The sequence below is a fragment of the Zosterops lateralis genome, assembly GCF_965231275.1.
Source record: "Zosterops lateralis genome assembly, chromosome: 10".
Classification (NCBI taxonomy): Eukaryota; Metazoa; Chordata; class Aves; order Passeriformes; family Zosteropidae; genus Zosterops; species Zosterops lateralis.
In genome coordinates, this window is record NC_139770.1 from 23392647 (window position 1) to 23681004 (window position 288358).

The following is a 288358-nucleotide window of genomic DNA, read 5'->3' on the forward strand; positions in this document are numbered from 1 at the left end:
GTTTACTTAGGAACTTGTCAGGGTTGTTGTTTTTTTTTTTTTTTTGTATTTCATTCATGAAGTAAGTGTGGGAATAAAACACATCATCTCCACAACTAATGCAACTGTAACAGAAATACAGCACAGACAGCCCCATTAATTGCAAGTGGATTTTTTCTGTTTTCTTCCATGCATTTGCTCTCATCAGAAACCTTCATTGACCTCCTGGGAGCTCTTTGGTTTCACACAAAATGGAGGCAAAAACGATGCCAAGTTGTAATAGGACTCCCATTTGTACTTGGATCAAAAGACTGCCAGATAGGGAAGAAGGGAGTATCTGGTTCCTGGTGTCACTCTTTATACCACGAGCCTGAAGGAAACAACATCACTGCTGGAATCATCTCTGCCAGCCTCAGCTGACAGGACTGGCACGGAGCAAGGTACACGCTGCAGGGATGAGGACAGAAGCCTAATTCTTCTCATGTCCGTGATACACTGAGTGCACTCAGTTCACCAGGGGATAAACAGAGCTTTCAGGGGATGGGGACAGCTGAGGAGAATTCCCTTTTGATTTACATCCTCCAGCACTCGTCACATGCAGTGCTGTGAGAGCAGCATGGATATGGGAGATGCTGGCTGCAGCTGAGAGGACATGACTGGGTCCTTTAAAAGCTCAGTTTCCCAGGAAGAGCAGATCCAGTGGAACAAAGCCCATCAGGACTTGCTTGTGCAGAGAAAGGTTCTCACTGCTGGAGCTCTTACTCTGGTGAGACGTGGCTGTTAGGAGCCAGCAAGACTTCAGAAGTGCCTATATAAATAGCAAACTTGTGGAAATACAACCTCCAGAGGATATGCAGCGTGTTATGTGCTTATCAGTAGCTTGTCCATATTTGCTTTGGACTTCTTTCAAAGTTATTGTTTAGGGGGATAATTGGCTACTTAGTCTGTTATTTTGGCTCACTTTAAAACCTGTACCTGCTTCAGGCCGTGGTTCACTGCAAGGTGGTTGTAGCATCAGGGTATTTGCATTCTCCCTTCACCCTGCATCCCCAGATGGCTCCATGAGTTCGTGCCTTGCCTGGGCTGGAGCTGCTCTCAGGACTGCAGATGTGGGCACAGGGGTGCAGTTGCTGCCTGCAGAACAGGGGTTGCATTGAAGCACCAACCAAGGAGCTGCAGCCACTGTGTCTGCCATGAGGATCTCACTTTGAAAAGGTTTGTTTTGTTCTTTATCTTTGCTGTGGAAAGGCTCTGCAGTGGCAGAGAAAAGAACCTGTGAGGCTGAGGTCAGCCAGCTGAACTGGGAGGAAAGTGCAGGGGAAATTCCATGGAACTGATCAGACTTGTACCACAAGGTCACAAACCCAGAGCTTGTTTAGAAAGGGTGTATCTGGTATTTTCTGGATACTTGCAGAAATGTAGGCAGCTCATGATACTCAGAGTTATTATTTTATTCTGGTTTGGTTTTGTTTTTTTTTTCCTTTTCAAAAAAAATCGAAGTTTCTCAGAGATGTTTCAGAGCTTTGTCCTATGTCCCATCTCAGGTGTGGGTTACATGAGGGAAGAAGGATGTTAGAAACAATACCAGACTTAATCCAGTTTAGAAGAGCTTTATATAGTCATTGAGAAACATCAAGTAACACAGATTCCACACCAAGCATTGTCTCTGTGCCCAAATGCAAGACTCTGAAGGGCAAGGCAACACAGAGCTGTGAATAGCTTATTGTGTCCATTTTCATTGGATTGACTGTCTTCAGTTTCTTAGTAAACTGTTTGCAGAAGTTTATTGATATTTGTAAGCCACATTCCATCAATATGTGGTCTACAGAATTGTCTTTATTTGATTGTTTTTCTGTCTATCAAATTTAAGTCTTACTGTTGTATGATGAAGTTAATATTTGTAATATTTTTGTGAGTAGACACTTTCTTAGACTGATAGTAGGAAAAGCAAGTGAAATAGGTTCATCTAAAGTTCAGCATCCAGCCTTGTAGTTTTAGAAAGCTGACTTTGTAGAAAGAGAGCAGCTGTTAAATCCTGTAACCTACCTATGCTGAGAAGTAAAATTTTATTAGAGACAGGCAGGGTTGAACATGTACCATCAGCCCACCAGCAAAGAATTCTGATACAGTCACCTAGTCTAGAATTCAATTTATGGGAGTCAGGTACTACTTTCATGCCAAGACCAGTTTACAAAGTCTGGATATCCCAGAAAAAAACACGACCATCAGAAAGTCACAGAGAATTCAAGGTGAAGGCCCCCACAGAAAGCAGCACTTACTAACAGACACAGTGTTAAACTTGATGAGAGCACCCAGCATTTGCACAAAGGTTGAAGGATTACACCTGCCTGCAGAAGTGTGCTGAAACCAGCAGAAAAGGAAAAAAAAAAAAAAAAAAAAAAAAAGAAAAAAAGAAAAAAAACAAGGGGAAGGAGAGGAGAGGAGAGGAGAGGAGAGGAGAGGAGAGGAGAGGAGAGGAGAGGAGAGGAGAGACTGGTATCAGCATTATGTACTCCAGAGGTTTTAAAAGGCATAAAAAACCTTAGTTGATACAGAAGCTTTCTGGTTGCAATTGCAGACCTTACACGTTAGTTATTCACATGAAGCCTCTGGAAAAGCAGGAATGTTCTGTTTTTATCTTGAAATGTGACATATTTCACTTGGTACAATGAATTGTACTCTAGGCATTACTTAGCTCCATAGCTGTAGGAAGAGTTTCTGCTTGAGATGTTTAACATATCTATTAGCAAATTCAGAAGTTGAAGTGTAAAATCCAAGGCACCATGAAGACTGGAAATATTCTTAGCTCTCTGTGGTAGTTTAACATCAAATAACAGAGAATGCAGTTGAAATTATTGCTTACATCAAGACAAGCAACACAGTTTTTTTATGTAATTCATGTCTTCTGGATCAGTCTCAGTGAAGTGTCCCTCTTTGCTCGTTCACTAAACTGCCACAATGCAAAACAGCACATGGTAAACAAAGACATCAACTGAGCACTGCATTTCACTGTGGTAGGGGCTGTGAAACATGAGCTATTTCACTAAGGGTAGCCTAACTTCATCATAAAAATGTTTTCTGGACCTGAACAAAAAATGAAAAATATCCCTACTGAACGGAGTTTCAATATCTTCCCTGGATATTGCTCAACAGTAAGAAAAAAAGCAATGCAGAATGTGGTGTGGGGAATATGCTTCACCTGATAAAAGGGGCATTCAGATTGGGTAAACTGAGATTGGTAATTAAAAATGAGATTTGGTGGCTCAAGCTTTGCACTGGAAAGGGAAATACATTCAATATTGTCCAAGCCAGACTAAGCTAAGTTGTTTTCACCTCTGCCCTGGGACCAATCCCAGCCATTAAGTGATCCCTGCTGTTGGGAATGGTGTTACAAGAGCAGAGGCTTGTCCATACCTGCCACCAGGCCTGGCAGCACTGGGGACCAAATAAAGTTTTAGATACAAGGTTGACAGAGATGTTCTTCAAGGAAGAGCTGTTTAGTCATTTTAGTGACTATCATGTTTTCCTAATTCTAATAAAGTTCTGGCAGTAGTTTTGGAAGCAAACAGTTCTGTGTAGGGCCTTGTTAGTGTCATATAAGTGTCAGCACTTAGGTGAATTTCCTGAACTCTATATGGAATATATTGATCAGCAAGTGGAAATCTCTACACAAAGGAAGTGCAAAGAACACTGAATGTTCGCTTCCTCTTTAAAATATCATGGAAATGCTGGCAGATAATTGTCATTTGCTTTTCCACAATAACTACTCAAGACTTCGAGACTTCCATCTCTCCCATTATAAACTCTTGGACTAGAAACTCTCATCCATCTCAGTGATGTTTCTGCATTAAAGTGCTTCAAATGTGTATTGGAGTGAGACAGGTATCTATCAGAGCAGAAGTGTAGAATCATTACCATCTGAAGGTGTCCCCCTGCAATGCTTCACTGTTGTTCATTTTAATAATTTGGAAGAACTTTAAAAATACTGTGAAAAGTGAGAAAACCAAAGGCGTTCAGTTGTCAAATAGAACAGCTTTTGGGAAGGAGTTTGTCCCCCAAAAGAAGAAAAATCCAAGTTCAGCAGCTCTGCAAGTGTTGTTTCCATGTAGCAAGAGCAACACTGACAATTAAATAGGCAAGAATTGCAACTCCTGTAAATTAGACTCTGTGTCCATATAAAATGAACTACTGGCCTGTAAGCTGGTGTAGGTAACAAAAGGAACAAACTTAGCATATAAAGAAGGAAAGGCATTATTAAAAAATTGAAAGACTCATCCTAAAGTTTCAGTATCCATCCAGATGCCTGCAGCTCTTGCTCTGCTGTCCTTCTTTGAATCTCATCTTTAATGAACTTCCAAGCTTTGGTAAGGAGCCCTTGCACCCACTGATCTCCCTGTGTGGCACACTGACTGTCCCAGCTCCACTGGTGTGCAGGTACCTGGCTGCACTCAGACCCAATACAGCCCTGCCAGGTGCAGCAGAGTCTGTCAGCAAACACTTCCCTGGCTCTGAGCATCTGCCACCTCACAAGGGCTGTTTCAGCACCAGAATGATTCCCAGGAGACAGACAGATGGTACCATCTGTGCAGTCTTCTGACTTCCAGCCTTAGTGCTTGCTGCAGTCTTACTGGGTACAAATTTTATTTAGGAATAACCTGCTCAGTTATTATTATATATATTATTTTATTAACCAGCAATTGATTCACATTTAGAATTGTCCTAAAAATGTCCAGGGCCAGTTGTCATCTCCCTGCCTCTTTCATGGTTCTCAGGAAGCTCATTTTGATGGAAATGAGTCACATCCTTAGAGCATGCTTCACTCATTATCTTGTCAAAGCAGAAACACAGATAATGAAAAAATGTACTTGGGGAGAATTACCAGGCCATAGACTCAGATGGGACCCAAAATCACTTGAAGGAGTCTGAGAAGAGCAAATGTTGAACAGTGAGTGTTTCAGCAAACAGCAAAGGAAAAAGAATAAATCATACTGTGCTATGATTCTAACAAGAAGGTGTCTCTTATTCAAGCCTTATCTTCAGTTGGTTGCAGGTTTAAAACTTTGCACAGTAGCTAAAAATACACCAAAACATACTGTACATTCTTCAAGAGGGGCGATTAGTCTCCTGCTAGAGGAATGTCAGCTATTGTTCTCCTCCCAATCAGGGCACTTTCAACATGAAGCTAAACTCTCTTTTGATTTTCCATCTCAAGTTTCCATGGTAACAGTATGTAATCATCATATTTGTAAATAGCAACTACCCATTTAACTTCACAGCCATTCTGAACATTTTTTGCTACAATTTTAACATCCTTGAAATGTCCAACTTGCCTTCTCATAATCTTACTGTCAGTATACAGAATTATTTGGGGCTATTTCTGTTTCAGAAGCCTTCAGTGATGCAGTAGCACTGTAGCACATCTGTATATAACACAGATGTGTGGGGGTCTGTACATGCACAGACACATAATGAACATTCTCTGGCACTGGCACATCCCATTATAAATCCTTATTTTTCAACTACTTACAACGTTGCCAAGTCGAGGCCACTCAGGTTGGATGCCATTTGGCCCAAATCACATTCCAGAGATTTCTTTTGTAGTTTCAACTAACTTTTTTTTCAGTTGTGGCCAAAAATGTGGCTATGGAAGAAAAGAACAGTTTGCCTTCATGGCCAGGATCCTTACAGCTTTTTCAGCAAGTCTGGGAGCAGGGCATGGATGATACCTTGCTGTCACAGACACAGCTTTTTGTTGTTTTACCAAGAATTATCCCACATTTGGCCAACTTTTAGTCTTCTGAAAACTTTTACCTCTCATAAACACAATCTAGATTTCCTAAAGTTCACAGCTGGGATTGGCTGGAGTTTCTATCTGCAATAAGCACAGTCTGGTCCATGAGAACTCCTAGGTGCTGCTGCTCCAGCATGGAATGTCACTTGATGCCTTCCTGCCTCAGCTTGGGTCCAGAGCAGAGTGGGGACAGCGGTGGGGACAGAAACAGAGAGAAGAGAACAGCAGAGGGACCCTCCTGTGAGACCTGCACAGCTGGTTAACAGTAAACAGGTATTGAAAGGCTTTCCAGAGTAAGGACACAGAGCATTTTTAACAAAGCCATTTCCCTCAATCTCTTAAACGTCATCCCTTGCAAACTTAAGCCTCTTTGCCATTTCTACCCCATCTACCTTACATCCCTAGAACACCTCTTCCTGTGGAATTAAACATCAAGAATATTTTTGGCCTTGGTCTGAGTTAGTGGTCTGTATTGGAATCTTGTCAGTTGTTTTCCTTTAGGAGAAATGGAGAATGAAGTGGGGAATTACTCTGATAATTTTCTTTTCCAAAGAACACACAAAGGTCCTTTTCCTTGGGCACAGGAGGAGGAACTAAACAAAGACAGTTGCTTTACTCAGCATCTAGTCCCTCCCAGTTTGCACTTGGCTGAGGAGTTCATTCTGGCCACGATCCTAAAGGTATTCCACAGAGAAACCTGTCTTTCCTACATTTATCCTGCCTAAAAGGTCACTGGCTATACCCAGGAATTCTGGAATGTGTTCCTCAATCACAACAGGACACAATTTTAAAGAAAAAGCAACAACAGAAAAGTCCTTGCAGGTTTGATAAACCTAAATTAAACAGTTCCATTGTGCAAAAATCAATGCATTGTTAGCAAGAAATACCAATTCATGCTTAAAACTTAGAACTTAGAAGCTAGAAAAATATTCATCTTTTCTTTTTTCCCTTCCATATTCTAGGAAATAATCCTAATTTTTGCAGATAGATACCTGAAGTGAAGCAAATAATTTTGGGTGGTTCCTGCAGGAGTCCTGCTGCCTGGTTCCCAGGGGGCTGGAACAGAGGCAGTATGAGCTGGGATCTGTCTGCAGCAGATTCTGTAATGCTCCCAACTTCCTCCTGCTTTAAGTCATTTTTCATTGAGGTGTCTGGAGAATTAAACAGAAAAGAGGCTTGGTTACTTTAATAATAAGTAAGATCAAATATACTCATTCACTTTAGTAGTGAACAAATGAGAAAGGAAGCACAAATTGTAGATTTTTTTGTTTAATATATGAAAATTATACCATTATTTTTTTTTCTTCACAGCACTGAATTAACCTTACTACTCTCCTCTTATGCCAAGTGTTGGCATCAAATAAACAGCAATAGGTCAGTGACAGGGAATACAAATTAGTTCCTTTTCTAAGTGCTATGGTTCTTACTCCTGATTCTGGCAAATACAGGGGAAAATTGAATGTAGTATTCCATAACACTCTCTGGGAATTGTCAAATATTCTACTGCTACCAGACTGAATGATGTTAAACATTTATCTGTTGCAGTTTACCTATCTTGAATTTGGGGGTGGAGCAAACTAGTCCTATGTTGGATTTTTATTGTTAACTTCTACCAAAATAATTTGCCAGTTTTGTTTGTAGAGGCTCGTGGTGGCTCAGAGCTCTAAGTAAAAGCAGAGCAGGTGTTCACTCTGCCAGAACATCTGCTTGTGGCCTGCAGGTCTGGGAAGGGTCTTTCCTCTGCTTTGGGAACTACAGGAGAGTACTACAGTGCTGTCAACAATACCCAGCAAAGATGTAGCTGAATATTTGCATCATTAAAATAAGTAACAAACATTTGTAAAGCCTCACTAAATGCTACAAGGCACTGGTCCTCGCTGTAAGCTCTCACAATAGAAAGAAATATAGCAAATATCTGTTTCCTTATTATTTACTCAACCTGTAAGCAACTATATAGTTTGTCTGCAAAAGCTGTCCACACATTTATCAACAGGACACAATGGCTTAAAATCTTTCTCCAGGCAAAAGAAATGTAACCAGAAAATCATGAATTTTACCTCATAGATTAATATTTCTGTGTAGTAACAGAGTAGAGTTGAGCTATTTATGACACAGTGATATTTACATACCTTCCAAAATCTGTTTCATTTTCTGTCTTTAATTTTGTAATTCCTGGCTTTTGGATGTTAGGGATCATTATGAAGTTCTTACCATGTTTTCTGTCGCACGTTTTCAATCCTCACTATGATGGAACTATTACTTTTCTTGGTTAATTAACTCCATGTACGACTAACTTTCATCATGTTGTGTTTTGGGATTAAGGGCCAAGCTGAGTGCCTGCTAACAGCCCCTGTGTATCACTGTGCTGGCTGTGCACCAAGGAGGAATGCTGAGTGAAAATACTTGTGATGCCCATAAAACAGAATCAAAAGGAATGGTTCTGCTGGGTAATAAATCATGTCTGATGTGAGTCAGAACTGTGCCACAGCTGGTGTCCACATGGGCTGCTATTTTCAGAGGCTTTTGTGTACCTGGCAAAGATACCTGTGAGGGACCTTACATTAGAGGAAAGCTCATGTCCCATACAGAAATTAAACTCTTATAAAAGGGGAATGTGTCCACTCCTGAGAAGGGGCAAGTTTGGGGCAATAACACTCTGAGGTATTTTCAGATGGTTGATGGGTCAGTGAGGTTCTCAAAAAATCAGAATGTGTTTGCACATTTCTTTTCCTGTATGCCACCCTTTGAAATGTGTTTGCCCCCCAAAGGGTTTGATCAAAATATACATTTGTGAAGACTTTTAATGAAGAAGATGATAAGGCCTAAATAGATGGTGTTTTTGAGCTTGTGGAAAAAAATAAGAAGGAAAAGCACAAGAACTCTTGAGTGGTGAAGAAAGGAGTAGGAATGGAAGAAGCTAAAAATGAGAAATACTTGTGAAAACTTTTATAGCATTCACCACTCTTACTGAGAACAATCAAAACTGCCTGAAATCTGCTTTTCAATGACCTTTATGCCAGTTCTTAGGGATATTTTTTAAAACACAGGTCCACTTGAGAGTGCTGAACAATATAAACAAGCAATGAAAATGTACCCTGAATTAACAGAACCCTCCAGACATCTCCATTCCATGTTCTAAATTGCAAGTTTTGTTTCCTTTAAAGTTTGTATCATTGGTTTCAAAAGCACCAAAATTCAGACAAGGCACCAAAAAGCCCCACACAAAGTACCAATAAGACACTAAGTAACTATCTATTTGTTTCATACAAACTGTTACCTGGATAAAAGTATCAGAGTGTTGCAGTTGGTTTTATTTGCCCTGGGTCGGGGATCCAAGGCCGGGATCTGCCTCCTCAGGCAGCCCCCAGAGGACTGGAGACGCACAAGTTTCCAGAGCAGTCCAAGCAATTCTAAGTGAGACAGACTCTTAGTGGTGCACAATAATGGGATGTTGGATGCTTTGAATATTCTGGAATATCCCACAAAACACAGGGAATCATTTTGGAGCAGGTATCACCTCACTGTAGGTGGCATAATTTCCTGCATAATTCCCTGCAGTGCCTTTGCTTTCTCATCCTCATTACCCCAAACTGAGTCTCTCCAACAGACAGACTGCAGTGCCCACAACCACACCTTTGCAGGCAGTTTTTTGGTGCCATTCCAGCAGTGAGAACCTCCCACCCCCCAGACAGGACTCCCTCCTCTTCTCCAAACAACCCACGCTCACAAGGGTTACATGGAGTGCTGGACACTATTTCTGAGCCACCTTCATGCTCACCCCTGCTGAGATCGTTATGGTACCATTCTTCTTGTCCTGTAGCTGCCATTTATTGCAGGATTCCTCTGCAAGTGGCCAGCATGAGGGATGAATGTCAGCTCACATTTCTGGGAAGTGTATTACACCAAGAGGGAGACATTTGAGGATAATTAGAAAAGTGCAGGCTGCCCTACCTGTCATAAGTGTCAGCAAGCTGAGAATCAATTTGCATTTCTCCTACAGAGAACATTATCACTTCTACATTTTACTACTGAAAATATGACACTGCACAAGCGAAGTATCAGAAGGTCTTCTGCTTTATTCGTTTTTAACAACAATATCCATTTTACTGTAATTTTTTCCAACCACATTTATATGTGTGTATTTGCCTGGCTGACAGGGGTTGTGCACCATACAACTGATCTGTAGTTAATACTTGAGACTCATAATTGCACAAACCAGACAGAGATTGCCTTCTGAATGTGCTGCCAGGGTGTAAGAGTTCAGAGTGCTGCTTTGTCATCTCTGTGGTATCAGATTTTTGTTTGGAATATTTTCTGTCATGATGTATGGAATTACACCAGGAGATAAGCTGGAACTTACAGCTGAACTTAACAATAGCTTGCAGAATTCTGCCTGGCATAAAGACCAGCCCCTCTGTGGTTTAATAGTAATGCACAGTGGGATAATCATGGGGGTGTTAATGGTACTGCACACCCCAAGTGAAGGAAACATCAGGGGAACCTGAGTGAGGTGTAACCCCAGGGGTGTCACATCCCTCTGGCTCATCTCTGTGGGTTCTGTGCTGGCCAGGGCTCCTCTGCTTGTACTGGGGACCTTCTGTAAGCACGGGATGATCTGGGACCTTTCAGTGTCTCCTCCTGGGACTGAAGGTGTTGATTTACCCACAGTTGTCTCCCCAGGCTGGCTCCAGCAGCCCAGGACCTGCAGCAGGACACCAGCAGCTCTCAGAGGGACAGGGCCCTGGGCCCCCCACTCTTACCTTTCCCCAGCTGTCTGTGTTTGATGCCCGTGTGACTCTCTGGTTTGTGTATTCCTGCCCAGCCCAGGACCAGCAGTAATGTCTGTGCTGTCCTGCCAGCAGCCCCTCCCTGGGGTGTCAGTCGTGGTGTGCGTCAGGAACACCCCACAACCAGTGGGGCTGTTTGCACTGACTTTTCAGGACAAATCCTCTCTGTTCAGGCTGCCTCCAGGTGTTACAAAGTTTCCTTACCGGCTGTTGGGCGCTGTGAGTGTTGGCTTGGCTCTCCCTCCGGCCTGGGCAGCCCCAGGTGGGGTTTGTGAAGAGCAGCAATGTCACAACTGTCCCTCGGGTCTCTCTCGCTGCCACGGCCAGTAATGCCCACAGGCTCTGGGCTAAATTCCCCACCACACTCTGCTGCCTGCCCCATCCTCAGCGGGTGCCTAAAAGGTCAATTCCAGATCTCTCCAGACAGGAGTTGTGAATGTTTTGCCTGAGGATGTAGTCACGACCTTGACAGAGCCAGGTGTAAAGGTCACGGTTGCATCCATCAGCTGGAGGATGGAGAATTAGCTAGAAAGCTCTTATAAATCCTATCTGGTTTAATTTGCCATGCTCTTCTGTTTCAGTTTAGTACATAGTTTAGTGCATTCCAAACGCTTAGAAAAGCTTCCTGGGTTTGCCTGCTGAGCAAACAGGAACTGCTGGGACAGCAGGGACTTTAGGGAGGCAGGAGCTCCTTACTGGGCTGCTGGCCCTGCCAGAGGGGTGTTTAATCCATCCATCCATCCATCCATCCATCCATCCATCCATCCATCCATCCATCCATCCATCCATCCATCCATCCATCCATCCATCCATCCCCCTTTCTCTCAGTTCAGTCCGCACAGACCTCCGCGGGCCCCTGATCCTGGCAGGGGGGGCACCGCACCACCCCTGGAAGGAGCGGCCCAAAAAGTTCTTTACAGCTCCCGAAACGCGTTTTTTACAGGGCCGAGAGGCGTTCATGGGAGCGGGATTTTTCTTTTACAAAACCAGATGTGAAAACCAGCTGGGACCTCCAGGACTGTGCCGGGCAGCCTCAGTGTGTGCACCGTGAGCTGTGGTGCCACACGGCAATTGGTGTGTGTTACGGATCTGACTAAAGCTGAGAGAAGTGGCGGCGAGCGGCGCTGGCGGGCGGTGTAGCGGAACTGCGCGGCGGCCCAGGGCCCATTGAGCCCCCGGGACACCGGCAGTGCCATCGCACAGCGGACATTCCCCTCACAGTGTCCTCCCCGCCGGGGCTGAGGGCCCGGCCCGTCCTCCCCCGCCCGCCATGGCCGCGCCGTCACGTGCCCCCGCCCGCCCGCACACGTGACCGCCGCACCGCCCCGCCCCGTCCGGGCGGAAGTGACGTCAGGGCGGTCGGTGCGCAGTTGTGCGGTGCGGCCGGCGCGGAGCGGCCGCCCCCTCCCGTCCCGTCCCGTGCCGTGCCCGCGGGGCCGCGCACGCTCCCACGCACGCAGGCGCGGGCACCCGCACGCACGGCCGCAGCCAGCGCCCGCCGCGCCGCCCGCTCGCAGCGCCGCCGCTCACGGTGAGTGCGGGCCCGGCCCGGGGGGCGCGGGGAGGGGCGCCGGGCCCGCCGCCATCCCGGGACAGGTGCGGGCCCGGCGGGACCGGCGGCGCCGCCCGAGGCCGCGGGGCTCCGGCCCCAACAGGTACCTGCGCAGGGCCCGCGGCCTCCCGCGCTCGGCCCCCGCGCCTCGGGGCACGGCGGGGCCGGTCGGCGGCGGCAGCGCAGCATCGTCCGGGTGGGAAGTTGGTACAAATTGAGCGTGTCGTCATGAGGGCTCGGCCGGCCGCGGTCCCCCCGGGGCTGCGGGGAGCGGCGGGGGGCGGGGGGCCGGGATCCCGCACCTTTGTGAGCCGCGGGCACCGGCCCGGCCGCGCTCCGCCCGGCTCTGCCCGAGCGGCGGGGAAAGGTGCCAGCGGGGCTTGAGTGTAAACACCGGCCAAATGGTGAAATCGGGGCTCTGAGAAAGGTAAAAAGTCAAGGATTCGGTGAGGGCAGTCACTCAGCTCTCAGGGGCAGCAGAGCCGGGCTTGATTTGTTCTTGGGTGTTGAATCGCAGCTGCGTGTCGCCTCCTGCCACCGGACTGTGTGTCCGCTCGGGTGCGATTTTGCTGCAAGATGTGTAATTGTCAGTGTGATAAAAGTTCCCCGCTCGCAGAACGCACCCTTTCCCTGCCTCTGCGGGGGTCATTACACACTGACTGAGGCTGGGCAGGAGGAGGACTCAGGAGCCTTTTGGGAATTCTGTGTTCGTTGTGGTTTGCGACAGTTTCATGTTATTTCAGAAAGTAATAAGGAATAAACTGAAAAAAAAATAATGAAAAAATGCTTTATAGGACTTGAGGAAGAAGCGGAGCTCTGGGGTTTAACTAAAAAGTTCTAAATGCAATTCCTTCATGTAGTGAAGTTATATTCTTCCAATTTAATTTTTTTCTGTTTCTCCTAGTTGATTTGCTTCCCCTAAATTTGGGAATAGACAGGCTTCTATGATTCTTACAGTAAGGACTTGGTGATTTGAGGGCTTATTTGAGATGAGAATACACACAAATTCAAAGTTATACAGGATATGCAGGGATTGGAGCTGGCAACTTCTGTCCCCTTGTGCCATAGCAACATCAGAAATTGTTGGCTTTGAGAAATATTGTGCAGTTTGTCTAATGCTTCCATAAGTTAGGAGGGTTTTTGAAGACTAGACCAATGCCACAATGTACAATTAAAGTTGGATCACAAGCAGGAGCTCAGTATTATGGTTTTTGTGTAGGTTTTCTTTTTGTGAATGACATAGGAAATCTTGCCATGTCTCTGTCCTTACTGACCCTGAGTACAAGTAGTGTTGGTGTTAATGTATATGTATTTTACATAGAAAAAAAAACCAAACAAACAACCCTGCCAAACCCTGGGTAAATCAGGCTCACAGGTGACAGTTGTATTCACTAGAAAGGATTAAAAAGCCTAAACTGCTCCATTCCTTTATCAGCCTTAGGAAAAAAGAAGGTAAGCACACAAAAATGTAGAAGAGTTGCTTGGGGGTGTCTTATTCTTTCTCTATGACAACATCTTGTTGTCAAGCAGGGGAGGGAGACTTGCATGGGAATGACAGTTCCAGGTTTGTATTTCACCTTATGGGTGAACTCTGAGCAAAGTTGTTCACTGTCCTTTTCTAGGCTGTGGTTCTGCAACCTCAGTCTGTCCTGTCACTGTCCTCTCCTGCCTCCTTCCTTGCACTGCAGCTGGTCTTGGCCATTTGGGGCTGTGTCTCCAGCTGGTGGATGGGAAACTGGCAATCCTTTATCCAGAAATGCTCCAGCAGAGCCCAGAGTGCTGGCAGGGAGCTCAGCTGGTGTAGCCTGTGGGGAGTCCCAGTGCAGGGAGGGGTTCCCAGCTGCAGGCCAGGTCTGTCATAAACCCCTGCCCTCACCTGAACAGGCTTCTCCTCCTTCCTGGGAAAATTCAGTCACCTTTTGGGAGGTCTTTGGGTGGATGGAGGAAATTAAGTCCTACCTTCCAGTGCTGGTACAGCCTGGGATGCCTTGTCTTGGTCTTCATAACATGAGCCCCCTTTTTTAAACTAATTGTGAGAAAAGTGCCGGTTATTTGGCCTTGGATTTGCATCAAATGGCCTGTTTGGTGGGTGAAGTTTTAACAGAACATGATGTAACTGAGACTTTAATTGTCAGTTATTTGAAGTGTGGTGAACTGTTTTCTTTGCTGCTTAGCAGTGGAAATTACTTCTTTTACATGAGCAGCTAGCAGGCACTTATGTATTTTACTGGTATTATGCTTTGACTAGAAGTCAAACGGGTAAAAAATGTAGAGCATTATTAAGATGGTAAGTAACTTAGTAAGTGGAAACTGGGTCATTTGTGCAATTTCATGGCAAATGGCATTCTGAGAGTGTTCCAGAGTCGATCAATGTTAAACACTGCAGTGGCTTAGTGTGTGTGAGTCTGCTTAAGATCCAAGAAGTGTTGCTGGACCACAGTAGTGTGATTTAGCCAAGGTATTTGGAGTTTCTTCCCCAGCTCTTGTGATGGAATTGTCATAAAAAGAGCATTAGATTGGTAGATCTTATTCTGGTAGTGTTTCTGCACAAGTTTGAAAATCAGGAATAAGAGAATTCATGTGTTGCAAAGGAGTGTGCAGTTTGTCTCACAGTGCTTGCAGTAGCTTGTGGGGTTTTACACTCATCCCTGTGGAAGGATTTTTAAAAGCAGAGTTTCCTGGGAACATGCTTGTTCCGAGTGGAGCAGGAAAAGCTGTGTGTAAACCAGATCCAATTGGGAGTGCTGTAGCTTCAGCATTAGTTTGGCCTTTGTGCTCAGCTTCCAAAAACGTGGGTTGAGGAGGAGGATGGTTGTCCTGGTATCTGTACCAAGATGAGATCTAAGCCCTGATGAAGACTGAGGTTTGATTGCTTGGCTTTGGCAAGAGTGAAAGGTGAAGTTTGCACTTCCCAGCATCCTTGTGCAGTCTTTAATCAGAGCATCTTTAATAAGTATGATTGCCTTCATTTCAGCTGAAAGAGTAATTCGTATACAGTTAGCTCTGTGCAATTTATATACAGATGATGCACTGTAGACACTGATTTGCATTCCCATTAACATGAGAATGCTTTGGAGGGAATGCCAACAAAGCAGTTGAAAGACACGGATTCTTTGGGTTCCCTTTATACCAGTGTTTGATGTGGACTTGGAGCATTCCAGAGAAGTGGACTGCAGGGTTCCACATCTCAGTAAAACAGAGGCCTTTCCAAGGAAAATTATGGTAAGAGTGGGATGGTTGCAACCACTGGGTAATACTACGTAATTATACTTACACATGTTGGGTCCTTCAAAAAAAACCTGAAAATAATTATTTTTAATTGGAAGTGGTCTGGTGTTTTGTCTGCCTTACAGACTGCAAGGGCTTTCTGTAGTCTGGTGGCTCTGACCTGTCTGTCAGGGGTGAAAGTACATCCCTGTCCCACCAAAGCTGAATTAACCTGTGTGTGTGCACATGTGGAGTTGGAACATGGATTCATTTGGAGTGGAACTGAACAGCTTGAGGTTACCAGTGTTGTAGGGTTTTTTCCCCTTCCTTAAGTGGAGTTCCTCTCTCTCTCTGTCTGTACTTCCTTTGAGATCAAGTCTGTGTTGTCTGACATTTTCTATCCATTTGCTCTACCTCTTCATTTTTGTGTGGCTTCTCTTCAAGTCATCTCCCATAGTGTATGTCCATGTGTTGTTTTGCAGTCATTGTCTACTAATATTTCTAATACTTGGGGTTTTTTTTGTATTTTGCCTAAATATTTACAGAAGGCCCTTGCTGATTTTCCACCTGACACTTCTCTGTTTGTTCACTGACACTCAATGGGGAGAAAGTTCCAGTTTTTTCTCCTGATTGCTGTAGGGACTGCAAGGAGGAGCAGCACATTTGTAGGATATGAGAGTGTGGGAGAGCACTGTGTTACTTGAGTGGAAAGGTTTATCCCTCTTCTTAAGACTTTAACCCCATAACTGGAAGTGCTGAAACTGAAGTGAAGCTTGAGCCCCTAAAAATTTTGTAGATTTAGAGACAAAATGTGACAAAATCAACATAGAAAGATGAGGAGAAATGCACGTGAGAAGAAAGTGCAGGGAGATACAAAGGGAACAGACTGAAAGTTTTCAAGTAAGTGAGAGTCAGACTTCAGAGAGAAGGATACACTGAAGAAAGGTGTGGGAGAAAAGAGCAGCCTTGCTGAAAGAAAGAAAGAAAATGCTGGTCCAGCAAAATACACCTGTTGATTATGGCACAGAGTTAATGCTGCTAAAGCTCCACAGGGCTTCGGTGGAATATAGCACTTTATATTTGAAGTATAGCTGGCTGTAGAACATTTTCAAAGAGATTTGTTTCAAATGGCGCCTGATGTGGGGCAGGTGATTAAAAATGCTGCTCTGGGGAACTTTATTCATACTGAGTGATGCAAATGGCAGCTTGTTTGGTTTGCAGCTCAGTGGATTCTGTTTTCATGATGTGTAATCACATATAAATCTGAATGAAAAAGGCAATTCTATGTAAGTTAGAATTATTGGAAAGTGAGGGGAGGAAGTCCAAGAAACTTGGAAATTGTAATTCTTTTATATTGACTTGGAATGTTTTGTGAAAGCTGATTATAAACTTTGACAGCACTTACTGATTCCTAATTTTGCTCAAATGGCTGTTTTATATCTGTCATGTAGTAGGTGCTGCTAATTCTCTTGGCACAGAGCTGGTTTTAGTGTTCCTTTAAAAAGCAAACTATTTATATGCTTTATAGAGTCACTTACCATAGGTTTATTAGTGCAGCTATACTGATAAACTCCACTTGGATTCCTGCCATAACATATTCTGTGGCTAAGGTAGTGCATGTGTAAGTAAACTTCCTTGTTTCATAAACTTTATTTACAAAATTTCGTTAAACTTTGTTTAACTGTTTAACACCCAGTTGGTTTAAGTAAGACAGCATCTTGAGATGTAGGAGAGGAAGTTCAAGTGTCAGCCATCAGCAGTTAACAGCAATTCTGGTTTCATAGGAGGCCTTTCTGTCTTGGGTGCCTGCAGGAGGAATCACACATGTCCTCAGTTGGAAGGGACACACGGGATAATCTGTCCAGCTCCTGGCCCTGCACAGCACCCCAGGAATTTCACCATGTCCTGACAGCATTGTCCAAACACTCCTGGAGCTGAGTCAGGCCTGGTGCTGTGAGCACTGCCCTGGGGAGCCTGTTCAGGGCCCAGCCACCCTCTGGGGAAGAACCTTTTCCAAATATCGCATGTAAACTTCCCCTGTGAAGTGGTAAATCTGTATATATAGATATATGCAGAAAATCAGATGATTGAAGATACTGGACTTTAAATATGAAGAATTTTTCTTAAATACTGTATAACAGTATTTGCAAACAGTTTTCCTGTATGAGGCACTGGAAAAGCATCTTCAATGCAATTTTATTTTCCTTGGTATTTACATACAAGATTCTTTTAAAATGCGATTTGGTTTTATTCCTGTGGGTGATGCTGGCTGTAGGGGCCCAGTTTTTGTGTGAATGCATCATTCAGAAATGACTGGACACCACTGTCAGCCTGTCACAGGCTCTGAGGAGCTTGGCAGGAAGTGAAGGAAGAGATGTGGGCTGGCTGTGTGAATGCACAGAGCCTTTTGCCACTTGCTTCTGTAGTAGTTGGATGTTTGATAGTTTAGTGCTTAAAATTAAGCACCAAAGGACTGGTAAAGTGCCAGTAAAGGTAAAGGACTGCAATGCCAGGCTCAAAATGCCACTAAGAATAGACCATAAGTATTTGCATCCCTTGGCTAGAGGCTTCAAGAAAGAAATGGGAAGAAAGCAAGGTTGATAGATGGCAGAGAGATGGTGAGTGATTGATAAATGCAGAGAGAAGCTGAGTGATTGGGCACGAGGAGGGGAAACCCCTGCAGGGGGTTTGGATCTGCTCACCATGGGGAGCTCTGGGCTATGGAAATATTTAGAGAGCGTGCTCCACAACAGGGAATGTTTCATTCCTGAGACATTCTCCAGCTGATTGAGGGTTGGGATGCTTTGAAACTTCTTCCTGCAGTGATTCTCTCCTGCCTGTAGCTTCAGTTTTAATATTGAGAAGTAGTGGAATTGCTGCTTTTTTCCTTTGTTACATTTTCTTCCAGTATTTTTCCTCAGTTTCCAGTTCCATGTTAGTAGTTGAGATTTCAAGCTTTCCCTATACTTAAGTAAATACTGATTTTCTTTTTCTTTATTTCCTGATTCAGTTACTGAAATCATGAATCCTGTGTATAGCCCTGGATCTTCTGGGGTTCCCTATGCAAATGCCAAAGGAATTGGTTATCCAGGTAAGAAACTCCATTTTCTGATGAGTTTTGGTTACATTGCTCTTTGCTTATGGTCAAGAAGAAATAGTCACTTATGAATATCTTCATGTAAATCTGTTTTGGAATTGGGATGAGGTTGCTTTTAAATTTAAAAAGTGACATTTCAAGAGTGATGTTATTTCTTCTGTTACATTTCTAACTTCAGTATCTCTTCCAATGCAGCTTATTTTAGGAGTTCTAATAATTACGCCCTGCAAGAAGAGGAGGCAATCTATTTCTGCTGCCAGTTGACTGGCACTGTTAACCTTTCTATCCTCTAATTCTTGTTCATGCTGTCTGTTCTCTGACTGCCCAAAACATGGCATCAAAGGTGGGACCAAGAAAATGGCCAAATGTGTTTTTGAAACTGAAGTAAATTTATTTTCTTGTTTTATCTGCTTCTCATTGACCTAAAGTTCCTCATGAGGATTTTTACCCCCCATCTCCTCATGTATGTGCAAGGAGGCTTCGTTTCTGATGTCTCCATAGTCTAAAAGTTTGATGATGCAAAATTAGATTTGGACAGAACTTTGCAGGAAGGCTGAAGAAAAGCCCAAGTGCCTCTGGGGGACAATTCAAGCAGCATGTCTTCTGCTGCCTTTTTTTTCTGTTATTTCTGTCAGAAGGGAGTTTCCATCCTGGGAGAGACTCCAGGGTCTTTTCTGCTGAGCTTTGTATTTCATAAGAAGTTAAACTTCTTTAGCTTTTACAGGGAGGCTGTTTTGTGATTTAGTTAGTGTCGGTGTTGGGAGGCAGCAATTATTCTGTGCTGGTACTGTTTATATTCTTGGTAGCTGTACTGTATTTTCCTACTGGCATTTACTGTTCTTAAATCTGTTTTTCACCTTGGGTAGTGCACTAGAATTCCTAGTTTCCTGTTCTGCCTTTCTCTGTTCCTCCTTCTAAATAGTAGTGCATGAATCAATTCTTTTTTATTGGCTTGATGGTCTCAAAAGTATTTTATTTTTTACTTTTCATGTTCCTCCAACTAGTGTACCTTCCCTGATTTCTTCAGTATTTACAAGGAAAGCACAAAATGTACTGAAACGTTTTTAAGTCTGATGAGTGACTGGAATGGTGCAGTAATGAATTGTAAAGCTGACACTATGTAACCATAAGTCCTGCAGGATGGTTTTACTCTGTAACTGTCTGAGTTGTGAAGGTTGTAGTAATCTTTTTACAAGGCAAGCATCAGAGGGTTACTAATTAATATAATGTAAGGGACATTTATTTCTGTATTTATAGTAGATTGCTTTTTCCAGCCTTTCTTTTGCTTTAGATAAAGATTATTGTGGATTATTTGAGTATAATTTCATATCTTTAGCTCTATTCATTTTATAAACTGAGATTTATATTAACCAGGTTTTGATTTGTACTTAAAAGTGTCTACATACTGTACTGAGGATCTTGTCCATACTAAACTGAGTTGTACCTTTGTTTATTTAGGGAAAAATACTATAGTTGATTCATAAATAGCAGTTTAAGCAACATTACAATCTCTAATCTTTTATTCTACTAATATATACTAAACTATATATTAAATCATGTAAGTACTTTATATTTTCCAGTCTGCATAACTAAAATATATGGAATTGAAATAGAATTGTTACAGAAGTAACAATGTCATGCTACAGTGTGGTTACTTAGAATTCTCCCTTGCAGTTGGTTGGTCAGTTCACACAACTCTGACTCCTAAATTCAGCTTAGTCAATAATGTGTTACACCATTAGATAGTTTGCTGGGCTGCCTGGCCCAGGCTTTAAGATTGTGGGATAAATACAAAGCACATTCTCTAAAATGAAAAGTAGACTTGCATATTAGGATTTTTTAAAAAATGTTGCATGACTAAGAACCCTTTCTTTGCTTCTCCTGATTTCAAAGCTGCAGATTCTCCACTCAGAATCATTGCATTTACATTGGTTGCATGGTAATAGAAAGTGAGGAACACAGCAGTAGGTGGAATGCATTATTGAAAGGCAATGTGTTTCTAAAGCTGTTGCATATTTAATAACTGTTTATATTATACTACACCTATTTTAGGCTGTTGGATAGTTTCACAGCAGCAAGAAATCAATATTCAAGTGTTCTCATGGATGGAAGTTCCTTGCAGAAGCTAAAACTGCTCCTTGTTGTAGTTACATTTTCCGCAAATGACCTGTTCTTTGAGCAGGTGTGCTCAGAGTGCTCCACAGTGCAGCTAAAGCTGTGAAAAAGGAAAGGAAGGACTGAAAATGTTTTCCACACACACTTGTGCAGATGTGTATTGTGTTTGAGTGAGGTAAAGCTGCACTAAAGCTCTCCACCAGCAGCTTGTGAGTTTGAAAACTGAAGAGCTATCTACACTCTGACAAGTTGTTATGACTTGGATCTGTTATTTTTAACTTTGGTTTTTAGGCCTAAGGCTTTTCTTAGTCACCTCCATGCTGACCACCTAACAGTAGTGCCAAGTGTATGTCACTTGATATGTTTACAGAGTGCTTTACAAACCTGGGGTAGCATAGATAGTCCACAGCTAAGTCATTCTTATTGTTGGAGTAATTGCTGAGGACTCTGGGATTCATAGTGAAATAAAAACCCTTCAAATTCTAATGGCTGTTTAAAACTAAGCTCTGACAGTGGAGATGCAAATATTAATTGCCTTTTATCTGAAGGAGCTGAAATCTTTGTATGTAGAGTGCAGAATGGGGTAGTAACTCCATCTTTCTGAGTACAGGCATTACTTGGTTTTACAGCTTTGAATAATGTAAATAGGTTCTTGGGAAAACTAATAGCTATGATTAATTCAGAAATTTCACTTAATCTGAACAAGCTTTGTCTCTTTCAGGTAGCAAGCTTTTGCTAATGCTGTGTTGTGCCTTACACAGGAGTATGTCACAGTGTTCTCTGGTGCAGAAGTGTTTCACTGTCAGTGTGCCAGTGCCTCTGTGACTCACTCGTTACTGTTGTCGCAGTTTGTGTCTGAAACTGAGGAGCTTGTTTGATACTGAGCGTAGTAGCAAATATGTGTCAAATTCAGCAAGCAGTTTGGGCTGCTGCTGCTGTGTGCTTTCTACTTGAGATATCTCTGATCTGGAGAGTCAGAGCCACTCTAATTTCTAGGGGTTTATTGCTGTGAAAATGTCCATTCAGATAAGTACTGTGTGTGATGCCCTTTTCACAGCTACCTAAAAACAGAGGACAGACAAAATCAAGGGAATAAAAATCAGTTCTATTTGTTGAAGGGCCTTCAGGTACATTTAGGGCAGACAGAGCCCACCCAGAGGCTACACTCAAAAATGGACAACAGGTCACCAGTTCTCATACTTTTATAAACTTGGTCCATTTGCATATTGGGGGTTCATCTTCCAATTACAGCTTCAGATAATTAAGTAATTTACCCCAATTTTGCTCCCCCCAACTCACTTTTGTTTTACATTTCTGGGGCCTGAGGCAGTGAGGTGTCCTTGATTCCCAGGCCTGGAGAGGAATTGGTTTTTCTGACCAAAATGTGAGGACAGTAGCTCACACTGTGTATGGAGTTTAGAGTTATACTAGAAGAATTACAGGATTACAAATACGTGAAAAATATACAAGCTAAAATCCTAAGGCATCATTTGTACATCACACCAGTGGGAGGAGTGTGGGACAGTTACACAAAACTTTGTTTTCCAAAGGAGATGGCTGGAAGAGGGATGTAAGAGAGACTGGACTTGTGAAACCATAGCTGTTCTCTTTGCTCAGCATTCATCTTCAGGAAGCTTGGGAGAAGAGGATGGCAGTGTTTTATTTGAGGAGGTGTGATTGAAGGCTGCTTGTCTCAGTGAAAACCTGAGCAGTGAGAACTTTGAGAGTCAAGTCAGTGTAGGAAATAACTGTGCTGTGTTCTTTTTTGCAGCTGGCTTCCCAATGGGCTATGCAGCGGCTGCTCCTGCCTATTCCCCCAACATGTATCCTGGAGCAAATCCCACCTTCCAGACAGGTACGTGCAATGGGGTGTCGCAGCAGGAACTGACCTTTGTCAGTGGTTAAAGCAAGAATGAAGAAAAGCTGTAGGGGCTCACAAGAACATTTGTACTGTGGGATAAGTTTTACATTACCTTGAACATGACTCATAAGGAATCATCTGATAAATTAAAAGAATTATAATCTTCAATCATACTGCATGCACCTTGCAAGAAGGGAACAGTTGAGGGTTTGTTTTACAGTTGAGTTTGTTTTACATCCTTGTGGTCATTTCCAGATTTCTCTTTTTTCTTCTCTGTTATCCTCAAAATTATTCTCTTTCATCCCTTTCTTAAATCATATCTTTCCACATTGAGCTTGCTGGCTTCTCTCTGCCCTCAAGATTGCCTTGCACAAGCTGGTGGTCTGGAGAGCCTGATTGCTGGGTAAAACTGGTTGACCACTGTGCATTCAGGGCAAGGATTTAGGTTGCTGCACTTACATTTGTGTCATTAAGGAAAGGAATGGGATGAGCCTGGGAAAAGGGAGATGGAAAAACAGGCATGAAAAACAAGGCACTCACCAAAGTTATTTTTGTGTAGTTCTGCTTTTACTAATAGAACATGAATTTAATGTGCTAATTGTTTAAATGAAACAGAAGCTGGTAGTGTTTAATTTCCACTTAAAGCAGGAATATGCACCTGATACAACAATATTCTCCCTGTATTATTCTGTATAGGAAGGAATTCCTTACATTTCTTTGTTAGTGTAGAGCTGGGCATCCTCAGAACTCCTTTACTTCCGTGTATTATGCCAGTTTTCCACAGACACATGTGGCACATAACCAAGTTTGTCCCTGAATGCCCTTGTGTAATTTATGGCAGTAGGAAAGGATACTGCTTGAAATTGGGAAGCTTGTGTTGTGGAAGCTTGCTTGGCATTGAAGTTCAGTGTTCCTGATGGATGGACTTCATTAACTGCCAGGAGACTCTTCAGGGTGTGGCAGCAATTACTGAGGCAAAAGACTCATCTGAAGTGTTTGCCTGCAGAGCCTGTTAAAGGTGTGTGGCTTTCCATGGAACTGTGTGGGATCCTCTTGGTACACCTCTGTCACTGTCCAGTTTGCTGGTTAGAGGCAAAGAGTGCAGACTCACACTTTGTCTTGTCTTTGGCCTTGAGTTTAAAGTAAGGAAACAGATTAGTGTTAGAAGTTCCAGAAACTACAAAGAAAATCAATCCCATGGCTGGGTATGGCCACTGTGCCAGTATCATATTTAGGGATGCCAGCTTGAATCTGCCCTGGATTGCTTCAGAACCTACCCCAGAGCCATGTTCAAGGGAGAGCAGTGTTCCCATCAGGGTAGAGCTCGTACTGGGAGGGCAGAGCCCTGTGTGGGCTTTTACTATTGGCTTTTTCTGCCAGGCCTTTCAGTTTCACTGCCTTCTCTGCTGCCCTGCATAGATCCTGCAGCTGTGCTGAGGAGGGACTGTGGGCTTTGATCCCAGGATCAGGTAACTGCAAGGTAGCTCCAGTCTCAGTACAGGCTGCAGTTTGCAAATCCTGCTGCAGGAAGCTGAGGCCAAGCTGCATGGAATCAATTTAACAAATCATGGAATCTGGCAAAGATTCTTGACCTGTTAGACTTAATCATGTTGTAATATTAGTTCACATTGATTAATCTTGGACTCTATCTCATGCTATGTAGCAAAGTCAAAGAACCTTTTCACTTCTAAGAAAAAGCAATAAAGATGCATAAAAGTCATACACTGTCATTGAATGTCATTAAATTTTTTAAAACTAGTACTGTTAGTCTTTATTGCTGTTGAATGGGAAGTGAGCTTTTATTTCAGAACTAAGAATAGCTTTAATTTTTAGCTGCTCTTCAAGCTGTGAGCAAAAGTTCAAAATGTACAGACCTCTAATTCAGGCAGATAACAACTTGGAGTACTTTGTCCTAACAGCTGGGAATTTTTTACTTCTTTTTTAACCTTTCTGATGTAACAGCTTGTTTGTAGAATCAAAGCTTTTGTAAATTCTCATTACACAGCAGTATTTGAATGTGCTGTACCACAGCTGTTACCAAAGGGTACTTTTTTACAGGTAACTGTCTTAAATTACTGTGGTTTTGATTTATCCTGTCATTTACTGTTAATGTCTTTGCTCCATATTAGGGAGGGAAAAAAAATAAATGGGATGGCAGAATACCTCTTGTGCAGATTTACCACTTTGCAAGAATGAAAGAGAAATTGCCTGTGCAGCTGCGTCAGTGGGTTTTTAGAATGGAAGTGGGCTTCACTGAGGACATGGTTGTAGTGATTCTTCATGTTCAGCATTTTGTAGCTGGGATTTTCACCACAAATAGCTCCCTATACTAATAGAAGTTACTTCCTCAGCATGCTGGATCTGTGAGATACTTAGGATCTCTAAAAGCAAGAGTTCAGAGTAAGTGCTGTAGTGCAGCTTTTTTAAAGGTAAAAATTCTCTTGAAAAGAAACAGTAAACCTATTTCTTTGTTAGCTGAACAGCTTTTAGTTTGAAGGGTGTAATGAAATTGCAAAGAAGCCCAGACTTCTTGAAGAAGAATGAAGGTCAGTCGTGTGTCCTCCTGCTGTTTGCACAGAGTGAGATTTGCCAATGTTCTCTCTGCTGTACAACCTCAGATCTCTTCTCTGTATTGAAGTCAGTTGAAAATCAACCTAATCATTACTCTGATGGTCTCATTTTTTTATAATTACCAAGTGTCTGTTCTTTCTTGCACTGCCCTGGTATACTAGTTTATTCAATTCCAACTAACTACAAATTGTACCTGTGGATGTTGTGTCTCCTGGTGTGGTAGACCTGCATGAAATCCAAGATTTTTTCACAGCAGCACAGGCAAGGGCCTTGGTGCCTTCTCCAGACTAGATCATGCCTATTGTTTGCTATCCTGAATGTTGTTGTTGTTGGATGCTGATGCTGAGGTATTTATATTCCCACTCTGGCCATGGAATAATCATGGGAGTGTAGGATGCAGAAACATAAATATATATTTATATATATATAGTAATCTCCTCCATGCCTCTTCAAGCCCTTGTTCTGACCCTGAGGCCTTGTCTGATGAGGGCTGGAGAAATTATGGAAAAGCTGTCTTTGGGCAGGGTCTGAGCCAGCAGTTGCCACTTATCCCTGTAAAAATTCAGCAGTTCCAAACATTGACAAAGGCAGGCTGATTTTGGGGGCCTTCTAATAGGAATGCCAACCACTTTCTGATGGCATCTGAAGTCTTACTGTAGCATAGAAACAATTCATAAGTGATGTTTAAGGATGTTTAAGTGATATATATATAATATTAAAAAAAATAAATTAAGGGTCTTAAAGTGCCTTCTAAGTCAAATTTGCAGTTGCACTGTACTTTGCAGTGTTTATGTTTTAAAGGTACAGCATTTCATGTTTATTTTAGCCAGTTGAAAAAATCCTGAAAACAAATAGAAATAAAGGTAAGTTGAAGTAGAGGTTGTAGATTTTGTCTCTGTTCTCTGAAAATCCATCATGAGGTCTTTAGATGATCCTGGCTTTTGAAATTCTTACTCTTGTGCTGCATCATCTCCTACAGCAGGTTAGTTGACTGCTACTGTGTTTTGCCAGTACAATTTGGGAGTATGTGGAGAATTGACTGACACATGTGGCAAATCCTCCTATGTAGGGGTGCTGCCTGGTATTTCATGTGCTACTGTGAAAATGCACTTTTTGCCCCATATCCATAGACTTGTAAAATAAATTGTGCAGGTCTGTAGTTATGACACAGTCAAATACTATTTACAGACTGTTGGCAGTATTAGGTAAGTGACAGAACTTGTGCTTGGATATTGGGACTAACTTACCAAGTACTTACATGAAGCCTCTGGAGTTGGAAAATATGAAAATTGTTGCACTTGACTTTGTGGATCTGCTGAGTGTTGTAATGCAGGTTTCCTTTTGTTGCAGGTTACACGCCCGGCACCCCGTACAAAGTGTCCTGTTCACCCACCAGTGGGGCAGTGCCGCCCTACTCGTCATCCCCCAACCCCTACCAGACTGCTGTGTACCCAGTCCGAAGTGCCTACCCCCAGCAGAACCCGTATGCACAGGTACAGAGCCTCACAGTGCCTTTGGGCATCTCTGAACTCTGCACTTCTCATCACATTCACTTCTTTGTGCATGGACAGAAGTTTTAGCTGCCTGCAGTAAGAATTTTTAATGCAGTGATTTAGTATGTGTGCAGTTTTACATCCTCTCTTGCATCACAGTTACTCAGCACTTACTGGTAATGTGTTCACTCTTTGAAGAGGCAGTAAATTCAGCAGTTATCAAGATGTGCTGGATCCTGTAACTACCAATATCCTGATTTTTGTTTAGTCAAAAATTGTCATAATTTTTGTTACAAAGTTTCTGTTGTAATTTTAGGGATTTACCAAGAGAAGTTGTTGTAATTTCAGGGATTTTCTCATGCTAGGGAAGCTGTAGAAACTATTACAAAGGATAGAATTAAGACATTTCAGTAAATATTATATTCTAGGGAAAATTTGGCCTTCTTTGCATAGTGGGAATTCACGTGGCATGTAAGCAGTAGCTGAAGAGGATTAATCAGCATGTAACACTTTTTATTCAGTCTGCTTAGTGTACTTGGATTTCCCCAAAACATTGGGTTCTTTTACTAAAAGCAACTGAAAAAAAGTTGTGAAAGCATGAGAAGTTCTGTCATGGATTAATATATGAAAAGGATCAAAGGGAAGGGAATGAATGACAAATGAGCCCTTATTGTTGAAGGTACAGTCAGCATCTACAAAGGTCCCTACTTCACATCTTATCCGAAATGCCTTAAAAACTGATAAAATGCTGCATTGTGAGTGAAACACAATTGTAATAATTACAATAAATGTTTCAGCCTCTGCTCTGGAAATTCCTTGCAGTTAGAGTAACACTTTCATTTTATGATACATTTGTGAATGAAGCTATCATGTCTCTTCCCCAGCAGATACAGTGTAATTACTTCACCTACTGTTTTCTCTCTCCAACAGCAAGGCACTTACTACACACAGCCTTTGTATGCAGCACCACCCCACGTAATCCACCACACCACAGTCGTGCAGCCCAATGGAATGCCAGCAACCATGTACCCTGCCCCGATCCCGCCGCCCCGGGGCAACGGTGTCACCATGGGCATGGTGGCTGGGACAACCATGGCAATGTCAGCAGGTGGGTGCCCTCACAGCCCTGGGCATGGTGGGACAGCCATGGCAGTGTCAGCAGGTGGGTGCCCTCAGAGCCATGGGCTGTTCTCAGTGGGGGGAAGCCTTCTCAAAGGCTTTTCTCCTTTGAGCCCTAGGGAGCACAACTGTGTCATAAAATGGGGTGCCACAGGTGCACTTTGACAGAATCATACAAATGTCAGGTCAGAAGGGCTGATGCAGGTCGTGGGTCTGAGTGAGTCCAGCTAAGTCAGGGTTTGTTCTTTTCAGTAGTGCCCTGATCATCTCTAAGGATGGAGGTACCACATTTTTTTCAGAGTTAGTGTTATAGGACAGCAGTTTTTCTTCATATCTGTATAAAATATCACTCTTGCAGGCTTTGTTTCTGCTCATACCAGTGCCAAGAGTGTGACTTCTCTTCCCAATGAATTTCTCTATGCCAGTTGGAAGCAGCAGCCTCTTAGAGCTGAGGAAAATGTGGTGTTCTGGGTTCACCCCTCAAATCACAGACCTTCATTGTCTTGAAATACAGCACTTCATGTGTTTGTACTACCTGCAGGTCCTCTGTGTCATGGGAAGTGGTTGGGGATGTCTCCTTCCTGTTGCCACAGTCTTTTGGTGGCAGTGTTTTGGAGAGGATGGTGTTTAACCAATAATTCAGTCTCATCTGTGAGTGTTTATGTGAGGAGGTGTCATGCTTTGTTACTCACTGGGTGTTAACTCACAAAGAAAAGTCCACATTCACTCAAGGGACACTAATTTAAAAATCTAATAAACAAGAGCCATAAGTTTGTTTTGAGATTCTGGCTTCTATCCTGTCAAAGTTATGATTTAACTTGAGAAACCTCAAAACTAGAGGAGTTAGGTGTCACAGACTGAGCTAATATTAGAGCTTATTTGTGGGGGAGAAGCCTATCTGTAATAATGCAAACAAGAGCTAATTTATTCTGATTTATCAGTCAAGTTATCTCTACCATCAAATATTCTTAATGGAATGTAAAGCCTGCTGTGGGGAGAGTTGCTTATGTTGCAGGGTTTCTGCTAGAGGTATTTTTGAGTAATGAATATCTTTGTATGCATTGGCCTAAACATCCACTGGGCTAAAATGGCCCCCTGGCATAAAGGTTTAAAGAAGATTGGGAATGGAGTGCAAAACAATACTGGTAATTTTGAAGATGAGCAAGTTGTAATTGTCTTTAAATTGCTTTGTTTTTTTTCTCCCCCATCCTTTTTTCTTTTTCCTCTCTATTGGAATTTTTGCTTACTGAAAACCTGTTCTCTTCATTCCAGGTACTTTGTTGACAACTCATTCCCCAACTCCAGTAGCCCCTCATCCAGTTACTATGCCCACGTATCGGGCTCCAGGAACACCAACCTATAGTTATGTGCCCCCACAGTGGTGATCATCCTGGCAGTCAGTGTAAGTTGCATTCCAAGCAGTCAATCTTTCTTACAAACAACAGCATTTTGGGTTCTTTGGGGACATTTTACAGATGGTAAGCAATGGGGGGTGCTTCTACAGTACTCTAATTGAGTAGGAATACTCAAAAATCCTACTGGGGTTTCTTGAGTGAGCTGTGTCTTCACAAACCATGAATCATTTTCACAATGAGTGATTGTCCGGTATGAAAGAATGACCCTTAAGATGGCCTTATTAAAATACATCTGGAATTAAATATATTCAGTATTTTGGAATCATTGGTAATTGTTGAATTCAGCAGTATTGTGATTCCTGAATGAATGTATTCCACTTCTGCAGTCAAATTATCTGTGATTGGCTAAATATGTAGGCAGGGTGTTTTGCCTTGCTCAGAGGGTGGATATTCCTCACAAGCTGCTGAAACAGAAAACCTTGATGATTTCATATATTCAATCTGTTTCAGGTAAGCACAGAAAAAGCATTTTTAGTGTGAACCAAAATTTAGATTGTGGGTTTCAACAAAAGGAGTTTAATTTTGAATTCTGCTATAAACTGGATGGATTTGGGGGCTGTAATCTGTGTCAAACTGACACAAGGACTAATGTGTTTGTGATACGCACTTCATTTCTGGTTGGTTTGGTTATTTTTGGCACAAGCTGAAAACAGCTTCATTTGAAATAATGACTTGTCAGAGCAACTGAACTTGAGATTTTCACTTTAGTCCATTTAGTTTATGGCAAAAGTTAACTTGGTTTTAACTTTCTCTGGATTTCTGTTTCAGCAGTTAGAAGCAAAGAGTTCTGGGATTGCAGGTGACCATTCCCTTTGAGTTAGTAATGTAGCAGCCATTTCTCATTTTGGTGTGATGCTACACAACTGTCTGCAGATCTGAAATGTTTCTCATGAAGTATTTCAGCAAAAAGTCTCACATTACATGAATGTAAGAAGTGAAAATTATGCTGGGAATAAACTCATGACTGCTGGGAATTAAATGAAGCAGAAAATACCTTCTTAATATTGCACCCTCTACACTAAAAACACCAGTGGTGCCGACAGAAAGCTGGACTGGACATGGCCAGAGCAAGTCCATGCAGTGTGTTCTTAGCCCAGAACATGGCAGGATAAGTGCTGGGCTAACATTATTTAACACTTGGCATTTGTTGGTGTATGTGGTGCATGCAATGTTAGTGTGTTCTGCCACACTCTAATAGTATTTCACCTAATTGAGAGTATTTCCCACTCTTTTCCCCCCTCTTAATGTAGGTTTAAAGATGGGAGATATGCAATCAAGAAATTGAGGTTTAAAAGTTGGTGCTGAAGCCCTCATGCCTCCAACCAGGACTTTCCTTCTGAATGCTTTCAACACTTGGCTAAACACTACTAATTCCTGATCACTGAAGATTTTCCAGTGCTGCATATCTTACATCTTGGAACTCCAGCAGTTAGTCTTAAAGCAAATCCTGTTTTGTGGACTGTCTTGCAATTTTTTAGCTAATTATAATGATAAAAAAGGGAGTATAAATTTATTCTGATCCATATCTAGTTGAATGCATGTTAAAACACAAAAACAAAGCTTGCTCAATCTACCTGCAGTGACTGATGCAAAAACCATCATATGCAAATCCAAAGGAACCGAAAAGTATTTTACAACTTGTATCACTAATGCACTGTTGTAATGTATGCAGGGTCTGACAAGGTAGAATCATGAAAGTGAGTTTCTTTCCAGAATACCATAACACACAGTAGATGAGTGCTTCAGCCTGTTTCAGGTTGATGGAGTTGCCAGTTTCAAAGGGGCATATTTTTGTTTAAGTGATGTGTTCTTTTCAAGTTCAGTTGATAATTTGGAGTGACTGGAAAATGAGTCAGACAAGCTGTAGACATCCCGCACACCATTAGTTTACTTCATACCTTTTCATTTTCATTGTATGGAATCAGTGTTATACAGATGTTCTTAAGGATCAGAATGAAATGACAAAGGTAATGCTGTGTGTGCCAGTAAATAAGGCAAACTTCCTTCAGGCAAAACTGGCTCTTAGGAATAGTAGGAGGTGATATCACCTGCAGAATGAATAACATGTCCTGGGGAGATTTCTATCCAGTAATATCTTCCAGATAATGCAAGATGTGTCAAAGTGAGACTGCCACACAGACTGATAGAAAAACACTTCCTTTTAGTTCTCAGTTGAGCAAATTTGTGCTGTTTTTCCTAAAGAATGTTGTAGTCAGTTAAAAATGTATGTGCAGTTGATCCAGCTTGCTTTCCAGAAACTTAAGAAGTGCAAGGGCTTTCTGCAACAGAGTTCAGCTGCATGTTATTCTGAGGAAAGCTTGTGTGCCTGATGAGTATGTTAAAGGGGAACAAATCATTTTAACACAATTTCCTTATTACCTACTTGCAGTATGGACTATGGATACTCTGTAGTAGGGCTGCCAGAATATAGAGGGTTTAAATAGCAGTTTTATTTTGGTTTTTTTTTCATGAAAATATTCGTAATTGAAGTAGGAACCATTTGTTGGTAACAGCCTTTTGATGTGTTTTCTTAGTATTTTCTTTTTTTTACTTCCTAAATTGCACTTGGAAGCACGTAAAATAAGACTCGACTGCAGATTAGCATTTCATTGCAATGAGTCATTTGTGATATTCTTTCTTGCAACTTCAATTTTTAAAGTACCTCAAAGCAAATGCTGTGGGGATAAAGGGCTAGCCTTGGAACCCATTTGTATACCAAAATTGTTATGGGAAGATTTTAAATTTTTAAATTTGAATATTGCACATTAAAACCGAGGTTCTTCTTAAACCTGCTTGATTTACAATTCCAGAAAGATGCAATTTTTTTTTATACATTTCTGCCTGCAATAAATTATGCAGTAAACGGATATAAAATGTTGTTCCCTTTTAAGCATTTACACAGAGGTATATCAGGCTGTCTTGTTCTCGTAGGTTAACTTCCATTCAGAATTAAATCTTTTGAAGTTGTGTATCTTAGTTATGCTTTGTTTTGGGGTGTTCTGCTCCTGTACAGGTTTGGCAGCTGATTTGGGGTAGCATCAGTGCTGATTTAGTGCTGCCATCCCAGTACTCTGCCCTGGTGAGAGGCTTGTGTACCTTCATACCCCATTGGTGGTTAGAGCCTTCAGTAACTTTATTTTTTACAGTAAGCACTCTCTGTATTTTGTACCCTTTTTTTTAAATAAAGTTTAGGTTTATTTTGCATGAATCACTGTCAGTGGATGGCCCCCTTATTTCTAATGCCTTGAACATAACTATGTTGTTGGAAAAAGTACTTTCAACCTTACTCATGAGCACTTACTGCAGCTTAGGGATTTCCATATGTTTTTATATGGAGCAGAAGATGATCCAAGACAAACTTAGTTGAATGTGTAGTGCTTTGTTCAATGTGTGTAACAATTCCATTTGCGTGTTAGATTGGCAGCTGTGATCAGTCAGGTGTGGCAGAGCACAGTGAGCACAGGACTCGTCCTGAGCGTGAGTCTAACCAGGAGCTGAGGCTGCAGCGGAGCTGGGAGGGCCAGGCTGGAAGTTTGGCTGTCTCCTGTCTCATCACCATGAACTCAAGTCATAGGAGAGAACTTCCATGAATGCTGCAATAGACAAATAGTTAAGGAATGAATAGAACTTCCTGTATATTTGCTCTAACTTCGGATTCCTAAATGTCATCTTGGGATTGGTCTCCGTGTAGTATTCCATAACACTTAGGCAGTCTCACTTACTCGAGCACTTTTTTTTCTAAGTTGCATTATGGGATTCATCTAGGAGGGAGAAACTGTACCTTTTTCAAAGGTACTGCACCTTCCAGTCCTGAGCGATTCTGATCCTACTGGGAGGCTGGAGCTCGTCTCCAGGAGTTGTTCTGAAAAGTAACCAAAAGCACAGTGCAGGGGGACGGGGGGAATATGTGTATATATAACTATCTTAATGGTATTTTGTTGCAAATCGTAGAAAGCATGGATATAAAACTGCAGTGGGGGAAACTGTACATCATTAAATAGGCGTTTACACAGTGAGGGTCTTACGAAACATTCTCTCCTGCTTTTTATATAACATTCCCTATTTAGAATTCCTTTATAAATGAAAACGCAGTCTGTGTTTGCACTGAAGCTCCTCAGCAAATGAGAAGAGCTAGTGCGGTAGAGACATTTCAGATCAAGCTTCTCTTTAAAAAAAAACTTTTATGGCAGCTTTATATGATTAAAAAAAAAAAAAAGTACTATTATAAACCTGGAACTGAAAATAACTGTTGCAGCAATAACAAAGAGAAGTCCAAGATTTTTTTTTAATTCAAATTTCAGGTGTTGCGTCTAGATAAAGTATTTTTAAAAACCGAGGTATTCCCTATGTCAGTAACAGCTGATGAAAATGTCTTTTAAGTGTAGCAGCAGCGAAAGAAAACTGGCTAATAATTGGCACCAAAAACACATAGCCCTAGTCAGTGTGGTGGTGGTGAACTAAACACTAGGAAGGAAATGAGACAACCTACTACTAGATGTTGCTTATGCTTCTTGTAAGCCTCTCCTGTTTGGAGTTTTTGGAGACATGCAGGAATGCTGCTCAAGAAAGCTTCGTTTTGAGTGTACTATGCAAGTTCAATGCTTAGATGCAGCAGTAGGTGAAAAAAGTCCTTTATTTTAGTTGAAGTTCTTCCTTGTATTGCTCCATCCACTGAAAAAGCCAACCAAACAACAGAAGTAAACCACCACCCATCAGTACCAGCGTGTCTTGGTGTTGTCAGGAGAGCTGATGGTACGGAGCTGGGTACTCAGCACTGGCTGTTCCCTGTGGAGTGTTCTGCCTTCACTGTTCCTGGGGTATGGAGTGTTCTGCCTTCAGTGCTCCTGGGGTAGTAAGGCCAGAGCATTGACTTGGCATCACTCCCCAGTGCTTCAGCACAGTCCCACACCATTCATTTGGGTTTTGCTCAAATAGGTAAGCACACCACTTAACTCTAGGCTCAGACTCACACCAGGAGTGGTAACTCCATGTGTGTGACACCTCCCATCTTAGGAAGGTGAGCAATAGTGATGCTTCAGCTGGAGCTGGAGGCACAGAGCCCCTGGCTGTGCCTGCCCTGTGTCTGCCTAGGCTGTGTTTGTGCAGTGCTCCTTAGGAAACAGCCCCAGTCTGCCCCAGCCTGCTCCAGCTCAGGAGCATCTGAGTGTCCTGCTCCAGCTCGTGTCAGTCTCAGCAGGTTCCTCAGCCCTGGCAGCCAGGCTTTGGGAAGGCTGTAAAAGGCAATTCCAGCTCACTCCCATTGTTCCCAATAAGAAGTGTCAGTTTCTAATCCCGTATTGTGTCAGCTCCAGGCTTCCTGCAGAGCCCCCAGTGAGGAAGTGAAATCCCTCAGGGCAGGAGCACCTGCAGCAGGCTGGGGCAGTTTGCGCAGGGCTGGCCCAGGGCTGAGCTGGTTCCTTTTCCAGAGAGGACTCCGGGCAGGCTGGAGCCCCTGCCCAGGGTGCTGAGGGCAGGCAAGGTGTCCTGTGGGCACCACAGAGGGGAGAGCAACTGTGGGGACAAGGAGCCTTCTCTTGTGCAGGTTGCATATAACACTGAAACATCTGAATTTCACATGTAGTAAGGGTCCAGTTGTGACTTTTAAATCTAGACAATTTCTGGGCCTTGAAGTTCAACATCAAGAAAATGAACATGACTTTTCTAAACCGGTTGTGACTTTTGGGCACTTAGCAGGCAAACTGGGAAAGCTTTTTTAGCTGGCTGCTGTACAGACTTGTTTTAAGTAGAAGGGATTTGTTAGTGGGTTTTTTTAATTGTAATGCTATTATTGGCTGCCCTCCTGTCTTAAGATCTAAAAAAGTGAGTGCATGCAATGGAAGTACAAGAGGCCCCAGTAATAGTTCTCCATGTTTGTTATGAAATAGACACAGGTTTCCTTTTTATGACTTTTTTTAAAACTGTCTTAGGAACAGTTGTATTGGTACTTTTTTTTTAAGTTTAGGTCAATGTTGTCTTCCAGAATAAGTTTTAAGGCATCACTCACTCCTGCATTGAACTATTTGCATCAACACAAAGAGTGGAGATTCCATTCTGAGCCAGTTCAATTGTGAAAATTCATACTTTTTTTTATTTTTTATGCAATTCAATGAGTAGATGAGCTCAAGTTTAAATTCTTAAAAGCACGTTTATTGTAACAAGAATTGTTATGTATTAATACTTCAGTTTTCAATAAAGATTGACTTGTGTTGCTTATGGTGGTTTCTTTCCTACTGTCTTTGGTGACATCCTTCCAGAAGACATTCTGTGCTGGAGAGCAGTATGGTACATTTAAACTCTTCAAGCTGATGGAATCTGGTGATTGATGGAAGCAAAGCAAAATGCTGAAATGAGATGAGTGACTTTTTTAAAGTAAGGTTTCTTGATGCCCAACAGAGCACAGTGGCAAGGGCTCCCCAGTGGGGGATCATCTGCCCTAAGTTGTCCTGGCTGAGAATATGGTAAAGATGTTCAACCCTGCCTTGTTCCCTTTTGAGACATTTCCTGGGGTTTGAAAGGTTTTATTTTATAGCTTAAAACAAAGGAAATGGAACAGATGTAAAAATTGCCAATACTACAGCATTTGCTTCATACCAAACCCATGCTGTTTGATTGGAGATGTGACAGCCCTGAGCAGAAAGCTGTTATAAATCAGTGTCTTGAGTGTTCCCCAGAAGGAAAAGAGAGAAGTAGATGTGAAGTGTGGGTAATTATCCTGTTTCTTTAGTGTGTGGGTGGTAGTAAAGCTCTGGGGGAAGAACTAAGCTGCTTGAACTAACTGGCTATTTTCATTTATTGTAGGTCTCCAAAAATAACAATAACTTACCTGGTAAGCTTCTGGAAAAAAGCAACACATGTGGAAGGGGAAGGTGCAACGTGACTGCATCGATCTGCAGGAGTAGTGTTTCATTGTCAGGATTATTGCTGCAGGTAGTTTTAAGTAGTTGAGCTTCTAAAATCATAGCTGAGCACAAGGGATACCATGGACACATTTTTTTTCAGTGTTTTTTACCTCAAGCTAATTGTTGGTCAGTTATCCTGGGAGTACTTTCATGTTACAGGTAGATAGGTTTGGGAGTGTTTTTTGCAGAGCACTGCAGCTGATGAAAATTCATAATCCTCAACCAGTGGGTTGCTGAAATCTGGGATGCTATAAAGGGAAAAGCTGTTCTTCAGAGTGGTGCTGATCACTCTTGGGCTAGAAGGATTCTGATGTAGCTGTTCTCGTGGGAGTTTGCTGCTGTGGAACATGACCTTGTGCTGGATTCAACACCTCTAAGGACATGGTACTGGACTCTTAAGTCTCTAGAGAGAGTTTCTTCCATGGTGGTTCTAAATGTATCCATGGACCTGCCAGAATGGTGGGTCAGCAATGGTTTGACTTTTCCCTGTTGCCATATTGATGGTCAGTGCAGTGTAATTGCTGTGTGTAACCCTCCCCTCAGTGGTGAGTGGCTGTTGGTACTTGCTGGGGAGGTCAAATACCTTGGTGAGAACTCCCTCCTTCAGGGGCAGTTTTGAGCACCTGGGAACAGCCAGAGCCCCTTCCAGGAAAGCATCTGCTCAGTTAGTGATTGGTAGAAATCAGGCAAGAAATTCTGAGTTTCATGTTTTCCTAACTAATTATGGGCAAAACCAAAATTTGCTCTTTCTAACATCTTGCTTTAGATTCTTAACTCCATGGTTTGCTGTAAACAAAGTCAGGTAGCAGAAACAGTTCTATTGGTGAGCTCCCTTGGAATCAGGAATGACGTACTCATTATTATTTAGGTGGAATTTTTTGTGTAGGAGATGCCAGTGTTGTTGTATTACAGGGATAAAATGTCTGACTGGTGTGTAGGAAGCTAAGTGCACTCCAGGATTTTATTTCAGTATCCATCAGGCTATTAGCTATCCTGTCTAATCATCCAGGATAGAATGGAGGGCCATGTGATGACTTTAGTTTTTAATGTTTATTTTAAACAGCAGCCAGAAGTGTTCGGCAGCTGTGGGAAGTTGGGCTGTGTCACAGGAAGAATTGCAGATGCAGAGGGGAGTCTGTGGAGCCTCGTGGGTACAAGGAACCCCCTGTTTTAATCCTTGGTGGGCTGAGAGATCCTTCCAACACAAACGTGACAGAAGGAGCTTGACACTGAGCAGCTCAGCTGTCAGCTTAAATTGCCACAGCTGGACCTTCATTTTTGGGCTACAGTAATCTACTTTGTAGTGTTTTACAATAGCTTTTTCTTTTCTAGGCAAGAAAGGTAAAATGTGGACAAATTGATGCTTCAGAAAGGGGGAGGGGAACACACCTTCCCCAAGTTTTGCTTTTGCCAGCCTTGTAGGAATTGCAATCATGTGAAGTTCTCAGCTGAGCTCAAATGCAGTTCCCTCTGCTTCAGTGAACATGTGGCTGTATTTGGGAATAAGGTTTTTCTTGATGGTGTGATTTAGAGAGCAAGTATATTATTGCAGGTTACTGGAGGTTAAAGAAAAAAGCCACAATTATCAAGCCTGGGTAATGGTGGGTGCTGCTTAGGAGAAAAGGGAAAGAAGTAGGTGTGGAAGGATAGAATAACATGTTAGCAGACTGCTGTTCCATAGCTGCTGTGTAGTCAGTAGGTAATGCTTTTTTGGGGGATTACAGAATTATACCAGACTTAAAGTAGAGAGCTTGTTTATTTCCCATCTCACAACTGTAAATGTAGGCAGTCACACACAACGGTACAGGGCTCTGGGGAAGGTACCACAGGTATTCCATTGCACAGGTGTGGAACGGGGAGCTGCTTTGGTAGCAAACCTGTGCAAAAGAGAAGCTCAGGACGTGCACAGAGGAGGGGTGTAGTCGCAGGGGGAAAGATGTCAGGAGTGTTAAGCAAAAAGAACAAGCAGCCTGCATTTTTCCTAGGAGTGCCAGCACTGTCAAAGCCATGGGATTTTAGTCATGTAGCTGTTAAGGAAATGTGTGAGAGACAGAGAGAAATAAGGTGTGAGGTGTTAATGGCACGGCAGGGCCAGCTGGGATTGCTGTGTGGCTGGGAAGGAGCACCCTTTGGCTTCTGCAGGGCCTGCAGCTGTGAATGCAAAGGAGGTGCCTCCACTGCTGCCTGGAGCTCTGGTCTCTCCTGTAGCACTGGCAGGGTGTGCAGGAGGCATTTCTGTGGTGCCAGCTCACTCTGCTGCTTGCACCCTGCACTGCCTCCACTCTGACACAGCTGCAGTGATGGGTCACTGGAAGATTGATTCCCTCCCCACACTGTCCAACTACAAGAGCACCACTGTGTCTTCAGTGAGTTAAAATCTGCTGAAAATGCTTCCATTGTTTTCTTTTTTTCAGTTAATTTTTTATCCACTGTCAAAGTTCTTATTCTTTAACCCATTACTTACCTGAAGACCTGACCCTACAGCTTGGCTTAGGCTGGGAGCTCTGGGGCAGGGAGTTTCTGCTGGTACAGGACATTCTGGTTGGTATTTTGGGTTGTACCAGTATGGTGCTGCTGGTGTCAGTAGCAGTGGTGAGTCCTGCCCACTTTGGTAGAGAATGTGAGTAGCAGCAGACACAGGCTGAGGCTCCAGCAGCTGAATGAGGTGTGAGTAGTTCTCTCCTTAAAGCTCTAGGAGTTACTGTTCTACCATCTCCACTGTCCACATGGGCTCTGCAATGCCCATAACCCTCATGAGCAGGCACAGGATGAACCTTGACAGGAGAATTAAAGCAACTGAAGTCAGAGCAATAAAGAAGAAACCAGGACTTGCTGGATGCTGTCTCACCTGCCAGGTGCTGTCAGCTCCAGAGTCTGGGTGCTGAGTGCTGCAGTCCTTGTTCAAAAGTCAGAGTTGCACAGCAGTCTTGCCACAGACTCCTTGAATGATGCTGTTACATGAAGATGTGCTGATGTGCTTCCACTGTAGTACATCTGGAGGAGCACAGCCTGATATTTTGACACATCAGGTGAAAGGCCTTTTTATTTAAGAAAAGCTAATTTCTGTCATTCTGGCATCCCAAGAAATGAAGCATTCTCAGTATGAAGCTGACATTCTTTTGTTACTGGCAGGTGCCTCGATTCCAAGTTGCCCCTGTTGGTGACAGTGGAACCTGGTTTCCAGGTGTTTTTGGGGAGCTGTTGGGACACCCAGTTGCAGGTGGTTGGCACATGGTTGGCTGCTGGATGACAGAGTGCTGTGCTGGCTTTGCAGAGCTGTGTCCTTCCTGCACAGTGGGATCTCCTGCAATGGACTTGGTGTGGCCAGGGACTCTGCTCTTCCCCAGCTGACACCCCACTGTCCTTCCAGGAATGGACAAAACAGGAGAGATACTAAAAGCTGCTTTGGGGGAACTTTTCTCTCCATAGGAACCAACCTAGTTCTTACTTTGAGTTAGCACAAAGACAGTTTGTGCTGGTTTTGATGCTGTTAGAACTTGAACAGTGTATACACCCACAGTGTCTAAATCAGATATTCCAAACTTATAGTTCAAATTAGAGATTGGGATTTTTTTCCTTTTTTTTTCTTTTGGTCAGAGTAGAAACTACATTATTTAGCAGCCACTGGTCCTCTTCACTTAAATGGTAGCTTCAGGAAATCATTCTTTCAATTGATTCACATGCTTTACATAATTCTGTGTTTTATTTGACCAAATGAAATCTGGGCAGTTTTAAGAAACATGGCTGTTTTTACAAGAAGCTTCCTAAATGGATATCTACAGGAGAGGAACAGGTAGATCCAACACCCCTAAAAAAAACCTCAAACCACCCCTGACTCAACCTCTTTGTCCTCTTCATGTAACTCAATGCAGAACTGTTTTTCTGAGCAGTTCAGCTGGTTCTACCCTAAAATCCAGAAGGATTGGTGGTGTTCAGACTCACATCAGGAGCTTCAGTTTGTTTTGTAGGCAAATCTGCATTTCTGGCCCCTGTTGAAGGTTCAGCTCCAGAGAAAAGGATCCTGATGTCTCACAGCTCTGATTCTTCATGTTTCAAATGGACACTTGTTGTGGAACTGGCACGATGGTCTTGTCCATTGAGCTCAGGGAGCTTGTCAGAGCCTGTAGTTGACGAGCCAGAAGCCCCATTCTCACAGGTTCAGCTGATGGGATCTGCAGTGTGCACACGCCCAGTCCAGCCTGCACACCCCGGTATTGGCAGGACAGTGGGAGCCACTCCAGCCCAAATCCAGATGCCAGGGGGAGCAGGAGGGAAATGTGAGCTTGCTTAATCTGTTACCATCTCACACACAGGTACACTTTGCCATTTAATGAGTAACTTGGGGGATGAGATGACTTTTGAGTGTCTAATCACTAAAAACCTGAGGAGGTTGCACGTGATTTGTGACAGTTGGTTCAGGAAACACTGAGGGTTATGGTGAGAATCAGGAAGTGGTGCTGGGTATTAAACAAAGGATGGTGTTTTGTGTGAAATCCTCTTCAGAGCAGTCTGTGGGGTGGGTGTGTTGAGCACAATGGGTTTAGGGGTTTGAACCTTACCTGTTTTCTGTGTTGCTGCTGTCACTCCACTACTTTGTGTGATCAGCTTTTTCACCTGATCTCAGTCTTGCATAGGGAATTGGATCCTAGCTCCAAATGTGACGTGCAAGACTAGAATCCCAACTGAGGACACTTTTTAGAAAGAGTACTGATAGTCAAGTGGAGACTAGAATTCTTCCAGAAGTGATTCGCTGTCCATTGACTGGGATGCTGTCTGGCCAGAGAAGTCTGCTTTGGCACTTCAGAAATTTCTGTAAAAAAGCGTCTCTGTAAATCCTTTGTGCACACTGCTCAGAGATGGAGTTCTGGAAGAGCTGATCAATGATGTGATTATTTTAACCACTTGATGCATATTTACTGTTCAGAGTATTGCTACACAGGTAATCAGTAATAGCCAATTCTTGCGTGTGTTTCAGCGAGGCAAGAAGGGCAGGGGAAGGGTTGTTGCACTTCATGCCACCACACTCTATGGTCCTGTGCCACTGTCACCCCATTTCCCTTGGGAGAAAAGGTGAGGATTTCTACCAGAGTGACTTCATTGCAGATGTAAAGCTGAGTATATTAAGCAACATTCTGCCTAAAACCAGATCAGACATTGCAGCAAGGGGAGCTTGGAATAGATGTCACCACTTCCTTCACACTGGGCACAGAGTGGTTTTGAGCAGGGATATAAAGAGGTTTTAGGAGAATCGCCATCCTTGAGTGTACCCATATAGCAACTGGACAAGGCTGTGAGCAACCTGATGCATTGTCACAACTGGTCATGCTCAGTGTGGGGGGTGTAGGGTGTGATCCTGTATCTATCTTGGGTAGGGGATTGTCCTCTGCCCCTCTACCCCCCTCCACTTACTACAAAGCTGATTATAAGCCCAGAATTTTAGTGCCAACAGGTTTTCTTCCTGGCCAATCAAAACAAACATGCCATGGATAAGGAAAGGAGGGTGCAGACACTTAGGGTAAACACAGAAATGACAATTGCCTTCTGTTACTGAGTGGTGCAGGCTGTGACTGACATACCTGTGTGTGTGTCTGTGTGTCAGGGTCTCCTGGTCCCCGTGTCCCCCCGTGTGTCCGTGCACACCTGGCAGTGCCTCAGTGTGTCTGCTGGGCCACGGGTGGCTCTGGGTGCCTTTCAGTGTCCCCATGTCTGTGCCTCTTGGTGTCTGTGTGTGCTGTGCTAATGCTGCTGTAGGTACCTATTCTCAGTGGCTTCTTAGAGAGTGATTTTTTTTTTTTTCCCTTTCCCCCACCCAGCACTGACCCAGTGTCCTCCCCAGAGCAGAGAGTGACCCCTCTGGTCATGTCCCTGTGTCCCCACTGTCCCCCCATGGGATGGCTGCTCTGGGGTCACCTTCTGGCTCTGCAGCCCCTTGTGGAGCTGCCAGAGCACAGTCCCCCCACTGACTTGGAATAGAAACAGCTTCACACAGATAGACGGGCTGGAGACAAACACAGGCCGAGAGTCACTTTTACAAGTTTCTTTATGAAATTAAATGTTGCCCCTGGTCTGGGGGGAAGATATAGTGCAAGAAGGACTTTGTACATGCTACTGAATTCAGATATCCCTGGGTGACCAGACTTTGGTCAGCTACAGCATCAACAAACACTGGATTTCTGAGCTCTGCAGACAGTGCTCACCCACACTTGAGCTGGAATGAGCTGGTGTCTTCCTTCCACTGTCATAGGATGTCTCCTACTCTAGGGAATTCAGTCAGTATGGCTTCTAACTCTCACTATGGTAAGGCAAATCTTTCTTTTTGCTAACCAAGGTTTAAATTCATTCTTTTTGGCCACCATTTGAAACTTGGGTACTTAAAGTGAGGCTCTTAATGCCAAATTTAGGCCTTTATAAAGCGGTTTTCCATTTTTAAAAGTGTCAGTAACACTCCTTGAATTTGAGGGTCTGTGGGAGTTTGCATAACAATGACGTTGCAGAGTTGAACAGCAGACTCTGACTTCTGGGAGCTACGTTTGCAAATATTGACCTTTCTTTAGAAAAAAAAAAAAAAAAAGAAAAGAAAAGAAAAATTAAACAGACAAAACAGGCATCAAGTTAACAACATCTGACAAGAACAATTACAGACTTACAAAATACACAGTTCTGATTTTTACCATAAATAAACACATTACAAACAATGAGCATTTTCATTGGCCAGGAAATATGGCAGAATGATGGAGAGACGAGAATCTAAAGAATTGAGTATGGTATTAATTAGGCACATTTTTCTCTAACTTATGTAACTCAAACCCACTAGAGAGATTCTTCGAGTTGACTCATGCTGTAGGTTGGCACAGTTTAATGTAGGACACCGTTCAGCGGTGCTGCTGGGCTAAAGGGAGGGAGAGGTCACAGTGCAGTGCTCACTGTGCTCTCAGTGCCTGCAGAGGCTGCCGGGTTAGCTGGACACGTGGAGGAGGATCACAGCTCTGAGAAATGCAGGGATGGGGCCGGGCAGAGCGGAAGGGTTCATCCCTCCTCATCGTGGACTCTGCACCGCTGTTGTGAGCACGGCAGCGGCCACGGGCCGGCGGGTCCATGGGCTGCCATCCCCCGGGACAGCGGCCGGCCCGCAGCGGTGGGCACGGCGGGAAGGAGCCAGTCCAGGTACAGCTGACGAGCGAAATCTCCGGGGCCGCAGCGCGTCCGGGTCGCTGCCGGAGCTTTGCCCGCCGGGCAGGGCAGGGCAGGGCCGGTCCGCGGCTCCGCTCCCCACCGTGCGGGCGCCCACGCCGCCTCACCTCGGAGCCGGCGCCTCTGGCGGCTGCGAAATAAATAGGGAAGGCGGGAGCACACGGCCCATCCTCTGTAAACACAGGGCTGGACGAACCTGGGCTCCGCCCGCCAGGACTGACGGATAAAGTGCTTTCTCAGGAGGGGTTCAGGCACAAACACGGGGCTGCCCCTATTTCCGGAAGGGTGTCAGCCTGCTGATGTTCTGCCAGAAGTTCGAAGGCTTGCGCTTGGGCTCTGCCAGCATGAACACCTGCTGCTGGGGGAGCGTGGTGGGCAGCGTCGGGTGCTTCTGCCGCATCAGGAAGTCGTAGTAGGGCCTGGTGACAGCTGCGAGGAGCAGGAGGAGATGGGAAGCACGTTAGTAAAACACAGCTCCTTTCCCCTCCCTCAGTCCCCGTTAAAGCCGCAGGGCTGCGAATTGGGTCTGTCTGAGCATTACTCTTCCTATAATTCATCCTTACATTCAGCAATGCCTTTTAGGACGAGAGCTCGTGTGGAAGGCCCAGAAAGGTGCTGCACAACTGTCAGGTGTTCTGCCAGCAGGACAGCAGGGCCAGAGAGCTGCAGCTCATGGCTGGTGACAAACTCAGCTGGTGCTTTTGGCTGTGCTGGGAGAAGCAGATGCTGTGCAAGTGCTGCTGGTGCCTGTTACAACCTCCTGGGCTGCATTTCTGAGATAATGGTCAATGCCTGCGTGGTGGACAAGGCTGGTCTGTGCAGTCTCCTCTCATGCAGTGCCCCAAGGGCTTTGCTCTGTTTGTGTGGTCTGGCCTCCTTCCAAACTTCCCCCTCTGCAGCCAAATCTTATTTCTGACCATTTTTAAACATTCAGCCAAGCTTGCTTTCAGGAGATGTGGCTGGGCTTTAAGTGCTGGCTGGAACCACCAAGAGGAAGTGGTTGCCTCTGTGGCTTCAGAGGAAACCAAGCAACACCTCTTCCTGTGAGCAGAGAGAAGGGGAAGGTGGGCTGTCTTCAGCCAACTGTGCTGTGAGCACAGGAACTTTTATTTTGCTTGACTTCCCTCTCCCCTGGCTGCTGCTAATTGTCCTTGTCTCTGACAAGAGGTGGAGAGCTCTGCTCAAGCCTGGTACCTACCCCTGCCCAAGGTGCAGGTGCCAGAGCAGCTTCCACAGGCACAACTGCCCAGCAGGAACAGTCCCTGCTGCAGTGACCTCTGTGGCCTCTGTGCACCACGGGGATTACTACAAAACTTGTCTTTTGCCAAAGGGAAAAGCCTGGCTCCTTAGGGAGAGCCTGTGCACTGGCCTTGGAGCAGAAGCTGCTGGGTTTTGGCAGAGTGCTGATTATTTGCAAAGTGGCTCTCCTGGAGTTAAGAATCCTGACTGCAGCCGTGTGAATCTACCAGGGACTGTAGTGCAAATTGTCACCATCTGGCCCTCTCAAGAGTCTGTTAGTGCCACCTCATTGGAACTTCTCCCATGCAGTAAATACAGAGCTATCCCCATTCTCACAGTGTTCCTGTGCTCAGGTGGGACTCACCCTTGGGCTTCCCAGCATGGTGCTGCTTGCTGGCATTCAGCATTGCCTGCTTTTTCTGCACCTCTGTGATGGAAAATCCTGGAAGATAAAGCAGATTTCTGTCAGCAGCAGGTCACTATTTGGTACCTCAGGAGAAGGCAGGGGGAGGCAAATGCCTGAGGTGAGAGGCCACAATTCCTGCCAAGGCTGGGGGGGCACAGCCTGCTCCCCCAGCCTGTGCTGTGCTGCACAATTCCCCCCATGCAGGGTCTGTGCCCCTCAGCCCATGCTGCACTGGGGGGAGAAGCCAGTCCAGGCCACTGGTGGCTGAAACCTTTTGGATCACACTGGGCTGAATTAAGAAGGATTTGGACGAAACAACATAAACCCTCTTGTACAGTGAAAACCTTTGATTGAACCTCTTCTGCGCTGTTCTGGACCCTGTATGTAATGTATTGACTATTTTGTCAGCCCTGCTTGAACTCCTTAAGACACATCAGCTTCCCTGAGGACTGCAGTAATGGTTTGTGGTGGTTTGCAGTTTTTAAATTGCACAGATTCATTCTGAATGTGGAAATCAGCAGCCCAGAGGTTCCCTGGAGCATGGACTGGCTTCCCCACCCTTTCACTCCTCAGGCACTAGCTGATGGGTAAAAAAAAGATGAAAAACAAAGAATAATAATTTAAAAAGAAAACCAATCTCCCAGCATTGCTCTTTCCATACCTGTCTCCTGGTCGAGCTGCACCTGCCTCCTTTCATTCTCAAATGCCTTCAGCCAGCGCTGTTTCTGCTCAGGCTTTTTTGCACAGAACAAATGGACTTCCTCAGTGTCTCTGCAGTGCAGCTTAAATGCATTTTTCACACTGATATTGAAGTCCTTGTCTTTCCCATCTTCCACATCCAGTATTTCCATGTCATCCATGTTGATCCGACTCTTGTAATACAAGATGTCCCTGCGCAGAAGGTCCTGTAAGAGAGATCACAACAGATGTTGCTGTTTCTTGGATATGATGGAATATTTAACCTTCCTGGTATCCTGTAAAACAAATGAGTACTGGATTTGAGTCTGTGGAACTGCTGAGCTGCTGTGGGCACTGCTGGGAGCTCCGTGGCTTGTCCTGGCAGTGGAGTCAGCACAGGCTGGTGTCTGTGTTGGGGCCTGTCTGCTGCCCTGAAGTTGAGTATTACACACAATCCCAAATCCTCATTAAGTCTCTGACACAAAGCACTATTCGAATCCTTCAGTTTCAGTTAAAAAGCAAAAATAACACTAATTAGTTCTGGGTGGTTTTCTTAGACAATGAAAAGTAACTTTGAGAGCAGTGATTTTCATGCCTAAGTTACCTGGAGCTACCTGCATGCCATGGAATATGCAAAAAAAAACCTGGCACATTCAGTGCTGAAATTCCAGAGGAAGGTACTGTTCATTGGCTCCAAGAGGGAAATTTCTTTTATTATTCAGCTTATGAAAAACATTCTGAGCTGTTCCTATAGACTTACATGTGCTGTTACCATGGCCTTACTGACTGACAAGGCCCACAGCTGTTCATCAACTGCATGATCTGCAGTTCTCTCTGAATACAACACTAAGGTGGAAGTTCAGTTGAAAAACAAAGTAGTTAAAAGAACTTGTGTGACAATAGTCATAACTGAGTTGTATGGAATAACCCCAGAAGCAGTGCAGTGCTTTCCTCTTTTCCTCTTTTACTGTAGGCCAGTAGCTGATTGCTGTGCTCAGGTGGACAAAACACCCCAGGACCTCAGAGAAAAGACTGCAAAGAATGCCCAGAGAAGGCTCAGTGCCAAGAGCACACCAGGCCAGGAAGAATTAAAGAAACAAAGGGATAGAGAGGGAGCTCACTTAAATCCATCAGCACAGCAGTAGCCAGCATTCATGGGTTACCTTCTTGCAGCAGACAAGCTGGTGATCGAAGAGGAAAAACATCCTTTGTTGGCTCTTGGCTTGAGGGTGGGAGATTTTGGCTAATTCCCCAGAATAGATGAGTTCTGAGCTTCTGACTAGGACATCTTCTCCCTGAGAACGGCACAAAGAACAGGTTAGTCTCAGCCTCATCTGAAAGTGAGAGCCTGAATTCCTGCTGACAGAACTGATCTGGGAATGAGAGAGAGCCTCTGTGCTGGAGGACAGGCCTTGGCACATCAGGGAGACACCGTGCCCTTGGCACCCAGGGAATGGGAACTGAATTTGATTGGAACAATAGCGTGTTAAGTTTTTTAAATATCCTTTTCCAGGGAGTGTGCTCAGGAAAGCTGCTCCATCCCAGACAGGAAAGAGGCACGTAAGGAGAGAGCTAAGAATTTAGCCTGGCATCTTTGGGCAGGGAGACAGTGTGGGATCTAGAAAATTAGTATTTTGTTTCTTCCATTTAGCCAATTTTTTTCATGAGTCTACAAGGAACCTTGGTCTCCTCTGTCACTATGCCAGAACTTGCCTTTCTGCAACAATAACCTGGCTTATTAAGAATTAAGGTGCAATTCTGCTCATCTTGAGAGTTTGAAGTCACTCGAGATAAAATGGAGGGCAAGAAAAATATAATAGAATTTTACAAATCTATCTACATGCTGATTTCATTCTGCAAGGAAAAACAGGGAAGCAAAAATCCCAGGGAACATGCAAAGGCAGCTGGTCTAGTTGGGTTATATGCTAGACCAGCTCAGTTGTACTAAAAGATCATAACTATTTAAATAAAAAAGAAGACTCTCCACAAAGATGGGCAGAGAGCTGAGGTGGGGCTAGACAGTGAGATGTTGGAAGGGCAGAAGAGGAACAAGGTGGGACTCTCCTACCTCCCAGTCCTCTATGGAGCTCTGCCACTGAGCGATTTTGTCGATGTTCTCCAGCCGCCGCTTCCTCTCGTTGATGAGCCGAGCCACGTTCTTCATGGCATTCAAGGCAGCCTCCACATCCTTGAAATCCCTGGGGAGGGCAGGGGGGTTAGGTGGGCAGAGTGGCTGCTGTCCCTGCACTCCGGAGGAGTAGCCTGGCACAGAGCTGGGGATGGAACCAGGAGTTCCACCTGCCGTCTGGCCCAGCTGTTTTGTGCTGCAATCACACACCTGCTCCTGCTCCTGGGGCAGCTTCTCAGACACTCGCTGCTTTTGGGACACAGTTATGGCCTGGTAACAAATCTGAGCCACCTCTGGGGAAGGGGAGAAGTAATTAAATTTAGCTACAGAGGTGCAAATAGGAATTGCTGGAAGAACCTCAGGGTTCTCATTTTCTTTCTGCAACATTACACAACATATTCACAATGCTGCTGCTCCCATGCTGGGGCTGGTCTGTGGTGCAGAGGTGAAGCAGTAACTGGCTTGTTTCAAACAGGAGCTGATGGTTTATCTGGCAGGGTAGGACAGAGGCTGATCTGCCCTCCCCCACACACCATCTGTGGCCACCAGCTCCTTCTGCTGAGTTCAGAGTGCCTGGGAAGGAGCTGAGCTGCACAACTTGGCTCTGAGGCAACTCTCAAACATCTGTACACTTCCTTAAGGAGCTTTCTGCTCCAAGGTCAGCTTCAGACAACATGCTTAGAGATTTAACAACACATGCTTAAAACCATTCTGGGAAGTACCAGGGCTGCAATTAGGAAGGTGAAATTCAGTCAAACCACAATGAACCAATATCAACACTTTCATACAGATTTTCCATGTTTTCAGATCCCTAATTAAGTGACAGATATTTGAGCCGAAGGCAGTGCCTTCACCCTGAAAATGAATGATGGATTTGGAGGCTTTGGAGGTGGCACTGATGGGACACCAAGTGTGCATGGTTTGAGAGCTGCAGGGCACAACTTCCCACCGGGGAAGCGGAGCTGGACGGACATTTTGGGATATATTCAACCAAGGTTTTTGGAGGCAAAGTTCCCAACACCACCACCAGAAACATGTAGCTCTGTGGTAAAACTCTATGGTAGATCTTTCCAGGGCAACACCTTTGGGATTCCTTTGAGGAGTTCAAAGGATTCCACATAGTTTCAACGTACACATATGGTGGTGTCACAGATATTTGAGCCAAATAAAGTAGAAAGGGCTGTTATAAAGTGGACCTTGTAACTCTCCATCTGTGACAAGAAAATTTTCTTGATCTGTGACAGGAAAACTTTCAATTTGTGACATTAATTTTTACTGTAATGGAAAATTACATATTTGACATAAATACACTTTTTTTCTGTTTTTTATGAGGTAACCTGTAAGAATTGTGTTGGCTGCAGCTGGCCACTGCCCTCCATGCAAGATCCATCACGAGCCCATTTCCATGGGAGCAACCTGGCTCCCTCCCTCCCTGCTCAGTGGCCTACCTGTGCTGGGGGTTGGTGTACTTGAGCAGCTCGGCCAGCTGCAGGGGGTATTTGCAGATCTTCTGCACGGGGGTGAGCAGGAAGCCATCCAGGGAGATGTCAATCATCTTCTGCAGCAGGCGGCAGGCCTCGAAGAAGTAAACGTACTTGTTGACCTTGGTGAGGCGCGACAGCTCCATGCAGGCGTTGGGGTGGTTGTTGCAGTACTCGGAGTAGATCTGGAACTCTGTTTGCTGCAAGGCACAGGGAGGGATTTACTGTCTGTGCTCCCCTGGCACAGACTCTCCTCAGGGGTTGGGTGATTTGGATCCTGTCACTGGAACTGTTCAGGGATTTGTATCCTCCCCAGACTCACAAGACCTAAAGCTTGGGGTGGGCAGAGTGTGTTGCAGCTTCAGCACCTGCAGCTCATCTGAGGGACCCAGATATTCCCACATATCCTGCTCTGGGCTCAGCCGAATGCCTTTAGTGCTCACACCAGGCACAGCTCATCCTGCACCGACCTGAAAATACCATCGCTGCAAACTGGGTCCCACTCGAGGTTTTGGAATCTTCCTACATTTTCCCTGAAGTCTGGCAGGGATTATAGTGTTCAGAAGATAAGGTGCTTTGAAAATGTTCTTTCCACAGCCAGAAGAGCTACAGGATATTTCTTTGGGAAGTGGGGAGTGGTTGAACAGAGCTGGGGTGGGAGTAGAGACATTGAGTTTGGTTGGATAGGTCTTTTTAAAGAAAGCTTCAGTCCTGTCAGATAAATTTCTAAATCCTCTGGCTTACTCCATGCTCAGCCACCCTTTTCCCATGAAGTCAAATTTACTTACATATTCCAAGAAGCACGATCCAACCTCACTCAGATGTGGGTGGTCTTTGTTAAATTTCTTCTCTAGTGCTTTAACAAATTTCTTCTGGCACCTGTAGATGTCCTCAATATTTCCAAAGATTGTCTTCAGCTGCTCTTCCGTGAACATGTCCGCTCTCTTGCGGCACTGCTTGATGTAACCCTGGGGGAAAATCAAATGGGGAAGCTTCCTGGGCATCTTCTCTGTGCCAACAGAAAGCCTCAAGGACTGCAGCCAGGTGTGCACCAGGTTCCTGTACTCCCCTCCTGCAGAGATATGCCCATATTTAACTATTATCTCCTCTAATGTTACCCTAAACATGGTAGAAACAGAAGGTGCCACAGACTCATCATGGCAGCCCTGGGGATGCTGCAGCCCACACCTGAAGGGGTCACAGAGCTGCTTTCTTCCTCTTGCTGAAAAAGCCTTTCTGTGTCTGCAGGCAGTGGAGTACTCTGAGCCCAGCACTGGTGGATTCAGACCAGCTAAGTCCAGTTGTGGATCTGTTTTGGTGCCTGTGTGAGGAGCTGCCCGACTGACTCCAGGCAGAGGAGAGCTCCCAGGGGTGGGGGGACACTGCAGCAGGTGTTTGTTTGTGCTCTTTGCCCCAGCTGCCTCTGCTGGGAGCCACTACACCTCTGTACCACTGGAGTGGAGGATTCTGTTCCTGCAAAAATTCCAAATGCCTTCACTCCCCCAGTGTACACCATGGATCTCTTTTAGAAGAGGTGTCACAAAATTCAGTGTTTTTGACAGTAAAGGACCCAATTGGCTGAGCATCCCCTAGTGGCTTTAATCTGAGCATGGCTTGCCTGAAGGCTGGAGTTGCTGATTATATTACCCCAGAACATATATTAGAGAGGACAGCAGTGCTAGACATTTACTTTTCTCTGGCTTGGGAAATTCAATTAATTCCATTTAATCAGAGCACAAGTGAGTGCTCCAAATGCAGAGGCATTTGGGATTTTGTTGTAATGAATTGTCTTCTGTTTTCTGAACATATAATGCCATTCAGCAGAACTGATGAAAATACAGCCTTGTTTTCAGAAAAGTTACCTGCTCAGGGTCCCTTTCTGGGCAAGAATGGGACACAGTCCATCATCCTTCAGACAAGTTCTTACAGTCCCCTTTATTCCTTACCTCACAAATGTCCTTCAGGTGCTTGATGTAGTCTCTCTCTGTGCTTATGATCTCATTGATGACGTTGGTCCTCATTTGGTCTTTGGTGGTCTGGCCCATCCCAAAGCGCCGGGAATCGTCCTCTTTGCCCCCCTCCACCTTCAGGGGATAATCCTCCATGGGCTCATCCTGGTTCACTCGCAGCTGTGCAGGCACACAAGATGGTCACCGTTTGTACTGCTCACACAGCTCTGCCAAGGGAGTTTGGGACAGCCCACTGGGCGGCAAAGGCTGGGCTGGGACAAGGACAAGGTGTGAAGAGGGGCTGTGTATTCCTGGAAACATTCTACCCGCAGGGAGCCTGAGCCCAGACAGTCACTTGGGGAGGCGACTTTGAAGCCACCTGGCAGCTGCTCCCACCGTGACAAGGGTGGTTTTAAGCAGGCATTTCTTGTGGACATAAGTCACAGGAATAATATGGAGTCCTTCAGGAAGAATGCATGTAAAATCAGGACAAAAATGGTTTATCGAGTGAAATTTTCTTAAATATTAGAAGGAGGGAGGGGAGAGCCAGTAAATGGCTGCGGTTTTATCTACTTTATTGTTCTCATGCTGTCGGTAACAAATGGCCCCTCGATAATATTTAAATTATTTAAATTAAACATAATGATAATGAGAATAAATTATTTTAAAATTAATAAATTAGAAAATTAATAATAAATTATTAAAATTAATAAATTATTTAAATAATCCCCGGGATTATTTAAAGAGAGTTCATTGCTAAGGTAAAAGCAGCTGCAGCTGGCAGTGGGCACTAAGGGCAGGGCAGGGCTGTGTGGGACTCTGGTCCCCATCAGATGGCAGCACAGGGCTGGAGCCACACCGGGCTCTGCTCTGCCACAGCGGCCCGCACCGAGCCGAGGCTGCCACGGACTGGGGCATTTCCCTCTGGAGCTTTCTTTGCTGTGGTACTGTTGTGGCTCTCGGAGTGCCCCTGGGAATACTCTGTACATGACCCAAAGGATCTGTCCCAGCACAGAGAAGGAGTGAAAGATAGGAAGTTAAAACACATAATTATCGGAATTTTTAGTACAATGACACAGAACTGCTGTAAACTTTTCATGTAGTTGCTTCTAGGCTCTAGGACTTAGCACTTGATACAAATACACCTACATGTTAAAAACAGTGCATATCCTTCCCTGTCAACACAGGCCCGGGTTACATTTACTCACTGCTGAAGCTCTCGAGATGTACAATCCTGGTTCTCCTTCACTGTCAGCAGGACATCGGCAACATTTAAACTCAGAGCTTGGCCTGAAACTCTGTGCAGTGACAGAGTCCTGCAGTTTGACCCGAGCCTGCAGGCACACCAGCCCTCCCTGCAGGGAGCTTGAGAGCCAGTGCTAATTAGCAGGAAATGTTCTCCTGGATGCTTGAATAAGTGTTGTGATTCCTCTGTTAAAAGAATTTCTTCCTCTGCTTCCCTAATGCCCACTACTAGTCTGCTTTACTCTAAGATATTATGACAAGTTTTTTGCCAGCCAGGACAATTCAACTTATCAACTAACATGAAAGAAAAAATTCTGTGTTTTCATTGGAAACAAAAAAAAGGCAAAAAGCGCAGCAGTGCTGATGTCTTGATAATCTTATTTGTAAAACATTCCACTGTTCGTAATAATTATCCAGCTGAGATCATCTTCTGCAACCTATAACAGCATCTCAAAACTGCCCCACTTCTCCACGGACTTCTGCTACAGACACCAGATGACCTCGTGTCACCTCCTTACAGGCTTCGACTGGTTTTGGGTCACTTGTGATCTGAAGTGACCTGGATAAAGAGCTAAAGGGCTGGGAATCTCTGCCCTTAGGCACCTCATTGCCTTTGCAGCGCTGAGGAGCTGCCCCGAGGTGGTGAGAGCTGTCAGACACCCACACCTGACAGTCACAGTCAGGAGCAAGGAAAAAAGCCTTTCTCCTCACAGCAGGACAGGGGAGCACAGCACAAACTCTTGGTTCCCCCCTGCTTGCCCTGAGAGTTCAGATGTGTTTCAGAGAGCTTTGTTGGAAATGAAGCCTCTGCAGGGTGCAGCTGGGACTGTCTGGGCTGGTCTGCACAGCTCTTCTGTGTGGGCTTGTGGCTGGCACCAGGGCACAGCCTTGGACCACAAGCACTGAGTGTCTCAGACTGCCCCAGGTGACCTCCAAGACATAATTTGTGTTTTTCTCCTCCATTTTTTAGTGCCTAGCACACAGTGCTGTGTGACAGCCCAGCAGCCTGGTGGGCTGAGAAGGTGCATGTGGAGTCAGCTGGGTGCATCCTCTGGCCATGGCACTGCACTGGCCCCAGCAGCAGCTGCAGGGAGGAGCCTTTGGTGCCGTGCTCATCTCTATTGTCTGAGTGGACACGGAGTGAAGACTCTGCCAGCTGCATCAGGGATTCCTCCAGGAGAGTGCTGCTTGCTCCTGGAGGTGGATGCCATGTGCTTGGGCACAATTCAGCCAATATACAGATGGGTAAGCAGGAGCCAGGCTGCAAAGCACCAAACAGAGCAGCTCCCCAGCTGGCACAGCTCAGTTCAGCTCTGCTCCAGTGTGGAGCTGAACCCTTTTCCCTGGTTTACTCATGTAGAGGGAGTTCTCCACACTGGTGGCTGCTCAGCCAGGAGGGCACCCTGTACTGGAGCCATTTGTAGAGGAAAACTAACAAGACAGGCTGAACCATCTCTAGCAGTGAAAGTCCTTAGGAGTCAGCAGAAAACATTAAACCTGGAGAAAAACAACAAACCCCTGGTGGTAATGGAGAGGGCACAAAGGAAAATGAGATCTTACCCGAACAAAGCTGGCTGGAAACCAGCCTTCGCTGTCCAGAATCCTCCCCCACCACCACTCCTTGTTGGTGGCATCCATCACTTCGATGACGTCTCCGGCCTTGAATCCCAGCTCCTGGTCATCCATGGTGACGTGGTCCCAGAGCGCCTCTGCGTACACCACGCTGCCATCACTGATGAGCTGTGGGCACAGCACTCACTGTCAGTCCCTGCCTGAGCAGCCCCTGTGCCAGCCTGCCTGCAGCTCGTGCTGCTCCCTCTGCACCCCCATCAGCAGTGAGGAGTTGGTGCCAGGCTGGTGGCCCTGCTCTAACAGCATTTATTCAGAGTCACTTGCACACTGTGCTACATTTACTACTATAAAAACAGAAATTCTGGTATTTCATACTGCTGGCTTTACCTCAGCCAGTAAACAAGGCTCGGTAGTTCGTGGAGGATGCTCTGGTGCTTTGGAAAGCCTTGAAATGAAACCTTGAGCATCAATATTTAGAGACATAGTTCAGAGCAGAAAGCATTCGGAGGCCTCAAAGCTCCTCTGGAATGGGCAGAGCCTGAAGCCTTTAAGGTGGGTAAACGTAGCACTTAAGGTGCTTAAAATAAGATCCTGGAGAGTTTTAAGCAATTATACTGAGGAAAAACAGTTATTTACTACAAGCCCCATAGAGGACCCACTCTAGGAAGAACAGGACCCTCAATAATTTTAAAAGCCCAAACCAAAACCAAAGCCCATGTGGCTGGAAGCTGCAAGGGGCTCCTGAGCACAGGTATGCTGAACCTGGTGCCAGTGCTGACCATCCCCACCTCAGCTGCGGGGTCGCCAGGGAACCCCTGGGTGCTGTTGCTGTCTCTGTGGCTGGTCCTGCTGGCCACCACAGCAGGAGAACCTGATGCCACTGGTTTATCGGGGCAGAGTCTCCCTTGGATTCCAACAACTACAGAGCACACACACAGTTCCCGGGGCCTGAGTGTACCTGGGGCTGTCTGAACACCAAAGATTTTCCTGAGAAGATGGAGTGCATACTGGAGTTCTGCTAAAAACAACCTGGCCATTGTGGAGTGGCAGTGAAGGCCTGTTTTTCTCCAGGAAAATGGTGCAATGATGAATTATGGGAGGACAACAGGAAGACGGTCTGCGAGGCACATGGGAGAAAGAGAAAATCTGTAGGAAAGCCACTGTCCCTGGGAGGTGTCAGCACGGCACAGAGGGCATGGGCCATCTAACCCCTTGGGTCACCCAGAGTTATCCTCTGCTCTGGTTACTGCTTCTGCCTCTCCACAAAGGAGAGAGATGCACACTGGAAAAGAACGTCAGGGTAATAGTGAACTGAGTAAATCAGAAGAGGCTTAACGAGGCATTTGAAAGAAAATTGAAAGGCAGTCTGCCTTTGGACAGCAAATGCCCCTTCACTGAACCAGAAACAGCTTAATGCAGTGTTTCCATTCTGACAAAAATAATGGGATGATGGGGAAGGAGAGGGTGAGAGGTTCCCCCTGATCTACACAGGCAGTGTGCAGCCAGAGCTGGGTGGGATTCAGTGCAGTGATGCTGTGTATATCTCTGTCAAAGTAGGGGATGGATCCATGTGGCAGCAAAAACAAAAGGGTTATTGATGTGTTAAAAACAACAGAAGTGCTTCAGAATGGTCATGTAGAAATTAAAGCCTCTCCCCCCCCCCCAAAGGTGGTGGGATGAGCCCAACTGAAGTGCACTAATGCACACAGGATGGGAAACAGGAGGAGCCCAAGGCTATGGTGTGGAAGGAAAACTGGGATACAGCTGCCACCACAGCAACATGGTGGGATGATTCTCACAAACTGCAGGGCTGCAGTGGGTGGCCATAAATCCTTCAGCAGGAACAGGCATGGAAGGAGAGGCAGTGAGGGAACCCTGTATGTGAGGGAGTGTTTTGATGATGGTGATGACAGGGCTGTGTTCTCCCTCTCCTGAGGGGGAACAGAGGGGCAGGCACTGATCTCTGCTCTCTGGTGACAGGACCCACAGGAATAGCCTGAAGCCGTGTCAGGGCAGGTTTAGGTTGGATATCTCGAAAAGATCCTTTCCCCAGAGGGTGGTGGTGCACTGAATAGCCTCCCCAGGATCAGGGCCCCAAGGCTGCCAGAGCTCAGGGAATGTTTGGACAACACTGCCAGACACAGAGTGGAATCCCTGGGGAGTCTGTGCAGGGCCAGGAGTTGGACTTTGATGATCCTTGTGTGTCCCTTCCAACTCAGGATATTCTGACTCTTTAAATATATTTATCCATTATGGGAATGGATGAGGGGATTGAGTGCACCCTCAGTAATTTAGAAGTTTTAGCTTTTTACCATAAAGCAGTGACAACTAGAGTAGGGAAGAGAGTGGATATAAAGGTATACTTTTCCAGACTTGGCTGATTTCAGCCCCAGAAGAGAAGCTGGGCTGTGGGTGAGGGTGAGTGTAGCCACTCTCATACAGAGCTCTGCTGCTGCTGTGGGCAGTGCTGGTGCACAGCCCATCCCTTTGCTTTGGGACTTCAGGGCCTGGTGCTGTGCAGAGCCAGCAGAGCCCAGCTCCTCCTGCTGCAGGGAGGGAGAGCAGTGCCAGGGTGAGAGGGGCTGGAGCCCAGCCCTGTGGAGGGAGCCGATGAAATACTCAGATCTCACTCAGTGACTGCACCCAGGTGAGCCCCACCCCAGGTCACAGCAGCTGAGTTACACATCCCTGAGGGAAGGGATGGCTCAGGAAATGGGCAGAAGCTGCTAAACCTTGGGAAGACTGGGACCCAGCAGGCTTTTCAACATCCGAACTGTGGCCAGCACATACAGAACACGGCTCTCTCTCAGATAAAATACCTTCTCTGTGTGCTGAATTATGCCAGCCTGGATTGGTGCTCTGAGTGTGATGTGCAGGCTGGTGCACATACTGTGGCCATTACCAGACAGAGACCAAGTGACTTCCTCTAGCACTGAGATGATCACACAAACAGGGCATGGATGATGTGAAGGCATTAATACCACACAGTACCACGCTGTCACAGTTTGGTAACGAGAAGAGAAGACAAGGGACCAAGCCTGACGTAGCATTAACAGCACATGGGGCTGATGCACTCAGCTCACAGAGACACATGGCTCTGCTCAGAGTCACTGAAAGCCACAGGGCTGAGTAGAGAATCCTCAGCTGCTATTTTAATCCACCATTAATATTAATACCTTACATTTTCTCTATTTAACAACAGCCATACTCTGGGTATGATTTGCAAAATACAAGAAGTCACAACTGTGGGATCACCAGCCTGGCTGAACAGGCAGGCAAGAGGCTGCCAGTTCTCATGCAAAGGAATAAATTAAATACATGTCAACAACCAGCCAGGGTTTGTTTTAACTGACCACAAACACCATGTTTCTAGAGAGGAATGATCTATATGGAATAAAGCATGACATAAAGAGAAAAAAAATATTTCATCTGTTCTTGGGATTATCTCAGTTAATGTACTAGAGCAGCACTCCACACACCATCAATGTGTTCAGGCTGACAGGCTCTGCCTGCTCCCCTCCCTGCCCTGATTCCTCCGTGCTGGCACCCAGGGAGGGCAGGGTCACACCTGGATGCTGGGCAGTGCTCAGTGGTCACCTGGGCAGGGCTCTGCTCTGCTCTGCCCATTCAGGCTGTGCCTTACACTGGTGTTTTCCACTGTATCCTGTCCAGCTCTTGGGCTGATTAAAAACCCCAGCACACCCAGCCCCTTTCCCAGAGCAGGTACAGCTGGGTAGCTCAGAGCCAGGACTGGCAGTCCCATGGCACAGGAGCACCTCTGGTGCCACATGTCACTGCAGCAGGGAGAGCTGCCTCAGCCGGGCTCACAGCTGCCAGGGGGAAAGAGGGGCAGGACTCTCCCTATCCCAGCAAGGATAAAACACCAGCAGGTTAAAGGATTTTGGAAAATCTGTTGGAGGTGGCACCATGACCCAGCTCTGCTGAGGGAGCTGCCTGGTTTCCAGAGGAGCAGAGATGGAAGGGAATGCTCACCCCACTGCCAAACACCTCCTCGGCTCAAAAGGCTCAGCTCTCCACACTTTGATCTTTTGCAATTAAAGCAAGGTTTGAAAAAACAACTGGTAATTTCCATATGAAACAACAATTATGTGCTGGCTTTGTAATGTCAAGGACAGCTCAGTACATGTTCTTAAAAAGGCCCAAACAAGTGCACAGCAGAGAAAAGTTAGAAGGCAGAGAATGCAAACCAGCCACCCCACAGCTGCTCTAGCTCCTGCAGCTGGCAGTGGGGAAAACAATCAGAAATCAACTTTGTTTCTTTGTTTATAAAAGCATTTAACTTTGTAGACAGCAGCATTTGCAACCCCAAGGCTGCACTAGCCCAGATGCTTTGAATCTGAAAATGCAGGGCAGCTGTTCCTGCCCTGGCCTTGCTGTGTCCCCAGTGCACCCCAGGCTCCTGTCCCAGCCCTCCCTGCTGGCAGGGGAAGGCACTGGGGATGATGCCTTGGAGCAGCTCCCTAGAACAGAGGCTGGACAAAGTTAAGAGAATAAAGTGGGTATTTATTAAAGGCCTTCAATAGACACACCTTGGGCAGTCAGAGCCTCCCAGAGGCTACACCCAAGGTGGATGATGGTCACAGGTTTTTCAGACAATTTTAAGTTTGGTCCATTTGCATATCAGGGGTGAATGCTCCAATTACAGCTTCAGGCAATGAAGTCATTTACCCCCAGTTTGTTCCCCCCAATTCACTTTTGTTTATATATTTTGAGGCCTGAGACAATGAGGTGTCCTTGGATCTCAGGCCTAGAAAGGAATTTTTGTCTGACCAAAATATGAAGACAGTAGCTAACACTGTATATGGAGTGTTAGACTCATACACTAAAGCAGTACAGGATTTGGAAAATATAAAGACTAAAATCCTAAGGCATCAGGGAGCTCCTCCCGTGGCACAGATGGAGGGAAAGATTGATCCATGGCCCCTCTGAACAGTGTCTACACAGAGGCTGCCAAGGAGAAGACACAGCCAGGCCTGGTGCACAGAGCTGCCCCAAATTAAGTCCATTAATTAATTAAGTCCACGAGTGTGGGCAAACAGATCTGGAGTGCCAAGGCCTGTTCCTTGCTGGCCTTGCAGCTCCTCAGTCCCGTCTGTCTCAGGCTGGACACCTTGACACAATTACCTTACATGTCCTGGTCTTGTTTGGTCAGGACCTCCAGGCACAGAGTTAACAAAGAGATAAAAGAGCTCAGCAATTTACAGAAGGGGGGATGAAGATGCCTTTAGGAAATATTTATCTTTGAGCTACTCGTTTCTATTTGAATAAAATTTGAATATTTTTCTCTTGACAATGCCAAGTACACTGGATCATGCAGAGCCAAAAAATAAACCCAGGAGCATCAAAAGAACTGGGAAAAGGGAAGATCAGGAAGAAGGTGCAAACAGAATGGAATTTATTTTTCAGCCCTGTGACCCTAAAACAGACATTTTTCACAAAGAGCACCTGAAGCCAGCCCTTCCTGGTGAACTAAAATGATTGCCATGAATCCTGTGCTCATTGCCTGACCCCAAGAACTTGTGTGTAACAGACTGAAGCTGGACTGCTCCAGCACACCAAACATCCAAGCCCTGCAGCAATCCTGACCCCAGAGGCAAAGCCTTCCCACAGCTCCAGCTCCTTCAGCAGTCACTTTGCTTCCAGAGCTTCTCCTCTGCCTCTCTCATGCAAGGTGCAGCTGAGGAGTGAAAAAAAATTAATTTCACACATGCCCCAAAGTTGTGCTTCGTTCACACAAAAACTCATTTTCTCTGAACATGGGCAGAAGCCAAAACTGGCCTCTGCCTTGAGCTGAACCCACAGGATAGTTTTGAAATTGTCCTGACAACTTGCTCTTGTTTCCTTCAAAACTTTGAGCTTGACTGTCAAATGATGGACAGCAGAGATGAAATTTCTCTCACAGATCTTCTGTCACCTGAGCAGCAGGCACTGAGTCTGAGTTATCTGGATTGGCCTTTTAGAGCATGTCCCCTCATGGGGACACAGGCACCCAGGGAAGGGGCACCTTCAGCACCTCTCTCAGCACGATGAGCCACCCACCCCCCGGGGTTCCTGCTCCCCTCACTGCCAGGCAGGGCTCTGGGCTGGCTCTGCTGGACTGGGTTTGCCTGGTTGAGGGTGCCAGGAGCACCAACACAGCTCTGCAGGCACAGCAAACCCTTCAGAGCTCCCTGCTGCTCTGCCCACACAGGCAGGGGGCCCTGCCCTCGGTGGCAGTGACAGTGGGCACGTGTCCCCACGTGGGCAGTGCTGGTGGCACTGCTCCATCACACAGCCCACACACCCTGCCCCTGACAAGCCATGCTCTGGCATTTGCTGCCCTTTTGCCTGCACTGTGAGCTGCATATTTTTCAGCACAGATTTTTGAGACTGATGAAGGACAGTGGAGGACTCTCAGGCATTTAGCAAGCACTGCAAATCTCCATTCAAAATATTTTAATTTGACAGTGATACTCCTTAACAAATCTAAAATGTCAGTCAACAAAGATCTTAATCCAGCTAAGTGTGCTACACTGATATTCCACATTGCTGCTTTTTTAATCAGTGCCTGTAGTTAAACTCCTCATGTGACATCTAGTACAGCTGCCTCCATTTACCAAACATTCAAAATTTGTCATCACATTTATTTGGTAAGAACTATTTTCCACAAAACCATTCTGACTGCCATTAATTACATTATTCCCTTTTATTTATATCATCTGAGTCCTGATTCCCCCTCAGAAGTGATTTAAACAGATGGGAGGAGGAGGAGGGTCCCCTCTGCAGCAGCCAAGGAGAGGCTGTGAAATCTCCCTTTCTCCAGTGCTGCAGGAGGAGGGAAGCAGCCCTTGGGGGAAGTGGAGGAAGCAGAGCTCTGCTTCATGTTGGGTGAACCTCTGTGTGAAGAGAAAGCCTGCCAGGGGTGCATGACCCTGGGGGCCATTAAATGTGATCCTTCAAACCCCAGAGTCATGGAAGAACCTCCCAGTTCTTCACCTAAAATGTGGGAGCTGATTATTACAATGCAAAAGGAAACAACCTGGAAATTGCTTTCAACCATTTTACTTTTGGCTGAAATTACAAAAGGAAAGTTCTTACGAAGGAGTGGGGACAGTCACCTGAAGCTGAGAAGGACACCTAAATCACCTGGACCCTGTCAGTGCCCTCAGGACTCCAACCATCACTCTCCCATGGTCTGTCTGTCAAGGGAGTCTACTGATTTGGGGAACTAAGATCCCTAAGTTTTGGCAGAAGGAAAAACCAGGAGCAAAGCCCTTCTGCAGCCTCTGGGTAACTGTGCAACAGGTTGTCTTTGTGTCACATTGCAGAGCTGCACACTGCAGTCATTGGTACATGTACAGTAAGAAAAGCTGTAAAGCAGCTTCCATTTTAACCTGTCAAACACCTTTCCAGAGGACATTTGTTGAAACTTCTGTATATAACACACTTATTTTTGGGCATGAGTGAAATGTATTTTCATTCTTTCTAAACAAGTCGATACAAGGCTGAGTGACAGGGTGACAAAACAGCCACAGCAATTCTATGTTGACAAATACACCACAAACAATGCGTAACACAAGTGACTGACTAAATGGGTTGCCCCTCAGGAAGGGCTCTGCAGACCCATTTAAGAAAACATCGGCCCTCTCCATCAGGGTCAGAAGCCCAAATATCAGGAATGACTCAGAAAGAGAGAGGAGAACTAGGCAAGGCACAAAGAGCAGCATGAATCAAATGTAGGAAGAGTTTCTAGGCCAGCACAAGCTAAAGAGACCTTGAAGCTGTTTAGAGACAGGTGGATGGAGGGTGGCCATGAGCTGAAAGCTCACAAAAAGGTTGTTTCTAATCCAGGCTTGCTGGGTGCCCAGTGAAACCACCAGGGAAGAGGCTTGGGACAAAAGCAGCACCTTTTCCCTGTGGTGCATAATTGAGCTGTGCCACAGGAAGCCCCACAGCTGAACACAGAGGTGGTTTTAAAAAAGATTAAGCAAATGCATGTCCTTCAAGGGCATTTAAACACATCCTGTCTAGATACAGCCCATCAAGGACCTTGAACACACCTGGGAAGGCAAAGAGCCAGCCCATACTTGCCTCTGCTCCTGAGCAGTTCCCCAAGTCACAGGTAAAAGTGTCACTGGATGGCCCTACAGACCTGGGCATCAGGGTGGTAAATATATCTCACAGAGCATTAGGACATTAGGATAGTAAAAAGCACAGAAGGAAAGAAATGCTGACTATTTGTATTATCCACAGCTACTTCTTAAAAACAGCAACGAGCCCTGAAAATGTTAACCTGGCAGGCACAGCTACATCCCATGAGGTACAGCAACACTGCCATTCAGGTGGAAAATTAGCAGTAATTACAGGGACATTAGGAGGTCCCCTGGGGCAGGGCTGTTCCTCTCCTGCCTGGGACTCCTAGCACTTCCACACATTCAAGAGAACAGATCCCACACACTCCATCCTACACGAGCAAGCCTCACCAGGAGCACACACGTGGAGCAGCCAGTCACCCCTACACATGGATGTCTAACTCCTGGCATGCTTTCCTTTTCTCCACAAAGGAGGATGGAAGTGTGTTGGGAAAGATGGGACAGGAAGGGCTTGAGGATATGATTGCCTGGTAAGAAATACTGGAGATGTAAAACCTGTGAGTGAAATAGAAATGAAACTAGCTTTGAGATGTGATCATGGCAGGCAGGAAGACGGGGATGAGCTGGAGATGGGTGGAAGGACAGAAAACAAAAGGACCCAAGGGTGTAGCCCCTCTCCACCCTGCCAAGGCATCAGGGAAAAGGTAGATAAGAAAAGGGGTCTTTAGAGTTTAGAGTATAGGATGATATGGTGATATAGCAGTTCTCATGGGCTGCATGCAAAGTCTGCAGGTTTTGTATCTTGCGCCGGTTGGTCACTGTAAATTAGGATATTCAGCACAAAAGGAGATATAATGTAATGTAATAAGGTCCTTGCTCTCTTCTTCTACCTTACTCTTGCTCTTACTACTCTCTCTCTCTTGCTCTTACCTCTCTCTTACCTCTCTTACTCCTCTTACCCCTCTTAGCTCTCTTACCTCCCTTACCTCACCCCCTCTCTCTCCCTCTCTCTTTGGGGCTTCCCTCCAGCCCAGGCTGGTGGCTGAAGGCAAAACCCTTTTTACCCACGACCCTTGCAATAAACCCCCGTGTTTCTAGAGTATCTCAGCTCTGCAGAGTTCCTTCTCCCTGCTGTCCACGGATGATCCTAGAAAAGTGTAGCCAGGCAAACCTGGCTGTCCAGATAGTGCCTGGGAGAAAGATCCCTGAACACAGGTCACAGGAGCAGGTATGTGCCACATCCTCACTCAAAATGTCCACACATGCTCCTCTGCAATGAGGAGCTCAAAGGACCTCAAACCCTCCTTCAAGACAGAAAACTTAAGTCATTCCAAAGCTCTAAATCAGCTTAAACAGCTTAAACTGATCTAAGGCCCTACAGTGTTTTAAGCATTTTAAACCCATCTAAAGCCTTAAAGTGGCTTAAGGAGCTTGAAATACTCCAAGGTTTAAAAGTGGTTTAAGCATCTCTAACTTTTGGCTCAGCCAGTCCTCATTCCTCTCCCAGCTGTGGCACCCCTCACCTGAGCCACACAGCCCCAGGTACCCCAAACAGCCCAGATGCTGCCAGAACAGCACCTGGAAATTGTCCACACACCCTTCTCCTGCTTCCTTTGCTTTCTGGAAAGGTGCAAAGCCTGGGCTTGAACTCTCAGGCTTGAACAAGACTCTGACCTAGGGCTCACACTCTACAAAGTTTCTAATTTCTGATTCCAGTTTGGCTGCAGATGAAAATTGTATCAGTCTGCCTGACTCCCCACTTCACCCCATCAAGAGTTTTGAAGTCTACGCTCACTGCAGAGGATGAAGCAAAGCTGGTTACCACAATTTTTGCATTTTATGATGCCCTGATTCTAACTGGAATGGAAATGGCCTGGGATGTTTCTGCTTGGTTGTTCACACGTTTAAGAGTGATTTCTGTTGCATCTTTTTTACACTGCCACTTCTCAGACACCCAAGTAGAAACTATTTTCATCAGAAAATTTTATTTAATGCTACATTAACACATTTCTGTCTCACTTCTGCTTTCCCCATTCTCCTTTTGCTGCAGCTGCAGGGCTACCCTTCTTCTGAGCACTGCCACCAGCACATTCCCTTGGGATATTTCCTTTCCTCCCTCTGCAGGACAGCTCCTGGCTCCACTGCTTCTCTCACGACTTAATTCTGGAATTTTTCCTACCTATCTCCTCTTCTGTTTTCTCTTTCATCATTATTTCTTCGCACAAATGAGGAATATACTCTGCAGACCCCTCAGGATAATGCATCCAAACCGGTTCAGCTGTAGCTATTCTGACACACAGCTTTGTTGAGGATAAAAGCTGCCTCCTGGCTCCTTGAAGAGGGAAAGGAAAAGGAACCATGCCAGTCACAGGCTCTCTGCCTGCTGATGACTCTTCCCTCAAAAGATACAGCAAGTTATGGAATCAGTTATGGCTTGAAGGCAAATTAATCTAAAACTGTTTTACAAATAAGGTTAAAGAAAACATTTAAAAGCAGATACACACTGCATTGCTAACAACACTTCTGAATCATCCAAACATCAGCATCAAGCCCAAAACACAGTTCATGGCTTTCCTTCTCATGTGTGTGCATGAATTAATTGCAATGGAACACACTGCAAAAACCATGCTGAAATCATTTTTATTGCTCCTATCTTCTGTGAAAACATCTCCCTTGCACTGAACTGTGCCAAAGTCTGTACAACACTGGCAGGTGCTGGCAGGAGTGCTGGGCCAGCACAGAATGTTTATCAATTTCCGTGACGTGGCTCAAAGATGTTCTCCCTGCCCCAAAAGAACCATGCACAGTTTAGTATCTGTTTTCTTTTTTCACTTTTTCATGAGAGAGAAACCCTGCAGGGTTTTGGTGACATTAAATTTATATCTTCCACCACTACCACCACCACTCCACCCCCTTTCTGGTGATCTCTTTCCTATTGTATACACACGGGGCTAGATCCTTTCTTCACAGAATTAAAAACTGCTGTTGGTCCTATTGTTTGAAAATGGGGCAGAGGAAAATCTGAATAACAGATAAAGGAGAAGAACAAAAAAAGACCTTGATAATGTCTCACTGTCAGGCAAAGGAGACTGCCTCAGCCTTTGTTTTTGGTTAGTATCTGTAAATATAAAAATGAGTCATTTCTTTTGTAGTCCCTGCAGAAGGTTCTTCAAGTTATATACACCCTAGAGAAAAAAAACACCTTTTGCCTTGGGAAGTGTCCTGTGCCAGGTACAGAAGATGTTCAGGAAGCAGCAGCTTCCTGGGATTTCCTGAGGCCCTGTACTATTCTGCTTTTGAATATATCCATTTTCTTCATTTGTCTCACATCCACCTCACCTGGATGAGGAGATGTAATGGCCTAAACCAAGCTAAGGCCTCAAACCAGAACCACATTCCAGTTTCCAAGACCACATTTCAAACAAGTCCTGTAAGACCTAAAGCAGCTGCTGCTCTTCCTGCAGGATAAGTGCAGATAGGAAATCAATCACACAGCTCCTGTTGTGCACCAGTTCCCATTTCTGCCACCCTGACTCCCTGCACGACCCTCCAACAGTGGCCACAGCTTTCCAGCAGGACAAAGCAGTTTTGCAGAGGCAGCTGAGTTTCAGCTGAGCAGGTTCTGGTAGGTCAGGAAGTGATGGCTCCTGCCATTCCCAGCACTCCTCTCTTGGCATCCAGTGCAAATCTTCTCACTACGTAATTAGATTGTGTTTATTATAATGAGGGCTGGCTCCTGGGCACTACAAGTGTGAACTGGGACGCTAAAAATACCAAGCCATGACTCCTTAGCAGCCTGTCTTTCCCTAATCTCCTGCTGGAACTATTTCATCTGGTGAGGTGAGGAAAGCTGTGCTGGGCTGCTGCTGAGAGATCCCAGTGTAGCTGCCTGGATTCACACAATGCCTATATCCAGTGTTTGTAGTTCCATGTAACATTTTCCACAACACTGCAGGTCCTCAACATGCCAGGAGCAGAGCAGATCATGGTTCAGAACAAGCACAGGCAGTGGAGCCCTGCTGTGCCTGTGCTGCTTGGAGCTGTAGCCCCACAAAGAACACTCATGTACTGCCCCTGCACTGTGGCCACTGCGAACCAGCACAGCTCAGCAGGAGACAACCACTGATCCCATTCCTGAGCTGATATCCCAAACTGGCACAGCACTGGACAAGCACAAGAGTTTCAGGTGCTGTTTGCTCCATGCCCTGTGTCCCCTTGGCTTTGTCCAGCAGCCTGCTCTGGGCAGGAGTGGCTGCAGGAAGGACAGAGGGGGCTGATGAAGGCAGCCCTTGTCGCTCAGCTGGGGGAGGCTCCACCTGCTCTGGCATGGAGGGACAGAAGAGATTCAGGTGTCCAGTGTGAAATGGTGCTCCCTGGAGGGAGAAGCAGGCTGGAAAGAGCTGTGCTGGGGCCTCTCTGCAGGGAGGGAGAAGGGCAAGACAGGACAAGACCTCTGTGCTGCAGCAGGATGAGTAGGACCAGAGCCAGTACCAGGCCCTTGTTCCAGAGGGGCCAGGTCTCCTGGGTAGTTGCAAGGGAGAGCAAACTCCCAATTTTCACTCTCTGTGGTCCTTCACACCTGGCTGACTCCTCTGCTGAAAGGCTGACCAACACCCTCTTGGGACTTTGGGAGACATTTTTCTTTCAGCACCTCCAACACAGGTGAGCTGTGCACATTTATCAGTACAAATGCAGAAAGCTTGCATGCACACAACCGGACAGGGAAAGCCACTGTGGTGTGAGACAGGTCCACACCACCTCTTTGAACTCTAATTCTGCCACTGCCAAATGCAGACACAGAGTGGGTGCACTGTATGTGACATCAAGAGTCATGCCTGGAGTAACCCTGGCCAAAGAACACATACAGAGATTCATATAAGACATCATTTTATTCCAGTTTGCAGCACACTCTGTAGTTAACAAGGCCAGTGACACAGCATCAATAACAAGTGCTCTCCCTCTAGAAATCTTTTTTTAACCTGTGTAATGTGGCTTCTTTTGTTGTGTGTTATTTTTTTTATTTTATTTTAAATCAAAACACTGGAAGGAGTAATTAAAAGAAATTTTGATGGTATCATCCTAAGTGCTTACTGTGTTTCTTATCTGGCCAGCTCATGCCTTGGATTCCAAGAATAAATCACAAAGACAGCAGATACCACATATCACCACAGAAATGAGTTTAGCCTGGGAGAACAAATTAAGCAAAGATATAATCTAAAGCCCAGATCTCCCTTTGGAAATGATGTCTAGGTCTTGCTCCTGTTCACAGATGCTCTTGGCTCTCACAAGGCTCAGAGCAGAGCAGTAGCAGAGTTCGTGCCTGTTAAATGTTCTGGTGAACTTGTCCCATGCAGGGGGCACAGCACATCCTTGTCCCTGCAGCACTCAGGGCATGCCACATCCCTGTCCCTGCAGGGCTCAGGCCATGGCACATCCCTGTCCCTGCAGGGCTCAGGACACATCCCTGTCCATGTCCCTGCAAAGCTCAGGGCATGGCATGTCCCTGTCTCTGTAGGGTTTGGGGCACATCCCCATCCCTGCAGGGCTCAGGGCACACCCCTGTCACTGTCTTACGGAGCACCACAGAGCACAGGAACAGTGCGGGCACAGCCTCGCTCTGTAGGCAGGGATGAGGAGGAGGGGCTGTCCTTGGCCACACCAGGCCTGGCTGCCACTCAATGCCCGGCTCTGCAGGGGAGCCCTGGGCACAGGGAGCCCTTGGCACAGGGAGCAGAGGGCACGGGGGGCAGAGGGCACAGGGCTCCCCAGCTGCCTTCCCCCCTGTCCTGCAGTGCTGCTCCCTCCCAGGGCTGTGCCCCAGTGCCAGGGCAGGGCTGGCTGCTCAGGTGACAGCAGGGAGGGCAATCACAGCCCTTTGCAGAGCACCCAGCTCTGCTGGCCAACAAGTGCACTGAGAGCAAAAACTCAACAGAAATGTTGGAGCCTCTTCCATCCTGCCCACAGCTCTCTCTGTCTCCTTCCCCACTGTCTTTCCATCACCATCTACAGCTTCTGCACACAATTCAGGGATCCTTCATCAGCTCTGTTTTTCCTGGGCTTTATTGGCCATTGCAGCTTCTTCAGCCAAGATGTGAGGCAGGATTGAGTGAGTCACAACTAATACCAGACTGAATAACACTTACTTGTCAACTGCAGCTTCCAGCAGAATGTATACAACTGCAGAGGAAGCTGAGGAAGGAGACAAACACCGACTTCCCCATAACAAAACTTAACACAGGTACTTCAGGATTAGTCAGGTATCAAGAATCTAGACAAGCATTGGAAAGAGGAAATTCAAATTCACCAAACATTGAATAGTAAGTAGGAAACTGTTCCCAGGCTCATAGCAATCCAAGCTAACACCTGTGGCAGGCAGTGTTGGAACATGTATTTCCAAAAGGTTCTCTGTAATCTTGATATTTTTCTGATCAGAATTTTTAAATGCAAGAACAATTCTACTTTGTTTGCTCCCGACTGTTCTGGTACAAAATTGTCCTAAGCAGGAGTAATGCAAATTACCCCAAGTGGGGAAGTGGAAGGCAATTTCACCAGAGGGCACATTACTCTTTCTATCCTGAAATATACTTTTCTTCCTCTTTGTCCTGCACTCCCCATAGCCCTTGAAAGAAACAATTCTTTCCTTTAGTTCTCTACCAATGAGCAGATCTTCTCCTGCTGGGGAAAGCTTGGGCCCTTTCCACCAGCAATTGCAGAGCTTCCCAGGGGAGTGTAGCATGGCAGCTTTGTACCCAGGGGCACAAACTGCCCAAACTCACAGCATTCCTAAGCCTTCCCAGGTTTGATATTCCCAACCTAGCAGAGCCCTCCAGCAAGCAGCAGGAATAAGGCATCCCCAAACTGAACATGCAGCAGTAGCAGAGGGTGAATTACATCATCACCACAAGACCAGCACAATGCTAACCAATTTTACAGGACACTTAATAAAAAGAAGTTCCTGGAAAAGTTCCCTAAGTCCCTTCCTAGGCAGAGTGGAACAGGAAGCTGCAGTCTCCAGTTCAGTGACAAAAGCCACCCAAGGACCATTTCAGGGCCATGGCACGGAGCTAAACAAGAGCATCAGTCACTTGGTGAATCCAGGCTCGCTCAAGACTGGCACACACTCGTACTCAGCTCCCCAGGTGTCCCACATGGCTCCCACAAACCCTGGGATTATGAATGGAGCCCATCTCATCTCTTCAGAGCTACATGTGAATGACTGCTCTTCTCATCTAACATCAGGGTTTTTGCAGTGTTTCAAGACACAGAGCAGGCACAACAGCAATAACTGACAGTCCAAACTCTGTGCAGAGGCTGCCACGGTGCTGAGGCCTCTCACTGCTCCCACTGACCAGAGGTGGGAGCTTCTGCACCTCAAGCACTTTCAGAACCTGCTCAAGCCTTGCACAGGATTTGGCCTCATAGGCAGCTACCAAAAGCTTTCTGTCACTGACACCTATGACTCCAAAGCTGTACTTTGGTCCCTCACATGTCATTTGAAGACTGAAATGTACATTCCCATCGTTCACTTGTCCTTTCAAAGAAACAATCCTTTTTCCACCTTAGGCCATTTGGTACTGATTCCCACTGAAACTAAGACCTCAGGTAAAGTTTAGAGGCAAGAGAAAACAGGTTCATTTGAAAGCCAAGTTGTGAGCTGTGGTTAGCTTTTTTTTTAATAGTAACTTCAGAAAACAACATAGACTGGATGGTTTTGGTGGCTGTTTGTCACAATGGCTAGATAACAGAATTTATAGCCTAGTTTGAGATTTTTAATAGCTCAAAACTGTTCACCTGCATAAGAGATTCCCAGAGAACTGCAGGGAGCTTGGGCCTGCTGCTGCCCCACACCCAGAAGTGCAAGAGAGAATCCTCTCTAAGGAAAAAGATGTTCTGCACCTCAGGTGTAACAGAAAGGAGCTCCATGGGTACAAATTCCATTCTTTTTGTGCTAAAGTGGCGTGGTTTTGTACGACACTAATGTATTACACAATCACATAAACAACTGATACAGGGTACATCACTCATGATGACAGAGACAACATCACCATCCAGCCTTTCTCAACATCAGATCAGACTCCAGGAACCATAAATATTCAGGTCTGAAAGAACTGCAGTAGCCTCAACCATTAGCGCCAGCAAACACACTGCCCTTGTGAAAGCTGTACTTAAATTGCAGATTACCTAACACACAAAATGAAGGATCCTGCTGAGTTTTAAGGGCTTGCATCTTTTGCAGTCTTCTGCACAAAAGCAAGCAGTGTCATTGAGCACAGTGCACTGTGGATTGCTTTCCAGTCTGTCTTCCTGCAGGGATGTGTCTCCAATGCCATCCAGTCGAGGGTTGCTCCATTGGGGTGCCAGTGCCAAGTGTGGCAGTGCTGTGATGTGAGGACATCAGGGAGGTGAGCAGGCCTGCATGGGGCAGGCTGCCTGGCTGCCCTTCCCTCCTGCCGTTCCACAGGGGCACTCCTGGAGCCGCTGCCCTGGCGCGTCAGGGAGCAGGGGCCTGCAGCCCGTGTCCTGGGCTGGGGCCCTGCCAGCCATTTTGATACACAGAGCTGATAAGCACTGAGGTATCATAAAGGAAAAGGCATTAAAGCCAACACAACGCTCCGTCCACGCTGCTGCAGCGTTTATTCAGCCTGAATTGCTGATGGACTCTAGTAATCAATCTCTTTGGCTAATTGGGCATTACTCATGCCACAGCACAGCGCTCACGGTGACAGAGCAGCAGAGGCGTTACAGGCTTCAGCTTCTACAGCAGGTGTTTACATGTAGCTGCTCCTTGTGTGAGGGCTCCTGACAGCACGACTGTCCCTCTGCAAACAAAGCAGCAGCACCTGGGGCTTCTCCAGGGCTCAGAAGTGCTACGTGCAGGCACGGCATCGTCATGGCTGGGAATCAGGGCCGGTCAGTGCCACGGAGAGCGGGGACCATTAAGCAGGTTGGCTCCGTTCCCTCTCTCCCTTTCTCTTGTTTACCTGGGATCCAAAGCAAGGCACGAGTGATGACAGGAGGAGAGCGAGGGGAGCGGGGTGGGGAAGGAGGTGATGATTAAAAAACACGGGAGGAATACTCTGAGACACACAGTCACCGTGACAGCAGACAAGCAGACCAGAGGCAGACAACGACAAGCTGACCTGCTGATTTGTTGGCCAGTCCTGGAAACCCCCATGCACCACACCACTACCGTCAGTCCTCCTTCAGTGAAACGCCAAAAGAAACATCAGCACCACGTTGACGATGATGAGGAAGAGCAGGATGACAAAGACCACTACCCGCTGGGTCTCCGGGTTCATGTTGCAGCGGAGGAAAGTGTGAAGCGCACTCCATTTGTGCCTGCTCCTCTCGGGGACCTTTGCCATGGCTTCGGCCCCCGCCAAAAAAAAAAAAAAAAAAAAAAAAAAAAAAAAAAAAAAAAAAAAGCTTAAGTGCCTGCCAGGGCAGGATGGGGCAGAGGGCTGTGAGCAAAAGCTGTTTGCAGCTGTCAGAAGCAGAAGCGTGGCTCGGCTCGGCACAGCCGCGGCACCTGTGCCAAACGCCCCCTCAGCTCAGGGCGAGCCCGGCAGCGGATCCCCGGGGTTCCTCGTCTCCTGTGCCCGAGGAGCCGTCGCCATCGCTCCGGCAGGAGGAGGACATGGGTTCCTTGTGGCGGAGCTCTGCAATCCGGCGGCGATGTCGGCTTCCCAGAGAGCGGCGCCGCGATTTGCTGCGCTCCGTCTCCAGGATACACCGGGCCTTAGCAACGCGGAGCGCAGCCCGCCGTGCGCGGGAGCCGCTTAAGGAGGGTCAGCGCGGCATTAGGCGCCTGCTTTTCTAAATCCTCCCACCCGCGCTGAGAGTGTGCCAGCAATAGAGGCGACTCCTGCCAGAGGGAGATCCCTGCCGGGTGGGGCCGGCCCTGCCCGGGTGAGGCGCGGGCACCCCGCACACCTGAGCCGCAACAGGTGCGGGTGCTGGCGGAGGGGCGGGAGATGCCGCCCGGCTCTGCCCGGAGCCCGGGAGAAGCAGCTGGTGTTGTCTCTGCCGTTCGCTTCCCGGCAGCGTCCTGGAGCCAGAGAGTCTAAAGGACTTGGCTCCCTCTGCCAACGCCTCCGTGGGCCTGAGTCACTGCAAATCTCCAAATCTCTGCAATCAGAAAACCTCTGTTCAGCTCTGCAGAGCCCTAACTATGCTTTTATGAGCTGAACTTTTGCTGCTGGACTGCCAAGTTCACCCAGCACCAGGTGGCCTCGGGTACACCCACAGATGCCCCAGCTAAGCGTATCTCCCACCCGTGTTGGGTCAGGAACAGAGGGAAAAGGGAAAATCCTCCTTGGAAGGATTAGGGAGAGATCTTGGGAGCACTCGGCACAGGCTCTTCCACCACAGCCCTTTTGTTTCCTCTAGCCAGCAAAGCAGAGCCCACCTCGGACCCAACAGCCAGCAGCAATCACTTCCCAGGAGAGGAGGAGGACTCGGTATTCAAATCCTTCCCTTGACAGGAGACAGCTTCACATCTTCCAGTTCTCACTTATGCCACACTTCCCCCTCATGAAACCGAGAGATGCAAATCCAGCAATCCTGACACTGAAATGAGCTCAATCCAGACCTTGGGTTTAGGGCTGGGTGATACTGGAGCTGTGTGTGGAGCTGCAGATGGAGGATGGAGTTATCAAAGAGGATGACTCTGCACTTTACACAGAAGTTTCCAACATGGCCACACACGTTCCTAGGAGCAGGAACAGGAGCACAGGTTTCCCCCCTTAAACACCAAACTGTTAAACAGCTCTGGTAGCCTCCATCTCTGTGGCCCCTGGGAAGGGCCACACCATGTGGGTACAGATGGAACACTCTCAGCTTCTCTCACAACTGAGAAAGTAACGAACAAAAAAGCAGGTTTTTTTTCAGGTGTTAGCACACCAATACCCCTAATGTTTCTTGGGCATCTGTACAGCTTCTGTATGTATCCTGGAAAACAGCAGGTAAGATATTTAAATGGGGAAAGGTTTAAGAATTATGGGTACTGGTACTTTCCTTTAATTTTGGAGGTTTTTTCCCCAAATTGCACCAGCCACAGCAGGAGCTATACAGAAAGGGCAGTCAAAATTTCCATTGTCTCCTTGTGTTTCTGCAATGTTTAGGGTAACTGTCTTTCTTAGTTGTAATAAAATCAAATCAAGAATTATTTCAGTTTCTTTTTTCTGAACACAAAGATCCTGCAAATCTTCTTGTCTCTAGCCTAAATGTAGAACAAGGAGAATGATGTGTAGGATGAGGTGTTGTGCTCTCAATGCAGCTTCAAGACCCATAGGAAGAACCTCACAAACAGAGCAAACTGCTGGGATTTACAGGCTGCCCAAGCTCAGCAGTGTTTGAGTTTTTGGCCTGCAATGAGTTAATGGCTTTATAAAACCATTTCTCCCTGCCATGTGCAGCACAGCAGAACACTTCATAGCTTGCAGACTTCAATTTACTGAAAGTTCTTCAAGCCCACAGTCGACTTGGATCATTGCATTGTTCAACTCCTGGGCATTCTGCAAATCTGGTCTGGCTTTGGAGGCTTTTTATGCCTGACTGAGTTTGGACATAAGCCAGCAAGCAGGATTTGGGTGGGATGTAGATCTTCAGGAGGAGCTAATTCTGGTGAATGAAAAGCATGATCACACCCACTTCTCTGAAACCTGCACAGCAACTACTATCTTCTCTAAGCACGGAGTTACACTGAAAAGAAATGGACTTGTTGAGTCCAGTGACTCAACAAGGCTGGCAGAGCTACACTGTTGGTATTGCAGGATACGGGGTAGTTTCTAAAATCCATGATTAATTAATCCATAATTCTCCACTGGTCTCCTGAAATCTTTGCCACTTATGAACATGCTGAAACATTTGAAGATGAAAGCACAGAAAGTTTGTCTGAAGATATCTGGAAGGGGAAGGCAGTAAACTTCTTGGTCACTGCTCTGAGCCCCCCTGGAAAAAGAAGTCCAGGGGAAACTGATGCCAAAAATAAATTTCTGGGGAGAAAAAAGGCACAAAATTTTAGTGGAAGGTACATTCTCACCTAACTCTGTGATGTCTAAGAAACACCTTAAGCCCCAGCTACGTTCCTTTGCTCTTCTGATGTGCAGACCCAAGTGCCCCCTGTACTACATTGCCTGGGCACAAATAATACATTTACCTCGTGTACATCTTGGAGCACTGCACAATTAATGTTAACTGGCATTCACCCTTCTGAGCCCTCAGTGAAGAGGAGCTGATCCGGACAAGGACAAAAGCTGCAGGGTGACTCTGGCTGTGACCTGGCTTTTGTTTCCACCCCCACAGAGTGAATCCCCTCACAAGGTGTGTGGCAGAGACCCTGCATGGGGGAGTCACTTCCATGGTAACTCCAAGTGTTTGCACTGGGGGGGCTCTGCAGCTACTGCTGCACTCTGCTAAACATCATGTGGCATTTACCCATCATGGAAATAAAGCCTCATTCTTACTCCTCACTGATCAGATCAGGCTTCTGTGGTAGGTGGCATCAGCAAGAGATGAAATGACTGAGAGTTTTACCTCATGGCCCTTGTAATACAGTGGGGCTCACTTTGTATAACTATCACTGAGGGAGCATATTTTCAAATAATTGCTGCACAGTCTCCATTGGAATCTGATTTGCAATTGTAATAATTTCCTTTCAACCCTTCCTCTAAGAGCCATCCTCAGCCAGGGCTGCACCATGGGAATAATGCTGCCACTCACACAGAGCAAGCAGTAAGCAGTGCACATCCTCAAAGGCCTGGGCACACACAGAGCTCTGCTGCAGCCCCAGGAGCTGCTCAGTGACCAAGGGGGAATGAGTTATTCAAGAAGCCCCAGTCTAATGTTAGATAAAATAGAAGAAGAAAGATATGCCTTCATTTTTCATCAAAATGATATGAAATATTGCCCAGTCCTCACTCATCAGCATTCAGCACATGAGGCCTAAGCTTCTGAAGACTGCTGTAGGTGTCATTTTTAGGAGGCCGGGAGTACACAGACAAACCCACTGTCTACCAGTGAAAAGGGTGTTTCAATATTGTAACAGCTGAACTGGGAACTGAAGGGCACACACAGAAATGTGAAGAAATAGCTGTAAATAAGCAGCACAGGTGTGGTAGTAGAACAGGCAGACAAATAACTGAGGAGACAAGCAGTGAAACAGGATCCACCACTCTGGGACAGCAAAGAGCTTGTGTCCCACAGCAAGGCCACCAAGAGTAGTTGTGTGGGGGACCAGCTGCACCTTCAGCACCTTTCCCCTCTCTGCTGGTGAGCAGAGAAAAGCAAAGCTCCAAGTAGAACACTACATACCATGCTGGAGCATGTTTCTAGGACTTTCTATTCTTGACTTGTCATAAATAGGAATGTGCTTGCTACAAGTACAAGAAACAACACAATTCAGCTCCTCTTAAAGGCAAGGATCCATCATTACTGTAGGCACAAATAAACCATGCTCTGAATGGTTTATTTGGTTTCTACACAGAAAAAGAGCTCTTACTGGGTCATTTATCAGCACTCTCCCTCTAACAAGGTGAAAAGTATATTATCTAAATATTAACAAAGCCAGAAGGGCTAGAACTGAGCCTGGATTGGGCTGACACATGGACCCCTCCTGGCCCAGCTGCCTATTCAGGGCAGAGCTCATGGACACACCAGGCAGGCAGCTCCAGGGTTTGCTGCCTCTGTGAGTGCAAACACAGCCTGGAGCACACAAATGAACTCCTTTACAAGTTTCCCATAGGTATTCCTAAAGAGGATACCTTCTGAGGCAGCTTTCCCCTCTGTTGTTGCACCAATGAAGGCACAGAAACAAAAATCAATTCCCCTGTTCCTGTGGTAGCACTGGCTGTTGGAATGCTGGGCATAAAGAACTGCAGAAGAAGAGAACATATTCAGCTCATGCAGAAACCTTCAATGTTGCAACAGCCAGATTCACCTGGGTCCACAGGAGTGGATTTTTTTCCCCTTTAACTTCTCTTTGACATAAAAATCACCTCATTATTACTGCCCTTTCCATTACACAGAGCTGTGGAAGAACTTCTTAGGGAAAACGCTTCTGTTGATTTTTAACTGGGTGATTCTATCTATAACACTGGTGTGATGAACCATTTCAAATGCATCTTTTAAAAAAACAATCCAGGCTGAGTGGATGTTCAGTAGATGACAGCTCAGCAGCTGAAAAGGCTGACAACAAAATTGTGAGAGGGGCAAGCATTTGTACCTACAAATCATTCCATGGAAACTAAGTTTCCTTAACTCCCAATTATCTCACAATTATGCTTTTCCCAGTATCCAAACTAAGCAACTCTCAACCCTGCTATGCAGAGAGTTAACTTTCAGTGCCACTGCAGATAACACCTCCCAAAAGGACAGCATTGCTAATGAGCCACGGCCAGAAAACATCAGAACAAGTGTAGCTTTTTCAGCTGCATATGATCATGTACTTCTAAAATGGAAAACAGTCTGTCAGAGTTTGCTTTGAATTTTTACAGTGTGTAACACTGTGTTACTAGAGCACAGTTACTCCCACTGCCTCTTTCTCTAGCTAGTACTGCATGGTTTGAGCCCACTCAGCTCTTAAAGCCAGTACTTCCCTGGGCAGATTACTCAGGCAGTGCTGCCAAAACTTTACAAGCTGTTCTTGTGCTCCAGCACCAAGGCTCACGAGATAACTCTCAATGGAAAGAAAATGGGCCTGACCATTTCCTTATGGAGTGAATAGATTAAGGATGGCCCCTCTGGGAGACTGCAAGAAAAGCAGCTGTTCAGACTGGCCACCCCCGACTACAACTAATTAACAAGAAAAAAAAAAAAAAAAAAAAAAAAAAAAAAAAAAAAAAAAAAAAAAAAAAAGAAAAGAAAAAGAGACAATCTGCTTAGCAACCAGTCTTTTGCTTCCAGACTCTACTAAATCTAGAAAATCTTCCAAATTCTCCTAAAGCAAGTTTTATTTTCAAGAGTAGCAACAGCAACTGTTAACTTGAAGCATCTGGGAATTACCAGCATGGCCTGGAGCTCCAGTGCCAAAGGAGGGTGTTGGTGCCATGAGCCCCGTGCTGACACGACACATCCCAACCTCCCTGGGAGCTGAGGAGAGCTCCAGGGTGTGCTGGGCTGGAGCTGGGCATGATTTTGGGATTTTGGGATGGCAGGAGAGGGATGCAGACAGCAATGGTCTAGGAAAAAAAACTGAGCATGTTAGGATAGATGTGGCAGAGCAAGGAACAAGCAGGGAAAAGCAAATACAGGCTGGCACAGCCCATGCAGTGGATATTCCTAAGAAGGTGGATATTTTCAGTAGAAATTGGACACAGGCAGAGCAAAGGATATTGTAATAATGATGCTCTGAAAGGAAAGCAGGCTGAATGGGGTTTGTAGTAAGACAGATGGAGAGAAAGGAAATGCTGTATCTTGGAGAGCAGCAAGATCAAGAGCCTGAATGCAATATCTAGAAAGGGGTCAGAATGGAAAATTACCATTCTGTTACAGGGCTGAGGAACAGACATGCTAGCAATGACACCCTTAGTGACTGAGAGAGGAGGTGTTTGGGCTCCTGAAATTATTTGAATGCTTTTTGGTTTTGTGGTATCCTGTTTTTGAGCTGAAAATTTGACAGCCACAGGTAACAGAGAATAACAGGAATGGTCATTTGGGCACTACGTGGGCTGGAACAGAGAAATAAGGGAAAAACAGTCAGAGAAATACTCCTAGGAAAGTCAAGGAAAGAAGAGAGGAAACAGTCACAGGTGGAGTTGGGGAACCTGAAGCAGGTGAGGTCAGAGGAAGCTGCAATGAAACCAGTGAAACAGATGAAGTGGATGAGAAGGGGATGAATAACAGTACAAGGTGAGTGACGAGGTGAATATGGGAACATGGAGTAGAGGAAGATGCCTATGTACAAAGCCAAAATAACATTAACAGATAATCCCTGTAAGAGTTTCTATAAGAGGTGGCTGGAGAGGGGGAACAGGGCCAAGCTTTATGTTTCTGGTTGTTTCTAGACCACTAGATCCTCTTCTTTCTGACTCTACAGGTGTTTACAAGAGAGCAATGTAGTTTTGGGCTGCCTCAGATATTCTGTTGAGCCCACACATTATAAAATTACAAGTATAGCTTTCCTTTACCTGCCATCTTTAAAATAATGCATTTAGTTGCAAAGCAGTGTTCTGACCCTTCTCTTAGTATAGAACTTGTTAAGAACTGACAGCAATCAGGAAAATCTAGGTATAACAATTAAGAACATTTCAGATGACAGGTGTAATTAATGACTGTTAACAATAACACATGTGAAGTTGGATGATTACCAATTACTAAAATACTGTACTAATACTGCTCAGCATCCTCACCTCTTACAAAATATGCCAGTCTTGTGCAGGAGAAAACAGGAAAACTGCTTACAAGTGACAGCTCTCTAAAGTTCAAAACCAGAAAAACTGCTTACAAGTGACAGGTGTCTAAAGTTCTTCCAGGCTGGTCTGTGGTAATGTTAATTTGGGAGTCCTCCTTCATTGCCTTCTGATGTAACTAAAGGAGCCTCAGGAGAGCTGGAGAGAAGAATAAGCTCCATGGATGAGAACAAGTTCCATGAGAATGAGAAAAGCCATAAGAGGATAAAAGACATACATAAGCTGTGTATAAGAACCAGGCTAGGCATTCCTATGTCCTACATGACAAAAAAGCAGGGCAGAAATTTTCATTGGTCCAGCAGCCTTCCAAGGTGACATTTTCCCCAATACCGCTGTTTTAGCCAGAAGGCCAAAAAGCTGCAGCAGAACAACACACCCTGGAGGTCAAACCTTGATGGGCTGTTCTCCAAAAGCTGCCCCAAAAATTAGTAAGTATCTAAGATACAGCTCAGAAGCAAACTTGGTAAGTGGTTGTTCAGATAATCAAGAAGGTGAGCATGAGTTATCAAGCCCCAGCAGTAAATGAGCAAAATGTCCTCTGCTTTACTAGCAAAGCATCCATTAGGGACAGAGGAATGTGAAGAAACCAGGACATTCAGTCTGTCTTGGATAGCTCACACATACCCTGCTTTCATTCCATAAAACCTGTTGACATGAAGACCTGCCAGCAGTGAGCTGTGGAACAGCCAGAAACAGGATCTTCTCTAAAGATCACAGATAACATCAGCCAGAAGGAGAACTGCAAAAAAATAACCCCCACAACACCTTTCTAGGTCACTGCTCCCTGTAATCCAACACTTGAAGGAAGAAGCTGAACTCGATGTCCCCTGAGGCCCCAGGGACAGTGTGACAAGCCCATGGCACAGAAGGTGTCGGGGCAGCCCCACTGCTGGAGACAAAGGCTGCTCTGTCCCTGCCTGTGGAGTGTTCCCAGGGCAGGAACATTTCCTCATTTTGCTGCAAGGAGAGGCTGAGTGACCTGAGTGAACAGTGCCTGTCCCAGGGCACCGAGCAAGGCTGGCCCCAAGTGCCCCAGAGGAGGGGGAGCCTTCCCACGAGCCTCAGGAGGAGCAGGGCTGGCACTTGAGCAGTTTGGTTATTGTTGTTGATCTTTCTGCTTTCACCAGAGTGGGAATATAAAACTGCAAGGAATCTGCCAGTGCCTTCACTCTCTTAAACCATGGCCAAACTTTTTTGCTAACTCAGCCCCCAGCTCACGAAGTGTAGGGCAAGGGGCCTTGGGCCCTACTTGATGGGGAAGATCTCTTGAGGGATTAACAGTGCTCTTTGAAGGGTCAAAAGAGTCAGGGGGATTTTATTTTTCCACCACTGGGATCAATTGTCTTCAGAGAATTAGGAAAATTCTTTGCAGAGAAAAGCTTCTCCAAATCAGGATTTGGAGAGAAGAACAAATCCAAGAAATGTTCTGATATCAAAACCATGCTGAGAGGAACCTGAGACACAAGTGTGGTATAAAATGAGAGATATTCACTTCCCTGTCTCCATGCAAACACTTAAGCCTGGAATAACCTCTGCAATAACCTCTACACTACCCAGCATTCCTACTCTCTCACATTCCTTCTTTATCCCCTTCTCTCAGTAAATCTTTGTACTCCAATATCCACTTGGTTATTGCACTGTTATCCATCCCAGGTGTTTCTTGAACTGGTAAACTGGGGCATGGACATCCCCAAACTGAATTTTAAAATAAAGACATTGGCAGAGCAAAATTTAACAGCAAGATCTGCAAAACAGACTTGACTTTGCACACCATCAGGTTCTCATTTTAAGCAGTGGTAACAGCAATTTATGACACTTCTGAACTAAACTCTCTGTAGGGCTGCAAATATTGCAATGCTTCTAATGCTCTTCCTCCCTAAAACAGCACTGGAGAGTTAGGTACCAAACCAAGGATCCCCGAAAGACAAACAAGGAGCTCCTGAGAACAGGCTAAATTCCTTCTCTGTATCAGAGAGAGGGCAGGTTTGAAAGGTTTCTACTTTATGCATGGATGGGGAAATCATTCCCCTTCACTTGCACATTCCCTTGGCTTCCTTGCACAGACCCTGATGAGGTGCAGGTGAGAGCCCTCAGCAGGCAGAACCATGAGGACCTTGAGGGGTCAGAACCTGCCTTGCTCCACGGGAGGATTTGAAGCTCTCAGTGGCGCTGTGGTAAATGGCACTCATGAGATAAAAGTGGCAGGCAGGAAGTCAAGACCTTCTGCAACACAGCCCTTATCCCTACAGGACACAATGCCACTGCTACAGGTTAAAGGAGCCCTTTTAATAGGATGCCAAAGTGTTTATCTTCAGGATAAAGAGACAAACACATCTTGTTGTCTTTAAGTAGTGAGGAGCATCAGACAGAGTTCTGGGAACCCATGGACACACTGGATAAAATGCAGGCAGTCTTTGAGGTGATTTGGCACAGGTAACTTCAGCAGTTAAAACATTCTTGGATCATTTTTTCCCTAAAGGGAACACTATTTGCGGAGCCAAGCCCCTCTTCACACCCCAGTAACTGGGAACACGTTTAATGCCAACAAAACCCAGACATTTTATTGAGTGCCCCAATACTCACAAGAGATCATTAACAAGCATTAACAGAAGCTGTTAGTCTTTGCAGTCTAACAGCTGGCAGGGCTGATGTAAGAACCCCAGAGCCATCAAGCTGTCTCAGTTATCTCCTCTGAGTGACGTATTTAGCTCTGGTTTACAGCCGGGGATGAAAGTTTGGGCAGCACCTCCCACTCCTCAAACAGGTCTGTGTACATGTGGGGGCACAGCAGTACTCACAGAGGTGAGAGCCAGAGGCTGCCACTCCTGTTGTGCTGCTCCAGCTTGGCTCCTGGAAGGAGGAGTTAGATTGCTGAGAGACTGAGCTCATAACCCACTCATCTCCTAATGCATCTGCAGCACCGTAACACCACAGAGTTTTGGGTTGGGAGTTAGAACTCTAACAGCTCCCCATAATTCTTACCCCCAAAAAACAAGCTAAGCCTGGAGGTTTTTTACTTGTTCCTGACGAGTATCAGACTAATCAGGGTGTTTAGAGAAAGCATGGTCCAGCAAAAGAAAATATATTTTACAAAAATGTTTCTATATGGATTGAACTCCTGGTGGAGTGTATGCTACAGCCCCATGGCAAGGGAGCTACCTGCCCTCATCTCCCATGGTTGAGAACAAGCATTTAGATGGATAAGGACTCACTGCAGGTGTGAAAGCACATTCCATTTCTCCCACCTTTCCAAAAAACCCCAACACTCACTCACAAGAGAGCCTTTCCTCAGTACTGAGTGAGCTACACTGGCCTCCATCACAATCTCTGCATCTTCATCCTGCTGAAGGAGGATCCCTTGCTCAGGGGGTGCCCAAGTCCCAGTGCTGAGGAGGACGTGAGGAAATGGCTCAGAGCAGCCCCAGCTGCCCAGGGTAGAAGACAGAAATATGGCTCTGGAAACCCCTGGGACCACTTAGCTACTGATCCTGATGTTTGATGATACATAATTGCCACAGAGCATTTGAATATACTGATTTGCCTTAAACCCATTGCAAAAAGCCCTCTGAACCAACCTTCAAAGTCTGCAGACCAGAAAACTCTAAAAACTAAATCCACCAGGCAGTAAAAGAAGTTACAATTCTGACTCCATACTCTGAACACTCATATTTAAGCCCTACACAAAGTTATGCAAGCACTTGGGACCAGTGAAGATTTATGTCCACAGGGGAACATTATTTCTTGTCCTTGACAGCACTGAGCTTTATACTGTATCCTGCAAATAAATCATATCTGCTGCTTCTGGAGCACAGTTGTCAACCTTGGCTGCAGGAGTACGTGGGACACAAAAGCAGAGATTAGGCTCTCCAGAAGGGGAAAATAAAACCCCAAAACAACTCAATGGGTGCTGGCAGGTGTTTCTGTTTGCTTTAGCAATATACTCACATCAAGATACAAAAGTGATAATAAATCTCTTCTCCCACATTACACAAGAATGTTATACATTGCTTCCATATGATCAATAATTCTAACTGTTTTCAGTCTGGAAATACATTGTGACCACAGATTTTGCAATCTATTCTATACTCTTTTAAAGAAAAGGAATGGCAATATTTTGTGACACTATTTAAAAATGTTTCTGTCTTATGAAATTTGCCCTCATATAGTACACAAGAGATTTCTATTAATTAGAATGAAGATAAACGGAGTGAAAAAGGCTATGAAGGAGATTATTCATGTTTAACAAAATTAAAATCAGTTGTTCTGATTTCATCTGTATTAACATTTCATGAGTTTGGGGGTTTGATTTGGTTTTGCTGTTTTGTTTTGGGCTTTCTCCTTTTAAAAACTCCAACAGTTCATAAGTCTGTCTTGTTTAAAACTGACTGCTCTGGGAGAAGCACTGGGTGAGCACAGGATCAAAGCTTAGCCCCAGAGTAATGTTTTAGAGACTCAGCAAGATGGAGAGAGTACTGCTACAGTGTCTGTTGCCCTGGGTATGTGGCAAATGCATTGTTTGTGCCACTTGGAACATTTTTCTGGATTAATTACTTTGTTAAATCAGGAACATATATATGTTGGAACCAATTAGCTTAATTGCAGCTTGTCAACAACCATGGGTTAGCTCAAACATCTGTAAGACACTATGATATTGCACTTTAAAACACAAGGCAGCAGTGGGTACGTGTCTTAGATAAAATCCTGGCCTGCTGAAGCCAATGAATTGTGCCTCTCCTCAGGAATGAGACTTCACATACCAGATTCCAAACTTATCAGGCATAGAGGCATAAGAGATAAGGAAAAAAATGGGAGTTATTGCTGTTATTTTCCGAATACTTAGAGATTTGCTTTCACAAGATGGGCACAGTGCTGTTCATGGAGGGCTGCAAGGGCTGTGCTGAATTTTAATTTCATTTCTTGCAAAGCATAGACCTGCACAGGACACAGAAAACTCTCAGATATTGGAGAACCTCAGATATTACCAAGAAAAGAGGTCTAAGCTTCCTCACCAAGGCCAGTTACTTACTTGGGAAAACTAGATAGCTTCTCATCACCATGCTCACTGCAAAGCCAGGCAGGGAGGTTTTTATCCACCTAATCCCTCGTGTTCTCCACTTCATACTGCATGGAACACATTTAATAAAGCTTGAGGCTGGATCTGTCTCATACATAACATTTATGGAGAAATGGAAGGACAGAATCACAATGTATTTGCAGTACAGATTTTTCTCTTGCTGCATTTTCCCCCAGTGATACCCTGGATGCAATAAAATACAAGGACAGGTTCCTTATCTGGCGCAAACACAAAGTCAACTCCACCAAGTACAATCTAAACACAAAAATCTCTTTTCCTGAACATCAAGAAAGCATTTGAAAGAATGTCAAACAGATGCCCCAAGAAAATTACTTCCCCTGCTTCTTTTCTCATCCCAAACCCTTATTATTGCTTTTTGATTGATTTTTTCTTGGCTCTTACACACTCTCATGCTGATCTTCTTAGGTGGGCCCTATACAACCTTCCCAGCTTTCTTTTATCCCTCTAGTGTTCTTGCCAATAAATTATTCTAGTTTTATGAAAGGTTTCTTTTTTATTCCATAATAATTTTTTCTTGAACCAAAATGAACTAAAACTCAGTGGTTGGGAGTTTTGTTCTTTAATGCAACACTTGGTCTGCCAACTGCCTTAAAAATGTATTTCAGCCTTCTCTGTTTATTTGAAAGCTGTTTCTTCCATGAAGGCTAAGAATAATGTGGTTACCATAGTTTCCTTATCCACAACCAATAAAATGCAACTTGGAATACAATAAAACAAAGCTGAGACTACTCACAGAATGTGACTGAATGAGTGAACACTGAAATCTTCACCCCACATCACTCCTAGCACTATGGAAAACACTCAGGACTTATCAATAGGCACCTTTTGGTGCAGGAGGGAAGATGAGGATAAGCCTGTCCAACTACCAGCTATTTGAGATATTTCCATTCTAACACTTTGGATGTCTGTTGTTGTGGAATTCCCATCTCACAGACTGAATGTTTCACTGCAGAGATTTTGTACTTTCTGTAATCTCTTGTTCTGGGAAGTGATTGTGTAGGCAGCGCTTTGCTGAGGCTCACTGGAACCAAGTGATGGATTAATTACCCCTAGGAACCAGTTGACAAAGTAAATAATGAACTGTTTGTTCTTACAGTTTTGTTGGCTCCTGAACAGGCAAGATTCTAGGGAACAAGCCAAAAATAATCTCTTTTCTTTCATGTCTGCTGGCCAACAAAACTCCACATACGCTTCACAGATTATACAAATTACACCTGCTTTGGACACATCCCTTTGCTTTCCTGATTACAAGTGATTTTACTCTAATAAAATGAACTTTTAAAAAATGAAAGAAAAGAAATTGTTCTCCATAATAATGAATAAAGAAAGAAAAAACCACCACATGCACGATGGTGAGACCTGCTGGCAAGTTTATTTATTTTCTTTTCTGATTTTAAAGGCTTCTAAAGATGAGGGGAGAGGGAAGGGAAGGGAAGGGAAGGGAAGGGAAGGGAAGGGAAGGGAAGGGAAGGGAAGGGAAGGGAAGGGAAGGGAAGCAGAATCCTCCTCCCGCAGACTCCGTGGATACTTTGGGACTGACTCCTGTGGTGCCTAGACTCTTATAAACACACTAGGTAAATGTGAAAGAACACAACTCAAAATTTTCTGGTGTTCTGCCCATGTTTTCTTGCCAGTGACAACAGCCCAAGACCACTGAGTTTAAATTAAAGAACTCTGTCCATGATTTGATAACTCCTGGATGTAAGCAATAGGGAAACAAAATAAAGCAACTCCCTTCCTTAGCCCAGGCACCCAGGGCTGTAGGTGGGGATTCTGAGCAGTGGGAGCAGGAGAACTGCTGCAAGAGCATTTGCTGTTGTTTTTGAAGAAAAGCTGTTATCCTCACTATGCAGCTTTCTGGAGCTTTTTCAGACCCCAGAAGCACCATCACTGGGTGTATCAAACACACACACTGAGAGCCATGTAGTTTCAGTTATAGCTTAGCAAAAGAAAATATAATGCTTCTTTCATCCCTGCCTTCTCATCTTGGGAAGGTCATGTACAAGTAACAGAGCAGAGGAAATAGAGAAAGAAGGTGTAGGAGTTCAAGAGATCACTCATGTGGTGAACATGCTCCACTCTTCCAAGTGCACCTCACAGAAAATGCATTCTGTGTGTAGCAGGATGCCAATTCTAATGCACAAGACACAAAATAGTACTTTTACAGGAAAAACATCTTAGATCTGTTAGTGCTCATTGCATTGCTTAAAGCAAGTAGTACCTTTTTAAACTGCTGATATCAATCAGGATCAGCACTATAAAACAAAATAGCTAAAAACAGTGACTAAAAAGATAGGTCTTTCACATCCCTAGAGTACTGGGGAACAGGAAGAAACACTGAAGACCAAACCTGTATTAAAATTTGCACCCTTTTTACCTATGAATAAAGAAACAGCTGGACCAGGGATGTTTTCAACATTTCCCTTATGCCTTCAGTACAACACACCCCAAGTCTGAACTTGTCCATTAATGTTTTTAACAGGATCATTAATTTTTTTAAAAGTTCATTATTGTTATTAATAAGTTCACATATGTTTTTAACAAGTTCATGTATGTTTTTAACAAGTTCCTTATTGCTGTTAATAAGTTAATTAATGTTTTTAAGCTTCTCAATCAAAATCACCCAAGAGGGGAGCGACCTGCTCAGGCCCTGTGGCTCCTGATGGATGGCCCAGCCCCTGTAAATGGTGCCCACAGGAAATGACATTTAGAGCCCCCTTCCCTGTGCCATTATCAGCCTGGTGTGGTTAACCAGAACCACCAGCATAGTTCTTCCTGCTGTGTGTGAGATGGGGTGCAGCAGTGTGGAAGGGATGGTAAGATGCCATCTACACTCCTGAAGGTATCTCTTCTCAAGAAGCCCCTCAGGTGGGCACAGGAACAGTCACTTTATCCACACACACACACACACAGCCCATGGCTAGCTCAGTGAAGGAAAGGCAGGAAGGGTCCCCTGTAGAGAGTTCCAGCAGGGTTTATTGCAGCCTCACACCAAAGGAGTCCAGGGACAGAAGACCAATTCAGTGGAGTGCCCAGGGTAAAGTGTGGGGTCAGGGACCAATGGTCTGAGGGCACAGGGGTGGTGCAAGGGCAGGGCAAAGGGCAGTGACCTATAGGGAATATGGGGATGGACAACCAGTGATACCACAACCAATGGGGAAACAGGGAAAGGAGAAGCCTCTAGAACTGGGACATATATGAACAACAGAGGTGGGCCAGGCCAACGGGCCAACGGGAAAAGTAAAACTGAGGTAGATCAACACTGATGCCTTAAGTTTGAGCTTTCATGTTTTTCAGATTCTGTGCTGCCCAGGGATGCAGTTTTGAGCCTACGTTCAGTGTCACTGAGCTCTCTTCACAGAGTAGGTGACAAAACAAATCTTTTTCCTGCTGAAGACCAAGGACAATGAGTACAACTTTCAGGCCCAAAAGCATGAACAACAGTGGGCTGAAGAGAGAAACAAGAAGGATGGGACTTCATCATCTGAAGCTGTAATTGGACAATTAAACCCCAATACGCAAATGGACCAAAACTTATAAAAGTGTGAGACCTTGTCACCAGTCACCCATTTTGTGACCATTTTGGGTCCACCTTGGGTGTAGTCCTGGTCAGGCTCTTGTCCTGCCCAAGGTGTACCCTAAAGGCCTTAGAATAAATATCTACTTTATTCTCCAGCTCTGTCCAGTCTCTGTTCCAGCTCAGCCTTCCCAGAGCACCCTAAGCCATGAAGCATTCTTGTAACCTGTGGTGGGTCCCTGCAGGGCCTTTCCCTGGCAGTTCCCTGGCAGCCCCATGATGAGGAGCAGACGTACCTCGTTGATGGCCAGCTGCTCGCCGCCGCCCCCGGGGTGGCCGTAGCGGTGGTTGGAGCTGCGGAAATCCTCGTACAGATCCTCCTCGCTGCCCACATCATCCGTCAGGGCTGTCTTGTCCAGGGCTCCGTCCGTGATCACTGCAACAGCAAAAGGCACAAATGGGCACAGAGCACAGCAGCCTCAGCAGCACTGAGCAGGAGAGGAGCTCACTGGGGCAAGGGGCACCACAATGCAGCACGAGGGGAAAAAAGACAAGGGAACTACAGAGGAAATTTTGTGCCACTCTGCTGTGACACAATGCTGTTGGAATTCTGGAAGCTGAGAATTTTTAGGCTTTCTGTGCTAAAAGGCACTGACCCTCAAGCAAGAACTACCTTTGACCTGAGGCCACGGAACAGGCTTCTGAAACTGAGTGATAGCACTGGGGCTGTGGGTGTGTGGTTTGAATAGGATTGTGTGATCTCACAGGGTGAAAAGCTTAGAATTTATGGTTTAGTATATAGTAATATATGGGGCAAGATGGAGGATATAGGGCATTGTCTAAGTCCTTTTTCTTCACCTTCTTCTTGGTTTCAGGTGGTTCTTTTCTAATTGTGTGAAAAAGGTCCACATCGCAGGCCTTAAGTGGTCAGTTATTGGGTTAACAGTATAAATAATATGCGTCATCTCGTTATTGGGCAATTGGCACTTGAAAGACCTTGGAAAGAGTTAGAGGTACTCAATTTTCTACCTTGTTAGAGCTCACAACTGGTGAGACTGTACTATAGATAAGAATTAATGAACACTGAGTCCGAACATGAAACTGTGACTCCTGTGCATTAATCCCGGCTCTAACACGAAGAAAAGGAGATAAAAACCTCACACAATTCCACTCTCATGCATGCCTGGTTTTCAGAGAATTTTTCTCACTCACGTTTTACCCCCATAAATGATTGTATCTTTTTCTAGACTGGAAAATACAATTTTTAAAAAGTTTGACAATTGCCTCATGTTGCAAAGAAAAGATCAAGCAAGAATAGGAAAACATGGTCTGAAAAAACACGAAGGGCAATGGTGGCACAAATGTGATTTTATTATGACCTTGCTGTGTTGACAGGAAACTGGAGTAGGTAAAAAGCAGCTCATGTCTGCTACTTCACACCTGGAGGAATATGATTTACCAATCCTATCAGGCCAAAGGAAGTCTCAGCCTTTGGGAAAAACATTCACCTTCCTCTCTGTCCACACACTTATTTGAGAATCCTTTTTGATGTCTAAAAGGGTGTTTGCTCCAGAATTATCCATTAATACCACAGGAAGGCCATTCTGCTCAGCACAGCCCTAAACAAGCTAAAGATAATGGAGAGTTCACAGTCTGCAGCTACAACAAATACTGAAGTCTCAAGCCTGAGAGAAATAAAAATGTGGCATTTCTACTCCTTGCACAGAATAAAGTGTCAATTCATCCATTTCACAGGCAGGATGTTTCTCCTAAAATCTCCTCAAGGTATTAGCAAATACCCTTCAGTGGCATGTAGTGTCATTCATCCCATCCCTGCACTGGTTACTGAACATGAACCTTCTCTTCTCAAATCACTGAAAAAAGGCAGTGATTAAAGAAAACACTTGCTGATATATTCATCTGGATTAGCAACTGCTAGGGCAACAGTTTCCATGACAAAGCAGTGGGCTTTGTGAAGATTTCTGTGCATGAAGCAAGTACCTACACAGACAGGATGCAGAGAACAGCTGATATAAATCCTAATTTTACTTCAATGGACTTGACACGGCTCAAGGAGTAGAAGTGAATGAAAACATTGACATTACTATCAGCACCCCTGGCAACAGTCTTGGCTGTGCAAGTTACATGATGTTACCCTCCAAATTTTTACAGAACAGGTGAAAACATCTTTTGGGCTTGACTTTGTAGAGCTTTAATAGGGAGCAACTCACAAATCTGGTGTTGAGCCCTCATTTCCCTTCATAATGCAAGTGCATCTTATGCACCTAATTGTGCCATTGGGTAAAAAAAATCACCCCATGACTGATTAGCTTATTATTACCTGAAACCAAAGCTGCACCACATTAGCACTGAACAAAGTGCTGACAGAGGCTCCAGCCAGAGCTGCAGAGCACATCCTCATCAACACTTTCAGTACATGGGATGGTTTGTTAAGACTGCATCCTCTGATCACTGCTATCAACAGGGAGGTGTAAATTCAGTGTAGCAGCTATCAGTTCCATGCAGTGACCTGACATCAAAATGACGAGCATGAGCTATTTTTAAACCAGATACTTGCTTGTTTATGCTTTGAACTCAATAAATAGGCACAACACAGCAAAGATTGTCTGAAGCTGGAACTCCACTTGGTATTGGTGGCAATTCAGGACACAGAGGTGCATATGAGCTTATGATTAAAGCAGAATTCTCTCTACAAGTATGGAACTACCCAACCATTCAACTTTAAGTGACATTTCACACAAAAATCAAGCATTCCCCTCTCTTTGCTCTGACACTTCACATCGTTCATTATACAGAAATTCTGCACTGAGTATGTGCCAGTAGTATAAATTGCATATAAAGCAATTCTGGGGTTAAGATCTAGTCCACTAATATAAAACTCAAAACCAGCTGGAATACCACTGATATGATAATTTCATGCAAAGTTACCATGGCTGAAACTTTTAAAACTAAATTTAGGGCATTAAAGGTATCACTTTTTGCTTGTTCACTGTCTGAAAAACCTCTGTCTAATAGTAATGAACAACTTTCACTGTGTTAGTGTAGCACAGAAACAAATTAGAAAGGTTTTTCAAGAACAAATAAAAATAAATCATTTATAAGAATCAATCAGCAGTCACTTAATCCAAAACTCATCTGCAGCCCTCTGATCTCCTTCTTTTCCCTTATTTTACATATCTTCATTGCTTTTCCCTTACGTATCTTCTGCTATTTTCACTGCTAAAAGTAACCTTCAACTTGAAAAATGTTCATTGGCTTCTTTAAAGCTTTTGGTTTTTGCCCCCACATTTTCCTATTTTTTTTTTCTCTGATCTGTGCTTAGATGAAAAAGCAAAAGCTCCAGGGAGGTATTTATCTGTGTTACTTAAAATGCTCTATACCTCTGCTTTGCTAAGTGCAGAGCTGTGCTTGCTTTTACCAGAGATCTGTTTTTCCTCTCTGATCTTACCAAGCTCATCAATTCTCTGCTGTCTCACAACCTGCTACTGCATTTGGGATTAGCTTTCCTGGAAAAAAAAAAAAAAAAAAAAAAAGCCTTTATAGACATATTGCACCAAAAACTACACTTGATAAGCATGAGGAAGTTCTCAATCCTTGAGAAAGAATGGCCAAGATAATCATTGCACATTTTCTTAAACTAATGCTGCAGGGAATAATTAAATTAATGAAAAATTAGAATTTGCTCCGAAGCAGGTTAGATGAAAGCCATGACCACAAATAAGTAAAATAGTAGTCTGAAATAGTGACCCAATGCACTAGAAAACCATCAGGGAAGTAGGAGAGCGAAGGCTTTTAGCTTAGGAACTGACTTAACGTGCACAGTACAAACTAGGTCAAGTAGAAAAGAAGCAAGCACTATACAAAAATCTTAAAAGACAAGTTAGCAGAGATTGCTGAAACAGTCTATCAGCCTCCCCAACAGCACAGCACAGGCTGGACAGCCACTGTTAAACTGCACAGTGCCTAATTTAGATGCTTCATTCCTGCCACCTCCAAGTGCTCATCTCTGTCTGACACTGAAATTCAGTGGCACAGTCATGCCTGACCTCTCTGAAACACTGACCTGACCTGTCCCTCCCTGGCTGTCAGGCCACACCAAAGAACAGTGTTCTGTCAAAAAGTAAAGCCATGCATCAATTAACTCCAGCAGATTTTTTCAAATTTTATATCTCTGTCCTGATAAATTTCAGTAAATATGGCAACAAATCTCATACACAGGAACAGAGGGAGAGGGAGTACCAACATTTAGTACTACAGCCAATATGTGCAGGAATTAAACTCTGTTCCACACTGCTGTTGGTCCTAGCCCAGGTTTGGTATTTATGTCATCACAGTACAAAAGCAGATAGATAATTCTAGCAAAAGCAGCTCACAAAAGAAGCCACACAAACCCCTTTTTAATGCATCCATATAGATAAAGTGTCAAAAACCTGACTCCATGAAGAATTAACTTGAGGATGTGAAGCTTCCAGACTCATAGAAAACACATCACTGGAACCTGTGAAGGGCAGAGGTGTTCTGTCCAAGTGCCTGAGCAGGCAGCACTTGGGCTGAATTCAGGGACAAAAGGGAAGGGTTCTGTGCAAATCAAGTGAAGGTTGATCAGGATGGTCCAGGGGAAGGGTTCACCCTGCTCACATCTCCCTGCAGAGGTTGGAATGCAGGAGTAAGAATGCAGCAATGGGAAGGGTCCTGGCTGGGCTCTGCTTGTGCCCCCACCTTGCTGAAAGGTGATGCCAAGCTACTCTAAGAGGTAGCTGTACACAGTTCCAGAGCTCTCCATGCCACCAGAAAGCCTCTGGAGCTGTTACCAGCTCTGTGGCTGCACAGAGAAGAGCACTCTGTGCCCAGAGCGAGAGACAAGCCACAGCTGAGCACCTCATTGCCACCCTGCCAGTGCAACTGCACCCTGCTTCAAGGGAAATGGGCATAATTGGAAGGCAGCTGCCTGCATGGTGGGGTTTTCACAATCAAGCCTGGGTGACACTGGAGAATAAACCAGTGGGGCTGCACTGGGACAGCCTTGATCTTCACCAACAGAGATGGCAGGTAGGAGAAAACATAGAGAAAAGGTTTTGTGTTGTTCATCAAACTGGTGGGAAGATTAAGTTGGAATAAGATCATCTGCTGGAGGTCTCAGAAAACAAATGTTAGCTGTAGTCTGGAGTTCAGTTAAGACTAATGTCACCTAGTACAAGTCATGCAGTTCCACACATCTGTGCTCTGCTCCTCTCTCAAAGGATGGACCTGCCTCATACATTCCAAGTGTCAGGAATTAGTGAACACAAGTTGCTGTTAAACAATCAAACAAATAAAAAGCTCAAACAAAAACCCAAATCAAGATAATGCCCCAAACCCCCCATACACCTAGCACGATTAAAAAAAACCACCCCAAAATTAAGGAATATAATTCCACCCTCTCACTGGCAAATTATTCTCAAAGAATAAATTTCTCAAATAGTTTCCTCAGAAGATCTGGACACTACAGCCCTAAATTTAGCACAGCCTCTTAACAGAGCTCTCTCAAACTTACAGAGGTTTATGTCTCAGCTGGAATAAGCCCCAGCAGCTCCCCAGTGGCGAGGAGCTCCAGACGTGTGTCTGGGTCACAAGCCTGAACAATGACCCAGGACTGAAGGAAAATGGGCTAGAGGCATTTTCCCAAAATGTTGGTTATCTGTTTTCACTTGACTTACAGTCTACAGCTTTTGGGGGTAAGGCTGGGACAGGAATCCATGATGATTACAGACAGCTTGGAAAGCCAAGAGCATCCATAGTTTATTAAAAGCACATTATATTGACAAAGGGAACTTTTTTTTTTCTGTATTTGAGTTCTCTCTTTCAAGTGTGCCTTTTTCCACATCCACACATTTCATTTGTCTCAGCAGAATTTACATTTCAAATAATTCACCAAAACAACAGTAGGAGGCTGATTTACACTCACAGAACAAATTAATTCAGAGCTAACAACATCATCTCCTCTGCCTCAGTGAGCAGAGATTGCTGTGGTTGTGTGCAGCCCACAGGAAAGCACAGTGCAGCTGCTGCAGGAAGCACTTCAGGAGATTTAAGATGATAAACAAGTGAATGGTGTTCATGGGACTGGGAACCCCACCCAGACTGCACTGCCCAGGTGAGAAGAGCCCCTTTACCCTTCTCTTCACCCATTTGGGATTGCTAAACCCTTGTTTCCTGGGAAATAGTGCTGCAGCCTCCATCAGCCCTGTTCTCAATTATGTGCTTCATTTATCAGATGCCGGGTACAGGGAGGTCCCTCTGCAGCTGCCACAGTGAAATCCATCAGAGTGATGTCATCCCCTTCCTGCCTCAGCAGTGCAATTCTCCAGCTCTTACTGTGCTGATGGACCCTCTCTCATCATCCTGCCAATGTTTGTGGGCCAGTTTAACAAGAAGAGGAAAGTCAGGCAGGGAATTAACAACAAGAGAACAATGACCGGTTTAGGACGAGCTTCATGAGGAGAAAAACCAAACCAAAACACCAAAACAAACCAGAAAATCACCAGGAACATGGTCCTTCAAATCCAAGCCCAGAGAGCTGAGGTCATTATGATGACATTTCTGAGTAGGTGATGAAACCATGTTAAATCAATCTTTGAGGGAGAAATCAAGACTGGGAAGGAAAGACAAAAAATATTTACGTGGAGAAAACAAGCTTCATCTCCTCCATTTTAAAGAAAAATTAAGAAGGGAAAGGATTCAACATAACAAAATTGAATTAACATTTTGGTACGGTGCCACAAACAGAATTTCTTTTGTGAATGAAGCCAGGTCCTAATTAGCTGAGGTAAAGAGCAAATCTGTGCTTGAAAACAAAAAGGACAGCTCTTCACTGGAAAACCAAGCAGAGCTCCTCTGTGGGTCTGCTGGGCACATCACCCAGGGTACCATTCATCAGCAATAATGCACTGAGCCACCCACTCAGGTTTCAAGAGTTTTTAAATCCCAATTAGAATCGAAATGACTCGCAGGGAGGCTTAAGGGAGTTCTCAGCTCTCTTGGGTAGCAGAGATAATTATGGGGAAGAGAGAGGTGGATTATGGATGGCTCTGCAGCCCTGACACCCACGTCACCACTTGCTCTGCACTTGCAGCTTGGCCCAGTTTGCCCTGGACACTCAGGGCACGGAGCTGCCCCCAGCCCCGCCTGCCCTGGTGGGTGATGGCACACCTGGGAGAGGGGAGGGACTTCACTGGTTTTGAAGAAGAGTGGACATAGTGGAAAAAACAGATAGGAAAGCACATAAATATACTCTCTTCATCCAAAGGCTGATCCTTTGTTGACAAGTCCCTCTGTGGTACTGCACATAAACTATTAATTCACTGGCCTTGTTCCCATCACAGCTACTGACTTGGAAAAAAGGAGGCATGTCCTCCTCCTCTGTGTATTTGTTGTTTGTTTGCTCAGGTCTGATTACTCATCCACAGTGACTGTTTGCTCTCGTTTTGCAGATGAACGTCTCTGGAAATGCTATTTACTTTATGTCTGGACAACCCTGAGCACAACAGGGGCCAATTTGAGTTCAGTGCTTTAAGCCCTGTCACAATCTAAGCATGGAGTCAATGGCAGCAACCAAAGCCAGCAGACAAAACCTTTTGAATACCCAGGCACATTCTTTACCATATCCTTGGTGGGGTGTGCAGGTTGGAATACCTGGAATGTCATTTACTGCCCCAAAAAAGGAATTTTATTCTTTGAAGTGGCTGCAATTTAAAGGAGTTTGGATGTGTGTGTGTGTGTGTGGAGGTGGAACAATCTACAATCATTTTTTGAATGCTTCCTCTGTGAAAGACTAAAATGATTGCTTTTCTCCTTTCTAACAGATAACCAGCACTGACATTCCAAACTCATGCAGAATTCTCACCTGTCCATTTCACTCTGCTGCTTAGCCCTGTGCCTGCCACGTCTTAAGTAAAAATCAACCCCGGACCAAACTGCTCTCCCTTGATGGGAAAACCACCAGCAGCATCAAAGCTGCCCTTTTATTAGAGCACTGCATCCCAAAATCCTGCCACGCTGGGGAACAACACATCTGACAGGGCCTGGTGGAGCGTGACCAGAGTCACTCCACATCAGCAGAGTCCTCAGTGAGCCATCAGCTCACCTGCAAAGCTGAAAATGCCACGTCCCTGTGTCCATATCCACCCATTCTTATCCAGAAGTGTAACAAAAACTGAGGAAATTCGAGCAAATGGGCCAGGAAACCAGAACAATAGTTATTTACAGTGGGCAACACCTACTTCAGCAAACATGGGAGGTAAAAGCAGTATCAAAGAGTGTTAGTACAGCTGACAAAACTGGACTGGAAGAGATTTTGTCAATAAAATTCCAGGAATTTATTTGTTTTTATCTGTTTTTATATGTTTATTTTTAGAAGAGCATCAGCTCCAGATTTTCAAAACCTTATAGGCACATCCCACAAGTTGGGAGATCGGCAATCTGGCAAAAAGAGACACAGTGTTTATTTAAAAGATGATTCCCACAGACTCCCCTACATGATCTCAACACTTGCCACTGCTCCAGTGCATGGTTACATGTGGCATCATTCCTAGAATCACCTTTGGGCTTCTCTCAGCTTTTGTTTGCACAAATATATGAAACTTTTCTGTGGGAACAGGCAGACAAAGGAGTCACACTTATCTTACTGATTCTAGCTCTTATTGCTCTGCCTTCAGTTAATCTGTGTTTGTCTGAACCAATGCCCTGGTGCATACTCAAGCATTCCCAAAATCTGTGTTGTAATCCTTTTTTTTTCTCTTCAGGAATGCAAATGAAAGACCCTTTAACAATTCAGACAGAACCAATATTTCTAGTCATCAACAGCCCTCAAATAAAGACCTTCAATAGAAAATGTTCCCTCATTCTCTCAGGAATTGCTGTTCCTCCTGCCTCTGCAGCTACTTCCCAAAGACTTAATTGGTGATTTCTTCATGCAAGTGCTGTTATGTCCCAAATCTCACACTTGTCTGTTTTAATTCTATTGATTTAGTGATGATTTGCTTTGCCTCTAAAACAAGTTCCTCGGAGCACTCCCAGGAGAGTGGTAGGAAGCCAAGCTCCCATGGGCTCTCACAGAGCCTCCTTCTTGTACCTGTTACTTTATTAAACAAAGGAAAGGACATAAACCTGCTGTGGAAAATTCTGGTTGACTTATGTTTCCAAAGATTCTGCATTTTTATTCTGTCCCTACATTCAAGCACACCCTCAAAAGCCCAAGAGCTTGGAAGCTAAGTCTTTGCTAAAGATTATATTGCCAAAAAGCAAAAAAACTGTCTTCAGTCACAGTCTAGAAACAAGAAAATTCTACTACACATGAAAGTTTAGCTACTGGCCTGAAAAAAACACTCTGGAAAGAATGGTTAAGATAATTTTTCTGAAGAAATGCCATCAGGATGTAAAACAATTAATATCACAATAGTCTCTAAAATGTTCCACTTGGTCATGCCAACTTTGCATGGAAACAAAACAGATACGGGTCTTTCTTATGATGGCATCATCCACATTATAACTTGAAAGATTAAAAATGAAGAATTGTTTTCCCAATAATTTAAAGCCTTGACAACGTGGCCACTTCGGTTAAGGCCAAACCAAGAGCAGAGCCTGGGGGAGGCCTGCAAGCCCCAAACCGGGCTGGTGAGTGACTCTGGGCACGGGCTGTCTGCAGCACAGTCAGCACAAAGAGCCTCTGCTGCCCTTGTGAAAGGCAGGCTGTTTATCCAAGGGGCTGAGGACGGCTTTAAGAGGCAACTTTGAACACTTCCATTTGAAAAATGTGACCTTTGGTTTTTCCCAGAATTCTGCATAAATGCCATAAATCTAGTCTTTATCTTGGTGAAGCTATCCAGGCTGACAAGTGGCTTATATCTATGACCTTGGACCACAGAAGTAATTAAAAATGAATGCCATGAGAAGACTTTCAATTGCTCTTGTGCATTATCAAGTATAAGTCTCAAGGGGCAGCAGGATTGTTTTGTTGACATTATTTTGCATGACCAGTCTTCATGTAACACGCAACACATCTGATTTCATGCTGGGGATACAAAATTTTTATTAAAAAACACTGCTAAAACTGCTTTACCTATGGGAAATCCCTCTGCCCCAGTTTATATTTTAATCTGAGTTCTAAGAAAATCCCTGAGATCAGGCTGCCAAATATTTCTGAGGGGAAAACAGAAAATCAAGGATTAATATTATTTAACTAGAACTGCCACGATAGCTCAGGGATCAGGCTTTTTGCAGCAGACATTTGAATCACACAATGCTACACGAAGGAGTCAAAGCCAGGCTCTGAATTAGTCAGGGGAATTCTTTGGTGTTATTTAGAACAGATTTGGGAGATCAGCTCTGAGCAAGCTGCAGGACAGATGCTGAGCATGGCCAAATGTAATCCAGTTTTTATATTTGAGTAGAAAAAGACACAAGAGCCTTGCCACTGGAATATGGGTGCAGAATGGCAGGGCACCACATCAGCTCAGGGACCTCACGGACAGAGTCAGGGTGGGAATTCAAACCCACTCAGCCATGGAATATTTACACTTCTGTTGGCACAAACTTTGCTGCCAGAGCACGGGACTGGCTGGTTTTGATAACCAATACTTGTGCTGAAGAGCAGGAGCACAAAACAAGTAAAGAAGGTTGGAGCCCACAGGAGCCCTGGGTGAGTCTCCTGCCCTCAGGGCTTGGCTGGGGTGAAAGTGGGGACTTTTCACACCAGATCCAGCTGCACCCCACTCAGCCCCCAACACCTCTCCTCTCCAGGCACTTCAGACTCCCCTGCCTGTGATACATGTGAAAGGCTCTGCACCAAAATCATTTCAAACTGTACACGGACAGTGATATTCTTGTTAAATATATTGAAGAACTCGAGGACAGGCCTTACCAGCCTTATGCATCTGATACTGTTCTTAATGAGCTGCCCACTGTGAATATTTGTTCCCTGGGAGTCTGGGGATGTGGATATGATAGATTACTGCAAATCAGATTTAAGGAATTATCCTCAAGATACTGAACCTACTGATTGATGCATCTCAATAAACTTTCAAATATCATAGGAACAAAAGGAGGTTTTGCTTTCAATAAAATTAAGTTTCCTAGGAAACTGGTGTGAGAAGGTGCCTCATTTCTGAGTTCTCCACAACATTCAGCTCCAGGTCTGAATTGTGGCTGGATGTGTCAGATGCAATCTCTCCCTACAGCAAGAGAACTCTTCCAAGGAAAACATTATTCCTCTTGAAATATTTCAAGTATTCGATTCAAAGCCATTATTAATCACCCCTTTAAAAGGGAAAAAAAAAAAAAAAAAAAAAAGCATTCTGTCAAGGTCACATTGGCCAGGGTGCCTTTCATAGTTAAATTCATCACTTAGGATGTTTGCTGTGGGCCTTGAGAAGGAAATCAGAACAGCAGAATTGGTCACATCAGCATTTCAGCAAATCCTGAGCCTGAGATGCAAAGTGTGCATTTTGAACTGTGAATTCCAAATGACACATTGCCACTTCCACATCACAGCACAGAGTATTTTGAAAGCTTTAGAAACTGATTTAGAAGTTGAAGCCATCCCCAGCTGGAGATGGTAAAAATGAAGTCCAGTCAAAGGCAGCTGGATCTGAGGCTCTGGTCAGCAAAGGGACATTCTCCTCCAGACATGCCTGCAGCAGTTAAAGTCATCCTTGTGGAACTTGCTTGCAAAATGCACCCAGGCTAAAACTTCCCTTCCAGAGCAAGACTCTGTGTGTTCTAATGCACTGCCCTGGTGAACAAACCAGCAATTCTTTATCAGCTCTTTGGATTTATGAAACAAGAAAAATAATCCCTTCACTCAAGGGCAGGTATGTCAAATGTGATCTTTCCTGTGTTTGGCCAACTTTTGAAACATTGAATTCCACAGTGCCACTGCTATTGGATGTTATCTGTGCTTTTTAAACTGGCTGAGGACATGGCCTGGTTGAAGTGTAAACACAAAATCTGTCAGTTTAGATCATATTTCAGTAAGACCAAGCTCCTGGCTAATTTTCATATTCATCATGAATTGTTCTGGGCAGAAACATCTTCCTTTAAGTTAAGGTATAGCTGTCTCTGTCTCATAAATTCAAATAATTATTTTTATTTTCAGCTTTGGTGGTATTCCCCTGCACCAAAAGCCCAACTTCATCATTTCTGAGTGACAGCCTATGTAATGCAGGATTATTACATCAAAGGACAACACTGAAGTATCAATAAAGGAAAGAGGCCCTCAGGAGACTACTGTCAAAAGATATAAATTTCTTCCTCTGATATGAAAAAAAACCCTACCCCAGCCTCTAAAACAAATTCCCAGATGATGTCCATCCATCCTGGAAAGCCATCCATCTTTGCAGTGACAGTGACCAGTGCTCTCAGCACCAAAAACATTTGTTCTACTTGACAAGTAAGGGGTGTTGGAGTGAGCTGGAGAGCCTGACAGGAGGGAACAGCAGCAGGGCAAGGCTCACCCTGCACTGCCTCACTCAGCAGCCACAGATTGTTCCCCAGAAGCAGCTGTGGGAGATCCTACTCTGCTGCTCCTCAGTTTCTGTAAAATCCAGAATTTTCAGGGACAGGTGAGAACAGTGACTGTTGCTAATTTACTGCTCTGCTCCTTCTCAGTTTTTGAAATATCAAGAATTTTCAGGGACAGGTGAGAACAGCAAGTGTTGCTAATTTATTCTAAAGGAGCTTTAAAAGAGAGTTATTCTAATGATTAAAATCAGTGAGTGAGGTGCGCAGCATGTAGTGGGGACCATGGAAGCTCAGCATGCTGCAAAATCCATGAAAAAATGGAAGATGCTTTCCTGGCCTTGGAGGCCATTTGAGTGCAGCAATGCCAGCTATTGCACACCAAGCCTGTGGTGTTTGGCCTGCTGCATTCTGAGTGTGTGGCTGAGCTGCAGCTCTCCTGCCAGCCTGGCCTGGGGGTGATGCTGCAATGCAGCCTTTGTGATTAACAGACCTGTCCCTCAGCCTGCCTGGAGAGAGCCAGCACTGCACCAACTGCACAGGACCCTGGCACACAGGTGCAGAGGACACTTTTCAGCCATTCAGGTGTGACTCTTCTACTCACAAATAAAGCAAACTCACAGATCTTTACATTAGCTTTTTGCTTGTATCAACAAATTGTATTGACCATCTCTTCTCCCCATTTTTCTTCTGAAAAGATGGGTAGCGGGGGCCTGTATCACCCTGCAGCAACCTCCCCACCCTCAGCTGTCTCAGCATTGCAGAGCTCTGAATGCCACCCCATTAGAGAGCAGCCCCTCCAAGAGCCCATCCCACAGCTGACAGAGCCATTACACGTAAAGATGAGGGACATAAATCTCTTCACGATCTTGTTTCCTTGATTAATTACTCTTCTGTCTGCCTTCTTTCCTTTCCAACACAAATGCAAAGGCCAGGCTCCAGAAGTGGGACATTCTTCCCCTCAAACCCGTGTCTGAACTCAGCAGGTGCAGTTCCACTGAGGGCAGGAAACTGCCATTCCTACACCGTGTTCCTGGCGTCTGCTTATCTTCCCTGCTGGGAATGGAGCAAATGTCATCAAAGTGTATCAGAAGTTAAACAATGCCCTTGACTCCAGTGTCCCTCTGCTGTAAATACAGCCTGAGCTTGTCTGAAATAGAAATTGTCCTTCTTGGGAATAATTGCTACATACAGCACTGTCTCAAATCAGTTCCAAGGCACATTTTCTGAGCTGTATGAGTTTTCATTGCTAGCCTCAGAGCAACCTTAAAGGTTTGGGTTTGTTCTTTTCACTACACTGCACAGATCCTTCTTTGCATAATCTCAAAAATGTCAACAGCAAAACAATCAGAACAGGCACAATGGCGCTTGCCTGATTTCAGTGCAGAATAGCATTTCCAGTCTGATAAAGACTAGAGAGCTCTCTCAGAGGTGAGAGAAAAATGTTCTCCATGTGCACAAATTCCTTTTAATGGGAAATAGATTGATCCTAGGCGGGAGGGACAAAAAGAACAGGTGAATTCACAACTGATCCTAGATGGAAGGGACAAAAAAACTCAGGTGAAGTCACAACTAAACAAGATAGTAGCAGAGAGATGATAAAAAGTATAATTGATACCTCCATTCTAACTAGTAGTCCCAGTCTAAAGCAACAAAATGGCATCCTTTGGTGTTAGCCCTCCTTGCTACTGCAGGCACAACACCAGTTTTCGCTTGTAACCATCACTTCTCGTGTTCTGCAGTGGTTGGGATGACCAAAGGTTTGGGCTGTCACTTTGGAGAGGGTTTGGGCACTGACAGCTGCAATGGTTGGCACTCAGATACCACAGCCATGGATCATCATAGCTCCAATGACTCCACCACTAAATCTACAGCTCCACATTTCAGCCAACTCCAGTTTAACCCATCCTTTGGGGAGGCAGAGAAGCACATTGGGAAGATGTTACTCTTCTGAGCAATGGGGTCTGGGATTCACAAACAAGGCTGGGGCTGATGAAGAAATCAGTAAGTTTTCTCAGTTCCAAAATGATGACAGCTGAAGAGCTGATCTGGAAATCATGAGGAGAAGGCTTCCACACTGCTGGTGACAACACTACAGCATCACTGTGTACAGAACACTTGATTCCTGTGGCCTTGGCTATTGCCAGAACCACTGACATCTGTCAAACCCAAAGGAGATCTGAGTTTGGTCTGTGTGAAGACAGCTTCTGGACTTGACAAGTACTCTCCTCCTTCTGAGGAATGGAAATAGTGTGAACTCACCACAATTGATGCTACTTCCTCAACTAAGCATCCACTTTGTCTCTTAGAATCATCTCAGTTACAGCTCCCTTTCAGAAACAACTGCAGGAAGAGGAGAAATTTGCACCTAATTCAGTCTCCTGACAGTGTTTTGCTAGGCACAAAAATCGGTGTCTTCATCATGCTCACAGAAATGGTTATGCGGAACTAGGAGTCTTAGACAAAAAAAATTCTCACATGAAAATTCCAGATATTTCCACAGTCAAAAAAACAACAAATCCCAAAATTATACAGTGTGCAAAGAAAGTCCAGGGCAGACACTATCACTAAGGTACCACAAAGGTGAGATCACACCAGGAGTCAGCAGCAAGAGAAGAAAGCCTGCCCAGCGGGCTCAGCTGAGCACCTCATCCTCCAGTAGAACATCAGCAGCAACAGCTTTGTGTAACATTAGCAAAGGGCAGGAGGGCGCAGGCTGCTTCATCTCATGAACAGATCTATCTTGCCCAAATAAGACCCATGATGCAAAACATTTTCCCCCCCAGTTACTAATTTATACTTCTGACATCAGTGACTGAAGCTGTTATTACCCATACACTCACATAATCTCACTTCTCTGTGTGATGTGGGAAAAGCTGAGCAAGACCAAGAGGAATAGGAAGACAAGCAAAGCAAACAGAGAGCCCTGCACAAGGTGATGACAGCGAGACACTCTGCTTGTTTTCCTACCCTCATTCCAGGAAAAGAACACATCCCCAGCCCCAGAGCCACAATTAGGATTGTGCAGAAGGGGCAGATCCCCTCTTGTTGCCGCTCAACCTCACAGATATTCATCTCCACTGCAGCAATAAAAGAGGATTTGGACTTTAAAAACAACATATGAAACCACATAAATATGTTTCAGAGACAAGTTGAAACAATTCAACCAGTGGAAAAAGCCTCTAACTAATGGATTGCATTTATCCAGCAAGGAGTGACAGGCAAATCTGGGCTTGAGAGAACAACTTGTAAATTGTATTCCCATGGCTCACAAACATCTTATGCTGGGTTCTAATGAGAAAGATGCTGAGAGACTGCTTGGATTTTCTCTTGGTCCAGCATTTGATTTACACCTCCTTCAATCCCTCCCCAGTTCTCTCTGCTCTAAGATGACCAAGGGTGAAGCCAAACGCAGCTACTTGGAGCTAACAAGGACATGGAGCTAGCCCTGGAGGCATCACAGCAGAATCTGAAATTCTCATTCCCAGTGGGTATACAATGCCATTTTTAGTAGTTGCTGACCTGTGTTAGCAAAAGAATGGGGTCAGAAAGGCAAGAAAACACAGATGTAGCACAGCACTGCAGAAGACAGTGTGAGACAACCCTCCAAAAACTGCACGTACCATTAAGTGCTGAGCCTGAATTCAGCACGTCGCTGCTGAAGGCACTCCCTGATAATGCCTGGCTTCTGGATTCTGAGTCCACAAACCAGGAACTGACCATGTCAGTGAAACAGTTAAACACCTCAGATATGAATTCTTGGGTGATTTTTTTTTTTTTGGTTCATTTTTGGAACAGAATGGAGAGTCACCAGAGATAAGTTCTCCAAGATGGGGGCACTGAGCTGCCTGGAACACCAAACTCCATCTAACACTGCCTACATGACCCACATAGTTGGAATTACCTGTGGGACCTGCCAGGTACCCTCCTGAGTCTACAACAGTCACAACTCAAACATCTACACAACATGACACTGAAAGTGGAAAGAGGGGGCCAGTGAAGTCATCTTCATTCTATAGAAATACACAGGAGGATTTTAAATACATAAATTAGTAGGGAATAAATATCTTGGAAACAGAAGTGTGCTCCTAACTGTGCAGAAAGGATTTCATCCAACTTCTACCAGAGTAAAGGAATTTTGGAATGGAGCCAAAGTGATTTACTGTGCAGTAATGAAATAAAGAGATCAATGAAGCCAATTACTTGAATTGCAGCTCAAAGCACAGGTGGTAGCCCAGTGTTCATTCTGATCTTGTCTATACAAGGCAAGACTGCAAGGAACCCTCACAAAATCTTGCCAGTTCATCTGCTCTGGAGCTGAATCAACAGCAACATTAGTTTCTGAGAAAGCTTTCCCCAACCTTCTCCTCAAGACCTTTACTGACTGAGACTTCACAGTCTCTCCAGGTAACCTTTTTCCAGGGTTTCTCCTAGCATCCAGCCAGAAACATCTTTGCCACTTCTCCCCCCTCACTACCCCCAACACATCAATAAGTACCCAATAGTTGCCTTCAGGACAGCCTTTCCAGGCATTTCAGGATTCATGTCTTCCTCCATTCTCCTCTACTGCACACCCCAAAAATCATCCAAACTTCTGCAGATCATGTGCCCCAGATTACTCTCATTACTTTCTTCTGGATCCTCTCCAACTCATCCCACAGCACTCTTATTGTGGTACCCAAAAATATGCTCTGTATCTCCTTTAAACCACTACACACACACTTAACAAGTCAGCCTACACACTGTTTCATGCTCCAAGCTAAGCATATTCAAATGACGTTGTTAGGAGTTCAGAACAGCTTTATTTTAAATTAGAAGATTGATGTAGTGCATTTTAGACTAGACCGGGCAACAAGAATGCATCTGCCATGAACTCACAGAAAGCCAGTTAAATTGAGGGCACTGTGTTTCTGGGCCCCAGGAGCTGTTGCTGTCTTCACCCGAGTTCACGGCTGTTCTGGAGAAGGGTGCCAGACACTTCCCTACTCTGCAAAGCCAGCACAACATGTCCTGACACAGCCACGCTCTGGTTTGCAGCTCCTCTTACTCTCTGTGCCTCTCTGGTACCCATTTTGGTCTGAACTTTGAATACCCCTCCCGAGAGCTCTGCTGAACCTGGATGTCTCTCGTTTTCTTTGAGTTACTGCAGCTCAGGCAGATCCTGGAAAGAGACCTGTCAGTTCCTGTTGTGTGCAGCTCAGTGACCTTCAGGAGACAGTCTTGCTGCTGAGCATTCTGCTCAGCAGAGAACTGAGGGAAAAAGCACAGAGCCAGGTCTCTGTCTTGCAAGAGTCACACCACTGGATGATGTGCTCTCCCTAATGCAAAAAGGCAGAGTATTCCCTTCCCTTTTTTCTACCCCGTTAGCCTGACTATAAATGTGATTGCACTGATAAACATCCACAGCAAGAGATCATTTGCCCAAACTAATTAACTGCTGTCACCAAATCATCATGCAATATTTTCACTAGGAAAGTGCAGCCTACGCTGCTGTGTGACATTTAGCTTTTAATTGCCCACAGTCACCAGCAACAAAATTTCAGATGTTATTATTTGTGTTGGTGAAAGTTCCCCCTCTAGATCAAAAGTGAGGCTTGTCAAATGCCATCACAGGAGAACTAATGCTCTGGGTGAAGCTGCAGCAGAGGCTGTCAGGGAGCTGCCCAGCCCCTAAAGGGAAGAGAACATGGGAAGAAGGCGATTAGGACAATCTGAAGCAGAGCAGCATCACTGGGGCACAGCAGGGAGGGAGGAATGCTCAGGGCAGGAATTCATGCTGAGCAGAATCCTCCCACTCAGCCTGGCTCCAGCCAAGGGGAACAGGGAGCAGGAGCAGAACACCACACTCCCAAGCCTGCTGCTCTCACTGGATTTTGAGAGACTTTGGCCAGCAAGGTTTGCTCGGAGTGGTTTTCATCTGTGCAAACAAGGACAGAACAGCTGCACTGGGAAATGCTGTCTTGCTCCAATTAGCTTGTGGCTGCTCACCAGCCAACTGTCCCCAGAGCTGCCCTTTGCAGTCAGAGCGTGACTTCCAGCCTCACTTCAAGCACCATTAGGAAATTGCTCTTAAAAATTTGCAATTTTTATTTTAATCTCTCAATAAACCTGCCTGTTGTATTTTCTCTGACAGCACCATGTCTGTAGAGACCAGAGAAATCAAGTGCCTGAAGCCACTTCTATCCAAGCCACTGAGCTGATGCTGATAACTGGGACCAGTTAAGAGTTCAGTTGGGTGTGCACACATTTTAATGTTCTCCTGAACTCCAGGATGAGCAGAGCACCCAGGCAGCAAACAGAATGCATTTTGGGGTTGTATCATACCAAATATCTTGTGGCCAGCAGAGCAGTAAGGCTGTGCCAGGGCCAGGAACAAAGCTATTAATTCAGGGGAGTAGCTCACCTTACAGTGACAGAATATACATCAGGAAGCATAAGGTGATTTTAAAATTTTAATTCAAGGCTGGAAGGATCGATAACCAAACTAGCCCACAATGACCCAGCTCCAGAAGGAGCGAGGATACATCAGTTCAGTGCTCCTGGCAGGTTGATTAGCAGGCTGTGACAGGTCACTGTTACAACCTGGCTGTGAAGATCTAACCCACACGGACATCTCTGCTCATGTGTAACTACCTTGGAAGTCTTTCACAGTGCTTGGTTTTGACAGGTAGAAGCTAACCTTGGAGCTTTCCATCCACAGATTTTTCCAGGAAAGAAATGCCTAATTCCATTTAAAGTTCTTGTAAATCAGGGCCCAGAACAAACCAAAATGGAATGTCAGAAACTGTGAATCCTTTGCTCACCTTAGTATATAAAACTTCTCTGCAGTTGTGTGTTGTAAACCAGTGACATGCCACAAGTGAGTATGAGCTCAGCAGCCCAAGTGGATCCCAGTTCTCACGGTGCCACAGCACAGGACAAAATCCAGCCTTGCCTGCCAGCCCCAGCTCCTAGAAGCACAACCTCAGCTGCCCTCTTTTGCTGCTTGTCTTAAACTTTACTCCCATTTTCACTACGGCCATGTAACCAAGCACAGCAAGTGGGGACTGTGAGCTTGGAAGATGTGGTATTTTACAGTTTTGTGCTCCTACTTAAGCAAGCTGTGTTTTGAAAGAACAGGAGTTATGTGCCAGAGAAGGCAGTAGACTAATTTTAAAAATAATTGAGGAAGATATTCTACTTGTTCACATGATTTATGCCACTACTGTAGCTTTCTCTTCCACATAGTCTTTAATGAAGAGTAAGACAAGTGATAGCAGCACAAGAATTCAGATGCTTCCTGGAATTGTTGGGGTTTAATGTAAATGCATAAAATCCAGGCATCACAGAGCTTTTTGCAATATAATCCCAAAGCTGCTTACAGGCCAACTCAAGATAAAATTTTTGTGCCTGTGTCTGGTTACACTGAACATGCAATAACCTCTCAGAGGCCTGTGAATTTACCTCAAGGTTTGTGTTTTATATACAGCAATATGTTGTCATTAAAACAAAGCTCCACAGAAGTCACATCTTAGTCATTGTCTATAACCTCCCCTTGGAAACAATTTTACTGTCTGCTCACTGCAAGAATACAATTACTTTTTGCTGCACAAGGTGCTCAGTATGAGCATGTTCCAAAACTGTAACAGGAATTTTATGGGTTTTTTTCCCCCCCAAAAAAGCTTTGAATAGTTTCTTGTATTACTAGCCTGCAAAGAGACTGATCACAGCACCACTCTGCCAGGCAGTTTAAGGACAGACTCTCTGCTAGGTGGGAGTACAGGAGGGAACAAGCTGCTGTACAAGGCTGACAGTAGAAAGCAGAGCCAGGCAAAGCCATTTGCTGGTAATCTCTCTGAAAATGAAGGAAGATCTCCTCATTCTTACTTTGGCAGCTTTTGCTGCACGACCAACTCACCTGTGTCATTACCTGCAATCACACCCAAATAGGACTAAATATTAATATCTGCCAATTCCCTGCTGTGCTCCACAGTGAAATAACTGCTGGAGCTCTTGGGAGGAAGACACAATAGCACAGCTTTTGTAAACAGGCCTGAAAGCTCCCTTGGTTTTGTAATCATCTTACACAACTGCTATCAGCCATGACAGCATCCTTTCAGATTATAATGTCCTGAGACATGCAGATAGCAAAGACTTGCCTAAGGCTACTCTTCTTCTGCTTGTAAAACTATTAATAAAAATACCTAGGCAAAGACTTGACTTTATTGCTATAGATTAAATGAAAAAGTAACTGTGCAAAGTCTGGCCAGAAGGATTACATTATTATTGATCTGGTTATTGTCTGATCAGGTCAGCAGCAGTTCAGCAGCAGGACTCACATTCCTGCTATACAGCCCAACTATTTAGAGATTTGTCCTCTCAGGGCAGACTTTCCTCCTGCCTGCCTGTACTGCATAGGCTGGAATGGAGCTGTGGGTTTGCAGGACTCCACTGCTACTGCAATACAACAATTGCAACGAACTGAAATTTGCTATTTTGGTTGCACTTTTTCAAGCTGCAGAAGAAAGCCCACATGGGGGACTATCCATAGACGAGGTTTGCCCAAATGAAAGAGTGCAGCAAACCCCAAATTAAGCTTTGCAAAAAGGCTTAAAATCTGTGCTTGCAGCATTTGATGGTCCTTCCATTGCTGGGCACACCTCAGCTTTGCTTTCTTGTTAATCACCATCAGCCCCCCAGAATGGCTGCCTGCACCACAATGTGCACAGGACGTGGGCATGGCACCAAAGCCAGCAAGTGGGTCACACTCCCAGCAGTAATTACAGTGGAGAAAGAAAATTGCAGGGGAAAAAGACAATACCCCAAATCAAGTGGTGGGATGAGACGAGAACACACATTTCTGCTTCAAAATACCCAAGGAATCCACTCCCTGTAATTCAGTCTGCACGTTACTCCTTCAGCCCATCCTCACAGGAGGTTTTGCTGTGTATGGGGAGTGCTTTGCCAGCAGCCACGTTCAGGACGTGCATCACCAGCTTCCTCAGGCACACCAGGCTTGCTGTCCCACCAGCAGCAGGCCAGGATGTTATTGTTCTCATGGACTCACGCTGGCAAGAAGTCCTCTCTCCACCCAAACCCACGAAAGCTCTCCAAGCTGGAATCTCATACTTCCCAGTTTTCAAACCCTTCCATCCTGGAGGCCTCACAGATGTTGAACAAGTATCAGACCATAACACAGCCCTCCGTGGCCTTGTGATTCCATCCATGCTCAGCTATGGATTGATTATGGGGGAACTCCAAATGCTTTCAGCATCTCTGAGTTTGTGCTGTCCTCATTTCCAACTATTTAGGCAACTTTGGATGAATCAGAAAACAAAACATAAAAGAGAAAAAATAATTCTGGAGAACCCTTTTCTAGACTTAGTAAATGCACCAAGTAAATGCACTTGTGATTCCATCCATGCTCAGCTATGGATTGATTATGGGGGAACTCCAAATGCTTTCAGCATCTCTGAGTTTGTGCTGTCCTCATTTCCAACTATTTAGGCAACTTTGGATGAATCAGAAAACAAAACATAAAAGAGAAAAAATAATTCTGGAGAACCCTTTTCTAGACTTAGTAAATGCACCAAGGGACTGTAGAAACATTCAAGTTCAGAGTAACAGAAAAGTGTGGAAGTTTTACTTTAAAGGACTTTATTATCCTCATCTGGAACAAATAGTTTAAATTATATTTTAAATCTCACCTATGGGTTTTTGGGAAGGGGAGGCAATGAAAGAAATTCAAAATTTATCTTAGAAAGTCTGGTTTTAAAGCTGCCTTACCCTAGATGTGCAAAGATTGGAGCTCATAACAGAAGCCTCCAAGCCAATTTAATGGACTGTTTTTCCTGTGGCAATCCTTGGTGTATGTAAAACAGAACCCTTATACCTGTTGTGGATATATAACTTTATTGCACACATGAGGAGCAGACACCACCTGTGTTTGCTACTGAAAGGAGCAGAGCCTCTCCTGCAAACCAAGGGTGGGGAAAGAGCCTGAAAACCAGAAACAGAGTGAGCACTTGAGAGCAGCAGCAGCAGCAGAGAGCTCCAGGCTGAGGCCATCACTGAGTTAAGATGATTTTTAGCCTGTGCTTTCTGTTTTTCTGACATTGCTTCAGATGTTCAGAATCCTGTCTATAAAAACATTCCTCTGAGGAGGAACACGGGAGCGAGAACAAAGAGAGAGATTTCCTTCAACAGTAGACACACACTGAGGAAATTCAAAACAAAGGAGCCCAAACCCTGATATTTTATAGAGCCTCTAACATCCATGTCACAGTTAATGTCATGTTACCTTGGAAGACACAGAAGACTTGCTCTACATTTCAGCTGAACCTCAAGTTTTTTAGCAAAATGCAAGTCAGTTTGTCTCAAGAGAGGAATCCGTCCACAGAACTTAGGACCCTGTAAATCTTGCTGTTATTTGTCAGGAATGCAAACATAACCAGCCAACAATTAGTTCAACATCCCCTTCTTGCTGAGGGGGATTTCTTGCTTCAACCATTATATACATATTAATTATATTTTTTTTCAAAAATCAAAGCAAAAATTATATCTAAGTGTTCAAATAAATCACCTAAACATGATGCCTGAAACAATAATAAGCAAAATCTTGATCACTGAGTGAGAATTGCCCATTCTAAATTGACTTCCTCGGCAAGGTTGGTCCATGCTGATCTCAGCACAAGTAACCAAAGACCTGCTCAGGAAGGGTGGAATTCAGTTTTCTCCTTGAACAGCTGAAGCTACAATATAGTCCCTTTAATCATCAACTCTGTTTAGCCTCCATAGACATTAACAAATTTCAAGGAATGTAAAGAATTAGACATGGCCATTAATCCAGGGCCCAGAAGCTTCAAATCTTCAATTTGACATAAACTGTCTGAAAAATAGGCAAGATAGAGGATGCCAGATATTTTAACACAAGTATCTCATTTGTGCACAGTGTTTCTGGCAGAAATTTGTCCTTATGATATAAATGTAAGGGTAGGAGCCTTTTCAGGGCAAAAGGAACACTAAATGGTGGCAGTTCTAATTATTGCTTGGCTGTGACATCCTCAAACCTCAGGCACTCGAGCATTTTTTTGCTTAGAAACATCTGGCTAGTGTGTTACCTGAGGATTCTCTCTACTACACAAACACTCACAGGAGTCTGAGCATTCCCGCATGGAGGATTTTTACTTAAGAAGGACATAAGCTGTGAGGAGAACTCCCATGGGTCAGAGGGAGCTGAGGTTCTTTTCAACTGCAGGAATAAAATTCACAACGCACAAGTATCCTTGTTTGAGGAAATAACCTTTAAGGACAAAGCCCAGCTCTTGTGGCTCTGTGATAAGCAGAGTCATAAAGGGGGTCTTAAAGAGAGACACCTACACAACTGGGGCATGGGGAGGGAGAAGCTTTTCAGCTGGAAGGACAACTCTGGCAAAAGGACAAACATGTACAAACTTGCTGTAAGGGAATTTAAGACTGGGGAGACAATTTTATTGCAGAAGGCTTGTAACTCTCAGAGCAGTAAGCTCCTGGAACAGGCTCCTAAACAGGAGTGATAAAAACAGGACAGATCTGGTCAATTTAGAGACACTGCTGGAAAATAAGTCACAGAAGTGCCCCAGAACAGAACCAGCTATAAGAGAAAAAGAACTGTTCTTGTTGGAGACTCTAAGACAGCAACTCAGGAAGCCCCTGATGGTCCTGTATTTTATTTTAAAATTAACTAAAGATGACAAATTAAGGATCAGCTAGCACTGAAAAAAACTAATCAAGAAAACCTCTTCATAAACAGAGAACTCGTGTCAGCTCCCTGTGCTGAACACTGTGGCCTGTGAGGAGATGGGCTCTGCTCTGCTCAATCTTCCAAACCATTCCATGGAGCTGTCAGGATGGTAACCCTGGGCACAGGAGCAAGTGTTGAGGAGCCAATGTACAGGTAGGGGGTTCCAAGAGGACTCTGTGCTCAGCTGTACCTGGGCTGCCTTTCTGACTGTCTATGAACCTGTCTTGGCACCCCAAATAACAGGCACATAAACTCCCCTATCAGTCAAGGGTTATTCGCCAGTGTACAGCAAAGCTTCATTAAACTGCAGGGGAATCTGGATGTTTCCAAATGCCAGGGTAGGGCTCCAGATTCTTTAAAAGTAATATTTTTAACTACTTTGCACACAATGCAATAAAATGTTACCATCAGGTAAGTCTTGTAAGGAAATATACTCTAGAATTTAATAAAGATGAAAGAAGTAAAGAGCTTCTTGCCATTTTATTTCTCTAGTCTGAATTGAATTGATCCAATTTCCTTTCTGCAAAGCCTTCACCATCCAGGAGGAAGTTACAGGAAGGGCTGTAACTCCTGCCTGCACAGCTCAACCCTTTAACACACCCCAGGATACAATATTTCTGGCTGACTAAGGGATAGCAAGACTGGAATCTTTCTCAGCTTTTCATCCAAGTTTGAGGCATTGCCTTCACTACAACATTTTGTTCAAAATGGTTTTGCTGCAGCCATTTTGTGGTTTGATTCAAACCCAGAAGTTCTGTCTTGCTTCCTTCAAAGAAACTGGAAGAGTTCCGCCTTGTAAAGGATAGGAGGGGGAAAAGTCCCAATCATCTATTGTCACAGAATCATGGAATAACCTGAGTTGGAAGGAAGCCACAAGAAGCCCACCTCTCAGCCACACACAGGACACCCCAGGAGTCACCCGCCATGTGGCCCTCAGTGATGTCCAAACCCTCCCTGAGCTGTGTCAGGCTTGCTGCTGTGGGCACTGCCCTGGGGAGCCTGTTCAGTGCCCAGGCACCCTCTGGCTTTTTCTAACATCCTACCTAAATCTGCCCTGACAGCTCCATGCTGTTCACTCAGGTCCTGCTGCTGGTCACCAGAGAGAAGAAATCAGTTTTCCCCCTCCTTTTCCCCTCAGAAGGAAGTTGTAGATTGCAATGAGGTTTTCCCTCACTCTTCTCCTGGCTGAACAAGCCAAGTGACCTCAGCTGCTCCTTGTATGGCTTCTGCTCGAGGCCCTTCAGCATCTTTGTAGCCTCCCCTGCACATTCTCCAGTAGTTCCAGATCCTCCTTCTATTCTGGCACCCAGAAGTGCACACAGCACTCAAGGTAGGGTTGCAACACCGGAGTGGGACAATTAATCTTTCTGTCCCAACTCTCATTGCCTGTCCCTCGGGCAAGGCTTTCCCAGCTCTGTCTGAAGACTCTTGGGGTTGGTGGCCTTTTGCTGTGAGGCTCCTGACTGAGGGTCACAGCTCTCCCCAGAGAGCAGAGCAGAAACTGAGGAGACTTCTCCTAAACTGTACAAGAGGGGTGAGTTTCTTGCCTCCAAACCCTGAGTGGGAGGCTCTGCCAAATAGAAGCACACTAGGGCTGCTCTGGGCCTCCCACTTGTGAGCTGGGAAACAATGGAGCCTTAATTACTGCAGCTGGGCACCAAACAAGGGCTGGAGTCTGAGCAGCTGATAAGCATCTGGAGAACTAAGTGATGAACAGAGCCTGCAGCCTGTCACAGAGCTGACCAGGGGCTGAACCAAACACCCCCACCCACTGCAGGGAGCCTGCAAAGAGTCCCAATATGGTACTCAAACATGTACAGCACAAACACAATGAGGAGCTAAACACTGGAGCTTCACCTACCGAGTAACAAATTCAGATGAGCACAGCAGGTGACTGATTACAGTGGGAAATATGAAGAAACACCAGATAAGAACTGACAATATGAATATTAAAGGAAGGGCAAAGCTTAGCTTTAGAGTCTTAGCTGAAGAGTTTTGTTCTGCATCACTTGGTCAAGGGCACAGCATCATTTATCCACCATGCCACCCTGAATAGCAAAGCCATGCAATGCTGAGTTTTGGAGGTGCACAAAGTAAAACCCAGAACTTTGGTGCAGCCAACTACAGCCAGTAGGCAACACACACCACTCTGCAATTTCAACAGAGAATGGGACAGGAGGAAGCAGAAGTGCCAGACACACAAAGAATTGGCTACTGAAGATTTAATGTCTGTAGTCTGTTGATAGTTTTCTCCCCATACTGGTGTGAAAGCAAAAGGCAGGGAGATGACACACTGGGGAGGGGGCAGAATCTATTCAGAGTTTCTCCTGTTGAAATTGAATCAGAGTCAGAATCACTAGGTTGGAAGAGACCTCCAGGATCATCAAGTCCAACCCAACTCTAACCTCAACCAACCCATGGCACCAAGTGCCACATCCGGTCTTTTCTTAAACACATCCGGAGATGGTGAATCCACCACCTCCCCAGGCAGACCATTTCAATACTTTATTACCCTTTCTGTAAAAAACTTTTCCCTGATATCCAGCCTGTATTCCCCTTGGTGCAGCCTGAGACTGTGTCCTCTCATTCTGCCAGCTGCTGTCTGGAGAAGGAGTCCAACTCCACCTGAATACAACCACCACTGAACCCACAGTCTTACACAGTTATTGTTAGGAAACAGCTGAAGGGATCTTTCTGCCCCATCCATACAAATGATAAACAGCCCAGCTCTGGTACCAGGAGTGAAATCTCTCTGTTCCCTTAAAGACTGGCCCTGTGAAACAATTTCTTGCTTCTGTTCCTGTCCCAGGAGAATCATCACCTATCTGCCAGGATCAGCCTGTTGTGCCCATGTGGAACAATGTTGGTGAGGAGATGCAGAAACGTCTCATGCACCAGAAATGTGCAGAGGTCTTTGAAGCCAGAGTCCTTTCTGTGAAACAAAGCAACAGTGATACCTCCATGATAGAGGCTGGACTGGGAACACTCAACTATTTTTCAAGGGTCTGAGATTTCCCTTTCTGAGTAGGGTGAGCATCTACTGAATTAATGGAGTTAATGGAAGACTAAACAACATTTTGCCTGAAAACACTTGAAACTTGCTTGGAAAAAATATTGCTACACATTACATCTTTAGGTATGTTATATAGCAGAAAAAATATGACTGCACATTATTTCCTTAGATATGTTATATAGCCTTGATTAATCAGTGTCCTTGTTCACAAGGAAATTTCTGTCCCAAATTTGCAGAAAAATTCACAGTCTTTTAGGCTGGTAGTTTGGAATTTATTTCAAACCCTATGTTGAATTTTCTTTGGTCAGCATGTTTTTTATTCACATGTGCTCAGCACTGGCCAACCTTGTGATCTCAGTATAATAAACTCACTGAAGGGTTGCATTTCTCTACAGACAACTATGCAGTCTCCTCATGCTAAGGATTTTAAGCCTTTTTTTTTAAAGAGAGGATTTTAATTCATAGCATTTTTAATCCACACTATGTTTAGTTTCAATATCCCATTGTAGGCATTTTCATGTCTTGTAACAGGAAAGTACAAATCAGTGTTGTGACTTTGGCTTCCTATTCTATGAAGAATTCCAGTGTCTGATCAGCTGTTTATAACAATCTTAGATGTGCATTTCAGTCTGGCAAGGAAATATACCAATATCTCTCAAAGACTGAAAGTCAAACAAGAAAATCTGACAGAAAATCCCAATGTTATCTCAACTAAAAATTACAAGAAAACTCAAATATTGAATTTGGGAGAGAAAAGATAATATTAAATTTAATTTTCATTTTTAATGAAAACAAATATTAATTAATATACTTCTCATACACTGATGGTCAATATGATGCAAATGTAAGAGTGATAACAGGGTAGGCCACAAATCTGTGAGAATCCTGTTGTACTAACCAAGTTTCAAATCCCCCTGATATGCTTTAAATTGTGATTTGGACCAGGAGGTCACACGCACACCACACCCTTGATATTCTTCAGCTGGAAAATCCTACCCACAACATTTGCTTGATGAGCTTTAAATTTCCAGGAAAATTATATCTAGATCAGAACAAGAGAACATGAAAAGTTCAATGGTTTTGTGGGGATTTTTCTTGGTAGAAAAGATTACCATCTCAGAGATAACACATCAGCTCTTTAGGTAAGCTGGTGAATGCAAGAACAGATTTTGATCGATATCAGAACAGCTTAGCAAGCAAAAATGTAAACGTGTGGCAGTTTCTGTTCAACAGGGCTTTGGAATTCAACACTTAGAAGGTGGGAAATGAAAGTTAACTCCTTGCTCACTGCAGCCCTGTGTTTGTCTTCTCACTTCTCCTACACAGATTTCCCCTGGTGCTCAGGAGCAGCCAGAGATCACACAAGCCTTACTCTCTCTGAGGCACAGAAACATCAGTTTTTCTTCAATGTTCTCTTTCACACAGAGAATAAGCTGAGAAGGCAGTGGCAGAGAAATATTGTGCTGTAGTTTCCTAGCAATAGGCCAGCAAGGAATATGGATGGGACTTCCCAAATTAAAGGTCACAAGCTACAAAGAACCCCAGAGCATGGTGCAAATCCTCACCTACTGCACCTCAGCCAACAGTTGGTAGCTAACTTTACCAAGATGTCACAAAACTACTCTTCTGCAACTTTCTTTTCTTTTAGCATCCTTTTGTCATCAAAAAGGACAGAGTGAAGTGACAGAACTCCTTCTCCATCATCATGTTACTTTAGGTAAAGCAAACAGCAAACTGGGTAATGCAGTGAAATAAACCATCACCTCTGCACAACGAGGTCAGAGAAATGAGGCTGTGTCTGGAGAGAGTCAAGCACTTTGTAAGGCACCTTTACCTTAAAGAAGTTTCACAGGAGGAAAACATCAGAGTTCAGCAGATTTGTGGAACTGGGGCAGTGTTTATGATTACAGAGATGCTACTGCTGGTAACTTCTTGCCCTTGCCTTCAGTTTCCACACTCTGGCCAGCAGTGCCTTCAGGACAGAGCTGAATTACATACTTGACTGATTAAGAGCCCACAAACCAAGTCAAAAGGCACCGTCGGGCTGAACTCCCGCCTTGAAAAAGGATGAGATAAACAAATCTAAAATTAAAAGCAAAGGAGGGAGAGACCCTCTGTAACAGACAGGTAGTCAGATGAAATGTGACACGTCATCCCTAGAGGAAGGGAAACTGGCAGCTTGGCTGGATTTTCCTCCTGACAACCCCAGGATATATGACTGTCTTGGCAGGGAATGGATAGAGGTCCTTTACTTGTCTGTATCACTGCAGCCCAATTTAATTAGCAGCCTGCTAAAGAGCTAAATTTCCTAATTAATAGTGATTCAAGGAGGCCAACAGCACAACAGAAGCGAATTTGCAATGTTCTTCCAGAAATAGCTGAGTAATTCACTTTGGGGATCATTTTAATGTACATTTCCACTGAACATTTCTGACTTCTAAAGTTTCCAAAAATATGGGAGGCAGCAAGGCAAATATTTGGTATTCATTTCTGCCTGCTGACCAACCAGCTCTTCAGGTTTGTTTGCCAGCCTGCTATCAGATTAGGCATCTTTATTTGCACTAAATGTTCATGTCAGTTACAGATGAACTACTAAATTGTTCCCTGTGGACATCTTGGATACCACCACCTAGGGGAAGAGGAAATAAGAATGATTCACAAATGTTTCACTGTGGTAAGCAGTATCTCCCCACCAGCTCTTGCCCTGTTATGGTCTGTGGCAGGTCCCCTACCCTGCTCTTGATGAAACCAACATCCATAATTCAGGAATCAAAGGTATGCCAGTCCGAGAACACTAAAGCAAGGCCCACCTTGAGTATGTGGCATAAAGAGCCTTGATTAGTTGAGGAAGAAATGCAATCTGGCATTGCATCAAGGCCAGACCATATCTAGGTTCCCTTTTCAGATGAGGAATTCCAGGGTGAGGTAGCTGTGACATAGTGAAAGAAAAAAAAAAAGCCTGAATTCAGCTATCTGGCATTGGGCTTGTCTTCACATTATGGGTTGGCTCTTTACTAACTACTAATCCCTCAAAGCAAGCTCTCTTTCAATTTATTTTTTTTTTAATTTACACTGTCCAAATCTTCATAGTTATTTTCATTAGGCAAGACTTTACATTTTCTTATTGAATTTCTTGGTTTAATGCATTTTTTCTTTTTTTTTTTCTTCGTCTTTCTATTTTAAGGTAACAGGTGCTCAAGTTGAGCTGAAAGGCTGTTAACAAATTTTCAGATTTATGTCAGGAGATTTATGAGTTCCCTAAAACAAACCAATCAGCGCAGAGCTATTCTGAAACAGAAGAGGGGTATTTCTATGCCCCAGCCCATCAGCTGTGCACAGCCTTGCAAAGAGACCCTGGGTTCTGTACTGCTGGAGTGACACTGAGACTGGCCATGAAACCAGCACAGACATTGATGTAGAACTTCCAATTGTCACTTACTCACACACACAGCACCTGGCAAAAGAGATCAACCTGAAAGTGCATTTCAGTCTCATAAAGCAAAGAATTGCTCCAATTACTGAAGCAGTCTGTTGCTGTGATGCAGCAAAAGTGTGGGAAAGCAGCCACACAAATACTCACTTGAGATTGTTTAAATTAATTTTTAACTTCTAAGACAGCCTAAAACCAATTTGTTGCTTTTAGGTCAGCACAGAAAATGACAGATTCATGGCCAGTGTGTGGAAATCAGCCAGTGAAGCTGAGCAATTGTTTAGTGCAAAGAAAGGAAGGCTCTGAAGTCAAACTGACTCTATCTTTTAGCCTGTATAGACAACAGAACATTTTCCATTCCCACCATCAGTCTTATTAACATGCTGCAGTGGATTGGACACTACTTTCAAAAAAGTGGATTTGTTTGAAGTAGAGCAGAGACATCATTGCCAACAGTGTCACAGCAGCACAAGCATGACTTCTCCCTACCAACAGTATCATAAAATGGAAAAGCTGTTCTTTTCCAGAGAATCAAACACAAACCCAGCCTAGTTCAAGTGTCTCCTTCTGAGCTGCTCCCCTCAGACCTCCCTTTTCTGCAGTACTAATTAGCATGCTCAGCCTGAAGGTCTGTCCCAGAGGAAGCTCATATTCCACAAATTCCCTTTAGCATCTGACAGGCAAACAAGGGATGTGCAGTCAGCTTCTGGAGCTGTTTTTAGTGATGTGAGCAGGAAAAACCCTCGAGGTACCCACTCAGGCTGATTGTGCCATGGATGGAGAGAAGGATACCCAAGCACACAGAGCCACAGTGTCCCCAAAGCAGCACTAAATCTGCCTGCTCAGCACCCAGCCTCCAACTGAGCCACCCATTCCACTCATGACAACTGTGAGCAGAAGTGCTTCCACCACTAAAAGGACCTTGTTGAAAGACGGATACCAGCCCCAGGCTTGGTTTTGCAGAATAAACCCTCTGGAATACCCTGCATGCTGCTTCCACAGTCACTACAAAATCCAGAACCCAAAGCTCACAAATAATCTGGACAGACTTGAAAGTTATTCCCCAGTAACTTCTCTTCCAAGAAAAAACAGTGATTTTAGCCTCAGTGTTTCCAGGAACTCTGTTTCAGCTCAAAGTCAGCACTGGTTTGATCAGCCTGTAAGAGCCACCCAAAATCTCACTGCTATGTGAGACCCCTCTCCTTATTTTATTTACCACTGACAGCCATTCTCTGCATCAAACTCTCTCTTTTCCTACTAAGAGAGAAGTGGGAAAGAAAGACATTGTCCTTGCTTGACTGCAGCCTATAATATTAATGGATTTTTGTTCAAGACTTGGTGATGAAACAGCCTGTTTGAGAAACTGGTTCAAATTATTCCAGCTCACAACCACTTCAGTGATTAACAGCCTAATCAATTTAACTCAATCTGTGGTGAGAAGCCCAGGTTATTTACAAGAAAAAAAAAAATTAAAGAGTGCTTGTAACTAAGGGATGGGAGCTATGAAGCTCATATATCATGTTAATTGATTTTTGATAAGTTACAGTCAACAATTCCATTTAGTAGAAAGCCTTGGTCACCAAGGCAAAATCAAACCACCAGAAAACTATACAAACACTCCACACTTGGGGTTTTTTTTAAGGCAAGATACAAGTTTATATGTAAGAGAATAAATCCCTTCAGCCACCTTTAGCAGTGGATTTCCTACTCTGTGTTGTCTTTTTACCCAAAAGGAGGACACCAGCATCATGTAAAAGATTCCCTGCATCTTCCTAGACTGTGTTCTGTGCAACAGAGCTGTCATCTCTGCATTTTACAACACTTGGCAGCAAACCCAGATTCCTTGTGCATCACAGACTTCCCCTGAGGCCATCAGGAGTGTTGGGTATGGAGAGCACAGGGTTAAGGCTTCCAATTATAAACCCCAATCTCCTCACACGTGTGCATGAGAGCTGCACATCCCATGATAGGCATGTACAGGATAAATCACTTCTGCACACCTACAGCACCAGGGGACCCTCAGTGTTTCAGCAAGACTTTTGACCCATTTTTTTCTCTGGGAAATCATGACCTACATTCCATATGTAATTTCAAGAGTAACAAAAACACCTCTGAATCTGATTGTGTGCTACCTCATCTGGTGAGTCCCAAGGAAAACATAGTAAACCAGGAGTCTGGACTGTCCTTGCTGACAGCTCAGGAGACACAGCCTGGGTTTGGACACACAGTGGTGAGCTTGGTTTCCAAAGCACTTCTCTCAAGAAACTCAGCAGAACCACCAGTCACTCAGCAGAGGATGAAAACATTCTGGCTACAGAATAACACTGCAGATTGAAACTGTCAAAGGTAAGAGCCAAAGCATAGATTCCAAGAAAAAAACCATAGCAATAAGTGACTCAAGAGGTAAATTACCATCTCATGGAAAATGCTGTGCAGTACAGGGTTGCTCACCAGATTAAAGATTGGTACTGAGCAAAGACTGATGAGACAATGTATTTTTCTTTGGCACACCTGAAATGTGCCAAGGAACTGGTCTTGGCAAATGGATTCAAACATGATCAGCTTATAGGCTTTCTGGAGGGAAAAAAGAATAAGGCAGGAGACTAAACATTTATTGAATGTTCAGAAAATAAGATATGGTCTCAAACATCATATGCTTCTTCTCTCTGCTTTTGTGCCTCACCAAAATATCAAGGCCAGGGGAAACACAGACAGGACAGGGACACAACATCAATAGTAGAAGAGAGATCACAGCATAGTTCTGTCATCTTCTCCCTCATTATTTAAAGAGAGCAGGTATGATGCTTGAAAGCTTGAGGAATTAGTGCAGGAATCAGAACCCAGTTTAAAATGACTGGTTGCTTTCTTCCTGAAACACACATTCTAGTATATCTACAGATGTAAAAATACAAATCCTGATTTCACCCCAGAATTCCAGTTGAATTGCCATAAATCTGATTATATTTTGTTTATACTGTATTTGCCAACACTGTTTCTTGCTCTCTGCAAATTTCCCAGGATATAAGAACAGATTTTGGTCGTTTTGGACAATATCCATGTATGCAGCATGATCCAGAGGTTAGTTTGGAATGCACCCTCTTATTCTCAAGTTCCCTAGATAACTTCTAATCTATAAATAGCAAGTGATTTCTAGGTGGCTGGAGAATGAAAGGGGCAAAGAGCTGTAGGAATTTCTGATAGGACTCATCTCTGGTTAGTAGACAGTGTAAGAAGCTGAGAAGCCAAAAAGAGGTCAGTTAAAAAAAAGGTATTCCTCACTCCATTATGAAAACTGAATTTATTCACGCAGAAAAACTCTCAGAAAAAAACCCACATTCCTATCAGGGCTGCTGTTGCTCTGAACTGTGACCACTGAGAATTTCATTCTGCTTCACAATAAAACCATGAGTACTTGGTGCCACTGAATCATATATTCCTCAGCAAAAGCTCACTCATGCCACACAATACTTCACTTTTTCTTTCTCTCCTCTCTTAAAAGGATGGTCGTGCCCACCTCTTTCATCAGAGAGGCCTTTCTTTCTCTTTCAGAAATCAAAACCAAAATACTTAAAAATGAAAGAGGGCAAATGTGGATGAAAAGATAAAAGACAAGACAGGAAACAGAGCCAACAAGCTGCTGCCTAGCCACAGACACAGGGAATTCACACAGAACACAAAGAAGTAAAATGAGTCAGTCCATGCTCCTGCTGTGATCACTCCAATTCAAGGTTAGCCAGAGCATGTCCCCACACAGCACCTTCAGCTCCAATGGGAAATGAGCACTTGAGAAACATTCATAGGCTGCCAAACCCTTTAAATTGTTCATCATCTATTTCGAGAGCAGGTGGAGCAAAAGCAGAAGCCATCTGAGCTGTCCACAGGAGCTTGAAGCTCTTTAGTCCTATTTAGGAAGGAACCTCTGGGGAAGAACTGAAAAATATCCTCTGGAATCTGACAAGAAGAGCCCCCCATTTGTGTTTATCTTGATGTGGACACTTGTTCCTGAGGGTAGGGCTGACAGTGAGCAGGCTCCACATCAATGGCTAAATAAAGCTTCTTTATCCACCTGAAAACCTGGCCCAACTGACTGCTCCATAAATGGCCCCAGACCCAACTGTGACCCTGCAGCAGCTACAGAGAACAAAAAACACCTCCTCCTGCTCTGACTCTGAGAGCTGCATCCTTGTAGCCCTTCCCGTGAGAAAGGTCTGATCTTTTTTAATTAGAAGATAATCTTCTCCTGGTTAATTTTACAGGTCTAATGCTGTCCTGGGATGGTGATTTGTTGCAGATTAATATGGATTAAACATTAAGAAATCCACTAATGTTTTCAGCAGATGATCACATTCCAAACCTTCATGGCCACCTCAGACATAGGGAGTATCTTCGTTTAATCATGTTTGGAAACCCTGCTGTAAAACCACAGTTACCAGCACTGAACTCTCCCAATCTTTATTCAGGTCAGCTTACTGTTAATTTTGGTCAGTGGTAATGTTACAATGACTGGCTATATCAATTATACTCTGTAGCTGCAAAACACAAGCAGCTAATATAGTGTTTTAACCTAAAATCAAGTGCAGTGCTTTCTTCTTCCAGTTAGCCAACCTTGTCAGGAATAAAAACTTGGTGATCACTGGCCCAAGGCAGATAAAAACTGTCCTTTATCTTGAAATGTGGCACTGAGAAGTGCTCCAGGCTCGTGGGTAAAACACAAACAGGAGAATCTTATCTTTTTATTTAAAGGCAATTGAGTTAAGAACCAGCTTTAAGCTTGCTGTGGTGATGTGTTCTGCACAAGCAGAATCCAACTGCACATTTCTCTGCTCCCAGTGAAGCTGACCAGAGCCAAGAACAGATGGGAGCAGGACAGAACTTGGAACAATTTTTGTGCAATCCAAGCAAACCTACCAAATAACCAAACCCAAAAATGCAGAAGTAGTTTACACAGCTTGTCCAATTTCTAAATTTAAAGTAACTCCCTCTGTGATGTACAAACTGGGTCCAGAACTTCTCATGTTCTTGTGCCCTTAACTCTTCTAGGTCATGGTACAACAACAATGAAAAATGAAGACCTTTCACAGTGAACAGACTCTTCAAAAAAGTGGGGAAACAAGAAGTGGAATTTGTCACCTTGGGCTACATGGGGTTTTTTTAAGCAGTAATGAAATTTCCTCAAAGTAAGAGCCTTTTATTTACGTTACACTTCCTGAAATGTTTGAACAATACTCATTTGATCTGTAGTATTTGCTCAAAAATATTCATTTGATTCAGGTTTGAGTTAGCTGATTAATTTTTACTTCATTACAGCTATTTCTTCCTAATCATACTTTGCATAAAGATTCCCATGCTCCCTATTTTTCAGAGTCAAGTAGTAATTAGCTCACCAGGTGCCAAAGGGATTAACTGTTTTCTGCAAATGTTGCAGCCAGAGTTCTGGAGGACTGTGTACCATGACATCTGGGCAGAAGAGCTGAGCAGCTCACTCCTCCTACTGAAAACTGCCATGATAAGGTATCTCACAGGGCTTCCTCCTTCCATAAATGATGCCTCTCTAGATCAACCCTCTGGATTTTTCTTTCTTTGTTAATAAAACCAAATTCCATAGCGGTAAGGAAAATAGTGTGGCTGAACTCAGAACATAAATTAATCTCAGAAAATGAGCAAACTGAGCAAGTAGATCTTTGTTTCTAAAGTAAACATTAATAACATAGAGAAAGCTGTCACACAGGCTTAGGAGAGTAATGCTTCCAGCTTCTTTCATCTCTGCTCTGGGCTCAGGAATTACAGCCCTTTTCTGCATTCCATATTAGGCATCAAGCTAAGACTTTAGAGATGCTCTAAATTCAGTTCCTCAGGTAAGAGTCATTATCATTAAACATTCCTCTTCCTCTGAAAGCAGAACTGCATGGAATTATTCAAGAGTTCAGCTGGTATCTATAAAAAGAGGCACCAAAGATTGTTGTTCTTGCTTAGACAAAAAATCCCATTTGCAACAAAAGTTCTGATGCCCATTTTGATTGGCCAAGTGCCCTTTGCAGTCCTGTCTGTCTGTCTGTCTGTCTGTCCTCCCAGGGCTGTGCCCAGGCAGCCCAGGGTCTCAAACAAAGCAAGAGTTTGAACACAACCAAGAGTTGATGTCTGATGTGTTGAGCACACAGAAGGCAAGGCACTCCATATGTTCTCAGTCACAGATGGAAGAGATTTCACTCCAAACATGGGCTCCCCTCAGCACCCACAGTCCCACTTCTGTTCCTGGCAAGCCCAGGAAAGGTTAAACATCTGCAGGTGGGTTTACACCTCCCACCAACCAAGGTCATACAACACAAACAGAAAGAGTGACAGAACCTCCTCCCAGCACAGACAGAACCTAACACAGAGATCCACCACCTTATCAAGGGCACCAGAATTCTTTTAGTCTCCAGATTGCTGGAACCTGTGGAAGACCAAGCATGGAAAATAAGAATCTTCAATCTCTTCCAGTGTTAATGAGCAAGACCTCAGCCTCAGCATGCACAGCAACTAATGCTGCCAAACCACAGATGAAAACATTGAGGTAAACAGGGATTAGGGCCCAGATTTGTCTAACTTCATTCTACTTAAAGCTCCTAAGCTATATAGCTCAGGGCCTTCACTAGTGGCCAGTTGCCAGGAAATACCAGAGGAATTTCCATGGCAAGGGGTAGTCTTTGTGATCTAGCTGAAGTGCACCTATGAGCCATCCACTGGCTCATGACCCCAGGGGCTGAACTATGTCCCTCCTCTGGCAACATGAAAAGCTAATGAAGAGCTAATTCCATAATTTGTAAGGGCTAATTGACAATTTGGAAGCAATTACATTAAACATGACATTAAAAGTCTTACCTTTTCAAATAAAAATAATTCCCAAAACCAAAGCCCATATTTTTCACTATCTCACAGTCTCTGTTGCTGAGAGAATGCACAAAATGCAGAACTCCAGCAAAGGAATATGAGACAAGTGGGCAGAATTGAATTCCCAGTGCATCAATCTCCTGTTATCACTAATAAACCTCCAATTATTCAAACCATAAGTGGATGCTTGGTTTTAGACATGAGATACAGTTTTTGTCTGACATCAGAAAATAGCATCAATATAAATGAAGCACAGGCCCCCTCAGGAACTTACAGCTTTGTGTAAAAGCCTCCTGTATTTATTGCCTGGTCAAGTGTGAAATGGATACCCACCACTCCCTGCATTCCTTTCTGCATGAGCACTGCCAGAAGTGATATGTCTCTGCCTGCAAAGACTGCAGGAAGGACAGAGGCAGCTTGGCCATGTCCACTCCACCTGGGGCACAGGATGGAGAGACACCTCCAGCGATGGAGTCACAAAACCCTCACTGGGTCACACAAACCTCCTGCCTGTCTTGCTCTGTCCTCACTTGACCCAGTCTCACAGGCAACAGCTGTCACACAGCAGAGGTAAGATTATTTTAAGTCGTAAATTGGCATTAACTGCAAAAATACTGATTGACTATCAAATCTATGTATTATAAAATTCTTCACTGGAAGCAGGCCCAGCTGTGCCACAGGTATAGCCTAGCTAACATTGCAGAGTTCCCTCCCTCGTGGATAAGTGCTCTAGTGGAAATTCCCTTCTGCATGTTTGCCTGTTCTTTATACATTCCAATTAGGAGCTCCCTCTACCCCTGACCAATTAGCTCATGCTTATTTGCATTAAAATAACACTGAGAAGCTGCCCACTGTAAACCATTCGTATTTCCTGTTGATGCCACAGAAAATCTTCATTTCTGTGCGCTGAAATGCAGCTAATTTATTTTCCTGATAGCTCACACTAATTACTTGTTCACAGAGCGATTCACCAATTTCAAATGCTTTTCCTTGAAAGCCAGATTCATAGGAGATCCATACATCAAACAGATAATTGGGTCTACTTCCTGTGGTTATAAATCTAAATAAAGGTAAAGGCATTAAAATTAGATTCCAAGTGGAATATCAAAGATGGCATGAATAGTTTTATGGACAATAACAGTGCACATAGAAGAAAGTGAGTGCAGATAAGAGACACTCCCAGCTTCTGTTGTATCACAACTGCTACTTATCAGCAACTGTATTCAGCAGCTGAAGGAGGAAAACTGATTTAATCACTCATAAGAAGAGCTAATTACAAAATCCCCTTCCAGAACATGTGGCTCTCAGAATGCAACTGAGACACCTGATGTGAAAATCACTATTTTAGATAGTTTTAAGACTTTAGCAGAGCAAGGTCTAGTGAGTCAGAGCTAACTTTGCAGGCAAATTAGCTTTTAATTTTCAATGTCACTTTATATTATGCAACTGGTTTGGAAACTTTCTTTTTCCTTGAGATAACATCTTCTCACCTGCATACTGTTCTTTCCTGCAGGAGGTGATTTCAGTTCACAAGCAGAATAAGACCCACTGGAATACCTGCATTTTAATTCCAGGCACACTTCTAAGGTTTCCCTTTGGAAAAGCAGAAGCTAATTGAAGTCAACTAGGAGCAGGTTACCCTGAAAGCTGTAAAACACAAGGACTGGATCCACTTTGAGCACACAACACCTCTGTGCTGACAAAGGTCTGATGACCTCCATACAGACAACCTCAGCTCTACCCTCTTGACAGTTCAGCTAAACCTGAATCTGCAGGAGCTACACAGACACAGAGGGTACAGCCCTGTCTGTTCATGGGGCAGAGGCCAGTGGCACAGTGCTGAAGGGTGACCCAAGTCAAAGTCCTGCAGCCAAGCCATAGGTCTATTACAGAGTTTAAGGTGCTCCAACAGAGGTGGAGGTTTCTGGAGAACAGAGAAAATAAATCCCTATGCCAAAAGCTTTCATCAGTCCAGTAAAATTGGAGGATTTCTTCCCATATACTTTAACAAATCAAACCAAAATGACAGGTTGGATTAGAAGGACTTGAAATGGTGCTTAGAAATAGGAAAGCAATAATAGAGAAAGTTTGGGAGGGAACAGAGCTGATTGAAGCTGGTGATGTATGAGTGGCAGGATGAAGAAATCATTGTGTTCAAGAAGCTGGGTTCACACCTGCAAATCCACTCACTGCAGAGTGGCTGTGAAAGCAGGAAAGGTGGGAGCACAAGTGAAGGAGCAGACTTTGGATAGTGCAGGAGAGAATATGACACTGACAATGATCCAGGACATGTTACTCTTACACACCCAGAGCACCCACCTGAAAACATCAACACCTTTAGCACTTGCTACCACCATCTGCACATTTAACTTCCAATCAGAAATACCAACCAGACACCAAATCCCATTCTCTCACTCGTGTCACAAGCTGTGGGTGCTGCAGAATATGGCAATTTATTACTCAGAAGCCAGGGGACAGGGAGATCACACCAAACCAAGACAGGAAAACATTTGCCTGTTTTAACCAGAACTAATTCCTTATGTGAATCTGATTACAAAGCCTTATATTGCTCCTCATAAGCAGGCTGCCCAACCCTGAAATTCTGGCTGATGGAAATGTTTCTACACCACTTGGAATGCCCAGCACAGCTGCAGCCATCCCACACCTGCCAGCTGGACACTCCAGGTACAAGGGTGAACACACTGTGTGGGACTGGGGGCTGCAATGTGCAGCTGAGCTGGGTTTGCCTGGACAGAGCAGCTCATGTGTCAAACACCTGATGCTGCTAAATGAGAGTTGGACTCCCTGTATTAGTCAAGCTGGCATCCTACAATGGGGATAATGACATTTTTGCATTTGGCATTCTCTGCTTCTGCACCACATCAAATTTTCCACCGTGGTGTCAGGAGAGATTTCTCTCTACTTCCACTGGAAGAAGCTAGATAAGGACAGCAGCTCTATACCTTTGTTATCCTTATAAAAAGGTTAGGTTGCCAACTGACTTCATTTTTTTACCAAAGGCAACGTGCAGCTCAACAGAATATATATCAAAGTTTCCAGTGATTCCTTCACCTTTTCTGCTGTCGCTCAACATTTGCCTCAGAGGTGGTCCCAATCAAAAAAGAACACTTTTGTTTTCTCTATACTGCCACTGTGAGATAGAAAAAGGAAAAAGTTCACCAGAGAGATGATCTGAAAGTAACCAACACTTCTTCCCTGGTTGAAGTTCCTTGATCTGGAAAGATTACTTCAGGTTAGAGTTATCTGCAAAAGTCTCTTTGCTCCAAGGAAATGTATATAAAAATGTCTTTTAAAGGAAAATATTTCTTCTTAAGGTTTTCCTCAGTTTCTAACATGACATGAAAAACTGCCTGGGAACTTCTTCTAATTATACCCCATATTTTGTTTATTCCATTATTCAACCATAACCAATCCTGCAGGCAAAAGCCACCCAAGGCTTTCATCTATTGTGCCCAGAGCAGCAATACAGATATGTTATCACTCTTCAAGAGAACTCCCTCCCTGGGAAGGAGAAGAAATTAGGATGCACTTTATCTAATAAATGGTATCTAATAATAAATCATGTCATCTAATAATAATTAGATAATGGCATCTAATAATAATTAGATAATGGCATCTAATAATAAATCTTGACCATCTTTCTTCTCGCTTGTCACCATTAAAGGCCAAGTTTACAGAATATTTTTCAGTATTTGGCTTTATCAGAGATAAACAGTAAGTTACCAGTTGCTGCTGTTGATGCTTCTGCTTTGAACACCAGCAATAGTCCAGGCTCTGTAATTCTAATCTGCCAGTATGTACAGGGTGACCAGTTTGTGCTAGGGCCACACAACCCTGAAGGGAGCAGCAGCTTTCTCAGGCAGAACAGCTGGCACAGATATAAGCAGATAAAATATTAAGATGATGTTCTTAACATTGCAAATTTCTACACAAAATGAAAATCCTTCCCATCTGGTTCCCTTCTTACAAATACAAAATAAAAGCACCAGGAAACAGAGACGTCTGCATCAAACCTTAAAAAAAGAAAATCAACATTTTTTGTTTTGCTTAATTATATTTTTAAAATTCAAATATGCAATGGACAATTAGAAACCTTGAAGTTTGCTAAGCACTAATTACAAATACATTTATGACTCTTACATGTATTGTTCATATATGAGACTATCTGGGAAGTTGATAAAGGAATAAACATTCCTGAAATCTCAAAAGATTAAATCCAAAAAATTACTAAAAGTAGTGGATTCTGTCAAGTCCTGCCCTGCTTTCCTACAGGGACACCTGGAGTGCCTGGTTTAGTTGTGGTGCAGGGACAGGAGCTCCCTTTCCTTGCATTCTGTCCAATCAGTCCAGGCCATTGTGAGAAGTGGAGCTTTTTGTCAATCAGAAAAGACTTTCCTTATCTGCACTGAGGCTGGGGTGCCTTTGGGATCATGCTGGACACACAGACTGCATTAGAAACAGAATGGCTTTTAATGAGTACATACCAGCCTCTGTGTGCGTGTTTAACAGAGAATCAAACCCACCAAATGTCTGATGAAATGTACTGAAATAATCTCCCAGCACGTTCACGATGCCCAGGAGGGGGGAGGAACTCCTCCCCCAGATCCAGCACCAGAGGAAAGAACCCTGCAGAGCTGCAGGATGCGCCCTCCTTCGCTGCTCTGAAGTTCCTTATCTTCTGACTCTTCTTGGCAAGAAGCTGAGGAGCTCCCTGTAGCAACAGGCTGTGAAAACACTCTGATCTGAGGCAAACAGATCCAACATTCTTTCTTCTATTCCTTCCCCTTCTCACAGCAGAGGACCTGTCTTGGGGAAAATGCAGGGTGGCCTGGCAGCAGCAGAAAGGACACCAGGAGTGAAATCTGCCAGTATTACTCACTTTTTCTCTCTAAGTTCATCTTCATTAACTCTTAAAATACTCCTCTTTTCCCTGTAGTTGGTGGGAAATATCTGGCTTCCTGATATTTCCTGAAAAGCCCCTGACTTTTCCAGCTACAATGTTCAAATGGACAAGTCTTCTTTCCTACCATTTTCAAAATAGCAGGTACACACAAGATCTCCCAAGAACTAGAAATAAAGGGTCAAAAAGACTGCTCTGCACTGGTGCTAATCAGTAGCACACAGCTATATGTGAGGCAGCTACTGTAGCAGGGGATCCTATGTTTTGTGATGTTCAGTAATGCTCTCTGTTCATAATCGGGTATTGTCCTACACAATTCTTTCAATATTAGCTCAAAACAACTCATCCAACAGCCCTGAGCCTTCCAACTGGATGAAGGAGCTGAAGAACAAATATCATGTACTGAGTGCTGAGAAGAGGCCTCTTCCTTTCTCACCCATCGTCCTTCTGATCCTTCAGTAGAGAACAAAGCTGCTCTGCTGTGGATGTGTCAATACAACCATTTCCATGACAACAGCCTAGGATGTGCCAAATATAGACATTTGACTTCAACAAACAGAGAAGGAAGAGACATGACTAGAGGGTGTTCTGCTGCTCTGCATTTAAACCCAATTCCTTCCTGATGGCTGTGGGCAAACACTCAGAGAGGAATTAACAGGAACCCTTTGGGATACCAGTGCTCTCAATCTCATTTCTGCCCCCATGCTCTCTCCTGCTGCAGAAGGCAGGGAACCAGCTGCCAACTTCACTCTAAGTTGTCCAACACAGAGCCACACAGTTGAGCATTAACTGCTGATGAACAGAGGTTTCAATTTTGTTTCCTGCCCTCGTTTTTAAAGAACTGAGGTTCATAGGCTCCTTTTATTTCCTTAGCCCTGTTCTAAAAATAGAAGACTGCCATAAACAAAGAAAGACAATTTCTTAAGTCACTTCAGAAGGATTCACCAGCATTTTTCTCCTGCTAGCCAAGTGAGGTTCACACAGCAGGAAGGATTCCTGTAGAGCCCTGCAAACAGCTTCACTCAGTGCAGAAACCCCATCACAGTGCTGAGCGTGATGTGAGGTCCCTCTGTCAGCTGTGCCTTGCCATAGAATCATCACAGAATGGGTTGGGATGGAAAAGACCTTAAAGCTCCCCCAGCTCCACCCTCCTGCCATAGGCAGGGATGCCACCAGTTAGGTCAGGCTGCCCAAGACCCTGTCCAGCCTGGCCTGGAACACACTCTGTTACAAGACAAAACACAAGCACCTTGCTCCTCTTGCTGCCCTAAACATCATTCCAGCACAAAGATGATCTAGAACCACACAGCGGGGGAACTGCCCAGGATTTTAACATCAATCCACTTAAAACAGTAAACCAGTGAACAACCCACTAAAACACCTCCAGCACAGGGCTCTGAGATCTGGATCAGAGCTATGTAGAGAGCAGGAAATTCCAACCTGCAGCAGAGTTCAAACTCTTTCTGTGGCCCTTGTAAGGTACTTGAAGCAGTGTTTTGGTCTATGGCCCAGCTCTGTTTGCCTTTTGATTATCTTACAGACAACACTTAGCAACCCACACAAACCCCTCGTATTTAGGTTTTACAGGAGAGGAAAACAGAGCAGGAATGTAGGTAATGTGCCAGCCTGCCACAGAGAGCACACAGAGTTAGTGATTGCAAAACCCTCTGTCCTCACAGCATTCCTATCTGTTTCCAGAGTCCGTGTCAAGGAACTTCCAAAGTCTTGCTACCTCAGGTGCTTTGTCAAGAAGAAAGTAGTTGAGATCAGTGTTTCCAGGAGAAAGCCCTATTTTAATGGCAATGCTTTCAACTGGCCAAGAAAATTGTTAGATCAAAACCCTTTGAGCACAACAGGCTGAGCAACAAGAAAAGATATTCACAACCAAGGGATGTTGTGTTTAAATGTGGTTATCCAGGGAATTTACTCACAAGGGCTCATTCTAACAAGCACACTGGCCTCTCACACAGATTTCTGGGATTAATAATTAGAGTACTGCACACAAAACTGTAGGCTGTTGTGCCCAATATGGCAGGTCCCTTCTGTCCTATGGCTTGTTACTTATGGAGTGCTATAAATAGGGGACTGAATGAGCCTGTACACAGTGCAGAAACCACATACAAGGCTGGATAGCAGAGCACACAGCCTCAGGGCTTTGTAAGGATCCTTCAGACAAGGCTCCACCTTCACATAAACTATTTGTACAACCAGATCCCTCCCACACGTGCACCAAAGTCTGAGGCCATGGTCCAGCTGCTATCTGACATTACTCTCAGAAAAACAGAAGCAGCACTGATCAGGTCTCACACCCCACATCCCACTGGTAAAGCTTTGCAAGTGCAGAAACATGCAGCAAGAGGTCACAAAACCCTACCACAAACAAACAAAATGTCCCACACTATGCAATTCATACCCTAAAAGAATTAAATGCTGTTTCAGAGATTTAGGCACGTGTCACCAATGAACCATCAGCTACAATATCTGCTGCAATCCAGCAACTCTAACCTGTCTTGGCTTCTCAAAGCTTCCTCTCCAGCTCTGTGCTCAGCTGATCAATACGAAGGAATCTGTGAATCCTGCATGATCTAACTGTCAGCAAACCTTGACCCTCAGGACTAAGGCAGGAAAAATTTGCTTGTGCTTTATGTTTTCAGAAAATTTAATCTCCCTACCTGCTTTGCCAAAGAAAGCACTTGACAGATAAAGCCTCAGATGTGATACCAGATGACTGTTAAGGTGGTTAGGAGTCCAGAAAAAACACATTAAACTCAGCCAGGACTCCAATGCAAATGAACATTTGGATGTCCTGGAGTGAGTCCAGCCAAAGGTCAGGTGTGTTTAAGGCACTGAAGCACCTGAAATACACAGAGAGGCTGAGAGACCTTGGACTCTTCAGCCTGGGGAAGAGAAGGCTCAGGGAGAGCTGAACAATGTGCATATGTACCTCAGGAGGGAGGGGTAGAAGACAGACTCTGATCTGGTGGCAAATAAAATTACAAAAAGAAATAAATACAAACCAAAGTACAGTAAATTCTATTCAAATATAAACTTTTTTTTACACTAAGGGTGGCCATAGCCTGAAAGGAGTTGCAGAGTCTCCATTCCTAGAGATATTCAAACTTGACTACTCCTACACTGGAGTAGGACTAGACAATCTCCAGGGGTGCCCAAAGCATTCTGACATTCAGGCTGGGAGGAAGACCTGTTTAGAAGCCCTCAAACAAAACCAGAAACTTCTACAGCAGGTAAAATTTTCAGGAGTAGCCCAAGGCAAAGGATGCTTCAGCTCTCCAGGACTCTGGAAACTAGAGCATGATTAAAGAAAATCAGTGTCAATCATGCAATTCAGCTTCCATGCAAAGTAGAGTTGTGCAGAGGGAAACTTCCATCCTCCCTGCTGCCTGATCAGAGAGGGAAAAGATTCAATGCTCCAGCCAGCACAACAAAGCACACAAGCCAAGGTGCCACTGAAAACATTTCTCACAAGGTTGGGAAGTAACTGAAAGAAGTTACTCCTGCTCTAATCTGGTTCCAGTTTGCACCTAGGCAAGACTCATCTTCCTCTGAGCACTCAGGAATTGCTGAACTACCCCTTCTTTGCTAAGCATGATAAAGGAATTGGGTCACAGTCAGCTGTAAAGTTAAAGCACTGGTGCCACTGCAAGTCAGGGAACACCTCAAGAGAAGTTAAAGCAGAAGAATGGGTGCCTGGTCCTCTGACAAGTGGGCAGAAGGGTTCTCTTCTTGCCTGTACTTGCCAAAAAATCATAAATCACCCTCTGGTTTTTCTTATTACAACTGGAATAGTCTTTGCAATCAAGGTGCCTTTTTCAAAAATGCAGACTGAAAGAAAAAAAGGTAGCACCAGAGAGGAAGACAGAATACCAGTTTGCAGGTCCCACCTTTCTTCAGAAAAAACCCCATGTACTTGGCCAAGCAGCCTTTCAGGACTTTGACACAGCAGGGCTCACACTCATCTACATTTGTGATTTCAAAGACATCAAGAATGATTCAGATGAGTCAAGACTAATGACCTGGCCATAATTAATTCAGTGTATTTTTAAATAATTCTGTTCAAGAGTCAAGTCCCAGGCTTGAAACACTGTGACATTTCTTGGTCTTACCCTTGGAAGTATTTTTTTTCCTTCTGAAAGCGAAGTTCTCCAGATCAGAGGAGTTATCTTGGATTAGACAATCACAAGCGGCTGCCTAAAAGATGCATAAGCTGCCCTACATACAATTACACTGGAGATTGCCTCCAGTGGCTCAAAGATGATGGTCAAACGGCATTTGGGGGCCAAGCAGAAGTCCCAGTTGTGCAGTGTGTGCTCTCAAATGAGCCAGAAAAAGCAGCATGAGCACAGGTGAGCATTATACCACCAACTATGACTACAGATTCACAGAAGAAAACTTGACCAAGCCCCCAGAATTTAGCCTGGGCAGAGCACTGACAGTAAGACGGCATGAAATGAGACTGCCAGGCCCTAGATTTATGACAGCATAGAGACTGTGGTAAAGCTCAGAATTGGGACCAAAAATAGCCCAAATTAAATTATTTTGTGCTCTCCAAAGAGAAATGACAGATCCAATCAACAAGTTTCAGTACAGATGGGTTCTGCATATTTTTAATTTATTCAGGCTTTTAAAGCTGATAAGAATGCCACATTTCCAATTGATCCAAATCCACTGTTTTCGGGGTATTAGTAATGCTGTGTTTTCATAATAAACTCTCTTAAAAGGTTTATTGTCAAAGCTTCTTTCAGGCATGCAGAGTAGGTTTTTGCCCTGAGCAGGATGTACCATCAGTGACCTCAAGCTGACACACAGCTCTGCTCAGGGAGAGAGTCAGCAGGATCTGAGCCAACCCAGAGCTTCCAACAGCTCCAGCATCCAGACTGATATTCCCTTATCCAGGTCACTCTGTACTGTCAGAAACTGAGACAACTTTGATACAGCCACACCACAGAATGTGCACAGGAGCCTCATGAGCAGTTTGCCTGGTGCAGGGCTGGGAAGAGCCCAGTGCCCCACTCTGGGATCACACACCTGCCTGCAGCACCCTGCTGTCATCTCTAGACCCTTCCCAGCTGGAACCCAGCTCACATCTGAACGCTGCAGGTGGGACCAACCCTGAACATCCACCTGAGCTCCTGTGATTCTCCAGAGCTGCACTGTGTCCCACACCAGGCAGTGTCAGAGTGTGGTCACTTCCCTGAGAGCCAGCAAGGGAAGTCACAGCCCAGCAGCAGCTCCAGCAGCCCCTGGGATCAGCAAATGACACTGATCCTCAGGGCTTGCTGCACCTTCCTGCCACAGCTGAGCCTTGAGCTCCCAAACAGCTCGGGCTGGGGTTGTTTAGGTTCCATAATTATGCAGACAGCTTCTCCTCCTCTGGACTCGTCTGTGCCTTGACATTTGCAGGATCCCTGCAAGCAATAACATTAATGACAGTTCCAGGAACAGGGAGCTGTGGCCAGTAGGTGCACAGGCCCCGCCTGTGATCTTCCTTTGCCTGTCAGAACACTCCAACACCGCAGGTTCCAAATGCCAAGTTGGTCTTTTCTCATGTACGTCTCATAGAGATCTTGGTTCATAAAGAGCTGAGGGCTTTTCACACCTGGCCTGGAAAGATTCCATTGGCCAAAGGAGAGCAGAGTAGCTTAATCCTACCCATTCAAACAGATCATTTTGTGTTACTGAATCTCCAAGCTCACTGCCTTTTTTTCTCCATTTTTAGGTGCACTTAAATTTGAAAAGAGAAAAGAGCCTAATTCAAAACTTCCTCATGAAAACTATTTCCATTAGCCAAAAGGGAAACTCTTCCAATTTCACTCCCACATAGAAATAAATCTCTGCCAGCTGTTTTGAAAACATCATTAGACTTAGCTTCCTTTATTCTCAACATGAAACATTCCAATGCTGTTATAATGATTTTTTTATTTTAAAGAAAATAAAAATAAAATCAAAGTTCTGCATTTATCTCATGTTCCTGACACAAAAAAATTCTTTTTCAAGTTATTTTATAAATACTTACATGTAATTTACCTTCCAAAACAAGAGGATGGTACCATATACCTTAACAGTATCTTTGAAAAGGATTTCAAAGTATTATTTAGGCATTCATCAGATCCTTTAAGAAGGGTTCTGAATGCATTGGTAGATAAAACATAATTAGACTCACATGTAGAAATGCTTGTTTTTAAGAAACCTCACTGAGGAACGTTGTAAACTTAACTAATTAATAACCTTGTGTGTGTGTGTGTGTGTGTGTGTGTGTGTGTGTATGTGTATATATATATACTTCCACTCAAACATGAGGTAAAAAGATAATTCAACAAAGTAAGAACAAGGAGGATGCTCAAAACAATTGTGTACTCAGCTGCCTTTAGCTCTTGATTTCCCTCCTATTCCAGGACCACTTGTCAGCCTTCATCCTGCTGGAGGCCACAGGATGCAGGAATCAGCTGCACGGGGGCTGATGCATTAGAGCATCCACAAGCACTCCCTGAGATACAGCACAACTTGGAAATGGCTCAATTACTCCAGCAAATCAATTACTGTACTCCATGGCAAAAAGGAAAAAAAAAAAAAGGGGTTGTTTGAGCCAACATCATAGTCCAGGAAATCCCTTGCTCCTTGATTAGCAGGGATTGAGAATAACAGCAGCAAAGCTCCCTACCTGTTTAGGCAAATACACCCTTAGGGATATTTGTAGTAAGGGCTGCCAACACTTGGATGTTCACACAATGTAATCCAAGACAGTTAACCAGGTGCAAAGCATGTTCCTATCAGTTTACACCCAGGCTACTGTCTCACTTTCATGTGCAGACACACCACTTTTAGGAGCAGCATTTTTAGAATGGCACAGGCATTGAAGGCATCCAGTGTCCAAGAAGACAGCTCATGTTCAGACTTTGGGCCGGCTTAGACTAATATCCTGCTCAGTCCAGCACATTCAGCTGTCCCTGGCACTTTTAAGCAAATCACTGAACTAGTTAGTTGGTTTAACAAACATCAGGCCACAAAAGGATTGTGAGATGAGACAGAATTCTAATTAAATTAGAAGCCTCCACAGATAATTACTGACACCCAGAAGAGGGCTATATTCCTCTAATCCTACAAAGACACTTCCCACGATTCAGAAGAATTGGAGAACAAGACCTTAGCAGGAAATAAGCTTAGTTACAGACAAGCTCAGTAATTTAAAGGCTACATCTCAATGGTGAAGGACAGGCAGGATTGCTCCCTACATTGTTGAACTTAACTAAGTGCTAAGCAGCCACAGCAAAGCTGCATCATGTGTAGGCAGCAGACACTCACATTCCCTGTGACCACTGGGCATAGGCACTCTTTACTAGCACATGTTCTAACCTATTTTTGCTGCTTTTTTTACCTACATGAACTAGACCCAGATAATGCAAATGGAAAGCTACGTTCAAGTTTCTGCCAGCCTTTGGCTGTCTGCCTAAAGGTAGAGAAGAGAGGAAGGGTCAGGTGAGCTTCATGGTGCCACCTCATTCCTGCATTCCTTCACTCTCTTGGACCATGCTGGTTTCCTGCTGCAAGAGCTGTGATGCTGGCAGTATTCAGATGAAGTGGCTTAAAGGTGTTTCACTTCCATGCAGAAAAACAGCAGCAATTGAAGCTTGGATGTATCTCAGAGAAATGTTGGTCTGAAGGGCTGCTCTAAAGGTAACTGAATGTTTGAGAAAATCCAGCCTTAGAAATTGTCATATTCCTCAGCAAAGGGAATAGTGATTACCATCTAAATGTTCTTCATGGGAGTTGTTTTGAAGGCAGAGAAGGAAATGGATGAAGATGGTGTACCTGTGACACCTGGGGAAGTACCACAGGCACTGCTTCAAAGATTTATCTTTCCCTGCTGCAAACACAGCATCAGCAAAGATGGGAATGTTTATCTCTGGTAGGCACAGGTGCTAATCTGTGCCTCACAGGGACATGAGAATAAGCATTTACTCCTTTTGAAACAAAACAAAAAATCTCAAGGGAAAGTCAACTAGAACCACCCCCAATTCATTAGCATGTAATTAAAACTCCAAAGTAGCTGAACTTACAAAATCTGGTTCTGCTGCAAACAGAGGTACAGAAACACGATCAGACTTCCCACCTCTATTAACACTATTTTTAATTCCCTTTTATGGAAATTCACGATCCTAAAGGATACTTTGCACTGGAAAAAACATTTCTGTAGGTGTACTGAGTTAGGTGGCCAAGTTTACACACATTTATCATTGACTGAGATTCCCTTTACTGGAATGAACTCAACCACTTATAAATATAGATGGCCTCACTATCTGAATGTGATGCCAAGTCACAGTTCAGCAACACTCAACACTATTTGGAAGATGTATTTTCAACTCAGAAATATTTACTTAAGCTTTAGGGCAGCTCACTAGCTCAACCAAGAGATGTTCATCTTGTAATTCTTCCTCAAAAGTTCAGGATCGCCCTTAGGTTTAACCTGACCATACCAGTCACTGTAACAAATGATTCCACACAGAGAGAAAAATCAAAGTTAATTTAGCATGGATTATTGTTTGTTTGTTTTTAAATCAATTGATTATTCATTGAGAAGATGAGTGAAAGTTATTCTGGCAGGTGACAGGGAATATATGAGGGGACACATAGGACGTGTTAGAGTGCAAATGTGAATCCAACCGAAATATCTTGACTCTGGATCTGCCAAGGTAAGGGTGAAACACAACCTCGACATGCTGCACTAGATGCTCTGAGGCACTCACTTTTTTTCCTCCCTGCTCTTCTTTGGATGCATTCTGAAGCAATTTGAACCTTAAATCAATCTCTCCTTGTGTGACCTCTAACTCTTGCTGACTGAGTGGCCCTGGAGAAAGAAGAGTCGGTGGAATTATGCACTGCAGTCCACGAACACAGCTGAAGACATCAGTACCAAAAAGACAGGGCTAGGGGAAGAAGAAGGAAAAAGAAAGGGCTCAAAAGAAAATCTCTGGCCAAACAAGAAAGAGGCAAAGCACTCACCACAGCTCTATTACAGGCTCTCTCATCAGCCACAACAATGAAATGAATGACTTCAAGAAAACCTTCCTAAAAACCCCACAGTTTTCTTTTTAAGCTCTGAAGGAAGGGGAAAAAAAAAAACCTCCACACCCATGCTTCGTTTTTCTTGTTTGTTTAAAGGCCATATTCCCAAGGGCAGTAGATGAGCATATCTGCATATTAGGAGCCACAAATCTGTGCAGAGGCGCACTGAAGTGGAGCCTGTACAATTAAATTGCTGCATGTGCACAAGCACAAAGAGGATCCCAGGGAAACTATGGCAACCACTAGTCCTCCAGGTTGGGATTCCTCCTTTGTCCCTACCTTTCTTTCCTCTTCCAGTCCTTCCCAACTTGGACAAGAGAAAGAATAAACAGAAGTATTAATGAGGTTGGGATTGGACCTGCAACAAAAGAGCTGGAAAGGCAAAGAGAGCTGCTCACAGGCTTGGGACTGGAAAGAGTCTAAAGGAAAAACTTTTCAGTGGAGTTGTACAACAGTGATGAATAGGAGACAGGCAGCCCTGGGGTACAAAGTCTTGCCTGGGAAACCAGGATTGGAGCTCCCAGAGTGCCACTGAATCACTTGCTGGAGCACTGTCACAACTGACTTTTAATTTGGATGGCTTGTGACTTTTTGGCCAGCTGATATACTTACAGCCCAATTTTCAGAACTGCTGAGCCACCCCAGCTCCAAGTCCTTTTTTCACTGGCCAAACACCTGGACACTGCTCATAAGTATTTAAAAATAGCAAAGATACTGTCCAAGTATCAAACTATACCTTTTTATCTACCCTAAATCGTGCTTTGAAAATCTTTTGGGCACTCTGTGAGGGTCACTGATGCTTGCAAAGTCCTCTGGCATCCTGAGATGGAGAGCCTGGTAGAAGAGCAAAGCACACCCTATTTTCATGTTTATATTTAGCTTCAGGGAGAAGTCCCTTCTCATGTGAGGTAGTGTTTATTGACATTTAGACCAGAAATGCCATGCACTGATATAAAAGCCCAGTAGATTTTTTTTACTTCCTACAAGCCTGAACTATGTCTTTTGCATGCTTGTATTTCAAATGGCATTTGCACAGAAGTTTATGCTGTAACAACAGGTCTTTTCTCTTTCAACTGTCACATTTAGCTGCCCTCTTGATCAATATATCACAACAAGGTCAACCCAAACCAAAAGGAATTCTACTTCATTACCAACTGCAGAGGAAGATAATGAACCAAAGACAGTTTTTGCTCCTTTAAACCTCAGAAAACTCTGTCTTTTCTACACAGGGGATATCAATTTGTATTTCTGAAATCACACACTGTCAAATGAATGCATACATAGACACACATACATCTCTGTCTTCTCACTTCCCTGGAATCTAAATTATCTAAAAGAAAAACTCCAATGGATGCATTCCAATCATGCCTCCCACCTTCTTCTCACCTCCACTTTTCAGTCATTTAAATCTGGTTTATTTCCAATTTCTCCTGAAGTCTTAGACAGCAACAGACTCAGTATTAAGATCCCTACAGAGCAGGTGATGTATACACAGGGGGAAAAAAGCCAAACCCTCTCTGCCAAGTCCACCTATCCAGCCTTAAGGAAATGCAGAATCCCTTTTAAACAGAGAAGGAGGCTCACCCATCCCTCAGACCATTTTTAGTGCAACGTTGTGCACTTCGGAGTGTTTGCACACAGTCTGCACTCGTTTATCCCCCTAACTCCTTGATGTATCACACGGAAAGATGCTGGAGGCTCCCTGCTTCTCTGAGAAGAGGACATTGCCACACATTTTAGTTACCACTTCTTTCATGCATTGCCAGCTGCTACTGCTCATGCTGGGGCTTTTTTTCCTTGGGTTTTCTGTTTGGGTTTTTTGGTTGGTTTAAGCAGTATATTAAATTTTACCATTCAAAAATGTTATTTAGCACAAGCGCTAAAGAAATACTGCTTCACTCCTCAGAGAGGCAACTGAAGTTGATGGAGAGGAGCAGTTCTACCACAACTTCCTAAGTTTAAGCCAAGGAAGAATTCTGACAGAGAAGAGTCAAAACAAAATAAATTCCTCCTAGTGAACAATTTCTTTCAAAGTTTAATCCTAATTCTGACCTGAATTTTGTTAGTAGTTAGAGGCAAACTGCTCAGAAATCTTTTGCACATGAGAAGACACCTACCACAGTACTTTGAGGCAGCAAGGAGTCTGAAAGGAATGGTGATCTGCTTTTATTATTGTATTTATATATCAATACTGTAATTACAAAACGTAATTTGTTTTTTCCCTGTCCTCAGTCTGTCTCCATACCATTTTCTATTCCATTTCTTCTCATCTCTGTATTTCCTGCTAAATGCAGGTAGCATCCACAGAATGACATGCCTCACAGCCTTGGGAGCGAGACTCTTGTGGAAATGAAAGACATTTAGAAAAAACAGACTTAATTTCAGAGCCTGCTTTTGCTATCAGCCTTACTCCTCCTGTATCACTGTACACCATGTGTTTCAAGTGACCTGATTAAGCTCAAGAATGCATCCAGGGAGGGCAGCTGGCAGCAAACCCTGCGACACTGAGGGGATGGAGCCACCACTGCAACCCCACACACAACTCTGAGCAGGAGTTTGCACAAAGACCCTGAGACAGACTTGCTTCATGCCAACGTCAGAGCATGCTGGGCTCGTTTGCACACCCAGTTACAAGAGGAAATAGCCAGCAGATGCTGCTGAGAATGCAAAAGCACATCATCTTGTACTTGCAGCCCAGATCTTTTCCCAAAACAGAGCAGCAATGGCTTGATCTCACCCTCAGCATTTTTTTCCTGTCCCTGCACCCTCAGAATGTCCTGCAGGCGTTCAGTGTTTTTGGCCACCTAGGTGTGGTGCGCAGGGTGGAAAGTCAGGCAGGCTGGACACCCTGCTGTAGCCCTTTCCTGTGTGATTGTGCAATTACTCACACTTCAGCAGAGACTCCAAAGCAGCAATGGAGATTTTATTAAACAGCTCCGAATCTACAGCAGCAGATGGAATGATGAAACCTTTCAATAATTAAAAGTACACAGGACTAAAGCAGATTACACAGAACTACAGCCTGAATTCTTCCCAAGCCTTGATCCTAGCTGGTAGCACTGGGTATTTTTACTAAGGAAATGGCAGTCACTGGTGGCCTTGAAGGCACTTGTCTGAATTTATCTAAGAGAGGAACTAATTTACTGCATGTGATAGAGTTTGTTTGTTCATTTCAAAATCAGGAAGTGGGCTGTTGGATTTGCTTAATGTAGTATGCTTGCATAAGAAACTTGTCGGTTACCGGTTACAACATTGGTGGCAGAACCTCGAGAGGCCCCCGGCAACAAGTAGGAAGACATACGCAGAGTACCCCAAAATTGTCACGTCGACAAGGATTCGGACTGCTTAAAAAGGACACAAGAAGACGGAGGAGGCGCGGCAGTTGGCGGGACGGAGATCCCCCTGTCGCCCAGCGCTGATTTGCCTTATTGCTACGCTTGCTGTAATCAAAATAAATTACTTGATTGGAAATAATTGGCGTATTGCTCATGCTATTTATCACAATTTTGGTGCCGTGACTCGGATGGGAATATCGTAGGAAATGTGAAAACCTGGGGAGGCGCCCCACCGATAACTGGTGGCCCCAGTATTCACTTCCGTACTCTACTCCCACCGACGATCCGAAATTTGTAGCAAAAAGGCAAGGAGAACCGGTTGACCCTTTAAATTTTGTGCACAAAAGTCCGGACGAAGACGCAGGACGCGTAAGTGACTGCCCATTGTGCAGGGGTATCCGTTCGGTCTGGGTCGGGATCCCGGAGTGCGGCGTGTGGTGTGTGTGTGAGAGGGGAACCGGCAGCCGGATTCCCCAAGTGAGTGCGGACCCTCAGTAGTGCGGTTCCCATAAGCCCGCGAGGGCTTGGGCCACGAACCAGGGGAAGCGGTTGAATACCACACGGGTGGAAGAAGGCACTCCGGAAGATGGGACAGGGGAAAAGCAAGCCCCCTCCACCCATGAAACCCCCGTCAGTACCTAAGGACTCCCCATTAGGATTTATGTTACTGGCGTGGAAGTATTATCCCGGGACTGGGGATAAGGACAAAGCTAAAATGATACACTATTGTGTAGAGGTTTGGGGAGGACAACAATTATCTAAAGCAATTTGGTGGCCCAAATATGGATCCTCTGAGATTTGGGTGCAACAACACTTGAATTTTTGGGTAAATTCCAAAACCCCTTTTAGTTAAGAAGAGAGTGATTATGCAGCTGTGTGGATGACCCGCCCAGGGGATCCAGGGGTCTCACTTTTTAACCTATCAGAGGTAGACCCAGATATAAGACGGATGAAACATAAAAGGGAGGAAGAAATCCCCATGGGGCCTCCACCTTATGTGCCCCAAATATCTGTAAATCTCCCTCTCCCACCACAACTAGAGACGCTTGAGGGTAGGGATGAGGCGCAAGGACCCCTTACTCGCGGTAGGGCTAGGCAGCAACAACATAACCTATTCCCCCTGCGAGAAATGCCCATGGGGGGACCACAGCCACAGATGGGGTTTGTCTCAGTGCCCTTAAGTTCTGGAGATGTAAGGGAATTTAAAAAAGAAATAGGCAATATTTTAAAAGACCCCATAGGCGTGGCTGAAAAAGTAGACCAATTTTTAGGACCCAGTATTTATACCTGGGAAGAACTGCAGTCCATTTTAAATATCTTATTTACTGCAGAGGAAAAGAATATGATTAGGTGCGCAGGAATGCGCATTTGGGATACACAGCATGTACAGGGACCTTTAGCTGACACCAAGTGGCCCCTGCAGAATCCCAATTGGAATCATCAGAACCAAGATCATAGAACACATATGCAAGATTTACAAACCATAATTGTCCAGGGTATTAGAGAAGCTGTCCCCAGAGGCCAGAATATTAATAAAGCCTTTAATGAAAGGCAGAAAAAGGAGGAGACCCCCACAGAATGGCTGGAGAGACTACGCAAAAATTTACAGCTATATTCTGGTCCGGACCCGGACACTCAATTGGGGCAGGCATTGTTAAAAACACAATTTGTGGCAAAATCTTGGGATGATATCAGGAGAAAGTTGGAAAAATCGAAAACTGGCAGGATAGAGGACTGGATGAATTACTTAGGGAAGCCCAGAAGGTTTATGTAAGAAGAGAAGAAGAAGGACATAAGAGACAGGTTAGAATGATGGTAGCAGCAATGAGGGAAAGCAGGGAATTAGACCGAAGGGATGGGGAACCAACACGAGGGACTCCCCAGAATTTGAGGAAAACTGAAATGTCGAGAGAAAGGAAGGAGGAGAGAATCTGTTATTACTGTGGAAAGAGGGGACATTTAAAAAGGGATTGTAGAAATAGAATTCAGGATGAAAAGATGTTTAAAGAAGACTAGAGAGGTCAGGGGCTATATATATTGGGGACCCGGAAACAACAAGAGCCCTTGATAAAGCTAAAAATTGGGCCCCATTTTGAAGAAATTGAATTCCTGGTGGACTCAGGGGCTGAGAGATCCACTATACAACGGTTACCCTCGGGGTGTAAGATCTCCCGAGAGACAGCCCTAGTTGTGGGAGCAAAAGGCGAACCCTTTAAGGTAGGAATAGTTAAGAATGTACAGATAGAAGCAGAATCTAAGTTAGGGGTAGGGGACTTTCTAGTAGTACCTGAGGCGGAGTTCAACTTGTTAGGAAGAGATTTGATAGTTGAACTTGGAATCAATTTGGAAGTAAAAAACAAAGAAATCAAAATTAAAATATGTACACTCCAAGTAGAAGATGAACAAAAAATCAATCCCGAAGTGTGGTATACCCCTGAGAGTGTAGGACGGTTGGAGATACCCCCTTTTATGGTAACAATTAAAAATCCAGACGTCCCTGTTAGAATAAAACAATACCCCATATCCTTGGAAGGGAGAAGAGGGTTAAAGCCCGAAGTAGAGAGACTAATAGATCAAGGACTGTTGGAGCCTTGTATGTCCCCTTTTAACACTCCTATTTTACCAGTCAAGAAGCCCAACAGGACATACCGATTAGTACATGACCTGAGAGAAATAAACAAACGAACTGTCTCTCGGTTCCCCGTAGTTGCTAGCCCATATACTTTACTGAGTAAGCTAGGCCCCCATAATTTGTGGTATAGTGTTATAGATTTGAAAGATGCATTTTGGGCCTGCCCTTTAGATAAATCATGCAGAGATTATTTTGCCTTTGAATAGGAAGACCCTGATACTAATAGAAAACAACAGTTGCATTGGACAGTTCTGCCCCAAGGGTTTACTGAAAGTCCCAACTTATTTGGACAGGCCTTAGAGCAGATTTTGCAAGAATATCACCCAGATCCAAAGATCACTCTGATACAGTATGTTGATGACTTGTTAGTTGCTGGGGAAAAAGAGGAAGAAGTTAGAAAGGAAAGTATTAAGCTGCTGAACTTTTTGGGACTAAAGGGGCTTAAAGTATCAAAAGCAAAACTACAATTTGTGGAGGAAAAAGTAAAATACTTAGGGCATTATATTGCAAACGGGGAAAAGAGAATAGACCCCAGTAGATTAGAAGGAATACTGTCCTTACCACCACCAAGTAACAAAAGGCAAGTGAGACAACTACTAGGGTTAATGGGGTATTGTAGACAATGGATTGAGAACTACAGCAGTAAGGTTAAATTTTTATACCAAAAACTTAGTAAAGAAGGACTTATGAAGTGGGATCAACAGGATGAAAGTAATTTCAAAAAATTAAGGGAGGACCTTACTAATGCACCTGTACTTAGTTTGCCCGATTTGCATAGACCCTTTTACTTATTTGTAAATGTGGATAACGGTACCGCCTACGGAGTCCTAACCCAAGACTGGGCAGGAAGGAAGAAGCCCATAGGGTACCTATCAAAATTATTAGATCCTGTTAGCCAAGGCTGCCCCACTTGTCTACAGGCAATAGTTGGATGTGCATTATTGGTAGAGGAAGCCAGAAAAATTACCTTTAATAGTAGCATAAAGGTATTATCCCCGCATAACATCAGAACAGTCCTCCAACAGAAGGCTGAGAAATGAATATCAGATTCCCGCCTTCTGAAATATGAAGGAATTCTACTGGAAGCCCCTGATTTAACCCTTGAGACCACTACTCTCCAAAACCCTGCACAATTTTTATATGGAGAACCAGGGGAAAATATAGAAATGATACACAATTGCCTTCACACAATAGAAGAACAAACAAAAATCAGGCCAGATTTGGAGGAAGTAGAACTAGAACATGGGGAAAAAATCTTTGTAGATGGATCCTCCAGGGTAGTGGAAGGGAAAAGAAAGTCAGGATATGCTTTAATAGATGGAAGAACCTTTAAGGTTATAGAGTCTGGACCATTAAATAGCACTTGGTCAGCCCAAGCTTGTGAATTATATGCTACTCTACGGGCATTAGAAAGATTACAGGGAAAGGAAGGGACAATATATACTGACTCTAAATATAGTTATGGGGTAATACACACTTTTGGAAAAATTTGAGAAGAGAGGGGATTAACGAATTCACAAGGAAAAAAAAAAAAAAAAAAAAAAAAAAAAACTTAATACATCAAGAATTGATAAAGGAGGTCCTATTAGCCCTACGTAAGCCTACGAGGCTAGCGGTGGTTCATCTCCGTAGCCATCAAAGGGGAATTGATTACAGGATCTATATTAGCCAGCTGATGAAATACCGACAAGAGCTATGGAAAAAGGGACAATTAACTCAAAGACCCCCTCTTGATATTGTTTTACACCAGATAAAACCTGGAGATTGAGTCCTGATAAAAACCTGGAAAGAAACTACCCTGCAACCACGTTGGGAAGGCCCATACCTTGTTCTGTTGACCACAAATACCGCTATCCGGACTGCAGAAAAAGGCTGGACCCATGCAAGCCGCATAAAAGGACCAATACCTCATGATAACTGGAAGGTTACTAGTCCAGCAGGAGATCTAAAACTTAAACTCACCCGGAAAAAAGGAATAAAAAAGAGGCAAAAACTTTAAAGTTTTAACTTTAGATATAATGAATAACTGATGAATAGTGGAAATATAAATAGAACCTTTAGGGTAGAGAAACTGTTTGGGGCACAGCTAGATTTGAGAGGAAATATATATGCTAATCATATATGCATAAAATGTACTGATCAATATTGTAAAGGCAATTGCTATCCTTTTGTATGCTATCAGTGTTTGATTTGTGGGAAAAAGTGGTGGACTCATTGCAATAGAGGATATCCCCCTCCTGGTGTGTGCCGTCCTTGTTGGTCTATCCAGCGAGAATTAACTAATTGGGTATTGGCCCTGAGAGTGGCCCAGGGAAAATAACAGCCACACTCTAAAGAGTGGTGGGATATCTTTGCCAAAAGTATCAGACCTGAACTATACTGTTATCACACAAACGAAGCAATCCCATTTGTGGCCCGAATCATAAAAGGTGTGTGTCATCAACAAATAAAAGAGGTAAGCTGTAACGCTCCTGAAGTAAAGGATAATAATTGGAATGCATATACTTTGCGAGCATCCAAGAAAGGGCGAAAATCCCCTCCTGAAGAATACTCTTGCTGCCGAGAAGATGATACACCCCGTGGCTCGAAGCAACCGAGTCGACGGGCGAGGCAGAGGAGAAATAAAATGTGGAGGAAGGCGTCCAGATGTCCTTGGAATCAGGAGGTTATGGTCACTAAATTGCCACGAGAATGGGATTAAAAATTCCCTGCCAAAAGATGAAGCTCAAATTAGAGGGACAACCCAATATTGCAATGAGAACACCACCAAGCAAGGGCTTATTAAACTAATCATGATCTTGGGGTTTATTTTGGAATGTCAAGGACAAAGCCACCAACCCTTCAAGTGGTCTTTAATTAGGTGGGATGATCAACACATCCTGCAAACCGTTATCACTTCAGGTGCACCAAGCTTTACAGCAGGATTATGTAACATGAAAGAGAGAACGAGAATCCCAACAAAGCTGGTAGGAAACCTGGTTTAACCACTCCCCCTGGTTTACCACCTTACTATCAACCATTGCCGGACCCTTAATTTTATTGATATTAGGTTCGACCTTTGGACCCTGTATTTTTAATAGATTGATTGCAATTGTAAAAGGCCGGCTAGAGGCGGCCCATCTGATGTTAATAAAAGCAAAATATGAACAAATCAATAATAGACCAAGCGAAGAAAGACTAGAATGGAGTAGGCAAGAACTAAAAAGGTTTGATGAACAAAACAAAGAATGGCCATAGAAGAAAAGGGGGGTCTGTGATAGAGTTTGTTTGTTCATTTCAAAATCAGGAAGTGGGCTGTTGGATTTGCTTAATGTAGTATGCTTGCATAAGAAACTTGTCGGTTACCGGTTACAACATTGGTGGCAGAACCTCGAGAGGCCCCCGGCAACAAGTAGGAAGACATACGCAGAGTACCCCAAAATTGTCACGTCGACAAGGATTCGGACTGCTTAAAAAGGACACAAGAAGACGGAGGAGGCGCGGCAGTTGGCGGGACGGAGATCCCCCTGTCGCCCAGCGCTGATTTGCCTTATTGCTACGCTTGCTGTAATCAAAATAAATTACTTGATTGGAAATAATTGGCGTATTGCTCATGCTATTTATCACACTGCAGCTCTATTAAAAATCTCTCTAAACAGCAACAGCTGAACAGCTCAGCAGTCATTGGCCCTTAACATCATTGCCAGGCTCCTTTGCTGCGATCAGCTGGGAATGAGAAAGCTTCTTTACTATGCTTGCAGTTCAGACATTCAAACCCTAAACAGGCACATCAGTAACTAAAAACCAGAATTCCAGAACCACACAGGCTGAGCCAGAGCAGGTCCAGGCTACATGAACATGCTTCCAAAATCTCTGGTTCACAAAGACATTAAATAACGGTTTGAAAGCAAAAACTGAACTTGAGCAGCTAGTTCAGGGAACTGCCTTTCCCTCCTTCAGAGCAGAGCAGTGCAACCCTACCTAGCCCTCATCTGCTGCACAGCACTCGCCTGGGCATTTTCTACAGGCACTGATACTCTACACTGGAATTTACACAGAGGAATATCAACTCCACGTTCAGCTCTATGTGATTAAACTGAAATGAGGAATGTTCCAATGGGCAAGGACAGCTTTAATCAGGTAGAAGCCCATGCATCGTTTCCAAAGCCATTAAAAACCTATTTCTTCCCTCCTGACTTAAGAAGTCTATTAAGGGTCTGTGTTGTTTTGGTTTAGGTGTAAGTCTGCAGAGGGTATAGATGGCAAACACTGAATGCTCTGGTTATTTCTCAAGATGAAGAGACTGCATTTCCAAATTATATACTTTTTCCAGAAGGTTTGGTTTCTCAAGGTCAGTGCAATATCATAGAGCATCTAATTAAAAAAAATAATAATAGAAAAGGAAAAGCAGAAAGGAAAAGGGAGAAAGGAGCCCCTTACCTGTGGCAGAGTGAAGACTCTCCAAGCTCCAGTACCTGGACAGGACGCCTCTCATGCCACCACCGCCACACACCACCCCGCTGCTGTCAGAATCCGAGCCCGGGGAGAGCCCGGAGCTGCCGCTGCTGCTGCAGTTCTCGGCACTGTGTGCCCCGCTGGACTCGCTGGGGCACTGCTGGGTCCTCATGCAGGCGGGTGAGCCGGGGAGCCGGGGGCTCCGCGGGGCTGCGGCGGGGCTGGGGCAGCGCTCTCCGGAGCTCTCCCGGGGCGGCGGGACCTGGCAGCGCCGGCCGAGCTCTGGGCTGGCTCCCGAGCCTGCTCTGCGCTCGCCTCGATGCATCCTGACATCATAGGGGTCCGCCAAGGAGGCTCCCTCCCTCTGTGCCGGCCCCGCCGCTTTCGGCTGCGGCTTCCAGAGGCTCATTTTTATTAAAGCCGATTTCAAGGCATTAGGAAAGCGAGGGGTGAGACGGAGATCTCTCCTCCTAATTTAGCAGAACTGTCAGATTAAAAATAAATAAGGGGAAATAGTAGAATTTCATGCATTTTAAAAATGCCCAAGTGAGAGAGACCTTGTGTTGTCTGCTTCCCCTGAGAACTCAGAAAGGATTTAACATATAAACTAATCGTGTTTAGAACTGGCTGTGGCTGCTGCTATTAAAAAACTATTTTTGTAAGTACTCAGGAAAAGAATTCAAAATGAAATTAAAGCCAGAAAACCACAGATTGAGATTTGAGGAGATTGCAGCTAAAATTTTTGAAAAATCATTTTGCATCCACTCCCAGACTGCAGACCTGGTATGATCCCTATTTCCATGTGTAATCTTTGTAAGAGACCTCATTTCCAACTGAAACAGCACCACTGACTACTGTTTGCTAGAAAGTTTTATGTTCTCATTACCTAAGAGGAGATTCCCTGTGTCCCTGTCAGAAGGATCCTGAAAGGACACCAGTTTCCTGAGAAAGCAGAAATACCTGTGCACTTCAACAACAGCTTTGAGGCACCACAGAGATTTTTTAATAAAGGACATTTCTGGGCTGCTGCTCTGCTCAAAGACCTTGCAGATGGCAGGTTTGTCAAACTATCAGAGTAATTTAAGAGCAGCCACACAGTTTGTGCCCTGTGCAGCAGAAAAGAGTGTAAGACCAGAAGTAGTTTGATTCAGTGTGGGATTACCCAGGCCAGGTGAAAGTTTAGCCACCTGAGACTGCAAGTAGGGGTTGGACCAAAGCAAAGGAGGAGATCAGATCCCCCAGCACACCTGGGAGAGGGACAGCCACCCAAGGAAAACCCCACACTGCTCCTGTCACAGAGAGTGAACAGACACTCAAACCCAATTCCACACAAGAACTGAAAACGATTATTTTACAATTTGTATGTAAGGTAGCTCTCTGCAAAGTAAATAAGGCCATGTTACATGGCCATCACAGCTTGTTCCCATAGAGACCCCTTTGAGTTTGCCTCACTACCCATGCAGTAGCAGAGTTACTTCAGTTCAGTAAGAACTTCTGGTTTACTGAGTATTTCCTAAAACGAAAAAATGTCACACTCCATCACTGGAGAATATCACAAAGCACCCAATAATGTGGAACCAACTTTTGAGTCCTTAAATGTTTCAGCTATTCTTTAAAAGAAAGGTCTCTGCAGCAGTAACAAAAATGACATTTCTAGTGATCTGTAACAAAATAATTCCTTCAATTATCTTCTGAATGTAGCTATTTAGACCAAAATATCTAATACTTTCTAACAGAGAAATGGAAATGTCAATTTGACTGCATTAGAACCACTCTTCTGCATTGATCTGGTTCTTCCAGACCTGCCTGCATTCGAGTACAACTGGGGAGAAACTCTTCTTGATCACAATAATCAGGGAAGGTAAATTAAACATTGACAACAAAGATTAATGCAGCTGTTCTGTGGATGTGGAGAACAGGGCACTGAGAAGAAAGTCAGTGCAGGTCTTCAGGCAGAAAAGGTGCTAAAGAGAGGCTACAGTTCAGTCCTAGTTATCCTCATGTATGTGTGCCTGTTGTATGTATGCACTGCAGAGGAATTTTCTAATAGAATGAAAAGAAGAAAAATTCTACAGCCAAATTGTGGAAATCAAAAATTTTGTCCAAGTTCAAGACCACAACTCATCATAGAGGGGTTCCCCCTGACTACAGATTCTTATTTTTTCTTGTAAAATCTACATGGAGATTTTTTTCTGTGGCATTGGAGAGAGAAATTATCTAAAGTGGATGTGGCAGTAACTGACTCCAGCTAAAGATTAAGGATCTCACTGCACAGCCTGGTAAAGGTGGTCAAGCTACCCTTGGACAACCTGACCCTAAATATCTGATGGATTTTTTTAGTTGGGTCCCCCTGAAGTCTTGTAGCTTTGAACAGTGATTACCAGAACCATTCAGGATTTCCTAGGACCTTCTTCTTCTCTCTTTGCCCCATAGAAGGTTTTTATTGGTATGCTAAATCTCTCACCTCAGTAGCTAATACACAAAATCCCACTCAACTTGCTCAGATAAATTTTCAGGAACTCAGCCACCACCAGGTCCTGCTTTTAAGACTGGATGAAAGCCTTTGAGTGAACATGATATCAAAGACCTCACAGAGGGCAAATGTTTGTGGCTGTGGTTAAACAGAACCAAGACTGACATAGTGGGTCTAATTTTTCTGTGATTAAGAGACCAAGTGAAAAGTATACAGTAGGCAATGTGATTATTTTTTAGCCACATATATTCAATTATACTCCTCTAGTTAATGGGGCTGGAATGGACATTTCATGCTACAGCTACCATGATACACTTCTGGGAACTTGCATACCACTTTCTTCAAGAACTAAAATAACAAAAATGGAATAAATAACTCAGCTTGCTGTTTTGCTGAACTACAGGACTGCTAAATATTTATAAGACATAATGAAGTCCTGTTTTGAGCTAATATTTTCCCTCTTGAACAGATTTCTCCAGTGGCTGTCAAACATCTTCACATTAACTGTTGCCAAGTGTGAGTTTAAGAGCACATCTATAGCTGGGAAAAGAAGATGAAAGTTGTCCACATGATGTTGAGTAAACAAACAGACCCTTTGCCTCTGAGAAATACTTTCCACTACACCAGAGAGGCCAGAGGATAACTCAGTATCACCAAGTGGTCACTGTTTTCCAGCCTACCCACAAAAGATTCATTCCTTGAGAACTTGGCTCGCCTATTCTTGTTGCAAGATTTCCAAGGCCACCAGTATGTTCCTCATCAGCACACATCAGTCACAGGGAATTCAAGCCTCTCTGCTTGGCACAACCAACCACAGCTCTGTGGTGTAACTCCAGGGCATCTCTTGCAGACATCTGATAGCAGAAAATTCAAAGATCTGAGGCTGTTCTAATCTGACAAGATACATGGAAAGTTGCCAAAGAGATTTGGTCTGTATTTAGATAACAATTTAAAATAATACAGGTGTGAGATAGCACAACTACAAAGCTGTCTTGTAATACACAGGTTACAGGTTTCTCCCTCTGTGAGGCTATGGCAAACTCTGGGGGTTTATGGCCATGTGTGTGTTCCTGTCCCTATCCAAAATTTCCAGAGTCTCTGAGAGGCAGCATGAAGGAAACATCTGGGAAAGGGCAGCAAGTTGGCACAAGAACAGAAAAGTCTCTGCCTGAGAGGCATGGATAGCAGTGAGAACAGGGATGCCAAGAAACTCCAATTCTCAGACAATTACCTGCGTCTGTCTGTCACTGTGTCACCTTGGGATTGCTTCCCGCTGCAAAGTCCCTATGGAAAAGCTCAGAAATGGCAGCACTTCCCCTAAATGTCCCTTCTGCTCTAGGCCCGTGGGCTGGCAGCTCTCACACCCAGCATTGCCAATCTCCTGCCTTCAGCCTTGGGCAGCTCCACTCTCAGAGCTGCAGCCACTGTCCAAACAGATTCCCAGGAACATCCCCAATTTTAGGCAGTCTTCAGTTTATAAAGAAACAAATATCAGACTCAGGAGAGATGGGGAAGGAGAAGACAGGTCTCACAGACTAAAACACAAACATGCTGGTCCAGGGCTTTAACCCAAAGCCTCGTTATCCAGCTGCTGCTCACTCCAGTACATATTAGGCCCTTCCCTCCCATCCCTTTCCTGGTGCAGTAGGTCAGAATAGGTTTTGCTTTGTCAAAAGGCCTTCAAAGGCGGCTAAAAAAGCAGAAAAGCATTCCTATATCTACTTTAGGAAGTGGCTTGCTTCCTAAACTGGCAGTAAGGAACATATTGAAAGGTACAAATGAAGACATGGGAGTACCCAGACAAGCAGAAGAGACTGAGGGGGGACCTCTGCAGTCAGATTTTCTCACAGGGGGGAGCAGAGGGACAGACAAGGATATCTCCTCTCTGTCAGCCACTGACAGGACCCGAGGGAATGGCCTGAAGTTATGTCAGGGGAGGTTTAGCTTGGGTATCAGGCAAAGGTTTTTTCACTCAGAGGGAGGTTGGGCACCAGGGCCGTGCTCCCAGCACCAGGCCAGCCACAGCCCAAGCAGCATTTGGACAAGGCCCTCAGGCACATGGGGTGAGTCCTGGGGAGAGCCAGGGGTTGGACTTCATGGTCCTTCTGGGTCCCTTCCAAATCAGAATATTCTGTGAACTAAAGGGAAAAGACACTCGATATTCACCAACGCAGGGGAAAGACAGTGACATTCACCTGCTGAACTAAAGGAGAAAGACACTGATATTCACCTGCTGAAGCGTGTGGTGCAGCCAAGAAAGCTGTTCCAAACTCTTCAGGCGGTCCTGCTGTCCCACCGGGGCGGTGCAATTGCTGCCCTCGGTGTGTGGTGTGTGCACGGAGCCCTGCAGGACTCAGCTCCCGCCTCCCCCGGCACAGCCCGGCCCGGCCCTGCCGCATTTCCCAGCGCCCGGAGCCACCTGCCGGTGCCGCACGGCTCGGCACGGACCGGGGGACAGGCGGGGACAGCCTGCCCTGCTCAGGGACAGCTCTGTCCGGACCGAGGGACAGGCGGGGACAGCCTGCCCTGCTCAGGGACAGCTCTGTCCGGACCGAGGGACAGGCGGGGACAGCCTGCCCTGCTCAGGGACAGCTCTGTACGGACCGAGGGACAGGCGGGGACAGGCTGCCCTGCTCAGGGACAGCTCTGTCCGGACCGGGGGACAGGCGGGGACAGCCTGCCCTGCTGAGGGGACACCTCTGTACGGGCCCAGGGACAAGCGGGGACAGGCTGCCCTGCTCAGGGACAGCTCTGTACGGACCGAGGGACAGGCGGGGACAGGCTGCCCTGCTGAGGGGACAGCTGTGTACGGACAGAGGGACAGGCGGGAACAGCTCTGTGCGGGCTGAGGGGACAGGAGGGGACAGCCCTGTACGGGCTGAGGGGACAGGCGAGCAGTGCCTGCCCGCTGAGGGGACAGCTCGGCATGGCCTGAGGACAGGGACAGGCGGGCACAGCTCTGTACGGGCTGAGGGGACAGGGACAGGCGGCGCCCAGGCAGCCACAGGGGCTCCCACTGCCGAGAGGAGAGTGATGAGCGCGGCAGATACAGCGTTAAAGTAAAACTTCTCTGCGCTGGGCTGTGTGAGCAAAATACAGGCGGTCTGGCCATGGATAGTCAGTGTGTCCCCAGCCCTTGTCCCCAGAGCCTGGGGAGGTGCATGGCAGAGTCTGAGAGCTGTGCAGGGCACCTTCGGGGCTGGGACCACCACAGCCATCGCTTCACACCTGCAGAACTAGAGAGAACTCCATACTCCATTCCTCACAGTCTCTGCAGCATTCCCTGCACAAGGTGCAGACTTTGGGAGTGAGAAATTTATCCATGTTTTCCATGGAAGTATCTAGTAGCACTGGATATTGCACAGTAATTTTATATCTGGTGTCTTTTATGGCTAAAGCATAGACTGGGATCATTAGCACAAGCAGTTGCAACTTTGCAGTTAGTAATCTTAAAATTAGATCAAATTAATTGACCATTTATTTTATATTTATTTTACATGCCCTACAGCTCTGTCAAAAACAACGGGTATCACAACAAAGCTGTGCAAGAATCAAAGAGGCCATTCTGCTGCACTGCTGCTGCCTCACGGACATGACCAATCTTAAAAGTGATCCATCAGCTTTAGAGTATTACTTCATTAATTTGCAGTTTTCTTCTCATCCACATCCTACCAGAGGCAGGACACATGCCCACATCCATCTCCCCCAAAATGCTTCAAATGTACCCCACTAGCAGCAGCTGATAGAGATAGCTGTGGGAGAAGAACCTCTGCTTCCTTTCTCTACCAGTTTCCTTTCCCAGGAGCATGGTTTTGATGATGGAGAAATGATTCTGCTCCATTTCATTTGTTTTGCTACATTTACTCAGAAATTCTTGGGGTCTGGGCCTAGGTCATGGTGTGAAATTCACTTGTACCTATCTCAGGCATACTGTGTGAATCACAGATGACTGAGGTTGCAGGCCCCATTTCTAGACAGCGTATAAACACCTACAGCACTGCCAGCTGGTCAGTCTGCATACATTTACCTCCCCTATTCACCCTCAGAAATTCATACATATTTTTTAACTCTCTCATGTCCCAGTTGGGAACTACCATGAAATTTGTCTCAGCTGTGACTCAGAATGTACTTCTGTGACAGCAGTGCTCAGGGATTTCAGCTAATGTCAGAGATGCACAGACAACTTGACAATGATGGGTTTCCATCAGGGATTTCCAAGGAGTAAAGCTGCAGCTTTTTATATTCAGCCAGGGAGCTGGTCCTAAGCATTGGGGCAGCACCAGATGCTTGTGACAGCAAGTGATCAAAGCCCTCAGTGCTGAGAGAGCAAAGGCAAGGCTCTCAACACCACAATAATAAATAGTTTTCTTATTTCCAGATCAAGCCTCATGACTCTGTGCATGAGCTGCACAAAGTGTCAGAAAACAAACCAGTCTTGCTTGACAAAATACTATGACCATTCAACTCTGATGTAATTAGTACAATGTTATTCTCCCTTAATTAGGTAACTCCAGCAGGGTTTAATCGATGGTACAGAGACCTTCTGAGGCAGAAATGGCAGTTTGGCACCCAACTGTGGCTGGCTTTTCCTGGCTAGATTCCTAACTGCCAGACAACTCCTCTGCATTCTGTTTTTCTTATTCCAGCCCAAAGTGCTGTGATAGAGATATCTGCAGTGTCTGGGCAGGCGCTGTCAGATGGGGAATTTAAAAATCTGGCAAAGATATGTCTCACAGTTTAATAATCTGTGCAACTTACATTTTAATTCTGAGAAAGTGTCAGTCATCGGAAATGAAGCAGACATGATATTTCATGAGCATTCCTCATGAAAACACAGCATACTTGTTCTTTAAGGGGATTTAAAGTACAGGAAACTTCTGTCTCTAGATGCTCATTTAGTTGCTTTAGTGCCTAATTAGCAACCTGAGAGGAACCTCACCATCCCCACTGTAGTGCTCTCCAGCAAACACAAGGCAGAGTTTATTTCCTCTGCAGAAATCTAATTCAAGAGTGTGAAATAAGTGACATCATTGTAGGTGAGACAGAGTTCTCACGAGAGAACACAGTGTTTCTACATCAAGCACGTTATCACTGCTACAAGTGATCTGTTCCTCACTGAAAAGCTGACCATGCCTTTAAACAGCACCCTGTTCATCCACTCCGGGAGAAAACAAACCTTAATACGAAAATATCTTTCAAATACATGAAAGATTGAACTCTAAAGCAGATTTCTGCTCAGACATGGATGCAGCAATCATCATGAACGGGTTAGGATGCTTTTGGCATGGTTTCCACCCTCAGTAAGGCAGAGGTGAGCTCTCTCAGCAGCCCCAGGCAGAGGCCAGTGTACGCACCTGGAGCGGAGACGCGCCGTTTCCAGCCCACACAGTCCAGCCCTGTGGGGGTGCTCTGGGAAAACGGGTGCAGCTTCAGGGGCAGAATGTCAAAGGCCACAGGGGAGGTGATGGATGGACTTATTCCAGCCTGCAACAGGACAGGGAAAACACAGGCAACAAACATTCAGTTCAGATGCCCCGTAGGATAGAATACAGCATTCATCCCAGAGCGCCTCTTCCCACCTCTGATACCTGCCCGTGTAAGTGAGCAGCCCGTTAGTGGATGATTATGCCAGAAACGTTAGAAAACAGTGAGAAGGCAAGGAAAACTGCAAAGTGGTAAGAACAGAACTGGATAAGCAGGTACTGGATTCATATTTCACACACAACCACTCACACCTCCATTCACAGAAATTTTCACTCCTTCCTATGAAGTGTTTCTAGTGGAGGGCAGGAGGAAGAATATCCCTGCAACTGAGTCATCCTCTCAGCTACAGAACTATTCCTGCAGCTTTGTGACTAATAGGTCCTCTTCTGGTATTTAACATGAAAATAAACCTTTTCTCTTCAGAGCTTTATCAGTACCACTCCCCAGCCATATAGAATGTGGATAACAACATTCTTCTCTTCAGCTAAAGGTACAAGTAAGAATTTTCACACTCTCCTCCACCTGGCTGATTGATTTTATATAACTTATAGAACTTAATGAAACTTTGAAAACTCTATACCACTGCCAGATCTCATTGAACTGTTGCTGGTTTAAAGGGGAGAACATAGAGATACATACACATAGCTCACCACCTCTGTTACAGAATGTAGCCATTAATACGTGCTGCAGATATGCTTTTATCTCTTATTTCCTTTTCTCTTCTCTCTCCCGTGGCTGCCACACACAGAAAACATCAGTGACTGTGAGATCAGCTGGTCAGTAAGCACTGGTCCCATGGGCACAGGCAGTTTTTCACCTCTATCACTGCCCCTTCCTTTTGCCACCGACCTTCAGTGGCATCCTTCCCTGAGCCAGGAACTCGGCATCTTGAGGTCCAGTAGTCTCTCTAGGATCTTTCCCTCTCCCCCCTAGCCCACAGCATGTCCCATCAGCAGAAAGCCTGCTGACCAGCCTTGATGCTGAATCTTCTCCTGTAGATGGCCATTAGCCAAACCCTCCTTCCAAAACTAACCAGCACACAGTGCTCACCCAGCTGAGAGTGCTGCTGCTCCATGCTTGGTTTGGTTTTGTATTCCTGGAGTTAGCTTTCCTAAAACAAAGAGAACACTGCCAATACTTTGGCACAAATCACCATCTCTCGAGGGATAGCATGAACCCTGTTCAAATTAACCTGAGCAGTATCTGTTTTTTCTAGACAAGTTGCTGCAAAGAGCCAGTGGGAACACACACTCTTCTGGTGACAGTGAAAATCAAGTTTATTGGGCCACAGCTCTGAAAATGTCAAGGGTAAAGTCTAGGTTGTTTACATAAAAGGTGAGAGCACAATTATTCTGTTTAAGACTAGAAAGCAGAACCTTGGCCTAAGGCTGTTACAACTACAGGCTTAATTCTTATTAAGTCCTGGGACATCAGAGCAAATTTTGGGTACAGGCATCATTTTATTCCTATAGCATGAAAGCCAGGCCTGTACAACCCTAACTCAGGAGCAGAAGCATTTTCAGCAGTGTTAATAACATGTGGACAAGGGAGAGAATGAGAAATGAGGGAGCAGACCATAGCAAAGATCCTCTCTCCTGTATTTTCTGCCAGAGGTTCCAGAGGTTATTTCTATGCTCTTATGCACAGCAGTTCAGTCCCTGGCATAGGCTGGGTCTCTGCTGTATGTCCATACCTTGTCAGGTGCACGTCAGGGAAAGACTTTTCTCATTAAAGTCCTCAAAGTGTGTTCATTTCCCTCTAAAGGTCTATCTGTGTTATATCACAGTGCTCATAATTGTGGTACTACACAACAAAGCTTCATTTTCTCATATTTTGGATGGGGTAAAATCAGATTTCCAGAAGTCATATTCAGGGCAATAAGCTAAAGATCTATTTTTCACTGCTTCTCATTTCTCTTTCAAAGTAAAAGAGCTTTTTCTGCACGATACCCCCTCTGGGTATAGCCCCCTGATGGGCCTTTTAGGAATCTCTCTAATTTGGCAGTGCACAAACTGTGCTCTAACAAATGCACATAGAAGCCATGTCTGCGCTCCTATTGCTGTGCACTCAAGAGGCATCAAGCTTAAGAGCCAGAATTTAAGTTTTTGTCAAAACAGGAAAGCACTGGATAGCAATAGACAGGCAGTTCAGAGCAAAAATAATTCCCAAAACAGAGCCCATTGCCATTACAGCATTCCATATGTCAGTGGTTTGGGGCATTGTCTCTGCTCCAGTTAGGGAACTTCTCCTGCATTAAAAACAAGCAAGAGGACCCCAGGCTACAGCCTGAAACCCATCACCATGTGAAGGGCAAAGCCTATGGACAAGCAAAAGAATATAGATTCATCCACAGCTATGTTCCCCTTCTTCCCCTTGGGGTGGACAGCATGGGGGGTGTTGGATTAAGATTTGAAGGCCCAAGATCAGAAGCTGCTCAGCGTGTTACTGCCAGCATCTCATTATAAGGAACAGCTGGGTCAAGCTTTGAGTTTGACTGGGAATTTACACAGGCTGTTCCCATTTAAGGAAGCAGGGCAGCTTACTGGACCTAAGCAAGAACAATCCACAATATATAGAATTGTTTGGAACTGGCATTTTAAATGTTTTGGGGGTTTTGTGGGCTTTTTTTTTTTTTTTTTTTTTTAGTTTATAGGTAGTTCCTTGATTGTTTGTCCATTTTTCCCTGTCCCAATTGCTAGCCCTCAGAGTAGCCTTATATTTCCATTATGCTCCTCTCTGTACATTGATCTGAATGATAGAGTGGTATCAGAAATCAGCACTTGAATAATCAAGAATTCCTCTTTGCTCTGCCCCATTAAATTGTTTCCCCAATATTGCAGCATTACATCACCTTGTGGGCTGACCTGATCTTGACTTAACACAATGTGACTTGTCACAACAGAAGCCACACATCCCAAGGCAGCCGTGTCAGAAAACATCAGACTTGTAATTTCTGCTCTCCAAAGCCCCTTCAGTCGCCTCGTTGCAGTCACAAAACCACAACAGACAATGAACATTTTACAGAGCTTTTTTTTTTTTTATGATAATTTGTTCCTTCTTATTAAAAGGGATTCAACATCCTTCTGAAATTGCCCTCAAACACTTCAGCTTGTGACAGCACTCCCAAGACTCTTGGGAGTGTGAATAAACCAGCATTATTACAGGACTAGAGCATTGCAAAGACAGAATAAAATAACATGGAGAAGAAACTGTGTGATTACTATTATAAATAAAAAGCATAGCCCAAGAAATGCAGTTGTGTGGGCATAAAAAAGAGCCTTTGAATCCCTGCAGTCCTCTCAATAAACCAGCATTTTGCTTTCTTGGCCTGCTCTCAAAGATTAAAGTGTCAATAACCTACATAACACAAATGGACAGAAAGAGTAAACCCCAAACCTACCTACACACTCCTACCCAGAGGAGAATGAAGGAGAAAACTGATTTAGGCCCAGGAGCCCCCAGGCAGGTGATGCTCAGAGAGGCCTCCCTGGGCACAGGGGCAGCTGCAAATCATCCTGCATCTGATTGCAATTTAGAGGTAAGTTTGCACCAGAAAATAAGGATGGAAATGCTTAAAGGAGAAGCTGTTTTCTGGCAGCCTCCAAATGTGCAGTCAATCAGCACAGCAGACAGCATTCAAGCCCTATAATCTGATGGCTCCAGGGGAAGCTATTGAGGGAACTGGTCACTCCTCTTAGCAGCCTTAATGGTCTCAGTGCTGGCCCACATGCCCTGCAGCACCGGCTAGATTTCCATCACTACCCGTGCTTGTCGAGGAATTGTGAGAAATATTTTTAGTACATTTCACTGATTTCTGTTAACCCCCTGACCCTGTGTAAGCCAGGTATTCGCTTTCACTAGTCTGCCTCATCCCTGTACAGTACTGAGCCCTCATAACTTCCACCAAGGTAGAAAAGTAACCCTAGTCATTTATTTTTAAATCTTTTTGTCCTAACATACTCAAGCCTCAAGAGCATTACTCATTGTCTTCATCACACAGGTAGTAGGGAGCTGAGCCAGGGAAGCATCCTCACTGGACTGAGAGTGGGAAACACATCAGAGAATCAAATCCAGCACCTATCCATGCAGCAACTGGCAACACATGGTGTTGAAGAGCCCAACATGTACCCAATAGCACAGATTTTTAGTCTCTTTCCTTGGGAAGGGGAGAGCAGGGGGCAGTTTTTCAGATACCCTGTTTCTGGGATTGGCCTGGCTTGCTGTCCCAGGTGTCTGTCAGTTTGATGGGAGCTCTCCCAGGTGGACAGGTTTTCTCTGGGCAAGCCACAGTGGGCAAGCCAATGTTTCCCCTTCACCATTCACAGAACTATCTGTGCACAGCAGGTCAAGTGTATTCTGAAGTGGTGATAGGACTATTGAGGCCTCATCTCCTCTCCAAAATTGTCACTTTAAAGTAACAATGAGAAACAGGCAACCAGGACAACAGAGAGAAAGGGAAACAGATAACAGACCAAAACAGAAACCCCTGAGGAAAGCTTTTATTTGAGTATCTGCTATGTGATTTCAAGTTTGATCAGAAACTTTCTCAATATTATCATGAGAGGCTTCATAGAGCATCCCTTGATCTCATGTCCTTTTCCCCCAGAAGTTCCTTTGTGTGTATTAGGGCTAATTTTGGCTCTTGGATAGGGATTTGTGACTCTCCCTGAAGGGAACAGACCTTAGCTCTGGATCCAAAAGTAACAGATGCCATCAGTGTGAGTCACAACAGCCACCAAGTTTTTCACAAGCAATCATAATGCTGAGCTAAAAGTCTCCCTCACTGGAGAGGAGAATATTAACAGCTAAAAATCCAATGGCAATGTTCTCTTGAGTCTTTCACAGCAGGAATTTGCTTCAGTAAGAATTGTGGAGTTGGCCTCAGATACAAGGGAAGTCTAATTTAGAAGTCCATTATTAAAGTTATATAGCAACACCACAGGGCACAGAATGAGATTTCATCAGTTTAATTTATATTGATTTAAGGAAACTTTGATTTGCTCCTTGCCCTCCCTATCACTCAGCTCACAAGGCAACCTGATTCTCTTGCATTCTATTTCCAACATCTCACAGGGCATGAACTGTTCAATTACAGGAGCTCAGAAACCCTCCACCTTCAGACATCATCACCTAAGGACCAGTTTAGTGTTTCAGCAGTCTGCACAGAGGACCAGGCCCACAGAAATGCTGACAGAAGTGGTACCAGACAAAGTGTAAGGACAGGAATATGATGAGAGCAGAGAGAAGCAGCTGGAGCAGAGGAAGACAATGCCATGGAATGAGGAGGTCGGTGTTTGGCTTCTTACTTTTGAGGGGTCCTCTGGGAGATGTTGCAATTGAACCCCTCCCTCTGGCTGTGTCTTCTTCTCTAATTTCCTTTTTTGATTCCTCTCCATCCAAACATCATCGAAGCTGAAGCACTTGTAGAGGGGTTTGGGTCTCTTCCTCCCGCTCTCTGGAATCTCCTTGGCTTTTTCATCTGGAGCAGGGAAGGAGAGCCTCGGGGCTCTGCTCTCCAGGGTGGAGACCGGCCGTGGGCATGGTGGAACCCGGGGGGGCCTCCTTTTGCTGTGGGGAACCCATTGCTTATTTGGCCTCTTTTCTGCTGCTGCTGGACATGGCTGCTCTGACTCCTGTTTTACAAACTGCAGGTGAAAACACAGTGTTTGTTGGATGGACATTTTGTTTGCTTCAAGTCAGCTTGAACAGAAGATGGCAAAGCTCAGTTATCCAGCCACAGAGTTCTCAGAAGAAAATGCTTAGGAGCACTCCACCCTGAACAGCAGCTCTGCCATCCTTTGAGGGTGCAATACACACTCCCTGTGCACAGGACAGTGCCCTGTTCACCCTCATTTTAGGTGGCATACCACACTGACATTATCACCAGGATTTAGGTCACTCTGTCTGTATAATATTATTTACAAAGACAGACGATGTCTCTGGAAATAGAAAAATGACCTCTTGTCTGTCTCTGGTTTTCCAACTGTACTTCAGTTATACAATGTGAAAAGGCTTTGTAGATGCCTGCAGCTCTGATATATTAAGCCCTGATGTGCTCTTTACACTATCCTTTTTATTTGCTTGATGCTGGGCCAAAAGTAAGGAATTGCACAGCTTTGCCCTTCACTCCCATTTCAGTGGTTGCACAAAATTACAGATTTTACATTAGAACAACTTGAAATCAAGTGTGCCCTGAGGCAACCAGCTACTACTCCAGGTAGCATCAGTGTAAGAATCAATAATATTTGAGAGAGGAGATAATAACACTGTGAAATGAGTGAACTCAGGAGTCTCATGACAAAAAAATGCTGTGTCCTGACAATAGTATCTCACAGTTTCTCACAGATCATTTGAGGAACCCAAATAAAACAACCCTCAAACCATCACAGGCACTTCCTATCTATTTTCATCTATCCAACAATTCCGGGTCAATTTTTTTAGCCCCTGCTAAGAGATGCCACAGTCTAGAAAGAATAGATTCTGTGAAAAAAGTGTTTTGTGCCTAACCCCACCTTACTGGAGAGGAGCAAGAAGTCAAGAACATGTGAATTCCAAACATGGGACATTTTGCTCTTGCCTGCTAAGTAACACAATTATTCAAGTAAAATTGTGCCATGAACAGATTAATTAAACATGTAGTGAAGGGCCTGGCAGATGGGCAAACTGGTAATGGTTCTATCTTGCTGTTTTCAGCATAAAATCTTTGTCCTGGATGAAAGCTGAAGAATGTTCTCCATTGGCAGGGAATGAGAGAGGGCTGGTGTGTGCTCCACCAGGCTCAGGTGAGTTACCTGAGTGGTGGCCAGAGGTGCCCAGGGCCAGCTGATCCAGTGCAGTTTGGCTCAGCACTAACACAGATAATGCTGACACAACTGGAAAAATACCCAGCTAGGGAATAAATACAAATCCCCATCCTGGAGAGCACAGTGGGAAGTGAGCTCAAGAGCTTCACTATTACAGATGTGTTTTGCAATAATGTCTTTACTCATGTGGAACAGAAAAGAACTTCTCTTCAAGTTCACCAATAAACTGAATTTTTTGACCTCTTTAGGAGGCAGCATACATGAGGAAGGCCATCCTTAGCATATAGATGATAATTATTTTGGAAAGACTTAACACTGCAAATATACGTTGCCCAATGACTGTTGTATTTTCAGAGAACCCTGAAAATACAGTTCATTTAAAAAATCCAGAGTGCAATTCATTTCACATCATGAAAATGGAAATAAATAAAGCCCTATCTATTTAAATAGATTAGATGTTGTGTTTTGGAACTTGGGACATTTGCATTAATTTCTAGGTTCCAGCTGCATTTGTCCAATTTCAGATATCATATTCTGTAGCCTCCAGAAGAGTCTGGAAAATTAAACTGATTTTATACATCTTAGATACCATTTAAATTTTTATGGTTTTGTCTGAATAAATCAATCTAGCAATCAATTTAAGTAATTATTTATTTGCTTCTAATGGTTACATTATAGCATATGGGGTTGCCTTTTCAAGGCTTTACACATGCCTCATCTCTACACACTTTTCTAGATGTTTCTTTGAGCTGTAATTTACAGGTCACTGATTTTATTCATCCTCTGAGAGGCTTCATCTGTTGACAGTGTGTATAGTCCAAGTCTCTTGCTTTTTCCTAGGCTGCACTCTGGAATGCAGTGTCCAGTATTAAGCTTATAGGTTAAGCTGGTGCCCATGAAACAAAAGATTTTTAAGTAAAGCTAAGCACAGAAGGGAATAAAGATATTTCTCTTCCCCTTTTCTCCCCTGGAATTCTCATTCTACAACCCTCACTTCTCAAACTACGACCCAAACACTTCTTTGGATTCCAGACAGCTTTAGAGAAAAATCCCAAACCAATCAACCAAAACATTTTCATTTGGGAATATGTGAGGAATGGTTGAGAGCTGGGTTTATTCAAGCTGCTGAGAGGGCTCTAAAGGCAGTGTAAGAGCAGTTACCAACAATTTTGTATTTACATGGATGATGGATCCAAGATTTTCTCAGTAGTGCAGACAAGGCCACAAGAGACTGGCCAGTAACTGCAGCTTGGGAAGTTCTTGTTGGGCATTAGGAAAAAAAAAATTCTCAAGGAATATGTTTCCCAGAGAGGCAGTGAAACCTTCAGCAATGGAGTTTTCAAGACTTGGCTGGATAAAGCCTACCTTTCTTTGTTTCTATGCAAAAAATAGGGAATTTCTGTAAAAAAACATGGAGAAAGGGGAGCATAAGACCATCTTGGAGGGTATCTTAAAGATTCAGTGTAAGCTGAGATGTGAGAGGCAAAAGGGAACAGCAGAAAAAACTGTTTGAGGCTCATTTGAGTTGAACACAAGCAGCCCTCAGCTGCTGTGAAGTATCAAGCAGTTCCAGATTAATAAACCCTCTGAAAATTGTCTGTTGGGGTAGGCAAAAATTCATACACCCTCTCAAATGCCACTTTTGACAATCTGCTCAGAAAAATTATTCTCTCATTTCTTAATGTTCTTATTATTGCTCATCAGCAATAATACTGAAAAAGTAGCGTGGTCAAGGTGTGTTCTGGGATCTCAAGTACAGCTCAGTGTTTGTCACTCTGGGGGGTTGTGCTCAGCCACTGAAAGAGACTCCTAAACTCCCAGCGTCTTAAACTTGGGAAATCCTCTCTGGGATTAAAAGCCTACTGATGAAGGAAGTCTCTGCTTTTAGAGGTCTCAGCCAATGACAAAGTCCCCACTGAAGAGCCAATCTGTTCCATGAGACTCAGCCTGTGCCAAGGATTTAATATGTTACCTGGATTAGAACAAAATACGACATGAAAAGGAGACTCTGAGTCTGCACTTTGGGGTTTTTTTCTGTCTGCTGTAGAAAAGGCAGAAGAGGACTTCTGGTAGCAACCAAAAGGTACATATGGTGACTGCAAAAGACATGTGGTACTTCAAAGAACAGCTATTCAGTGTCTAAAAAAAGTGATTTTACTTCTTAAAAAGTGACTCCTAGCCATAGGAACTGACTTCTTTGTTGACTTTCACAATGAGAAACTTATTTACTATAAACCAGTTACAATGCTCAATTCTGCCTTAAGGGGTAAAACCCAGCTTAAAAGTGGAGATTAACGCAGGGTGATGTTTGTACAAGCTTTAATGGTGTTGTGATTGCTCCATTCCTTTGGGTTTTTGTAGCAAAACCTCCCTTTAAGAGCACATCCATTCATATATTCTTGAACAGAAACAGAAAGAATGAGTAGTGTTACCTATGTTAGACCAAGAAGAATATTTATGCACTCATCTAACCAATGATGTATTGAGCCATTGAAGAGTTTCACTGGAATTCCTAAACCATGGTAAAGCAAAGGATTGCAAACCAGCCCCACCCCCTGATCATTCCCTGACAACAACTCACCTCATCTCGGAGCATGTCACTAATGGAAGAAGCTGTGTTTAAGCTGATCTGGGATTGACTGCTAATGCCACTGTCATCTCTCTGGAAGTCTTCTAATGAGTGTAAAAGACTTCCTCTGGGTTTCAGTGTCTTTGGTCTCTCAGGAGCCTCCAGGTTGCTTTCCACTCCAGAGGTGCTCCCAAAAAAGATCATGGAAGTGGCACACACTCGCCCAGGATAACGGAAGTTCTTATGTTGAGCCGTGGATCGTGAACTCTGAGGTTTGGGACTCATGGGCCTACAAGGCATGTCTTTACCATCAGAATTTGAGAGCTGGGGACATGATGGACTTGACTGACTAAATGCCAACTGCAAGTCAGTGGTGCTAAATGGAGATTTCATCCAGTATTCCTCTAGAGAAGTATTTAAACTGTTGCTCAGAACCTCCTGCTGTTCATCACAGTCTGAACTCTGGGAGTATCTGATACCCAAGTCATGGGACTGTACTCGTCTTCTCCACATACGTGCAGGTGAAGAGACATCAACAGGCTCCACAGAGCTGTCAAAATAGTTGGAGTCAGTTGAGGAGCCGTGATCTGTTTCTGTTTTTAAATAAGTGTGTCCATTGGAACTATGCTGTCGCTCTACTGGTGTTAACACATGGCCACCGGTTCCATGAAGACTCTCCTGTGTGGATGATAAACTTACTAGGACAGGCCTTTTTAGTCCATCTGCCTCCTTGCTTTTTAGAAAAGCTTTCCAGGCACTCTGACGAAGTTTGGCTTTCTCCTTTTCATTTTTCACTGATGCTTTTGAGCTTTGCTCAGTGTTTTCCTTTTCTGGACATTTGGACTCAAATAAGCTTGAGAGGGATTTATGTGCCAAGGCCAACCTTGTCCTGAACTTCTTACCCTCATGGGTTTTGTTTCTTTTGTGTTCATTTTCAGGGAATGATTTTCTAATCCCTGAATGCTCCACAGGTTCACTGTCATTGTTTTCAGATGAACCTGAAACTTGTCGATCTGCATCTTCCATCAGTATCCGACCAGAGCCAGAGGCCTTCCTCAGGCTCAGCCTGTTGAATAATCCTGCAGGTCTCTCATAAAATAAATCATCATCATCGGAGTACTCAGAGGTATAACTTTCCTTCCTGTGGAAGAGTAAACCAGATGAACAACTTTTGAAAGACAGTAAACTTGCAGTATCTTCATCATCCTTCCCAACATCCAGTTCTTCTGTCTTTGCCTTGCTGCCAAAGGTACTGCTGCTCCCCTCATTTTCCCATGAGGCAGCCTTAGTTTTCCTGAGAGATGTCATTTTTGAGAATACTAAAAACTTGGAAGCTTTCCCACTATTCTCATTCTTTGTTGGCTTCTGTACAGTTTTATAAAGACTGCTGTTACTTCCCAGGATGTGGGATGAGTTCTCATCCAGCTCCTCGCTGTTAGTGCTGCAGGTACTGACATTATCCAGGCCCAGCATGAAAGTGCTGTGGGTCTCCCTGTTCAGAGACTCATCAAAGACATCAGACACATCCAGACTGAGGGCACTGTCTTTGCTGGGGCTAGAGGTGTGCTCTGCAGGAGAGGCCTCCTTTCTGTCCCAACGAGAGGGCTCTACACAGATACCTGTTTCTTCATTTGAGCCATTACATCTTTCCTTTCCTTGCCTGCCTACTGCTTGTTCAGAGACAATGCTGAGCCCCTGAAGGCTGACATCAGCACCACGTCCCTGCCACAAACTGCTTACACTGCTGCTGGTTTGCAGTGGCATTGCACTGGTAAAATTTAAACCTTTCTCTGTTTTTCGATATGCTTTAAATCTCTCTTCCTTAGACACCTGGTAATGGCTTGTTGCATGGCTTCTAAAGCCTGACTTTCCTAACTGTTTGGTCTTGAATTCAAAACCTCTCTTTGTTTTGCAGGGCTCTTCCCCAGAGGCCATCACATCACTTCTACCCTGTGATTTTACAGAGCTGGGCCTTTCAAGGGTCCAGAACCTGACCCCAGCACCATCACTCCGACACCCCCTGCTCATAGTGCTGCTGGTTTCCAGTGTTGCTGCACCAGTCACCAGTGCCCCTGTTCTCCAGGGCCGTTCCTCAGAGACCTTCACACTGCTTCCACTGGGGCATTTTACAGGGGAGTTTTCCCATGGATCTGTCTGACTTTCTGCAATAATTGTATGACTGCCTAGTGGTAAAGCAACATTCCTGAATTCCATATTTGCACTTGCTACTGCAGAATTACTACAGGTGAACCCTAAGGATGAAACTGCTTTTGTTTTCTCTCTTTTCTCTTCTGAAATTTCTGGGTTTTCTTCAGCTGTATCCCTACCAGAGAGTACCTCTGCATTGCCAGGAATGGGGTGGATGGCCAGAATTTGTTCTTCACAGTTACAGCTTTCACTCAGAACTCCCTCTGGTTCATCATGAACTTCACTGACATTATGAGGAAACATCAGATCCCTGCTCACTACATTTCTCAATGTTTCATCTGCCACTTCAGTAGGAAGGTTATCATTCAGTGTTTTGGACTGTAATCCTTTATCCTCTACAGAGACTGTAATTAGGGCAGGCTTTAATTCTGGAATAGTCATTAAATCCCTTCCCTGCCTTATATAATCTGATCTGGGAGTCCTTTCAACAGCAAAGACACTCTCTTCATCATTTCCTTTATGAGGAGGATGTTCATTTGTCCCTAGCTCCCAGTGGCTCCTTAAGGCACCAGTTTTGCAACTTGTAATTTGCTGCACTGGCTCTCTGTGCTCTGCCCCTCTGTCACTGCCATCTGCTTGTGTTGCAGTTTCCAGAACTTTCCAATCAAAGCCAAGATTAGAAGAATCATCTGCCCATCTTTCTCCTGCCACAATCTCCATATCTGACAGTTCAGATCCAAGGCCATTCTCCTTCAAATGTTTGTACTGCATTCCACTGCTGGAAACACAGTTTACAGAACAATCACAGTCTCTGCTTTCCACAGGAGCAGGAACCCCTGCATGAGAACCTGCAGGGTTCTCAGTGTCACCAGTGTCCCATTCAACATCAATATCACATGGGAATCCACTTGCTTCCAGATCTCTTTCAGCTTTGTATTCATTGTTTTGTGTAAGCTCTTCAGTGTTTATGATCACTGGATCACAATCCAGGGATGAGGATGTTTCCTTTTGGTTTGGATTGCCCTCACAAGCATCACCCCATGCTAAGCTGCCATCACAAGTATCAGCTGGCTCTGGGCTAAGGCCACATGTCTCTGATTTAGAGTGCAAGTAATAATCAATGTACTGGGGAGAGGTTGCTGGTTGCTTTGAGTCTGGGTCAGTATCAAGAAGAGATCTTTTTATGCCAAATTGGCCCTCTATTTCTATAGCCTTTTCAGGACTTGGAGTTACCCTTCCTAAGGTTTTCCAAGTGTATTCAAAATCCAGCCCTTGAAGATGTATTCTGGAACATGACCATCTAAATTTGTCAGTTGGGTGAATACAGCTCAGCACACATTCTGTCTCACTTTGAGCACTGATATTTTCAGGTACACTGTGCCATGTTTTACTCTCTGTAATCTCTGACTTTGTGTGTGGTAACCGAGATTTTGGGTTGAAGCAACTCTGCTGGAAGGGTGAATTTGATGTCAACATGGTCTCTGTACTTCCATATTTTATCCTTTTACCTCTAGTGTTCTCACTGTCAGCTGAATTCTTTCTGCTGCATTTTATACTGGACATAGACTCCAATTCACACTTACAGTCAGATGTCTCAGTGTCACTTTTACAGTTTGGTCCATTTGTTTCAAAATGAAGATTAGGCAAACTACAGCTTGCTGCTGCATCTGACCAGAAGGAAAACTGCTGTATTTCAGGAAAAATCAAACAGCTTTCTGAGTTTGCTTTGAAACAAGCAATACCAAATACTGCAGGATGTTCCTTCAGTCTTGCAATATCATTTTCTGTAAGTACTGAGCTGGTACAGGACTGCACTCCACTGCTTTCTATCTCTGCCTTACTCTGCAGTGCTGTTACTGACTTTCTCTTAGTCCGTGATAAATTGCCCTCTTCATAGACTTGGCTCTCTGTGATGGAAATATCACCAGATAATGTTAGCTCTTCATCACCCAATTCTTCACCCTCTAACTCTGCAAACTGTATGCAAGATTCGGTTTTGCTTGGTTCTTGTTTTATCTTGGAGGACAGTTCTTGCTGGGTGAACTCTGGTTGCCTGGAGCACTTCAGTTCATGGGAGGTTTCTGCCTTTTCTTTGGGAAGATTACAGCACAAGGTTTTTTTTTCAGTAAACAGGCAGTTTGAATCTGAGCAGGCATTCCCAGTTACGTCACTGGAAAGGGATTCTGTGTCTGATGCACTCTCATAAGGCTCAGTTTTTACATCTGACAAAGATCCACTCTGATGTGACACAGTTTCAAAATAATCTTCATCTGTTTCTTGGCTGGATCCACGAACCTCCAGCTCGGTTGTGCTGGGGGTAGAAGAACTCAGATCGTCTTCAAACTCTCCTTCACTGATGTAGTTTTCAACTGGCTGTGGGGTCTGTGAATAAGCAAAAAAGAATGATTTAGCAATGATACCCCACAGCAGCAGAGTAACATGAATTATTATTAGAGAAGGGACTTCAGAAGAAAATTAATTCGATACATACTGATGTCTTTGCAAGTTATACTCGATGTCTTACTTCTTGATAGTCCTGAGGTCTTTCTATTTCTTGTTTTTTTTTTTCTTTAATCTTTCTTAATTAACCTTTTTTTTTATATGTAACTATGCAGAAGCCAAAATTTTACTTTTGACCATATCTTTCATAGCCCATTGTCAAAACACTTTTCACATTCAAATACATCAAATGGAATTCATCCTTTGCCAGTAGATCTAGAAACTCCAATGTACACATCTTCACATCTGAGGAGGAGGTTTATGAGCAAAACCTGGGAAGTAATTATTAGTGTCTGCATTACAGAAATGTGGCATAAATATATGTAAAATAACTGCACTTGAGTAATCAGATATTACCCATACCAAAACTTGAACCAAAGGGGAAAAAGATCCTAAATCTCATTTTCCAGGAGGCTCATACCAGGAGCACTACCTGGATCAATTATCAGAGCACATCCAAATTACTGGATCTGAGCAGAAGGATTAAAACCACACTGTCAGTATTAGGAAATGTTTTTGTTACAGACAGCTAACCCTGGGAGAACCTCAGTCTTTTTTTCTTCAACAGAAGTCTGGATATTTCTCAACTTTGAAGCAGAAAATGAAGTCACAGCCAAGTGACTTCAAAGTTTCCTGAGGTAAAAATAGTACTTGCTATCTGTCAGCTTCAGGTTCAGCTATTGTCAGAAGTTCTACAAATGTATCCAGCTGAGAGACTTGTCTGCTTTCAGCTTCAGTCCATTTGTATCTAGAATGAGACGCCACATAAATATAAATGGTAGCCTTTAGCCCTCATGCTGGATGCCTCTTTACCCAGGTTTTGGTGACAGTCCTCACAAAAATGACTGGCATATTTTACAATCTGAAAGCTGAGATAAAACAATGAAAAAACTTTTCTTAAAAAAAAAAAAAAAAAAAAAAAAAAAAAAAAAAAAAAAAAAAGAGGCAAACCAAACCAAACAAAAAAAACACCAAAAAAATGCCACAACGCCACCAGAGAATGGCATCCATCAAACTAGAAGACAAAATCCTTTAGCCTGAGCTGCACATCACATTCACCAGGGTGGTTTGTCACAGAGGAAGTGTGAGTCCTCATATGGGGAGACAAATTGCAAACCACATCAAAGGACGTGTCCCAGAGTTTCTGAATTTAGACTCCAAAACACAGTAAAATGAAAAAAAGAAAGACACAAGGGTTATTTCCATACGAGAATTTCTCAGTAAGACTGGTATTTTCTCTTGGCAGAAGAAGGAAAATACAAATTGAATGGAGGAGGCAAGGGAGAGAATTCAATGCTTCAAAACAAGCCCAAAAATCACTTCTGAACCCAATCAAATTGCACTGCAGTGACAACAGGAGTCACTTAACCAGAAGAGCAATGTGTCCTTTACTGTGTGCAATCAGTGGCACAGGGAATTGAGGTTCCTCCAGGCACGGCCAATCCCAGTGTCCCTAGGACAGGAGTGGCCAGCAGTGAGCAGCTCAGAGCAGCATCTCACGGGTGAAATGTGGGAGCAGTTGGCTCACAGCAGCCAGTGCAGCACCAGCTGCTCAGCAGCACCAGCTCTGCTCCCTCAGCACTGCTCTGAACACAAACTTACAGATGGCAAGAAACTGAGATAAAAACTATTCAAGCAAGTAGAAGCAAAGTAACAAAGATGCCCAACTGTTCTCAAGGATAATTATGAATTAAATTGAAAAAAAAAAAAAAAAAAAAGGGCAGAAATCTCTTACGCTCCATCTATAATTCCAAACATAGCTATGTCAGGATATTCATGCTGCAACCCCTCCCAAATTCATTATTTTTAATGGATATTATACAAAATTAAGCATTTAAAGCAGAACATAAGCCCCACAATTGCTTCCACAATCTGTGGGAAATAAGGAAACTACTTCTAGGTATGAAGGGCACCAATTGATGCCAACCACCAGTCTTGCACTCCCCTGACTGCTTTCCTCTTGCATCTCTTTTATCATCCCTGAAACGTGCCAAGAAAATAGGAGTTACTGATCTGTCTTGCTGTTATTACATGTAGCCATATATAATCATGTCAAACTAAAGTCACCAGAAAAATAAAACTTGTGACCTTGACGTGTGAAGACCTTTATCTCCATAAAATAAGACACCCCCCCATCCAGGTTGCCCTCATATGTGACATTTGCTCCCATGGGCTAAGGCACTCTTGGCTTCTGAACATTTTTCATTTGGTAGGAAAATCAGGTATCATTTTTTTCTCTAGATCAGATTTGATATTTGAATGATTTTCTCACACAATATTATATTGCACAGTAGTGAGTTTCTCAGATATTGTGTCTCCTTAATTCTCTCTGCCTAACACTTGGCAGGAGAGGTTAAACAGACAATTATATTACTTCAACTAGACTTTCAGTGAAGGATTTTATCCTTAATTTTCACAACCACAAAAAGAATCTGAACATTTAGATGGCTTTTGCTTTTGCTTTGCATTCAAGTTTCCCAAGTAAGTCTGACTTGCTTTCCCACTAACTTGGACTGACCCTAGTTATCACCTCATTTCCAGTTCAAGGAACATCAGAACAGTTTTTCCCTGAAGTCAAGACAACATGAAAGCATTTTCAGTTGATATTTCAAAGGATCCAGACAATTGTTTTCTCCACGGGTGATGGTAACAACTCTTGAGTTGCTATCAATACACATTTCATAAATCTCCATTTACACCTTGTTTGATGGAAAGGCACAGCCCGGTGCCTTTGATTTGCAATGGGACCAGACTAAAATGCAGTTCCCATTACCAGGTGAGAACAGGCCAGCTGTCCTCTGTGCTCAGTACCTGTACATCAGGGAAAGAAAATTGCAATTCCCAGGGCAGGGATGAGGGAATTGTTTACAGGAGGTCTCATCCTGCAGAGTTCTCCATGCTATGAACTCTCTGCCACTTAAAAAGTAGGGAAGGAAAGAAAGATAAAATAGTGAATTAAAGTGTCCCCTTCACTGCAATACAAGATTGCTAATACAGCTGTTTCAGGTTCCAGCTGTAATGTTGTCTAGGGTCACTTGTGTTGGTGTGTGTTTGAAAAAGAAGCTGAATGGAATTACTGAAATGACTGAGTCTCTGGAACTCCTCCTTGGCTTCCCAGAAATCCTGACTCAGTATCAAATCCTTAACTTTTCATGTCAGCTAAATGGTTAATATTCTACCATGGTAGCATGAAACTCACCCAGCCTCTGTGTAATGAGAGCTGTGAAAAGCTGAGATTGTTCTACAACCATGAAGGGACTTAGGTGGCCTTGGGGTTTGAAAAATGCTGGAACTGTTATTATCATTATGGATATCCTGAGCTGAGGGCACAGGGGAAAAAACAAAAGTATGTTCAGTACCAGGACAGAAACAGCATTTGAAATATCCAGTTTCTCCTTTTTGTGACTTTGATACACCCCTGTTCTGAGAGGGTCAGTCTTGGAGAGAGAGGGAGGAGTCTGGCCTCAGGATGTCACTTCTAGGATGTTATTTGGATGTTTGCCAGGTTGGAAATGCCTCAAAAGACCTAAGATCACCAAGCCTTTCCAGAAGAACAGTCACAGAAATGGCCTTTCATGAACTAAATTATGTTCTTGGATTTAAAGCAAACACAGCACAAAAAGGGTTCCCTTCACACCAAGTTTTGTCCCAGAGGTCAGAAGTGGTTCCTGGCAGTGATGGAGCACAGCTGCCACCCCAAGGAACCAGTCACACCCCCTCAGTCACCACTGAGCTATGGCAAAAAAACCCCTTCACATGGATTTGGGGGAAAGATACAGACCTAGAATTAATGGTCTCAACTTACCTACACTTTTTCCATACTTCAATAAATGCAAAGCCTGTCCAGAAATCCTTAAAGCAAATTGGATGCCAGTCAGGGGTTGGATTATACATAAAGAGACACAGACCTACCTCAGGGGAACTTTGTGTGGCAAATTAATTTGCATGTAAAGATTTATTCTGTGAAGAGAAAACAAAATTCTTTGGGAGAGCCCTCCCACATGCCCAGAGTTGTGTTTTTCAGGGTTCACATAAAAGAGAAACACAGAACTTGAGAAAGGCTCTTAATTAATGATGACACAACCAGCACTCAACAAGCTGCTCTGGGAAAGGACTCCAGGCACGAGGTGACAGTGCAGGGTACAGGGCAGTAGCTGCAACCCACCCCAAATCCCTCTGCACTGATCAACTGTAAAAAATGGCCCAGCAAAGATTCAAATTAGCAACTATACAGAAAACATCATGTCAAATAGCCACATAAGGTCCCTGAGGCTTCAAATTATCTTCCTGATCAAATCCAGATACCCAAGCTCTTTTGTTAAATTGCCTTTATTTACTACTGCCTTGTAAAAACAAACCTTGTTACACTTAATAAGGAAGAAGTAGATTGAAAGACATTAACTTCAAACAGAACTTTTGTTTCTTAGTCAGCAGAAAAGCACTTTTTCTGAATTGCCTGTCATTTCGGTGGATATTACAGGTGCTACAGATGTTTGCAAAGAGCAAAGCAGCAGGAAGAAGAGCAGATGCAGCACTGTGCCTTGATGAGGACTGCTGAGCAGGGATGCTGTTGTCAGCAGAGGTTCTGAACCTTCAGACTGATCCTGCTCTGTGCAGAAATGGCAATTTGACAGGCACTCTGAAAGGCACTAGAGATTAAACCCTCTGCAGGTACTGGGGAAAGTGCTCTATAAACACTGAATGATGACATTTGCCTTGCAAAACACCTTTAGTTTTTCATACAGGACACAAACATTTGCATCTTAACTGCACAAGAGGAAACAAAATTCACAGATGGATGAGAAAAGCAACTTCCCAGGAGGTTTTTGCTCCAGTGCAGATCTGTATAGGCATCCAAAGGTAATTCTGGCACTAAGCAGTTTGGTGACACAGATGTTTTGTTAAATATCTATACACAGCCCTAGCACTGTTTGCAGGGCTCTCAATCTAAAGTGGCAACATTTTTATGTACAGAACCATTTATAAATGCAGTCAATAAAACAACATATCTCTCTTTTCCACAGAAGATGGATTCTTTTGTTGTTGTTCCTGAAAGGTGCAGTTACTTTTCACTCAAAAATCTCTCAAAGCCAGTTGTGTTATTTGTGAGAAGTCACACTAGGCTCATGGCTGCTGGCATGAGGAAACAACACATGGCCATCCTCTGCATGTCCTGCTCTAGGACTATTTAGTGCCTTCACTGGAAAGCCTCCAAATGGTTAAGCAAGTCCAAAGCCAGCAGGACAAGAGAGCAAGGCTCTGGCAGCACCATCACTCGAGGTGGTGGTGCCAGTGAAGGCAGGAGGGAGGAGCTGGAACCAATGGCAAAACAAGGCACAGAATCAGTGAAATATCTGAACATTGCAACAGCACCATAACTCCCAAAACTTCTGTGTGTTCCCCCCACCCACCACCAGCTGGAGTGCTCTGTTTCTGCCCAGAGCCCTGATTAACCTGGCCCCAGAGGTCACCTGGAGCTCCACCATGGTGTTGTCATATCACACTTGATCAGTACAGGACTGCAAGAGCAGACAGATCCCACAGGCAGTGGCTCTGCTGCATTCCACAGCTCCTCCAATTCCGTTCAACCAGCCAATTCCAACATAAAAACACTTTATAGCCCAAAGGCAAACCCAGCATCTCCCCTTTGACACTGACACTCCTGCTGCCACCCAGAGCTCGGCAGAAATGTTGGCCAAGGTGTGGGGATTGCAGAGTGTGGGCTCTGGGAGCCATCTAGAGGTGCAGAGGCGCCTGGCCAGAGCACTTTGCACAGACAAACTCACACTGCCCCGATAAACACAGGCTGCATTCCAGTGCCTCATCACCAAATCCCTCCGCTTTACTTCCAGCCAGGTAAGGCTGCCCAGCAGATGAAGAGGTGGGGCACTGAGGAGGCATAAAGGCTTCCTGTATTAAGCAGCTGATAAGTGTGTGAGATAGGTTATAGCAAAAGATAAGTATATAAAATGATTGCACAACACTGGAGTTCATGGCTCTCTGTGGTTTATTTGTTCCATTAAGTTTTACAAGCTGCAGTTTGCACCAGAAATACTTTTTTTTTCCATCAGTGCAGCAATATGAGATGTAACTATTATGAAAATATTTGTAGGTTTATTCTCACAAACTGACAGCTAATCTGTACCAAATGAAATCCTGCGTTTTAGCCAAGGCACTATGTAGGTTCACTCTTGAAATGTAAAGTTTAGACTGTCTCAATAATTAGTATTGTTACTGTTTTGAAATAGAAAAAGATCAGCTTTGATCAGCATGGCAATATAATATGTCAAATCAAATTTGGAACACAAATAGGTAAAAGTCAGACTCCAGCAGTTTCCCTGCTCTGGGACACAATCTGTGACCATTGCACTACAACGCTCCCTCTGCTGGCAGATCTCAAGGGAAGATATTCCTTATTGCCTCATTGTGCTTCTGCCTGCAATGCATGGAAAGCTTATATTGTTAGATTGATGGTTATCTTTTCATGAAAATCAGAATATATTTCACTTGCCTTACAAAACCAGGTCAACATTCCTCCTCCCTCACACCCCTTCTCTATTATATTTTAATAGGGAAAAGCTCAGTGCTGTCCCAGCAAAAGAGAATCAGAAGCTCATGTAGGAGTTAGAGTGTAAAGACATGAGCGGATAACATGGCTGCTCCCATGAAATGGGGGACTAAGTCTCAGTATAAACACTTTTTGTACTGAAAAGGAAATTTAACACCCCTGGCCACAGGGAAGGTGCTGCCTCAGAGTCATGGAGCAAATGTACATCTATCTCTGTGTGAATTTTACCTTTAACCTTTCTGCAAGGCAGGTGCATTCACAGGAGGCTGCAGCTGTCTGGCAGAAGCTGCACTCAGCTGTGCACAGACCAAAGTCCTGCCCAGGAACTGTGTGAATCCTCCTGCCAGGACAGGGCCCATGCTCAGCTCCTGTGCTCTGCAGCTCAGAACATCCATCAAGCAGTGCAAGTTTGATACCCTTTAAAAGGTCATCCTGGCCCTGCTGCTCTGCACTAAATGAACACAACATCCGTGCTCAGCTTCCCTTCAGAGTGTTTAAGGGTTTGAGCCTTTAGCTGAGTGAGAACCCTAAGGATTCCAGGTGAAAGAAATGGAGACTTCTGCTCTAGAAGACCAGGCAGCAAGTGCTTCCCCCACAACTCTGCTGCAACTACATTTTTGTGACTACACTTTAGAACAGACATATTTACCTTTTTCCAACTAAATTTTTTTTTCAGAGTGCTGTTGAGAAATTATAGAAGGAGTATTGAATTGAGGAGTACAAAGACAGCCGATACTTTAAAGACAGGACAAACTCCTCTAAAGAAAAAAGCTATTGGAAAAAAAAGACTCCACTTAAAGGCAAAGAGTGGCTCAAGAAATCCCAAGTGTGTATGTCCATATAGGTGTAGTCACAAGACATCTACTGATGTTCCCTCAGTTATCATCAGTTCAGTGGTCAATAATGGGATTGCAGTGAAATTGGAAGCTGAAGGTCATGAGATATATGACTTGTTTATCTCATAACCACTCTAACCACTCAGTCCACTTTTAGAATCAGTCTTTCTTTGTTTAGTCAAGGTTTCAATCTGCAGAATGTCAATTCAGAGTGTTAATTAAGAGAGGACTCAGAAGTAAAGGGCCTACATAATGCCCAGGAAATGCAAGGCAGTGATTGGTACCAAATCCTGCCTTTCCTGCCATCAGTGGAAACATCACCACAAATTGCCCAAAACGCTCAGCCACTGCAGCTCCTCTTCATTATGTTGTTTGTGGTTATAATGTGGTTATAATGTTTCTGTGGTCGTTTTTATCAGCCCTGCTGCAATATGATTACACCAAACACCCTTCCTCTGGCACATCCTGCTGAGTTCCTAGATGCTGCAAGGCCCATGAGCCAACAGAGCTGGATAAACATGGAGAGAGTGTCTGCCCCATGGTGTTTAATCATGTAAGATAGAGGGAGGGAAATGGGGAGAGGGAGGAAGTAATATGTTCATTAAGTGGTTCAGGGTAAATGACTTGCTCTAGTCATATCAGAGCACCTGCAGCAGAACCAGACATTCAACCACCTCAGTCCCTGCACATTCATTTTATCTTTTAATTTCTCTGTTGGGTCTAATAACTCTCTGAGTATTTGAGATCTCCCCACACAGAATACCATGTAAACAGAGGAGAAAACCTCAAGGACAGTAAGGAAAGAGATGTGACTAAAAGCTGTGTATATACATCAGCTGGAGCCTCTCTGGATTGCAGCACAGAAATGCCCCCAGGACAATTGTAGGCTCTTTCCTCTGGTATTTTAAGGAGGCTTAAAGTGGAGGCAGCAGAGAGATGGCATCAATGGGAAATACTAAGTAGGAAGAAAGAACAAATGGGGAGCAAAAGTATAGTACCAGATTTTTCATTGTTGAGGTGATCTGAGCAGGGCTCCAAGTGACACTCAGTGAAACCTGCCCCCCTACCATGAGCTATTAAAAACAGAAGCATGATTTTTTCATATGGCTCAGTATAAGACATTTGTCATTACTGCATGTTCTTGACAGCTGTAAGTAAGGGCTCTGCTAACAAACTCAGCCTGGGTTTTTGATAGTCAGATGAGACTATTTGCTCCTTTTGTTGTCCTGTGCTTCATCATCAGGTTGAGTCCTGGTCTGTGTCACTCCATGTGCATAAGACACATGAGGCTTCCCCTCCTGAGCTGCCCTTACTGACTTCAGTAGTTGTTTCTTACACATTTGCCCTGTGTTTGGGCTCTGGACTCTTGCAAGTGTTACACAAACAAATTCAAAGGACAGGCTTTACAGCTAAAGGTAGCTCCTGAAAACTGGCAACATGAGATTTGGAGCCAGCAGAAAAATAAAGAACATGGGAAGGATGATTTTCAGACATGAGACAAGGACAAGCTTGGTCCTGCTCATGAGCTCAGGGAGTGAATTGAACTCAGCTCAACTTTGCATCCTCACACTTTATTTGAGTTTAGCCTAGCTGGGGATATGAGATATTCCAGTGCCAACAGTCTGTTCACTCCTTTCCTTCTCTCTCCAGAGTTGTAGAGAAATTTTCTCAATGAGCTTTCAAAGCAGAAAAGATTAAATAACACACCAGATTATAAAAAATACACACACACACACACACACATATATATATATATATAATAACAACTTCCAAGGAAAACTTAGCTATTGCAGAGCATGGATTCAGCTGCCTGAAGCTGTGCCATTTGCAAGGACCTTTTTTGCCCACTGTTTTCTCTTCCCACAAAACAGAAGGTTAAAAGGCTGTTTACAGGGATTTTAAACAGGCACAAGAGCTGCATCAGCAGCAGGCTTGATCAGTAGCTGATGTTTGTGGGGTCAAGGTGCACTGTCCCACGCAGGCTCAATCCTTTCCATGCCCACGTGGCACAGGGCAGGGCAAGCCCTTCATGCCAGGGTGGCAGCTCACTGAGGCTGAAGAGTGCTGCACACTCTGCCTGTGGGACAGCCCCTTCAGCTGCTGGGGTTTAGGGAATGGCCCACATGCCTTTTTCTGATGTAGCTGCTCAGTATCCAGCTGAATGCCTGACTTCTCCTTTGATCTTGGATACCTGATTTCACCCCTGTTCCTCCTCTGTGTAACAATGGCAACATCCCCACAGCTCTGAGCTGCCCTGTAATCCCAGATTAAGTGACGAGGCACAGGGCAATGAAATCTCCTGACTCATGAGATGAGCTGAGGTCACATAAACCTGGCCTTATTTTCCAAAATCCACAAGAGTTGTATGAATCTGTAACCAAAATGCCCCCTACTCTCTCCAAGATCCTGCCTTTTTTTCAGGAACCTTTTATCCCAGTGATGACTTCTTGTGATGTCCCTTGGTTTGGTTTGGATTGGATATAGTGACACTGGTGTAACCACCAGGTGTGCTTTTGCCACAAGACTCCTGTCTCATTAGTGTAAATAGCTTCCAGGGGTCTTCTGACCCTCCCAACAGTGCAGGTGGCTAAAAGAACAGTTGAAGAAGTTACAGGAGCATGGGGAACCTGAGCTTGGCACAGATGAGGTCTCAGCTGGAACCTTCAAGACAGCTTGATGTGTGTCCTACATCAGGATACGTGGAGCAAGTGGCAATGTGAAAATAAGAACTAGGACTATTTAGGATGAATCATGGGGGAAGATTGAAAGTACAGTGTGCATCCCAGAGCGAGAATAGAGTGTGAAATCAGTCTTTAACTGCTGATACAAGGAAGCAATCTCCTCTCTGAGTGTATGACAGACAAAGCAAGATTTAATGGATTTCAATGGAAGCAGATAAGATTGACGTTAAAGAAAATCAATAAACCACCAACAGTATGGATAATGAAAAACTGGGACAGGTTGCCTGGAGGATAGCATGGAACCATCACTTTCTGTGTTTAACCAGAGATTAGACACACCTGACACGAATGACTCGGAGACTCAAGACAGATGGGATCATCTTTTTTGGCTCCTTGTAATCTTCTAATTCAGTAATTAGTGTCTTGTACATGCTTATTAACCTGTTTTATCACAATACACAGGCCAGGAAAGGAGACATTATTGTAACAGACATGACAGGGAAGAGCAGTAATGGGCAAGGAACTCCTGCAGCATCCAGATTGACAGGAAAGCCACATGCATGGATCAGGTGCAGAGCTCAGAAAGGGTCTGAGAATGGCCACTGGTGAGAGGAGAGCTCTAGAAAAGGTGACATGAGAACAGACTGAACACCTGTTGCTAAGCCAAGAGAAAACCTCCCAGTGCAAAATGGCACATCCCACCCAGTCCTCGTAACTTCAGCTGTTTTTTTCAAAGCTTGAAACTGCAGTATGATAAAAAAAGGCATCCAAAGGGACATAAATTGTCCATATCCCAAGTTCTTTGACACAATCCACAAAGGCACATCTGCCCTACAGTCCAAGTTGTGCCTCCAGATCACAGAAAATGTATATCATGGAGATTCTTCCACTGACAGAAACCATTTCATATTCCTCAGCAGAAGCACAAATTCTGTCCATTTAGTTCCTCAGGAGGGAGGAACTGCTCCTTGGCCTGTCATATCTATGTACCACCAAGGGAGATTCTAGGATGGCAGCAAGTGTTCACTTGGGCTTCCCTACACTTTATCAATGAAGCAGTTTTTTGGTGGTTTTTTTGTTTTGTTTTGTTTTTGTTTGTTTGTTTGTTTGTTTGTTTTTTGTTTTGTTTTATTTTTGTTTTGTTTTGTTTTGTTTTGTTTTGTTTGTAATGGAAGGAGCAGAAACTGCTGCCCCTGGAAAGTGTTAACTACAAGAGCATGTCATTCCTTGGTTCAGTGGGAAGCACCTGCCTTCCCACATGGTAAGGTGAGAGAGACTGGAGGATGTGAGAGAAGCTCTAATAAATCCTGACGCACTATTTCTCCAACATGGCAACATGCAGAAAGGAGGAAAAGGTCTTGCAGAAGAAAATCCGGGGCAGCACGATCATGGGCAGGGTGGGTGTGGTTGTATCAAGTCATTCATTCCTTGGCTGTTCCCAGGCCCCAAAGTGCCCTGTCCATCTCCCCAGGCATTAGCAAATGACTTCACATGGCAAAGAATGCAGAGTGAGATGTCAGCAAGATCCAGTCACTCGATCCACACCACAATTCTTCACCTAGCCAGTGCTAACTTGAATGCACAGAAAAATCTGGAAGCTTATCAGATCAGAGAAATATGCCTTTTAAGCCAAAATCCAGCTTTCAGCACCATAGAATCAGGAATACAGTAACTGTAGCCTCCTACCTAATGATTTTGCTTGGCACAGCACTGGCTTAAAACCATCGCAAGATCAGGAAAAAAATCTTGCAAAAGTTGTGTCTCATTTCATACTCTCTTAAGGTCAGTTCAAGAAAAATGGCACACAGACCTGCAGGAACATCCAACAAGCTGTAAACTTTGGTTAACAAAACAGAGCTCAGTTTTGCTCTTAACCACAAAGATCAGATGACATTTAAAAGGAAACCAAAAGATGCAAATCATACATTTTCAAGTCTTTGAAGATCCTGCTGGCACTGCCTCAGGTCAGAGTAGTTCTCACTACAGCTCATTTCCCTTCAGTCAGCCTTTTCACTGCTTCAATACACAAAGAGTACCAGACATTTTTAGCCTCAATAATGTTTTCATTACCTGTCAGGAATAGCACTAATAACAGGCACTAGAAGTACAACATTCAATTGTTCAGGACAACCTAAACATTTAATTACATTATGGTAGCTAATCACAAATAATTGCCTTGGGGAAGGCAGGGCAGCTGTGAGGGGATGCAGCTTGTCTGTTCAGCTCCTGGCAGAATTCAGCAAGGACAAGGTAAGGAGCACTGGGAGAAATGTCTTCAAACCATTCACAAACCGTATTTCCTCTTAGTCTTTTAGAGAGGAGCTACTTCAGCTTGGTTCTGTACAGCCCAGAGATTATCATCTTGTTTGAAAAGATCCTAATTCCACATCAACCATGCTTTTTGTTCTCTTATTTTACTGCCATTTCTGCTCGCATTGGTCCTTTTATTGGATCTGGCTCGATCAAGTTTCCTCATCATTGTTTCTTTTTTTCCTAATCCTGTTACATTATCACACACAAATGGTTAGTTCCACTGATCCACCATAGAGAAATCAAGTAAAGGGTGATTATCTGAACCAAAGGTGATGAAATAATTTCTTTAATGAAAAAGAAGGAAGAAAACCAACCAATCAAACCAAACACACACGCATTAAAAAAAAATAAGAAAGGAAAAAAGGAAAAAAGAGAAATAGGAAATGATCCTGCTTTCCTCTGCCACTATATAGAAGTAGGACATTTAGATTAAAACAGAGCAGAATACTATAGAGAGAGATGTTACAGCAGAACTGCTTTGACTCAATCTTATTTGACAGTACCTCAGTTATAGATACAACTCTGTGCTGCCCATTGGCCTGTCCCCTTCTTACATGTCATTCTTTATGATCTTTACTTACAGATATCTGTATAAATCTGATGCTCCATTACAGAACCATTTCAGAGCACAGTGACTATGGAGCAATGGGGATTCCTACAAATCTAAGCTCTTACAGAAGTGAGTTCTATTCCTATGTGTTATAAAGGGTTAAGATTTTCTTCAGGCAGTGTAGAGCCTCCTTTAGTACCAATCTGAAAACTCCATTTATAACATCACTTCTCTGCCAGGTCCTTTAGCAGAAGCCTCCAGCCAACACATCAATACATCAAACCCAGTGCAGACGCTGCTCTTACAATTGTTAACACCTCACCAAAAGCCTTCATGCAAGATTTAAGTCTTGCAAAAGAGAAAGAGGAAAAGTCAAGCATGTAACACTGTAACACCTTCATTCTAGAGAGGAGTTTTCCACTAAAGTGTCCAAGTACTGCAATAAAACCTCGAGGACTACAACTTAGCTGAAAGTTAGAGTTCTGCATAAACACCAGACCCACAGTTTGAAAGGTCAGGTCCCAGGTGCCTTGTCTGTTCTCTTTCACTCTGTCCCAGGCCCTGTGCAATCAGCAGCCTACCTGCATGTTCCTGACTCTCCTGGGGGTTCTATTTGAAGTATTTGCAGGACATCTCACTGGCCAGCCCAGGTGCTGTCTCCTCACAACAGGTGCAGATGACATTGGGCTGTGACAAAACGGAATGAACTGATTTTGCTTTTCTTGATCATATTTTGTTATGAGGGCAGGAGGTCTTCTCTGTCTCCAGCAGTACCACTGATTACAGCAATTATAATTTCTTATCTTCCAAATTTTACTGTTGCTGCTGCAGTTTTCCCACTGCTTGGTCACAGCTGAAATAAACCCAGGACAATTTTTCTGCAGCACTCTCTCCATGTGTGATCCCAGCTCCACTGCCTGGGCCACAGTCAAGGTACCAAGTTCCATCAAGAGCTTCTCCCAAATCCTCTGGTCTGCAGCTCTGTCCATCAGCTGATCCAGGACCAGCTCCTGCTGCTGACAGCCAAAAGCACACACTGCTGCCAGTTCTTGCAGTGCTGAAGCAAAGGTTGGAAGAGTTTCACCTGGCATTTTTTCCTGCTGCCTGAAGGGGAACCTCTGTGAAACCACACTCTGCCTGGACTTAATGTGCCCTGAAATCTTCTTCATTTTTTTTCTTCAAAGGAGGTAGCTGAAATCAAGGTTGTAAAAATTTTTCTGGCCTTTCACATCCAAAGTGAAAAAACAGTCCTTGGAGAACTTTCAGTCATCTATATCAGCCAAATCTCACCATCAGCCACTGACACGAGGAACCTGAGAGATTTCACAGTCACCAGCAAGATGCAATGGGAGCTCCCCAGTCTTCAATGCTGCAGCTGCAGAAGTTCCACTGCTATTCCCACTGCCTCTAAACTCACCACTCCAAAGACTCCTGCCTTCCAGCCCAGGCTGTCTGGCAGGGCAGGAAATACAGTGCTCCTCCCATGCAGGCAATAAGGGTAGGGGCAGGTGAGTAAAAGAGAAAATTAAATGGGAAGGAAGTAAGAAGATGATATGGAAAGACTGTCTCCTCTGCTAGGAAGTGTTTGTTGAATGCCCTAAAACTAAAGCTCGTCACATATTTACTGGAAATCAAACATAACCCCCAAGTTTAATGGTTTTACACACATTTCTTGCAATAATTAACAGCACAATGTTCACAGCAAAACAATCCTCCTGTGTCATCAGGACAGATGGGGACAGTGTGCAGGACCAGAGCAGCAGTGACAGACAACAGTCCCACAGCATGGAAGAGCAGCACAACCCCAAAAGGACCTTTGTATGAGCAATTCTTTCTCAGGATGGATTTAGGCAGCTGCCTACATTTTGCAGCTTTTGTCAGAAATCACATAGGAGGTACAACTGGAAACACTGCAACTCATGTGTTGCAGAAAAGATGATGAGAAAGAAGATGGATTCATTGCCCTGCATGTTTGTGAATATGTGTGGAATTAAGAAATTATTTTTAGCCTTTTTTCGTATTTTTGTGGGTGTCTGCTGTATCCCAGCCATAGAGACCTGAGGGGTCTGTGCACCCCATCCTGCAATCAGGGAGAAGTAAATGGCTCTCTGCAGCAAACCCCCACACAGGCCAAGCTGATCACAGTTCTAAAATACCCTTTCTCAATGAACCAGCCAACTCCATTAGTTGAATCAGGAACACTGATCAATTTTGCAATAATGGCAACATTAAAAAAAAAATAAAATACTTGGCTAAAAAATTCCTGAGCAACACTGGAGAAGCTCACAAATTTATTTATCCCTGTCCGCTGCCTCACCATGTCCTATAACAGGAACATACTACCCTTTCCAGTAAAGTCTTGGTCACACAACAAGCTTAGGTGGAGGTGGAATGCTGAAATACTTAACAGCTTTTGCATTTTTGAAAGACTTGAACTTTAAGAGGTTTAAAACGTATAGTCCCAGCAATTTATTAAAGGAGGATATACGTTAAAATTAATCTGGAGAGTCTCAGACCCATTTTTAGCAATAAGATTTACTGTACAGAGATTAATTGTGACTGGGGGATGGTGCCATGCAGGGCCAGGAGTTGGACCCAGTGATCCTTGAGGGTCCCTTCCAACTCAGCTTACTCTGGAATTCTGTAATTGAACAGATTTTGGTTACCCGAACCAAACCTCAACTTTCCCCACTTTCCTGCTCAACTTTCCCCACTTTCCTGCTGTTCAAAATTTTCAGTGTCCTCTATTTTATGAGATCAGCTGACTTGAAGGTGGTAAGCTAAATGAAAAAAGGAGATGAAGGAATACATCCCAAAAAGCAACACAAAATTTAAAATACCAGAGTGCCTCAATGGCTTTGCTCAGAACACTCCAGTGCACAGTTGTGTTGTGATCACAAGATTTTTGTCTGAAATCCTGTGAAGTAGAATTCTTAATGGCTCTTTATTAGAGCTGGACAAAACTAGCAGTAAAATAAACTGATATTATTAGATAATATTAATATATTGTGAAGTTTCAGCAACATCATACATTTTTAAGGATTTTCCTTTAGTGGAAACTGCTGCTCATGCCCACTGGAGGAATATGAAAACAAGTTTCCTTTCCTAAAAGAGTAGATTACCTGGAAGAATAATCATATAGAGGAGAGGCAGAGGGGATAGACTTTGAATCCTGCTGTTACAGATCTATTTCTGAGCTGAACAAGACATTCCTTAACATTTCAAGCATCTTCACAGCATGCTTCATTCCACCCTAGGTCAGCACTCCCCTTTTCACACAGACACAGGGAGCTCAGAGACATGATATGATCTGCTTTTGACAATAAATGAGACAAAGCCAGGATAGGAAGTTAGGGATTCATCCCATGGCCCTTCCTTCAGCAGCTCACCAACCCAACTGCCTCCCCCCAGCTCTGCTCCTGAAACCAAACATTCTAGTCCAAAGGTAATCCAAAGCTATTGCCAGCCCAGCTCTTGCCAACCAGCCCTACATTTAACAACAACCTTATTTAAAAGTCCTCTCTGACTGGAGAGGAGCAGACAGAATACTCAGGAGAAGCTTCACAATATGTTTGCCATAATTTTATGTCTTTTCCTGGACAGGATATTGAGCTAACTGGAACACACTACAGATCCATCTGTCCACTGCAGCTGGTTTTTTTCTAACTCCACAAAGGACGAAACAAGTTCAAATAGGATGATGCCAAAAAGCAACCTCCTTTAGGAAATTTAAGGACAGATTTTTAAACATGGATACCTGAATCTTGGTGCCTCCTTAAGAAAACCTGCCTATAAAAATGAATATTCTGAACTTTTTACTGTGAACTATAGGAAGTCAAGTAAAGTAATTAGGTTGGGCTACAAGGAAACACATTGCAGAGTGACCTTGTATGAAGTACATGAGCTCTTTAAAATCAAGAGCTCTCACCCTCTGCACTGCAGTGGGTCAAACACTGCACTGACCTGGGTCTGACTGCAGATCCCTGAACATCCTGGTGATGTGATTGATGCCTTAAGTTTTACCTTTCATGTTTTCCAGATTCTGTACTGCATTAGTATATAACTCTGATCCTCATATAAAGTGTTAGCAAGTTCTCTTCACAGCTTAGTTAGACTAAACAAGGCTTTTCCAGCCCCAGAACCAAGGACACCTTTGCAGCTTCAGGCCCAAAAGTGCAAACAACAGTGAATTGAGGAGAGCAAACTGGGAGGATGGGGCTTCATAACCTGAGGCTGTAATTGGACAATTAACCCCAATATGGAAATGGACCAAAACCTATAAAAGTGTGAAGACTTGTGACCCTGGTCCATCTTGGGTGCAGCCCTGGCCAGGCTCTTGTACTGCCCAAGTGTATCCTCTGAAGGCCTTTTAATAAATACCCACCTTATTCCTTTAACTCTGTCCAGCCTCTGCTCTAGGCAGCCTCTCAAGGCATCACAATCAATGTCATTGCCACCAGTGCTGGCGGTGCCCACAGCTCACACAGGCTGTCACTGCCCAGAGCTCCCCAGGGTCACTGTGAGCCCAGAGGGATGGCCTGCCCTCAGTGACAGTACAACACTGACCAAGTGCAAAGGGCTGGCCACACCCTCAGCTACTCTGACCATGTCAAAACATGACTAAACCACCTCATGCCTCAGCAGGATAAGAATCCTGATGGGACAGAAATATGCAAAAAACTTTGGGGAAGATTAGAAATGCTGCACAGATGCCATTGTTAAACTTCTCATCTACAAACCAGGATGCCACAAGATGAACTCAAGCAAGCAGATGAGATGTTCCTGCTTTCCATCCTACCCTGAACTCTGTTGACTTGGGGATAGAAACAAACACATTACAAACACATGACAAACATGATATTTTAGTCAAGTTTCTTTCTGTAACCAGTACTTTGCCCTTCACTGGTGTGACTGAACATGAAGTTTTCAACACTAATTACAGCTGCCCTGCATAAAGAGGTATTTTCTCTGTCACTGCTGACCCAGTTCTGTTCCTGTTCTGAGAGTGACTGCACACTTACATACCAGGAGACATCACACTTGGGCTAGAGAAACCAGGAACACACAGAAGTGCGTTGCTTGTGCTGACACTGATTACAGCCAAGAACATGACTCTTTCTTTGCCCTCCCTGGAAATAAGCTGCTAGGATTTTATAAGTTTGTGAAAGAAAATTGAATAACAAAATCTTTCTTTTTAAGATTTCCAGCTCTGTGGTGTCTGGCCATACTAAACAAGGATCATGACTATAACATGGTCAGGCAAGGGCAACTCATACAGACTGGATGTCACATTGGCTGAAAATCCTGCACTAGCCTGTACATCTTCAGGACTTCCTGGACATGAAGATTTTCACATGGACATGTTTATCACAACACGTTGCACTAAAAATTCTGAACTTATTTTTTATTTGATTTGATTTTGTCCTCTTTCATCATCCCCTTTATTTCACCTGCTTTCCCCAGTTTAGCAAATTAATTTTGGGAGGTGGATTTAAATGCCATTTGGAGTTGTCACAGGATGTATTTGCAGTCCCTTTGGTTGGAAATTGCACATTTCCACAGGCTGGTAGTAGTGTTAGCAGCATTTCTCCAGTTCTGGCCCAGTAATCCCAGGTATTTCATGCAGAAGTCTGTCCTCCAAGCAGTTTGGCTGTGGAGCATACTCTTCACTTTGCCAGCAGCTGAAGGACACTTGGATCTCAATGTCTTAGCAATGCACCCCTGAAACAAACCCAACCACACCCCCCTGGCTTTTTGTCTTCTGCAGGACAGGCTCTGAGCCATTTCCCATCCTAGCTTGCTGCATTACCTACACAATAATTATAGAAGCCAGAATGTGGGTTTCACATCAGCTGAGCCTATTATTTTAAGAAATGTCTCTGTGCCTCTGCCCTGAGTGTTGTGTAGCCTGAGGGAAAACAGATTCAGTACAAATGCCATCACATCCAGCCAGCACTCTTGTGCATTTCAGAGCAATGGAGAAAGGGATTGTGCTCTCCTGGGTTTTTGTTCCAAGACACAGCACTTGAGTAGTATTTGCAAGATCATTGCCCTAATGACCCATTCCCAACCAACCCTGTTAATTTTATGTATTCCTGCTCAGGAATTAAAAAGATTATTGCTGTAAATAGTGTTAAGATTCCATGTGACTTGTAATAGCAACAGAACTTTCTCAGTCAAGAAGTCTCAGACTAAAATTAAGAGTCTGATTTGCCATGAGGCCAAATCCCCTCTTTACTGGACATTAGCTGAAAGAATTACCACCCTGCAGTTTATTGTGGCTCCCAGTAACATTCCAGATGGCAGAGAGCTGGGCGGCCTGCTGTATCAGTTTATACCAGGATCTACAATTAGATAAACTTTTTCTATCAGTGCAACTTTGAGGCCAAGTACTTTGAGAGCACCAAAAAATAAGCTCTGCCCAGCCTGAAGTTTGTTTCTGTATTGGCTAAATTCACAGCTTGACAAAAAACTCCCTTGGGTTGTGGGATGTGGAAAAATGCATGGGGCTTCTCTTGGATGCCATACCAAAATCATTACAAATATTCCCCTGTGCCAGGCTTAAGCCTTCAGAAATAGAACTGTTGGTTTTCAGAGATGCTCATTTCAAGGCTCTCAGCAAGCAGATCTCTTCTTCCAAAGTGCTTATTTCTCTGAGAAGTGCTGCAGTCTCTGTGGTGAAAGGATGACACAGTATCTACAGACTAATATCAAGTCTTTCCTTATTTGAAGTATAAAAAAATCTCTGAGGTATGTAACTCCTCTGCTCATGGCACAGGCTAATTTTTCACTGTCTGTTTTTCCCATTTATTGCCTGTCAAGGAGTGAAGTACTTGCCAGACTTTGAGAATGCAACATTTATCTAGTCCTTTCAGGTTTAATCAGGTACAGAGGTATTGGGTTACCTGAGCCAGCCATGATACACATCTACCTGCACATTTCCTTAAGAAACACAGACACTCAGCCAGGTGTAAACTGTGAAACCTCAGTGGTATTGGAATATAAACCAGAAAAACCAATGACTTAAAGCCAAGGAAACTCAGATCAGCCTGAAAAACAGACAAACCCAAAGGGATTGCAGGTGAAGTTTCCAATGCCCAGTATTCTTGAAGAACAAGTCCTGCTTTGCTGAGATGCACAATTTGTGTTTTTAAATTAGAAATATACATATAAATCTCTATAGGGACAGATATATCACTCTAGATCTTGTCAGAACCTCCCTTTTAAAATCCCACTGTTTTCAGCAGATGAACTTTGTCCCTAGTGAGCTGTAGTGACCAATACAAGGTACTGGTAAAATGCAAACTATAGATTTGGTCCCTATGAGCTTGACAGGTGTTTGTTTATTCCAGCTCCCAGTGTTTATTGACATGCAGGTACAATGGCAGCCTTCTCCAAATGTGCTCTTGTGAATTTTATGCAAAATTATTTTTTTATAATAAAAAATTATTTTCATCACAGAATGATTGAGATGTTCACTAGAGCAGCAGTAACACTGGGAACATGAAACAACAGTAAGATGTTACTGCAGCCCCATAAAGCTTTTCTTTTAAGATATCAAAGCATGTAATATTAATGATCTAAACTTCCTGGAAAGAACAATTTCCAACAAGAAAGGCTGTCATGGTTTCACCTCAGCTGGAAACCAAGCACATCACAAGAGGAGGTCAGTTCTGTTGGTTACAGTCCAGAAGTGCCTACATTGCTATAAATGCAGGAGCTGCTACAGCACCGTATCAATTCAACAGCCTGAACTGGAAAGCCACCTCAACTATTTTGTAACTGCAAGAATTCCTTCAGTTTTAAGACTGTAAATACACGGAGCTGGCTCTCAGGAATGTTATATTGCCATGAAGATCTGTATCTGTTAAATGACTTATCTACCAAATGCAGTAATTCAGTCTGGTGTCACTGCATCAGACAGAGGGGACAGGAGCCACCCTTCACAGGCAATCCACCTTCCTCTTGCCCCTTGCTAAAAGAAAGCAAATAATGGATCAGGCCCAGGCAGCATAAGACTGGTACCACTAATTACTGCTGAGGAGGAGTTGTATTAATTCTATTTCTACCTACCTCCTTGGATAAAGAAGATTATTGTCCCAGTTCTTCGGTGGCTGCTGGGCCCAGTGTGCAGTGATCATTAGACACCTCAAACAGACAGCATGGCAAGCTGGATGCAAATGAGTGCCCTGGTGAAACAGGGCTCAGCCACCAGCTGTGCTTCACTGAGCTATCACCATAAGCATGCTGCTCACTAGAAAGGCTCTTTGATGAGGCAGGCAGATTGTGGCTCCAAGAGTCCTACCCAGAAGCTTTGAGAAAATCCTGCTCGTTACTCATCAGGAGTTTCTTGGTTTCTGAAGTGAGTATACCTTACAAGAAGTGTGAGTCTGCAGTGCTGGGGACTGCTGAAACACCTCCTGGGTTGGGAGAAAACCCTTCTTTTACTTCTACAAATCAAAAAAAAGAATTGTGAGGAAATTGCTTGAGGCCTGATTTTACCAAGGATCCTTGCACAATTTTATGGAAGTGTTCAATTGAATTGTGTATGGTGTAGGAATATGATCACCAATTCAGGTAAGGCAAATGTTCAGGTTTGTTACTATACAGTGAAATTTGTACCAAGCTTGCAGCGCTGAACAAGGTATGAGTGGAGACTCACACTCTGAAATGAGCCACACATTTTCCCATGTCCTAATTACTACTTTTACCCCTGCCCTCTTTGGTTTTCATTAGTCATGGAATATGTGGCTTCTTTCCAAAGCAGAATGCTCTGTCTGCTTCACTGTTCAACTCTGTACCAAGCTGAGATAAACACTGTTCTGATTTAACCTCTCCTCAGGGACCCAAGGCAATTTAAAGAAGACAAATTCAGCTGGACTTGGCCAGATTTCCAGCATTACCTTGGCTTGCTCCATGTTATGCCATAATGCTTCTATCTGTAACACAAACACAGGGTGAGTGCAAATCCATTGCTATTCACTGGCTTTGAAATAAGAGGATAACAGAAATAGAATATTTTTTTTAAAGACATAACCATTACTGGATGTGCTCCCAGGATCTCCTGGATATCCTTGTCTCTTTCTTCCATTGTACATACATAAAAATTTCTCCTATATGTCTTTAAGTGGCAAGAAAATGAAAAAAAACCCTGACTATGAAGGTATGGTAGCTGCCCTCATAGCAACTGCAGTAAGGCTGTAATACTGAAATATTAAGAGATAACATTTTAACATTCAAGTGCCAAAAGCTGCTCATAGAAGGGAAGTATTTTAGATGTGCTTGTGCTGGTATTTTGATGAATGGTAATGGTTTGGGGGTAAACCTGAAGATCTTCCTGTTTGGTTTTTTTAATGAGGTAAAGACAAAAGGGCATCACTGCTCAGCCTTATTGAGTGTCCCATTAAAGAAAGCAGAAAAACCAGTATTGCTTTCACACTCTGAAGACCAACATTTATTTCATGTTTTCCCAGGAAAAAAATCCCACAGTGTCAAAAGAGAGAGAAAGGCAAAGAGAATAAGAAAGATGAAAAAAGGTAAGAGGGAGAGGGAAAGGTAGATTGCTAGGAGATATTCTCTAGGTTATAGTGTGAGAGCCAGGAGTTAAACTAAAAAATAAGATTATATTAATATGGAAATTAATATAAAGATTAACAAGATGGATGGCAAGATCAGTGGCCACTTGTGAAGAGTGAACCCAGCTGGTCCCTAGTGCAGGGCTGATTCTGAGGTCAGTGTGATCAAGTGTACATTGGACTCCCACCTTATCTAAGATACAACTGCAGAATCTGTGCTGTCAGCTTTATCTAATGTGGTGTAAAACAAGCATGAGGAATTAAGATAAAACTTTCAAGATGAAAGTGTTCATTTCCACGGATGTTGGATTTTTGAACAAGTCCTTGGCTGTAGAGCTCTTGCTAGAACCCACAGAAGATGACATGTGCCATGTATCCTGTAATATGTCTTTTCAAAGCTCTGGTATCACAAGTTTCACATATCTGAAATGTATGGGGTCATTCTTTTCACTTGAGAAAAAACAAAATTTAGCTGTGCACCAAGCCAACAGTTAGAGAGATGAAACACATTTCCTGTAGAGCAGCAGATCCAAGTACATTCCTTCTATTCCAAAACCAGGAGAAGTCAGAGGCAGTTTTTAGGCCTGGAAAAGGCTGATGACTGATGTGCACATGGGGATTTGTGTCTCCAAAGTGATCAGAGAGCGATACTTTTCCTTTCCCTCTTTATGACTAACAGTGCCATTGTTAATGCAAGAGTGAGAAGCCCAGGGATTAAGGCTCACCCCTTCCATCACCACACCTGAGGACCTGGTTAACTTCTCTGGCTGGGGCAAAGCTAGAAAGGCTTAAAGAATATCTCTACTTCCAGTGTATTGGGAAGATTAAAGTCAAGATTTTGTTTTGCAGAAAACTTAGTGGATCCATTGGTAAATGCTGAAATGTTTCCTGCTGCTGAGGAGGGCATGGCACAGGAGGAGGAGACAACTGGACCCTCACAGACTGGGAGCTGAATGAAATTACCTTTGTCAGCCTTAAAAGCTCCACCAAATGAAGTATTGCAAGACAGAACTGTGCTTTAAGTTGTGACTACTTGGGAAAAAAGCCCTTGGGAAAGAAGAGTGTGAGAGCCTTCCCACCCCAGTGAGTAACCATGGAACTATTATTTCTTTTCTTTCCTATAAAAGCAAGAGAAGCCTGGCACAATGTTATAAAGGCAGACTGAAAGCATGTGCTGACTTGGCATCCAGCTGTGTCATAGAAATTTTAAGCCACAACAATGCAAACACAAGGAAAATTTGGATACTACTCAGCAATGACAGGGAATATTGCCAAATCAATTACTGCCCTACCAGTAATTAATCAGGACAGGTCACTGAGGGAAGCACATCTTATTTATAACCCTTGTATAGTAATGCAATGTGAATTACCACAATGAATCCACAACACTAACCAAAGACAACATGAACTTTATAAATCATGCCACAGTATATTTTTAGACATATTAACTTATATAAATTTACTTCAATCAATATATACTTAATATTAAGTATATATTCACTTAAGGATTCATTTACAGAAATCTTAATTTTTTGGCACTACAGTTACTCCTCAATCTCTTCAAAAGCATTTTATCCCAGTGTGGATGCTAACATTTTATTCCCTTTCAAAAAAAAGGAAATGGAAATATCTTTCACTTTTCAAAAGATGCTTGATGAGTTCTTTGTTAGCTCTCCTTAGGGTATTTTTTGTGTAACGTCCTTGTATTTTAGACTCTTCAGGTTGAAGCCTGTGATGCAAAATGCAGCTTTCTATTTTGATAACATCATTGAAAAATGAGTTTGAGTGCATTTGGTTTCTCTTCTACTAGAATAGTGACTTACCCTTCCTGCATAAGAGAATTTTTCAAAGGATCTTCAGACACAATGGCTTGTTGTCAGATAGAAAGAATTTCAAGAAACCTCAGATATATAACCCAATCCTGAGCACAAATGTGGAAGGTTTGGAGTGCATCTTTCTGGAAAACAACATTACTCTTAAAAGTGCCTCTACATTCTTGCTGCCACTGCTTCAAATAAAGGCACACTAAGCCATATTTTTTTGCCACTACAAATTTCCATGGCTCCTCTGAAACCCAAACATCTAAATCTGTGTCCAGTCCCTTGCCTTTAAGTACCTTTATCCACATTCAATATGCAAAGCCACCCATTTCTTACCTACCCCACACAAATGCATGGAGCCTACAAATGCTCTCCCCAAAGTCTCTGCCCCTCCACCACTCGCACACAGCCCTGAATCACAGGAAGTGCCCTTCAGGAGTTTCATCATGCAATTTTCAGTCATAAACCACAGAGCCTCTGAACTAGGGTTCTTCATAGAAGACCAATAATTAATGAAATATTTCATGCTAAAAGAGAAAATCCTACATTTGTACTCATGTCTACATGCAGAGGGGTGGCTCCATGGTAATTTCCAACTCGTTATGTGGTTGTATTTCTCAGGGGGTAGTGCTGTGTAATCAGCAGCAGGAAATTAAGGGAGTTCCTTGCAGGTGAACCCTTCAGAGAAGGCAAGGAGGAAAGTGATTAGGGTGGGGAGAGGAGAGGAGAGGAACTAGCATCTAGTGACAACTGCTAGAAGAACACCAGTAGCTAAAAAACAACCAGAGAGAAAGGCAAACAACATTTATCTTCAAATTGAGCTTCTATTTGAAGGACTATCTTTAGCCTACAAGAAAAAGCAGCGATGAATCAGAGGAAACTGCTTAGACACAGAGTCATCACTTGGCATGGTACAAGGGGTGACATGCTCTGAATCCAGCCCTGCTTTGCCCCATGGGGCTGTCAGTGAGCTGACACCCCTGGAGGAGGCTCATGGCATCTTCCTGCTCCCCATCACTCTGCAATGAGACCTGCCAGGAGCTACTTTTGGCCTTGGGGAGCTGTACCCACAGACCAGATCTACATTAATCCAACTGAACGAGTAATGCCAACACCCCTGCAGTTTGATTTACTCCTGCTTAGTACAAATACACATCCTCAAGGAACAGAGGAGTAATCTGCTCTATCCACAGCAGCAGTTCCCATACATTTGTCTCCAAATGGGGCTTTTGCAAGTTCTCAAGGCTGGTGAGAAGGACAATGTCCCCTCCACACTTATAGACTGCTCTCTTTGTTACTCTTTGCTCTTGGCCAGCTCTGTGTTCATAAGTAGGAACTGAAGAAAAGCAAAGTGCAGCTGTCTGGTCTCTGGAAGCCATCGTTCAGCTCTCATCCTCCAGCCCCTGGGAGAAGTTCAGCTCTCCCTGAGCCACTGCAGTTGTGGTTTTAGTTTTGAGCTGAATTAAAGGTATGTACCCAAAGACATTTGCCCAGTTCCTTGGAAACCTCAGAAGTTTGAGATTATATGAAAATGCAACAATAACTCATAATTCCTGTGGTTAATAAACTCCCAACATGGGTTTTTAGAAAGCTGTTCTTTGCATGACTCCTTTATGCAAAGCCAAGTTTCTGGAAGTTAGGTTTTCTTAGGTGACAGAATTACACTGGCAAGGGCTCAAAATTAATAGAAACACAGCTTTGCTGGTCAAGGACAAAAAGCAATCCTAACCCCAACTGTGGTTTATTTAAAAATTATAATAATTAATTGTCCTTATTAATTTATTCAGGGAACAAAACCAAATTTTAAAACCCCTTGAATTGAAATATTTGTTTAGACTAGAGAGTATAAAATAAATGGTATAGGTTCAGTCGAGAAATGAAAATGTAAGATGAGTGCAGCAGGAAAGAAAACCAAATTCCTTCTGTGGTGTAGTTGTTTGATCAGCTGCACCACCATTCCAACAGGGTGCTACAGTGTTCAGGCTGACCCAGAGCCCCCTTTCCTCTTGGAAACATGGACAAGGGATAAGATTATCTGTCTGAATTCAGGGCAATTTCAGGAGATAATGAGAAGGTCTAAAGAGGATATGCTGAAGCATCAGAAGATAAAAGAGAGAAAGGAAAATTCTCAACACCAAATAGAGACTAAATTTAGGGGTGGGAGTGATGCCCTTCACAGCAGAACCACTCACTCACCCCAGACTGTCCTCAGCTCCAGGGAAAGCTTTCACTGTAATCCCATGTCACTGCAGAGACTGGAATGCACCATGACAGCACAGGGGACTGAGGAAAAGTCCTTTAAGCAGGGACAAGTGGCTCATACTTCAGAAAGCAGGAAAAGAAAAAAGGGACTGGGAGCAGACAATAGTAAGAAAACATGAATGTTTATGATTTGCCATTCTACCTGTCATATCCTAGTTCTCAACATTTGAATGTGTTATTTGGTAGGTACAAAAGACATGGGGTAAACAAAGGGTTTTCACTTTTCTTAATGAACATAAGTCAACTCCACTGCTAGACATATTTAGCCTTTTCCATCTTACATATAATCTGGTTTGGGAGTGAGGAGTGGGAGAGGGGATGTTCCTCTTCAAAAACAGTGTTTGAGGAGGTTGTATACTTCAGAGTTGAATGCACCAGCTTTTCCTTTGTTAAAAGCTGGATTCAAAGCCCAACTCCACCTCAAAGAAAACTAAATGTGAGCATTTCATCCTGTTCACTAGTTGCCCTCAAGAAAGGAACCCAGAACCACACTGAAGAAGAAATTTCTGCCCAAACAAGTCCCAGAACTGGAAGAACAAGTGTGAGTGCTTTGAAAATATTTCAGTCCCGAGCTATATGTGAGCAGTGCAGCCAGCACCTGACTGTGGTGTACACAGCCCAGTCTGCTGCTATTAACTACTCTCCTTATGATTAAAAGCACAATGTAGCATAATAAATAAAACTGTATGAGGGAGGGAGAGAATAAAATTGCTTCTGCTGCCACTTTGTGGTCTGAAATAGCATTTATTGCTCAATGCATCAATCTAGTTTACACAGCTTCCAGACTCTCATAATCCAGAGTCCTGATACTCCATGCAGAGACAGCAGAAAGAGTTGATAAGAAATCAAAATGGAAATCCCATCTCATGTGAGTAGGCACAAAGCCTGAACTGTAATGCAAGCATCATGGAGCTCCTAAGAAGGAGTAATAGTTAATATTTAAGGACAGTTTTCCTTTTTGGCAAAATCACACTAGCACAAGAATTATTAATTTCACCTTGTTTCCTCTTTAGTGAGTCTCTTGTTTAGCACCAAGTGTTTTATGAGCACTTCTGAAGAATACTTGCAGTGAGCTACCGCAGTATTAAGACCAAATAATGTTATTTAACAGCACCAATTAAAACCAGTGACTGATGCTGCAAAATCTACTGAACGCAGCTTTGTTATCTTTCCATGCCCAGTGTCAGAAACCCTAAAAATTTAACTCTGATGACTGACTGCCAGCAACCAAAGCGCAGGCAGTTTTCAGGAGCAGGCACTTGAGTTCGTACAAATCTTCTAACACACACAGGTGACAACAGACAGTGCAGAAATCACTACACATTTACATCACCCACACGAGAGAGAAGCCTAAAGCAAGTGCAGGGGCAGGGAGGACACAGTTTTCCTCTCTGCCGGGGTTTTTACATCCCCACACGGGTGTGATGAGCGCCGTGCAGGGAGCCCCAACCAGCAGCAGGTGGAGCCCGGCCACAGCTCCTGCTCGGGAAATGATGCTCCTCCCTCTGCACTGCCTCTCACAGACGATTTTGATAAGCAGAAGTGGAGAACTGGATCATTCGAGCACAGTAAAATTGTATTTACTTGTCCTAGAACAGGGTGGGACCAAGAATGAAAAATCTTGTAGCAGCCACAGACACCCCAGAGATCTCACTCCTACCTTCAACAACTTTGTAAGGGCTCCAGCCCAACAATTCAGACATAAGAGGTTCAGGATACTTAGATAAGGATTTCCCAGCATCTTCATACACATTTGAAACTTATAGGACCAGAACCTCTGGAGAACATTGCAGACCTAATACACTAATACACACTGTATTTTCCTCCTGAGAGACTTCCTCTCCCCCACCTGAGCTCTATGACCAAAGAGAAAAGGGAAGCCAACACTGGCTGTGCAAAGTCCTTGTACCTCTCCCACAGAGCTCAGCTGTTGCCCACGCTGGGATCTCTCTTGCACTGGATGCTCTCCCTCCTGACAACCTGGTGATGCATGGAAAAGCTCAAGAGTCAGTCCTATCTTAGCCTATCTTGGCTTGCCCCAGATGGAACCTCCAGAGTGGAAAACCTGCTTATTGAGGCTATTAAGCATAGTTCAACCTGCTTTTTTTTCCCTTCCCAGGAGAAAGCACAAGCTTTCCAAACTTTCTATAACCAGCTGTCCATCCACAGAGACAGCTGTTCTCCAGGGTATGAGAAGACTCACAGAAGGAAAACTTTTTGTCACATCAGGCACTCAATTCTCTTTATTCTCCTCTCCTCCCAGGTAGGGGGGAGCTTCTCTAGGCTCTCTGGACTTCAACTCACCTGTTCTTCCCTATATGTCTCTATATTTTTTATCCCTAGTCTCATACCAGGCCACCTCAGGCTCCTTTTCTCCCCTTCTGCAGTGAATCGGTCCCTGTTCAGCTGCCAGGCTGGTGTTCTCCCAGCCTTCTTCATGCTGAGGAAAAGTGTCAGCTTTTCATCACACCTGAAAGTCCTGGAAGGCTCTTACAGAGACATTTGGGCTCTTGGCCTGCCAGAAGTTAGATACTTGAACTCGCTCTATTCTATATTTTGCTTTTTCTGCTTACTGTGAGAATAGTACCAATCAATAGTACAGCACATATCCATACACAGATAGGAACAGATTAATGCAAGCTCTGGCCATAGGAATTGTTTTTGAGAACCCCAGAGTAGTTTCCAGAGAGCAAAGACAGCAGTAGGGTTCCCCCACTATAAAGGCAGGTAGAATCCTCCACTCTACATGTGGAATGAGATCAGCCCACTGGGGAAAGGGAGCTGCTGTCCCAAATTTGCAAATTTTCTCCCTTCAGGAGGCCAAGGAAACTAGATGGAGGAACTACAGAGCCACTGAATGGTTTGGGTTGGACCTTAAAGATCATCCCAACTCCCCTGCCATGGGCAGGGATGTCACCCACTGCACCAGGTTGCTCCTAGCCCCATCCAACCTGGCCTTGAACACTTCTAGGAAGGGACATGCACAGCTTCTCTGGGCAGCCTGTGCCAGGGCCTCACCACCCTCACAGTCAAGAAGGAAGTCAGTCACCTCAGAAAATTTCACAGACCCACTGACAAATTTACAGATGTTATGAAACAGGACTGTAATATTCCTGGTCCTGGACAGGAGGAGTCAACAAAGGTCCCTCGTTGGGTTTTCCCAGGGAACTCTGACCCATATGGGGTGACACCAGAGTAGAAGGCTGAGCAGGGACCCCCACACCCCAGTGGTAACTCAGTCCCCAAGAAGTTCATGAGCTCCAACCTGCATCACACTGGAGCTGCCTCCTAGCAGAGGTAAGTGAGTCTGTACAGCTTCCAAAGCCAGCTTGGTCAGAACAGCTGGAGCACAGCTTTGCTTTCATGGCAGAGCCATAGCCTCAGAATCCCACTGCTCTCAAATCCTGATGCATATTTTTGCAACTTGGGGATAGACATAAGGAAAAGGAAGGTGGGCAGCCAGACTTCCCCAGTCTGAGCTGACAAAGGGGCTGGGTATCTCCCCAAATACCCCAGCTGGTTTTTACTGAAAGATAACAACTTTCCCTCCAGAAGAGTAAAAATGATGAAGTTTTCTGACATACTGAAAGACGGGGCTTGGCAGAAGGGGAACAGCTTTGGACTAGATCTGTGCAAGTCACGAGTGATTTGGCAGAATTTCACTTGCTCGAACCTTCAACTCCAGGTGAAGTGTATTGGGCATAAAGTTAACATCCAACACAGGGTAATAATCATCTGAAGCACAGTGTGTATCAAAATACAGCATGTAAAAACATGCAAGGTTATGCAACACTACTCTAGAAAACACTTCCTCAACTTCTCTGATAGATTCATTTCTTTTGTGGGTCTTCCAAGTAAAAGTCCATATAGTCTTTGGTTTCCAGTCATTTTTCAGCAACAGGAATATCTTTTTCTATTACTAGAGAAAAATCCAAACCAAAAACCTGCTCATGGGCAACCCCAGCCTTGTTCTTTTCTTGCACTGTGCCCACTGTAGCAGCTGTGAGTGGCAGCAGTAAGCCATAAAGCAACAGAAACATTTCCTCAGGCACCCTGAGGGAATTAGGAGCTCCAAGGCAAACCACAGGCTCAGTGGCTGGGATTGCAGGGCTCCATCTCAGCCCAGGGAACAGCTCTGCAGCCAAAGCCAACTCAGCACCATTTTTTACCACTCCAACATTTTTGTCAGTCATCATTCTTCTCACACAGGTAATCAGAAGTTCACACAGAGCTCTCCAGTGCTTTCCTCAGACATGGGCTGACAGACACACCTAAACCCACTGCTCTCTGTCACAGGGGAGGTACTGTGACAGCACCTCTGCCTCTGGCTTCAACCCACAGCAGCCAAAGCTGACACTTCCTGTCTCTTGCTGCTCCCCTGGATCCCCTCCAAACTATTCTCTTTTTTGCTTTTTCACAGTTTCTCTAAGCTCCAAAACAAAACATTTTAGCCTATTGCTCAAAATACAAAGCCTATTGCTCTGTGTCAAATCAGCTGCTTGATCACCATCATGGTGCTAATTAGCTACTTGATTAACTATGTCTGGACAGCTACCATGTGGGACACTCTTCCATCAGAACTTAAGAGCAGATTCCTGTCTATTGCCTTGGCTGGCAGAAATGGGCTGTCCATTAAGTTTTTCTGCAGGTAGGGTGGCTTTGCTATGCAGAAATGAGTTCCAGAAGTGCAGCTATGCCAGCACATTACCTGTTTTTACCATATTTACCAAACCAGAAGGGTACCATCTGCCTGGCTCCTCTATTGTGTTTTCAAAAGATCAGGCTAAACAAAAACAACACACAGGGTTATATTTAGCCTCTAGCCTATCCTTCTTCAAAAAGTCTGACCCTTCCACAACCCTATAAACAGTTCTGTTTTCCTGCATCCTTCAGTGATGCTGTTTCAGTGGTAGTTTCTCCTTTTCCAAGCAGAGGCCATTATGTCTCAGTTGTTGCATTTTGTAGATTACTCCAAGTTGCCTCTGCCAGTTTAATGTACCAATATGTCCCTGCAATTTCTATCAATTGAAAGGTCACAGCAGCAGCTCCTCAGAGCAACACCAAGAATCACTTCCCATCCAATATTTACTACTATGTTACTACAATATTTACTACTGGGGGGTTCCTCACCTTCCCAAGGCATCTTTTGAACCTGAAGAATTAGACATCCTTAGTTCTGTAAGCATGATCTTTTGTGTCAAAATTAACTATACAGGAAAAGATCAATCTTTGGTCAAAGATGTTTTTCCCTATCAATCTACATTTTGTAAATCAGATTGATTGGTGTAATCATACATTTTTTATTTCAATCTCACTTAATGATTTTTCTTCACAGTACATGGACATGGCAGTGGAGATTTTGAAGGGATGTGTTGTATGAATTTATCTAATCACTCATAATCCACCCATAAGAGCATACAACAACTTAAGGAGGGTGTGTCAAAAATTAGAATTGATAATGGGATTTGGTTAGATAACCTATTTGATAAGTGAAATTTAACACCATGGGTGAAAGAGTTTTTAAGAATGAGTTTATACATATTAGTCATCATAATAATTGTGCTGATAATGATGCCTTGTTTACTTCGATGCATTCAACAGACGATTAATAAAGCAATTAAGGGAGGCTTCAGGGCTCAAGGAGATGGGGGAGATGTTAGAGTGTGAATCCCCTGGGCCAAATCCATACAGGTCCAGGAGTACCCAGAAATCTACTGAGCTAACTTTTGTTGGAATCAATCAATTATCCAACAGCTAAAACCTCATTATACTCAGACACGGGTCCACTTATCCATTCTTATCCCCTCTCGCCTTCCCACTTCACAAACCCCCCAGAACAGACACAGGGAGCTGCCCATAACTGGAAGGGCCACACTGAGAAGACTTGACTGTGCTAAAAGACTTCCACAATATCCCTGACAACAGGAATAGAGCAAGGAAGATAACTGCAAAAGGATGAAATTAAGAATTCTACCCAAAGGACACAGGCAGCTGATACACTCCTGAACAGGATACCACCTCCCACTGAAGATTCCCCTCTGGGCTGCTACTGCCTTGGTTTTGACTGTAAAATCCAAACAGTTCAAGGAGTAATCTAAAAATGAAAATCTAAACATCCCATTATTCCACTGTTTTCTTCAATTTCAAAGTGGAGGGAAGAGGGATTTCAGACGCAAGGCCTATCAGTGCTTTCTGTTAGTTAGCTTACATTTCTGTACCAAACTTCACAGGAAAGGTCATTCATCTCCATGTGTTGTGTGTGCCAATAGCCATAGTGTGCATCCCTTGTCTATGTTACAAGTCAGGACACACTAGTCCAGATTTGTTGGAACCCTGGGCACTGAGAATTTCAGACTTTCTGTGCTGACAGGCACTGACTCCCAAGCAAACACTGCATTGGACCTGAGGCTGTGGAAAAGGCTTCCAAAATAGAGTGACAGCACTGAGATTATGGGTGTGTGTTTGAATAGAAGTGTGTAATATCACAGGGTGGAACACACTGAGTTTGAGGGTTTAGAATATAACAATATATATGAAGCAAGATGGAGATTTTAGGGCAGAGGCTGAGTCCCTCTTTTTTACCTTCTTCTTCATGGGTCTGGGTGGTATTTTGTAATTGGATAGAAAAGTCCATATTGCAGGCCATGGATGGTTGGTTATTGGGTTAAAAGTAAAAATAATTTAGGTGTCATTTCTTGGTTGGAAAGTTTATCCTTAAAAGGCCTTGTAGAGAGATAGAGACAGAGCCATTTTTTTACTTTGTTAGCTGGAACTCACAACTTGTGAGACTGTAATGTAGATAAGAATTAAAAAACATCTTAGTTCAAACATGAAACACCATTTCTCAAGCATTTTAATCCCAACTCTGACAGAAAAGAAGATAAAAAAACAACACAGATTCAGCACATGTGTGGAGATTCTCTGATGGAAATGGGTCATACACTTTCTGTCACAGATCTGCAAAACTGAGGCTGAGGTTGTCTGTGGGACTCCGAAGAGCATAACCAAGACATACAAATTGGTACATCAAACTCCTGCATATGTGCACTGTGTCCTCTAAGGACCTGTCTTTAAGATATCTGGATTAGGAGCCAGCAGTTTAATACACTGTTCTTGGAAGAAGTAATTGAGGCTCTTAAAGCTGGAGGAGGAACTTTTCAACAGAATAAAAGGCACTGAGAGCACATTGGAGCTTCTCACTCTGGGCAATGATCTAGACATAAAACAAATACAACCACTCCTCTTCAAGTAGAACTCTTTTACCAGCCCTGTTATGATTTAAGCCACAGAGACTTCATATAGATGAAAACCTTTACAGGCATCTCCTGCAGGGATATGCTTGATAACAAGCAGCATGCTAAAGTCATCTTTGATAAAGCTGTTTGTCTATGCAGCAAGAAGAGAAAGGTGATCTAAAAGCCAGGTACCTGAAGAGCATGATCTGCTTTGAAACACCCAGAGCATGAAACATCTGTAGGCAGAGCCTCCTTCATATCATTCAAAAGCAACAAGTAGATTCAGTGTCCTCTGCTGCTCAAAACATGAGAGCCCATTTCACATTTACTCTATTTATAACCATCTCAGTGATCACCAAGAGCCAGAACTGGCACAGCAGTTTCTGTCCATGCAGGAAAAGGCTGGCTGGAGTACCAAGGCCTGTGCCATGATTCAGCAAGAACAGAGAGGGCACAGTCACTCCAAAGTCTTGGCTGGCAGCAGAATGTGCATAAGGAGAGCAGCTCTGTTTGTAAAGGCATTCCCAACACCTTTTCTCCCTTTGGTGCTGCCAAGGAGATGAAGCTTTTCAAGGAGGGTGAACTCATTGAGTTCATGTTTGCAAGAATAAACTGGAAATCCCAAAGGGGCCAAGTACCAACATCACATTTCAGTAGAGCAACTTCTGCCTTAGGGATATACAGCAATAAACTGGTAACAAAGCAGTACAACATACACACAAGCCAGCACAGGGAAACACACAGTTCTGGTAATTTTAATCACTTAATTACAATCTTCAAATTCTTCCCAAAGATTATAACAGTTTTGAAGTTTTCTTTTCCAGTGTCTGGGGACTTGTACTTCATGAGAATAGTGAAAATAACTCCCCTGAAATCAGCTTAAATTTACAATGTATGCATTGTATAATGTGTATGTTGTACAATAAGCTCTAAATATTTACAAATAATTTTAGAATAATGTTATACCTCTGTAGCAAAGACTGAAAGTGACTAAGAACAAGATCTGAAAAGGCTCAGTTGTTTCCAAGGCTGAATTCTTGCTTCAGTGGGGTTTAATAATATCCCACTTGCAAGAATACAGCCTTGTGTTCTGTTCCCCTTACTTTTGGGGCAAAAAAGATCCCTATTGATTCAGAAGTAAAAGTCTTATTTCTTCTTTCTTGAAAGCTTCATTTATGAGAACGACTGGAATAGGATGAACACTGTTCTCAGAGAGCAAAGGTTATTCTACTTCCATGATTAAAAGTTTCTTTCAGAAAAAAATGGTGGGATGCGGAAATTTTGTTGTCAATGTCAAATTTTCCATAAATATTACCTGTGAAAACCTGAAGATATGCTGCCATTTTAAAGATGATCAGTACATTTTTAAACATCGACAATAACATCACTTAGATTTAGCGGTGCTGTACCAGAATGCATCAGAAAAAGACATTTTCCCTCAAAGACCTTTTGCCCAATGGCCCTGCTCCAGATACCCATAGTCTGTGCTCCCCGGCCTCAGGTGCTCCCTGTGCCCAGGAGCAGCAGCCACTGCCAAGGGCTCACCCAGCTCCTCCCTGTCCTCGGGGCAGGAGGGTGTCACCAGAGCATTCAGGTCACTCGAGGACTTGTTTCCAAGCACAAGGTTTTCTGGAGGGTGACATAATATGGGAGGTGCCAGACCTACAGAAGACAATAATTCATGCTGATGCTGAATGCTTGGCAATTCTTGTATTTGCTGTTATATTTTAATTAATGTCAAAGCTATTTAGGTTTAAATAATTTAGGCTGTTCAAAAATTCACGCTGACAATGAACCAAGCACGGAAATGAAGCCTGTCAATCCCCCACTGCAGAAAATAGTCTCTTTTGAAAATCATATGTAAATTGTCTAAATATGTCAGCAGGAGAAATTGTTCTTTCTTAACAAACTTTGAGTCAAATTTCATATCAGCAAGTGACTTGTGCCTACAGATCCTTTCTTTACTTGGAGCTAGCATTAGTTCCTCATGTCCAAAACTTTATATTTACTTTTGTTCAATAAACTGATCAGATTGGGAAAAGGTCCCTGTAAAAAGAAGCAGGACACATTCTAACAGTCTAAAATGTTTAAAGCTGGAGGAGTTATATATCTCCCATCATAAGAAAAGGCAGAATAAGTACATCCACGTGCAAAATGAGGAAAAGCCTCTCTTCTAACTAATCTGATGCAGAACTTCTAACTCTGCAAAATTTCCAAATATTGAGAATGAGCTCTCCAGAACAGCAGTGGATATTATCTTGTCAACAAAAAAAAATATTTCCTGCATATTTCTTACTGGGAAAGCAATCTCTGGACTTGCTCAGAGATCTGAGCTCAAGTGGTTCTTTGCACGAAGCACTGGTGTCAATTCCTTTGAAACACCAAATTCCTGGAGTCAAAAACATGTGGAAAGTTTACCTTTAAAACAGCAGAGATGTATGAAAATAGAAACAGAAAGTGTGAGGGAGGAGAACAGGAGGATGATAGTCACTGGTACTGTGGAGCAAAAGTAGAATTCATGTATTTTCAAGTGATACCTCACAAAGTATCAGCCCAGAGCCAGTGTCACAAACCCAGAACAAACACAACAGACTGACAGACTGTATGTCACTTTTTGCATTGGAATTCCACAAGTAAGGTTTAAGATAAATCAGGGGTTAAATTCCCTCTAGGATGATTGTGTTCTACACTGACATCTAATTCTGCTGGCAAGACATGCAAGTATTTAACATGCTAGGTAGGGATTTTAGAGGTATTTCTTAGGCAAAGAGAACACAGAAAGGAATGAGACAGGCTGGACCACAGTCCATCCAAGCTGGAAGTAGCAGCACATTTGTTGTTCCCTGCCCTGGGGAGGGTACAGGTTTGGGTGCTGATCAGCCCTGCTCTCTCTCTAATACGGCATCCTCCCTGCAGCCTCAGAGGGACCACGACATATCCCACCGGCATCAGTCCCCTCCCTGGGGCTGACACAGGGAATAAAACCCAGTTTCTGGAGTTCCTGGCCCTGCAGGACACAATCCAGCTGTGCTCATCTGCAGAAAGGCTGCTCCTCAGTTGCTCACTGGTAGTGTCTAAATACTGATGATACAAAGAAGTGACTAAATTTGATGTATTAAAAAACAGATGCTGAGAAATTGGCAAGAGTCAGACCCTTGTGCTGCAGTTAATGACATGATTCTCCATGGATTTCTCACAGTCCCATTCCCTACTGCCTTTCAGGCCAGCTTCCACATTATCACCATTCTGCCCAATGCACTGCCCCATGATGACATATGCTGCATCACCTAATTTTCAGTTTGGAAATGAAAGATTCCTCCTAAATGTGGGTGGTCTTGGCTTATGTCTCAGCTTTGAAAGGCTTGGTCCTCATTTGTAGGGCACCAAAGTACTTGGCACTGTTCATGCAAATCCAATGCAGCACTGAATGGCTGCACAGAGGCCACATGGAAAAGTGTTTTATCAGTCAGGTCTTGCTTATTGCTTGCAAGCCTAGTGAGAAAACCTACTTTTTTACAGGAAGGATAAAATAAATCAATTCAAGAGAGATTTTTTTCAGGTCTTATTAAGACTGGCTTTTTGTCAAAGGGTTTATGATAGACAAAATGCAGCTCAGTCTATTGAGAGCAGATCACCAGGTACCTGCTGGCTGCTGAAAGATGCAGCCAAACCAACAAGTCTATAACTCAAAGTCAGCAGTAAAAAGGATTTCACTTGTGAAAATGCTTTGCCCAATAAGGAGATACACAAGTCAAGATGAAGCAAAGCCTTTTGCTGAAAGTAGTTCTTGAGTAGTCACTGGAGTGCTGCTCCACTCTTACAGAGCCCTGCACTTTTTCCACTGGGAGAATTTTCTCATAGCTTAGCATGGGATTGACACAACCTCAAGAACTGCCAAGAAGTACTTCACTGATTCAAAAAGGTAAGGGATAGACAGAAAGGGAGATCATACCCAGAGCTTAAGAGATTCTTATTTGTTTCTTTGAGTTTTGATCCAGAAAGACAAGAAATGCGTGGACATAAAGCTTATATTCTCCTGTGGTAGAAGCATACTATCTTTGATTTCATCTAAAGCCCTCCTCTGCTAAAACTCTTTGTTTTAGCAAACAAAATGAGTTTCAGTTTGGTCAGATATCTGAGTAAAATCAAATGTAAAGCTGAAGATGAGCTGTCCCTGGCTCACCCTTACAAAAAAAACCAAATAGGCTCCCATTCAGGCAAATGTCACTCGAGAGTGTATGAAACACACAGCAGATGCTGCCCAAGAACAGTTGATCATAAAAGTCCCTAAGAATAAGGAAGCTTTGATCCCTGTCATCTCTTTTCCCATGAACTGAAAATAACAGCATTCTCAGCAACTTCACAGTTGAGAAAAGTTTAATTATGAAATTAAGTACTTGTTTCTTAGTACTGAAAGTAATTCAAAATCCAGTCTGTTTTTGAAGTTCCAATAATACCTTGTAATAATATAGCAGATATGTTAAAAATTATCTTAAGGAAATATAAGGATTATGTTACACTATGGTATGATACCTTTTTATATTATTAGCAATATAACTTCATGCATTTCAACTAAATACCTTTCTTTTAACACAATTTATTTGTAGATCCAGATTGTTCTTCAGCTAATTTAAAGTTAGCATAGTTTAAAAGTGTGGTTTCCTTCTATGTCCTCCAAAAGAGGACATAGACCAAAAGAAGGCTGTGGAACTCTCACCTACCAAGGACAGGTAAACAATTGAGCAAATGGACAAATGTAAGAACTGGGAAAATAAAAACTATCTGAAAGATTTCACCCCTGATGGTCATCCAAGCCTGGCTGTAAATCAGAACAGATTGCCTGTGGCATCTCTGTGACAAGACCCAGTCTCCAAAACAAGATCGAGAGATTATCTACATCACAAAACAAGATGTACTCGAGTCTTACGCTCCATAAGAAAAGCTAATCTTTATTAATTAGTTGTCATGGAAACTCAGCCTTAGGAAAGCTATGAATGATACACTAAGATCAGATATAAATTGCTTTTACAAAAGCCTTCATCATGATTGGGATAAACAAACAGTAAGCAAGGTAACAGTTGGCCTATTTCACAAGTCCTGCTGAGAAACAAATGCCACAGGGGTTCAAAAACAAACGGACAAAAAAGGAAATTAATTAGAAAAAGTTCAAGATACTGCAAATAACAATTGTTACAGCTCTTTCTGGCAGAGACCTGTTATATTACCTTATGGTGCCTGAATGAGGGACAGCTGAAAGTACCAAACCAGCAAGGGCGGGAAGGGAACAGCACTGCAGACACAGGGGCAAAGGGCCCTGCTCTTACCGCCTGCTGCATGATGCTTAACCAGACACAGCCCAGCTGCAGGGTGGAAGGCCAAGCATTTCACCAGGAGTCTTAAATCGTTTCTTCACACATAGTCAGACTTCCAGGAGTACAAGCTGACTTTGGCTTCTTTTCCTCTTTGCAGAGCTGTGTGTGTACAGCACACTGTTCCAAGAGAGAACACCTCAGAGCCAAGAGGAGACATGCACAGGGCTGCTGTTCCCGGCACGGACACCAGTGCCATCAGCAGAGTGGGGCTGAACTAGGCCCAGCCCCGAGCCCCGGGTCCAGCTCCGAGCCCAGCCCCGGGTCCGGCGGAATGTGCCGAGCCGGCGGAATGCAGCGGGCAGCGCTCAGAACAAACAGCTGAGGGAGCAAATCTGCTGATCCACACGGGGCTCATTCCTCCGTTCCTCTGCTGCTTTTGGAGGGCAAGCAAAGGGAGAAGAAGAGGGAGAGGCACAAAATTGTTCAGGCATCTGGTTGATCCCACACTAACAGGGTGTTATCAGCTCTGTTACACTGGCGGCAAAGCCAAAAACAAAATCCCGACCTGGGGAGCTCCAGCAGGGCCACGACTGCTCATCTCCACAGCAACAGCTCTGGGGCTGCACGGCCCCGGCTCTGGCTTTCCTGACAGACAGGAGCTGTTCTTTGAACTTTATCTGGATGCAGTGGTTGACTGCAGCAATGTCAGAGTGCATACATTATGTATGTTACATATTTACATACATTATTATGTTTATATTGTTAGAGCAGCCCAGAATGCCTGCCTTTGCTAAAAACTTATAAAGGGAATTCTACAAGTAATTTCCATGTTCATTCAGGAACCACACAGCATTACCTGTGAGATTATTAAATATTCTATTGTGGATCAGAAAACTATTTCACTTTATAAATGAGTGAAAAGTAATCAAATAGTTTGATTCTTCAAAAGGTAGAATTGAAGTAAGGTAGCATTTACATGTCTTCTCAAATGAATCAGCCAGCTGTTCCAAAATAAAATAAATAACATAAAATATAATACAATAACATAATAAATACAAAGAAATGAAATGAAATGAAATGAAATGAAATGAAATGAAATGAAACGAAATATAATAAAATCCCTACAGCTGATTCAGGAGAGTTAATTTCAAAATTCAGATTTATTTTTCTTTCGCAAGTTGCAGACAGAAGCCAAAAGCAGGATGGCAGGAGGGTGGGAGTGATGCCTTAAGTTTGAGCTTTCATGTTTTCCAGATCCCGTGCTGCCCAAGGGGTGCAGCTCTGAGCTCACAGTCAGTGTCACTCAGCTCTGCACACAGCAGGGACACAAAACAAATCCTTTTCCTGAGGAAGACCAAGGACAACTTTCAGGCCCAACAGCACAAACAAGGGTCGCTGGAGGGAGGAACAAGAAGGATGGGACCTCACAGCCCGAAGCTGTAATTGGACAATTAAACCTCAATATGCAAATAGACCAAAACTTATAAAAGTGTGAGACCTCATGACCTGTGGTCCATTTTGTGACCATTTTGGGTCCACCTTGAGTGTAGTCCTGGCCAGGCTCTTGTCCTGCCCAAAGTGTACCCTAAAGGCTTTTCAATAAATATCTACTTTGTTCTCCAGCTCTGTCCAGTCTCTTTTCCAGGTCAGCCTCCCCAAGGCATCAGTTTCTGGAGACCCAGATGTTCCCAACGCATCAGGAGCACAGGCCTGGCAGCAGTGGCTCCATGCAGGCTCAGTTCCCTTCTTTACCCAGGCACAGGAGCAGCTTTTGCTGAGCCATCAGTCCTTGAGCTGTCCCATTCCCCCTCACTGAGGGCAGGAGAGGTGCCTGGGGTGATCCTGCAGGGTCTGCACCTCCTCAACAGACACTGTCTCTGAAGACATAATTGTCTTCATTGTAATTGGGGACAAATATGTAAAACCACCTGTCTCAAGAGAGTCTCCTGAAGCTAGAATGAATCTTTTTATCCTGGGATGTCTGGTAAGATTCTATTCCCAGGGCATTATGGCATTTGATTAACTGAAATCTAGAATAAAGAAAACAACAGAGGGACCCCATTTATTATACAGCACAAAAGATTGACTTTGTAAAGATTTTATTACTCCTACACTTGGTTCAAACTATCTCAATGCCTTTCCATCATTTTATACAATTCCTGCTCTAGAGGTCTCTAAGACTTTCAACTCATGGAACTTAATTCTCATGAAAATACATAAAGAATACCCCAAATACCATTTAATGACATATATTTGCCATTTAAATGTCAAATTAAAAATTGGAATATATATATTCATATATATATATAAAAACCTAGAATTTGAGAAGCAGACAAGAATTCAATCTTTCTGTATACTGCAGCAGCTTACCTTCACTATAGGACACAGTGTGAAGAGAAAGATTTTCTTCCTTTCCCAGAACTGCAGAAATGCCCATTTCTAACCCAATCCTAATTTGTTAATTTCTGAATATTCATCTGAAAATACATCAAATTTGTTGTTGTTGTTGTTGCTGCTTCTTTTAAAAATACATGTATTAAAACTTTGGTTTCTTTATACTATTGGTTATTTGCTTCTGAAATTATTATACTTGACCTCTTTGATAAGCCACTGGGAATACAGAGGGCTTGATGCTCACCTGCTACAAAGAGACTTGTTGAAGTTGTACTGAAAACTGGCCACATCCCAAGTTTGATCAGAACATTGTCTATTGAAAATGCTAAATCTCAGCCAGTAGAGAGAGCCATGCTCTGCCAGCTAGGCTTGTCTGAGGCCCTCCATGACCACAAAACTGTTTTTAAAGGGGAATTTGTTAGCACCAGGAAGCAAAGATGCTTATGAGACTGCACGGAGGAGGAAAAGCACTTGCTCTGTTTTACAGGAAGGTCACATATGTGACCAGGTAACATTTCACTCAGGTAAACACTGTCCTCAACTTGCCAAGTGTATCGCCTACCATGGGAGATTTCCAAGAGTAACAGATTGCTCATTAGCCCCTACCTATTTAGCATCATGTAGAAAATTGGCTCAGCAGAGGGGTTGACACAGAGGAGTGTTAGAAGAAGGAGGAGGAATCATTCATTGTTGGAGCAAGGCTTGCCTGAATTTCCACCTTCAGTCTTGGCAAGAGAGGAGTCAGAAGAGAGAATCACTATTTCACCTTATTTTTATGTGTGTAATCTGAAAGATGCTGCTTCAGCTGTGAAGCAGCTCAGCTAATTATCCTCCAAAGGCTCCAGCAGGCTGAGGTGCCAGGAAGAAGGCTGAGCTAGCCAAGGAGTGCTTGTGTGTTGCAAGGCACTGTTCATTATTTTAATCTTCTTGCATTTTGCATAAAACCACAAAACATTGTCATTGACAACTAATCTGATGCAAATTCCTGCCTTGTCTCCTGGGATTTTCATTCAGGCAATAATTCTTGTGGGGTCAAAAGTTGAACCTAAGGCTATGTATAGGTTCTGGTAATGTTTAACTTTGTGGTGTGGTTTAATCATACAGATTTTCATTCCTCATGTAGAGGCTGTGTACAGGGTGAAATCCTTTTCTTAAGGAGCACTATTTAAGTGCTACCAGATTGCAATCGTTAATTGAAACTCTGTTTATCTAAGTAATTACATACTCGTCTGTACAACCTCAGTAATGTTACTGGAAGTTTCTCAGCAGCCAGACCTATTCTATGTGCAGGATTCCACCTCTGAAAGCAAAAGAAAAGTGTGACTCCCAAGCAGCCTGAACTCTTTGGAGCACAGCCAACAATGTCATCATTCTGGTGATTTGGGAAACTCTACCAATGGCCAAAAAGAACCAAAGGTCACCTTGCAGGAAATCTTGATCTCAACGTAACACAAACTTTGATTACACAAAAGCTGACCAAGACTTTGAGAATTTTCCCTGCACTTTTACCTGTAAGCAAACCATTCTTCACTCTTGGATATCACTTTTCATGTGTACTTTCTAAATGGGCCAAGTTGGTTGGCTGGTTAGTTGATTTCTGGGTTTGGGTTTGAGGGTATTTTTCTGAGTTGGACTTGATCTTTGTGGGGGCTACAAACGTGTTGTCACACACAGAGGTGCAAAATGTAACAGGTCCTAATGGCCAAGAAGTCCAAGTGATTCTCAGTTAAGCATCTGAGCAAATGTACATATTTGTTAATTCCTGTCGATGGATGCATTGTAGCCATGTTACATTTTTAACCATTGTTATATTTTAGTAACTATTCCCTGCAATGTAAGTCATGGATCTGTCCTGCCTTAAAATTGACAGTTATTAATATATACTGAAATAAGTACTAATTGCAAATGTTAATAATCTGGATACAGGATTTGCTTCCACTCTCCCAGACTGCTAATGGCACTCTTGTATGGAGGATGAAGACAACCCAGCTCCTGCAGCAGTATTTCAGATGAGCAAGAGTGTGTTTGCATCACTCCTTTTAATGTACATATATATATGCAGGCAGGCTAATCAGGAATTACCTGGCTGCCATCAATTCCAGTTTCTATTACTCTCAAAGATGCATTAGTACTTCAGAGACTCTGTCTTTTCATTACTCGGATACTTTGCATACAAAGCAATACTAGCTTTCCTTTTATATGTCCTTAAGCCTCTTCCAGGCAAAATGCATTCCTTCCTTAAAACAGAACTTGTCTGACATCTTGTTTCCTGACCCAATAATAACTACAATTGATCCAAACCTCATTCCTTTTTTCAGTCAATAGTCTTTTCAGGCTAATTTTATTCTTCTGATATGTGAACTCTTAAGCAAACCTCACCAATTTATTTTGTTTTGATACAGAAGTGGGTATCTCCTGTACCCTCATCTGGTATCACATTCTTTCCCATATTACAGCATTTCTTTTCTGCATGAAAACTGCCCAGTACCATGCACTGCACAGCATTTTTGGTTTAAGAAAGTACAATGTAACTGTCTGGGATGAGGAATTCCCAATCCTGAATGATTTGCCATACACTCTGCAGCTTAATTCAGTATTGGGACACAATGCTTTTTAGAGGGAAGCCATTGCAAGGATAAAATGTGTGAATTTCCATTCTTCCTTGTATCAAAGGCATTAATGGAAAATTTAACTCTGGCCATCATACTGCTTGTCTCAGTAGAAAATGCACTTCAGTCAAGGCATGCTACTTTTTTTGGACAAAATTTAGAGTTTGTGGTTACCTCAGCTGAAAAGTATTTGTCTGCAGCTGCTTCAGTCCCCCTGAAAGCAAGACCTTCACAGAGGCATTTTATACATGAATCTACGCTCCTAAAACAGCTGTCTTTTAGAAGCTCTTAAAAACTCCAGGAAAATTTCATTTTGCATTTTTTCAAGAACAAATACGCACAGCACTGACTGCAATACCCATTCTACAGGCTAATGCCACCCAGGGGTTCTTACAACCATATCTGCAATCATTCAAATTTGCTATTTTGCATATTGAATAAGACACTAACAACCCTCTTTAAGTTTTCAACGAAGAGGTGTGTATTCTGGTATTACTTGCAGGGTTGTTACTCAGGTAGTATGGGTTGCTGCAGGCGTTACTGTAAGATCTAAGCTGACATTCTGGGATTGTCACTGTAGCTCCAGCTCAACGCTGTCCTGGTTTAATTTATGCTACAAGAAGTTCATTAACTAAACACTGACAGTCGTCTTCAGCCAGTTTTGCAGGAAAGCAGTTCCCAGGCAGCTGAAATGTTCTGTTTGTTCCTGATACTTTTTGTTGCTATTTAGAAAGCTGCAGCATCAGTGCACAGAAATCCCAGAGAACAGGGTGGCCTCGCTGGCCAGGAGATTGGAATTTCCACACACGCACAGGGTGCCAAAGATCAGGTTAAGATACCTGTGTGGCATCTGCCTGCCTGGCAGCTGAGCACACTTCAAGAGCACATTCCTACACCACATCACACAGATTAGATGGCAAACAACTGATAAACACGTATTTAGAACAGCTCCATGTTACAGTCATTCCTAAAATTTAGGAAAAATCCAAATTAGCCATGTAAAACCTAAAATACCCACAGTCAGTATTCAGCCAAATATGTTACAGTCAAGACATGGCCCCACGCAGCAGCAGTGTTACAACTGCACACAACAGAACCAAAGCTTCTGCAGATAACAAGGTACATTTTCAATGAGAAACATTCTGACTTTCCAAGGGCATGTCCATTCAGCAGGTTCCCTGCCACTGTTAAATGTGTGGCACAAGTCCAACAAAAATTAGGACTTTTTTTTTCAAAATCTCAGCTCTTTCATGAACATTTTTCTTTAGAAGTCTCTGCTCTTTCATGCCCTTCCCCTCTTGAAGGGAAAAAGGAGCTGGCCCTCGGAGCAGAATAACCAGACAGTATTTTACTGCCCATTTCACAGGTATCTTAGAGGTGCCAAGGCTGAGACTAACAAAGATTAGCCCAGAAAAAAGACTGATAGTCACCAGAAAGGAACTAAACTATAAAGTTTAGGTGGAAACCTAAAGTTTCAGGATAGGTGAATATCCAGTGAAATGCATGCAAGACCTAAAACTAGTACAAATTTCTTAAGTCAGAGCTAAAATTCCTTCAGAGAAACACATAAATCATGAAAAAATGCGTCAGTTCAATTTGTGTAAATGTGAGTTTGGCACCTTGCTTGAAGAGAAAAACAGCAAAGTTTGGTTCAGACCCAAAGTCAAAACTTGCAAATCTAACAAGAGAGATGACACAGATTTCTGAGCAGAATTAAATGACAGTTATGGGCAAGGAGAGGGAAATGAGCAAAGCTTTGGATGCAGAATCTGATACAAATTTAGGATGTTCCACAGCTGTGCAATTTTGCTTCCTGTGACAGCAGCAGCAGGGCCCCCAAATTCTCTGTGTGCAACTGGTGACACAGCCATCCCTGCTCAGGCATGCACTGGCCTTTTAAAGTGGCCAGGAACTGTTTAGCTGGTATTAGTGGCCTGGAGCTTTGGTTCAGAGAGAACAATAGGTGTACTATTTTAGAGGCATTAAAGGTATTAGTGGCAAATCTGCATCGTGCCTTGTTTACTGCAGTACCAGTGGCATTAGAGAGGAATTGGAAATGACTGCAACAGGCTGCCTGTTTTGAAATGCTCCATGCCATATGAAAACAGTTCCTATTGTGGTCATCATTATAAAAAACAGCAGTATTAATCAGCATCTTCTGGTTTTAAAATCAAAGGAAGCAAGAAGATGATTCCATAAATTTTCGTGTAACACTTCTCAAAAAGACAACTAATTATGGCTCATGTGAGCCATTTATATGGCTTTTCACTCAATAAGGATTTACACTTTGATTTCTGCATATTTACAGTCAAAAGCAAATATTTTCATACCAAATGAACAGTCACATGGAATATTTTAATTAGAGAATTATTTAAATAAGTGAGAAAAATCAGCATCTCAGACCCATGCAGTCACACAACTCCAATACCTGTTTCCATTTCTCTTGGACAATCAAAGAATAAAGACATTAGACCTTTAAATTGATTAATATGGGAGATAAAAAACTTGATTGGCCAAGATGTACCAACCAACCTCCTAAGATCAGATGTGCATGCAGTTCTGTGTCTGCTTGAAAGGCACCATGATGGAGTTGTGTGCTGCAAACTCAGTCCTGTGCTAGGAAAGCCTTGAAACAGGGGCAGGCAGAGGGTCCTGAGCTCCTTACTACCAACTCTGCCCCATGGTCTTGGCTTCAGCTCTAAGGAGTTTATGTTTGTTTGGTTTTTTTTTTTTTTTAATTTACAGGTTTGTGCTATTTCCACTTCCTCCTGCTCCTCCCATCAGCAAAGGTGTTGATACAACTTCCAGAGGAAGACAAGAGGCCCCACAGTAACTCTCCCATAGCACCATTTATCTCAAGGCCAAGGGCAGGTTTATTGCTATTTGGCCCAGCCTATGGGGGTTTTTTTTCAGTCAGATGAGGGTGATACTTTTAAAGTTCCCAGGCATGGACACAGGATTTTGGTAGCTAAAATCCTATTGAGAAACATGGTTGAGGCCTTGGATTGCATTTCAAGCTATTTGGGTCATTCTAACATGTCACGAGAACATCAGAGTGCAGCATGGTGTGCACAGGACCTCTACAATACAGCTCTAGAGACACTGTATTTTGGCCAGCTTTCAATTAAAGACTTTCAAGAAAACTTAACAGAAAACAATGAAGAAACTGGCATTAGAATGGTGTTAATTTTTCCTCCATTTCAGACATAATTTGGCCAACTTAGCTGACTGTTACATTGAAATAAATGAGTGCGGGATGGAATTCACAGACAATGAAGTGACCTTTCTAAAACTGAAACCAACAGAGGTGGCACAAAGCTGTTCCTTATGATGAATCCAGTAATCATCATAACACAGTTGACAGCTATCAGTTTTACTCAGTCCTGTTTTCCTCAAGCTGATGACTGTAGAAGACTGGTCTTTATAGAAAAATACACTCTCGTAAGTGCTGAGAAATATACACTCTCCCACGTTAAAGGAGGATATTTACATACATTTTGGCAGCATGATTTATGCTAAAATATTTGAAAGTCAAGGCTTGTCATGTGATAAAACAGCAAGAATGCAACTATGATGAGTCAATAGCCAGATCCCAGTAACAGAGAAAAACCTTCCCGTTGTGTTTTTCCTTTCCCTCACTTTTACCTCTCAAAGAATGCAGTGTTTACAGGAACAATGTAATTCAGAAAAAAACTAAGTAGATATTTTCAACCCAAATGTAAGCATATTTTTAAGATCTTTTCTGTACAATGTCCCCAAGGAAGGCTGCTGAAAATGGGGTTCAGCTCTTTAGGAGTACTGCTTGTTTTCCATGAACAATCAGGAGGTTGCAGGTGCTAATTGTAGCTATATATCTTAGGACCAAAATTAACCTTTTTCTCATATTTATTTCAAACAGCAGTTGCTCCCCACAGAGTAACTCTGCACTGAGATTCACTCCTGGCTTTCCAGTGCAGCTACAGTCCTGCAGCATACTTTTATCAAGAAGCAGTTTGGCATGCAAATGTGAAAGTGACAACATAATGAGAATCTGGAATTCATCTCACTACAGTTATCCTATTCCTTAAGCATTTCTCTTCTAAGTGAGCATAATTCTCTATTGAGCTCCAAATTCTAACATTTTAGATCTTACAATAATCCAATATTCCCTAATCTGATTAAACTTTTATTCCTTTGACCCACACTTCTCCAAATCATCTCTGCATTTCCCAGTGCACTCTTCTTCCAAAACCTGTAGCCCAGGCTGTGACCCTGAGCAGGGTGACAGCCACAGCTGGGCCTCAGATCTCACACAGCTATTGCAGCTCAACAGCAGGCAGCAGCACTGCCTCTCTCACTAAACTTACTTAGGCTCACAGAAAAAGAAACTGTACCCAGAGAGTTGCACACTCACCACCAAATAGTAGATATTTGGTCTGGTGGTTCCATATGAACTTAACACTTATTGGCAACAGTTTATAATGTATTTTGTACCTAAAATATTTTTAATTATGTTAGTGTTAAATTGCTCAATTTGGCACATTTGAAATACAACAAACACTTCAGGAAATCTTAATAGAATCAGAAGTGAAGATTTGGGTTTGTCTAATAAAAGGCATCCTTTCACTGCTAACAACTCCCTGTTGATGGATGTAGCTTACACCACAAATTTCATGGTTCCCATCATATAAGCATCTCTCAAATCCACAACAAGTGTTTATTTTTTATGGTAGCTACAAACAAGCACCATCTACAAATCAAACTTCAACACGGCAAAGCAAATTGCAGACCTGGTGAATGGCTTTCCTTACTGGGCATCAGTTCTCAAGAAAACTCCTTTCTACACTCCTGCACAAAGTCTCCAAATCCAAGTTTCTCTTTTGTCAGAACAAAACTAAACCAAACAAACAGGAAAAGTTTGAAAGTGCTTACCTTGAAGAAGCTCCGAAGAAAATACATTACACTTAGCATTTTGGAGAGTTTGAAGTGAAGAATTGTTCAATCTTTAGAACATCCAAGGCCTGGGTGAATTCCTACACTCCTGCTGTGTCTTTAGTTACTTGCTCTCTTGTTGCTATTTTGGACAGTCTTAGTACAAGGGAAGCATATGAGCCATGCCAGGAGCTTATGCTAAGGAGTTGCATAACAATTAGGGCTTATCTGTGCTGCGCTGTGCAGTGCAGCAATGCAAACAGGTTTGTTCACAGTTTACTAGCCCCAGAACACTTCCACTAGGCATGCCCAGAATGATGCCATTGTATTTGCTAAAGAAACTAAAGCTATTTGTGAGTGCTTCTAAAAGAACTGGAACTACAAAGGACAGCACATGTTCCCGTACATCCCCCCCAGCTTTTGCTTTTGCCAACTCCAAGTTCACCCAGTGAGTGTTAGGATTGCTGCAGCAGTTTAAAAGCAAAGGCTCCCACACTGGGAGCTTTCCAGTCCCTGTCTTTAAAGGTAAGGAAAATTTGAGGAACGAGTCTTTTGAAGTGCAGGAAAGTAAATGTAATTTCACTTTCATCTTTTTTCTTACTTAACATTAAAGTCCCTTAAAATTGACTTGTGCTTCAGTAACATTCAGCAACACAGAGATGCAACTTATGTCACGTAGCAAAGAATCCACCAACTCTGAGTGGCCAAGACTGAGGGTTATGCAAAGTCTCCTCACACAGTGAGTGCACTCAGAATTAAAGGCAACTCCAGAGTGCAAGCACGTTCTCAGAGGGGGGGTCATTCTGCAGCACAGCAACTCTCAGGCACAGCCTGGCACTGCAGGCTTTCACTTATTTTTTAATCTGGCTATGGCTTATATGTGAACTACCAAAATCCCTCCACCAGGAAGAGGGGTTTTAAGGAGTAGTTTCTGATGCTCCACACTGCTGGCACAGGGAAGAGAAACTGAGAAATGTGCAGTGCCTCCAGCACAGCAGGGTGGGAGGGGTACAGTCCTCATCCACAGCTCACAGCAGCTCTGAGGTTCAACTTGCTCCTTGACTTGCCCTGTGCAATGCAGGATCTCTGGGCCATCACCCCCCTAAGCACTGCCCCACTTTGGGTTTGCTTTAGGTTTTGCTTTGGGTTTGCTGTGCTGCAAACCCCTCTGTAGCCCCAGCAGCCACTCTTCTGGTTAGTCCACTGCACACAGGAATGTTGGTGTTTGGGTAGTACATGTAACTCAGATTTTTTCATGCAAAAATTAAATATTTTACAGCAGGAAGCCATAATAATTGGCCATGTACACAATTTTTCTGCCATTGTGGGAACTGCAGGAGTTAAACAGACAGAGTCACACAGAAGGGCACACCTAACTTGTTAGAGACCAGGGCAATAATTTCTAAATTGCAACACAAGGTACAAATGCAGTATCATCTGTGGTTTGATCTTCCAAATGACAATGCTGCTTCAGTGAAGTTTGGTCCTGTCAACTCTTACGATTTCATGGAGAAAAGGAGGGTTTTACCCTAAATCTTAGCTCTAAAATATAGGCATATGTCAATATTATAGACCCGCAGCAATCTTTTTAAGTAAATTCTTGGCCCAAATTATGGAGGGAAAACTCCAAATAAAAATTCTAAAAAGTCTCAAAGCAATTAAAATCCAATGGTAGTTTTCAAAAATTCTCTTTGGAGGAAAATGGGCCTGACTCATGATTTTTCAATGCTTTGATTTGTTAATATTGAAGTTTAAATAATTTTGAAAGACTACTTTTTATGATTTATTCTGAAATTACTCTCACTCTTTTAAAACCTGCTCTTTTAAGAAGTGGCAGGCACATTTCTATTTCCTGCTTGCCTCTTCTGGTATTGACTCAACAGGTTGTGCTCGCAAGGCTCAGGTGAAACATTCTTTGCCCAAACTCTGACATCAGACTCTGAACAGAAGGAAATGACCACTGAGTAAAGCCCAGCTCTGTGGTGCCTTGGCATTTGTTTTTCACAAATGAAAAGGAAAATAAAGCTTTACTCACATTTGAATTAGGAGTTTTTAATAAGAATCTGTGTATGTTGAAAGGGTTTTTGCTGCCTGATTTTTATCTACAAGTGTTTATAATTTACACAGAAATATCTTTTACAAACAACATGCCAAAGCAGGTCACTGCCCAAAGGACTTGACTCCCCTTTCCACTGGTTATCTTTTCTGAAATTAAAGTTCAACTGTCCATCTTCACCCTATTTCATGCTTTACTTGCTCATGAGCTAGAAATAAGGATGTTCCTTCTGTAAATCAGCTGGGACCATTCCCTCAGACTGGTACATTTCTTGGGCTGATTCAATTCACCACACAGGATGTGCGAATTGCACAGTATTCCCTTAATCTGCAATTCCTCAAAGACAATTGGAATTCTGCTGGTCAAAACTCCAGGAAAATTGCAATAAACTTTCTAACATCGGGTCTGCATGATTAACAGATCATTATGGAGCTACCTAAGTCCTTTTATAGCCCTGAAAAACACTGGCTGGAGCAGGTGCCCTGGTATTGGGTTGGTGGTGGGGTCTGAGAGGGGAAGGGGCTGCTCTGTGCTGGACACAAACCCCAGCCCCAATTCCCTTAGGCCAGTCAGGGGAGAGGTGTAGAAGTTGGGAGTGAAGGAAGGAACATCAGCCTTGGGGGGAACAAGGACGAGGTGGGGGAAGGAGTTTCCACTTTGTTTCTTACCATATCTCACCATTTCCCCAAAGTTAACTCTGTTTTGCCCATAATGGTATTTTTTAAGTGTCTTTATCTCAACCCATGAGATTTTCCATCTTATTCTCTCCCCTGTCCTGTTGAGGAGGGGGAGATAAAGGGTGGCAGGGTGGGCAGCTGGCCCAAGTCAATCCCACCGTGCACTATGACTACACACAAACCTCAAAGCATTAGAGAGAACCTGCAACCCTATTTAATCTGGGTTACAACCTGTGCAAACACCTAAAACATCTTCTTTCCCCCTTAATCCTACATCTCATGAAGTCCTTGATAGTAGCTTTGATTTGTAAATTTATTAAAAGCTTTCTGATACCCAAAACTTCAAATTTCCTAGAATGTCAACCTCCTGCTGATAGACTGGCTGTCTCATAGCTTTTCATAGCTAGCCTCTCACAGTTTTATCCCCTGCCATTAAAAGCAAACAACCTGGAACTCACTACTATTATGTCCATTTTCAGAGTGAGGAGTTTATCACTCATCATGAACTTCACTTGCAAAACTGTGGCAATGATTTTTTCAGTGTATGATTCTGAGGTTTCATGTGGTCAGTGAGGATTGATTCTCTTTGGAACAGGCACAGAGCTGTTAATCCTCGAGTGCCCAAGGCCAACTACTGTTGACGTTTTCCTTACTGATACACTATCTAAATCCACATGCCTGTTCTGCTTTATAAAGAACAGCAGCTGAAAACTATCACTTGACTCAGAACAAAATATCTTTTTTGCTTTTTGCCACCACAGCCAAAAGTGACTATTTAAAGTGACACTGCCTTCAGCAGAGCGGCACCAGTGAGTGCCTGAACCAACAATACCAAAAATACCTGTGTATACCTTGCAGAAAACTGAGACTTGGATTCTTTGAGCACAGACCAGTGACACTGAAACTCCACTGCAGCACTAGTGGATGGCTTTTCTTCCCCCCATTTCAATTACTTGATTACTTTGTGTACCATTAACTTAGTTTGACACAGTTGGGTATTCTGTAGATTGTGTCACGCTGCCTTCCAAACTAACTAAATGTTGGAAAATATGTTGAAGGTATTCCAGCTTTTTGTCTGCAAAGGTCAAATGTGACAAGACTTGTGTGCATAGTGCAGAGCTCAAGGTGAGGATGGAGGCTGAGCTTGCCTTCTTGCCTCTTCTCAGAGCACCATATTCCCTGTAAGATTCCTTCAAGGAACAACAATTTTGCTCTGTGTTGGCTTTCCCTTGGAAGACAAAGCCTAGAGATTTCATTGTTTTCATGTCAGTAAGAACATAACCATAGTCTATTAAATAGGGCATTAAAAATGGCTCAGTGGAACATTAATTTATATTCACGGACTCTCAGGTTTTGAAATACTGCAATTTGAAACCAAAACCTCCAAGAGTGAAAACTTTAAGCTGACCTAGGCAGGAGGGACATGCTGCAAGCAGCCATCACTAAGTGTCTTCACATGATGACTGAAGTGACCAAACAGGTATTCTGATTTCTGAAGGATCATGGCAGACACTTTCATCTCACCTGTAATTGCTTATTTTCCCTCAGGCAGTTCATTTGATTATCATTATCATAAAAATACACCTCTTGATGCAGCCTAACATGCTGGTTCAAGGACTCTTCAAATCCTTCTGAATTTCCCTCCTGTAATCAAAGCATTTAAGTTTTCTGTCTTCAGAGAAGGTAAGAGATTCTGGGCTTATAATGGTGCACTGAGCTTTTGGGAGCTGAGGCAGCTATTTCTGTGTTTTACCACAGCCTCAGCTCTCAGCTGGATGAACATTTGTGCTGCTAAACCAGAAATCCCTGGACACCAACACTGGCCACCATTGCCCAACAAAATCCCATTTCTTATGGACATCAGCTACTAACTTGGAACTCCTCAGACGGTGCTCTATATGATAGGACAGCTTAAGAGTGGGTTTGAATTATAAGCTTCTGAAGAAAAAAATAAAGGAAATCTCAGCAGCAAAAGTCATGGATCAAAGGCTGATTGGAATTTGTTCTGTCAGTGTATGGGGAGTTGGTGGTGCTGCCACAGGGAGGACTCTCACTCCTGCCTCTGCCTCCTCTGGCCCCTACCCACAGGGGCATCAGGCAGATGAAGGTATTTTTTCTCCAGTTTGATACTCCAACTCACGACTGAGCCCAGGCTGTGAGATCCACAAGCTTTGCAATGAATCTTGCCAAGTTAATTCAGAGCTGGTTGGATCTCTGAAGTTCTTTTCTAAACCAGAGGCATAGGTAACACAGAGTTAGATGCTTCTTAGCCTAGTCCAATGGGGAGCTCTTACTATGGGTTTAGAAAATATCTTATTCATGTCCATGAAAAATCTCTTGCAGAATAGAGGTAAAATGAGCCACTGGTCAAAAGTTGCCTTTGACCCTAATAAAGCCAGTGAAAATTCCAAACAGATTTTCTAAAAGAATTGACTGAGTTCAGAGGAAGCCCAGAGAATAAATACTGAGATCCCAAACTATAATTCTGCCCTAAATACCCCGTGAACAAGCCAAACAAATGGAGAGCTAAAAGCAGGGTAGCAGTAGGCTCCTGTGACTTTTCCCTGTGCCTGGAGAGAACTCCTGCTAGTAATCAGCCAGTAAGAAGCAGCATGAGTGCCTTCTCCACCCACTATTCTCCAGACTCTCCCAGCCAGGTGAATGGCAGAGGGGTGTTTGTCACATGAAGGTGAAGGAAATGACAGGGCATAAGGAAGCAGAGTTCCAGTATTTTTATTCTCAGAGTTATTCAGGAACTCATGACAACTGCCTCAGTGATATAACTGTTACATCAGATTCAAGTGTGCCATCAAAACCTTCTCTGCCTGGATGGAAGTATTACTGTCATACAAAGGAGAACCCCAGCCATCACCCCAAACCTACCCTACATTGGACATAAAATCCATTTTTGTGTCTTTGCATGCCCCCAGGTACAGAGGAAGTGCTGGCACCCACAGGAAGATGAGAGGCAGTGACAGAGCAGAAGTGATGACACTGCAGTGTCCAATGTCAAGCATCAGGTACATGGACACAGAGACACAAAACAGCAGTAGGTATTATAAGCCTGATGGAAGGCTGAAAACCAAGACAGCCAATAAATATCAAGGCTGCTAAAAGATTGCTTTCAGATCAGAGTCCTTGTCCTGTTTTGAGGGCCAGACTTTTATGAAACTGATCAGAGAAAGCCTTTAGGGAGATTTGATAAGACAGGGAATGAGACAATATTCTTTTATTAGGTGATTTATTCTGGTTAGGATAATGCTCATGACATGGAGATTTCTAATCCAGAAAGTTTAATAAGTGAGGCAGAGGCAGGGTACTTATGGAGAGATTTGTCTGTAGGAAAAGCACTTTGGCAACCATTCCAGGAATACAGTGCACACACAACAGAGAAATTCCCACAGACTGCTGCCTCTCTGATGAGATCCCACAGCTGATCAGTGTGGGGTGAGAAAGTCTAGAGCTTTCTTCCTGAGTGGGTGACACCACAAGGTTAGGTATTCAAGATGGGGTCAGTCAAGAAATACTTCAAAACTGAGAAAAAAACCTGAAGTACTTGTACTTTTGGTACAATTATTCCTTTGATTAACATATAAATGCTGTGCTTGTTAGCCAGCATATTTTCAAGCAAGGTGTCAACACTTACATACATAAGTATGTTTTCACTTCTAGCACAAGTAATTAGATCATGTATGCATAGACAATAGCTACACAAAACAGAACAGATTGTATAGTCAGAGACAAATATATTATTGTCATCTATTGCTACACTTTACAGTGAAAATATAAATGCATGTCAAGGCTTTGAGCCTGTAAGCACAAAGTGTTGTGAATACAGGCATAAGAAACAATAGTGCTCTGTATTCCTTTAACAGAGATTGATGACCAACTTGCTTTCCTGCTTCCTGCTTTGTTGATATGGCACCAATCTTCAAAGAAATCACAGTATATGTTTCCTAGACTGACTTCAATATTCACTAATTGTTTCTGCCCTCTTGCATGTGTTCTCCCTGCAGTATTATATCATCCAGATGATTTCCTGGCTTTTCTGATTTTTACTTCTTCATGATAGATTTAGTTCTTTTGAGTAGGAAGTTTTTTCACAAACATCTTTAAAACTCTGCCTTGCAATCAGTTTGCTTTATAAAGAGAACTCAGCAGTTTGTTCTACTGACAGAGAAACCAAGCAATATATGTTTCCACCCTTCCACAGAACAAGCTGGATGTCTAAGAACTAGGCACACCCCAGCTCTTGGCTGCCATTGGCACTTACCCATCACTGCAAAGCCCAGGTGTTGTTCAGCCTCTGCCAAGAGGTAAATTCCCCAGACACAAACAGTCCAATAGAGGTGAGAAGGTGGCAGAATAAAACAAGATATGGTAAGAATTAGATACAAATAGTTCTGGTATTAATTCCTTCCAGCATTGTGCTCCCAGTTGTTATGCAAGCCAAGACCTGGCGTTTGAGCCATTCTACAAATGGCAAATTCAAAATCTCCATGGGCAGGTGTCAAAAGCTTCCAAACCCACATTAACTTGAGCATCTTAGAATCCTGAACTGGTCAGGCATCAGAACAGTCCCAGGCAGCCCTCACTAGGTCATGTCACAGAACAGTAATGCTCCCTGTTCAGTGCAAGTGTCTGAGGCAGCAGGGGACAGCAGGGACATCAGGGGCTGCTGCAGGCTGGATCTGCAGAGTGTGGGAAAAAGGGAGGGGAAAGCTCCAGCTTGCCAGCCTCACTTGCTCCTGTAGCCATCAGTCCCTCAGTTCTACATTCAAGATCAAGATAAGGAATTTCTGAAACAAATAAAAAGCCCTTTGAATGGATTATGCTGAAAAGTTGCAGTTACAGCTGCAGAGCTGATACTGCACCACACCATGTGTTGGGATCTCTGGCTCAGGCTCCAAAACCTCATGCTTTTTATTTTTGAGCAGTTCCAAGTCACCATCATACATTTAATATGTGTTCCAAGGATTAACCATGTGTGTATTAATGCTGCACCTGATATCTATTACATTAATACCTAAGAATTCACCCTTAGCCACTGAGCAGTACCACACACTTCATGGGAATGACTCTATTTCTTCATGGGAAAAATACCTGCTGTTGAAGGTGGATCTCTGCTGCTGATTTTCTGCCTGCTGTGACCTAGAGCAATTGTGCATCCACTGGAGTGATGTGGTTGGAGATCACCAAAGTCCATGTGCTCAAGTGTTAACAAGCCTCACATGTGTAGAATAGAAAGAGATTAATCATAACCATGTAATGCTGCTAATCTTCAATCCCACCAGGAATTTCACTCTTCCTCTATTTCCTCTCTGGGACCATTTTATCATCTTCAGTTTGGTAAAGTCAAGCTTGAGTAAACAGAAACAGTTTGGGTGATCATAAGGTCTCATAATGAACCATGTCAATTGACACTAATATCTTTTCAGACTCATGCATCTAAGGTGTTTTGGACAGTAATTTTTTACATATGCCATGGGTCAAGTGCCATACCAAAAGGCCAAATATCCAGGCTTGTCACACTGACTTTAAGAGCAGGATAAAATCTTTCCCAAGGCATCTGCAATTGCCAGAGATCCATGTCCACTAATGGATATATACAGCTACAAACTTGGCTATTCAAATTTTAACCTCTTCTCCAACTCCTGAAAGCTCCTAAAGCTTTCCTCACCACCTTGACTGGAGACTATTACACCCAGAGGGCCAGAAACATTCATTCTTTCTTCTGGATGCTGTGAAACTCTAAATTTGCTCACTCTCAAATGACAAGACAGGGTAAGATACAATTTATGTCAAATGCTATGCTCTTAACACCTTGAACAGCCTGTCCAGAAGAGCCCAATAGCAGGATGCCCCAACAAATGGTGAGGGACAATTGAAAAGGGGTGTCATAATAATTTCTCTTATTTGAGATAAGCAGTTCTACAATAATGGTGGATTTCAGTATAGCAGAGGAGAAAAAACAGCCCAGTAACTTACTGTTTACCAACTAATTGTTCTCACTGAGACTCATGCATGACAGAATTTCATTTACAGTGTCTTAACTTTTCCAGGAACAGAGTCCTTGCACTTGAAGAGCTCAAGAGTAACCCAAGGAAAGGTTCTAAAACATAAAAACTAAGACTAATTTCATTTTTCAACCTACAAAACTCTTCATGTTTTCATTTCCCAAAGCAGCTGCAATAATTTCGTTGCCATTATGACACCCTTTCATAGCAACCTTCCACAACAAGAAATGGAAAACCTGTGAGAAGTTGACAGTGGGATAAAACTAAAATAATTACCACATCTCCAGAGAGGAAAACTGCATCTGGATGATCTCAGCAACTGAGAAAGTCAGAGATGCAGAGCATTTTACACTTGAATGAACTCACGTTTGCCAGGCTATTTTGTCTGCACAGCCCTGAGAACCCAGACACCAATGCTAGTAAAAAACATGGAGGATGAGGCTCTTTGGCTAGACCCTTTTTTTCTTACAAAAACAAGCTGAAAATCTGGAAAATCTATGTTCTAAAATGAGCCAAATGTAGAGGATTCATCACGTTTTACTTTTGGAAACACTGCTATTGAATATTTTAGATCCATTTGAGAGTTCAAGGCATAAGTTAAAAAAAAATCAGTAATGAAGAATAGTTTAAAACATTTTTACAATAATAGGCCAAACTTTCCCCGGTGTGTATATCAGACAATGAGAATATTTTGGTTTGCCTTTGCCTATGCACCAAGGAGTTCTAAGTACTTGCAAGCTCAAGCTTGTACACATTCATCTGTCAGCACCAAACCTGCTTTGATCATCACTTCTCCTGTCCACTGCACTGGGGCTGTCTTGCAGAAGTAACCTGCAAAAATCTCTTCCAACCAGCAGTCAAAGCAGGGCAGACCAGGTTAAGGGAGAATGTTGTCCCAAAAAGTGCAGTTCAGGCAAGAAATGTAAATGTTCCAAACTGGGAAGATGCCACGGCATCCCAAGTTTTACACTGTGTGTGCCTGGCATCAGTAATTGGACTGAGAGCCAGCTCGATTGTCTATGATTTAGCTGGAAGTCAAGGCAGGAGACAAAGCTTTCTTGTGACTCATCAAGGGTTAGATACCAGTTTCATGGGCTGCCCGGTGCACCCCTTGGCTTGCCACAAAGACAGTTCTTTCCTACAAAGTGTGATACAGACTGAAAAGGGCTCCAGGAAAACAGCCAAGTGCTTGTGGAATATAAGGAATTAGAAAAGCTGGTTTTTCTCAGCTATCGACCAGACCACAATGGACTGTCCACTGATTTACAGGGAGTCTCATTCCCTATGTCCTCTCAGTCCTTGCTGTTTGGTCTCCAAATCACACATACTAAAGCTCAGGTGAGTCACAACATCAAGAAAAACAAGACTAAGCCTGTTTTATCCCATCTGCTCCATGCACAGAAAACCAGTTGCACAGCCCCAGGACAGTGAAAGCTGTAGAGTGCTGTGGAAAGCAGCCAACTTCCTTTTTGCTCCATCTGCCATCTTGCCTTCACTGCAAATTAATGTTAAAAATATTTTATTACTTTTTTTTCCTCATCTGAACTATGTGCTGGTCTCTAGGAAAATCTCACCCCAACAATCTTTCCTACAAATGGAAGTTCACTTTAGTTCCCACTTCCTAGGACAGTGTTGACAAACCAGGAAAGTAGTAGGTTGCTTCATGTCTTGAAAGCACTATTAAAATAATAATACTTAATACTCTCCTCCCCACTATTGTGATGAAGCACTGTGTACTAGAAAATAAAGGCTTTCATATATTTGATCTAAGTCATTCAGGATTAAATGAATTCTAGATACTTCCAGATCAAACTGGGAGAATGATTTCTGATTTTCTAATTGACTATGGTCCTACATCCACACAGAAAAACATTTGTGTTTCTGTTTCTTTAAATTAAATAGCTTCCAATCATGTAATGCTGGGACCCTTCCTCAGGTAAATAGTCTTAGCTTTCAACTCTTTCCTTGCATAATCGGCTCTTTTTTTTAGAAATCTTCAAGAAACAGTATCTCCACTTAGATGTTATCTCCAAATAAGCAACTTCTAATTAAGGCAAGATTAATGTGGTCTGTGTTACACTTTTTTATGCCCTGATCATTTTTAAGTCAGCAGCTGCAGCAAAGCTCTTTATATGGGTTATTATTCTCCTACCAGTAGGTCAAGCCACACACAAGACTGGTTTGGTTCCATTTAAACTCCATGCAATTCTTATTTTAAATAATAACATTTGTGTTTCTGCTTCCAAGGATCCCAGGTTTTGTAGGTAACAGTCACTCGAACAACAGCTAGAAAAAGGAGGATTGAAAAACAATATAATTTTCTCCACAGCTTTTTCTATATCACATAAGTCTATGTGGCTCAGCTCTGAGTTATTGCCGAAGCCCTTTCCATTCATTCCCTGCAAATCAATGAAAGGGATATAAGATATGATTTCAGGAGACACAAATTTTCCTATAAATCCCACTGATGATCTGCATTACTCCAGGAAAATTTCCTTGCTTAGGGAGCTCCAAACATAAATGAAACAATGTTTCCAATGAGTCCTAACTTTGGCAAACCATAAAGGCCCACGGTGGGTTTGAATCAATAAATAATTTCATTTTGTGAAGAGAGGATCTGTAGAGACTGTAACCCTAATCCAAAATTGTGAAACAGGAGCACTAGAGACAGGCATTTAAATCTCTGTGAAGTGGCTGGTGATCTCAGCTGTCATTTCACAGTGTCTTTTAGGAGTCCTACCTTCAAACAGGGGTCAGGACTCATAAAATGTTTAGGTTTTAAATACAATGTGCAGCTTTTACCAGAAACAGTGTTCTTCTCCACTCTTGACATGTCGGAAATGTGAATATTCCTTTAGAGCTCAAGGGATCCTCAGTGCTGTTTGCAAGGTCTGAATCTGCTTGTAAATCAGCACCTTCTGGATCAGGTAGAGGAAGGGAGCTGAAGCTGCTCAGTTACTGGAACACTGAGGCCCTTACCTCCCCAAACACTTGCTACACCTTTCCAACAGGAAAGGATCATCAGCTCTCATGTTAAAACAAACACAAATTATTTCATAATGTGAAAAACCCCACACTTCTAAGACTCTTTATATGTAGGCAACTCACTTCTGTAACTGGTTTCACATTCACACTAGCTTGTTTTACTACTTATTTTCCCAGGGAGCAGCAGAAACATTTAAAATCCAGGATGTTTGAAGAGTGGTATTCTCTCAGACAGGAACTCTATGAAACCAGTTTTACCATTCTGCCTTTTCAAAGGTAAGTATGTCCTGGGTGTTGTCTGATGTTCTGGTTCTTCTGAGGAGAACATAGGAAAGGGGCCACATTTATGTATCTGGGCCACAAAAATCCTGAGTTTAGGAAAATAGTTACATGTATTAAACTGACAGAGAAAATTGCTGTTGAAATTTCACCCAAATGAGGAGACTGCATATTAATAACTTTGAATCGGTGCTCACTAGGAAAGGCCATAAGCAGACCAAGAGACCACTGGCAGCCCTGGCTGGCAAGATTTCCTCTTAACCTTACCCAGAATTCAGTGAATAGGCTTATTTTTTCATTTTTAGGTGTGTTCTAAATTGGACTTCTCAACTTACATCTCCCCCCAAGACTCCCTGAGAGAACTGCAGACAAGTGCAGGTACAGCCCTTCGACCTCCTCCTCCCCAGACAGAAAAATTTGCCTTTTGAGATGAGTCAGTTTTAGCTACAGAGAGTGTGAACTCTTCCATGGGCAGGAAGGCAACATGGCAGAATGGAACTTCCCTGGCCAGATGCTTTTATGGTCCCACTTGCATCACCACATTCATTTGCTGTGCTGTAAAGTTCATTTATTTCAAATTAGAAGAACAATACAGAAGATGTTCTTGTAAAACTCAGAAACTTTGCTTCAGTTTATACACCACACTTTTGGCAGCAGAGACAAAAGCCAAATTAGAGAAAGCAAGAAAGATACGCTTAAGGAAACTGAGGTACTTTATGGCTTTGGGAAGAACAGAGATGTAGTAAATAAGAAACAGAGAAGCAGCAAAATGGAAGAACTGGACCAAGCTTTTAAACAGAACAATTATATGAAAAGACAGAGCAGAGACAAGCTGTACCATAGATGTTGTACTCCCCTTTAACTTCTCCCCAAGGATAATTGTGCCTCCTTGAACTGCTGTAATGGAGCAGCAAACACAAAGAATGGAAGGCACTTACATCCTATGACAGGGGAGGCACACAAATTACACAGAAAGGTGTGAGTGCTCTGGGAGCATTATGAACCTTCATAAAGCAGGGCTACATAATGCCATGAAAATTAATGAAATGAACTAGTAAAACTAGCATCAAACAGGGCTCCAGGTACAAGGTTTGAGACACTGACTTATCCAATTCAATTTAACATGAGAAAAAGGAGTCAGTTCTGGAATGTCATAGTTTGACAGACACAAAGAACAGCTAATTCCCCATAGCTCATATTCATGCAAAGAATAATTCCACTGCTGCTTTGAGCTTTTGAGCTGTAGTTTTTGTACATAGTGGGAGACAATCCTAGGAAGGGCTGAACACCTTTAGGTTGCATTGTCTTCAGATGAATCAATAAATTAACTTTTGTTACACTGCACATAAAATTTATTGTACTGTCATATAATTTAAAACCTATCATAATTCAATATCATAATACATATGAAGAGTGAGTGAACTTACATTTGTGCATTTGGTATTGTCAGAGCTTGATGGAAAAAATTATGCTATAAAATTAGCTTTCCACTTAAGGATGTTCCAAAACTTCTTTAAAGACAGCTGGCAGCTTTTAAGATTGTATGGATCATGTCAAAATAGATTTTTTCTGAACATTTTCTCGTGATGCTCAAATATCTCCACATAAAGAAGCCAGAATTTGTTTTAAACTGATAGAACACAGATGATTAAAGTCCCTGCAAAGAGCTCTTCTAAATATACCATTAATGCAATGAATTATACCATGAAGTCCCAACTCAAAGAGGAGTGGCTCTCACCTCCGTGTGGCACTGTGTCTTCTCAGAAGTACTCTCTTCTGTTTCTCCAGCAGTCCTTCTTACAGCACTCCCTTGGCACTCCTGTGCAGAGATACAGAAAGAAAATTTTTAAAGCCAATTTGAGCTTTAGAAAACAAGAGTCATCCATACTGTTGCTTTCAGTCCACCTGTCCATGGTGGAAAAAAAAAAGCTGTCTTGATTTAACTGAAACCTCTTCATAGAAAATAGCATTAAAGGAAGATCACTCTGGTTGCAAAATGAGGCTCTTGAACACTAAGAGTCACCAGAATGAAGGTGACCAGTGTGACACTGCATTTGAGTAGAGTCTTTAACTATATAACATAAATGGGTTTTCACAAGTCCCATGCTTCACTCAACACAGAAATAGACAAAGATCACTTGAGTTTATTATTGTCTGGGTTACAAAGAAGATGGGACAAGCAACTGTGTTGGGCACCAAAAGAGTGCTGTGTCCACAGAGAACTGAGGGCAGGCTGGTGGGGAGTTGCCCAGCCCATGGTCCCCTGCCAGCAGCCAGCCCCTGCAGATCCCATCACCTCATTTGGGTACCACTATGGATTTCCAGGAGGAAAGAATCTTCTGCTGCTCCTCAGTTTGGCAAGATGACAGAACTCAGTTGCTCACCTCTCCTGCATGCCTTTGAGGCTAACTGGTCTTTTTTTTAGGTTCCTATCCCCTCACTCTTTCCAAATCCATCTGTCTCAAATCTATTTTCATCTGGAAATGATGCTCCTGCCAGCTGTCTCCTGTGTCTGTCATGATCATCAGACACTGGCCACACAAATTAATAGGAGTATATAAATGTCAAGCTCCCAGTCTGTCCTGGGTTGTAGTGTAGGATGTACACAAAGTATTTATTCTACCACCATCTTCACGAACTGTTGAAACCAAGTGCAGCAGTGCTCTAGTGTAGGGCTGTCTTCTGCTCATGGCCCATCAACACCTTGCCCGTGACTCACAGGTAACTCCCTCCAGGAGTTATCTCTGTGTAATGGGCCATCAAGGACCCACTACACAACTCATCATCCCATTGTGAGATGCTCCGCCCAGGGGGAGGAGCCAAGCATTCCCACCTGGATATAAGCTGGGATTTGGGACAGGACAAGCAGCCCTTACCTACTGGATTCCCAGAGGACCAGAGCTACCAGACCTTTCTACAGGATCACTGCTTCAGGACGAGCACCTCATCTGGACTGCTTCCACCATCCTGCTCAGGTTGTATTCTGACTCTGTCAGTGGTTCTTTGTGTTATTGCATTTATTTTATTTTTACCTTTTTACCTTTCTTCTTATTAAATTGTATCTCTGACTTGGAGCCTCTCACTCGTTTTGCTTTCAAACCACAACACAGTCAAAAGCTACGAAGAAGGCAACAAGTGGCAGAATGTCTTCAGCTCTGGGAGCACATAACCCCTCCTCTCAGTTCAATGCAAGGTCTTCATTAAAACTTTGGAAATAATAAACATTCAGGTTTAACATGAGTGGTATCTCTGGAGGGGGAGGAATTTGTCATAACAAGGATTTTGTTACCTTTGTGACAGATGAATACAGTGGTGTAGCTTCTCATTTAAAACATGAGACATGAAAACATTGAAATAATACTTCAATTGCCAGCATCATCAAGCTCCAGCTTCTCTGAAGTCCAATTCACTTCCACAGTAAGAATTGCTATTAGTGCAGTAGAGATCTCATTGACTTTAGCTGAATTCAGCCTCAACATGAGATGGAGGAGCAAATCTCTCTCCCCAGAGAAAGTAACAGTATAAATCAAAGGGACACTAAATGAGAGAAACTGCAAAAGAGAAAGTATGAAAAGAAAAAAAGAGAAAACACAATTAGATGGAGATTAGCCATTAGGGGGTGGTCAGAGCTGCTACTTGTCTCTGTTTGAAAAACACAGAATCTTTTGTCTCAGTCTTCAGTGATTATCTGTACCATGTAACACATCATGGCCACAGGGAGTGTGGGATATGGTAGTGCAGATGGATACCAAGTCTCGTGGCTGAGTAGCTTCTTTCATCACAAGGAAAGGCAAAATAAGTACTTAGCACAAGTAGTTTTGCTCCATTCCCTATATTCTTCATGTATGACTACACCACCTGTTATTTTTACTTGTGATCCTAAAATAGCTTTTCACCATAGGCTTTTTATATCTAGAAGTGGCTCCAAAGTGGATCCACATAATTCATAGCGAGAGGAGATGCTGTGCTGAATAAAAAGTTGCTGACTCCTTCTCACCTTAGACTGTACAAAGCATACCAGATCTGCAATTAATGGAACTCATGGATAAACTGATTGCAAACACATAATTCAGAGGCATTATTGGATTTTTAAAGCTTAGTCTTTTGCTAATTCAGGAACACAAATAACTAATTGTACTGTGTCTAGCTCAGATTACATCTGAGAATGGATCTTGGGGCAATTGGGAAAGAACACTGCCTTTGCTTTTATTGTGGGAAGCATTCCCTAAGCATAATGCCATTGGAAATGGCTGAAGGGGATTGCATCTGGTTAGGGAGGAAGTTACAAGCATAATAATTAGCATCGAATTAGCTGCTGTCTCATCCCGAGCCAGGCAAGCCCATCACATTCCTTTTCCCAGCTGCCCTCTGGTGGAAGGTTCTGCAGAAGAGCCCCGAGCACGAAAACCTTGGCGCTGGTTGTGTATGGTTAGCTTGTGATTTAAGCCAGGAAGGATCAAATCAGGATCAACAAGCCCTGAGCAGATGTCCCCTGCCCAGAGGCAGGAGAGCTTTCTGAGGCTGAGCTCGAGTGGATGACATCCCTTTAGCACAGCAGCTCTCTATGTGCTCACAAGGTTATTGATGAGTGGGTTTCAGCACTTGCTGTTCAGTACTTCTAAAACTGACCAGGATCATGTTTGCAATACCCTAATGTAAAGTTTCCATGTTAATCAGAAAGGGCCTTTCTAGTTGTAATTACTATAATAATTGAATAGATTTTTTTTTTTTCTTACTGCCTTCTCTGTGAGTTTGGCTACATGCTGATACTATTTCATCTCCAGATACACCAATGGAATCATGAATTGGGCAGCTTCATGCCTGGTGCCCCATGCCTGAGTCACTCACCACCCCATCCCCAGCCTCTGCACACAGGTGATGGTTGTGGGGTCATATCTCAGGAAGACCACAGAAGTTCAATCCATAACAGAGCAAATGACAAAAACCAGGATAGAAATCCTGTCCAGGGGCACACCAGGTCTGCAGGCAAAAGTTATGGCCATGCAAGGTGAAGGGATGAGCATTCAGGACAGCAAGGACAGGAAAACAAGCAACAGGCTCAGACTTGGCACACAAACATTTGAGGGGCTGGGCTGTGTGGAGCAGGAAGTAATTTTCACTCTCCTCATTTTATGATTCTACACATGTTCACTCCACTAGAAACATGAAAGAAAAACACCAACAACACCTCCCTGTCCCTCCTTTCCCCCACCCCCATTCCCCAAAGAAAGCAAGCCAAGACCAAGCAAGACAGAGGAAAAGACCCAGCAGTGAAGGGACAGCTCAAAAGGCACTCAGCATGGCAGGAGGAATCACAGACTCACTGTGAAAAGGAATCCTTCAGAGGATCCCCCTGCTCCAAATCCCCTTCCCATCATCACATCCTGCTGCAACCAGGATGGATCCTGGTGCACTACCCCAGGGTGGATCCAGCCAGAGCAGCTCACTGGCAAGATCTGCCCTGCTCCTCTACTTCCCTGGAGAAGCACCCAAGAGATTGGTGGGAACCAGGTGCCTTGTTTCAGCTGTACAAAGCAAAAGGAAAAAAAAAGTGACACTGTCTCAGGGTGTAACTCCAATCTTCGTTCTTTAATTGCTGTGGATGGGAGAGCATTGTAAACTGGGGTAAGGCTGTGGGAATGGTCTCGGGGTGCTCAGCGAGGAGATGTCACTTTAGGGTCCTACCATGGTGCTGTGCTCCTGGAGAAACTGCTGGGGCAAACACCTGGGCCAGGTTTTAGTGCCTGTGGCTTTGCAGCAGCAGAGATAAAGTCTTGGGCCTGAGTTTTACCCAAGGAATGAGATTTGCATCTGTCAAAATTATCTCGTATCCAGCTTTCCTCCTGCTTAGCCAAGAGATAGGCTGTTGGAGGGTTCTAATATGTCTTTAATCATCGGTGCATCCTAGAAATGGGGCATTATGCTTTATGTGTTTATTAAAGGACAGAAAGACTGCCAGAATAAAGAGGCAGGCCAGTGTTTAGTTTTGAAGATGGAGAGCCTGGTTTTCACTGCATCCAGCAGTCACCAGCAGTGCCACAGCTCCTGTCCTGTGTCCTGGTGCTGCCCTGTCCCCTGAAATGTGCTGGGAACTGGGGTCCTAAACTCACTTATATACCTACACCAAAAATGTATGAAAGGAGGACCACATCTCCTCTCTTTGCAAATAGTGTGGAGCCACTTTGGCATCAAGACATAAAATGCTTACAGTGAAAAACTATTGAGGTCATGAGTAAAAGTAACACAGTCCTTATGTGTTCACACAGCTCCCTACAACTGGATGGGTGAAGCTGAGAGGTCAGGCACAGCTTGGGGAGTGGGACAGTGAAATGTGGGCTGCAGCACCCTCTGTATTGTTGGCCACTCTGCAGCCACTTCCTACCACACACATTTATGTGCATGATCAGTGTTCTTGCAGCCTTTGAATGCAAGGACAGATAATGGGTTCAAAACTCTGCATTAGATCACAATCTCTTCCACAACTCCCCCAGTCACACACACATCCCTGGATTATCTGACTGCCCTTCCTGCCCAGACAGAGCTAATAACACTCACCCAGAGCTGCTTCCCTTGGCAGGAACCACTTGTGTCACCTGAGTTCTGGGTCAGCAGGGACACTCCTTGGCCTGTTTAGCTTTAACAGAGGGGAAGAGCAAACCCCAAGCCATATTCCTGGGGCCTTCTCCCAACTGAAAACAAGCAGTTCCGCACTGACCTGGTTCCCCCACCCAACAGCACTGGTCCTTAGCAGTCTCTGGACCTTTAACAGTTCCCTGGGTGCTTCCACACTCACCTCCCCAAACACATGGCACCTGTTTGGGGCTGTGGGTAGGGCTTTGTTTTCTTGCCCATGTGGTTTACAGAGCTGCCTTTCTTTGCTCCTTTGCATTTGCAGGCACTGGGGATCCTTGGGCTTATGAGTGGTTTGGGAGTTTCAGTGAGAAAGATTTACTGTAGAGATAAAAGGATCCTGTTTGACATCACAGACTCTGATGATGATTTTCAGTAGTATTTCTTCATGATTTAAGTTGTACTCAGACATTTTTCATAGAGAACAGATTTCTAGTCCATTACTTTCATAAAATATTTCAATAAATCTCTCTTGAGATTTAACACAGATGGAAGTTTATCAGTGAAGATGTAAATCCTCTATTTGTCTGCCTGACTAGAGGTGGGATGAGGATGTCAGATTTGGTTCTTTAAAAAGCTTTTCAACTGCACTATGAGGTGATAAAGGCACTTAGTGGTTTGTATTATTTCTGTTTTTCATATTGGTATTATATGGAGAGGTTTCAGGTAAGCTGTACATAGGCATTGACGCAAGCCCTTTTAAATCTACACACATAATTCTGTAACATATCAACAAAATTCCCAGATGCATAAAGCTTTTACACCACAAACAAGGCAAGAGCACCAAGCAAGGAAAGCATATTTTTCACCACATCTTTTCAGCAGAATCAAAGGGCATGACTCAGTTTCCCTTCAGTCCTTGGGAGCACAAAGGACCCTGGTTTGCAAGTTGAGCAATAAAACAGCTTCCAGTCCCACACTCACAGCAGCACCACAATGAGCCCTTCATTAGTCGCCACTTCCCGTCAAACTGTTAAAGGGGACACAGGTTTACCAAACAGTTAATCCTTGATAATGAAAGGTTTCCAACAAAGCTGCCTTTCCAGGGAGCCTGGGCACTTTCACATTAGCAAGAAATGAATAGACAAAGTGGTTCAGGAAACATGCCAAACAGTAGCTCATGCATTGAAACACAAAGACCTGCAGTCTTCAGGGAGCTAAAGAAAAATTACAGTAGTGTTTTGCATTCTTTCTTGTCATCATAATTACTTTCCCCTTCACTTTCTTTCATATTATTTAATGAATAGTCCTCCAACTACAGAATATATACACACTTGTCTCTTAAATTTCATTTGCAAATACAAATCAGTTTCTGGAGTACCTTATCCCACTCTCCATGTCAGCCAGGTTCCCTTTTTTTTGCTGTGGGCCTCTTCTGGATGTATGCCACTTTTCTTACTATCAATCCCTATGCAACTGTAACATCATTGACTGCCACCCCTTCATTTCTTCAGGGTTTTGTTTTAATTGGGTATTTCACAAGTCAACAATTGGATCTTTTCCTCCTGGGGTCTATTTTAAGGCGGCCTTGTTTAGTCAGATGCCATTAGACATTTAAGATCCAACATAAGTATTTTTCCTTTAAAATTGTAAAAGCAATGCATATTTGGATTTAGGTAAAGAATGTCAGGATTAACTTCAAAGCATTAAATATAAGGGTATAGAAACAGCTTTTCTTTTTAACAGAAGGACATGGCAAAACAAATTGGGGGCAGCTGAAGAACCAGTTCACAAGGACAGAGGAGCTGTAGGGCAGACAAGTTTGAGCATGGAAGCACAAGCTGTGTATAATCCTGAGTGCACAGTGGAGGGACTGTGCCACCCTTGGTCACCTTCCCTGCAACTGGTTAGGGGAGCAGGAGGAGAGCAGAGCTTGTGTGTTGTACTGCCTTGTAAAAGAAGCCACACGCAGGAAACAGCACTGGCCATTCCTGACTTACCCATCTATCCCTATCATCTGTTCTCTCCAAGGGAATATGAAGGTGCTGTTAACTTCACTGCAGGGAGCACTTGGCCCTCATTCTTGTGTGCATGGTGAGACAGAGAAAGGGAGCTTGTTGGAAAGGAGATAGGTGGTGTAACTCAGCACTGCAAACCCTTGAGACAGTACTAGGCTGACACCTGATGGTTTGAGCTCCAGTCAGAGGACAATTATGCTACTGCTCATGCTGGCTGCTGACAGACAACTCCACTTCCCGTGGCAGTAACTTTAAAGAAGAGGCTTTTATGTCAACACCCGTCTGGGTCTAACCAGTTTCCATTCCAGCAGAATCAGGCAGATCACGAGTTGAGCTCCCAAGGTTCCTCTTTGGAGTTCCTGCTAACGCCTGGGTGCCAGCAGCCAGCAGAGGGCAAGCTGCCCCCACTTCATTTCCTTCAAAAATCTCTGAGCATTTCTGGAACTAGGTCTGGGAGAAGACACTAACCCACCAGTGTCAGGAAAAAAAGATAAACCACACACCAAGTGTCTCTCCGAATCAGGCTTGTGGAATAACTATTTCAACCGAAATAGTCCTTTGTCTTTCAAAAAAACATTCTTGTGAGACAAAGGTAATAAACCTAATTTTTTATTTTCTAAACTAAGTTGCTAAGCCTTGCAGTGGAAAAGGGTACTGATGGAACCTGCTTGAAGCTACAGGTACTGGAAGTCTGTGCTCTCTGGTCTGTGCTCTCTGTAAGACGCACGAGAGGGTTTTGTGCTGAGTGACCAGCCATAGCACGGTGCTGGTGAGGATGTGAGGCTTTGCCAGCAAGCACAGATACTTTGCCAAGAAAGCTCCAGCTTGTGGGGCAGGTCACTGAGGTGTGAGCCAGTTTTTGTGGCAGTCTGTTGACCTCTGGGCTGAACTGGACTCACTGCCTGTAGGTGCACAGGCACAGTTTGTCAGCTCAGTTCCCACAGTGACACGAGCCTGTCCTCTCTGGAAGTGCCACCACCATGGCATCCAACCTGCTGCTCTGGGAGTGCTCAACTGTTCTGTACAATGTCCATCCATCTCTGAGAGCGTCAACCTTATCAGCAGCCACAAATGCCTGTCTGCTTCCCCTCAGCCCATCCATCCTTTTCCCAGAGACTTATCGACTCCTCAGGTGAGTCTCACAAACTCAGCAGAGGTGCAGAGGAGCTGCTGAACCCTTTCCTTGTGGCCTCCATCTTCAAACTGCTTGGGACTCACATACTGAAAACTAGCCAGCACTTTTCACTCTACATCCCTTTCACTCCCACCCATGACAAGCTTTTGGAAATAGTGGAATGTCTCTACCTCATGACAGAGATGTACAAAATTGCATTAGTGCTTTGACTGAAAATACAGCAGAGAGAAAATCGGGTAGCTCAGGCTTCCTGAGAACACCCCACGTTCCAACCAGGACAAATATATCCTTGCCTTAAAAGTCCAAGGCAAAGAAGTGAGACTTGGGTCTCAATTCTTTTACAAGATTTTCTCCTTGTGTGGGGAGGATATCAATCACTTTGAAGATGTAGGGACTATGTCTGAGCAAAGAATGTAAAGTAAGGATAAAGTGAGAGCAATGTGATTTCTACTGCCCTTACAGCTATCTGAGATGGACCATTTGCCATACTGGAGTCCTCTCTTCCTTGTTTATTTGTCACAGTAAAGTAATTGAACCAAAGAAGTTATATCATTTTCTCTCTTGGACTAAATGAATGGATAATCCTCATTTGCATTTGGCAGGCTAACACAGACCATTCACAAGTCCTGACAGATATTGCATATAATGGTCTCTGTTTTGTTCAGCTCCACTGTCCAAATGTTGAAAGAGTCTCTACACATTACACTCTTTTACTAAAAGACAAAAGCTAAACTGTAACTGAGGTTTCACATCTATGCAGCATCTCTATGCTCTGCTATACAATAGCTTGTTCCCCAAGAGACAGAACTGATGAAGGCTGGTTTCCTATGGATTTTTGCCCCCTAATATACCCTTTCTCACCACATTAGCTTTGTTCCCACCCATAAATGCGGACTGACCAGTTGGGGCTTGACAATAAAAAACACACATTTGGAGAGTTCCCTTGGTAAGAGCACTAATTTGAATATTCCTTGATTCCTTAACTGCCAGTGTTTAAAAAACTTGCAGAAAGCTTTGATCTTCTACTAACTCTCTTTTAAATTTGGTTTATTTGTCAATAGTTTCAAAAGGTACAGGCAATGAGACACAGACATAGACCTCTCAACTGGCTCATTTAATTAGGAATTAAGCTAAAAACTTTCTAAAAAGGGATTTTTCAAGTTTTTCAGGACTGTAAAACATGATCCTTTGCCATTTCAGGAGCCGGAGTGTAAACTCTGATACCGAGTACAATTGCATTGCCCCAGTGCCCATTTTGGGATAGTCAGGACCCCCAATAACCCATTCCTTTCCCAGATGTGATGGCAGCAGAGGATGAGTTTACATGGATTGGTAGGCACATAAGGACAGAAACACATCCATACCTCCCTGGGATGCAGATTTTGATAAAAACTATGCCAACCCCACATAGGAAAAGAAAATCCTACTAAACTCTGAGCACTCAAACACTTTCAATAAGTGTCAATAAATGATTGGGAAGCTTGGCAGAGCAGAAAGTGGTGTATAACAATCTGTAAAGTGTGTGTGTTGTACTTAATATGTGAATTAGAAAGGCTGGGCAGTGCCCACCTCCAATATATATTACTTTAATCTGGGTGCTGGAGGGAGGGAGCACTGCATTCTTAGGGATTCTCTTTGTCAAATGGTTGAGGGAGCAAACTTTATACACCTTCATATATTTTCTGCGGTGCCTACTGCAAAACCTCACTCTGAATTCATTTTTTACACAGATATGCTGCCAACATCAGCATGTAATGAAGAAACATCAACAAGGTATAAAAAGTATGATTATGCTCACCAGATACAGGCTCGTTGCAGCAGAACCTTCCAGGTCAGTGCTGCAAAATGGTGATATCAAATGTAATGCAAAGTGTCAACAATGAAATAGATCTAAGGCTCTTCTGAATGACTTTCTACCCTTCAAAATATTTTCATCTGCATGGCGATGATTAAAGTTTGTTTCCTGATGTATCTCCTGCTGTACACTAAACCAGAACTCTTTAATGAACTGTAAATCAGTGTTTGGAGAGCAGATTCCCCATCCTTTTTGCAACACAGTGTGAATAATTACATAGATTGTAACTGGAACATACTTGCTACAAACAACCAAACAAAATACGAAATGTGTGCTTTAGCAATTCATCCTCCAAGGGTTGAGCTCAGGTTTTCCTTACTACAATTTGGAGTACCTCATATATTTTTACATGCTGTCTACAGTACAAAGTCTCAAAAAATGTTTCTCTAGGAAAACCTGGTGAAAATAGTAATTTAATAGCTTCATATATGTAACTTTTAAAGCAATATATTCTGAAGATTATGGATTGTAATTATGACCCTGAATTTGCAATGAGACACTCCAGTGGCAACTAAGAGTAGGTATGAAATTATTCATCAATTTCACCTAACCAAGAAATTTCTAGTATTTGTTTCCTCACTCTTATGAATGCAATTCGTCTTCCCTGAATGCAAACCATAGATCACTTTTAGTTTTATTTTAGAGGGAAACTGAAGCTGATATTCTTGTGTCACTGGATCAACAGGTAGAGAAATTGTAGGATCCATCTACAGTGCAGTCACACTGCTCAGCATCCTGACTTGCCACCCAAATTCAAAACTAATGGACAAATTCTGATTTGAAATCATACTGGAGCAGGTAAAGTACCTGATGGGAGCACAACTTCCCCAGGGACCTTTCACTTTGTCACCTGAAGAAAGACAGGAATACAGTGAGAAGAAAAAAAGCCTTAGGTGTCCCAGGCTAGCACAACACTGAGGAGATGAGGGACCTTTAAGCACTTTGCCCCCACTGACGGACACTGCAATGGAAAGGACAAGTGTGCATCTCCACATTCTTGCTACAAACTCCAGAGTGAGAAAACCACCACCACAAGCAGGCATCTCCCAGGAAGAAATCCTCCTTCTGAGCTATGGTGCCTAGCACAGCCACAGACAGACTTGTCAGCACTGATGTGAAGTGGGGATATTGAACTGCATTTTGCTCCCATTCTGAAGCAGGAGGAGCTCCTGGTCCCAGGAAGGTTCTGCTGAGCAGCAGCTCCTGTTTGAATACACAGTGACAAGGGGGAGCAGGTCCCAAAGGGCTGAAGGCAGCCAGGGCAGCAATGTGTGAAGGAAGCAGCTCCTGTTGCCCTCAGGAAAACCCCTCATCCTCACTGGCCACGAGCCCAGCAGTTTACAAGCCAGTTTCTATAGAAAGTGATTCTCTGCACCAGGCAGGCACTGAGGACACTGCACAGGAACAGTTATCACAAAAAAGGAGGCGACAGTGACGCAAGCTCAGATGTCAAGCTGTAAACAGAGCTCACTGTTCAACACATCTGCATCTGCCTTTTATCTACTACTCTGAATGGATGCCAAGGAAAAGCCTGGGTCTGAGTCAATCTAGACTGAGAATAGCTATAGGAAATAATATTGTGGTTTTCTTTCAATCTGTGGGATCCATTCATTCCTAAAGTAAAGGATAGACAACATATGAGTACTAGATTATCAGCATTCAGTTCCTTCTTCTGCCTTTGGCTTGCTGGATGACCTTGAGCAAATAATTCACTGTATTCAGCCCTCACTTTCCTTTTGCTACCTCACAAAAAGATACTGGAAGACTGAATGCATGGAGAAGGCCCTCAGGCACCATGGTGATGAGTTCTATACAAAAAAAAAAAAACCCCACAACTCTATACAAAAAAGTACAGGCATGTTTAAAGGGAAAGATAATGCTGTCCAGATCCTCTATAAACTATGCTTTCCTGAACTTGGAGAAAAGTAGAGTTTATAGAGAGTCAGGACAGCATTATCTTCTGGGTTTTGGTCTTTATCATAAGAAATTGCAAAGAAACAAGTGCTTTTTTATCATTCTCTTTTCCTTCTTTGCAAAGGATGTGGTTGGTCATCTTCTAAGTGCTGCTTTACCTTGAAAGTCAAATCAGGTTATCAGAAAGCTAAAGGGGAATTTATTGCATACCAATGTCATGTTAAAATTAAATTTGACCAATGAAACAAACTCATTATCTTGACTGCAGAGCAAACACCTGAGAAGTGTAATCATGCATGCAACAATTCCCCTGTTGTGAACTGAGATGCACATACCACCACTGTACTCTTTCTACAACAGCCTCTGAAGTACCAGAATGCAAGCAAGTTCTAACTGCAGAAAAATGAACCCAGATTCTCTCTTTGTTTGCAGAGCTTCCACTGACAGCAAACAGAGAATAACCAACACTACACTTCATCAGCTCAGGAGAAAATACTTGGCACAACTTCAAAATGGAAGACAACAAGGATCTGTAGCACCTTTGTTATCATAATTCAGGTTACACACACACAAGGCAGATTATTTAGGAGGCCTTTTTACTAGTATTTAATCAAAGTATCTGGTAATGCAGGACAAGAGCTTATCTCTATCTACTAGAAATATATTTCATTTATAATGGGAAATGCTGACTTTTGCACTTACAGTTGACACAGCCCACTGATTACTGAAAATACTTTCTGCCCAGTCCTTTTAAAGATGAGCACAGAACAGTGTCAGGGCATGTAACAGTGTGCACAACATACCTGCTACCAAAGCCTGGCCTTACACAGAGTTCTGGATGCTGGGGTTTTATAACTTACAGGCAGTAATATATTAAGGCTTTTAATAGAGTCCTGTAATAAAATTAGGTCCATATGTGTTCAAGGACTGTAGCTATCTCCAATATGAACTAGATCATTTGTTCAAACCTACACCACAACAGTCTGAAGTCTGCAGACAGCCACTGACCTACAGTTGAGAATCCACATAGCCCAAAATATCAGCCATTACTTCACATCTATTTGAGGGAGGGCTATTAAAAAATGCAATTATAACACTGTTGCCAGTGTTAAAGTTTTCTTGATCTTTCAAAATTTTATTTGATACTCATGAATTCCAAAGGATGTTTCATGTTTGCTACACTGAATATACAAACTTGTCCTCTGTCCTACAGTTATTTTGTCTTCATGATCACACTGACATGAGACTTTACAAAAAGACTTTATACAGTTAACCTCTGTGTTCTCCTTCCACATTTGCTGCCAGGACAGAAATACACACTTTTTCTCCACTAAAAAAAAAATGCTTGAAAGAAATGTAGGATTCTCGTGTTTAATATAATACATTCTCAGTTATCATTATGAAATCTTTCTTTTCTATCACTAAGAATGTCTGTGCAGCTCGTAGGCATAATCAGCATAATGAAGAAACCAGAAGGAAAAATGTGAGTATACTTCAATTGCATTTTACTTGCCAAACACATAGGATGGCTTCAGGGGCATCTCATGTCTCTTTGGAGATTTTTTATACAGTGTTTCACAAAGAGGTCACTGCTCTTTAACCCACAGGCTCTCACTGCAGCCCCAGGAGAACTCTGGTTCCCTAAACACTGACTACATCCTAAAGCACAAATGGAGGGGAGCTACAGGACAGATATTCCTGCTACATCAGATAGATTTGCTGGTGGTTGGTGTGAACAGTTTGGCCCCAAAATGCTGATTTACCTTGCTCCATCAGCAGCAATAGCTAGGAACATGTTCCATTCAGTATTTCCCTCTAGGCACTGCAGTGACTGCTACAGGGTCATGTAAATACAAATGGGACAGGAAGGTTCTGCCAAGTAGAGGAACAGGAACTGTAGGCTCTCTGTTAAGATTTCCTCTGTAAAACACTGATAACACTCTCTAACCATGGCATAATATTAGCACTTCATCTCATCCTTTTGTCTTGGATGTGTTAAAGACAGCTGAAAGACAAACTGGATGTAAATGTCATTGATTCCAAACTTACTACAAAGCCATGTTTCAGGTAACTTCTCCTTTTAGTAGCAACACAGAAAATAGCCAAAACATTAACAAATGCCAGAGGGATAACAACTAACACCAAAAAGAAAGTACTTCCTGAGAAAAAGGATGGCATGTGGAGTCACCCTTCTGCCATGCCAGGGACAGCTCCCTCTCTGTCAGCTGAGAAACTGTCTCTCCCATGTCGACTTTCACTTTAACCCCTTAATTATTAAACAAACTTTGGCAGTCAGGCAGGTCCATTGTTTCACATGCCTTGTTCAGGAAGATGGGGAGCTCACAGGAAACCCCCCTGGCTAAACAAACCCCAGTTAATGCCAGATTGCTCTTTTTCACATCTCTATGATCATCTCTCTGGTTTGTGTCCATGGACAGGACCAGATTGCTGGCAGCAGTCACAGTGTTGGCTGCTGAACAAGCCCCAGGAGACATGAGCTAAACCATCAGCACCTGACAAAGCCCAGAGCACCCTGTGAGATGAACACACAGCAGTGCAAGGGGCTGACCAGGTGTGGCCTGGGTGTGTTCCATCAGCAGTGAGCACTGCCAGCCACTACAGGAGCATTCAGTACAGAGCCAGAAGCAGAGAGCAGGTCTGCTCCCCATGCAGCAACAGCTCCTCCCTCAGTGCTGAGGCCAGGAGCAGCACAGATGCTCACCTTCACTGCTCAGTAACTTCCACTGTGCTTTGACTTGCTTTGCTGACTGTTCACACAGAGGCATGTGGCTTGGATTTAGTGATGCCTCAAATATAAACTGAGAGGAGACAAGAAGGATAAAGCTTAAGAGCTATTGACTTTCAATCTCCTGATTACAAGCAGGAAGCTGGACACTGAATTACTACCCATCAACTGCAAGCTCAATTCTTCTGCTAACACAATTTACAACACAGGGCAGTTTCTGCTCTGTGGAAAGAGCACTGATTTGAACTGAGCAGGGTCATGGAGATAGGAATACAATTCTTTTGTGCCAAATGCCTTTCTTTCACCCTTCAGTCTCTCAGCTCCACCTGTCCAGTCCCCTCCCTTGAGACCTCTGACCTTGCCCTTTTGGCCTGTAATCTCTGCTGTGATTGTTAATGTTATATTTATAATCCAAGTAACCAAATCAAACTATTCCTGGACTATATACCTGGACTCTATTACTCCTAATGAATTCAAGTGTTTAGACTTGCATATTTATTTCACAGTTCTCTACTGCTGCATTAATGACTGAATACAGCTTTAAGTGGACAATTCACATTTAAAAGGAGAGATTTTGTTATGATTTTTACCAAACTCACTTTAGGGTAGGTATTGTGCCCCTCAAATCACACTGGCCTCCTCTCTTGTGTTAAAGGGAAATTGGGTATGCTCTGAGCAGTGCACGCCAGCAAACAGGGGCTTGGGCCATGTTTTTACATTTCTATGTCTCCCTATTCATTTACTTTTGAATAGAATGGAATATGAAATCATGGCTTTCCCCTTCTATGCAAAAGGTCAGATAGGTCATCTACAGCTGTTCAAAAGATGTGGGTTTTCTCCTTTGGTCACAGGAAACCAAGGCTTAGTGGAACCTGCCTGAGTCAAATACACCTAATGCTTCAGCTTCCCAGTGCCACAGCTTGCAATCATTAAAAGTATCCCAGAAATTAAAAGTACAAAACTGGTATAAACAAAACATTTGGCAGTGAGGAAATCACCTTCTTTGGAAAGACTGTTTTGACATCTGACGACAAACTATTCAAGTCCTGAATGGGAACCTCATTTCCATCCCAGCACTCTCTCCTCTTGAGAGCCTGGAGTGGGGGTGGAGGGGAGGGGACTGGAAAGTGACACCCAGGGGGAGTGACCTTGCAGAGATAATCAATGGCTTTGCGATGAGCAGCTAGCTCTAGTGAATATTGATTAGCCAGTGCTAGCAAGCCCCACTCCAGGGAGGTCAGAGCTCCTGGCAGCTGCCTTGTGTGAGCACAAAGGGAGCCTCGGCAAGAGGCAAATTGTAAATGGCAGGTTTTGTGTGAGAGGCACCATGGAGGCCTCCAGAGGAAAAAAAAACAGAAGTATGGTCACTGCACGAGCAAGCAGAAGGCAGCAGCAGTCCTGCTAACTTCTGTTATTACAGTGTACAATTACGGGTTTACCCTAATAAACTTGTTTTAAAGGTTATCACTTGCAAATATGCATGACACCGTCAGTTACCACAGATTTCTGTTCCCTACAGATTTCACAGACATGAAATGGGGTGCTTTCACAGACATCTGCCCCCAGAAGCTTTGCTCAGTGTTACACCTCAGTATATGCCAGGTATGAGAACACATTTCAAGGTGATCCCACCTGCTGGCCTGGGCCAGCTCTGAGCACACCTCATGCAGCAGCACAGCTGTGTGTTAATTCTGCATCCCTCTCAAAGCACAATCTGTTCCTACTGTCCCATTCAGTAACCAAGAGTTTAGCTTTTTAGTATTTCTTTAAATATAAATTGTTAGATATTAATTTTATTATTACATCCATTGGTCGATATATATAGAACATACATATACAGCTGAGGAAATTAGCTACTAGTGACTAAGAGAATGTCCTACCTTTTTAGAAGCAGACAGTCTTTTCTCATAGGCTTTCTGTGGAAAAAGAAATTGTGACAGTCAGGGAAAAGAGACCTGGAAATTGTGTTCTTAAAACAAAAAACAAAACAAAACAAAAAATTATATTTAAAAACAAAATTTAAAAAAAATAAAGAAGAAGAAGAAAATAAAAAAGTTCCTGTTTCTCCCTGGTGTAACTCATCTGACTTCAGTGGGGTTGTCCCAGAGCAGATTCCTCCCTCTGTCTTTGCCAAAAAGAAAACAACAGGAGCCAGCCAAAGGCATCTGCTTTTGCATTTCCTCAGTGAATCCCTTCATTATACTCTCCTGATAGAGAAGTTGTAAACAAAGGCACTTCATGATGCTGCATCGTGCTATCCATAATTACATTGTATGTGCTTCATCAGCAGACATGCTCCAGGGCACACTGCAAAAGCTTTTATGTATTCAGGACTTCTTCTGAGAGGGTGGGTTAAATAAAGAGAGGGAAAGGCTAAGAGTTAAAACAGGGAAGGAAAACCTAACTTAACCCAAGCAGTTACTTAGAGAGGAGGTCAGTACAAGAGAGAGGGGAGGAAACTCTCTATACATACTGCAATAAAAAGGTGGGAGCAGAATTCCTGCCCACCAGTACCCCAGTTAATGTGTGTGCTTTAGTAGTCTCTCCATTTCTTTTTAAGTTCACACACCCTCTAAATCAGTAATCATGTTATGTGAAAATCTCCCACATGAAAATCTCACTCTGGAAAAGGATTCAGAAGAATTTTTAAAACAAAAGGTTCCGTTTGGAAGATCTCTGAGGCTAACTTTATATAAATGGCCAACCATGCCCTGACTTCATAGTGATATAAGTCAGGTGTAACTCCCTAAATTGTGAGCATTAGGAAACTCTAGTGTCAGATCATAAGTGAGTCCTAAACACTTTATTGCTTCACAAATCAGCTAAAAGTGCTTGGCAGTACCTGGTGCAAGTCATTCTCTGAGAAAAAATTCTGTTTCTCTTGTGAGAATGTAATAACACTGTCTTGGGTGTAATTAAGTCCACCAGAATTTAACATTTCTGCTGAGAATTTTGCTTTAAGAAGTCCAGAACTGCCACTAGAACATGTGTAATCCACACTCTGTATAGAAGTACTTGTGTCTGAAAAGAAGAACTTGGAAAAAGGAAATTCTTTAAGATTATCAACACCCAGGTGGGCAGGGGAGGCAGGCATTCAAGGGCTGGAAGCTGAGACTGGTCTGGAAAGAAAAGCACAGGCAGAGGTAGCAAGCAAAGGTGAACACAGATGGTGAAGAGACAGTGTTGCAGTAAATTCTACCTTGTACTACCTATATAACCTATCACTGCTGCAAAATCACAGTCTTAGGTTTGTTTGGGTTTTAATAGAAGTATTTTTTCTAAATTAAAAGAGATAATAGAAGTTAATCTGTATCAAAATATACTAAAAATGGCACTTAACCATATCAAGTTGCTCTGAATGCTAGATTTCACTGTGAGCTATGGAACAAAACAGTTTCAAAGTGCATACATGAGGACCACATTTGGATAGTTTAACAACAAACTGAAAGGTTTCTAAATTGTGCAATCTTAGTTCCAAAAATTTATTCCACATCCAAAGTTTGCCTCTATTTTTGTCAGTTATGATAGAGACCATAAAAGGAAAAATTCAGGCAGTTCTTTTCTGAATGCTTGTCATATAAAGATTAAAAATTATCAGGCTTGTGTCACTTGAAGAGTGTTCACAGATGAGTAATTACAGCTAAGCAATAGCACCTGCATCTAGAAAGGGCTGGACATCCACGTTTCCTTAGCCCCTTTTCAAGGGACAATGGATGTATTATATAAGGGAGCAGCCAGTGACAACTGTGTACAGGTGACAGGAGAAGTAACCTACCCATTTCTCACTAGGAAAGCCAAAAGCTCTGCCTCACCTGGGCCCTTGAGGATTTGCATCTTACAGAGCATATCCCAAGAATTCTCTATGAGGAGCTGGCTCTGAAAGGAGTGATTACATGGCAACCCTTTTAAACCTTGCCATACGAGCTGCAGACTTACTGCTCGTGTTATTATATAAAAGTTGCTGGCATTTATTTCCCAGTCACCTTTTTCATGAGCTTGCCCTTCACAGAGAAGAAAGGAAGCCAGAAAAAGGCATGAACAGACATCACCATGTGAGAAAGCTCTCAGCCAAAGCTTAGTCATTCCATACAAATTCAGAAAGATTGGAGACTTGTTTAGCTGGCATTTCAAGGTTGTTCAGCTCAATGTAACAAAGAGTAAAGGATATCCTATGTCACAAAATAATGCACTACTACTTGGCAGCAAAATATAGTCACTCCATAATAGCTTTTGTAAAAGTCCTGTCAGCATTTACAACAATTACTGTATTAATAATTATTAATAACATCTTATCTAGATATTTAACACAGTTCAAGTCTCTAACAGAGACAAGAGCAGCATTTTCTCATTCTGGATTACCAAAGGTTTGACCCTACCGTCATGGCAGGTGTCCATATTGTGGCTACTGGCACAAAGAAATCCTTGAGATTTGCAGGAACAAACTTGTGGCTTCTACAAGAAATTTGCCCCAAACCTTGCACTACACAGAATAGAAGTGAAAAAACTTTTGGAAATATCTGAAGGAATCTACTTCTACAGGACAAAAAGTCTTTACAGGTTAGTTTTCAAAACTTCCTCGGAATTCCTAGGAAGGGACCCAATGGGCACCCTTTGGAATTATGTTGGCTTTCACCAGGAAGAAGCCTTTTCTGAATAAAACTCCTTTGGAAAACTGGGTGAGATGCAGATGTTGCCCCTTCAGCTCTCAGGTTTAGACATAGGGATGTCTATAATGACCCTCTGGCTGAACTGAGCCCAAGCCACCCATCCAGGACAATACACAAGGCTCACCCTTTCTGTGAAAAACCAGTGAGAAGTGCAGTGGGCACCATCCACGGGACTTTCAGCCACAGCTTCCCTCTGGGCTGCAAAGAAGGCTGAAATATAGAGCTACGTGTGGCGAGAAGCGCTCTGTTTCAAGTGGCTTGGGATCAAACCCATCCTGATTTGCACCCAAACCACATACAATTTCAGGTTTGCAACTTAGCCAAGTGTTGCTGAAGGGTTCACAAACTTTAGTGAACTTGGCTTGAACTTTGCTTTGGAAAGGAAAAAGTAAAATAAAACTTTCAAGTTGAAGGTTCTGCCTTAAGTCATTTTGCCCATCTCCAATACTGATGCCTTACAAAATAACAGTTGATGTTCTATTCTAAACAGTGATCCTAAACCCCTTTCCTTATATACACTTTCCCAGGTTTCTTTTTCTGTATGGACTTTTCCCACCTCATGGGTTTCACAGAAACTATGATCTTTAAGATAAAGATGAAGATCCTCAGCTACAGTAACCACTGTAGTCTATGCATAATCTTTCACTCACGCGGGTAAAACCCCTCTATTCCACAAAGCTCACTTAAGTAATGATAACATGATAACATTCTTTAAGATTTTCCCAGGCCAAATGAAAAGTTGTTTTCTATTTTTAAAGAATTACAGAAAATAATATAATAGAAGAACTTGAAAAATTGATCATGGTCCTGTGAGTGGTGATAAATCCAACCTTAGAGTCACAGATTCCATTATGTGCCTTTATTTATTAGTCTGAGATCTAGGTAGATATAGATGTACAGCACCTTGCTGCACACCAAGGTTATGGGAACTTTGAATCTTCCTGGAAAAATGTAAGTGCCCCACTGTTTATCTGGAGAAGTGCATTTTCTTCTCAGGGAGGCCCTTTCCCTCAGTTTCAGCCTCCATTTTTAACACACATAAAACCTCTCTCTTAGAACAAGCCCTGCAGGTCTGGGGAGCTTTAAGATAAACTGCAAAGGGGTTCATAAAAATGAGAAGAAGGGAGGGTGAATCATCTGTAACTAAAGGTAACTTTTGAATCTATACCTGTTCAAATAAATAGATTTTCATTTAAAGCAAAATTAGTTTATCCCTAAACAATTAAGTTTCCTGACATTTGTTCTAAAATAGTCTTCAATACTATCTACTTTTCTCCATGCTCATTTTTAGCCTGTTCTTTCAGCTTGTTTCTTTTTTTTTATAAAGAATTACCATTTTGTAGTGGCAGTAGCAAACTGTTAAAAAAAACCCAACAGCTTCAGAAACCTCTCTCTGATATTCTGAAAATAAAACAAACAAAGAAAAAGCCACTACTAATTTCACATCATCAAAGATCATATATTTGAAAACAAATGAAGTTATCAGATTTCTGAATAATACATTTTTTGATTTTGCACACTTTATCTCTATAAGCCATTGCACAGTCACTTGAGTTCTGTACTTAACCTGAAGAACTGGCAAATAAAAACAGTTCTTGCCTCTAACCTTGTATTTTTCATGTGATGATAATTCACTCCTGGTGCTGTTCAGGGGAAGAGCAAAGCAATATCAGGATCAAACATGACATGTAAATAACCCTGAGGCACTGGGGTTTCTCCTTTGATTGACTGAAATGACTTCTCTCTGATAATTTAACAGAATAGTCCCTGAATCTTTTCACAGCTGGTGTATATTTTACAGCTCAGGTCCTGACCTTGTCTAGGTAGGTTTGGTTTTCTTGGAAAGACTTTCTGACAGCAAAGGAGGGTGTGGTACAGTCCCATGCTCTTGGGGCAATGATGGTGTAAGGAAGTTCCAGCTGACCAATATTCCCACCTGTTTCTGCCCTGCTTGTGGGGCTGTGCTCTGAAACATGGCACTTCCATGGAAATGAAAATTGACTGGGCCAAGTGAGACAGAAATTAGGTTTCCAGACATGTCTACTCCTCCACTTGTGCAACTTGTTAAGAGTTGTGTTGCTACAAGTGTGTGTGGGGGTGGAAGAAAGGGACTAATAAACAAGTATTTAGAGGTTGGAACTGCTCAAGGCATGAGCACCACCAAAAAAGGGATTTAAAAAACAAGAACATTTGAATAAGCTTCTCAGCAATGTCCTACCATTTTTTTTATTACATAACTCTAAAATAAATCTAATCTGAAAACACAAATGTTCCATTAATTTTGGATGTTTTTTTAACTTGCAAATCGCGGATGTCATTCAAATTTCACTTCCTCTCTCCTGGTATTGAGCAGGTCATTTCCCATTCCACCTGCTCTTTGTGATGCAGTGATAGCTGCAGGCTGCTGCCCAAATCAGAGACTTGCTGTGCAAGGCACACAAGCACATCCTTCCTCTCAGAGAGCTGCAGACATCCTGCTAGGAATAAGCAAGTTTTCCCTTAGGATGAAGAACTGATGCAGAGATGAAGCAGTTTATCCAAGGCCCTGTTGGAAGCTTGAAGCAGGAACAGGAGTGAGGCCAAATCTTCAGTGTGCTCACACAGGATTGTGCACATTTCTCAGTTTGGAAAGGATGAACTGTGCTGAATTGGGAATGTATTTTGGATTGAGCACACGTGGGAAGATAGTGCTGTGGGATGGACATCAATCCACAGTCTGTGCTTCCAGAGATCAGGGTTTGGACAAACACTGGCTCCAGCCTGCTGCTGCTCCCCTGGGGATCCACATTAGTAGTCCCAACATAAAATAAACATCACTCTGCATGGAATTTCTGAACACAGGACTGTGGAGCCAAAGGTTCCATCCCCTCAGGACTGACAGATGCTGGGAAGCAAATGGGAAGAAGAAGAGCACACATCCATGGAAAAAAAAAGATGTATGCAGAGCCCTGGTTTCAGCAAGATTGGAAATTCCATGGGATCATAGTGAGATCACTTTTTTAAAAATTAGTGCCACCCTGTGTTGTCACCCTCACAATTCAACAGGCAGTTGTTGTCTTCAGAGAGTGGCAAACACTGGTCTGATGGACAATGGGAAACCTTCCACCATTTAAGACCACTACAGTTCCCAGGATGTCTGGTGTGCAGATTTGCTCAGGAAGCCTTTGCCTGCTGCTAGCAGCTAAAATGCAAATTTTTTTCCTCCTGTTTTTTTTTCTTTCCCTTTTTTTTACCCTTTCTCTCTCTCTCTCTCTCTGGTTTTCGGGGGTTTTTTGGGAGGTTTTCTCTTGGTTCCATTGCATTTTGCTGATGTCAGTCCCCTTGCACTCTCTCTCTCTGCTGGGCATCTTGGCCAGCTATTTATGTGGGAAGGGAAATGAAAGCCTGCACTTTTCTGATGAATACTGCTATACTCATGCATTTTGAATTTTTATTTGGGCTAAGCAAAGAAAAAAGTCAATCCAGCAGCTATTATAATCAGCATCTTTTACAAGCTGATCCAAGCCCTAAAACTCTTGAAAGATGATTGACAAGTCCAAGGATGAAAGATTCATTGTTTAAGAACTTTCCACTTCAAATTGGTATTTCAGTTTTCTTCTGCAGTTGTAGCACCTGAAAATGTGTTTGTTATTTTAAAATCAGACTCTTGTGCACCTCCAGGAGCTGGGAATTCAAGGGAAAAAATGCCAATTTGAAAACTGTAACTGGCAACATTATGAAAGTTACTGTCTCCTGAGCATTGACATTAGTATTTTTTGCACATTCTAGTTTATCACCCACGCACTTCTCACCACACCTTAAGGGCCTGGTCCTTCTTCCAGCAGGGAGAGACTGGCTACCAAACTGTACTAGGCTTGTCCATTGTGCTAATAGGATTACAGCAAATAATACCAGAAAAAACCCTACTTATTCATATGGAAACAGCATTAATCCCTTCTGCCTGCCCCACCCCATAACTTTGTGTCTGAGCATGAAAGCTATCTGTCTGCTTTGGCAGCACAGAAACATTCACAAAATGTTTTCCAAATACTGGGTTTTCTCTCCCCCAATTCTTTCCAGTTTAGCTCTGAAGGAACACATAAAGTATAAAAAAGACTATGACATTCTTTCCCATATGATTTATCACAGGGAATTGATACTGCTTTCTGGGGAATGACATCAAACACAATTACCAAAAAAAGGCAGAAAATACAGAAGAAGCCACAAAAAGATGTAATTTTTATCCTGTTAATTTCCTGTCTCATATATGCCACCAGACTAGGTTGTTGATCAGTAGATGAGGTTTTAGTAAACATCTTTGCAACACATCCTACTAGCCAGCTTTTCCAGGTGCTTTCCAGGGGATAGATTCACATCCCTGTATCATATAAGTGGATTTTATGTTGACCTTTTGTGCCTTAGTTGGCCTCACTTATATCAACAGAGAAAATCAGCTGGAATGGTTAAAGAAAATAACAGTGCTGACTTCTTACGGTAGAATCTAAATGACAGTCCACTTATAATGACTGTAATCAAAATGATATTATTTTCTGTAATCTACAAATAAACTCACTGATTTCATCCAAAAACAAAGCTATAGAACAAAACCTACCTTTGATTAAGGGAGAAATGCAATATATCTATTAATATTCAAAAAAGTTGCTTGGTTTTTGTTTGTTATTAATTATCCATATTATTCTAGAACATTTTTACAGAAATTTGGGTTAGTGTGATTGAAGGTTGATGCCTCTACAAAGAACAGCATTTTTGCACCTAGACACACTTTTTCTCAGTGCAAATGCAAGTTTCCAAAAAAATCAAACTCCGGTGTGTAAAAAGAATACTTTTGTTGTTATTTAGAAATGGAAATTGTATTTCACTCCTTGCTCCTGAATGGTAGAGTGGTGGAGCTAACTTTTAAAACTGCCCTGCCCAAGCATTCTTGTGGGTATTTATATATTTTGCTATCTGGCAACACCTTATTAAAGGCTTTTAACAGCACAAATTCTTCTTTATTTGCCAGTTTCCACCCAGATTTGTAAATAATCATTCAGAGCACCACACTTGAAGCATCAAGTGAGAAGTTTTATTTCTTTCTGACACCAGTTCTGCTTTTCTTCCAACACAAAACATCAGGAGGAGAAAAAAAAATACAGCACATTCTTAGATTTCTGTAATAATGAGACACTTTCTAGGAAGAGCATCAAATATTCCAGAGTGCACAAAAAGTGATTTGTTCTCAGTCATCTGCTCACAGGTTCTTAATCCACTCTGTGTTCTCTGTTAGTCATGCAGGATTTCAATCCAATTTATTTAAGCTAATCATCAAGTCACAATCGAGCAAGAAAGTTCTGCCCTGATTCATGAGCTGCAGTCCTGCAGGAGCCTGCAGGTTTGTTACAGGAACTGGGCTTAAATTAACAGCATAAAGAAAAGAAGGCAGCTTCGGTTGACAGTGTTTTTGAGAACTGTGGTAGCTGAGAAAGGCAGTTCTGCTAAAAAGTAACTATTGAACACATTCTCCTGTGTAAATGTAGGTGTGATAATTTTAAGAGGATGAGGTTGTTGACAAGGGATGTGGCTGGCTTTTCCAGCAGTCATTTCCCAGGTTTATAAAGAATGTTTTGAAATCCTTTTGCACATCAGTCTTTCACAGCCTGCACTCTGAGCACATTGCTTGCAGCACAGAGCTGGATCCAGGAGGTGGCTTGATGAATACTAAAGATACTGGAAAATTTTCAATTCCTGGTGTTTTTCAGTAGGGAAAGGAAGAAGTCAAAGTCCCCAGCACATGCTGAATGGTTTACACTGCCCACAAAGAACTGAATCTGTGCCCAGAATGAGAAACCAATCTGAACCGAGCTCGTTGTCAGGTACAATACATTCCAATTTCCCCTCTGTTGTTTTCCATTTTCATTGCTTTGTCTCTATACAACGCTCAGCTCTACTCAGCACTGCAAGCACTATTCCAATATAAAACAGACTGTTTAAATATTTCTGGCCCAAAGGAATCTAGAAAATTGGAGCATAAATTAAAGGAAAACAGATTCAGAAATATTACCCCTAAACAAAACAAGCCCCATAGAACAGCTTATGATGTTTTAGGAGTTAAGTGTATCTAATCAGACTGTTTGGCCTCAGAGCCTGACCCTAAATAAAATATTGGAAGTTTTGACCAAATGAGTGAAAGGAGGTTGATTTTTCTGGCTGAAAGCTTAAAAAGTCAGTGTTCCAAAGAGAGGGGGAAGGGAATGTTTAAAGCTTTCTGCAAAACATCCCTCTTTAGTTGTCTCAAGTTGCACTTCTTAAAGCCACTTCTTGGCTTTTACTCTGAGGACTGAAGACAAACAGTAGGCTTCAGCTGAGTTCCATTAATAGCCAAACAAAAAACACTTTACTGAGAAAACATGTATTTCTGCAAGCAGCTGACCCAACAGAGTCCTCTTTCCTACAGCTCTGCAGTTCTCCAGTGTGGAAATGGAATAATTTTACAAAACTTCTGATGTTTAATAAGGGAGAGGTTTATGAAGGAGCCTCTCCCTCCAGGAGGAGCATTAGCTAAGTCTATTTTCACTCCCTGACTACCTATTTGTGAACTCTGTTTATTCTACCTCACTCAAATCTTGCTGAGATTAGCCAGAATGTTCAAAAGTTATTAGGAAGGAATTAGAGATGCAGCAAGACCATGTAAGCAAATCAAATACCAAAAACAAACAAACAAGACTAAAACCAACAACAACACAACTAAAAAAAAAAAAAAAGATCCAAAACCAATCAAACAACAACAACAAAAAAAAAATAACAACCCACTTTGTAATCTCCAACAAACTCTTAAGGTAGCTGGAAAATATCTGTGAAGGGAGTCAGCCAGATCCCCTCACAGAATTTTTGGTCCAAGTGTGACCTGTCCACTGGTTAAACCCATGTCCCACATTCTGTATATCAAGGTCTGGCTCCTTCCTCTGTCAAAATCTTCTGTGACCATAAGAAGTCATGTTGAAAAAGAACTCAAAAAGACGTAGGAACATCAAATTGGGTTTGACCTATAAACCTTTTAAACCCTATAAAATTGTTACAAGTCTGATAGCCCTCTCTCCCTTCACTGGACCATTTTTTAGGCGCTATCCTTTGGAATCCAGAGAAAACTCCTGAAGAAAGCACCTGTGTCTTAGAGATTCCAACCTGTTGCTATGGTAAACACAAGTGCCACCTCCAGAAGTGGTCACACTTTCACTGAAGATCTTTTGGAAGTCACCAACTAAGAAAGGGCTAAAAATTGCCTCTCTGCACCCTTTTTTTCCTCAAAGGGTGACAAAAGAAGACAGGTAGTACCCCTATATGATTACAGGCTAATGGCTAGAAAATTCATTCATATTACAGGAAAATCAGGTTTCCTCTTTCCCCTTGTGACTGTTGCACAGGCTGACCTTGACATTGCCCATAATTACAGGAAGATAGTCCAGACCTACAGTGTTTATAATCAGCAGAAAAAAAAATCAAAATAAATTAAGAAATAAAATCAAACAAATTTCCTATCCCCTTTACAGGGAATGAGCTGAGCCAGGAACAGCAAGATTATGAACACAGAGTGATACATCTATGGAATGGCTAAGAATTAAGTCCCTGTGTCCTAAACCATAGGACAGTGGTTTAATTTTTCACTTGGGATCCATTCTCATAGGTTTACATGCCATGTAGAAGTTCATAGCAAGAGCAGTTGGAAACTGTAGAACCCAGTATGAAAAATACAGAGACAAGAGAAGAAATTGAATTACAGATCTGTCTCATCATTATTTTCCCTTTTGTATAGATTTTAGACTGTTAAAAAAATACCAGGTGAGCTGACAGAACATGCTTGAGGTATAGCAAATAACAGGGAAATCACCACCTGGTTTTGATATTCAGAGGTACAGAATATTACTGAAGTATTGTAAACTATTGAAACAGAGAATCAAATCAACTAAATTTATGTTAAATCTGAATTAAAGAAAGATTTGAAGTCTCTTCCCTCCTCCCCACAGGTCACGGTGACCCCTGAAAATGGAAGCCTCCCTCAGGGAAATGTGAGTGGGAGATTTCCCAGGTGTCAGTCTACGAAGATGTTTCTTGAACTCTGACAGGCTTATTGCATGTATTTCCACACATTGGTGGAATTTGATTATTTTGTAACTAAACTTCATGCCAAACTGCCTGAGAGAGCACTCAGATTGGTTTCTCACCTGCTAAACACAGTCTCTCCTCATTCTGTCTGTGTTAATTTACAGAAGGGTGAGCTCCCTGACACAAAGGACACGTAACTCTTTCTGAGGGAGCATTGATAAGGAGTTACAGGGAGTCACTGATATTTTCCAGGTCATGAGCACCTGGGCTGTCTGCAGCCAAGAACTGGAAACATTTGGATGTATAGGGGATGTACACAAGCTGTTACAAAGGGTGCCTCTGTCACACAGCAGCACCATCTCAGTGCTGCTGGCCTTCCCTCCCCTCCCACTACAGCAGCATTGCTGAGTTCTGCCAAGTTGCAGAACCTGAGAAAAAGCAACACTGTGCTGCTTTTGTTCTTGTGAGGGGGAAGGAGCAAAAAATTAGCACTTTTTGAATGGATTAGAACTTGGAAGAGATTTAAGTCATGGAAGAGTGTCAGGAAACAAGAAAGTGGAGTCTCAAATCTGAACGGTCTTTAAGAAAGCTCAGCAAGAAAGAAGCATTAATAAATTAGAGGTTTAATTATCCTCTTGGCTTAGCTGGGGCATTGTAAGGTTCTCAGAAAGCTTTCTGAAGAAATTAGTGATTTTAACAGAAGCTACATTACCTCTCCTCACTCTATAGTAGTATGAATTGTTCCTTCCCAACTCAAAAAACTTAAATGCACTGTGCAAATGTAAGGCCATATATGAGTACATAAAATCACAGACAGAAACATTGCTTCTAGCTTACGTACTTTAAAAATTCTTCCTGCTGTCTAAGAAACTATCCACAAGGAAATGGAACAACCATTTATCCCACAGGACAACTCATGCACGTTGTGCAAAACTATTGTGTGCAGACCATTCAACGTTTTGTGCACACTTCACAATTAATCAACAAAAAATCTATGCACAGGCAGTGAGTCCCAGGGACTGAAGTTTTTAGCACACACCCAGACCAACTACTAGATTTGTAGCCACAAACGAGGTTCTGTCTCTTTCTGTAATATAACTATGGCTTTTAAAACTTACAAACTCAATGGCTGCAAATAGTTCAAACCACAAGAGAACCAATCAAACCAATCAGCAACCAGATACAGTGCAACCTTCCCCACCCTGGATCAGCACTCCTCAAAACCATCAGGAAAGTGTGTGTTGACCAGGACTCTGCCTCACAGGTTGGTTCTGGCATCTGCCCTAAGGTTGTTTACTCCACCCCCATAGCTGTGTGGATTCCTACCCCTTTTCAGTCAGCCTGCAGAAAAAAAAACAAGAAAAAGTCCCATGAAAGGGTCTCTATCTGCCCCCTAATGCAAGCAATTGGCACCACAGGGTAAGTGCTACACACAGACGATCAAAGACCCTACAAATACAGAATATGCGTGGAAACAAAGCTCTCTAGCAATCCAACACATAACACTGTTAGTAGTGTTCAGTTTACATTTTGATGTTGCATTTTTGCATAGCTGTGCTGTCAAAAATCCTGATGCAGCCACTGCCCCAAAGCTGCCATGCACACAGAAGAGAGAGATTGCTGCTGCTGAGGCACCAGCTGGACCCACTCCTGTGGTCTCCACCCCATCATCATCAATATGGATCTCCTCTGTCACACACTTCTGAAGGAAAAATCAGCCAGTAAACATTGCCTTGACATTTGTTTTGATCAGTATGGTGATCTGCCCATTAACTAAATGCCTACCACAGTAAGGTTTGAATGCAGAAACAGAAAAACAAAAGACCTATTACACATTCTAAATTTACTAAATTTAGAATTTGAAGCTAAATTTGAAGCTCAAATGTCTCAGTGCTTTCCTGATTAAACCTAAAACCCTAAATTGTATTCCCTTCGTAGAATTCAATGTTTCTTTGCTTGGATCTGAACATATTACAGGAGCTTTCTTCAAGGAATGAAATGGAATGAACTATAGCATTTATACCTGGTCCATTCATTGTCTTCTTGCTTCCCTATCCAGTAATACATTAGGGAAAAGTATTTTTATTAGATGTGGCCAGATCGAATTTAAAATAAGTCCCACCACAACCTCAAAAGCTCCATTATATTCGACAGAAGTGTTCCAAATCCCCACCCAGTTCTTTACTGTTATAAGGTTCACATTTTCAGAGTTAAAATACAGTCCAGTGTTCATCCAACACAAGATATTAATGCAAATCAGCAAGGAATGTGACAAGAAATTGCACCCAGAAATTAATCTAAAATCATCTTGAAACCCTTGCAATTATGTAGCAGTGTACAGAGATAAACTGGCAAGCAATTACTAATGTATTGCTTTATGTAGTACTCCATGAGTAGCCCCTACAAGTTTTCCCTTGTTGGATCACCTGTTTCTGGGTACAATGTCAACATTTACAAAGCTGTTGCTACTAATAAACCATGAAGGAAACTGCATGGTACATAGTAATGAATTCTCAAATGCTTCAGCAGAGATTTTGATCAATTTGTATTTTAAGCACATAGGAAGTTAACTAAAAATATCACAGACTTGTACTAAAATTTCTTACCTTGCAGAGTTTCAGCAAGAGCCAGCATATCAGATATGGTGGCTGAGTGAATTTCACTTTCTTATAGTGTTCAGGCAAACAGGTAAGGTACATTTGTCCCAAATCCAGCTCTCCATGGACAGCACTACTGCCAGCATTATTAATATCTTCTTCCCCAGCCTCTTGTCTTCCTTTGTCCTCTTCTGCTGATGCACCCAAACATCTATTGAAGTCCATTTTAAAAACGCCTGTCATGTCACACCCCCAGGCCCCCCTCCTTCTCCACAAAGCCCTGGTCTTTCCAGAGACAACTCAGGAAAGTTTTAATTTCATATCAGTAATGATATTCCCTGATCCTCCACAAGTATGTAGCCTTGTCTTTAAGCCAACCCAGAAAGTTCAGGCTGTGGTAGAATAAACTTTCTTTAAACTGTATTGGCTTTTTGCCTTTCTCTTATTAAACAACCAAATGTGTGTACAAGACAAATATAGCACCAGCTAGCCTTGTCATACAGAACAAGAATACTCCTGCTGTTGCCAAGAGAGGAGAGAAAGATCCCATTTATTTAAAGAGCAAGTCCTCATCATCAGGACTTCAGTTCATTTGGAGGGGGGGAAAGAAAGATGAAGAATCTGTTATCTTTGAATTTTTTTTTTTTTTTGTCAACTGTGTTTCCTTAGAACAAATCCCAATTCTGTGAAAAAATTATGTTCTTATGGAGGAGGGTTTTTAATTCCAGAGATGTCCAGCCACAGTAATTCATTGTTTGAGATATCACAGATGCCAAGCTTGTGAAGACTACAAATTTCAAAAGAAAAATGAGGTCTTGTAGATGGATTGGAGCCAAGATATTCTGAAATAATGAACAGGCCTTCCATAGGCCAAAACATGAAGGAAATATGCAAGAGATTAACTATGTAATTTTTAGTTAAACATTAAGCTGCTCATCTCTTCCTTGTAACAGCTCAAGCCTGTACATTAAGAAAAATTTCAAAGACTTTGAGTTAGAAAAGACCTAAATATTTAGGTTAAATTGTTTCAATTATAAAATTCAACAGCACCAATAACTAAAAGGCATTATTTTAATGAATAGGATTAACTTGACTGGTTACTTCATGCAGAAACTTACACTTTCTACAAATTATTTCCACAGAGAGGAGTAAAGGAAGACATCAGTGTGGTTTGCTGAAGAATTAATCAAGAGTTCCAGTATCTTGGAACATTGCCCTTTTTAACATACAGAGGATCTAACACCCAAAGATCCCACCATCCTGGACCACCTTCAAGCAGCTCATGGCAGTTATTCAATAAATGTTTATCATCCAATTTTACAATCTTTAATCATATTAAACACCACCTTGACCTAATCTCAGTGACTTTAACAGGGATTCCTGAGTCATACCTTGTACTATAGAATGGGTGTTTCAGAAAACAAAAAGTAAAAACAAAATTGCTACACACCCATACACAGCCTGTCCACAAGAAACCCAAATGAAATGCAGAAATCATACACATTTCTTTTGTCTGATATATTCATGTCTGGCTCACCTGGTTCATCTGATGGGTACAGCTGCCACTATTTCCCTCTCTTTTCATGTCCACACAAATTTGAGAAGGAGAAAATACAAAGAATTGGACAGGCAAACCTTCCTGAGATAGTTTGCTAGAATAAAAGTGGAACATCATTTCTCTTCCTGCAGGCAATCCTGAGTACAGGTGTTGAAGGCAAGCTGGCTCTAGCAACTGCAAAGGAGTTGGACAGCATCCCAGCGCTCACTCCTCCTGGCCACATCCCTCTGCTGTCAACAGCATGAGCCTGCAATTCTCACACAGTGCTCACTCTGTGACACAACACAATTCCTGAGTAATCCTCAGCAGCAGTCCCTGGGTTTTCCCACCTGCAGGGGATTAGGGTACCACTGATGGGCCCAAATGTCAGCAGGCAGGGTGTGGCAGCCTCCCCTGCACAGGGACAAGCCAGCACTGCTCACCCCTCAGCAGGAAAGCAGAGCAGTTAATGGGGAGGGAAGTTCCACAGCTCCCTCCTGCTCTCCTGTCCCCAGGGGTGAGAAGATTACAACCATTGTTTGGGAGCAACTGTGGCCGTGCCAAAACCCTGCTCACTGTTGCTGCCAATTTTGAACACAGCTAAAGAACACTTGACATAGAAAATGATAGGAAAGGAGAAGTCAAACCAAAGAAATGTCAAGAAGCAGATGACTGAGGCATCTTATAAACTTGTAGAACACTGTCAGCTGAGAAAATTACAAGGGTGGAGGCCGATGAAAACTGGCTATATTAGTGAGGTATTTTCTCTTAGTCTGTTCCCAGAAGAACATGACATTGCCACACATTGACACAGTCATATTATTTTCACATTTCTGTTGCCTCCCAATTCTTTGATTCTGACCACTAAGAAGATTCCGGATGAGATATTTTCAACCTTAGTATTTCTTCTCTAATCCTTGGCATCTGTGATGTGAATAGAGATATGAACCAACAAAGATAAGTCTGCCTAAGTTATTTTCCAGCCCTGGGAGTGCAAATGAAATGATAGTTAAAAGAAGATTCACTTACTACATCTTTCAGATGGTCAGCACTCGCCTTCATTCCCAGTATTTCTATCCCAAGCAGAAGCCATGACAGCAGATCTCAGCAATTTTAGGACAATGGATCACATCGACTTGGACCAAGTCTAAAGGGTCCATGATCTGGAATCCTTAAGGGAAGTTAAAAAGCAGTCTGCATGCAGTGTCCAAATACTGGGTTTGCTTGTTTTCATAATGTTCAGTATCTCAAATGGCTTCAAAAATCTTAAGATAAAAGAAGTATTCTAAATAGTAACTTTTTGTTATAACTGGATGAGAATTTTTTGCAACTATGAAGAATTAATTTTAACACCACACTGGGATAAGTAATTTTCCCTTCACAGCCTGTAGTCACAAGTCAAATTTTTGTTTTGTGTTGGACTTGATTCACATTTGGAAACAGCTTTTCTTGCCAGATACAATTACTGAGCAGCTCCCTCAGCTTCATTAGTACAAAATGTAGTATAGAAGAATGGGTCCAGCTTTTTTGTTTTGCTATTTTGGATTAAAAAAGATTCATAGCAGAAGCATATTACACTCCAGAGGAGTGCACGTAAGCTCTTGGCAGCCAAGACCCAGTTCCCTACTCAGTTCTGCTCAGCCTGAAGAACAGCTGCTCACAAGAGTTCTAGATAGGACTATACTTCCCCATCTCAAGATTTTAAAACAACCAACTCTACCCCCTCAAAAAACAAAACAAAACAAAACAAAACAAAACAAAACAAAAAAAAAAAAAAAAAAAAAAAAAAAAAAAAAAAAAACAAAAAACACCACCTCCCCACCCATAAAAAGCGCACAACAAAAACCTGAACAAACAAACCAAAACAAAAACGCTCAACCATTCAAACAAAAAAGCCGAAAAAACTCCCAAAGCACCCTACAGGTTTTATGTCTATTATCCTCACCTCTACCTCATTGTCCCATGTGTTTTTAATCATATTGTAAGAAGACTTTCTGCAAAAAGAGCTGTCCTGGGTTGCAGTGTAGGATGTACACAAAGTATTTATTCTATCACCATCTTCATGAACTGTTGAAACCAGGTGGGCTAGTGTTTTCCCAAGCCCCCTGCCTCTTCTGCTAATGGCCTTTGGGGTGTCTTCTGCTAATGGCCCATTAACACCTTTGGGGTGTCTTCTGCTAATAACTTTTAGGGTGTCTTCTGCTAATGGCCCATGAGTCACAGGTAACTCCCTCCAGGGGTTATCTCTGTTAATGGGCCATCAAGGACCCATTTCACACTTCTCATGCTATTGTGAGATGCTCTGCCCAGGGGGAGGAGCCAAGCATCCTCACCTGGATATAAGCTGGTATGTGGGACAGTGCAAGGGCACTTATCCACTGGATTCCCAGAGGAGCAGAGCTGCCAGACCTTTCTACAGGATCACTGCTTCAGGAAAAGCACCTCATCTGGACTGCTTCCACCATCCTGCTCAGGTTGTATTCTGACTCTGTCAGTGATCCTTCGTGTTATTGCATTTATTTTATTTTACTTTTACCTTTTTACCATTCTTCTTATTAAATTATATCTCTGACTTGGAGCCTCTCATTCGTTTTGCTTTCAAACCACAACAAGAGCTAAGAAAGTTACTTTTTAAATCTTCAAGCCAATGTTTTTGTAGCCATCCTGACTTACCCCTGCCCTCTTAATAACCTTCAGTATTATTCAGTAGCTACAGTCTGAGGTATTTAAAAGATCAAACATGTTTGACATTGAAATGGTAACAATTCCATATGAATAACTGGAGGCTGTAGAGAGGAAGCCAAGAAATTTCAGAGGAATGGGATTTTTGAAGGGCAAGCTGCTAAAAGCTAAGGAATTGAAATGTGAGGTAACAGATTTTTCAGACACAGGAGAACCATGACATAAAGCAGTTGAGAAGCTGTTTCAGTTATGAAGAACAAATGAGTAACATTACTGAGATGTCAGTGCACCTGATCATCAAGCTTATGAAGTTATCCCACAATGAGTGAATTGTTTTAACTTTCTGTTTTGCCTGCCAGATTCTACAATGGTATATTTTTGAAGTGGGGAAGAGAACACAGCACTGACATTATACTTCCACCTCCATAGGCTCCAGCAATTTTACTTAATTAAATCTCAGAGCCCTGGGAATGCAGTTAAGCTCGACTTTATGCAGCTGACTGCTCAGCCCTGGTGTTCCCCCAGCAGGTTTGTATAGCTGAAACAGATATCTCAGGGTTGTGTATCATGGTAAAGATCCAGTTCAGAATGATTTATAGTAAATATCTAATTGCATATAGATTACCATTTGAGTTTATATGCACATAATCTATATATATTTACACTAGTTACCATGGGTATGTAGCTGATATAAGCAGGTTTTAGGTGAGTAATTGATGGTCACAAGCTCTCTAATGCTCAATTAAATGGCCCACTGAAAAGGCAATAAACATAATTTTGAACTCCTATAACCTGTCCAGAATCTATATAAATAAAACCTTCCAACAGGGTATAGCCCATTTCAGTCCTATCATGACTGATTTTTCCTTTTATCAGACCTAGCTCTAGCAACAACAGTAGCAGACACTTTCAAGCTGTCACCAATATAAATGGTGTCTATAATATTTGCAAAAAATAACTCTAAATCATGCCACCTCTCACTGCAAGTTATTCCATCATTAGCACAATGGAGATTTTTCTATCTGTTTGCATTTTGTTTAACTGGAAGAGCTTTTCTTTTCATTATTATGGCTTAGATACAGGGGAGAGACTGAAATCAATCCTTCCAGAAGGAGAGAGCATAGAACATGAAAGAGAATGTAGTCCTGTCCATTCCTGATGAGGACTTCACTTCTTTAATAAGTGCCAGAGCATTGTCCTTTCCTGCTCAGTGACCACAAGCTGGGAGGGTAATGGTTCCCCTCTTACCATCAGAAAGGAGTTTCTTGAATCTGTATTTGAGAACATTCTGTACTTCTACCACAATTGTGATGGAGAGAAATCTGTTTAAAACAAGAGCCCTGGCTCCTCAAAAGTTGCTCAGTTATTCAGAGGGAAGCATTAAGACAGTATCTCTCTTGTTTAGAGGTACCAGTTTTACCATGAGCAGCACTGGTCCTCCATACACTCTCCAGTATTTCTGCAGCTGCCTCATGGCTCTCTTGAAATTCCAGGACCTCTCATCCTCCAGTCTGGCCTGAATCCCCTCTCCCCTTTCACTACCTAAGCTTTACATGCCTTAAGGAAACAGGATGCAGCAAACCTACTGGGAAGCTCTTGTCTTTCCTGCCCTTCTCACTGCCTTTTGCTAAAAGATTTTGATTTGGTGCTATTTGTAGGGCTAAAGGCACTAGAGGTTTGAGTAAAAATGCATTTTGGCTACCAGAAATCCTAAAAGGAGCTACAGGGGAACCCTAAGCAGAATTCTTCAACTATCTGAGAAATCCTCCCAAAAAAAGTTGAGGACACATGATATTTGTGATTATTTTGAACGTGCTGGAAGTCCTGCAGTAGTGCTTACATTAATTCAGCATCTAAGAAGGGAGAAAATCCTCCCTAATCTGCACAGGGAAGAAATGCACTGCAAGTAACTGGGCTTCTTGTGGTATTTGATGGACTGTTTCCATCTGGCTGGACTATTTCCCAGCACACTACTCCGAACTTTGTAGCACTTTGTACTTATTCACAAATGCACAGGAGTATTTGGAGCTATTTCTTGCATGAGTTAGTCATTGCTGGGTGGACATCCAACAAAGCCTACAGTGGGATGTAAGGAGCAGACATCTGTCTGCATGGAACTGAAGGCGTGACATGTAAAATACCAGAGATGGTGCCAGTTAGCTGCTGTGTGTGCCCATAGCAGTAAAGCTCCAGACTTAGCTCAGGCTGTGCAAAATCCACTGAGAATTCAAAAAATCCACTGGGATTATTCTGGTAGGCAGCATGCATGCAGATACATCAGCAATATCAGCAGGTGAAAAGCCAGGATGTGCAGATCCCCACACAGTGTTCTGGGGAATGTGCAGCCTTTGTTTGCATTGAAGCAACATTTGCCTTTCAGTTAAGGGAAGAAACTAGGTGCCATGAAAGATGCAGGGCTTTCTCAGATGAAAGCCTCTGTGAGTTTAAACCATGGCTTACCTAAATGCAGATGACCAAATCTGTGAACAGCAGAAACCACATGAGCCTCAAAAAGTCAAATTGGGAAAACTTTTCAGAGAAAACAAGCTTTTTTTAGCATATTCTGACACATGCTGCTTGAGATTGGGTCAGCAAGGTCCCAGGAATAGGAGTTCACTCTGCACTTACACATTTGATTCTTGTCCCAGTAAGTTTGGAGAGGTGAGAAAATGAAAACTGGCTGTGCTGAAAGTTAGCCAGGCTCCTCTGATCATCAAGGAAGTTCAGCTCAGGTTTCAACCAGCAGCTTGTGGTTTGGCATGAAAGAGACTATTCCAGCTCATAGCAGGATGTAAACACTCTGGGCCAGCATTCTTCTTCTTTGGGAGACCTCTGGCCACCTGCTCAAGCATTCATCCTTACTCCGAACTCATGATAAGTGCCCCGGGATTTGGTGTGGAGGAGTGGCAATAAATACATGTTTTTTTCACTGTCTGAGATAGCTTTGAAACCATTGCTATATATGCCAGGAGAGAAGGGAAAAGTGAGCACGTTTTCACACACGCTGCTGGGCCTCATGCCCTTTTACCTCAGGTCTCCCAGCCTCTCCCACCCCGAGCTACCCTACACAGCCCTCGTGCTACAGGCAGAGCAGAGCCCTGGAGTTTGCTGGCAGATCCCCAGGACCTCCAAAAAACACTCACTTTCACAGATGTTCCTGGCACCCAGAGCCTCACCTCAGGCCAGCACTGAGCTCCTGTGGGGCATTCCAGAGCAATCCCCACCCCGCCCTCCTGAGGGGCTCCTGTGCAGCCTTCCAGAGGGGCTGTGGGGTGAACTCACTCCCCAGTGATGTCCTTGGAATCATAGTATTAATTAAGCTGGAAAAGACCTCTGAGATCACTGAGTCCATCCTATGGCCTAACACCACCTTGTCAACTCAACCATGGCACTGAGTGCCACATCCAGTCCTTCCTTAAACACCTTCAGGAGCAGTGACTCCATAACTTCTCTGGGAAGTCCATTGCAGTGTCTAATCAGCATTTATGTGAAGAATTTCTTCGTAATGTTTAACTTGAACCTCCAGCACAGCTGAAGGTGATGTCCATTGTTCCCCAAGAGCAGGGCCAGCCCCCACCCGGCTACAGCCTCCTGTCAGGGAGTTGTGCAGAGCCATCAGGTCTCCCCTGAGCCTCCTTTTCTCCAGGCTAAACACCCCCAGCTCCCTCAGCCGCTCCTCACAGGACTTGTGCTCCAGCCCCTTCCCAGCTCCATTGCCCTCTCTGGACTGGTTCCAGCACCTCGGTGTCCTTCCTGAATTGAGGGGCCTGGAATGGGACACAGCACTCGGGTGTACCCTCACCACTGCCCTGGTCCTGATGGACACACCATTGCTGGCACAGGCCGGGTCCCACTGGCCTTCTTGGTGACCTGGGCACACCTGGGCTCATGTTCAGCCACTACTGACCAGCATCCCCACTGGGGGCCTGGTTTCCTCTGGGCCACTTTCCAGCCACTCTGTCCCCAGCCCATAGTGCTGCAGTCCATGGTGCTGTGGCAATGGGTGGCACTTGGCTGCCTTGTACCTCATGCTGTTGACCTCAGCCTGTTGGAGTCCCGGGCATCCTTCTGGGCACCCTGGAAGGTCACAGACCTCGGCAGAGAGGCCTGGGATCTGAGAAAGAGGGTCTGGGGTCTGTGCAGGGGGGTTTGAAACCCTGGCACAGAGCCCAGAAAGACACAGGCCTTGATTTCAGTCCATGATAAAAACTTCCAACATAGAGAGGAATTACAAGTCACAAATGTGTGACAGACAGTAGTGTAGCTAATCACCGGGTGGAAAATTTTGTAGTTTTGGGTTTTTAGAATGTAGGTGCAAGATGGAGGATTTAGGGTGTTGCCCTAAGTTCTTCTCCTCCCTTGGCATCCATTTTCTGCAGTGATGTGGGCACAAGGTAGTTTGAGGGGACTGGGTCAAAGTAGAAATGACCCTTCTTGTATAGGTGCTACGCATTGGTATGAAATTGTAAACAATAACCACATGGTTATCTGTATAAGAGGTAATGACCTCCCATCATGGGGGAAGTCGCATCGTGTCCAAGCTGCTGTGAACACCTCGGCCAGCACAGAGAATTTGTAAGATAAGAAATAATAAACACACGAGAAACCAGAGAAAAACAAGACCTTGAGACTCTGCTTCATTCTCAGGCCTGGCTCAAAGCCTTCAGAGGGCAGAGAGCAAAAAAGACTCTCTCAAACCACCACCAGAACCACCACCTGAAATCTTAGGGAAAGAAAACCTAAACCCGAGATCGGCCCATCAGTCCAGCCCATCCAGATCCTTCTTCAGAGCCTTCCTGTCCCCCAGCAGAGGAGGAGCCGAGTCCTGTCCCCGGACACTGCGGGAGCTGTCTCCCCACAGCGCTGGGGGAGGCGGGCCCGGCCCTGCCCGGCTGCAGCCATGGCCCCGCCGCGCTCGGGGAGCAGCAGGCCGGCACCGTCAGTCAGGCTCCTTCCCAGCCCATCCTCCAGGAACACCCATCCCTCCTGCTTAGCCCGCCCCGCGTCTTGGGATTTGGGGGCTTCGTGGGGTGAGGCAGGTGTGAGCAGCGTCCCACCAGGGAGAGCCGTGAGGGGCGGGGGGCACAAGTAACCGTGAGGGGCAGGCAGGCACAGGTGCCAGGAGGGACTGGGGGCACAGGTGCGGTGAGGGCAGGCACAGGTGAGAGGAGGCCGGGCACAGATGCAGTGGGGGGTGGGAGCACAGATGAGATGAAGGACAAGGGACACAGGTGCGGTGAGGAGCAGGGGGCACAGGCGAGGTGAGGGGCAGGGGGCACAGGCGAGGTGAGGGGCAGGGGGCACAGGTGCCGAGCGGGTAAATGCCCGTGGTAGAACAGACCCGGGTAGTTTGGTTCAAGGTACATGGTGGTGTTGGCAGCCCCAGGATGTGCCTTGGAGGAGCATCCCCTCGGGGAGATGAGGGGTCAGGTGTGAGCCTTGCTCTCTACAGGTCGGCAGAGCCTCTCGAGTTACCGTGTCCAAACCGCACAGGCTCAGGTGTGCACTCCAGGCTCACTGGGAGCCGTGACAGAAGCTGGAACTGCGGCACAGGCTGCTCAGCTGGAAACAGCTGGGGCTCTTTGTTTGCAGGAATTATGTGAGAGGCTGAAGCTGTCTGTGTGTGATCGGCCGAGTGTTCCGTGGGCAGGAGTCACACCTGCAGGAAAGCAGAGCAGGGTCCTGCAGCCCCAGGTGAGCGCTCCAGCCCCCCTGGCCTGTGCCAACAAGTGTTCAGCCAGAAGGGGCTAAAGAGCACCGTGGGTTGTTACCTGGCACATCCCTGCACACTATGGTTTCTTCCGAGCTGATCTCCAGACAGCCCTGCTCTTCAGATAACCATAAAAACTATTTATTCCTGCGGGTCCAAATCCCAGATAGAGACGTCGTCACGGCTGGAAGAAGGAATGGACTCACACTTGGGGACCAGGAAGGTTTCATTCAGGCCATGGCCCAGGTGCAAGTCCTGATTCTGGGGCTTACCTGCCCTTAAGTACAAGGGGGTGTTATCTTTGGAATGAAGGGGAGTGACTTAGGAACAGGAGACATTGGCATGGCCATTTTGGGCAAAAGGGGAGTGGGGAAGCCTGGCTGAGTCACCCACTCTTGCTAGAGCACTCAAGCACTAGGGTGTGGCAATGGGGCTTATCAGGGAAGGATTACAATGAACTGGGAGAAGCCTATTATAAGGGAAACGACAGGGATTTGGGAAAGGGGGTTTGTAGGGATGAATTATTATTACAGAAACTTAATAACAAAAACCATACAGAACTTTAGAAAACCCAAAATGCACACTGCAACAGCACACCACTTGGTGTGTGTTCCATGATGTTTTGCTAATTTCTGCAATTATGGCAACATACCTTTCTTTCTTCCATGTGTGTTAAGTAAAGTGCTCCTTCTTAATGCATTATCAACTGAGTTGTGCTCCTTTCATTCTCATTCTCATGCCTGTCATTACCTTCCTCATTGCTCAAGGTGCACCTTCTGAGGGACCCCCAATAGGACTGTGTGGGTTTGTACTTTCTTGCATTTGTACGATTGTTGTTGCATTTCAGATTGCGCCGGCTTTCATTATATTGGTGCTCCATCATGGAAAAACTGGGCTCCTTCCTTCCCCTTCTGCAATTTCCTACTTACAGGCATTAATGCACAGTTACATTTATGCTAACATTAAGCAAATTTAAAGTCCTCGTAATTGAATGACAGATGCTTATGACTGAATCCATTTAAATATTCAATCTAAGACTATCAGGGATAAGATTACAGTATTTTGATCTTGATATTCTGATTCTCCCAGTGCTGATTGACTGATAAGGCAGGTTGTCCTACACAGAGGAGAAGAATTAGAGAAGAAGTGAATTTTGCCTCTATAAGCCTTTGATAAAGGCTGAGGATTTAAAGAAAAGAAAATATTCATAAGCAGTAGGATGGTTTTTTTTCTGAATAAAGAATTTGCAGGGCTGGAAAATGGTAATTCAATAATGTCATATAAAACAATAATGTGATATTGACCAGAGACCAAACAACATTGAATCCAAGCGACTTTAATATGTAATGTAGAATATGGTAACTAAAATATAATACATAAAGCATATGTACATTAGATATGACAGATATGAAAAATAGTTAACAAAATACATTAAACAGCATATAAATGCATGTATCTTAGTTACATAATAAACCATGTTTGTACTGAAATTTTATTAATCTGCTACTCAGATTTTTAAAAGGTACCTGCTTCAGATTTTGTCCCTATTCTTGAACTTAAGTTTGCACAAATCCTCTTTTAAGTGTGTGTATATACACTTATTATTTTATATATACATATATATATGTACCATGCATATACATTGTCAATCCAGGAGTTTTACTCTTTTCATTAAGTAGAAGTCAGGATACGTAACATTGTTCTCTCTTAAATATTCCCTCATTTTACCTGTAACTTTATTGTGTGTCTTGTACCTTTTTTGTAAAGTGTAAGCATTTCCAATATCCTGCCACCAGGTGCTCCAACTTGCTTAGAACAATGGGATATTGTGAGTGAAGCAAAGTATTGCTCTGGGACTTGGGCCTAAGTTACCATCCCCTATATCTGACTGGGATGCCTCACTGTCGTTTTAATACTTTGCTTTTGGAAGGAACACTTACCTGACAATCCCTGTGGGCCTGGTATTTCTTCCTACATTTTTTTCAGACACTTTTACCAGAATGAGATTATTTGCATTGCAGTATTTAAAGAGCTGAGTGCCCTCTCCACTCATAGCAGTACATGTGGGTTTACTAAGGGTACTCAGGTACCTAGTCTTTGTGCTGGCAGTTCCAAAAATACCTCTGAAATTCCATTGAACTCTGCATTCAAAGAAGGAATGTCAAGAACTGATGTCTTGAGAATATAGTTTTTTAAAAATAATTTTTCCAAAAGATTTTTTTTTTTACTTTAAAGAGCCATAAGATAAAGGAAGAGGGGAAACTTCTTTTTCCTTTTTGGAGGTTGTCTTCAGCACAAAGTTATTGTTCTTTTAATTGTTGTTCTGATCTTTGTCTGAACACAATCAGTCACTGCCTCCCATATTGCAAAAACAGGACAGGACGTGGGTGAACAGTTTCATACAAGATGCTCTGAAGTTTTGTACCCACAAAAATCTGAAAGGGTCTTCATATGTTGTCTGAATTTTTTGTTACATCCATTGAAAAGTTTAAAAGTCCATCTAACACCAAAAGGGAATGTCAGTACATTAGGCTGAAGAAAGCTGTTCTCACAGCTACATACTGCATGAGAAACTGAATACTTACACACAGTGAATATTTAACAGTCACATTAATTTCACCAGCATGCCTTCATTTGTTAAAGACATGTTGCTTGGGTAATTTAACAAGTTTAATTTAAAGATTCTCCTTTAAACTCAAGTACAACCAATCTTAGTAAACATCCTATTTAATATGACCTCGAGGAGGGAATTTTTCTATTGGTTCTTTAAATGGAGATTGATTAAGCCCCAAAGATTTTTGAGCTTTCCCCAACATTGCATCAGCAGCCATGGAACTCCACAGGGAGAACTAGAACAGACTGCCCACAAGCATTTTTTCTGTTGTGTGTAATGCAGATCCACAGTTGGTTTTTGGTAGCATGGATTGAACCCAGGACCTTTGTGTGTCAGAGTCCAAGTGTGAGGAGGCTGCACAGCAAGATCACCACCCTGGACTTCAGGAGAGCAGAGTTTGGCCTCTTAAGGAATCTGCTTGGTAGAATACCATGAGGTAAAGCCCTGGAGGGAAGAGGGAACCAAGAAAGCTGGTTGACTCAAGGATCATCTCCTCCAAGCTCAGGAGAAATGCATCCCAAAAAAGAGGAAATTAGGTTAAAAAGCCAGGAAGCTTGCACAGATGAACAAGAAGCTACTGAACAAACACACAAAAAAAAAAAAAAAAAAAAAAAAAAAAACCAATCAATGAGGATGGAAGCAAGAGCGGGTAGTCTGGTAGGAATACACAGAATTTGTCCTCATCAGCATTGTCCAAGCACACAGGGATTAGGTGAGGAAAGCTAAAGCCCTCACAGAATTAATGTGGTCAGGGACATCAAGGATGCTAAGAATAGCTTCCATAGGTATGTCAGTGATGAAAGAAAGATTAGGGAAATTATGAGCCCTGTCTGGAAAGAAACATTAGACTTGGATACAGAGAAGGCTGAGTTACTCAACGACCTTTTTCCTTTAGTTTTCACCAACAAGTACTCCAGGCACACTGGCTGAGTCACAGAAGGCAAAGACAGAGACTGGGAAAATGAAGAGTTGTGCACTGTAGGAGAAGATCAGGTTCAAGTACATCTAAGCAACCTGAAGGTGCAAAGGTCCATGGAGTCTGATGAGATTCGTTTGCAAGTCCTGAGGGAAGTAGTGGATGAAGTGGCTGAGAAGTCACAGCAGTCCAGTGAAGTTCCCAATGACTGTAAAGGGGAAACATAACCCACATCCTCAAAAAAGGAAAAAAGGAGGACCTGGAGAACTACAGACCAGTCAGTCTCACCTCAGTGCCCAGTAAGGTCATGGCACAGATTGTTGTGGAAAACATTGGAAGTGATTGGGACAGCCAACATGGCTTCACTGGGGGCAAACCATGCCTGACAAATTTGTGGTGTTACAGCATTAGTGGGCAAGGGGAGAGAAATCACATCTACATGGACCTGTGCAAAGCATTTGACACACACATGGCATCATTGGCTCTTAACTGGAAAATGGAAGGACCACTCAGTGATAAGGAAGTAGCTGGATGGTCACACTCAAAGTACTGTGGTCAACAGCTCAATGTACAATTGGAGAGTGACAAGTGACATTCCTCCAGGGCTGGCTTTGGGATTGGCCCTGTTTACATGGACAGTGGGACCAAGTGCACCTCAGCAAGTTTGCCAGAGACACCAAGATATGTGGAGCAGTCAACACGCTGGAGGGAAGGGCTGCCATCCAGAGGGACCTGGACAGGCTATTTATGGCAATGCATGTGAGCAGTAGAAGTCTCACTTTCTTGTCTGCATGTGTTCCCTCTGGCTTGCAGACAGCAGCAGGGGCTGGATAGGTGTTACAGATGAGCTGGGCTTAGAGGGAGAACAGCAGCAGCAGCAGGAGAAAGACACCAGTTTGGGAGGTAAATAAAGATAGACAAATCATTTGTTGCTCTGTGCCTGTGGGTAGGAGGAATAACAGTTTCCTTTGATGTACTGTGTCCTGCCCTTTGCTATGTGGGAGCAAGATGACTTTTTATTTCCCTTGCCTTTGTTTTCATCCATGAAGTCAGTTACTCAACCTGAAATCCAGGGAAGAGATGTGCAGTGTGCTACAAGGATAAGAAATTCTGCCTCTGTTTCCTCGAGGTTCTGGGGTCTTCGTTATAAGAATTGTTGGTGAGCTGAAGGCAGCGAAGGAAGCTACTGTGGTAATTGCAAAAGGAAAGGGATCACTTGTATCAGGAACAATTAGTTTCTGTACAGACTGTCTGTCGTTGGAATATTAAGCCCTATGTTTATTATTATTTGGTTAGCTGAATTCTAATTGTCACTTGGTATTTTAGGGGAAAGTGCCTGTATGACAAACTCCTTGGCATTTCAGGGTTTTTGTAGGTTAAATGGCAAATTTGAAGCAGTCTTCAGAAATACCATTGTGTGCCATGAAAGAGGGTTTGAGACACTTATAATCTGTATTTTCAGGAGATACTTGTGGTAAAATGACTGCATTCTCAAAGTTGATTTGTGCTGGCAGTCTTGGGGTGTTGGAGAGAGAAGCTCTCCTCTCCATAAGTCTCGAGTAATACTGAGAAAGTTCCACAGCTAGGGGATGTGCTTTCACTTTATAGCTTCACAGTCCTGCTATATCATGTGTTTTAAAACCCAGATTCTCCAAAATGCAGACATCTCTTCAATACTGTGGTCATATATTTCTTTACATTATTAATGATCAAAGGTAGAAATTAACTTTTGACATCAAAATTCCGGCATGTAATCGAAGGTATTTTTCCCTTGCTACAGTTCCCAGCCTCATTCCCTTTTTCTGCTTTTCTCCATGACAACAAACCTCAGGACAAAGATACTGTCCCTAAATACTGTTCAAGGCAAGATACTAATGAGGGGGTTGTAAAGATCTCTACAAACACACCATGGCCACAAGGGACCATTTAATCATCAGGTTTCATCTACCAAGCATAGTCAGTTTTTCTCAATTTATTCTCAAAATATGAAAGCCAACACCAGATTCAAACTGAGGTTGAATGAAAATGACTGTTCTGTTAAACTAAAACCAAGAATACGACAAAAAACTGAAAATTGGGTTAACAGTGTATCTAATCTAGTACTTTGAGAACAGTTTTTCAATTAGAAAAGGAAGACTTTGTATATGGTTAAGTGCAGCTGTTATCGTGGATATTAAAAACATGTTTTCTGTCATTTAAAATGGAATCAAATAATTTATCTTTTCAATGGTGATTTTCATATACAATTCATTATTCTGCTCACAATTTCTGCTATGATAAACATGTCTTTGGACAATATAGGGCATACTATATTCTGCTTACTGATATTTTTCTTTAAAAAAATACTTTTCCTAGGCAGTAAATCTTCCCATACCAGTGTAACCTGCAGTCTAGTACCTTGTGGCTTGGTTGCCATAAAACATATAAAGTTTTCTCTAAAATTAAAGAAAATTTAGTACAACAGAAAACAATTTTACCTCTTCAAATCAGCTTCCCAAATGAGAACTCATTGTGCACATACCTGTGTTTTTAAAATATTGTGATATTTTCAATTGTTGTGTGGCATGATATGACAGAAATAGGCTATCACTTTTTTCTTAAACCTTATCATGGCATGATTTTTTTCAAAATCCTACTGAACTTGGGGTTGGTTTTGTTTTTAAAGAAGAGTATTAGTTACCAGCCATCTGCAACTATGATTTCAGGGGTGTGTGGTTGTCAGGAACTCCTAACTGTGCCTGTCATTCCAACAGACTGGAATGATATTCTGTGGCAGCACTTTGGTGAGGTCTCCAGAGAGAAATCCTTGTTGATTCTGGTCTTGATATAACATCATGGAACTGTCATGCTGTGCTGTGTTGGGAGTGAACCCATATCTACAAACAGATTCTTCAGTGTTGCACCTGCAAAATAAGCAAAAACATCTTAAATATGTCTGCATATTTGTTTCAGGTTTTTATTTTAAATATATTGGTAAATGAATGAAGGAAAATAACTGAAACCAGAAATAAAAACTAGCTACCACCAGAATGCAACCAAGGTCAGATTAGCTATGACACAAGAATTCCCAGTTGTTTAGACAGACTAATCTAGAGTAACTTGCCAACTGTGTACCATATGCCATCTGCATCTTCCTGCAAGTGTTCTTTTAGCAGGAGTTTTGTCATTAGGCTTCTGCATTTTCATGAGATAAGTAATGCAATCCCCAAAGCCTTCACTATTTCTAAAATTGTGGTTATAGGTTTTTTTTTGTTCTTTCCAGTGATGCAGTATGATGGGTTGCCTTTTTGCAGAGGAACCTCACTTAAAGAACCAAAGGTGGAAAGCTACAATCAGTTGTGTTTTGCTTTAATATTCTCCTACCAGCTCCAGCCTTCCCATTGCCCCTCCTACCCGACCCAGACCTCTCAGCTTTCCCTTTCTTTGTTGTTGTCCTGTTCCTTTCCTGTGCCATCTCTGTCTCTGTTGCTGTCACAGGCAGCAGCGGCACTAAAACAGAGCAAATACATTTGGACAGATCAATGTGTTTCTGGTGTTGTGTCCTCTTGCAGGCAGAGTCCTTTTTTTTCCCTTGAGCTCATCTAAATTATTCTCATCATGGGTTAGAAGGCACTGATGTACAGAAATCCAGGTTGAATGAGGCAGTAGAGGAAAGAATATGCCTGCTCCTCCCCTGGATGGTTCTTGTTAAGCACCTGCCTAAGGGACTCCTAAAAAATATTATCATATCAGCTGAGACAGAGCTCTCTGATGCATTGGGACTAGCAGGCTCTCGTGGATGCAGCTCTTGCTGCACTCTTGATTCCTTTGTGGCAGCTGCAGCCTGTGCCCACTGTGAGGAGCAGGCACCAGAACTGTGACTGGTCAGGCAGTGGAGGGCAGCCTGCCTGATGTACAGGGCGTGCTTGGTCACCAAAGCCATCTCTGTGTCAGTGGGAGCTCACTCTTACCCAATTCTCACTGGAAGCTCTGAAGCCTGTAAATGAGGCTTAGAAATTCAACTGATAAGAGTCACTCCAGAAACCAGAAAAAAATTGAAAATGTGCTTAGAGGTGGCCTACTTAAGTAAAAATCCAGTTATTGTCCCCTTACTATCTTTACATTTCATGTAACTGGAAATATAAATATAAGACATCTTTATACTCCTCCAATGCTCAAGGGGTTTTTCTTATTCAGAAACTGCTGCTTAGGGTCTCCTGTACAGTCAGCTTGTCAGTGTCCCCAGGCAGGAGCAGAAATGACTCTCCAAGCACTGGAATAGCTGCATTCCTGCTCTGCTGACCCAGGTGCCTTCCCAAGCACGGAGGAGGCCTAATCCTTTGAGAATCCCAAACAAAAACACTGCCGCGGGATTTGGCAGGCCGGCACAGGAATTCGGGATATTCATAAGATCGCTACAGTTTGTTTTCCTTGATCTGGAGGCTGTTTTTCCAGGGGTTAGGAGGCACCGATGCACGAGTTTCCCCGCCTGGCGCTGCGGGCTCCGGGCGGTAGCGGGTTCCCCTGCGGAGCCCCGGGCGCGGCGCTGCCGGGGGAGCGCTGACCCCTCGCGGCCGAGCTGCGGCTCCGGGGCCGGGAACGGCCCTCCGTGCGGCTCTGCTGAGCAGCCTCGGGCTGCGGGGTCCGTGCTGCAGCGTTCTTACGTAATAGATGGATTTTGTGATCGGGTTTTCCATGGCAGGATTGGCTACAGTGAGGAGTTTATCAAGGTTGATTCCCAAGCTGTACAATTTCTACAATTTTTTCACTTAGACGATGCCCAGGTCATTCAGAATGCTCTACAAAAGTGAGGGGTTTGACACCTGAAAGTCCACAAGTAACCTGAATGTCGGCAGCTCCTGAAATAATCAAAGAGGTTTAGGATACATCTGGACAAATGATATGAAAATCTGCTAAATGCAAAGGCCTTGTTCAGCTGTTTGGATTGCTGTGCTTCCTTCTGTTGGATGTACTCTGCAAAGCTCTAAGTGTGTGCCCTGTTGTCAGAAAGGTGTTTCTGCCAGTTTGTCAAAGCAATGTCGTTTGCAGATCTCTAAAACCCATCTGCTGTGAAAAATCACACCAAACTCTGTCACCCTGGTGAAATAAATAAATGTCATCCATTTTACAGTGAGGTAAGTAAAAAGCACGTGGTTATTCAAAATATTACATGTCACCATCAAAGCTGGTAAAGGACAGGGAAATTCTTAATGTGTGTTCCCTGCTCTGGGCCCTGGGGCGTGCTGCTTGACAGCCCAGAGGACAAGGACAGCAGGCAGTGCAATGTCTCTGGTACAATTGTGAGAAATGTCCATCGTGCTGATCTCACCCAATGAACACAAAACTCTGCCTGCAATCACTGGGAGTCTGAAAACGCCTGTGAGCACCTCTGCCTTCACAACAATACAGAGAGGATTTTGACAGTGAAGCCTCCATGTTCAGTGTCCTGTTTCCAGCTGTGTCCCCAGGCACAGGGCACACTGCTCTGGTCTCAGGCACACTGCTCTGGTCTCAGGCACACTGCTCTCAGTGGTCTCAGGCACACTGCTCTGGTGTCAGACACACTTCTCTGGTCTCAGGCACACTGCCCTGGTCTCAGGCACACTGCCCTGGTCTCAGGCACACTGCTCTCAGTGGTCTCAGGGACACTGCTCTCAGTGGTCTCAGACACACTGCTCTGGTCTCAGGCACACTGCACTGTCTCAGGCACACTGCTCTGGTCTCAGGCACACTGCCCTGGTCTCAGGCACACTGCACTGTCTCAGGCACACTGCTCTGGTCTCAGGCACACTGCCCTGGTCTCAGGCACACTGCACTGTCTCAGGCACACTGCCCTGGTCTCAGGCACACTGCACTGTCTCAGGCACACTGCACTGTCTCAGGCACACTGCTCTGGTCTCAGGCACACTGCCCTGGTCTCAGGCACACTGCCCTGGTCTCAGACACACTGCTCTGGTGTCAGACACACTGCTCTGGTGTCAGACACACTGCTGTGGTCTCAGGCAGCCCAGCACGAAGGGGGTCAGTGATGTGCAGTGTCCCGTTCATGCAGCAGTATCCGCTGCCGAGCACAAGGTGGCACAGCAGAACAGCAGTAGGGGGAAGAGGAGTGGGCTGCAGCCCCAAAGGGTGGTGGGTAGGTCTGGTAGCTGAATTTTCAGGTCCTGACTGTGTGTCTGGAAATTGCAGCCTTATACTCCAATGTCATCATCCCTACTAAGTCCAGTTCTCTCACGGAAAGCCTGACTTTTCAGTATTTCCTAGGCACAGCAGAGTCATTTTATCTGCAGATTCCCTAGAGTTTATGAGTGAGTATCAACTCAGTTCTTACTGGCATTATCAAATGACTCAGTTCCTGAGCTGGTCCCCTTTTATGACGAGGTTTTCACGGCATCTCCACTTGCACCTGCAAATTAAAACTGTGTGATAGACCCAGTGATGTTCTAACTCTCAGTTCCTTCCTCCTACAATCACATTTGATGATTTTTCTCTTTTTTTCTCGTGTGACTTTTATCAGTTGAATTTATAAGCCTTGTTGTATTTATTTTGAACACTGGGCCTTTAAGGCCAGAAGGGATGTTTTGCAAGATCAATTGCTCATGTGCCTAAGGAAATCTGTTTAAAAAAATATTTGATGTGTCCTTTGCTAGAGAGAAGAGTGTCTTGGGAATTATTAATCTCACAAGCAAGTTAGAATGTAGGGCCACTGTCCCCCTAAGGGCTTGGGATGCAGAATCTTGCATTGTAAGATTTCTCCTTCTCTCATCTGAGGCAAAGATATGCCTGTTATGTCAGCCTGAGAATCGAGAGTGATTGGATGAGTGAAGCTGAACATGTATCTGATGGAAGATAGGACTAATATGGACTCTCCAAGCTGGAGAAAAGCCTGCTTGATTGCAGCTGAAAAGGAACAGGAGAAGCTGATTCTAAGTCAAGAAGTCTGAACTGGAAGGTTAATAACAATAACAACATCAGTTAATAGACGAATAGAGACTTCAATGCCTCCACCTCTGCCCCATTGCCACCCCCTCCCCCCCCCCCAAAAAAAAAAAAAGCGATTAACTTAAGTAGACATTGGGAATGGGAAATTGAGGCAGGCCCTTTGCAAAAGCTGTTTCTTCCATGAGGGAATGCCCTGAAGCATCCTTTGTCTAGCCTGGCCATTGAACTGCTGTAACCTTGATGCCAAGGTTATTTAATGGATCTGCTATCAGGCAGAGCTGATTGCTCTGGCTGGATTGACAGTTAGCTGGGACTTTTCTGACGGAATGATTTTCAGATGGGGAACATGCTGCTTTTCAAAAGTTTAAATATTCTTTGTGAAAACTCAGTTTACTGGAACAATAAAAAAATGCTTCCAGGAAAATAGTAAAAATGCCTCACTACCTCGAAGGTTTTACAGTAGAACAGAATTGATCACAATCAGCATGCACAGAACAGGAATATATTCTATCTTAAGGGTCTGCCATGGAGATATACAAAAACTCAGTTTCCATAAAAAAAGTATTGTTTAAAAAAATGTAATAATGAATTTTATTAAAATTCATTTTCTTAAATGATTTTTTTTTTAATTGAGGGTTTTTATTTTCCAGTCACTTCAGTTTCAGGGTATGTACCATTTCAGAATGGCACCTTGAGCACAGTACAGCACACTAACAAAAATAACTATTGTGATTTCTATTCAAAAACACACTTTGTAGGAAATTCCCAATACTACTGGGTTGGATTTCAATCCTGCTAAAGACTGACCACCCACATACAAACACTGCAGCCATGCTGGTGCCCTGTGAGCTCAGAGGATCTCTGTGCAAGGGCCAGAGGACCTTGATGCTGTAATATTATATCTCTGAACACTGTGCAGTTTTGTTTGCTTGTGGAACCCAAATTCTCAGTCTGTGTCAGGGAAAAAAATCTACTTCATATTCCCTGTCCTTCTCCAGCCTTTATATGCCACTCCAGAGGCCTTAAGAAGCCAAAACATCGTTTTCTAGGTAAGAGTAGAGGTTCCCCCATGGCTCAAAGGCCAGGACTGTTCTACAGATTTTGTGATGGCAGAGTCATGCACAGATCAGCACCTGGGGTGTGACCTGACAAATACTGACAAATAGTTATGTTGCCAGAAGTCACTTGTGCATAAAAACCAACCTGTCACTCCCAGGTAATCAAGAAATTACACAGTAAAAACCTCTTTTTGCTGTTATAAGCTGCATCTGCCTTGAGAATGCTGTACCAGCATAATATACTGCATAATATTATAATAAATACATGATCCTGTGCTGACTAAGCATTCTGAGTGTAGACCTGGCCTAAACCTGCTAACTCCTTCTTTCCCTGAGCTACACAATAGAAAAGGCACAGAAAGAAAATAAAGACAGAGCCTCTTTCACTGCTTCTCTCTGGAGAAACAGTCCTGTAGTAGTAATGTGGTCCTTGGTTGTTCTCTAGTTCTGAACAGTTTGTGTCTGACCCCATAACTTGGTGACAAACTGCAAATTTTAAACCACTCCAGCCACTCTTCCCTGCTTTTCTTGAGTACAGCACATGGTTTATCAGAAACCACTGTTTTTCTCTTCCTTCATGACTACATTCTTTCTATAAAACTTTGCATTACTTCAGGTCCATCATAAAAAAATTCAGAGCAGAAAATCAGTTAGATTAAATATTTTATCAGCATGTGAACAAATGAAATTATCAGAATGTGATAAAATAACTGATGCATTTGTGTAGAGATTTCTCTTCATTTTTCTTCATCATAAGTGGCTTGAATAACATCCTTCTGAAATGCTGCCTCTGAGAGAAATAGTTTGTGAGCTCTGTTGTGCTTTCATAAACACCCAAGGATCCCTGCAAGTTAAAATATCATTGCATGCTTACTGCACTTGATTATGGGGGCAGGGACAGGCCGCCAGCATTTGTCTGTAATCTCTAATTCCAAACAAAGTTTGCTGTTTTGCTGTCTGCAGCTTGTTCCTCTCCTCATTGTCTGCTTCACAGCTCGTGTTCAACCTCTGAGTCAAGGTCACAGTCAGTCTGAAAATCAATTTTCCATGCCTCCATTGCGCCTTCCTCAACCTTATTTCTTTTCTTATCTCTCTGACTGAAAGAGCTGCCTACACAGCTCAGGCTGGAGCATGGGACAAGTTCACATGTGCAAAATCTTAGCCAAATAGGAAGCCTATAATGAAATAATGTGTAAATAATCTCTGCCCCAGCTATCGTGAGCCTTTCAGATTATTTATATTGGGTAGTCATTTAAATCTCGTCAGTGCTGTATTGTGCTGCTGTTGATTGAAATGGTAATGAATGCAATACAGTCTCTCAAATGGTTCAGTTTTTTAAAAAATACATCATTTACAGGCAGTTAGCAGTGTTCCAATTGCATCTGGCTCATTGATTGCCAAGTACAAGCTGGCTGTGTCTGCAGGGCACAGGAGTCTGGGCTGCAATGAACCCTGTGTCATCTTCGTGTTGCACATCTATGGTGCATTTGCTGACTTGCTAAAGTTAGGGTCAGTAAACAAGCTCCCAGCAGCCAAGAGTAAGTAGCAAACTGCCCTAAGTATGTTTGCAATTAATTTTCCTGAGCCAGTTCTTTTTCTTTGCTGGTACAACCCACTATCTTGCAAGTCACTGCACTGCTCTTTGACTCAAAATTCTCTGTCTGTTCTCATATCCAAGCTGTGTCTGCATCTGTTTTATTTTGTGCATAAAATCCTTCTATCCATATGTCTAAGGCTGATGTTCTGTTTACATTACTTCTAAGGTATCAAAATTTGCCTTTCCTCTGCCCTTGATAAGCACAGTCTTGTTCACATCTACTCAGAATGCTGTCATTTGAAATCAGTATTTTTCTGTCTGATTATGCAAACCAAAATACATGTTGCTTTGTGTATTTTCCCTCATTTATCTTACTCTGTAAGACCCATGATTTTGTGGTTGACACCCCTTCCAAGGCTTCTGAGGGCCAATTTGTCAGTTGTACCCTAGTCTACTTAAATACTTAGTATTGTTTATGATTAGTCAACAATTAGAGTCTGCACTGTCTCCTTATTATGCCTCCAATGAAGAGATGTAATGGTTTTTTCCATGGGGCTTCTAGTGTTTGGAAGTCCATTCCTAAAAGTAGGAAAACCTTGATGACACTTCCATTTCTGAAGGGCCAGTGGGTGCTCTTATTTTCCTTGTACTGTTTCATCTGTCTGTATCTATTTGTGGGTGTTTGTTTGGCATTGTCATTTCTAGACATCATTTCCAGCCCTTTGGAGTACAGTCCTAGAACTTGATCCTGATTTATACAGCACTTACATGTGAGGAGAAGGAGGATAAAGGAGCAGAAAATCCAGGTCTGGAATATGTGGTCATGGCAGCAACAGAAATGGTTACATGATCTTTATTCTTTGCTCCTGCAAATCTGAAATTGCAATTGACTTTTGCCTGAAGGCTTTCCGTGGTCAACTTGGTGCCAGAGCTTACAAAATGCTGCTCATTTTTATCTCTTTAGTGTATTTATAAGGCTAATTGTGTGCTTTGGTAGTAAACAACCATTTTATAGATCTGTATAAGTTTTTGCTAAGCACCACTGAAATAGAAATCTCCATGAAGCAGTGATGTGACACACAGGGGAACAAGCACTATTTTCCATCTGGAACAACTCCAGAAGTAAAATTAATGCTTCCGCTCTCAGGAACAAATTAATATCACTTCCTCTTATTGAAGAAGGCTGGACAGCAATAAATAGAGCTAGAGAGAAATTGCCAAATGTTACATAAAAATTTATTGGTTTCATTTCGAGCCATGATAAAATAAGGCAAATAATTTACTTTTTCTGCCCTAAAACATGCAGGGTCATGCAGAGTTTAAACCTAAAGAGGTAAAAATAAAATGGAACCATTCCCAGTACAGAACCTCACCTGACTTGTTGACCCTTTAGCAGAGGAATAACATTGATTGGGACAGCCTCTCCTACTGGGGAAGGAATGTTTTACTCCAGAAACCTGTGAACAGGGTTAAGTCTCTGCCAGAATCCCTCAGTCTGACAGAATGGGAAGGCATGCAAAGATACCAGCAGCTTTGTGCCAGGGTCACATCAACACTTCTTGGGAGAGGTCTGAAAAGTTCATCTGTCTCTATCATGTCAGTTTAGGAGTTTTCTGTGCCACCCTTGAGAGGAGACAGTGCCTGCCTGTGCTCAGAGGTTGTGGAGTCCCCCTGAAGAGGCTTCTTGACATGCTAATCTTTTCCATAGAATGCAACCATACCATTAGAGAAAATTACACTCTCAGAGGGAGTTACAAGCAGGCAAAAAAGCCTTGCTAACTTTTTCTTGCAGGTGCTTGATTCATACATTGCAAAGAAAGGTAGACCAGCAATGCCATCTGTGCCTCTGGGGCTTTCAAAGCTGCTG

At 43.5% G+C, this 288358-nt stretch overlaps 2 protein-coding genes across 5 annotated transcripts; one reads left to right on the plus strand and one right to left on the minus strand.

Annotated features, from left to right (window-relative positions):
* Window positions 1-11970: 11970 nt before the first annotated feature.
* On the plus strand, window positions 11971-35200 carry FAM168B (family with sequence similarity 168 member B). 2 transcript variants are annotated; one of them, XM_083868745.1, is made up of 7 exons: window positions 11971-12088; window positions 18327-18407; window positions 22300-22383; window positions 26311-26453; window positions 27384-27561; window positions 28845-28974; window positions 30238-35200. In XM_083868745.1, exons 2-6 carry the CDS (start codon window positions 18338-18340, stop codon window positions 28955-28957), a joined length of 588 nt encoding a protein of 195 aa, XP_083724871.1. In that variant the 5' UTR covers window positions 11971-12088; window positions 18327-18337; the 3' UTR covers window positions 28958-28974; window positions 30238-35200. The 2 variants fall into 2 exon arrangements, with proteins under 2 accessions (XP_083724871.1, XP_083724872.1); XM_083868746.1 differs by lacking the exon at window positions 11971-12088 and adding an exon at window positions 12518-12536.
* An 8043-nt stretch (window positions 35201-43243) lies between these two features.
* On the minus strand, window positions 43244-169876 carry ARHGEF4 (Rho guanine nucleotide exchange factor 4). 3 transcript variants are annotated; one of them, XM_083868553.1, is made up of 13 exons: window positions 166221-169876; window positions 162143-162481; window positions 156707-156836; window positions 87186-87325; window positions 53764-53943; window positions 50956-51138; window positions 49798-49977; window positions 48977-49209; window positions 47469-47598; window positions 46564-46695; window positions 45384-45627; window positions 44681-44758; window positions 43248-43506 (listed from the first exon to the last, which is right to left on the minus strand). In XM_083868553.1, the coding sequence occupies exons 1-13, from the start codon at window positions 169830-169832 to the stop codon at window positions 43349-43351; spliced, it is 5739 nt and encodes a 1912-aa protein (XP_083724679.1). In that variant the 5' UTR covers window positions 169833-169876; the 3' UTR covers window positions 43248-43348. The 3 variants fall into 3 exon arrangements, with proteins under 3 accessions (XP_083724681.1, XP_083724679.1, XP_083724680.1); XM_083868555.1 differs by lacking the exons at window positions 156707-156836; window positions 162143-162481; window positions 166221-169876 and adding an exon at window positions 148865-149064 and having other exon boundaries at window positions 43244-43506; XM_083868554.1 differs by lacking the exons at window positions 43248-43506; window positions 44681-44758; window positions 45384-45627; ... (4 more) ...; window positions 50956-51138; window positions 53764-53943 and adding an exon at window positions 70884-71235.
* Between the last annotated feature and the right edge of the window lie 118482 nt (window positions 169877-288358).

What these genes read in the sequence shown, in the direction of transcription:
- FAM168B (XM_083868745.1), top strand. Translation starts at nt 18,338, where the DNA reads ATGAATCCTGTGTATAGCCCTGGATCTTCTGGGGTTCCCTATGCAAAT. An exon ending in CAAAGGAATTGGTTATCCAG is followed by an intron (nt 18,408 to 22,299) that starts GTAAGAAACTCC and finishes TCTTTTTTGCAG; the next exon opens with CTGGCTTCCCAATGGGCTAT. An exon ending in AAATCCCACCTTCCAGACAG is followed by an intron (nt 22,384 to 26,310) that starts GTACGTGCAATG and finishes CTTTTGTTGCAG; the next exon opens with GTTACACGCCCGGCACCCCG.
- ARHGEF4 (XM_083868553.1), bottom strand. Translation starts at nt 169,832, where the DNA reads ATGTTGACATCAAATTCACCCTTCCAGCAGAGTTGCTTCAACCCAAAA. An exon ending in GTGACATGCTCCGAGATGAG is followed by an intron (nt 162,482 to 166,220) that starts GTGAGTTGTTGT and finishes TTTCACCTGCAG; the next exon opens with TTTGTAAAACAGGAGTCAGA. An exon ending in AGCAGCTGGCCATCAACGAG is followed by an intron (nt 53,944 to 87,185) that starts GTACGTCTGCTC and finishes CTGTGCCCACAG; the next exon opens with CTCATCAGTGATGGCAGCGT.